This window comes from Phyllobates terribilis, unplaced genomic scaffold, assembly GCF_046119375.1.
Source record: "Phyllobates terribilis strain yellow unplaced genomic scaffold, ASM4611937v1 Scaffold_1__5_contigs__length_1240528914, whole genome shotgun sequence".
Classification (NCBI taxonomy): Eukaryota; Metazoa; Chordata; class Amphibia; order Anura; family Dendrobatidae; genus Phyllobates; species Phyllobates terribilis.
In genome coordinates, this window is record NW_027362761.1 from 761580906 (window position 1) to 761869263 (window position 288358).

At 42.0% G+C, this 288358-nt stretch overlaps 1 protein-coding gene across 2 annotated transcripts; it reads left to right on the forward strand.

The window, feature by feature from the left end:
• Window positions 1-4383: 4383 nt before the first annotated feature.
• On the forward strand, window positions 4384-238705 carry TNKS (tankyrase). Of its 2 annotated transcripts, none has more exons than XM_073636936.1 (27): window positions 4384-5092; window positions 18489-18713; window positions 72531-72626; window positions 104516-104552; window positions 106313-106388; window positions 143663-143757; window positions 154445-154511; window positions 156076-156262; window positions 157342-157463; window positions 160629-160720; window positions 164108-164186; window positions 168151-168322; window positions 176256-176335; window positions 185436-185581; window positions 197086-197251; window positions 200617-200836; window positions 203835-203944; window positions 204405-204593; window positions 205235-205472; window positions 207374-207456; window positions 210175-210295; window positions 214294-214391; window positions 224039-224113; window positions 225124-225229; window positions 229697-229883; window positions 234301-234457; window positions 235821-238705. In XM_073636936.1, exons 1-27 carry the CDS (start codon window positions 4564-4566, stop codon window positions 235905-235907), a joined length of 3840 nt encoding a protein of 1279 aa, XP_073493037.1. In that variant the 5' UTR covers window positions 4384-4563; the 3' UTR covers window positions 235908-238705. The 2 variants fall into 2 exon arrangements, with proteins under 2 accessions (XP_073493037.1, XP_073493038.1); XM_073636937.1 differs by having other exon boundaries at window positions 185439-185581.
• The last annotated feature ends 49653 nt before the right edge of the window (window positions 238706-288358 follow it).

Sequence of the window (288358 nt, forward strand, 5' to 3'; positions counted from 1 at the left end):
TGTGCATCTTGAAACAGCCACACCGCTAGTTTTCAGAGAGTCCTGAATTTCAGCTGATGTTATTTGTGGGTTTTTCTTTGCATCCCGAACAATTTTCCTGGCAGTTGTGGCCAAATTTTTTGTTGGTCTACCTGGTTTGGTTTTTACAGAGCCCCTGATTTTCCATTTGTTAATCACAGTTTGAACGCTGCTGACTGGCATTATCAATTCCTTGGATATTTTTTTTGCATTCCTTTCCTGTGTTATACAGTTCAATTACCTTTTCCCGCAGGGCTGTGGAGTCGGTAAGCCAAACCTTTGACTCCAACTCCGACTCCTCAATTTCCATGACACCGACTCCGACTCCAATTCCGACTCCACGACTCCTTCATAGATGGCTCATGTTTAAGTGATAAATTTACAGTAGGACACATTTTTCTCAGCTAAAAGTCTAGACCCTTAGATCAGGAATAGGACAGACATTTACAGGATATTTCATGACTTTCCCAAATTCTTATGAAAAAATCTTCCTCATAAACTGCATTGAACTACTGTACCCAATTTATTATATATTTTAGGAGTCGGAGTCGGTCCATTTTATACCGACTCCAACTCTGAATCAGACTCCAACAAAATGGGCACCGACTCTGACTCTACAGCCCTGTTTTCCCGTAGATCCGTTGACAATTCTTTTGCGTTCCCCATGACTCACAATCCAGAATTGACAGTGACTGGATGAAAGAGTCTGTCTGGATCCCAGAAACTCACTCAGCTTTTATGCACACACACTGATTACAAGGAAACAGGTCACAGGTGAGGATGTTACCTTTAGTAGCCATTCAAACCCATTTGTGTCAAATTCTGTGCATGTTATCAGGCAAAAATCCCCAGGGTATGTGAACTTTTGATCAGGGTCATTTCGATGTTTTTGGTTGTCATTAAGACTTAAAAAGAAAAAACATAGTAGTTTGGCAATAAATGGCTTCACCCAACCAATAACCATGAGTGGAGAAAAATTTTTTTTTGTTATCATTCATATTCTCTGAAACAAAGGCAAGAAAGGAAAAATTCTGCCGGGGTATGTAAACTTTTGAGCACAACTGTATGTCTTTTGGACCTTGATTTGTGCACTCTTGCATTGTCATGCTGGAGCAAAAAGGGTCTTCGCCAAACTGCCCCAGAAAGTTGGAAGAATACAATTATCCAAAATATCATGGGAAACTGAAGCATTAAAGGGAATCTGTCACCAGGTTTTTACCATATGAGGTAAGACCACCACCTTTCAGATCTGATATACAGCATTCTATAATGCCGTATAAATGCCTCCAACCCGGCCTGCAAGACAAGAAAAAGACATTTTATTATACTCACCTGCAGAGCAGTCCTGTCCGAGGGGCGTTGCTCGTCTTGGTCCGGCACCTCCCTTCTTACAATACTATTCTCCTTCTTGCTTCGTGTTGATGACGCGTCCGGTACATCATCCACACAGTCTCCCCGGCATCGCGCTTTTGCGCTGGTGTACTTCTCTGCCCATATTAGGGCAGAGTAAAGTACTGCAGTGCACATGTGCCGGGGCTCTTTTCCGGCGCATGCGCACTGCAGTACTTTGTTCTGCCCTCAACAGGGCAGAAAAGTACGCCTGCACAGGAGCACGATGACGGGAAGACTGGCTAAATGATAGGAAACAAAGAATCGGCATAAATTGTACGTTCTCTAAATGGGAGCTAGTCAGCAGTGGAGTGATGCAGGGATCTGTGCTAGGACTGATTCTTTTTAATCTTTTTATAAATTACCTTGATAAATGTAGAGTAATGAATCTAGGACGGAGTAATCCTATTGCTGCATATACATTAAATGTAAATATATTAGGGACTACAGAACAGGAGAAGGACTTGGGTGTTCTGGTTACAAGTAAGCTGAGCAGCAGTACTGAATGTCAAGCAGCTGCCGCAAAAGCAAATAAGATTTTAGGGTGTATAATAAGAAACCTAAAATCCTCTTATCCCAGTGTATTACTAATCGTTTATATGTAAATCACTTGTAAGGCCACATCTAGAATATGGGATTCGGTTTTTGGCTCATTTTAAAAAGGATATGCAGAAGTTGGAGTCAGTTTAAAGGCGGGCAACTAGATTATTACAAGGGATGGAAGGCCTCTCATATGATGAGAGGTTGGAAAAAGTGGGCTTGTTTAGCTTAGAAAAAAAACTGGATCCCATATTCTAGATGTGGCCTCACCACTGATTTATAAAGAGGCAATAGTACATTGGGATCGTGGGATTTTATTTATCTTTTTATACATCTTAAAATCTTGTTTGTTTTTGCGGCTTCTGCTTGACATTGAGTACTGCTGCTCAGCTTACTTGTAATCAGAATACCCAAGTCCTTCTCCTGTTCTGTAGTCCCGAGTATACTCCCATTTAATGTGTATGCAGCAATAGGATTACTCCGTCCTAGGTGCATTATTCTACATTTATCTACATTGAATCTAGAGTAATGCACCTCTTGAGACACTAATTGCCCCCCAACGTCGTCTTCTTCTGACCGTGGCTGCTCAAAAATGTGGGCATCACTACACACGATTTCCTCACATCCATCTTGAATCCTGCAGGGCGACAGGCCAGAATCAATAAATGGAAATGTTAACCAATTTGTCTGAGAGATGATTTAAAGGCACGAAGTGCAGAAATTCAGCATAGCCTATATTTCTAAAAATGTATGTGATACATTTCCTTCAAGAAAAATTAATAAAAATATACTTAAAAAGAATATTGGATATTTTAAGAAATTTTTAATTGGTTAGAGTGGCGTAGAGCCCTGATAGAGGAGTCTACCTTGTCGAGGTGATGGCTTAAAAAATATTTAAGGTCAAAACAAAAGCTGCTAGCTATGTATGTGATATGGTTCGCTTTTGTCATTACCAATGGCATTGTGGGTTATAAATCTATTGAAAGATAATGTATAAGGGTATGTGCACACGATCAGTATTTGCTGCGGATTGGACGCTGAGCACTTACGCTTACTTTGTAGAAATCCCATGTCCACTATGCATCTCCGTGCACCTGTGGCACACCCGCGGAAACTGACATGCGGCGCATGTTTCCAGACCGCAGCATATCAATTTCTATTGCGGGTCTGCATGCGGGCTTTCCCAATAGACCTTATCTCTATGGGGAAAATCGGCGTGTGGAAAAAAAAAAAAGCCTTCGCTCATTACTCATTAGCATAGTGAGCAGAAGCCCTAGGCGGCTTCTCAGCAGCGTCGGGGCCACAGTCGGTGAGACATCGTGTGCACATACCCTATCTGATATATATAGGGGTGGTTATGCAAACTGTGTAGCCGCACAGGGCCCCAAGAAGTGGTTAGGCAAAGGGACCCCTCTATTGTTCTGGCCTGGCCTTCCCTTTCTCTGTCTGCTCCTGGTATACTTAGGATCTGATGCAGTGAGCTGTTTATTTAGGAGCAGGATCTGTTCATACCTTGCATGGCTGATGCAGATCTTGGCTAGGCAATACAGAATCCAATACACACAAATAGACTTTTAGCACCTCATTCACGTCTTCTTATCTATTATGCTTTGCTCATATAGCACCATCATACTCCGCAGCGCTGTTCAGACATCATCACAATCTAGATTCCCTATCAGTATGTCTTTGCAGTGTGGGAGGAAGCCGGAGAACCCGGAGGAAACCCACGCAAACACGGGGAGAACATACAAACTCCTTGCAGATGCTGTCCTTGGTGGGATTTGAACCCAGGACCCCAACGCTGCAGTGCTAACCACTGAGCCACCGTGTGGCCACTTCTTAGCCCACTGTCACATTTTACCACAGTTGTTCCGTTCACTCCTGACATTGTGACCCGTTGAGAAATACTTAATGACTATGGTGGAGAAATAGAGCTGGAGTGACTGTGCAGGAACCGCCAAAACAGCCGGGTCAGTGGTCTTTGGCCGTCAGATAGGAGCCCTGAGAGCCGCCTCTGACCTGGCAGCATGCGCTGCTCTTCTTCTGATTAGCCAGCTTAGCGCACCATCAAGTATGCAACATCCCCAACAATGAGGTTGCATCAGGCGGTGCTTAGATCTTCTTCCAGAGCCCCCAGACCACTGACCTGGCCCCAGGACCAGAGCACATTGCATCACTAACAGCACACTGTGGCCAGTTTAATAGTGGAAAAAGAGGTGACAGGTTCCCTTTAATCACGGGTGTAATGTCACCATTTCTGTTTATGACATTGTCAATAAAGATGTTTAAAAAAAAACAAAAAAAAACTCCACAACTACGATTCCACTCGCTTGGACAAGCCCAAAATTATTTCTATCCAATCCAGTCTTTCGGTGACGAGTAGCCCCGCCTTTCCAGGTAACTCCGCCTTTTCTGGGCTCGCTGACCCTGAGGAATGATTTTTTTGTTTATGCCTCGCTTGCCCCGCCCCTGTCCGCGACGTCACCCGTAGAGCTTGCGCCCGCTTATTGTCCCAGGCCGCAAGAACTGGAGCGGAGAGGGGAGCGCTGGCTCCGCCGTCCCGTGTGTGACTGTATACGGGGGAGCCGGGCTGCGGCCGTGCACTCGCGCTGTGAAATGGCGGCGGTGTCTTCCAGGCGCTCCCAGCAACAACAAGTGTCCGGAGCAGCCGGCCAGCAGCCGCCGCCTCCTCCCCCGTCCTCCTCGCCTCCTCCGCCGCTCTCCTCAGAGCTGCAGTCCCCTCCTCGCAGCCCGGAGATGCCTCTTGCCTCCCAGCGCCTGGGCCCGGACTCTCAGCCTGAGGGAGAAGCCAGCTCCGGGCCGGGATTCCTGCCTAGGCCGCTCTCTCCTCCTCCGGGCGAAGCCTCTGCCATGTCACCCAGCCCGCCGTCTTTTCCGCCAGCGCCGGCACCCAGCTCCGGCAGCAGCTCCAGCTCCTCCACCAACAGCCTGTCCTCCGCGGGCAGTCCGGCCGAGAGCCCCGAGAGCGCGGGGCCCCTGAGTGCGGTGAGCGGAGCCTTCCGGGAGCTGTTCGAGGCGTGCAGGAACGGGGACGTGTCCCGGGTGCGGAGACTGCTGGAGCCAGGAAATGTCAATGCCAAGGACATGGCCGGGAGGAAGTCTACCCCCCTCCACTTCGCAGCAGGTCAGAGGGCATGTGTGTATTAATGGTGAAGAGTGCCATCAGGCCTCCAGGATGTGGTTAGCACTGCCTTCCTGGTGATATAGATGCAGCTGTCATGGCTTCTGGTGGCAAGTCTTACTGTCCCTTAACAATTGAGACTACTTTCCAGTAGGTCAAATGGGGCATATGTGTGCTAATAATGACCAAAAAGTCTGCCATCAGGCCTCTAGGATGGCAACCAGTACAAATGTGGGTTAGGACTGTCTCGCTGGTGACCTAGATGCAGCTGTCATGCAAACTTGTCAGAAGTCTTACCTGTCTCTGAACAATAGAGACTATATACCAATGATGTGTGCTAGAATGACTTTTGTTAGTCTTTGCTGTATGCAAATGACCCCAGTCCAGTCTTGCGGGGTCTTCTTTATCAGGGCTGTGGAGTCGGTGTCCATTTTGGTGTAGTCTGAATCGGAGTTGGTGTCATGGAAACTGAAGAGTTGGAGTCTGAGTTGGAGGTTTTGCTTACCGACTCCACAGCCCTGTTCTTTATCCCAGAGCAGATGTAACCACAACCCTCCCCCTGGCTGTAATTGACATCCTCCTCAAAAGCAGCACTCTGCCTGCTCAGGGGTAATCGGCCTAGCCACTAAGCTTTGCTAGGAAAGTGCAGCGGGCTGAACAATATTTCGCTTGCTCAAGTTGGAAAGGCATCACATGTATGCACAAGATTTCCAGTGCTGCAGCCAAGAGGAAGTCAATGATGCCCAGGATGATTCCATGATTACAGTTTACGAGGCTGGTGGTCCTACGGACGTTTTCTAAATATGGTGGAAGGCATTAGATTGAGATAACATATAATGTTCCCCAAGGGCAGGGCTGTGGAGTTGGTATAAAATGGACTGACTCCTAAAATATATAATAAATTGGGTACAGTAGTTCAATGCGGCTTGTGCTGAATATTTTTTCATAAGAATTTGGGAAAGTTCTGAAATGTCCTATAAATGTCTGTCCTATTCCTGATCTAAGGGTCTAGGCTTTTAGCTGAGATGAATCTGTGCTACAGTAAATTTATCACTTAAACATGAGCCATGTATGAGAGAGTTGGAGGTTTGGCTTACCAACTCCACAGCCCTGCCCAAGGGCATGATTAGTATACAGATGTGAGGGCTCACCCACACAAGTGTTTGTTCTCACATGTGAGAGAATCGAATCGATTATGTAAACGACACTTGGTCAAATTCTGATCAGAGTTTGAGCCGCTTTGCAGTTACTGCCTGTGAACGGCGCTATAGCTGGCCGCTCACAGGCATCACGTGACCCCTGGCGGCAGCTGGCTTTTTCTTCCGCTGATGTCAAGTCAAGTGAGGCGTGACATCAGTGACGCAGTCTCTACGGTGGCTGCTGGATTGTGGGTAGGGTTTCTTTGCATGTCACACCCAGCATCCACCAAAGGCTTTCCCAATGAATGAAAAGAGGGAGAGCACGCGGTGGATGCTGGGTTTGACGCGTGAGGATGCCCACACCCCATCACAGCCCACAGATTTACTTTTAAGTGCGTGATAGTTTTTTGGAACAGATTCGCAGCAATAAAAGCCGCTTAAAACCTGTACCTCACCCTTCACCACAAATGATGAATCTGGGCTTCTGGAAATATAGCCTTAAAAAATATGGATGAAAATGATGGACATGGAGTGATGGTCGCCGAGCATGGACAGCACTCTTCAAATGATCCCACAGATGTTCAATGATATTCAGGTCTGTGGACTGGGATGGCCATTCCAGAACATTGTAATTGTTCCTCTGCATGAATGCCTGAGTAGATTTGGAGCAGTGTTTTGGATCATTGTCTTGCTGAAAGATCCATCCCCTGCGTAACTTCAACTTTATCACTGATTCTTGAACAATATTGTCAAGAATCTGCTGATACTGAGTGAAATCCATGCGTCCCTCAACTTTAACAAGATTCCCGGTGCCGGCATTGGCCACACAGCCCCAAAGCATGATGGAACCTCCACCAAATTTTACTGTGGGTAGCAAGTGTTTTTCTTGGAATGCTGTGTTTTTTTGCCGCCATGCATAATGCCTTTTTGTATGACCAAACAACTCAATCTTGGTTTCATAAGTCCACAGGACCTTCTTCCAAAAAGAAATTGGCTTCTCCAAATGTGCTTTTGCATACCTCAGCCGACTGTTTGTGGCATGCTTGCAGAAACGGCTTCTTTCGCATCACTCTCCCATACAGCTTCTTCTTGTGCAAAGTGCGTTGTATAGTTGACCGATGCACAGTGACACCATCTGCAGCACGTTGATGCTGCAGCTCTCTGGAGGTGGTCTGAGGATTGTCCTTGACTGATCTCACCATTCTTCTTCTCTGCCTTTCTGATGTTTTTCTTGGCCTGCCACTTCTGGCCTTAACAAGAACTGTCCCTGTGTTCTTCCATTTCCTTACTATGTTCCTCACAGTGGAAACTGACAGGTTAAATCTCTGAGACTGCTTTTTGTATCCTTCCCCTGAACAACTATGTTGAATAATCTTTGTTTTCAGATCATTTGACAGTAGTTTTGAGGAGCCCATGATGCCACTCTTCAGAGGAGATTCAAACAGGAGAACAACTTGCAAGTGGCCACTTTAAGTAGCTTTTCTCATGATTGCATACACCTGGCTATGAAGTTCAAAGCTCAATGAGGTTACAAAACCAAAAAAAGTGCTTTAGTAAGTCAGTAAAAAGTAGGTAGGAGTATTTAAAACAAGAAAATGATAAGGGTGCCCATACTTATGCACCTGTCAAATTTTGTTTGAATGCAGATTGCACATTTTCTGTTAGTACAATAAACCCCATTTCAAGGCAGAAACATTACTGTGTCCAACAGTTATTACATATATCAAACTGAAATAGCTGTTGCAAAAACACCAATTTTTATAAAACATTAAGCTTAAGATTAATAGGGGTGCCCAAACTTTTTCATATAACTGTATATGTATATATATATATATGTATATGTATATATATATATATATATATATAACAGACCAAAAGTTTGGACACACCTTCTCATTTAAAGATTTTGAAAATTGTACATTCACACTGAAGGCATCAAAACTATGAATTAACACATGTGGAATTATATACTTAACAAAAAAGTGTGAAACAACTGAAAATATGTCTTCTATTCTAGGTTCTTCAAAGTAGCCACCTTTTTGCTTTGATGACTGCTTTCCACACTCTTGGCATTCTCTTGATGAGCTTCAAGAGGTAGTCACCGGAAATGGTTTTCACTTCACAGGAGTTCCCTGTCAGGTTTAATAAGTGGGATTTCTTGCATTATAAATGGGGTTGGGACCATCAGTTGTGTTGTGCAGAAGTCAGGTGGATACACAGCTGATAGTCCTACTGAATAGACTGTTAGAATTTGTATTATGGCAAGAAAAAAAAAGCAGCTAAGTAAACAAAAACGAGTGGCCATCATTACTTGAAGAAATGAAGGTCAGTCAGTCCGAAAAATTGGGAAAACTTTGAAAGTGTCCTCAAGTGCAGTTGCAAAAACCATCAAACGCTACAAAGAAACTGGCTCACATGAGGACCGACCCAGGAAAGGAAGACCAAGAGTCACCTCTGCTTCTGAGGATAAGTTTATCCGAGTCACCAGCCTCAGAAATCGCAGGTTAACAGCAGCTCAGATTAGAGACCAGGTCAATGCTACGCAGAGTTCTAGCAGCAGACACATCTCTTCAACAACTGTTAAGAGGAGACTTTGTGCAGCAGGCCTTCATGGTAAAATAGCTGCTAGGAAACCACTGCTAAGGACAGGCAACAAGCAGAAGAGTCTTGTTTGGGCTAAAGAACACAAGGAATGGACATTAGACCAGTGGAAATCTGTGCTTTGGTCTGATGAGTCCAAATTTGAGATCTTTGGTTCCAACCACCGTGTCTTTGTGCGATGGCGAAAAGGTGAACGGATGGACTCTACATGCCTGGTTCCCACCGTGAAGCATGGAGGAGGAGGAGGTGTGATGGTGTGGGGGTGCTTTGCTGGTGACACTGTTGGGGATTTATTCAAAATTGAAGGCATACTGAACCAGCATGGCTACCACAGCATCTTGCAGCGGCATGCTGTTCCATCCGGTTTGCGTTTAGTTGGACCATCATTTATTTTTCAACAGGACAATGACCCCAAACACACCTCCAGGCTATGTAAGGGCTATTTGACCAAGAAGGAGAGTGATGGGGTGCTACGCCAGATGACCTGGCCTCCACAGTCACCAGACCTGAATCCAATCGAGATGGTTTGGGGTGAGCTGGACCGCAGAGTGAAGGCAAAAGGGCCAGCAAGTTCTAAGCATCTCTGGGAACTCCTTCAAGATTGTTGGAAGACCATTTCCAGTGACTACCTCTTGAAGCTCATCAAGAGAATGCCAAGAGTGTGCAAAGCAGTCATCAAAGCAAAAGGTGGCTACTTTGAAGAACCTAGAATATAAGACATATTTTCAGTTGTTTCACACTTTTTTGTTAAGTATATAATTCCACATGTGTTAATTCATAGTTTTGATGCCTTCAGTGTGAATGTACAATTTTCATAGTCATGAAAATACAGAAAAATCTTTAAAAGAGGTGTGTCCAAACATTTGGTCTGTAGTGTGTGTGTGTGTGTGTGTGTGTGTGTGTGTGTGTGTGTGTGTGTGTGTGTGTGTGTGTGTGTGTGTGTGTGTGTGTGATTAAAATGTGTATATATACATATACACACACTTACTTGTTGGAACCCCTATTTTAATGAAAAAAAAAATCCCACAATGGTCACAGAAATAACTTGAATTTGACAAAAGTAATAATTAAAAAAATCGCTGAAAATGAACAAATTTAAAGTCAGACGTTGCTTTTCAACCCTGTTTCCACAGAATTTAAAAAAAAAAAAAAATTAAACTCATGAAATAGGCCTGGCCAGAAATGATGGTACCCCTGAAAATAATGGGACATGTTAAATCAAGTTGTTTCCACTAATTAGCATCACAGGTGTCTACGATCTTGTAATTAGTCAGTGGGCCTGTATATAGGGCTACAGATACTCACTGTGCTGTTTGGTGACATGGTGTGTACCACACTCAACATGGACCAGAGGAAGCAAAGGAAAGAATTGTCTCAGAAGATTAGAAATAAAATTGTAGACAAGCATGTTAAAGGTAAATGTTATAAGACCATCTCCAAAAGGCTTGATGTTCCTGTTACTACAGTTGCACATATTATTCAGAAATTTAAGATCCATGGGACTGTAGCCAACCTCCCTGGATGTGGCCACAGGTGGAAAATTGATAAAATCAAAGAGACGGATAATACGAATGGTAACAAAAGAGCCCAGGATAACTTCTAAAGAGATTAAAGGTGAACTTCAAGCTCAATGAACATCAGTGTCAGATCGCACCATCCGTCGTTGTTTGATCCAAAGTGGACTTCATGGGAGATGACCAAGGAGAACACCATTGTTGAAAAAAAATCATAAAAAAGCCAGACTGGAATTTGCCGAACTACATGTTGACAAGCCACAAAGCTTCTGGGAGAATGTCCTATGGACAGATGAGACAAAAATGGAAGCTTTCGGCAAGGCACATCCGCTCTATGTTCACAGACGGAAAAACGAAGCATATCAAAAAAAGAACACTGTTCCTACTGTGAAACATGGAGGAGGCTCTGTTATGTTATGGGGCTGCTTTGCTGCATCTGACACAGGGTGTCTTGAATCTGTGCAGGGTACAATGAAATCTCAAGACTATCAAGGGATTCTAGAGAGAAATGTGCTGCCCAGTGTCTCAGTCGCAGGTCATGGGTCTTGCAACAAGATAATGACTCAAAACACACAGCTAAAAACACCCAAGAATGGCTAAGAGTAAAACATTGGACTGTTCTGCAGTGGTCTTCTATGAGTCCTGACCTAAATCCTATTGAGCATCTTTGAAAAGAGCTGAAACATGTCATCTGGAAAAGGCAACCTTCAAACACGAGACAACTGGAGCAGTTTACTCATGAGGAGTGGGCCAAAATACCTGTCGAGAGGTGCAGAAGTCTCATTGACAGTTACAGGAATCGTTTGATTGCAGTGATTGCCTCAAAAGGTTGTTAAACAAAATATTAAGTTAAGGGTACCATCATTTCTGTCCAGACCTATTTCATGAGTTTAATTTTTTTTTTTTAAATTCTGTGAAATCAGGGTTGAAAAGGAATGTCTGACTCTCATTTGTTCATTTTCAAAGATTTTTAATTTATTACTTTTGTCAGATTCAAGTTATTTCTGTGACCATTGTGGGTTTTTATTTCATTAAACGAGGGGTACCAACAATTTTGACCACGTGTGTGTGTGTGTATAACTTATATTATATTTGAAAACAGAAGTTTACATACACTATATAAAAATATAAAAAGACACATATGCATGTTTCTCTCAATATCTGACATGAAATCAGCATAAACCTTTCCCATTTTAGGTCCGTTAAGATTACCATAATTTTTACTACTTGCCAAATGCCAGAATGAGAGAGAAATGTTAGACATTTTTTATTACTTACTGCAAAGTCAAAAGTTTACATACACTATAAGATTACTTTGCCTTTAAACAATTCTGGACTGCCAATATGATGTCCATGTATTTGGAAGCTTCTAATAGGTTTTTAGGCAACATCTGAGTTAGAGACACACCTGTGGATGTATTTTAATGCACACCTGAAACACACTGCTTCTTTGTGTAGCATCATGGGAAAGTTTAAATAAATCAGCCAAGATATCAGGAAAAGAATTGTGGACTTGCACAAGTCTGGCTCATCCTTGGGTACAATTTCAAGATACCTGAAGGTGCCTTGTTCATCTGTGCAAATAATTATGCGCAAGTACAAACAAGATGGGAATGTCTAGCCATCATACCACTCAGGAAAGAGACAGATTCTGTTTCCCAGAGAGGCAAATATTAAAGTATGGTGATCCTAATTGACCTAATATTTTTAGTAAACTTTATTTGCTATTGGAGTGTCCAAAAATTTCCAATCTATCAAAATGTGAAATAATTGAAACCACACGTTAAATGCTGAAAAAGGAAAAAAAAATTGAGTAGCTAAAAGTGCTGCACGATCTTAGATATAGTTTTTTTTTTTCTCAGTGGTTTAAGACATCACATGTACCCCTAAATGTTATTAATAAAGAAAATAAATATATATTGTTTTAGCTCAATGCGCAAGAAAACAAGCCCTCAATACTGCACTACGTATGGAAAAATAAAGTTTTGAGTCTTAAAATGGCAACACAAACATTTTTTGTTGTACAAATTTCAGATTTTTTCTTTTTCATCACTAAAATAATAAAAAAAAAAACCTGGACAAGTTTGGCATCGCTGCAGTTGTACTGATCTGGACAATAATTTTGCAGGACCGTCTTTACCAGACAATGAACACTGAAAACAAAAAGCCAATAGCCGAATTACATTTTATTTTATTTTTATTTTTTTTGCACAATTTTCTTACACTTGGATGTTTTCGTTTTTCAATACACTATTGGTTAAAATAATCTGCATCACAGGGCTGTGGAGTCGGAGTCGTGGAGTCTGAGTTAGTTTTGGTTGGAGACGGTAGAAATGTTCCGACTCCACCTTTTAAAAAAAAAAAAAAAAAAAGTATTAATATTTCATAATTGAACTTTCATATGAATTTTATAAATGTTACTCATATATGTTCTATCAAACTATGAACAACAGTGATAAGCAGTTCTGCTGGAGATAGAGACATTTCTTACTTCTTGTGTGTCACTGTTCTCCACTGCCCCTATCTAATCTTATACTTGGTTAACCTCATGCTGCCCCAACCCCCCTACTTACAATGTATGAAACTGAAAGTGAAAATGTGTTGCAAATTCTTAGTAGTAAAGCTCCTCCTCTAGACTAGATGTTTACTAGGTGTGCGTCTTCCAAGCATCTCACAGCTGCTACTCAGAAGAGGAAGACTGTAAGAAGTATTATTCTTTCAACAAACTTTGTATCAGTTAACTGTGAGTACATGAGGAATAACAGTATTACTGACCACTATATCAGTTGTACGACCTGGCAATAATTTTGTACAAATATTTTGTACAAATAGAGTCATGGCATGCATCAGAAGAGGAATAGGGGCATATGATGAGAACATTGTTCTTCCTCTGTATAAAGCGCTGGTAAGGCCGCACTTAGAATATTGTGCACAGTTCTGGGCTCCGGTGCTCAGGAAAGACATATTGGAGCTAGAGAGGGTACAAAGGAGGGCGACTAAGGTAATAAAGGGAATGGAGGGACTAGAATACCCAGAGAGGTTGTCAAAATTAGGCCTATTTACGTTGGAAAAGAGAAGGCTTAGGGGAGACCTCATAAACATGTATAAATACATCAGGGGGCAGTACAGAGATCTCTCCCATGACCTGTTTATACCAAGGATGGTGACAAAGACGAGGGGGCACACTATGCGTCTGGAGGAAAGGAGGTTCCTGCACCAGCATAGAAGGGGATTCTTTACGGTCAGAGCCGTGAGACTCTGGAACTCTCTGGGAGAGGAAGTGGTGATGTCCAACTCACTTAATGAGTTCAAGAGAGGCCTGGACGCCTTTCTTGAGAACAATAAAATTACATCTTATGCTTAGTGATAGTTAATTAATCCAGATTGGTGTCGGGAAGTGAATTTTTTCCTCAATGATGTCAATTGGCCTATACCGCATGTTTTTTTTTTTTTTTTTTTGCGTTCCTTTGGATCAACGCTGCGGAATAGCTGCAATGCACAAGAAATAGGCTGAACTGGATGGACGCTTGTCTTTTTTCGGCCTTATAAACTATGTAACTATGTAATTGTTTTTAGGAAAAACAATTGTCATTTGGATTGTGAATGCAGAATTAAAAACCTGAGAATGTCAAAGAAGCGTCACATTAAATCAGCTGTATTTGAACATTTCACCATCACTCAAGATAGAAAACATTGTCTTTCAGTGTATGACAAATGATCCAGACGAAAACAAATGCTGTGAAGCCAAGATCAGTGCATATTCAGGCAAAGATGAAAATGCTCCTACCAGAGCTTCTAATCTAAAGAGACATTTACAGCGCTTTCATTCAGAAGTACTGAAAGCAGTGGATGAGAAAGACTGCATCCAAACCAATGAACCAGTGCCCAGCTCTTCCAGCCAAACAAAGGAGCAGAGAACTTTGCAGCCATCAGTTGCGAGATATTTTGTCAGTGACAATGACAGTAGATACATTTAAAAAACAGATCATAGAGCTTGTTGTAAAGGATAGTGTGCCTATTTCATTATTTTCACGACCAGCTTTTGTGTGTCTGAATGTGGAAATGGCCTGCAAGCTTGGTGTTTCTCTGGAGAGAGAGAGTATTAGAAAATTAGTAATCGAAGAAGCTTTTAAACAAAAGGAAGAACTTAAAAAAAACTCAAGGGACGCTTTCTGTTTCTTAAAATGGATGCCTGCACACGTCACAGAGTGAACTATTTTGCTATCAATGTCCGATTTGTTTGTGACAAAAATGAAATAGTTACCAAGACATTGGCAGTAAAAGACACCAAAGCTCATCACACCAGTGAGTTTCTCCAGGTCTTGGTGGAAAAGGTTCTGCAAGACTATGAAATTAAAAAAGAGCAAGTTCTTTGTCGTAACTGACAATGCTTCAAATATGATAAGTACTATTAGGCTATGTGCCCACGTTGCGGACCTGAAGCATATTTTTTACGCTTCTCCCTGGCGGAAAAATCGCATGCGGATATTACATGCGGTTTTCCCGCCAGGTAGAAGCGTTTGTGGGGCGTCTTTGCATGCATTTCCGCATGCGGGTTATCAAGCACTTCTCCAAGCATCACTTGGAAAAGTGCTTGACAACTTGTTCAGAATGGTAAAAAATAAAAAAATAAACTTTATACTCACCTTCTGATGCATCCTCTGCCCCGTCCGGAGTCTTGAGCGGCTCACGCTGTTGTGTGCAGGACCTGCGGTGACGTCATTAAGTCATGTGGTGGGTCACATGACTCAATGACGTGGCAGGTCCTTCAGACAACAGCGCGACGGAGGGAAAACATCGGAAGATAAGTATAAACTTTATTTTATTCTTTTTTTTACAGGTTCTTTGGTACCCAGGTCTGGATGAGAGTCTCCTCTCATCCAGACTTGGGTACCATCCGCACATTGATTCCGCTGCGCTTCCGCAAAATTAATGAACATGCTGCGGATTTTTGACCGCAGCATATATGCTGCGGAAAAATCCGCAGCATGGGCATTGACATTGCGGAATGCCATTGGGGACCATGGGGTGCGGATATACATGCGTTTTTCAAGCGTTTACGCTGCGGAAATTCCGCAGCATATACGCTTGAAAAACGCTACGTGGGCACACAGCCTTAAGCTAATGAATGAGAGTAATGATGGTGACCAGCAGCTAGAAGAACATTCTGGGTCCACAGACACAGAAATGTTTGAAATAGAGGAACACAGTATTGTAACTGAGGAGCAAACTGAAGTTGCTTCAGATGAACAGCAACATGATAGTTTAGATGATCTTGTTGAAACTGTGTCAATACGTTCTTTCATTCATCACATGCGCTGTGTTGTGCATAAGCTACAGCTGGCTATAAGAGACAGTCTGCAAGAAGGACATGCTGCTGCACTGATTGGCAAGGTGAGAAAATTGGCTACTGTTGCCTGAACCCCTAAAGTTGACTCAATTTTGAAGAGACGTGCTGGAAAAGGGGCAATTATTGATCAAGCCACACGATGGGGCAGTACTTAATGATTCAGCGCTTGGTTGAACTGAAAACCTTTCTTGTAGACATGGCTAACCCTCAACTGACGCTAAATGAAAGTCAGTGGAATCAGGTGACTGAGCTGGAAAAATTGCTAGAGCACCCATTTACAGTGACTAAAAAATTGCAAGCAGAGGACTTAACTCCAGGTATTTTCTTAAAGGAGTGGAAGAACCTGATGTTTCGCCTGTCCCAAAGAGGAGGGTTAATTGCAAGTGGCATTGCTACATCAATAAAACGGAGAGAGGAGCTACTATTACAAAATAACATTCTTTTGGCAGCTGTTTATGTAGACCCAATGCATCGGATTCTTCTAGATGATCAACAGCTAACTAAAGGAAAAGAAGCTCTGTTTGAAATAGCAGTAAGGATGAAAGGGTTGCAGATCAGTCAGGAGGAACAAGAAGAATTTGGTCGTCCTGCCACATCTTCACCCTCATCAACTGATGAAGAATTTAATTTAGAAAAATATTTGGATCACAAGGACCGTGCAAAGCGTTCCCGCATAGAAGAAGAGTCATCCCCATCAAAGAACACAGCCAGTACATTTCAGCAGAATTTTTCATGTTACCTAAAAGAAATTGAGAAATTTGACCGTTCATCAAAAATAACAGTGCAACAAGCGATTCCTCTGTATCCTGACATTGTCAGAGATGTTGCCCGAGTGGTTACTGCTTTGCCACCAACCCAAGTTAGTGTAGAGAGGTTGTTCTCTGCTCTCAAAATAATTAGATCAGATTTGAGGGCATCCATGAAGGAGGATCTGACAGAGGCAATACTTTTTCTGAGGACAAATTTATAGATTTCTTATTAACTGCATAACAGTGTTTATTGCATATTTACTTACAAGAGTTTAGAAACGTTTATAAAAGTTATTTGCTATATTCTAATTGTATTCTAATAAATATAGTTTTTGCTCTAAGTGGTCTGATTACTTATATGATGGTGAGAAACTGAATAAGCACGATGTTAATATTTTACAACAGTAAATTTATTGTTACGAATTGGCCATTTATGAAGGAGTCGGAACCTGATAAAATCCAGGAGTCGGAGTCGCAACTGTGGCTTACCGACTCCACAGCCCTGCGGCATCATCACAATTTGTAATAAACCCTCTAATGTCCATGTCGACTAAGAAATCCCCAAAAAATATGGCTCTTGAAACGGGGAGGAAAAAAATGAAAGCCCAAAATTGAGTAGTTCCTGGGTCATTTAGAAGTTAAATAGGACAGTTTTTGATAGCTTGGGTCGTTCTGGATGTGGCAATTCCAGTTATATATACTTTTTTAGTTTATTTTTATATTTGCATAAAGTGTCTTATTTTGTGTAGTGATGAGCGAGTATGTTCTATTAACCCTTTCGCCGAGTGTGCTCTGGCTGAGCTCCGAGTATTTACAGCTGCTCGGTGATGTGTTTGAATCACTCCCGTGTGCATGATTTGTAACTGTTAGACATTCCTCACATGTAATAAAGTTGTCAATTTCTTACACATTCCTCACATGTAATAAAGCTGTCAAACAGTTGCAAATCATGCACACGGGAGCGATTTAACCTTATCACCGAGCAGCTGTAAATACTCGGAGCTCGGCCCGAGCGTACTCGGACAGAACATACTCGCTCAACCCTAATTTTGTGGCAAAACATTTTTTCCATTATTTTTTATTCATGTTATCTTTTTTAAACTTTTTTACACATATTATTGGAATAAATCTGTGTCAAAACTTACATCCTGTGTTCCAAAGCATGAGGACAGGACACTAGAGACCAGCATCAGATCGGTGCTATTAGTTTGTCTCCCAATTAATGTACAGTGTTTAATTAAGAGTAACTCCTAATTAAACTGAAGCTACCCCAGCGATCCATAGTATAACTATTACATACGCTGCCTTTCAGCATTTCTGTAGTGTGCCCGAGATGGATCGGTGGTTTAATTAAAAATTCCCTATGTCAGAAAAACTATTAAAATAAATAGAGACATCTACTGTAGGATGAAAATCAATATTGGTTTTGGACCACTCTTGTAAAGATTATGGGCACCTTTTAGGCACAACTATTTTCTTTTTCTTATATGCATGCATTTTTATCTAAAAATCACTTTTGAATTGGATTTTAGTAAACAGCATTTAACAGAATGGGTTAACCCTTAATCAGTCAGTGAGCTCATTTTGAAAGTTTGATTTTATCTCTCCTCTGAACTTTATGATCGTATGAAAGCGGAACTTTGATGTGGTCATAAATTGGCTAAGGTGAATGAGTAGTTAAACTGCTGTCATAATGATGTCACTGACCGATTTACAGAACGCATTCTCTGGATATGTACAGTGAAGAATAAAGCTTGTGAAAGTTATGAAAAATTAAGTAAATCCCAATTGTAAAAAATGACTTCTTGCCAAAAAACATGCATATTAGTGAAGAAAAAATTGTCCTCAAAGGTGTCCATATCCTTTATGTAACCATAGGTGTTTCTGATTGGCAATTTCATAAATGTGTGCTAGATCCCTACTACAACATTTTGAGAGTTCAGTGTCTGTTTGATATTAGTATTGTATTTATCCTTTCCGCCTAAAATGTTCCTGATCAGTAAAATGTTAATCCTTCCTTTTTTTTTTTTGTGAAATTTCTTTTAGGGTTTGGAAGAAAAGACGTTGTGGAGCATCTGCTTCAGACAGGAGCAAACGTTCATGCTAGAGATGATGGCGGTCTGATACCCCTGCACAATGCTTGTTCCTTTGGTCATGCTGAAGTCGTGACGCTTTTGCTTTGCCAAGGAGCAGACCCTAATGCAAGAGACAATTGGAACTACACTCCTCTCCACGAAGCAGCAATTAAAGGAAAGATAGATGTTTGCATAGGTGAGAACCTACTTTTGGATGGTGGTGGTCTATAAAATGTCTTCATGGCAATAGTGTTATAGTATTATGTAAGATTTATTAAAGTTTAAATCGGAAAGACTTTTTTTTTTTTGCCATGCAGTAGAACCAATGGTATAGTGGGCCCCACCTAGTCCTCCATACAGTATAATGGGCCCCACATAGTCCTCCATACAGTATAATGGGCCCCACATAGTCTTCCATACTGTATAATGGGCCCCACATAGTCTTCCATACTGTATAATGGGCCCCACATTAAAAAAAGAAATACTCGCATCTCCTCATTCCCCCCTTGCTCCGGTCTCTGCAGTGAACGCTTTGAAGCTCTTCACTGCTTGGCACAGCGAGCGCAAAATAGTGACGTCATTGTGTCCGCTGCGTTGAGACGTCAGCCGCAGAGGGAGAATGAGGTAGGAGCGAGTGGACAGCTTCCCTCTTTCAGGCTGCCAATATAGTTGCAAGTGCAATGCAGGGAACGGGAGGGCGGTACTTGTGTCGTGGGCCAAATATCACTCTGCGGGCCAGAGTTTGACGTGTGGTCTAAGCGAAGAACTGTTTTTGTTTCCCATAACAACCAGTAACACTGCAGTTATTTCTTTTTAGCAGACTAAACTGGGATTCCCCGCCCCACTAGTGAAACAGGCGAGTTTTACATAATCTTCAGTTTTGCCTCGTAACTGGAAGAGAGTGTAGTGCTGCTGTGATGATATTTAGGCTTCCTGAGTAACAAGATATTCAAGTTGTTGGAAATAAAATCACTTGAGGGGATAGTGAATTATTTTTGGTTAAACATATTTACTTAAGGAATCAGGGCCTTTAAAATTTCTGTAGGCTAAACCTATGTGAATGTATATGTTATGCAGTTGTATTAATATACACACTGTTCGCCATCTTCTCCGGTGTCCAATGCCTTTCTTGTCCTCTTTCACATCACTGAAGTTCCGACTCTCCAGATCACACTGCGCAAAGTGTGCCCCGGAAGTGGCTTTTATAGTTTAGGCCTAGGAAGCATCAGAGCAAGGCTCTATAGACTTAATTTGTTAGAGACATCCAGCTCCCACACAGACACCAGTGTGACCCGACAAGTCGGAATAATCGTCACATGACCTAGAGGAGGGCCGAAACTGTCCTGGAACATACACACAGGTTTAGCTAATTAAAATTTTAATGGGATTGCTTCTTTAATTACACCTTTAATGCATTGTTTCCTATTTTTGGGTTCTTCATATGTGGTTATAGTGGGCCTTATTCAGTACCTGTTTCCTTATTCTATTTGTAGTTTGCATGTCATAAAATTATCCAGTCAAATAACCAACAAAATCTGCTTTGAGTTTCCAAACAGGTTCTCTAGGACTAAAACACTGTCCCATATAGTGGAACTGTTAGACTACTAGGAATTAAAACCCCAATGTTTAACCCTTTAAGGACAGGATCATTTTTTGTTTGCCCTTTTCGTTTTTCCATCCCCTTATTCCAAGAGCAATAACTTTTTTTTTTTCCATCGACATAGCCATGTGGGGGCATGTCTTTTGCAGGACTGGTTGTATTTTTTAATGACTAATCCAATTTCTTACGTGATGAACTGGAAACTGGTAAAAAAATTCCAAGTGTGGTGAAGTAGCGCAAAAAAACCCCAAAAAAGCTTTTTTTTAATTAATTTATTTATTTTATTCAGTGTTCATTGTACCATAAAAATTACCTGACCATATGATTCTCTAGGTCGGTACTATTAGGCAGATACCAAATATGTGTAGTTTTTATTTTACTTAAATGATGAGAAAAAAAATCAGAAATTTGTTTGGGGAAAAAAAAAATAAAAATTAGCTTGTGATGCTATTTTCCGAGAGCCGTAACCTTTTTCTATTTTCGGGATATGAAGCTGAGTGAGGACTCTCCCATAGTCGATGTTATTGTTTATTATTTTGGGGTAGATATGATGTTTTGATCACCTCTTATTACATTTTTTTTGTGTTGTTGCAGCGGACAAAAAACCGCAACTCTGCCATTTTTTTCATTATACCTTTTACCAGTTAGATTGCTTTATATTGTGATGGCTCAGACGTTTACGAATGCAGAGATATCAGATTATTTATTTTTTTTATTCATTTTTATTTTGATTTGAACTTTTTATTTTTTCATAATTTAACACTTTATTTTTTTGTACTGTATTTGTAAGGCTATGTGCCCACGATGCAGAAAAGCTCCGGATTTTTCCTGAGCGTTTCTGCATCTCCCTGGCAGAAAAAACGCTTGCGGATTTTAACATGCGTATGTCCCGCGTTTTTCACATGCGGGTTGTCAAGCGCTTTTCCAAGCGATTTTAGCATTACTTGGAAAAGTGCTTGACAACTTGGTCACACTATATAAATCCATGCAACCGGCATGGATTTATATAGTGTGACCAAGCTATAGTTTAAAAAGAATGGTAAAAAATAAACATTATACTTGCCTTCCGATGGCCCCCGGTCTCCTTGTCTGGTGTGTTGGGCAGCTCGCGATGGTCTAAAAAGGACCTTCCATGATGTCATTTAGTCATGTGACAGGTCACGTGACCACTGATTGTCACATGACTAAATGACTTCATGGAAGGTCCTTTTAGACCATCGCGAGCTTCCGGGGGGCCATCAGAAGGCGAGTATAATGTTTTATTTTTATTTTAAAATCTTTTTTTTTTTTTTACAGTTTATATGGTATCCGGGTCTGGAGGAGAGTCTCCTCTTCTACAGACCCGGGTACCATCCGCACATTAAATCGCTTAATATCCGCATGTGCACATGTAGTCATGCGGATATTAAGCGATTCAATGCAAGTCAATGGCGGAGAAAACGCCACGATTACGCAAAATAATTGGTAGTGCTGTGGATTTTTCCGCAATGATAATCCGTAGCGGAAATTTCCGAGCATGTGCACAGCACATTATCATTGGGGAACATTGCAGACCTTCTACTAGGCGTTTTTTAAGTGTTTCTGCGGCGGAATTGCTGCTGCGGAAACGCTTAAAAAACCCATAGTGGGCACACAGCCTTAGTCTGTAATAGTGCCCTTAGGGGACTTGAACCTGCGGTCATCCGATGTTTGTAGTATACACAGCAATACCATAGTATTGCTATGTACTTAAAAAATTACGGCCTCTTATGAATGCCAACCATTGGCTTTCACAGGAGTGCCATCATGATAGGCACATGGGTCTTCAGTACACACCTATATATTAGAAGAAATCTAAAGACCAGGCTCAACTATATGAGATAGGTGCCAGGAACACAACGTAATTCCAATAATCGAGTAAATAAGGTTCCGGCACTCATAAATGATCAAAAAGTAAAATTTTAAATTAAACTCCATTTCTTTTATTGTTTCTCCAGTGAGTGATTTGCAAATCACTCACTGGAGAAACCATAAAAGAAATTGAGTTTAATTTAAAATTTGACTTTTTGATCATTTATGAGTGCCGGAACCTTATTTACTCGATTATTTTCAGTACACACCTGGCTGTCATTGCAATCCATCGGCACCCCGCGGTCACATCACAGGTGCGCCATTGGGCGCATAGAACAGCGCGCCCCACTGCTGGCAAGTTGTAAATGACCATATCACAGATTGACAGGTTAAAGGGGTTGTACGGTCAAAAGTGATGTCTGCAGTCACTCTTTGTGACTGCAGACTTATGAGTCCCCCCAGCGCAGGCACTGTGCGCTGCAGGGATTCGCCGGTATGAGACCCGGTAACGGAGGGGTATGTATGTGTTATACATGCCCCTGGTCAGTGGGCGTGGCCTCGCTCTCCATACACTTGTATTGAGCGAGGCCGCGCCTTCTAGTTGGATGTGCCCACTGCCCGTCCACGTCACTAGTTGGGGCATGGCCTCACTCCATACAAGTGAATGGAGAGAGTTGGCATTGATTGGTCGGGGGTATGTATAATGTATACATAGCCTCCGGTCCCGGGTCTCATACCAGCAAATCCCTGCAGCTCACAGTGCCTGCGCTGGGGGGATTCATAAGTCTGCTGTCACACAGAGTGCCTGCAGACATCACTTTTGAGTGGACAACCCCTGTAGCAGCTGCGGGCGAAGCTCCCATCCCCCCCCCCCCCCCCTGTGTGAGAGGCAGATGATGGTTGAATACAGCCATCATCTGCTGGTGAAGATGTGGGCTCGGCTTACAAGCCCGTATCAAAGGCAGGGAGCTGGTATATTACATACCCTATATGTTAAAGTGAATCTGTCAGTAGGATTAACCTGTCTAGAGGTCAAAGAAAGCTGAGTAAAATGACACCTTGATATTTGTAATCCGATGTCTTATTCCGGAGAAATCCCCCGTCTTTATTATCTGTAAATGAGCTGTTCAGGGCTATGGGCCGGACACTGAGCTACATGAGAATCTGTCTTAAGAGTTCGTTAAATAAAAGGAGGCTTTACCAGTGTGATATGTAATGGCTGCTCTCTGATCTCACTGCAGAGCTGTGTGTGGTTGTAATTGAAACATCTGCAGGTTCCTCTAAGGGTATGTGCCCACGATAAGGAACCACTGCTGCACCAACTCGGGTGAACAGCCGTGCGGCTTCCATCCTCATTATACAAATGAGCGGCCTTGATTTTTTTTTTTTTTCAGAAGCAGACTTTCCTCATTGATGTTAAGGCTATGTGCCCACGATGCAGAAATGCTCAGGATTTTTCCTGAGCGTTTCTGCATTTCCCTGGCAGAAAAAAACGCATGCGAATTGTACGTGTGGATTGTACATGCGTTTTTCCTGCCAGGGACATGCGGATGTGAAGCGTTCTTCACTTGCATTTCTGCATTCTGGTTGACAAGCGCTTTCCAAGCGATTTTAGCATCACTTGGAAAGTGCTTGTCAACTTCGTCACACTATATAAATCCATGCAAACTGCATGGATTTATATAGCGTGACCGAAAGAATGTTTAAAAATAAAAAATCTATACTTACATTCCGATGGCCCCTGCAGTCTTGCTTCTCTCCATCCTGGCTGCCGGCAGATTGCGGTACACTGAAAGACCTCAGCGTCGCGTGACCCGTCACATGACTATGACGTCAGCGCAGATCCTGCAGTCCATCGCAATCTGCCGGCAAGGGAGGACGAGCGCAGTGGGGGCCATCAGAAGGTAAATATAATATTTATTTTTTATTTTACTCTTTTTTTTACAGTTTCTATGGTACCCGGGTCCGGAGGAGAGTCTCCTCTCCTCTAGACCTGGGTACCATCCGCACATTGAACGCATGTATTCCGCATGTGCTTATCTAGTGAAGCGGAATACATTCGTTGTAATGCAAGTCAATGGCGGCGAAAACGCAGCGCTTCCGCAAAATAATTGGTAGTGCTGCGTTTTTTTCCGCAATGATTTTCCGCAGCTTGTGCACAGCACATGTGGATTATCATTGGGGAACATGGCAGGCCTTCTACCATGCGTTTAAGCGTTTCTGCAGCATTTTTTCTGCTGCGGAAACGCTTAAAAAACGCATCGTGGGCACACAGCCTTAGTTTATGGGGAAAGTCCACATGCGGACCTTTAAGAGAAATTGACATGCTGTGGTCCTGAAAGACGCGCCACATGTCAGTTTCCATGGGTGATCCGCAGGTGCACAAAGACTCATAGTGGGCATGGCATTTCTAGTAATTCATCCACTATGCTGTAACATCTGGCCGTGGCAGGTTTGACACTGCATAAACACGCAGCTTCAAACCCGCAGCATTTCCTGATCGTGGGCACATACCCGAAGGCCTGACTTTCTAGCAGTCTGGCAGTTGTGAAAGTGAGATCTTACTCTTTGCACAAACCCCATTCTGCCACTTACCTTACTAAAAATTATCAAACAGCAACATCATTAGTGTGGTTACTGTTTAGTAACCGCTTTAGTAAAGTATGTGGCAGCGTTGGGTTACTGCAAAGAACAAATCTCTAATTTAAATTTATTTATTTTTGCTTGGTAGGGAAGCCTTTCATCAGACATCACGTTTCCAAATATTTGCCTTTCCATACTCTCCCATACTGGGAGATATGTTGTATTTTAGGATCCATTTGTGACAAGTAGTCAGATAATGTGAAACCAGAAATGGTCAGGGCGCCTTTGTTGCCTTTTCCTTTCCTGTATTATGGTTCTAATCCAAAAGTTGGCTACAACTTCGGCTTCATAATGGAGCTGTAAGGCAGGTAATCCAGCCCCGCCCAGCCTTTCAGATTTAGTGAGCACCTTCTTACTCAGTCAAGGCTTATTAAACAAATCAACTTAGTAAATGTGCTCTGTGTTGTCTTGAAATAACTGGTTGACACACAAATGGGTATAGTCTGTAATATGTACAAGAATCTAGGTAACATCCATATGAAGCATGAGCATGTACCCAAACCACAAAAGAGGTCCATTTCCGTAGATCCTCCAGTGTCTTCCTTAGCAGTGGGAAATAATTAAAAGAAGAGGGGAAAAAAAGCTGATGTGGCTGAGAAGGGATTTAAATTCCCAAATACATGATGTTTTTACCCTGCCATTTAAAGGGAAAATTAGCTTGAAGAGAACCTACTTTCCTCCATGGCCAAGATGTATTCAAAACCTGTCTTCGAGAGATTAGCCGTAAAGGTACTTGGTTCCCCGAACCATGCACAATTGACAGCAATATGTGTGTGGGGAAGTCATACATAATAGATCATCAGCATACACGTTGTTTTTGGAGGGCCACACAACCTCAACACCGCTTATATCTGTTTTTTTTTTTTTTGTTTTTTTTTGAAGAGCTGTTGCTAAGTGCTCCTTGGTGTGTATGTGTAGCAAGAGAGACATCCTTTGCGAGTAGCATTTTTAAAGGGCAATCTGTCACCAGGTTTTTCCCCAAATAAAATAGGTAATTCTAGTATGCTGTATAGAAGTCCCTAATGCCCTCTCCATAAAACAAAAAATAGCATTTATTATACACTCTTATGCCTCCTCTCTTCTTGCTTCGTGTGAATGACTCTTTATGTAAGTGGGAGACAAATCTACACTTAGTGCAATAATTAAGGGCATTGGCAACACATGATACCCAAACACATTCAATAGAAATATACAGTACACAATGCCGGCCCTCCTATATTTAAATGTATATTTAACAAAGGGGTTGTCAGCTACATGGACAACCCCTTCTGAATACCTATGTTCCCCTTATCCCCAGTAAAATAATAACACTTATACTCCCCTCCGGTATCAATGCCGTTCCATTGGTGTCTTCTCTGGCTCTCCTGGGGATCACATGACATTGTCATTCGATCCCTGCAGCTACTTGGCACTGGTTTCACTCTCCACTCCTTTGGACCTAATTGACATTTGCAGGCTGTGAAAGCTACGGGTGCCCTCTCCATCCCTCCGGATGTTTTGATTTGTCTGAAGGAGGGGCGAGTGAAGCCAGCACGGAGTGGATGCAGGGATCGCATGACATTATGTTTACACTGGCTCTCCCGGGACTCATATCTGCAACAGTGCCAGCACCGGAGGGGAGTATAGATGTTCTTATTTAATGGGTGATTTATAGGGATTCAGAAGAGGTTGTCAGAGTAGCGGATAACCTCTTTAGTGATGAAAATAAGTAATGTTAAAAAATGGATGTAGTTGAAATTTTTTTGTTTATAGCCTGGCAAAGTTGTGCATGCAAAACGTTTTTAACGGATTGCCGCTGGATCCGTTCTGATAATTACTGGACACGTGAACATAGCCTAAGAAATAAGTCATTGTTTTCTCCTCTACCTTGCCTTACAACCATTTTCTCAGTAAAGATTTGTTTAAGCACAAAGTCCATTCCTTAGCCTTAGTCTCAATCTCAGGAAGTGGGCACTATGTTCACACGTTGCGTTTTTGCTGCTTTTTTTATGCAAATTTTAAGCTGTATTTTACAGTACCAGCAAAAGCTATGAGATTTCAGAAATCTCATCCACACACTTTTTTTTTTATTCCTGCCTGAATTGGAAAACTGCTGCGTTCTTGAAAATTACAGCATGTCCCTTCTTTCAGCGTTTTTTCATCCATAGAAAGCAAATTACTTTGAGTAAGTGCAAAAAAGCAGCAAAAACAGGTGTCAGGTTTTACTGCGATTTTGGTGCAGATCACTCCGGAACAACACGCACTAAACTGTATCGGCATGAAAAACGTAGCAAAACTGTTTTTTTAAGCAGCTTCTTTACTGCTAAGAGAGCAGCTTCTTTACTGCTAAGAGAGCAGCTTTTACCTGCATAAAAAAAAAACACAGCAAAAACGCAATGTATAAACATAGCCTAAGAGACCAGATAGTTGCTACCAGATTGAAAGCTAATGCATATTGAGATATGAAAAACTTGTCCAGCCTTCTGTATAGACCATGTTCTTGAGCAAAATAAGAGTAAGGCTATGTTTACACATCATAGTTTTTTCAGCATTTTTTGATGCTCTTCTTTATGCAAATTTTCACTTGCGTTTTGCAGTACCAACAAAAGCTACGAGATTCCAGAAATCTCATGCACACATCATGGTTTTTCTTTTCCAAGATTTTGTGCTTTGCATGGTTTTTTACAAAATAGAGCATGTCACTTCTGTCAGTGTTTTTTCACTTATTGCAAGTAATGGGTGGTGAAAAAATGCTGAAAAAAAAAAAAAAAAAAAAAAAAAAAGTACCAAAAAATGCAGGTGTCAAGTTTTCAGCGTTTTTTCCACGCCTAAACCAGATTGAAATTTTTTTTTCACTGAACTTTATGTACATGCATAAGAGACAAAAGGACAGTAAAAAAAAACAAAAACCCCTGAAACTGCTCCAAAAACGAACAAAAAAAAAAGCGAGAAAACGGCAACAAAAATCCTGAACAACCTCCTGGCAAGAGATCAGGTTTTTCTGCAGAAAACACGGGAAAACCATGATGTGTGAACATAGCCTTACTCCTATCTTTAGGGTGAAATCTACACATCAACCGGTTTATGCATTTAAATGGCTGACGTGGCTATATTAATTGTACTGTGAGAAACTGTGGACCTTCCAGTAAAGGGGTCCCAACTGGGTTCCAAGGTCAAATTAAAATCACTGCCTACAACCAAAACCCCCTCAGCAAATGGCAAATCTCTGACTTAATCGCTTTTATGTTTTGCCCTTGATCTGTATTCCGGATAGATATATACTGCCAATAGTGTATATCTTTGTATGGATCATCACTTTTTTTAAAATACAAATGGTCCCTGAGGATTGACTAATGTGCCGGTAATAAAATGTTACAAGATGCTCCCCTTTTAATTTAGAGTACTAAGTTGTGCTGTGAACCAAATAATTGTAATTTCTTGACTTTATATTGCTTACATGCCGTGGTCTAAAATAACTTTCCTGAAGTAACACTATATGGGCTCGCTCTCTGCGCATGGAGTAAACCATCAGTCACATTTATCAGTGACCTTAAACCCCTGGACATTGAGGAATGTTGCTTTAATTACCGCCCCAAACATGATGTAGATTTACAGAGGACCATTCACCAAATTTTTCATATTGAGCTGGTCACACAATATAATGATGGCTGTAGAGCAGAATCAATTTTTTTTTTTTTATTTCACCTCATTGTTGTGGAGATATTAGCAGTCTTCAAAATACAATTAGTATTTTGCACCCAATGATTTAAATTTAGTTAAGTCTAAGTGGGTGTTTTCACTGGGAACCTGGACCTTTTTCTCCCTGTGTGAGTTGTGTTTAAGTCAGAGAAGACCCACTTGGATTTAACATTAACTCATTAGGTGGTAATAATTTGATTGCAAATATATCTCCGCAATGGAAAGGTGAAATTAAATAAAAAAAAAAAGTTTTAATCCGCTACAGCCACTAATCCTGTATCATGTGATTAGCTCAGCATGAAAAATTTGGTGAAAGGTCCTCTTTACAGGGAAAGAACAGGAAAAAAAAAAAATCAACAAATGCGTGGGGGGTGGGATAAGGTGGGAGGGAAGTAAGAGAGCATTGTGCACCTCTTAACATCTGGATACCACCAAACAAAAGCCACACAGTCCAGAGTATCTCTGCTGCCTCATTAGTGAATGGATTCCTCGGGGGGGTTTCATCCGAATCGCATATTTTGTGGATTTAGATGGAAACCCTAATGTAAGATCTCAGCTTAGAGCACAGGATAAATGTGAACTGATCCATAATATTCTGCACCCCAAAATGGTGGCACAAAAAAACAAGTCCTCATTCAGGTCCGTCATATGTTAACAGAAATATACAGGATATCCACTTTACTGGTAGCACATAGGCTCTGGAAAAGTGACATGGCATCCAGCAAATCTGCTCTCCCAAGTCCAAATGCCCCTCTCCTCCTGAGACCAACAGTGTGCCTAAACCACAGTTAGCATCCACGTGTTTAGCATAGTGAGCAGAGCCCACTTAATTGACAGGGTGCGTGGCTCCAGAAGCACAGGCTGGGCACGATGTATGGGTATTACAATAGCATATTTGCATTTTCACTCTGCAACATCCATTGCTGTTTATTTCTGGAAAACTCCCATGACGTTCGTGATCGCTACACCAGGGGTGTTAATTCCAAATTGGGGTAAATTTGAGGGATGTTTCTGCTTTTCTGGCACTAAGGAGCTCTGCAAACTATTCTAGGATAATCTGGCCTCCAAAAGTCAAATAGCGCTCCGTCCCAGAGTATCATCGTGTGGCCCAACAGTACTGTACAGGCACATATGGGGTGTTTTGCTACATTCAAGAGAAATTGTGTACAATTTTTTCCCCTCACCCATGACAGCATACCTTGAGAGAGGGATCCGCCCCACCAAGGACAGGAAACAGTCTGAAATAAAAGGGCGGTACCTCTCCCTCGCTTCAGTTGGTTTCCTGTCCTTGATGGGAACCTGTCTGAAGAAAGGTGTCCTACTTACCTGGGCCTGTTCTGGTGTGGAAGAGCAGGCACTAGCCTGTGCATCGGGTTCCGGGTCCCAGAAGCGCCATCCACGGTTCCCTGGAGCCGTGTCCGAGCGGGCGCAGGTGGTGAAGGAGGGCTTTGGCAGACCGCTGCGCTGTCCTCTCCCTGCTGCAGGCTCCTGGCTGGTCGCACGCCGGGAGCAGCGTCTTCCGGGTGCGACGCGCCTGACGTCACGGGGCGGTGCATGCTGGGAGAGGCGTGCCCGATAACGTCTGAGGCCGGCACCCGGATCCAAGATGGCGGCGCCCAGTAAACGCTTGTCGGCCGGCTTTTTTCAAACATCGACCGGTGGGTGTCAGGAGGGGGGAGGACGCAAGAACCAGAGGAGGTCCGGATGTGCCCTATTTAAGGTGGGGGGGGGGGTTGTCCTGGTCAAACGCTGACCAGGTCAGCCAGGAGCAGCAGCAGCTGACCCCTCCATCTTATCAACGCCAGCGGAAGAAGCAGTCGGACACCTCGCACACTGACGGCCGCTCCAGCAACCGAAGCGGCAGCAGGAGGAGTAAGGTGTCGGACGCTTCAGGGCCATCCGGAAGGGATTCATCTTATGTCCCGCCACCGCCTCCAAATCCGGTACCCTTTTGTGACTTCAGGGGTGAGTGATCTTCGTGACTGTCACTTAATAGTAATGGAAAGTTATTCTGTGCTTCATTCCTTAGGAACCTAAGAAGAGTAGAGCCAAAAAGAAGCACAGGGTTTGCGCCTTATGCCAGACCCCCCTTTCCATAGATTGGCAGAAACCGCTTTGTGCAAGCTGTATTTAAAGAAACCATAGCGGAGAGCACCCCGGATTTTGCTTCTAATTTGAGGTCCGTAATCCGTTCAGAGGTTCAGGATTCCCTGAAAGGCTTACTAAAGGGGAAAAAGAGAATCCATAAAGATATCTCCTCCGACTATGATTTATCCTCCCAGTCAGAGGATCTTTGCCTCAGTGATTCAGCATCCTCCTCTTCATCAGACACGGGTAGGCCCTGTTTCCCTATTGAGGATACTGACAAGTTGATCAGAGCGGTCAGATCTACCATGGGGTTGAGGGAGGAAAAGGCAGCCAGGTCCCTGGAAGACATGTTCGCAGGCCTGGAGGAAAAAAAAAGAGACGCTCCTTTCCAGTGAATCCTAAAATTCAGACCCTTATACACAGGGAATGGAGGAAGCCAGAGAAATCAGGAGTGTTGCCCTCATCCTCTAAAAGGAGGTACCCCTTCGAGGATAGTGTCTCTGGGTCCTGGGACAATATTCCTAAAGTTGACGGGTCTGTCGCCAATCATCCAAAAGATCATCCCTACCCCTGGAAGATTCGGGCAGTCTAAAGGATGCTCTGGATAAGAAGGCAGATTCCTTACTGCGTCACACCTGGGAAGCAGCGGCAGGGGGCCTGAAGCCAGCGGTAGCAGGCACTTGTGTCGCTAGGTCACTTATGGTGTGGCTTCAGCAATTAGGAGACCAGCTCAAGTGTAAAAAGATATCCAGAGATAAAATCCTCTCCAATCTGCCTTTGCTACAAGCAGCGTCTACTTTTCTGGCCGACTCCTCAGTGGATTCAGTTAAACTCGCTGCCAGGTCTGCAAATTTGTCTAATGCTGCCAGACGAGCCCTGTGGCTCAAGGGTTGCCCTGGAGACCTACAATCTAAACATAAGCTATGTTCCCTTCCTTGTGATGGTAAACTCTTGTTTGGCCAAAAACTGGACGAGCTTTTGGAGAAGATTTAACCGGGGTCGCCCTCCGGGAGAAAGGAAAAGATGGGAGCCCAGATCTAAAAAGGACTCTGGTTACATGTTTGGAGGACCATCCTCCAGTACCAAAAAATCTCCCCACTGACGCGAGGCTAGTGGTCGGGGGAAGGCTTTCCCATTTTATCCCAACTTGGGAAGCCATCACTTCAAATCCCTGGGTGTTGAGTATCATAAAGAACGGCCTAAAGATACGCTTCAGTCAGGTCCCTCACCGAACCTTCATGATTACCTCCAGGAGGAAGTCCAGGGAGGAGCAGATGGCCCTAGAATCGGAAGTGTTAGACATAGTCAGCAAGCAGGTCCTTCACGAAGCTCCAGATTCACAATGGGGACAGGGATTTTATTCCCACCTGTTCGTGATAAAAAAATCAAATGGGTCCTTAAGGACCATTATCAACCTCAAAAGTCTAAATCAGCTGATAAATAACCAGACTTTCAAGATGGAATCGGTGAACTCTGCAGTAAAACTCCTACACCACAATTGTTTCATGGCAGTTATCGACCTAAAAGATGCCTACTATCACGTCCCAATCCATCCAGACTACCGGAAGTACCTAAGGGTAGCCCTGTTCATCCAAGGGCAGTTGAGACATTTTCAATTTACTGCCCTACCTTTTGGACTCTCGATATAACCTTTGTAAACACTCTCGGTGCTAGCGGAGGTGACAGCTTTTCTCCGAATCAAAAACGTGATTGTTCCCTATCTGGACGACTTTCTGATAATAGGGAAATTGGAGGACCACTGTTCCTCTCAACTTTTAGAGGTCAGGACAGCTTTACATCAGCTGGGGTGGTTAATAAATATTCAAAAATCAAAACTATCCCCCTCAAGGACTCAGATCTTTCTGGGCTTGACCCTAGATTCCCAACTCCAATCCTGTTTCCTCCCGGAAGACAAGGTTTGCAAAATAATCAGCCTGGTCTCAAGGGCCATCAAGTCTCCCGTGATGTCCTTGAGAGAAGCAATGTCCCTACTAGGCTCCATGACTTCCTGTCTCCCGGCAGTCAAATGGGCCCAGAGTCATATGAGGCTTCTTCAGTGGGAGGTCCTGTCAGCACAAAAATCCTTCAACGGGACATTTAGAAAAAAGACTATCTTTCTTTGGAGACAGTAAACTCCCTCTCCTGGTGGACAAACAGGGAGAATCTGACCTCAGGCTTACAGTGGTCCAGACCAGTCGACCATACAATTACAACAGATGCAAGTGGCTCCGGCTGGGGGGGGTCATCTAGCAGATCTCTCAGTTCAGGGGCTCTGGCTACATCACGAAATAGAAGCGTCATCGAACCTAAAGGAGCTTTTGGCAGTAGAGAAATCCCTGATAGGCTTCCTTCCCCACATACAGGGTTTCCATGTCCAGATCAGGTCTGACAATCGGACGACATTGGCGTATATAAATCACCAGGGAGGAACAAGATCTCGCTCCCTTATGATTGTGGCAAACAGAATCCTGCATTTAGCAGAACAGCATCTTCCATCCCTCAGTGCTCTTTACATTCGGGGGGTAGAAAATTCAAGGGCAGATTTCCTCAGTCGCCACACTTTAAAACAAGGAGAGTGGGCTCTAAACCCGATAGTCTTCCAACAAATTATCCAGCTATGGGGGTCACCGGACATAGATTTGTTCGCCACCAGGGCGAACAGGAAGGTGGAGAGGTTCTGTTCACTAAATCCAACAGAGAGTCCCTATGCTGTGGATGCTCTCCAGATACCCTGGAAGTTCGGGAAGGCCTACGCGTTTCCACCGATAGTAATGATCCCGGCAGTTGTGAGGAAAATTTGGGAGGAGGGGGCGAGGATAATTCTGATAGCCCCCTTTTGGCCAAAAAGACCCTGGTTCTCCCTGCTTCGCCTAATGTCGATCTCGGATTCCTGGGTCCTGCCGGACAGGCCGGACCTTCTCATCCAGGGGCCTATATTCCATGCACAAGCCAAAGGTTTCCATTTGGCGGCTTGGAATTTGAGAGGTTGTTACTGAGCAATAAGAGGTTTTCACCAGGCCTAGTTTCTACCCTGTTGGGTAGTAGGAAGCCCATAACAACTAAGATTTATTCCAGGATCTGGGGAAAATTCCTGGATTTTATAGACTCCCCATTGTCGGATAAACCTCCAGTGAAAGAAGTCCTAGAATTTTTACAAAAGGGACGTGACCTGGGGTTGGCTACGGGAACACTTAAAGTTCCTGTGTCCGCCCTAGGGGCGCTCTATAATTGTAACCTGTCGGGGAACAGATGGGTCTCTAGATTCATTAAATCCTGTTCCAGAGCTAAGCCAGTTCGGGTTCTCAGAGTTCCTCCCTGGGACCTGAATTTGGTTTTAAACGCACTCTCTGGCGACCCATTTGAACCCCTGCAGGTTATCTCTCCGAAGTTCCTCACCCTCAAAACCATTCTCTTAGTGGCCCTAACGTCGGCCCGTAGGGTGAGTGACCTGCAGGCCCTTTCTGTTGATCCCCCATACACCCAAATTCATGAGGACCGGGTCGTCCTGTGTACAGATCCGGCATACCTTCCGAAAGTAGTATCCAGATTCCACTGTAATCAGGAGATTGTACTTCCCTCTTTCTGCAGTAACCCTAAAAACCCCAGGGAGGTTAGGTTCCACAATCTAGATGTTAGAAGGGCATTAGTACAGTACATAGACATGACTAGTCGGTGGAGGAAGGACAAGTCCTTGTTTCTGGCCTTTCAGGGGAGTAGGAAAGGTCACAGGGTATCAAAGGGAACTATTGCTAGGTGGCTTAGGGAGGCCATTTGTCTAGCTTATACATCTACAGGTGTTCCGGCACCGGACGGTATTAAAGCTCATTCCACCAGAGCTGTCGCAACCTCCTGGGCAGAGAGAGCAGACGTCTCGATTGACCAGATATGTAAAGCTGCTCCTTGGTCTGCACCATCCACCTTCTACAAGCACCATCGGTTAGATCTATCCTCCTCTGACCTTACCTTTGGGAGAAGGGTACTTCAGGCGGTGGTCCCTCCCTAGGGTGCTCATATTCTGCAAAATTCTCTCAAGGTGTGCTGTCATGGGTGAGGGGAAAACACCAAGGTTACTTACCAGTAGCCGGTTTTTCCTGAGCCCATGACAGCACCTGTAGTCCCCCCCCCCCCCCCCCCCGTCTTTCTCACGCCCTGGTGAAGCACTTTACAGTTTGCGTGATTTTTTATATATATATATTTATATATTTTAGGTGTTGGTTATGTGTCTAATCTTTTCTGTAATCCAACTGAAGCGAGGGAGAGGTACCGCCCTTTTATTTCAGACTGTTTCCTGTCCTTGGTGGGGCGGATCCCTCTCTCAAGGTGTGCTGTCATGGGCTCAGGAAAAACCGGCTACCGGTAAGTAACCTTGGTGTTAACCTATCGCATAATTTATTTCCCCTTGTGAAAATGTAAAATCTAGGGCTAAAACAACATTTTTAATGGTAAAAATCGAATTAATATTTTTTCTTCACCTCTCAATGGTATAAAATTTTGTGAAACACATGTGGTGCCAATGTGCACTGCATCACTAGATAATTTCGTTAAGAGGTGTAGTTTGTAAAATGGGGTCACTTATGGGGGGGTCCTGCTGTCCTGACACATCAGATGTTCTGCCAATTTCACATGGCACCTACAAACCATTCCAGGCAAATCTGCACTCTGATATGGTGCTTCTTCCCTTTTGAGCTTTGCACTGTGCCTGAAAAGTAGTTTTTGACCACATATGGGGTATTGCTGTACTCAGAACAAATTTTGTGGTCCACTTTCTCCTATTAACGCTTTTGAAAATGATAGCGCACCTGTCAGCAGGATTGTGCTCAGTAAACTACATACACTGTCAGGTGGGCGACATTACACTGATTAAAATGATACCTTGGTTGATGAAAGTAAAGAATACACAAGAACCACAGGACGGATTTCAAGTTTGGAATTGATCTGCTCATGCTTCGGGACAGTCTGTGGGGGGTGCTCTGTCTGGTGCTCTGCTTATGTATTCATCTGTATACTCTTATGACAGCTCACTGTGCCTTCACTGACCTGCCTCCTATTTTACATAGTGTATCTAGTAGTGCGGGGCTAGGTAAAATAGGAGGCAGGTCAGTGAAGGTACAGCGAGCTGTCATAAGAGCATACAGCTGAATACATAAGCAGAGCACCCCTCACAGGCGGCCCCGAACACGAGCAGATCATCTCCAAACTCGAAAGTAAAGATTACACAAGAACCACAGGACTGATTTCATTAACCAAGGTATCATATTAATCAGTGTAACGGCGCCCACCTGACAGTGTATGTAGTTTATTGAGCACAATCCTGCTGACAGGGGAGCTATAAAAACTTTGGGCTTAAACAATTTTTTTTTTTTTTACACTAAAATGTTTTCATTTTCACAGCCCAATGTTATATAATTCTGTGAAATGCCTGTGAGTTTAAAATGCTCCCTACACCCTTAGGGCTCTTTCACACGTCCGTGGCAACTGTCACCACACGTACTGGAGACACTGACACACGCAGACCCATTCAAATGAATGCACGTCAGTGTGTTTCCACGGATCGGGTGTCTGTGTGCGCCACACACTTACAGTTTTTTTGCGGGTGCACGGTCCGCAAAACGTCCCACATGGATGACAACCATGTGACACGTACCGGCGCCTGGGAATCAGCACTAGAGTTAGCGCTGTTCCCAAGCGCCGGGTGCTGAACACTGCCCTCATCATGGTTCCCTGCCGGCGCTGCGATCAGCACCAGCAGGGACAATGATGAGGGTAGTAGTAGTCTGCTCCCGCAGTGTCCCTGTGTAAAAAAATAAGATTAAAATAATAAAATCCTCTGCCGATAGATGGAAAGGGTGACTGTACCGGGGAGGTGGAAATATTCACCAAATTAATGGTGGTCCAACAATTTAAGTACTTAGGGATTCATATACAGTAGCTCTTCCATTGACTCCATTTGAGGAGCTTAATATATGCCCTTTATTACAAAGACTGCACACTAAAATCACAGCGTCATATACAGTAGCTCTTCCATTGACTACATTTGAGGAGCTTAATATATGCTCTTTATTACAAAGACTGCACACTAAAATCACAGCGTGGAATAAGTTACATTTATCGGTGGTGGGCAGAGTGAACCTCCTCAAAATGATTGTGATGCCGCAACTGTTATATGTGCTGCATAATTCCCCCATCTGGAGCCCAATGAGCAGGTTCCGTAGGATAAAATCACTATTTGGAGAATTAGTGTGGGGTAAGAAGAGTCCCAGACTTAAACAAGAAGAGCTGAAGAGACCAAAAGAGAAGGGAGGCCCAGCGCTCCCTAATCCCTGGTTATACTTTCTTTCTGCACAAAGCCAACACCTTAATGGCTGGGGGGAGACTATGGGAAAGGGACAGGTACCTGTCAGTTTGGAGCACTCAATTAGGATTTTGCCATTAAAGGGGTATCCCCATCTCCAAGATCCTATCCCAATATGTAGTAGGTGTAACAATAGTAATATTAGCAAATATCTCCGATTAAAAATGTAGTATATTTTTTCTGATTCACTATCTCTTTCCTCATGTGCAGGCATCGCAGGACCTTAGGAACCCATGGTTACATCCACTGATAGTCACAGTTAGTTAGCTAGTTGCTAGTGGTCGTAACCATGGATACTTAAGGCAGAGCTCGACAAACCCAGGCGCCTGGTCGCCAGTGGCGCCTAGAAAATGTTGCCTGGTGCTTGAGGAGTTGAGAAGAAAAAAAAATACTCTCAATCCAATCCCACCTCCTGCACGGAGTCATCCAATCGGAGGAAGCAGGGACAGTATCACTCAGGCCGCCTTCTCCACTTTGCTCCGCCCCCCTTATGCTCTGGGACTGGACAGGGAGAGTTGGGTTACGGGGAAGCAGGGCCGGCGTCCGCACCCGGCGTACCCGGGCAAGTGCCGGGGCCCTGGAAAATCAGAGGGGCCCAGCCGCCCACTCACTGTCGGGGCCCGGGCCCACACACCCACCCGCCCACTCACTGTCGGGGCCGGGCCCACACACCCACCCGCCCACTCACTGTCGGGGCCGGGCCCACACACCCACCCGCCCACTCACTGTCGGGGCCGGGCCCACTCACTGTCGGGGCCGGGCCCACTCACTGTCGGGGCCGGGCCCACTCACTGTCGGGGCCGGGCCCACTCACTGTCGGGGCCGGGCCCACACACCCACCCGCCCACTCACTGTCGGGGCCCTGGCCGCTTCCTCGGCACCTGTTCAGGGACGCAGGCGCTGCTTGATTGCCGGCACTCCCCCAGACATGGCCGCGCGCTGTCCGGCTGTGTCTGCTAGTAATGACACGGCAGGGTCGACGGCACTGCACCTTTAATTGTGCTTGTGTGTCGCTCCTGCCGCGTCATTACTAGCAGACACAGCCGCACAGCGTGCGGCCATGTCTGGGGCAGTGCCGGCAATCAAACACCGTCGGAGGTCCTGCACAGATGGGCGGGAGGGGCCCGGACCCGACCGCAAGTGGGCCCCTCTGATGTTCCAGGGCCATGAAGTCTGTGACACGCCGGGGGCCCTGCACTGCCCCATACCCGAGGAGCTGCTGGACAGGACACTGGACCGGGGACAGGTGAGTGAGGCTTCCCCAATCCCCATATTAAAAATATTAGTAATGGGTCTGTGTGAGTGCATGTATGTGAATGTCAGTGTATATATATTTGTCTGTTTTATCTATGTGTATGTCTGTATGTGTACATATGTCTGCGTACCGTGTGTGCGCGCGCATATGTCTGCGTACCGTGTGTGCGCGCGCATATGTCTGCGTACCGTGTGTGCGCGCGCATATGTCTGCGTACCGTGTGTGCGCGCGCATATGTCTGCGTACCGTGTGTGCGTGTGCATATGTCTGCGTACCGTGTGTGCGTGTGCATATGTCTGCGTACCGTGTGTGCGTGTGCATATGTCTGCGTACCGTGTGTGCGCACGCATATGTCTGCGTATGTGAAGGATGAGGGGGCAGGCTGGGCCAGGTGTAATAAATAAATATATATAAATATATATATATATATATATATATATATATATATATATATATATATATATATATATATATATATATATATATATATATATATATATATATATATATTTCTCCGCCGTATCTCTGCATCATGAATCGTGTATGTGTTAAAAGGGCCCACTGAGACTCTTTCGCCCGGGGCCCAGAAAAACCTGGAGCCGGCCCTGGGGGGAAGGATCGCTGTGGCCGGGGGCCCGTTCTCATCTCCCGCTACCTGTGTAAGTACATACAAAGGCCGTGCTCCCCGGGTAGATGCCGTGTGTGAGGGGGTCTATATGTACAGTTTGTCAACAAAAAAAATTCTGGCTCCTAAATTTTTTGGCTGGCTCCTAGATTCTGAACAACTTTGTCGACCCCTGACTTAAGGTCTTGCAATGCCCTGCACATGAGGAAAGAGAGATAGCGAATCAAAAATACTATACTACATTTCTAATTGGAGATATTTGCTAATATTATCATTATTATTACACCTACTAGATATTGGGACAGGATATTAGAGATGGGAATACCCCTTTAAGTATGGGACTGGAGGTGGGAATCTTCAAGAAATGGGGATCGCATTACCATACCATAAATCTAATACATAAGATGTGGCAGAAATTCAAGCTGATTACGGGGGTAACTCACTTCACTAAGTTTTCACCTATCTGGGATAACATGTATTTTCAGGAGTTCAGTAATATGAAGGGGTTTGGTGAGTGGAAAGAAATGGGTATTGGCCTGATCTATCAGTTGATTTACAGAGGGAAGCTTAAATCATATGAAATGTTGCAGGAAGAAATTCAATTCCCAAGACTAAACCTCTTTCAATATAGACAGGTTCAGCATACATTTCAGACCCAAAGCAGAAGAGGGCCTATTGGAATACAAATAGATCTGATGTTAGATTTTATACTTAAAAACAGAGGAACGAAAGGGGCAATATCTGAAGTGTATAGAGACCTGCTGCACGCCTTTCTTGGAGGACACCCTATCAAAGCTAGAAGGAAGTGGGAGAGATAAACGACGATAGGTGGGAGTCTATTCTAGAATATATACCCAAGTTATCCATGAGTGAGCCTGGGAGAATGTCACAGCTGTATGTGATCCACAGGGCGTATAGAACCCCTGATATGTTATTTAAAGCAGGGTTTAAGTTTAACTCCGACTGCTCAAGGTGCTCGCAATCTCAGGCAGACATACTGCATATGCTTTGGCATTGTCCTAGATTGTCCTCCTTTTGGATCGTAGTGTTGAACCGTATTGGAATGGTGTATAGGTGTATTGTCCCTAGGGACCCACTGACATGTTTATTAGGGTACGTTGAGGAAATAAAAACAGACAACATGACCAAAATAGCAATTGCGAGATTATTGTTTATTGCCAGAAAATTGATTGCAAAATATTGGATTAAAGAGGAGCCCCCGTCCAGACGCGAATTCATTGCCCAAACAAACTATATAATTCAACTTGAAAAAAGTATTCACACCAAGAGGAATAAGCAGGAATACTTCCATAAATTATGGCAGCCATGGTTGGATAGGATTAATTAGAGTACACCTATATACAGTCATGGCCAAAAGTATTGAGAATGAGACAAAAGGAGCAGCTAACATCGTTTTAATGATTGATCCATTAACACAGGTGTGTGTGTTGATGAGGACAGGGCTGGCGATCAATCAGTCATGATTAAGTAAGAATGACATCACTGGACACTTTAAAAGGAGGCTGGTTCTTGGCATCATTGTTTCTCTTCAGTTAACCATGGTTATCTCTAAAGAAACATGTGCAGCCATCATTGCACTGCACAAAAATGGCCTAACAGGGAAGAGTATCGCAGCTACAAAGATTGCACCTCAGTCAACAATCTATCGCATCATCAAGAACTTCAAGGAGAGAGCTTCCATTGTTGTCAATAAGGTTCCAGGGCGCCCAAGAAAGACCAGCAAGCGCCAGGACCATATCTTAAAACTGTTTCAGCTGCGGGATCGGACTACCAGCAGTGCCGAGCTTGCTCAGGAATGGCAGCAGGCTGGTGTGAGTGCTTCTGCATGCACTGTGAGGCGGAGACTCTTTGAGCAAGGGCTGGTTTCAAGGAGGGCAGCAAAGAAGCCACTTCTCTCCAGAAAAAACATCAGGGACCGACTGATATTCTGCAAAAGGTACAGGGAGTGGACTGCTGAGGACTGGGGCAAAGTCATTTTCTCTGATGAATCCCCTTTTCGATTGTTTGGGACATCTGGAAAACAGCTTATTCTTAGAAGAAGAGGGGAGCGCTACCACCAGTCTTGTCTCATGCCAACTGTAAAGCATCCTGAAACCATTCATGTGTGGGGTTGCTTCTCAGCCAAGGGAATCGGCTCACTCACAGTCTTGCCTAAAAACACAGCCATGAATAAAGAATGGTACCAGAATGTCCTCCAAGAGCAACTTCTCCCAACCGTCCAAGAGCAGTTTGGCGCCCAACAATGCCTTTTCCAGCATGATGGAGCACCTTGCCATAAAGCAAAGGTGATAACGAAATAGCTCATGGAACTAAACATAGAGATTTTGGGTCCATGGCCTGGAAACTCCCCAGATCTTAATCCCATTGAGAACTTGTGGTCAATCATCAAGAGACGGGTGGACAAACAAAAACCAACAAATTCTGGCAAAATGCAAGCATTGATTATGCAAGAATGGACTGCTATCAGTCAGGATTTGGTCCAAAAGTTGATTGAGAGCATGCCAGGGAGAATTACAGAGGTCTTGAAGAAGAAGGGGCAACACTGCAAATATTGACTTGCTGCATTAACTCAATCTAACGGTCAATATAACCTATTGGTACTCATAATATGATTGCAATTATATTTCTGTATGTGATATAAACATCAGACAAACACTAATAAAAACCAGAGGCCAGCAGATCATGTGAAAATATAATATTCCCCTTCTCCCATGACAGCACCACCTGAGAGAGGGTATCCGCCCACCAAGGACAGGAACCTACTGAATAAAAAGGCGGTACCTCTCCTCCGCATCAGTTTTTGGTTCCTGTCCCTGATTGGAGCCTTACCAGGTGGTACCTCACGTACCTGTATTATGGACTGTGCGGCCTGGAGGCCGTGGAAGCAGCAGATGGTCCCTGTTCCCAGCCCGTCTGGCTGCTGCCCGGGTCTGTGTGTGGGGAGGAGGTGCTGGTTTTTTTTTTTGGATTCCTCCCCGCGTGCGCCGGGGCCTGCGCCTCGCAAAGATGAACTGAGCGCGCCGGCCGGCAGGTCTTCCGGTCTGCGCACGTGGGGGTCGCGTCGCACCCTGTGACGGAGCGCGCCGGAAGTCCGGGCTGCGCACGCGCGGGGTGCTGACGCGCCCTATCACGGAGTGCGCCGGAAACCGGGTCTGCGCATGCGCGGGTGGGAAGCTGTCATCCCGCTGCAAGCGTGCCGGGTGCCGCTGGGCTGCGCACTCGCAGAGGCAGGTGGATCTGCGGGTAGCGCGCCAGCTGGCTAAAATTATAAAAAAAAAAGCGGAGTCCTTCCTTAAGCAAACCTGGGAGTCGTCAGCAGGGGCCCTTAAACCGGCAGTAGCAGCGACCTGCACTGCTAGATCTATGATGATCTGGCTTCAACAATTGGAAGACCAGATCAGGGGGAATGTGTCCAGGGAGAAAATTCTATCAGACCTTCCTCTTGTGCAGGGAGCGGCTGCATTCCTGGCAGATGCATCGGCAGATTCAGTTAGGCTGGCTGCCCGGTCTGCAAACCTCTCTAATGCAGCCCGTAGGGCGCTATGGCTCAAGAGCTGGCCAGGAGATGTGCAGTCAAAGTCTAAACTGTGCTCAATCCCTTGTGAGGGGGACTTCTTGTTCGGCAAAGGTCTAGATGACATCCTAGATAAAGCCGCAGACAAAAAACATGGATTTCCCACGGTGTCTGGTTCCCGATTTAACAGTTCCTTTCGGAAGAGAAAATACAGCCGCAGTAAAGCTCCCAGAGACCAAGGTAGCTGGAAAGACCGAAAGCCGTATAGCAGAGGCTTCATGTTTGGGGGTCCCTCCTCCGAGAATAAGAAAGCCCCTAAGTGACAGTTCCCCCCAGGTGGGAGGAAGATTGTCCCACTTCCTGCCTGCCTGGAAGGAAATTTCATCCAATTCTTGGATCTTAGGGATAATCAGGAGGGGGCTCACATTAGAGTTCAAAAGCAGGCCCAAGAACACTGTCAAAATATCAGCCCCCAGAGGTTTAGCGGAACAGATAGCCTTACAGCAGGAAGTTCTCTCTCTGCTCATGAAAGGAGTTCTGGTGGAAACACCTGCACCCGAGCAAGGAAGAGGATTCTATTCGACTCTCTTCCTAATAAAGAAGCCGGACGGCTCCTTCAGGACCATTGCGAACTTAAAGAGACTGAACGACCATTTAATCTACAGGCCTTTCAAGATGGAAACAATAAAATCGGCCATAAAGATGTTATTTCCGGACTGTTTTATGTGCGTCCTCGATCTGAAGGACGCCTACTACCACGTCCCGATTTTGCCAGATCATCAACAGTTTCTAAGAGTAGCTGTACAATTCGGCAGGCACGTAAGGCATTTTCAGTTCGCAGCTCTTCCCTTTGGCATTTCCATGGCGCCGAGAGGTCACAGCGCACTTGAGGGAAAGAGATATTTTGGTCATCCCTTATCTGGACGACTTCTTAGTAGTGGGCAGATCAAGTCAACTCTGTGCTCTAGCCCTGGCGTACGTCATGGCCAGTCTAAGACGCCTAGGTTGGCTGTTAAATCTGGAGAAGTCAAGGCTGGAACCAAAGAGGGTTCAGTCTTTCCTGGGTCTCATTCTGGACTGAGAAAACCAAACCTGTCTTCTGCCAGAGGAAAAGAAGCTGAAGATCAGATCCCTAACATCTCAGGTTGTCAGCAATCCGACCATGACCCTGAGGAGTGCAATGTCTCTGTTGGGTACAATGACGTCTTGCATCCCGGCGGTTCAGTGGGCCCAGCACCATTCCAGATGTCTTCAACAGGAGATTCTGGCAGCGGACAGGTGGCTCAAAGGTCGCCTGAATGGGAAAATATCTCTTCCAGATGTTGTGATCAACTCCCTGGACTGGTGGACATCTCCGGTCAACCTATCTTTGGGGGTTCCTTGGACCTTCCAGGTGTCGGATACAATTACAACAGATGCAAGTGCGGAAGGTTGGGGAGATCACCTAAGGGATCGTTCTGTACAAGGCCTCTGGTCGGACAGCGAGACAAGTCTCTCTTCCAACATGAAAGAGCTGTTGGCAGCCAGAAACGCGCTAAAAGAATTCAGTTCTGTTCTTCAGGGTCCTCACGTCAGGATAATGTCAGACAACAGATCAACAGTCGCCTACATCAATCATCAGGGGGGTACCAGGTCTCTCCCTCTGATGTTAATAGCGGATCAGATCTTCAGGTTTGCCGAGAGTCGGCTGGTTACGCTCTCGGCACTGCATATAAAAGGGGAAGAGAACATAAAGGCCGATTTCTTGAGTCGTCACATCTTGAAACAAGGAGAGTGGGAGTTGAATCCAGCCGTTTTTCAGCAGATTGTGGATCGGTGGGGACAGCCCCAGATTGTGTCTGTTTGCAAACAGATCTATCGGAAGACCGAAACCTTTTGCTCCCTGAATCCAAAAGAGGGGGCGTTTGCGGTGGACGCGCTGCAGATTCAGTGGGATTTCACTCTAGCTTATGCCTTTCCCCCTTTAGTACTGATCCCTACTATCCTGAGGAAGATCCGAGAGGAACGGGCGAGAGTTATATTGATCGCCCCGTTCTGGCCCAAGAGACCATGGTTCACTTGGATGAAGAGAATGTCCCAAGCAGATCCATAGGTTCTTCCGGACATCCCGGATCTCCTCAGGCAGGGCCCAGTCTGTCATCCCCAAAGAGCGGGCCTGCATTTGACGGCTTGGATTTTGAGAGGTCGCTATTGACGCAAAGGGGGTTTTCTCCGGATCTTGTTACTACCCTTCTAGCAAGTAGAAAGCCGATAACAACTAGAATCTATGGTAGAACCTGGGCTAAGTTCTTGTCTACCTCGGGTCAGTCTGCCAAAGGGAGGATTCCTATTGAGGCCATACTAGAATTCCTCCAGAAGAGGTTAAACATGGGACTAGCCACCAGTACTCTTAAGGTACAGGTATCTGCTCTGGGGGCACTGTATAATTATGACTTGGCAGCAAATAGATGGATCATTAGATTTATTAAAGCCTGTCATAGATCCAGACCTATTCCTGTTCCAAGAATGCCTCCTTGGGACCTTTAATTTAGTTCTGGAAGCATTAACCAAACCTCCCTTCGAGCCCTTAGAGAAGGTTTCAGAAAAAATCTTAACTTTAAAGACTGCGCTATTGGTGGCCCTGACATCAGCTCGTAGAGTCAGTGACTTACACGCACTATCCGTTAACCATCCATTCACTCAAGTATGTATGGATAGAGTAATCTTAAGACCAGACCCGGCCTATCTTCCAAAGGTAGCCTCCAAGTTCCATAGGACGCAAGTAATCACTCTCCCTTCCTTCTATCCTAATCCTAGGGATTCTGAGGAACATAAGCTTCACACCTTAGATGTTAAGAGGGTGTTAGTCCAGTATTTGGAAGTGACAAAAGCCTGGAGAAAAAGTGACGCTTTATTTATATCCTTTCAGGGGGCTAGGAAAGGACTTAAGGTTACAAGGGGGACCATAGCTAGATGGGTCAGGGATACTATTACCTTAGCCTACTCTTCTAGCAATCTGCCGGTTCCTGAGAACCTGAAGGCCCATTCCACCAGAGCGGTAGCTGCTTCCTGGGCTGAGAAGGCGGATCTGCCCATCGACATTATATGTAAGGCGGCAACTTGGTCATCCCCTTCTACATTTTACCAACATTACCGTCTTGACCTTTCCTCTTCTACTGATCTGTCCTTTGGTAGAAGGGTGTTGCAAGCGGTGATCCCTCCCTCTGGTATTTGATCTCTATAAATCTCTCAGGTGGTGCTGTCATGGGAGAAGGGGAAAAGATCCTAGTTACTTACCGGGATTATACACTGCTCAAAAAACAAAAAGGGAACACTCAAATAACACATCCTAGATCTGAATGAATTAAATATTCTCATTGAATACTTTGTTCTGTACAAAGTTGAATGTGCTGACAACAAAATCACACAAAAATCATCAATGGATATCAAATTTATTAACCAATGGAGGCCTGGATTTGGAGTCACCCCCAAAATTAAAGTGGAAAAGCACACTACAGGCTGATCCAACTTTGATGTAATGTCCTTTAAAACAAGTCAAAATGAGGCTCAGTATTGTGTGTGGCCTCCACATGCCTGTATGACCTCCCTACAATGCCTGGGCATGCTCCTGATGAGGTTGCGGATGGTCTCCTGTGGGATCTCCTCCCAGACCTGGACTAAAGCATCCGCCAACTCCTGGACAGTCTGTGGTGCAACGTGACGTTGGTGGATGAGCGAGACATGATGTCCCAGATGTGCTCAATCGGATTCAGGTCTGGGGAACAGGCGGGCCAGTCCATAGCTTCAATGCCTTTATCTTGCAGGAACTGCTGACACATTCCTGCCACATGAGGTCTGGCATTATCCTGCATTAGCAGGAACCCAGGACCAACCGCACCAGCATATGGGCTCACAAGGGGTCTGAGGATCTCATCTCGGTACCTAATGGCAGTCAGGCTACCTCTGGCGAGCTCATGGAGGGCTGTGCGGCCCTCCAAAGAAATGCCACCCCACATCATTACTGACCCACTGCCAAACCAGTCATGCTGAAGGATGTTGCAGCCAGCAGATCGCACAACACGGCGTCTCCAGATTGTCACGTGCTCAGTGTGAACCTGCTTTCGTCTGTGAAGAGCACAGGGTGCCAATGGCGACTATTCCAATCCTGGTGTTCTGTGGCAAATGCCAAGTTTCCTGCACTGTGTTGGGCTGTGAGCACAACCCCCATCTGTGGACGTCGGGCCCTCATACCACCCTCATGGAGTCGGTTTCTAACCATTTGTGCAGACACATGCACATTTCTGGCCTGCTGGAGGTCATTTTGCAGGGTTCTGGCAGTGCTTCTCCTGTTCCTCCTTGCACAAAGGCGGAGGTAGCGATCCTGCTGCTGGGTTGTTGACCTCCTACAGCCCCCTCCACATCTCCTGGTGTACTGGCCTGTCTTCTTGTAGCGCATCCAGCCTCTGGACACTACGGTGACAGACACCGCAAACCTTCTTGCCACAGCTCGCATTGATGTGCCATCCTGGATGAGCTGCACTACCTGAGCAACTTCTGTGGGTTGTAGAGTCCGTCTCATGCTACCACGAGTGTGAAAGCACAACCAACATTCAAAGGTGACCAAAACATCAGCCAGAAAGCATTGGTACTGAGATGTGGTGTGTGGTCCCCACCTGCAGAACCACTCCTTTATTGAGGGTGTCTTGATAATTGACAATAATTTCCATCTATTGTCTATTCCATTTGCACAACAGCATGTGAAATTGATTGTCAATCAGTGTTGCTTCCTAAGTGGACAGTTTGATTCACAGAAGTTTGATTTACTCGGAGTTATAGTCTGTTGTTTAAGTGTTCCCTTTATTTTTTTGAGCAGTGTACTTTGAATTTTGGTGTGGTTCTCCTTATTTTTCCCCTGCGTCACTCAACAATTCATATAGTCTTGAGGTAGGAAATTGCCATTAAATTTCCTATTTTGCAGGATAATCACAATAGGAGCAGGAACTGGTGAAGTATTCAGCTGTTTCCTCTCTTAGAAACTAGTGCAGAAATGTCTATAAGATTACCTGCCGGTGATGGGAGTGTGGGGATCCACTGCTAATTTAGAAGTAGAATGACATTTTTACTTTCAAACTGTTGCTTGCTGCTTTTATTTATTTATTTTTTTTTATATACATAAGTATTCTGTTTGGAGCGACTTGTGTTAATGACTCTCATTGCACTCGTGTAGGACTACAATAAATATGTTGAGGTTACCAGATGGTTGTCACTTTTTTAATATCTTGAGAATTCTGTAGCTCAGTACAGTATTTGTAGTTTTCTTTAAATATGATCTGAAAATTTCTGTGCATTTACGTTTTCATATAACTGTATATTATAAAAAGGCAAAAAAAAGTATATTGCACAAATTTTAATATCTGTTTTGAAGAAAGTGTACTTTTTTTTTTTTTTGTGTTTTGAGTAACCATTAAAGGAGTTGTCTTCGGACTTTTACACTGATGGCCTATCCTCAGGATAGGTCATCCATTTCTGATCGGAGGCGGTACGACACCTGGCACCCCTGTCAAACTGCTGTTGCTGATGCTGGGAGGATGTGCTCAGTTGCGAAGCTGCACAGCTTCAGCTGCATTGTGACCCAAAGTATTGTAATTCCACCACTATTCAAATCAACAGTGGAGGATAGGTCATCAAAAGACAACCTATTTAAAGGTGTGGTCCACTACTCGGACAACCCCTTCTCAATACTATGTTTTTTTTCCTTGAAAAGTAACTCCTAGAATACCCTCCGATACTAGTGCCTTTAGGTCCTGATCACGTGACATTGGCCTCAGGGATTGCATGACATAATCAGTGCTGGCTTCACTCTACCCTCCTACAGATGTAATTAACATCCAGAAGAAGTGAGAGCTGCGGCTGCTCTCACACTTCCTCCAGATGTATGTTTCATCCGAAGGTGGGGGAGAGTGAAGCCAGCTCTGATTTGCCGCAGGGATCGCATGACATTGTCTCGTGATCACTGGGAGAGCCAGCGCCGACATCGCTGGAACGGCATCGGATGGGAACATAGGTGTTTTATAAAGGGGAAAACATTGGGACTGAGAAGGGGTTGTCCGAGTAGTGGACAACACATTTTAAGTACATAATTTTTACCGACAGCACATTTCCACTGCTGTGAGTCCAGTAGCTACATGCTTAATACAACTTCAACCAATGCTTGTCATTGCACGTGGTAACCTTAGATCCATGTATAGATATCTGAACCATGGACTTCTCTTTCATGAAGCCCCTGACACACAGCTCTTGTACTGATGTCACTTACTTAGGAAATTTGAAACTCTACATTGATAGTAAGTCCTCATTCAGACGTCCATTTTTTCACGTATGTGTTCTATCTGTGGTTTTCACAAATAGATTATAATGGGTACATGTTCTATGTGGCTGTTTACATGTCTGATTTTGTGTTTTTTTTTGTGGACCATGTGTCTGCAAAAAAAATCATGACGCAATTTCTGTTTTTTTTTTTATATGATACACTTAATTTTTCACTAATACTTTTCTGCAGCTACTATAATATGACATTTTACCTTCATAGTGCAATACCAAAATCTGCAGTAGAATTTGACTCTCGGTGTGGATTTTAAATCTTCACCATGCCAGCTAACACCTTTCCGCATAATACTGTGGTATTGCAGTATATGGTAAGTGTGTGGGCGATCTCAAGTTATACAGAGCTCATGAATATGGAGGACTAAATGGCACTAGTCCTCTAGTGATGATCTCCTGTTGATAATACAGCGATTTTTATTGAAACAAGTAGCCAAGTAAGTGACACATCACTGGAATCGGTGTCTCTGCCCATGCATCATGCTGCTCTAAGATTAGGAAGCAAAAACTTGGTGACTGATTCCCTTTTAAAGTTAGCTCTTTAGTACCATCAGTGAATGTCTGAGGATTGCATGGCTGTCTTCTTGATTTTGTGCATCGGTTTAAACGGGGTTGTCCACATATTTGGTTTATATATAGTATAGCATTGAAAACCTTGTAAATGCTTAATATGTAATAATGAATGTGCTACATATTTATGACAAACTGGCTACCCAAAACGTAAAACTTGAAGGGTAACTGTCGTTTTAATTTTATTTCATAAATCAGTAGTACATGAATGAAAATAAGCAACAAACAGATATTCCCATTACTAAGGAGATGACAGGAGGTGCTTTTAGCATTATTTGAAGCGGTGGAGGGGCAGGGGTGAGAAGACTTAAATTAGAGGCAGACACAGACCTACTGCTGCAAATATTAATGAGACGACAGTTATCCATAGAACTTTATGACCTCCTGCAGCCATCTTCTGTCTCAGTAATGGCAAAGCTTGTATTTGCTAAATACAGATTTTACCTGTGAATTGAAAGTTTTGACAATATCCGTCCTGGAGGAGAAAACAGTAGATTTCTCTACAATATATTTTACTTTTTATTTTTTTTATTTATTTTTTTTTTAAATTTCACTATTTATGAAGAAAAATTAAAAGGAGGGTTACTCTTTAAAATGGCGTGCCACAGAATGGCAGCCAGATGTGCTATGAATGGCAAATACAGTGGCTTGCGAAAGTATTCACCCCCTTGGCGGTTTATCTATATTATTATGTTACAAACGGTGTTTAAATATTTTTGTAATTTGTGTGTGATGCATCAGCACTAAATAGTCTAAGTTGGTGAAGTGAGAATATTCTAGGCAGAAATTTAATTTATGGGATCAAATAACTAAAAATTGGCTTCTGCATATGTATTCACCCCTTTTTCTATGAAGCACCTAAAAATGGCGCTGGTGCAAGTAATTACCTTCATAAGTTACATGCTTAGTGAAAGGAAGTCCACCTCTACAATCTAAGTGTCACATGGTCTGTCAGTATATACACAGCTTTTCTGAAAGGCCACAGAGGCTGCAACACATTAAGTAAGAGGCACCACTAACCAAACACTATAAAAACCAAGGAGATCTCCAAACAAGTCAGGGATAAGGTTGTTAAGAAGTACAAGTCAGGATTGGGTTATTTATCTAAAAAAAAATATCCCAATCTCTGGTGATTCACCCACCCCCTGGGAAGCACCATCAAATCCATTATCATCAAATGAAAATAACATTTTACCACAACAAACCTGCCAAGAGAGGGTCGCCCACCAAAACTCTCAGCCTGAGCATAGATGGCATAAATCAGAGCACAGAGACTTGGGCTATGTGCCCACGATGCTGAAATGAAGCAGAAAATTTCTGCAGCATTTCTGCATCTCCCTGGCAGAAAAAACGCATGCAGATTGTGAATGCGTTTTTCCTGCAGAATACATGCGGATTCACATGCGTTTCCGCAGACAAGCGCTTTCCAGGCGATAGCATCACTTGGAAAGTGCTTGACAACTAGGTCACACTATATAAATCCATGCAAATAGCATGGCTTAATATAGTGTGACCGTAAAAATAAAAAAAATAAAGCTATACTCACCCCCGAGGCCCCGGCGTGTGCTGCAGCGCTCGTTCCTGTCTGGTTCCCGGCTGCCGGCATATCGCAAGACACAGCGGTGAAGGGCCTGCGGTCACATGACTGTGACGTCACCGAAGGTCCTTCAGCGCTGCCGGCATGCGGAGAGAAGCCGTCGGAAAGGTGAATATAACTTTATTTATTATTTTATTCTTTTTTTTACAGGTACAATGGTACCCAGGTCTGGGTGAGAGTCTTCTCTCCTCCAGAACTGGGTACCATCCGCACATAGAGACGCATGATATCCGCTTGTACAAATGTACAGATGCGCATTCTATGCGTCTCAATGCAAGTCAATGGCGGCGCTTCCGCAAAATTAATGAACATGCTGCGGATTTATGAGCGCTGCAGAAACTCTGCGGAAAAATCCGCAGCATGTGCATTGACATTGCGGAATGCCATTGGGGACCATGGGGTGCGGATTACCATGCGTTTTTGATGCGTTTCCGCTGCAGAAATTCCGCAGCATAAACGCATGAAAAACGCATCGTGTGCACGCAGCCTAAAGGTGACCCTGAAGGAGCTGCAGAGTTCCCAAGCAGAGACAGGAGTATCTGTCCATACGACCATAATAAGGGTTCACTCACATCTGCATATATAAAATCGCTCAGATTCTCAGCCAGAAAAGTTATCGAGTGCAATGCGCATGTCATTCCTTATGTCGTGCGAGTGCGCGATTTTTCCTCACCTAACATCCATGTGACATGCATACAGTGAGTAAGGAAAGTATTAAAGTGTTAAGGAGGATCACAAGGAAAAGGACAGCATGTGACTTAAATATGAGTGTCTGAGCAAAGGGTCTGAATACTTATGACCATGTGATATTTCAGTTTTTCTTTTTTAATAAATTTGCAAAAATTTCTACGTTTGTTTTTTTCAGTCAAGATGGGGTGTAGAGTGGACTTTAATGAGAAAAAAAAAAACTTTTTATAATTTACCAAATGGCTGCAACGAAACAAAGAGTGAAAAATTTAAAGGGGTCTGAATACTTTCCGTACCCACTGTATGGAATGCGTTTTTAACTTCAGCATTTACATACTGTAATTCTCTATATAATTTAAAGCTAGTTTACAAACTAATAAAGTAATCTTATATACAGATAGAATAAATAGGATAAATGTCCAGTAGATATTTAATTTCACAAGTCCCCTACATATAATAAACTTGTACCATTTAGTGCCTTTCATGTGGCACTAAAGTGTGTTTAGCCTTATTTTAACCTATTAAATAAATTTAAAAGATGACGTGGGGTACCCCTTATTTTTTATAACTAGCCAAAGGAAAGCAGACAGATGAGAGATGCTGGGAAGGTGGCCAAAAACCATGGAGATTCCCAGCCTATTAATAACAGCCCCCAGTTGTCTGATTAGCCTTTTCTAGTTATTAAAAAGAGGGGACAGCCAAAATGACATGGGTCCACCCTATTTTTAATAACCAGCAAAGGCTAAGCAGACAGCTGCGGGTGATATTATTAGGCTGGGAAGGTCCATGGCTATTGGCCCCTTCTCAGCCTAATAAGAGGAGCCCTCAGCTGTCCCAGAAATGGTGCCAAGCCTCGGCTCTTCCCGATTGCCCTAGTGGCAATCGAGGTAATGGTTTTGGGGTTGTCAGGTGTGTAATGTCCGCCAACATCAAGCCCAGGAGTTAGTAATGGAGAGGCGTCTATCAGACACCCCCATTACTAACCTTGTAGTCAAAAGAAATAAAAACACACACACACACACACACACACACACACACACACACACACACACACACACACACGTCATTTTAATTGTAAAAAGCACTCCCTGACAATTTCCCTCTTTCCCCCATTTATTACCATAAAAACGACAAAGGACTGGGATCGTCGTGGAACCTCCAATATTATGGATTACGGTGGACCCTGTAGATTATTATTTTTTAATGGTAACAAATGGGGGAAAGAATGAAATTGTCCATGAGTGGTTTTTACATTTAAGGACGTTTGTGTGTGTGTGTTTTATTTCTTTTGACTACGGGGTTAGTAATAGGGTGTCTTATACAATCCTCTCCATTACGAACTCCTGGGCTTGATGTCAGCGGACATTGCACAACTGACATCAACCCCAAAACTATTACCCTGATTGCCACCGCATCAGGACAATCGGGAAGAGCCGAGGCTAAGAGCCAGAATTGGCGCAACTAATGTATGCACCATTTTTGGGGCGGCTGAGGGCTGCTCTTATTAGGCTGCGAAGGGGCCAATATCCATATACTTCCCCAGCCTATTAATATCAGCCCGCAACTGTCTGCTTAGCCTTTGCTGGTTGTTAATAATAAAGAAGGCCCCACGTCATTTTTTTTTTTTTTTAGGGGCCCTCCCTTTTAAATAACCAGTAAAGGCTAGTCAGACAGCTGGTGGCTGATATTAATAGACTGGGAAGCTCCAATTTTCTTGGCCCCTTCCCAGACTAATAAGATCAGCACACAGCTGTCTGCTTTCCCTTAATCGTTTATTAAAAATAGGGGGGACCCCACCCCATTCTGTTTTATTTATTAGCTAAATACAAGTACAGAAAACTACACACACAAAGCACTGATTATAGATCTCACTGATATATTTCTATCCTATTCTGATGGTTCGGGCTGTGAATTTACTGTACTTGGCTAACGAAATGTCATGTTTCCTTTTGAGAGGTGTGTAAAAATTGGGCGCATATGTATGGTCCGTGTGCTGTGCAAATTTTTTTTTTTTCTCGTACCTGTTGACTTGCAAAGTCTCGGTCGTTCTACGCAACCATACACCGCATGCTGTAATATATATATTTTTTCCCCTCAGTCCATCTCCAGCTGAGGAAAAATTTCAGATCAACACTGCCTCATTGAACAACATTGGTGCAATGCGATTTTTTTTTATTTATTTTTTTCCTTTTATTGCACTTGCCAGATTCATATGCAGATGTGAGCAAGGCCTAAGCCGTACACTCTATAGAGGTGGCCTTTGGAGAAGAGTGGGCAGAAAAAAGCCTTTACTTACACACAAATTGTAAGGCTTGTTTTGAGTGTAGGACACTCTCCAAATGTATGGAGAATGGTGCTGTGGTCAAATGAGACCAAAATTGAACTTTTTGGCCCCCAAGGAAAACGCTATGTCTGTCTGGCGCCAAACCAACACAGCTCATCACCCCGAGAACACAATCCCCACAGTGAAACGTGGTGTCAGCATCATTCTGCGGGGATGTTTTTTGGCAGCAGAGGTAGTATGGTGCGAAATACAGGGATACTCTTGAGCAAAACCTGTTTTCAGTCTCCGTGATTTGAGACTGCGGCGGTGGTTCACATTCCAACAAGACCAAAAGCATACTGCTAAAGCAACACTCAAGTGCTTTAAGGGGAAACGTGTACATGTTTTGGAGTGGGCTAGTCCAAGCCCAGACCTTAATCCAATTGAGAATCTGCGGTCAGACTTGAAGATTTCTGTTCACCAGAGGAAACCATCTAACTTGGAAGGGGCTGGAGCAGTTTTGCCTTGAGAAATGGGCAAAAGTCCCAGGGGCAAGATGTGGAGCTCTTATAGACTTATCCAAAGCGACTTTCAGCTGTAATTGCTGCAAAAGGAGGCTTTACAAAGTACTGACTTTAGGGGGGTCAATAGTTATGCACACTAAAGTTTTCAGTTATTTTGTCCTGTTTGCTTCACAATATAAAGAAAACCAAAAGTTCACAGTTGTAGGCATGTTCTTTACATGAACTGATGCAAACTCTCAAAAAAAGCCCAGTGAAATTCCGTGTTGTGAGGTAGCAAAACACGGAAAATGCCAACGGGAGTGAATACTTTCACAAGCCTTTGTATCTAATGTAGTGTTGATAACGGTAAATGTGTTTTGATCTGTACTGCATTTACAAACACTTTTGGTGCTCACATAAAAAATACAAAAAATGTTCACTACAGTGGGTACGGAAAGTATTCAGACCCCTTTAAATTTTTCACTCTTCGTTTCATTGCAGCCATTTGGTAAATTCTTAAAAGTTCATTTTTTTTTCTCATTAAAGTACACTCTGCACCCCATCTTGACTGAAAAAAACAAACGTAGAAATTTTTGCAAATTTATTAAAAAAGAAAAACTGAAATATCACATGGTCATAAGTATTCAGACCCTTTGCTCAGACACTCATATTTAAGTCACATGCTGTCCATTTCCTTGTGATCCTCCTTAAGATGGTTCTACTTCTACATTGGAGTCCAGCTGTGTTTAATTAATTAAACTGATAGGACTTGATTTGGAAAGGCACACGCCTATCTATATAAGACCTCACAGTGCATGTCAGACCAAATGAGAATCATGAGCTCAAAGGAACTGCCCAAGGAGCTCAGAGACAGAATTATGGCAAGGCATAGATCTGGCCAAGGTTACAAAAGAATTTCTGCACTCAGGGCTCCTAAGAGCACAGTGGCCTCCATAATCCTTAAATGGAAGAAGTTTGGGACCACCAGAAGTCTTCCTAGACCTGCCCGTCCAGCCAAACTGAGCAATCGTGGGAGAAGAGACTTGGTGAGAGAGGTAAAGAACCCCAAGATCACTGTGACTGAGCTCCAGAGATGCAGTAGGGAGATGGGAGAAAGTTCCACAACGTCAACTATCACTGCAGCCCTCCACCAGTCGGGCCTTTACGGCAGAGTGGCCCGACGGGAAGTCTCTCCTCAGTGCAAGACATATGAAAGTCCGCATAGAGTTTGCTTAAAAATACATGAAGGGCTCCCAGACTATGAGAAATAAGATTCTCTGGTCTGATGAGACGAAGATAGAACTTTTTGGTGATAATTCTAAGCGGTATGTGTGGAGAAAACCAGACACTGCTCATCACCTGCCCAATACAATCCCAACAGTGAAACATGGTGGTGGCAGCATCATGCTATTGGGGTGTTTTTCAGCTGCAGGGACAGGACGATTGGTTGCAATTGAAGGAAACATGAATGTGGCTAAGTACAGGGATATCCTGGATGTAAACCTCTTCCAGAGTGCTCTGAACCTCAGACTTGGCCGAAGGTTCACCTTCCAACAAGACAATGACCCTAAGCACACAGCTAAAATAACAAAGTAGTGGCTTCAGAACAACTCTGTGACCATTCTTGACTGGCCCAGCCAGAGCCCTGACCTAAACCCAATTGAGCATCTCTGGAGAGGCCTGAAAATGGCTGTCCACCAATGTTCACCATCCAACCTGACAGATCTGGAGAGGATCTGCAAGGAAGAATGGCAGAGGATCCCCAAATCCAGGTGTGAAAAACTTGTTGCTCATTCCCAAGAAGACTCATGGCTGTACTAGCTCAAAAGGGTGCTTCTACTCAATACTGAGAAAAGGGTCTGAATACTTATGACCATGTGATATTTCAGTTTTTCATTTTTTAAAAATTTGCAAAAATTTCTACATTTCTGTTTTTTTCAGTCAAGATGGGGGGCAGAGTGTACTTTAATGAGAAAAAAAATGAACTTTTTAGAATTTACCAAATGGCTGCAATGAAACAAACAGTGAAACATTTAAAGGGGTCTGAATACTTTCCATACCCACTGTATGTATATAATGTTTTTTATATACTTTAAATTTAATATATACCTTTTTTTCTTTTTCTTTCCTGGGTTTTTACAAGTCATAAAGTATATCTGGTGTTTTTTTGTCTTTCACCCCCCCCCCCCTCTAATGAAGTCTATGGGAAAAAATAACGGCTGACGAAAAACACGTTGCCAAGAGTACAAGTGCATCACAAAAATGGCACTTTTTTTTTTTTTTTTACTTTAAGCCTGCTATCATCTGGTTTCAATGTTTTTTTTGCTGTCAGCATTTTTTTTGTCTATGTAACAGCTGTGTAAAATGATTGGCGTGTTTCGGCCACAGGGAGCCGCATTCCCAGCTCTTGTCTGCTTATGTCAGCTACCCATATGTATAACTGGTTTCTCTATAGTAAATGGCAGCCACAGAAGCCAACCTAATGCTCATGTATTTCAGTTTTTGTCTTCGTATTGTAGCAAATGAATTGTCCCTCTGGTTCATTTCTGTGCAGTCATCTGATAACTAGGATCACAACTGCACCGTATTAAAATAATCCCCTAAAATTAATCTGACCGTAATCCACCTAAATCATTTGGATGCATGAGATGCAATTTTCTAGAGGGGGTTGTGGACATACTTGATCTTTTTGGCAATTTAGATAGATAATCATGTAGACGCTGATGCATATAGTTGCAGCCTTTCCTGCTGGCAAGCTGAAGGAATTGAATTGACTGCGACCATGAAATTAATTTTGATAAAGAAATACAACAAAACCTGTATTAATAGAATTTTACTTGCTGGAAACAATGCTTTTTCAGGTAGGACTGCTTTTTGTTTCATTTTGGGAAGGAATTGTGTGGATATATGACTTAATTCCTAGGGTTTTGCTTTAGTTTGTGTGCCTTAACTAAAATTTGTACTTTCGTCTCAATCAGTATGTTGTACAGAATAATCCTTGTTAGATTGCTTCATAAAGGAAGCATTTTGCAGGCACAAACTGCTCTTGGTTTATCTGAATCTTTTATGGAGAAAGCATACTGTTTAGAGGACTTTTATTTGGACCAACAGAATGCTAAATACCAACTTTTCAATGTGCTCAACAGTTTCCAAAGTGTGACATTTTGCAATTCATCTGTCAGTCTTGTGACAAGTGCAAAGTATCCTTTCATCAGCAATTAAAAGGAATCGGTCACCAGGTTTTTGCTGCATAATGTAGAGCCAGAGAGCCTGATTCTAGCATTTTATCACATACTAGGCTACTTGCTGTAGCTTTGATGAAATCTGTGTTTTATCATCACTAGACTATCACTCACTCGAGGACTCAGAAACCATGTATTCCTCCATATCGTGAGATATCCCCACCTCCACCAATGACCGCTTTCTGCCTATGCACAGTGTACACAGAAAGCTGACAGAGTGGTGTTGTGTGGTTATATGAAGCTCTGCTTTCAGAGAACTAGTAGTTTTGTACCAAATAAAAGGATTTTATCAAAACTGTAAGTAGCCCAGTAACTGGTGCATTACTGGAATCGGGGTCTTTGCCAGTGCATCATGCTGCTCTCAGATTGGGTAGCAAAAGGAATCTGTCACCGGGTTTTTAAGTCCCATAAACCCAGCACATGGTCCAATTTATCCTAAACACTCCCCAGTATAAATGAAAGGCCTGTGTATTGCACTATTGAAAATGAGCAGGAAAGAGAAGTGATGCCTACCAGGAGATATTAGATAGTAGATTTTTCTCAGACCTGGAGATGGAATGATTACCGTAGGTCATTATACTGGCTGATCTGCCTGTGAATGGATGCACAGAGCTGCAGAATATGTTGGCCTCCTAAAAAATCTGTTTTTCTGATGCAACTTTAAGTGATCTTTAGCTTAATGCAAAATAACATTCATCTCATCTGCTTGCTGCAGTACACTGGCACTGCCACTCAGCCGTCATGTCTTTGGGATCCTCGTTAACGTCTTTATTTCTGATTCTGCTGCAATTTTATGTAATTGTCATTTTGCTTCATGTAAATATCTTGTTTATATTTGTTCAGATACTGTGTAGTTTGCAATGAAATAACTCATGACCAGTGTAATTAGCTTCATTTCTTCATGCGGCTCCGCTTCTGCTTCAAGATTTATAATTTTCTTCATCACTTAGTCTTCTGCATTGATTCTGACAGTTTCCATCTACAATCCAGTATGTGCTGCCACATTTTATTTGATGGATCCTGCAGAAAACTCCTGCAATTTTCTTTTTTTTTTAATTTTTTTTTTTTTTGCGGTGCTCTTATTTTTAGGAAAAGTAATGTTATATACAAGTTCCTATATTGACACCTAACATTCTTTTTTTTTTTTTAGAAAAATGCTGGATTTTATGGTATATACTTTGAATGCATATTTATGCTGCTAATTAACTTAAAAGGAGATCCCTAGTTTTTTTTTGTTTTGTTTTGTTTTTTTTTACATAGATTACCTTCTTTTAAATAGAAGCTAGCACAGTAATTAGCCCCCAGAGCTAATAAGAGATTGGTGAGGGTGCAGGGTGTTGGACACCACATATCTGATATTGATGATCAATATCAGATATGTGGTGGTCAAACACCACATAGGTCAAACCATTTTTTTTTCTCTGGAAAATATAATGTGCTAATTCGTGTGTGTATGTGTGTGTATGTGTATGCATGTATAGATAGATATACACTGTGTGCAGAATTATTAGGCAAGTTGTATTTCAGAGGATTATTTCTATTATTGATCAACAACTATGTTTTCAATCAACCCAAAAGACTCAAATATCCAAGCTTAATATTTTTGGAAGTTGGAGTGGTTTTTTTTTTAGATTTGGCTATCTTAGGAGGATATCTGTTTGTGCAGGTAACTATTGCTGTGCAGAATTATTAGGCAACTTAATAAAAACCAAATATAATCCCATCTCATTTTCACCAGGTAAACCAATATCAGTGCACAAAATTTAGAAATAAACATTTCTGACATGCAAAAACAAAAACCCAAAAAAATAGTGATCAGTATAGCCACCTTTCTTTATGATGACACTCAACAGCCTTCCATCCATAGATTCTATCAGTTGCTTGATCTGTTTTCGATCAACATTACGTGCAGCAGCCACCACAGCCTCCCAGACACTGTTCCAAGAGGTGTACTGTTTTCCCTCCCTGTAGATCTCACATTTTATGATGGACCACAGTTTCTCTATGGGGTTCAGATCAGGTGTACAAGGGTGCCATGTCGTTATTTTATCTTCTTTTAGACCTTTACTGGCCAGCCACGCTGTGGAGTAGTTGGATGCATGTGATGGAGCATTGTCCTGCATGAAAATCCTATTTTTCTTGAACGATACCGACTTCTTCCTGTACCACTGCTTGAAGAAGTTGTCTTCCAGAAACTGGCAGTAGGTCTGGGAGTTGAGCTTCACTCCATCCTCAACCCGAAAAGGTTCCACAAGTTCATCTTTGATGATACCAGCCCATATCAGTACCCCACCTCCACCTTGCTGGCATCGGAGTGGAGCTCTCTGCCCCTTACTGATCCAGCCTCTGGCCCATCCATCTGGCCCATCAAGAGTCACTCGCTCTCATTTCATCAGTCCATAAAACCTTTGAAAAATCAGTCTTAAGATATTTCTTGGCCCATTCTTGACGTTTTATCTTATGTTTCTTGTTCAAAGGTGGTCGTTTTTCAGCCTTCCTTACCTTGGCCATGTCCCTGAGTATCTCACACCTTGTGCTTTTTGATACTCCAGTAACGTTGCAGCTCTGAAATATAGCAAAACTGATGGCGAATGGCATCTTGGCAGCTTCACACTTGATTTTCCTCAATTCATGGGCAGTTATTTTGCGCCTTTTTTGGCCAACACGCTTCTTGCGACCCTGTTGGCTATTTGCCATGAAACGCTTGATTGCTCGGTGATCAAGCTTCAAAAGTTTGGAAATTTCAAGACTTCTGCATCCCTCTACAAGACGTCTCACAATTTTGGACTTTTCAGAGCCCATCAAATCTCTCTTCTGACCCATTTTGCCAAAGGAAAGGAAGTTGCCTAATAATTAAGCACACCTTATAGAGTGTTGATGTCATTAGTCAACACCCCTCCTCATTACAGAGATGCACATCACCAGATTTACTTAATTGGTAGTTGGCTCTCAAGCCTATGCAGCTTGGAGTAGGACAACATGTATAAAAAGGATCATGTGATCAAAATACTCATTTGCCTAATAATTCTGCACACAGTGTGTATATGTATGTATGTATGTTTTTGCATAAATTCTTCAATTCTTCATCATGGAACCACACTTGTATGGCACTGTTTATCATGCGTTCTTTGGTTGTACAGTCCATTTTGCCAAGATGTCTCTTCACAATGCTCCACAAATTTTCTATAGGATTTAAGTCTGGTGAATTGTAAGGCCAGTCCAGCACTTTTGCTTTATTTTCTTCCAGGAATTTCTTCACACACTTGGAATTGTGGCATGAAGAAAAAGTACACTAAACCACTCCTCACAGAAACAAGCTCTCAACTGAAGCTGAGGGGACAGCTAGCTGTTATTTTCTGACTAAAACCAGTCAAACCACATATTGTTACTCACGGTTGTACACTCACACCTGTTCAAAGCAGTTAAAACTAGTTTGAATCACTGACTGGTAACCAACTTACTATTTTACTTAAAAAAACGCTTTGTCCCAATTAATTTGCACAGCACTGTATATACATACATACATACATACATACATACATACATACATACATACATACATACATACATACATACATACATACATACATACATAGACTCTGGACACTACACTGACAGACACAGCAAACCTTCTTGCCACAGCTCGCATTGATGTGCCATCCTGGATGAGCTGCACTACCTGAGCAACTTCTGTGGGTTGTAGAGTCCGTCTCATGCTACCACGAGTGTGAAAGCACAACCAACATTCAAAAGTGACCAAAACATCAGCCAGAAAGCATTGGTACTGAGATGTGGTCTGTGGTCCCCACCTGCAGAACCACTCCTTTATTGAGTGTGTCTTGATAATTGCCAATAATTTCCATCTATTGTCTATTCAATTTGCACAACAGCATGTGAAATTGATTGTCAATCAGTGTTGCTTCCTAAGTGGACAGTTTGATTTCACAGAAGTTTGATTTACTTGGAGTTATATTCTGTTGTTTAAGTGTTCCCTTTATTTTTTTTGAGCAGTGTAATTATATATATATATATATATATATATATATATATATATATATATATATATATATATATATATATATATATATATATATATAATTTATTTTATATATATTATGTGTATATGTGTGTTAAAGGCCCCGACTACTAACGGCGGGGGTAAGATTCCGTTTTGATACAGTGATGCCACTGACAGGACAGATGAGCTTCAAAAGAAAAACGGTGGTAAAACAATAACAAGATCTATTGTAATAAAACTCGCCCCTGTTTGTATGGGGAAGAAAAGTGAATAAAATAAACAGTAATATTTTTAATCCAACAACTCGTACAAAAGAATTGTGTTTTATTTTTCTTACCAGGAGAACAGCCACATATTCCTGGTCCCAGTAAGGGGATGTCTTCCCTTGGGGCAATAATGCCACCCCTCTCCCCTAAATGTGTCCGGACTTAAACAGGGCTAGTTCCTAAGGGGAAGCCGTAATATGTGTCTTCTCTCCTGGTTCACAATCTTAATACTATTCCCAATCAATAAACTTTCTAGGATCCCAATATGACCAAACTCGGCTGTACAGCTAGGCGTATTACAACCCAAGTTCACCTAACAAGAATAACATATAAAATAAACAACCATATTCAATTCCCATTTACAAGAACACAGATGATGGCAAATTCACTTGATTAGCATGCTCTGCGGGAAATTCAATCCAGACAGGTGGGTGCCTTGGGAGCTTCACCATGGACTGTGGCCTTCCTGAACTTCGCACCGCTCTATCAAGTCGTTGACAAGATGAACACCGTTCGTGCCTCACTGACACCTTCCCATAGAGACTCGACATTTAGATTGGTCTCAACACCTAGCTGACCCTAACTGACTCTTTGGACCGGTCAGGGAGAATTTAAAATAAGAACAGCATGAGGTACCTCATCCTTGTTTAAAACACAGGGTGATTTACCCTCCGCGGGCGCCGTGTCACACTTCACAAGATGGCCGGCTCTTTTCAATGTTATCCCACTGTTGCACTTCCCCGCGCTCTTCACCGAACAGAAATAGAGGATTATTGTCTCAGACGTCACCAATCATAGGAGCACGAAACCACTGCACTCCAAGGGGGAACCAGGTTCGCCTACTCCGGACCCTCCTTTTTTTTTCTCATCCACCAGGAGCTCCCAGACCACACGCGTCACGTCTCAGCTCCGTCTCCCTGGCCACCCAACCCCTCTCCACCAAACAAACTTTATCCATCCTCCGCTTGAGTGGCAGAGCAATGATGCAATGAAAAGTATTTTATAACTCAAGCAGCAAAATTGCATTTTCACTGCACAGTTCGTCTATTATTTGTGTCGCAGCATTCATAAAATTATTCAAGTATTGTTTTGTTAACACTTAATAAAATTTAGATTAATAGTGAGTGTCACTGACATCCAGTGGTCAGATGTCATTGTTACAGGTGTGGCCTCCACTCAGTCATCACCAACACAATACATATCTCTATACACCCTCTTACACATACATACATGCATACACACACACGTGTGTGTTGCTATTTTATTTTTCATTCATGTTTTACACTGTGCCACTGTTAAGGTCTTAAGACGTAGTGGGGGGTGGGAGTGATTTTTAACCTATAAATACATTTTTTTTTTTTTTTTTTGATGTTTTGTATATTGGCCCCATCTACAGGGAAATTTTAGTCTCCTGGCTGCATAGCAGGGCTGTGGAGTTGGTAAGCCAAACCTCCGACTCAATTTCTTTTTTATTTACTGTAAGTAGTGAAAAAAATCCGAAGTTTGTATTAAAAAAAATAAAAAAATAGAGCCATTTTCCGAGACCTGTAACGTCTCCATTTTTCTGTTAGATGCACATGACAGCGCAGGGAAATATGCCAGTTCAGCGCCAAGGTCATGAAAGAGTTAAAAGTATGGACACAAAAAAGCTGTTCCTGATCTAAGAATATGTGCTGAATTTTATGTACACGCTTAGTAGTGAGGCAGTGCTGTGGAGTAATGTGCATCACTAACAAGCTGTTTTCATTAAAACCGGTGGTAGTATAATGATTTTTTAACCTTTGATACACTTTGTTTTACCTGCTCGTTTTCAGTCATAGGGGTGTGATTCTCTCATTCAGTCAGGAGCAGGCGCTGCATTCAGTCACTGCTGGTATCGCTCACATATTTGAATATTGCTCCCAGCAAGCGCTATTATTGTGGGACGCACGCGCATTTCGAAAATTTCTGGCCGCTGTTCCCGTGTGTGCGCAGTGAGGCTGTGTAGTTCGCAGCTTCACTTCGCATGCGCGATGACCTGTGGCTTCCCGCACGTGCGCAGTGAAGCTGGTAACCACACAGCCTCACTGTGCAGGCACAGGACCAGCTGCCGGACTTGTCGAAATGCGCATGCGCCCCACAAGAATAGCGCTTGCTGGGAGCAATCTTCAAATACATACGCGGCACCAGCAGTGACTGAATGTGGTGCCCGCCTATGATGAGAATCGCACCCCTATGACTGACCTACCTGCTCGTATTCCAAGTATATAAAAGGTTATAAAATAATTATAATACCAGCAATTTTAATGAAAAAAGCTGGCATCACTAACAACACTATGGGGGCAGTGTAGATATTAGCTAGGACATGACAGGTTCCCTTTAATAACTTTGAGGCTATGCTATATTTTCTTTACTCTGTTAGAAGCCACCTTTATATGTAGCAGTTGATCCCTTTATTTTCCTGTTGTGTAAAATTGATAAGGTCATTGATAGGTCACTGACAGCATCTGGAGTCATGCCAGTGCTAACCTCAGGGTTTATAAATAGTCCTAATGTAGCTTTTGTTTTCCCAGCACATTAGTTTTTATTTTTAGCTTTTAATTGTTGACTTTTTTGAGTTTTTACCAGGGCTGTGGAGTTGGAGTTGGAGTCGGAGTCTGTATAAAATAGACCGACTCAGACTCCTAAAATATATAATAAATTGGGTACAGTAGTTCAATGCAGTTTGTGGGGAATATTTTTTCATAAGAATTTGGGAAAGTTATGAAATGTCCTATTCCTGATCTAAGGGTCTAGACTTTTAGCTGAGATGAATCTGTGCTACAGTAAATTTATCACTTAAACATGAGCCATGTATGAAGGAGTCGGAGTTGAAGGTTTGGCTTACCGACACCACAGCCCTGGTTTTTACCATAAACATAATAGGTTTCCCAATGCAGATACACTATAAGAATGTTGGTGCTACAACTCTGATAGTATAGATAATATCAACAAACCTATAGGGCATAAACAAGAGCCCAGTCAAGAGTATATTTTGCCCCCAAAAACATTTTATTCCAAAATGCATATACGACACACACATCTTTCAAGAAAACAGTGACCTCTTACTTACCTCTTCTAATTCTGAGAGCATTCCAGAAACGGTTACAAATGAGTGACTTTAGCTGCTCCTTTTGTAAGCATTCTTATGTAGGTCCTTTCTACCCAGCTAGATGTCCTCTTTTCTCTGCTCTATGTAGAAACAGGAAGTCTTTGTTCCTGCATTTATCACCCTCCCCCGCCAGGGATTTTTGCAGTGACTTATGACTTGTACAGGGAAAATTGACCTCCTGTTTCTATATAGAGCTTAGAAAGATTCAGCTAGTCAGTTTTTAATCGTATGAGAAAAGTGAGCAATTGTAAGTACACAGAGCTGTATAATATGATGACTGCAATATATTAAGAACATACAAATTTTGATGAGGAGGGCTTCTTTAATAATCAGTTTTAAGATGTTAAGAATCATATATCACCCCAGACTATACATCTGCCTCAAAGCAAACAAAACCATACACACCCCCCCCCCCCCTCCTCCCCACAGTATAATCATATGGTTTATGAATGCTTACTCTGTATCTTACTGGCTAAAGGGCTCGCATGCGGGCATCTTTTAGTTAGGCTATGTGCGCACGATGCAGAAATGCTCTGGATTTTTTTCCTGAGCATTTCTGCATCTCCCTGGCAGAAAAAATGCATGCGGATTGTACATGCGTTTTTCCTGCCAGGGACAAGCGGAAGTGAAGCGTTCTTCACATGCAGTTCCACATGCGGATTGACAAGTGCTTTCCAAGCGATTTTAGCATCACTTGGAAAGTGCTTGACAACTTGGTCACACTATATAAATCCATGCAAACAGCATGGATTTATATAGTGTGACCGTAAAGAATGGTAAAAAAATAAAAAAATATTATACTTACCTTCCGATAGCCCCCGGTGTCTTTATCCGATGCGTCCTGGCTTGACGGCAGCTCGCGGTACACTAAAGGACCTGCCGACCTCAGCGGTCGCGTGACCCGTCACATGACTAAATGACGTCATGGCAGGCCCTTGAGTTCCACCACAAGCTGCCGGCAAGCCAGGACGCATCAAATAAAGACACCGGGGGCCATCAGAAGGTAAGTATAATATATATTTTTTATTTTATTCTTTTTTTTACAGGTACTATGGTACTCGTGTCCGATGGAGAGTCTCCTCTTCTCCAAACCCGGGTACCATCCGCACATTGAAACGCATGGAATCCGCATGTACAGATCCAGTGATGCGGAATCCATGCGTTCCAATGCAAGTCAATGGCTGCGAAAACGCCGCGCTTCCGCAAAATAATTGCCAGTGCTGCATATTTTTCCGCAATGATAATCCGCAGCGGAAATTTCCGCAGCATGTGCACAGCGGATTATCATTGGGGAACATGGCAGGCCTTCTACCAAGCGTTTCTGCGGCGTAATTGCAGCTGCGGAAGCGCATAGTGGGCACACAGCCTTACTCTCACTCCATGGAATGTAGAAGGCGAAGCTACTTGCTGCACATATTCAGACACTAGTCCTATTGCCGTTCTAGGACAGGTTTCTGTTGGTGTTATAAGATGATAGCTATTTTAATGTACTATACTGATTATCTCCATACACACAAGTAATATCATTTTCTGTAATATATAGTTTGTGTGTGTGCGTTTGAACGTGTACATATATAATTTCTATTGATTCATGTAATAACTTGACACTACTGTATTTTCACATCAAAACTGCTTTCAGTGTCAATGGTTCACTCTCTACTAATACAGTCTTTAGTACAATGTAGAAAGAAATAGGTCACACTCACCATATGTAATATTTTTCCTTTTAGTTTTATCCTATAAAAGCTATGAAATCAGACATGTGGAATTTGGTGGGGCACACCACAGGCAATGGCCTGAAGAAGCAACAATTGATGCGAAACAGCCATTACCATTGACTGTAGCACATCCTGCCAACTCCCCATGCCTGTATATATATATTTTTTTAAAACATCATTTTTATTAGGGTTTTCAGAAAAAAAACCAAACATATAAAACATAAAAAAGCCAAATTTGAGAAGATAATCAGGTGCCCATACACAGACTGGGCACAAAGTGAAAGCATTAGTTTGTGACATATAAGACAGAGGCACAACATATAAGACAGAGATTAAACATTAACATCTTAAAGTCATCATCGTCGAAACTAATAAGATTTAGATGATATTGCTATTTATTATACTCCTCATGAAAGGGTAGTCATTTTAATCAGGGAACTATTGCATCTAGTTTTTCTCCCCTATCTTAGTTTGTGTAGTAGTCCCAGGTTGTTATTGAGATCCTCTAGAATATACCATTCTGTAGAAGTGAATGGTTCGACCCAATTTTTTTTTTTTTTTCATTCAGTGAGCAACAGGTTATAATAAACTGTTATACTAAAGGGACAGCCTTAAATGATTGGGGGGGATCCCCTCTAGTCTAAACATCACCAATCACGAAAAAAAGGAGTGAGCAGTAGATCAAAGTAATTTATATATCAGAAATTTATTATATCAAAAAAGTTTTAAGATGATAACTTAGATTTTACATATACATAGAAATAGGACATAACTTAGTACAGAGGATTGTAGGAGACCAGTGAGCTGGACTACAGTATTGCTTTCCCCCGAAGTCTAAGGTATAGGATAACCAACAATAGAGTAGATATAGGAGGCTGCCTTATAGTCAATATAGTAGGTCTAATTTGAGTAATTAGTAATAGGAACATATATAATATGTTCTATATATAATTGAAAAGGTATATTGCCTGTAGACATTAGGTATAGTCGTAGATGGTGGATTTTCTAGCTCACTTTCTACCTCGACGCGCGTTTCACTGCTGCTGCAGTTTCGTCAGGAATAAACTGTTTCCACTTTAGTAGAAATTTGCCAGCTTGCTTTTCTTTATTACTGAGGGCATCTAGTTGTTCTACTTCCATAAAATGTTTCATTTGGGCTGCCAACTCTGCTATGGGGGGAATGTTGGGGTCTAGCCAATATTTGAGTAGCTGTTTTTTTGCCAAAATTAGTAGGGTGTGGAGCAGTCTTGGAGGGCCTCCCATCTTCTTGTCAGGATTCTCTGAGTTACTCCAATAATGTAACAGGGCTAAGTATGGAGAGAGGGTATAGCCTGGGCCCCAAATAGTGTGAATCATATCTGAGACCGGTTCCCAATATAGTGTTGATTCAGTGCAGGACCAGAGGCCATGTATGAGGTCAGAGTAGGGATGATGGCATTTAGGGCACGCAGTTAGTCTTATTTGATAGCGGATTTTTTTTCGGTATATTAAAGGCGTAGATGGCCCCATGTATTATTTTATACTGAGTTTCTCTCCATGGTTCTCTTATGTGTTTCCTAAATACATTCCAGCCCAACCTGATCTTAACGGGAATTTCCACATCTTCCTGTTGTTGCTTCCAATATTTAAAAAAAAGTCTGGGTGAACCCCTAACAAATTAGACCTCATTACAGAATAGAGAGTAGATATTGAGGGGGTACCCATTGGAGATAGTAATGTGACGTCCAATTCATTTTGGGAGGTCTCATAAGTAACATCCCTTAAGTTTGACATAATGGAAAGTCTGATTTGTTCATACTGAAAGCCATGTTGTAGAGGTAGTTTGTTTTCCCATACATTCTGGATATGTCAACCATCACTGATCGGTTGGATGGAGGAGATGAGATATACCTGCCTGTTGCCACCTAGAAAATAATTTGTTTTTATTGCCCTGAGGAAATTCTGGATTCCACCATAGTGGCAGATGCTTAGAAATTCTGAAGGAAAGGCCATATTTTTTCCTGACTGCCTTCTATGCGGAGATGGTGTCTCCAAAAGTTACTGATTTTTTGATTGCTAGGGGTAGGGAAGTATAGCGAGAGTGTAGAAGTGCAGTTAAATTGAAGGGGTATGCATAGTCTGATTCCAAAGAGTAATCAGAGTATGTATGTCTTTTGTGGAGTCAGTCTATTATGTAGCGAAAGAGGCAGGCGAGGTTATAATTCCTGATGCTTGGAAAATTAGTGCCTCCATCGTCCTTGGAAGCCATAAGTTTGTTTAGATTAATCCTAGGACGTTTTCCCTTCCAAATAAAATGACTGAAGGCCCTGTTGAGTGTAGTTACATCAGTGTTTCAGGAGCAGTGGTAAGGTTTGGAGTTGATACATAATTTTGGATGTACTGATCATTTTGACCAAATGTGCCCTTACCCAAAAAAGACCAGGGCAAACCATGCCATGACTTTAATTGATTAGTGATTTTTTTAATGAGGGGGGGGGGGGATTTAACGTGTTTAAAGAAGATGGCGTGTGACCTATTTTGATACCCAGATAGGTGATATAAGAGGGAGCTATAGTTATATTGTTGAAAGATCCTCTTGGGTAAAGTTTTATTCCCTTTTCAGTTAATTGAAGTATTTCAAAATTTTTTGCATTTATTTTAAACCCAGAATAAGCACCAAAATTTTTAAGCAAATCCATCACTATCGGTAAATGCTGAGTGGGATCAGACAAACAGAATGATGTCGTCTGCAAAAAAAGCCGCCTGAATTGATCTAGTAAATTGGATGCCTGAGAAGGTGTTTGGGTCCGCCATAATACGGACTAAGGGTTCCAGTTCTAGGTTGAAAAGTAGGGGGGGCAATAGACATCCCTGTCTTGTTCCCTTCTCAAGGGGGAAGGGAGTGGACAGAAAACCCGGGGTATATACCTGAGCCTTTGGATACATATATAAATTGCTTATATAGTTAAAGGGACCTGTCAATGACATCTTAGTTAAGACCTTGTACAGCCATTCCCAATTAATGTTGTCAAAGGCCTTTTCCGCGTCTAGCTAGACAATCACTAGGGAACCTGTGAAGTTAGGTGAAGAATGGATTTTATCCAGTACCAACAGTACTTTTCTGATATTTAGCGTGGCAGAGTGACCTTTAATAAAACCTGCTTGTACAGGGGACATAAGGTGAGGTAAAATGGAGGCCGGTCTGTCAGACATTATTTTGGACATTATCTTAATGTCAGTATTTATGAGGAAAATTGGTCTGTATGAGCTGGGGGATAATGGATCTTTGTCTGATTATTAGTAACCATTTAACGTAAGCCATATTTTTATAGAAGGGAAAACGGGATCTAATAATGGGGAAACCTCTTCCCTTAAAGATTTAAAGAAATCAGAGGTGTAGCCATCTAGGCCAGGGGCTTTATTTGGTTTCAAATCTTTAATTGTATTGGTGACCTCTTCCAATGAGACAGGATTATTCAATATAGATTTTTGTTCCTCTGAAAAAAAAGGCACTTTGACCTTATCCAAGAGTGTACCGGAGAGGGGCATGATTTGTTTTGGATTTTTATATAAGTCCTTATAAAATGAGCCTAGGATCTCATTAATTGATTTAGGGTTAGTGTGGATTTCCCCTTTGGTATTTCGTAATTGGAAAATTCCCTGTGGCCTTTTCAGGCCTCTGGCCAGATTAGCCATCATCCTCCCTGATTTGTTGCCAAACCTATAGAAATATGCTTCTGTTTGGGATAGGTGGAATTTTTCTCTCAAATCTGTGTATTGGTTGAATTCAGAATGCTTTTGAGACCAATAGATTATTTTTTTAAAGGGGAAGGGTCATGCAGGAATTTAGTGTAGGCTTGTTTCAGTTCAGAGGACAGTTCACCATACCTTCTCAGAACTTTTTTTGTGGGAGAAAGTTTATGCCCAAATTTTCCCCCTAAGCACTGCCTTGGCCAATTCCCATAGTAGTGTGGGATCATTTTGGTGTGCCGAGTTGTCCGACAAGAATTCTTGCCACCATATTTTGAAAGGGGAAATGAATCATCTTTGGAGAAATAGTCTGGGAATCTTCATAAGAAATCAGAGCCCAGAGGGAATTTCTTTGATATTTCAGACCATGCTCCAGTGAATTTGGAACTAACAATATTATCAATGTGCACAGTAATCAATTTAGATAACAGGGAGGGGGAGATAAATATATAGTCAATTCGAGACCAGCAGTCGTTGGCGTGTGAAAAATGTGTAAATTCTTTGCTACTAGGGTTCAGAAATCTCCACGAGTCGACTAGTTGGCAGGTGGACATAAGAGGTGCTAGCACTCTGTCATGTGAGGTTGTTGATTACAAGGTATCAGTAATATTTTTGCTGTCTTCGTGGACTGAAACCACCAAATTAAAGTCGCTACCTACTATTTTATTAGGATTATGGTCAGGCAAAAGTGTAGTCTCCAATTGTTTAAAAAAAGATTTGTTTCCTACTTTAGGGGCATATACATTGTTGATGGAGACAATTCCACAAGATGTGGATACTGTTAATTGTGCCAGTCTTCCCTCTCCATCCGTTTGTTGGCTGATCATCTGGTGTGTAAATTGTTTATTGGTAAGGATTAAGACCCCAACTTTTCTACCCACCGACGAGGAACCATAAACGCCACCAATCCATAATTTTTTTATCCAGGGGAAATCTGCTTCCGGGAGATGTCTCCTCTTGGAGGGCCATGTCTGGTTTTAAACGTTTTAAATGCCTAAGAACTTTCATGCATTTTTGGGAAGGTCTCAAACCTTTAACGTTCCATGACATGATTAAACCTATTCTGGAGCCGTAGGAATAAACATGGCTGGTAAGATACTTACAAGACAATGATGACATGTAGCTAGATTATATAATAAGGAGCAATATTCGTACTTGTATAACAAATTTAAGCAACAAATAACCAAATTTTTAGAAAACATCTGTCCTAGCAAGAGCGGAGACGCTTTGTAGCTGCTCGCTAGGGAAACCTTTCCCCTGGGCTTCACGTCTGCCCGACCATGCGTATAAAAATGCCTGTATTTTATCTCTTTTATGGATTCATGCTAAAGCAGAAGAAACTATCACATATGGTGAATGCTATCGATTTCTTTCTACTGTTGGAATTGTATTTAAAATTATAGCTTCAGTCAAAATTACTCAGGCAAAGTTTGTAACTTTAGGTTTATTATCAAAATGTTCAAACTGGTTTTGCAATAAAGCAATCAAACAGGAACAATTTTTAAATGGTTCGAAACAACTAATATAACAAGTGGTTTTTCCAAATTCAACACCAAATTGACCTCTGCAGTTATTCAACCTTTCCACATAAAGCGTCTTTAGTAATTGGTAGAGGCCCCTTTTGGCTGTTGTATCCTGCTGTAAACCAAATGCATAGCCAGACACTGCTCCTGAGGAATCAAAGCCCATTCCTCATAGGCATTGGCCTCCAGTTCACTTACATTCTTGGGTTGCCTTGCACAAACAATGGTGCATATAATGTTTGCTTGTGAAAGCGAAAGGCAGAAGAATTGTACGTACCCTGTTCCATCAAATGTTCTAGAAGTAAAAAAAAATCTGATTATATTTGTGCCGTTCCTGTGCCTTTTTCGTTAAGCAGCCCTTTGGCAAGCTTTGTTTTAGAAGGGCGCACTACAGTGTCTGAGGGGTTTATTTGCAAGGCAGAGTCAGGTGATATGGCTGCCAGCAATGTGGAGCACTATCAGATGCAGCTTGCTTGTCTGCATGAGCCAGTGTGCTTGCTGCTGCTCGGTTACACTTGCTATAAGGAAACAGAGGGGGAGGGATGAGACAACTCTGGATCACTGGATAGCCAGATTTCTGGTTGTGATGCAGAATCACGTGGCGCTCACATACCTTGACTAGTCAACTTGTTGTTTTTTATCTGCACATCTGAGTCTGTTACAGCCGTGGGTCGCTAATAAAAAGACAAAGGAAGGGAAAGGAAATGAATATTCATTGTAGCAGTATGCCGAGGAAAGTCTCTGCTATGAGTAACCTGTGTTTCCCTGAGATCCGACGTTGTTTCTGCTTTCCTTGTACAGTATTGCTGCAGCACGGCGCTGATCCTAGCATCCGGAACACCGATGGCAAATCAGCCTTGGACCTGGCTGATCCATCAGCAAAAGCTGTCCTTACTGGTAAGAAATGCCTTTCTAAACTAGCTTGTAGTAGCTTTAGTCTTGTGTTCTCTTTTTGCTTCCTGAATAGTGTATGCATTCTGTATATCTATACTGTCCGATTATTGCTCTAAGCTGTTTTATTCTTTTATACTTTACTTATTTTCTGGGCATGATTTTATGTGATATTCCTCGAATTCGTCATTAACCATTGTTAACCGTTTGTTGAAATTTGGGCATTTAATCAGTTACTGCAGTAAAAGAGAACCTTTGATTTCAAGTTGTCAAAGTGGGATGACAGTTGACATCAGCTGCCATTTTTCCTTTATTTTGAAGGTACACTTATACTGAGTTTTAGTGACTGCTTTTTCGATATTTTTTTTCTCTTGATGCCGAAATGACATATATTTGACACATTGCACTTCCAGTTCCTACACAAACAATCACCAATTGATACCCTGGGTTTATTTCTTTGTGTTTTCCTCCTTCATTATGATGATATTCTACCTTTTTAATGTTTTTTTTTTTCTTGTATTTAAAAAAGGCAAAATATAACGAAACGCTTTGGCTTTATTTCTGTGCTTTTTCATCGGTCCTCATTTTGTCTATTTGTGTGACCTGTACTATCCAGCATCAGTTCTTATAATGCAACAAACAGAATGTTTTTTCCCATCCTGAGCAATTTGTCACCAAGAATCTCAAAAGCATATTAGAAAGTGAGCAAAGCATTCGTGATACGCTGCCTGGCCCAAGGGAGAAGACAAATGTATTTCTCGGAGCAGACTGTCTAGTAGCACTCTGCATTTGATTGTGTTGGATACTGGATGTTGGTGGCTCATATGCTTCTTGCTGCTATTAGATGTGATAAATAACAGCAATTGTGCTGCCACCTACAGTGCTTAATGTGCCAGGCTAGAAAAACTTCTTTACCAGAGCATATTTTATGGCTACACGGGGCAGCTGAAAGGTGACTGCACAGCTAGTCCTAAAAGGATGTTTCTAAGCACTGGAGTGCCAATTGAAAAAGACTTCACACATCCACTTTTAAACAGTTTGGCTTTTGTGCTCTCAAATGGAATTTGTTACAAGATTTTGGCCCTGATTCCAGAGATGTCACTTGCTGAGCTGCTTGTTGTCCTTTTGATAAAATCACTGTTTTATCTTTTGCTGATCTAGCAGTTCTCTGAGAATGTATTAACTCGCCCACACTACTGATTGGCAGCCCGTGTGCTGTGTACACACAAAGCTGCCAATCAGTGGTGGGGGCGGGGCTATACTGAACTCACGAGCCGGCGTTCACAGGAGGATCGTGATGAGAGGCACAGGGGTCTTCTGCAGATCCCCGGCTGTCATGACAACCCATTGATGCCCTGTGATCACTTGATGGGCGGAACTTGTGATGCATTTCTGGCCGCCACTTGTTAAATGCGGCTGTCAGTGATTGATAGCGGCATATTCCTGGTTAAGAGCTGCAGGTGGATATCTGATCCACCCGCGGCTGTTAGAAGCACTTGATGGCTGATCAAATCAGTCATCAAGTGCGAGGAAAGATGCGGGCTCAGTGCCGGAGCCCACATCAAATGCAGGGACACAGCCAATGACGTAAATATACGTCATTGGTCGTGGAGGGGTTAAAAATTAGTGACGGTGCATAAGCAAAGAAAAATTATTGGCAGTTAAGAGCGTTCTGGTCACAACTGAAAATCATTCAAATTCATTCTGGTGAATTGTAAGTGATATTTATATCCAAAGACTGAAGTGTTTAAAATATAAACCCATCGTTCTGCCTGTCATTTCCTTGACAGTCTACCATGGTCCGCCAATAGATACTAATCCACCCCTTGATGTACTTATATGTCAAAAGTCGTGTCCCTGCTTTTGATGCGGTCTCACATACCCACTCTGTATCTTTCCCCCCATATGATTGATTTAATCAGCCACCATGTGCCTTTACCATGGGTGGAGTTTCATACTACCCGCAGCTGTTAACCTGTTAAATCTCACTGTTAATCTTTGACAGCGTACCCATGGCATGATTGTGGGGCGTCAATGGATTGCCACGACAGCTGGGGGTCTGCTGAAGACCCCAGTGCCTGTCATTACTATCCTCCTGTGAAAGCCAGCCTGTGGTTGGCGTTCATAAGAGATCGTGATTTTAGCTATACATAACAGTGCTGAAGCACTGCTGTGTATAGCGCAAACGATCGGACAATCGCAGCTTCAAGTCCCTTAAGGAGAATAACAAATACAGTAAAAAGTGACAAAGTGCTTTGTTTTTCATTTTTTAAAAAACTTTTAGTTCAAATCACTCCTCTTTTTGCCCCATTAAAAATAAAACCATTAAAAACAAAAAATCCATATTTGGTTTCTCGGTGTTTGTAAAAGTTTGATCTATCAAAATATAAAATATAATAACTTAATCCGAATGGTAAACAGCGCAACAATAAAAAAAAAAAATCAAAATGACAAAACTCCTTTTTTTTTTTTGACAGACGCAACATTGCAATAAGCTGCAATCAAATATCGTATCTACTCCTAAATGGTATCAGTAAAAACGTCAGCTCAAGGCGCAAAAAATTAGCAATCGCCTTGCCCTAGATCCCGAAAAATGAAAACATTACTGCTTTCAGAAAATTGCAGCACAAGCGAAATTAAATTTTTCTTACAAATTTCCAAATTTTTTTTCACCACTTATATGATATAAAAAACAAAACTGTACATGTTTGGTATCTGCGTACTCTTACTGACCTGGTAAATCATATTGGCAGGTCCAATTCTGGAATTGCACTTTTTTTTCAATCTCAGCGCCCTTGGAATTTTTTTTCCACTGTTCAGTGCATCCCATGATAAAATGAGTGATTGTCATTCAAAAGTACAACTCGTCCCGCAAAAAACGCAGCCCTTATACGGCTATGTGGCTGTAAAAATGTTATGGCTCTAGGAAGAAGGGAAAGAAAAAGAACGAAAACGGAAAATCGCAAGGTCGTAAAAGGGTTCAAAAAAGCTATTGAGTAAGCAAATGAATACTGAACCTTTTATTAAAGAAGCCATGTTGTGTACCACTGATATAAAACTTTACACACTACACAAAGATTCTTGACACGAAAGTACCAGTCAGTGTGCCCTATACTATACCAGCCAAAACCCCTTAAACTTTCCACAACGCCTTTGCTCCTTGAGAATTTGGCAACATGCCGATGTTACTTCTAATAATGTTATTGCCATTGTTTATCTGATAAAGTGAATGCTCCATTCATGCTGGAGGAAATGACAATCCTCTTCTCACTTTGAGAACAGGTGTTCAGCCTTTTTTTTTCTATCTGTAATATATGGCGCGGGTATCCTTCTTGCTATCAACATAACTCGATTTTAAGTAGCTTGCTTTCAATTACTGTCAGGAAAGCAATTGATTCCGGCTCCCAAGCGCCCATACGATTGATGGGGTTGGTTTGAAAAGCTGCATTGTTGACATCTAAGCAATTAACTGTGGGTAGTCTGTAACGGTGCACCAAAGATTGGCAGTCACCTTCATTGTGTGCAATGATTATCTGCTTTAGATAATGGGTAACTGGCGGCCATGTTTGATAGGTGCCGAATGCAAGATTTTACAGATTGTACGCAGGAATATTTTTACAGAAACAAAGTAGAAAAATATTCCTGCGTACAAAGTAGACGTTAGGCTTGGCTTTATATAGTGTGACCCGAGAGAATGGTTAAAAATAAAAAAATAAATATATACTTAGCCTCCGTTGGCCCCCGCAGTCTTGCTTCACCGTCCCAGCTGCTGGCAGCGGTGGATTAAAGAACTTGCCGACGTCAGCGTCGCGTGACCAGTCACATGACTATGACGTCAGCGAAGGTCCTTCATTCCATCGCGAAATGCCGGGAACGCGCCAATTACACAAGTACAGATGCAGTCTTGCGGAATTCGCGCTTTCTAATGCAAGTCAATGGCGGCGAAAACGCAGCGCTTCCGCAAAATAATTGGTAGTGCTGCGTTTTTTTTCCACAATGATAATCCGCAGCGGAAATTTCCGCAGCATTTGCACAGCACATGCAGATTATCATTGGGGAACATGGCAGGCCTTCTACCATGCGTTTTTAATGCGTTTCCGCAGCATTTTTGCTGCTGCGGAAACTCTTAAAAAAACGAATCGTGGGTACACAGCCGGAAGGTAAACTGGTCTTAATTATTTAAGTTCTGTAATAAATTTTAAAGGGAATCTGTCAGCAGGATTTCCCACAACAAACTATTTATGTGCATGTAGCTCTTTCGATGACGAGCCCAGCAATACCTTAAGGGTATGTGCACACGATGCAGAAATGCTCAGGATTTTTTCCTGAGCGTTTCTGCATCTCCCTGGCAGTAAAAAACGCATGCGGATTGTACATGCGTTTTCCTGCCAGCGACATGCGGAAATGAAGCGGTCTTCACTTTCACTTCCGCATGCGGGTTGGCAAGCGCTTCCCAAGCGATTTTAGCATCACTTGGAAAGTGCTTGTCAACTTCACACTATATAAATCCATGCAACCGGCATGGATTTATATAGTGTGTGAATGTCAAAAAATAAAAAAAATAAATATATACTTACCCTCCGATGGCCCCCGGTGTCCTGCTTCCCTCCGTCCCGGCTGTCGGCAGTGTAAGACTGAAGGACCTGCCGACGTCAGCGTCACGTGACCCGTCACATGACTCTGACGTCAGCGTAGGTCCTGCATTCAACCGCGAAGTGCCCGGGAAGCCACGAGGACAAATATATATATATGTATGTGTGTGTATATATATGTGTGTGTGTGTGTGTGTGTGTGTGTGTGTGTGTGTATAATATATATATATATATATATATATATATATATATATATATATATATATATATATATATATATATATATATATATTTATATTATATTATATTATATTATAATTTATATGAAAAAGTTTGGGCACCCCTATTAATCTTTAAGCTTAATGTTTTATAAATGGTGTTTTTGCAACAGCTATTTCAGTTTGATATATGTAATAGCTGTTGGACACAGTAATGTTTCTGCCTTGAAATGAGGTTTATTGTACTAACAGAAAATGTGCAATCTGCATTCAAACAAAATTTGACCGGTGCATAAGTATGGGCACCTCACCAGAAAAGTGACATTAATATTTAGTAGATCCTCCTTTTGCAAAAATAACAGCCTCTAGTCGCTTCCTGTAGCTTTTAATGAGTTCCTGGATCCTGGATGAAGGTATTTTTGACCATTCCTCTTTACAAAACAATTCCAGTTCAGTTAAGTTTGATGGTCGCCGAGCATGGACAGCCCTCTTCAAATGATCCCACAGGTCAATATCTATATTGTAATGCAGCGACCTGCTGGCATAACGGTAATGGTCTAGGATGTGTTTTACCTGACCATATACCTTTCCCCTCAGGTGACTGGTCACATGACTGTGACATCAGCAAGGTCCTGTCAGTTGTGTGTGTGTGCACAGGATATATAAACCCTGGTAATTTGAGACAGGTGTTCGGTGTGAGGCGTGAGGCCTGTGCTCCATGTGTGTGGGACACCGTTTGTGAGAGGCCTAGGGAGGCCGAGAGTGAAGCCTGGCAGCCTGGAAGGCCGAGCCTGGATCCTGTGCGTGGATGTCAGTGGCCTTTGAGGGAGAGCCGGCTTGGTGAAGAACCCTGAAAGGCGCAGGCTGGATGTTAAGTGTGGAAGACATACCAGTAGCCTACGAGGGGACGGCGGCTAGAGACCCTCACCTGGGAAAGCCGCAAAGCCACAGTGGTGGCGGAATAAACGGACTGTAGCAGCTAAAACCCGGCAAAGGTAATACACTTTGTTACATGGACTGTGTTATGGACATTGATAATTTATTACCTTGCCGTAGGCTGTAACCTGGAGCAAGTGGGCCTGTGTGCCACTTGTCTCATGAATATTGTAGATATGTGTGTCGGCGTGCCACGGAGTTGGACCCGGTGAACTGTGGCTTATGATGTAATAAACTGCAACATTGTGAGAAAAACGTAAAGACATTGCACGTGTGCATTGATTGACGCAGCAAAGCGAGTAACCCCCAGTATGATGACTAGCGCTGCCTTACAATATATATTTTTTATTTTATTCTTTTTTTTTTAATGGTACCTGGGTCTAGATGAGAGTCCTGTCATCCAGACCCGGGTACCATCCGCACATTAGAACGCATAGAATGCGCTTCTACATATACAGTGATGCGTAATCCATGCGGTCTAATGCAAGTCAATGGCGGCGAAAAAGCAGCGTTTCCGCAAAATTAATGGACATGCTGCGGATATTTGATCGCAGCGTTTACGCTGCGGAAAAATCCGCATCATGGGCACAGCACATGCGGATTTCCATTGGGGAACATTGCTGTCCTTCTACCATGCGTTTTTAATGCGTTTCCGCAGCTGCAGAAACGCCGCGGAAACGCATTAAAAACGCATCGTGTGCACACAGCCTTACATGGCAAGTCCATTCCCCCAAGAAGCTCATCAAGAGAATGCCAAAAGTGTGCAAAGCAGTCATCAAAGCAAAAGGTGGCTACTTTGAAGAACCTAGAATATAAGACATATTTTCAGTTGTTTCACACGTTTTTGTTAAGTATATAATTCCACATGTGTTAATTCATAGTTTTGATGCCTTCAGTGTGAATGTACAATTTTCATAGTCATGAAAATACAGAAAAATCTTCAAATGAGAAGGTGTGTTCTAACTTTTGGTCTGTACTGTGTGGATAGATAGATAGATAGATAGATAGATAGATAGACACACAGATAGATAGATAGACACACATACAGATAGATAGATAGACACACATACAGATAGATAGATAGACACACATACAGATAGATAGATAGACACACATACAGATAGATAGCTAGACACACATACAGATAGATAGCTAGACACACATACAGATAGATAGCTAGACACACATACAGATAGATAGCTAGACACACATACAGATAGATAGCTAGACACACATACAGATAGATAGCTAGACACACATACAGATAGATAGCTAGACACACATACAGATAGATAGCTAGACACACATACAGATAGATAGCTAGACACACATACAGATAGATAGCTAGACACACATACAGATAGATAGCTAGACACACATACAGATAGATAGCTAGACACACATACAGATAGATAGCTAGACACACATACAGATAGATAGATAGACACACATACAGATAGACACACATACAGATAGACACACATACAGATAGCTAGACACACATACAGATAGATAGCTAGACACACATACAGATAGATAGCTAGACACACATACAGATAGATAGCTAGACACACATACAGATAGATAGCTAGACACACATACAGATAGATAGCTAGACACACATACAGATAGATAGCTAGACACACATACAGATAGATAGCTAGACACACATACAGATAGATAGCTAGACACACATACAGATAGATAGCTAGACACACATACAGATAGACACACATACAGATAGACACACATACAGATAGCTAGACACACATACAGATAGATAGCTAGACACACATACAGATAGATAGATAGACACACATACAGATAGATAGATAGACACACATACAGATAGATAGCTAGACACACATACAGATAGACACACATACAGATAGACACACATACAGATAGACACACATACAGATAGACACACATACAGATAGACACACATACAGATAGACACACATACAGATAGATAGACACACATACAGATAGATAGACACACATACAGATAGATAGACACACATACAGATAGATAGACACACATACAGATAGACACACATACAGATAGATAGATAGACACACATACAGATAGATAGACACACATACAGATAGATAGACACACATACAGATAGATAGACAGATAGACAGATAGACACACATACAGATAGATAGACAGATAGACACACATACAGATAGATAGACAGATAGACACACATACAGATAGATAGACAGATAGACACACATACAGATAGATAGACAGATAGACACACATACAGATAGATAGACAGATAGACACACATACAGATAGATAGACAGATAGACACACATACAGATAGATAGACAGATAGACACACATACAGATAGACAGATAGACACACATACAGATAGATAGACAGATAGACACACATACAGATAGATAGACACACATACAGATAGATAGACACACATACAGATAGATAGACACACACACACACAGATAGATAGATAGACACACACACACACATACAGATAGATAGACACACACACACACATACAGATAGATAGATAGACACACACACACACACACACACACATACAGATAGATAGATAGAGACACACACACACATACAGATAGATACACACACACACACACACACATACAGATAGATACACACACACACACACACACACACACACACACACACACACACACACACGTGTGTGTGTATATATGTGTATATATAATGTGTGTGTGTGTATATGTATGTGTTGTGTACAAAGTGGGAACAAAGCAATATGGTATATACAATCACAGGAGATAAAAGGGATGACAAAAGAAATGGTACTAAACCTCTGTCACGGAAATGGCTCACAGCTTGGCAAAGGGAGGTACTTCTTTTAGGAAAACTGAAACTGACAGTACCACAGCAGGTTGTACCTTCCAGGACTGACAAATGACAGAACCAAAACTCTAATTTTTATGAGATCAAGGTTATGCCCACATACCTCCCCTTGGTGAGCTCATATGGGGGCTGGTCGGGGGATGAGCTAGGTCTTTTAGAGGCTTGAGATCCTCAACTTTCAGGATATGTATCACGGTTTCACTTTTCTATACAGATGAAACATGGCATGGATAGCATCATCCATCTAACCCAATATTAAGTTGGAGGAATTCGACTGGCCTTGCGGTGATGAGTGAATGCATTATGTTCATCCCATCGCTATGACGCCGAAAATATTTCTCCCATAAACATTGGATCGATACAATCCTCAATATTCATCACTGGCCTCAGAGAGTCTGAGATAATTACTTTGAACAGATGAAGCCCCTGAACTTCTCTACTTCTGAGTATACTAATCCTAGACTTGTTGGCTGGTTGTCAGAGATCCCTTGTTGTAATTACCTGTTCACAGCAGGAGGTCCTACTTCAGTGGAAGTTGAAGTGTCTCACTTCCTTATTTATAATTAACTAGCTATTGAGCCCGTTCTATGCCCCGGGTGGCGAGCATTTTTATTGGTATATGGTCTCCCATCCTGGTATTTGTGCTGCCCCCATCCTGGTATTTGTATGCATGGTACCCCTCACCCCCCCCCCCCCAATCCTGGTATGCATGGTACCCCCCCCCCATACCCTATCCTGGTATGTGTGGTACTCCTCTGCACACATACAAAAAAAATAAACACTTATACTCACCTTTCTTCCCTGTGCTCCAGCGCTGCTGTGTTCTGTTCTGCCGGGGGAGGAGTGCGGCGCCGGAGCACCATGCTGTCTGGCGCCATTTTGGTGAAGACGCACTGCAAATATGTCTTCAGTAAAATGGCGCCGGATAGTGCTATGTGCATGTGCTTATTCTAACGCCTTCACTCCGCCCCCGGTCTCCGGCCAGAAGAGAGGCGCCGCGACAACGCTCCTCCTGGTCAGGTTAAGTATGTACTTATGGCGCCGGATACATCGATCTCTGGCGCCATATACTCCTCTTATCTGTAACGGCTCCATGCGTTCTTCTGTCTGCGTCGCGCATGCACATAGAGGCTTCAGACAGAGGGACTCTTGGCCAGTTATATTATAGATCCCATAGGTTCAATGTGAGGTTGCGATGTCCCATCTCTGGAGATGTCTTTATGGATTTTACAGTGTTTCTCTACAACAGTTTATATCTACGAGATCCATGTCTTATTCCAGAGAGCTCCACATTTTTGTTCCTACTGACAGATTCCCTTTTAAGGCTCTTTCCAGAATTTGACTTCTGTGCCCATTTACTGTATTGCCAATCCAACACATTTACAAGACGATCTGCAACAGAAATCGTAGGATATGCTGCTGGATGTTCCATGGGTCCCATGAGGATTGGCCACATTCATATTCCACAAGAATAAGTAGCATGCTTTACCACACTACAGATTGAACTCCTCAATCTTTATGGTGCATGTTAACGGGGCTATGAAAAACCCATTTATTTATTTACTTGCATTGGAAACGGATTGTTGTTGATGCGGCTTTTTTGGGACGCATTGTGGACAACAGGAATGTGTGTTTTTTCTTTTTTTAGCTATACTAGAACATCGGTCTGTTCTACAGGCTTTTTATAACTATATATTTGAAGATGGACATCTAGCTATGGAAGTGTTTTAAGAAGCAAGTAATTGTCAAGTTACCAGACTGCAGAATGACAGACCACTGCAAAAATTAAGAAATGTTGTTTGTCTCATGATATTGGACAGTTCTCATAAATCAGCCAGAAAGTGCTAAATTGCTGGAAATTGACAGAGAAGAAGTGATGAACTGTGCTTTGTGAAGCAGAGCTAAAGCGGCCTTTTCAGGACTTCTTGTGGATAATACACTATACCAACTTTTTTCATGTATATAAATAAAAAAGTCAAATCTCTTAATATGTTTATGCACAACTACTCAAGGCATGTTCACACAACTAGTCAGCGATGCGTTGATTTTTCGAAAAAACTGAAGTCATGGAAATTACTGGATCGATAGAGAAGTTAAAGACCTGTAAATGATGAAGAAAATATTGAAACAAAATTTACAAAACATCTCAATTTATTCAGTATTGGATATGAGCACCACGTGCAGAAATACACCCACTTACTTGGCTTGGTATGCTGTCAATGAGATTATTAATGGTTTTCTGAGGAACATTTTGCCATGCTGAATGCACTTGGGTACAGAAATCACCAATATCCGCTGCTGACAGCTCCCTTTGCAATTGTCGACCAATGATGGCCACGATGGGAGACTAGTCCTAAGACCCTGCAGGCAGTGGTGGCACGATTAGGCCATGCAGTTTGCTCACAGTAGCAGGAGTGACATACGGACTTGTGTTGTCGTGTGGAAAAAATGCTCTTGGGACTTTTTTGAATAAATAATCGTACCACTTGTTCCATGACCAAATAACTGTAATGTTGATTTGTTAGTGTAACTGGTAAGGAGACTAAAGAGGTCCGGCTACCATACATTATGCCGCTCTACACTGTAATGCTTGGAGGTAGGCCTGTGTGACGTTCACTCATGAAGGCATTGCCCACATGGGTTCCAGACCGTTCACTGGCTATCATTGTATTCCAAGACAAAAGTGGGACTCCTCGCTGAAGAAGATGGACCACCACTCCGGCCTCTAGTCTCTACTTGGAGGCCTCATGGGCAGTGCCATGAAAAGACCTTAAATTGTAATGTTTATTTTATGAACTAGAATATTGTAGTAGGACCATCTCCTTTTTAAGTTCATAACAATTAAGGGTTTTTAAAAAGTGATAATCTTGAAAATTCTAGTGTTTTTAAGATTTTTAACACATATCAACCTAAATTTAGTTCTACTATGAAGTACAGTGCATCAGAGATCTTGGGGATATATAGAACCAAACACAACTGTTCCATGGAGCTTTCAGACAACTTGTTCTCATTTTATAGATGTTCTAAATTGGAAAATGGGTGTATATGCGTGAGCTGTAACTTTATTTTTTTTATTATTTTTCCTCTCAAACTAGTTTGTTTAAATTGGGTTTTCTGTTCCTTTTAATATTTTTTTTTTTTTTACCTTTTTACTTTACTCATTGACTTGAAGATGCAATACCTTGAGTGCATTGATAATACATTGTACTACAGTTAGATAATGCCCTGTACTATTTATCAGGCCCCACCTCTAGTGGGTTCTGATAGGGTTAAAGCAGACTGATGCCATTGTTAGGCCTCTGGCTGTCAAATTGGTACAGGAAAACTGCTGTATTTTACAGTAGCAGCATTGAGAATATGTTTTTACTGAATATCATCCAGTGCTGTACAGAAGATCCGCGGTGTAAATTGACTGGTGCTACAGATTTGAAATTAGATCATGATCATAATCAGATTATGCTGCAGATATTGCTGCAAATCGAACTAATTTTGCAATGAAATCTACAGCATTTCTTTGCTGCTGCATTTGTTTTCAACTGAGAAAATAATGCAGTATAAGGCCTCATTCACACGTCCGTGTTTAAACACATGTGAAAAAGTCATCCGTGTGCTGTACTTGTTTTTTACGGACTCCGATTTCTATTGGCCTTTTTCATCCGTGCTGCTGAGAAATAACGGACATATCTCCGTGAGTTTTGCAGGAACAAACGATCTGTGATAAAACAGACATGTGATTAGCACTGTATATTTATAATGGGTACGTGTTTTATCCATGAAAAAAAACACACGACACGGACATCTGAATGAGTCCGAAGTGTCCCACGTGCACATAACATTTGTTACGATCAGCCTAACTGACTAAAAAGAGGCACTTTTAGTTCATTTTTTTTTTTTTAATTTATTTTTAATAAACTGTATTTTAACTAATCCCCCACCCCACCATATATAATTCAGTCAGCATCACCTTATGTTGGGGTGCTCTACTATCTTAAAGTTGATTGAAGATGGAGTCTGAAGACAAGAAAACAGGGGTTTAAAGTGTATGGAAATAACCATGTACTGTATATAAAAGAAAAAAAAAATGCAGTGCTTCGTCAGGGATTTCTTAAAGGGAATCCATCCGCAAATTTTTACTACCTCATCTGAGAGCAGCATGATATAGGAAAAGAGACCCTGATTCCAACAATGTATCACTTAGATTATTGGGTGCATCGGTTCTGACACAAACAGAGGTTTTAGATTTAGCATGAAGCAGAGCTGAGAAAGCTAACCCCGCCCACACCAGGCTCTCTATGTACAATGGCTATTAATAGTGAGCTGCTTATCTCAGGGGGAGGGGGTGGAGTCTGGCAATGCTAATCACAAGTGATAAACTTTCACTGTAAGTAAACCTTACCACGCAGGGTAATAAATGACACACCATTCAACTCTGTGTTTCCGCTTCTATCTTCTGCTGTCTTCAGATTACATAGCAAAAACCTGCTGACCGATTCCCTTTAACTTTATGTCCATCTAATTTTATGTGTTCAAACTTCCATGCCAAGTTATCTTAGAATTTTATACATTTTTCCATGAGGATAGCATCAAATCGCATGCATAGAAACATATTTGAAAGGTAACGTTTGGGTGCAAGTATTGGTGGGAGCTTACTGCAAACGGTTTATACATTGGTTGCAGGCAGCTAGGAGCTCTGAGTCCGTATAGAAGCTCAGACTGCTATACAGACATATATAGAATTATATCGGCACAATAGTATAGACCGTAGCAAATATTTACTTGCTTTGAATCACCTGGTATATTAAAGCGTTAAAGAAAATTCACCCTGCATGTCTTTCATATAAGTGTTGTGGCCATGTTTTTCACAGATATAACACATACATACCCATTTTTGATACGGGAGTTGTTTATACGTCTTTTTTGCTTATTGTGTGTTTGGCAAAAGTAAACAAGAAACTAAAACATGTCCAATTTTGATCGGTCAAGAGTTGAACTCTTCAATGCAAGATAATGAGTGCATAAAAATCTCTTCACAGCACACATTTTCACAAATTGTTTTTTTTTATTTTATTTTTTTATCTTCCATACGAGAAAAACTGATGAAACACTGACGTTAAAAACTGATACTGATGAGAATCTGATCCAAAAATTCCAGTGGAAAGCTTTTTTTTTTTTTTTTCACTTAAATGAGGCCAAGCAATATCAACATCTACAAATTAATATAATTCATTCTAATTTCACTTGTAGAATGAAACAATTTAGACACGTTTTTCAGCTGATAATAGATGCCTGTATCAGGAGACTGATAAATGCACTGAGCTTCAACAGCCACAATAACCTTGAGCCACAGCCACCATCTTTTGAGAGACACTTGGAAAAATATAAGTATCTTTAATGCTATGACAGTAGAGGAAAATTTAGTATCTAAACAATGTTATTGGTAACACATCATCTGTTTTTTTTTTTGTTTTTTTTCGATTAGATAGATGAATATATATAATATTTATTTTGTTCCCCAGCTACTGGGACTGCCATTTTCATCTGCTGGTGTGTAAGTGTCCAGAACATGACAATTACACACCAGCCCCAGACCATTGGAGGCCGCAGTCGGCCACTCACAGCATTGCCTATGCTGTGTAGTTCACAGCTGTGGGGGAAACAAATCGCCATTTTTTTTGCAGCCACGCACAATGCACGGAGCTATTATGTCCTCTGTCACCTCTTACAACTGTGACGAGAAATCCAGGAACCATAGCTGCAGCGGTGAGAACACGTCGGTGCCTGACATTGTACTACTAATGTAGGGTTATTGGCCTGTTCTCAACACTGGGGGAAGTTACTGTCACAATTGTGCTCTCACCACTATAATAGAGCAAGGCTGCGGAGGTAACTTCTTCCAGGTCTGTGGCCTGGCATTAGTAGTATGGTGCCAAACTGCCCGATGTGTTCTTACTGCCGCTGTCATCCTGTGTTCAGAGCTCAGCAATGTTATTATGGCTGCTGCATTCTGCATACTGACTGAGCTCTGCTTTGTCAGTTTTAACCTCATTCAGACGTCTGAATTAGGCTTTACAGCTGCCTGTGCAAAGCGCATGAGACGAGATGACTTGGTCACTGGCTAATGCTTTGCACACTCTGTAGAGGTAGCAGTAAAGCCTCATTCAGACGTCCGTGCATGATGAACGTCTGAATGAGGCTTTACACTGGGCAGAGCGGAGTCGTGTGCAGCTGTCATGAAGATATCATTTTACTGCTGCACTCTGCAGTTGGTAAAGAAAAAAAAATTATGTAAAGAATAAAATTCAAATTAATCCCCCTTTTCCTCCATCAAAATATAAAATAACCCCTACAGTAAATGCCCCAGTTAGAAAAAAATAATCAAAATGCCACAATTATGAAGAGTTTTTGGTCACCAGTTACTTAAAAAAAAAAAAAAAAAAAAAAAAAATGCAATAAAAAGCGATCAAAAAATCATATGTACCCCAAAGTGGTGCCAATTAAAAAAGCTCACCTCACAACAAACAGCCCTCCCACAGCTCAATACAAATACAAAAAAAAACTTAGTGGGTCACAGAAAATTTTACCAACTAAATATTTTATTCTCAACATTAAATAAAAAACAAATCCATACAAGCTTGGGATCACCGTAATAATAGTGACAGATCATTTTTACCATACGTGGAACGCCTTAACCAAATACCCACCATCTTGTTTCTCCCAAAAATAATGGAATTGCATTTATCCACTGAAAGTTTTTATTGCACTGCGAGGTGGGGGCACCATTTTAATTTTCGCCTCAGCAGGAGCTCTAGAAGCTGCCTTGCAAACGGTCCTCAGTGACTCTGTACTTGTCTGTGTCACATTCCAGTCACCATCAAAATGGCTCCACAATGTGATCCTAAACTTTATCCTCCCACTCCTTTTGCAAACACCCAGAAGGGAGGGGAGCAGAGACATCAGGCACATCAGTAGATCACGCCCATATTTACTACAGTTGTAATGTGAGCTAACATTATACTGGGATTTTTGGCAAATGTCTCCTCCTAGTGTTCAAATGTTGTAAATATAAAAAACATTTTCGCACTCTTCATATTTTATACCAATATATAACATTTTTAAAATAATTAATATTTAACATAGCTTTAAATTTTTTCTTTGATACTTTTCATTTAAAGGTGGTTGTGTCTCATGAAAATAACACCGGTCTACATGATGTTTTAAGGCTTTTGGACATCATAGTGGGGGTCCCCGCTTAGGAACGTGGTTCTGCAAACTAGTAACGCATGGACAGCTCTTAATCTAATGGGCTCCATGTAATAACTAGATTTTCCCTGGCAGAATTAGCTGATGGCTTCAATGGTCCAATTTTAAAGGAGACCTCAGACTGCGGAAAGAATTGGCAATGAGCCCACAACTCTGTAGAATGTAACAAAATCTTTATTAAAGGGATCCTGTCACCAGAAAAAAACATTATTAACCTGCAGATATAGGGTTAATCTGCAGGTTAACAGCATTGTTAACCTTCCTGGCGCCTGCACTTAGCTGAATGCTGCCGAGAGAAAAATGAACTTTATTCCTCTTGGTAGCGTTTGAGATGGGAGAGCGACAGCTGTAACCACATCCCATGCCCTGACAGCCGGCCCCAATGCAGAGCCAGTGTCAGGCGGTGCCAGCGGCACGGTTACAGCCGCTGCTCTGTATACTCAGCGATGACTGAACCTGCGCCGCCCCCCATTTTAAAACTCGAACGCTGCCGGGAGGAATAAAGTTATTTTTCTCCCCGCTGCGTTCAACTAATTGCTGGGCAGGTTAATAATGCTATTAACCTGCAGATTAACCCCATATTTGCAGGATAATGGCTGAATTGCTTTAACCCCATCATGACCAGGTGGTTTGCTTGCTTGTTTTTTTCCAAGACCCATAACTCTTTATTTATTTTTCTTGTTGAGCCATTTAATAGTTATTTTTCTTTATGGGATGAATTGGTTTTGAATAACTCCTTTCACTGTATTGCACTGTAAAATGTACAGACCGGGGGAAAAAAATAAACCGATTGGGGGGGGGGGGGTGTAGAGTGGAAAGACCTGCTTTTGAATTACTAACGTAATTCAGATTATTTAATATTTAGTTTTTACTAACTTTCCTTGTGTTGTCTTTCTTTCCCTATTGTGCATTATTGGGGTGCGAAGGTTTTTCCCAGATGAAGTCTCATCTACTAGATTTGTACAAAGGTTTTGCTTAGTTTATCGGCAAATATCTTTTTAACACATTCCTTATTATCAATAGAAAAACTTGTTAGAGCTCCAGTGTGATATTGGACAGCAATCAGCAAAGCATGAAATTATTTCCTTGAGGCAAGGTAACATAACCTTGCCTCAAGGAAAAATATGGTTGCAAATGATTATTTCATGATGGCTGTGGGACATATGCAGCCTGACTTAATGTGGTCATTTTCCAGATGTCTTGTCACTTAGGCTGCTCCAACCTTTGCTTTGACTAACTGTGTGACAATTCTTTATGTACTTTACACAATTTACATGTTATTGTTGGGTGATTTTCTTGCTTGCTTTGCCTTGAAAAGTATTTCTAAAGCTGCTGAAAGAAGTAGTCACCCTGGGCATGACTGACTTGTTCCAGCATTCTGTGCTCACCCTTAGTTTAACTTTGTTCAACGTACCTGCTGTACAAAGAGACTACTCGTGTAGGACTCCTGTCAGTGTGGATTAATGTCTCTACTAATGCTTGTTTTAAAGAGAACATGTCAGCTGATGCATGCTGCCCTCAGATTGGGCAGCATGTATCAGACTTTGGCTGTGTAGTCTCAGTTATGTTTGACTCTGAAACGCTCCAGCCTTTCAGAGAATAGCCTACACTAAATACTACCAGGGACCGAGACCCTGCTATAGACTAGTCGGCCAGGTGGTCATGGTGACTTCTCCCTGCCCTCTGTCCTGGACTGATGAATCTGACAGGTCTCTGCCTACGTGCGTGTATAGGAAGAGACCGTCAATTCAGGTCAGGAGGCGGGGAGAAGCCGCCATGACTGCATTTAAACACCGCAGTGTTTCACAGTCAAACATAACTGACTGAGATAATGCACGGATTGCTCAGCATGTATCAGCTGACAGGTTCCCCTTAAAAAATATTTTCAAGTTGCATATTCTTAGTCCATATTTTACAGGGAAAGATTCTGTTCATATTGAGGCACAGGTAAAATATATTTTCCCCAGTAGAATATGAACATAATTTCTTTTATTTTGTCCAGGTCTTTTGTAATTTAAAACTATTCACTTATCATTTAGCAAGGAGTCTTGGCCCCTGTAATAATTAAAATAAAGTTTGGAGGAATGTATTGAGTGATACTGTTTGAGGAAGTCCGGATGGAATGAAAACTGGATTCTAAGGGATGTAGACTGAGTATTTTATTGTTAAAATGGTACTCGCTTAGTCTACATCCCTTTGGATCCACCTTTCAATCCATCAGGACATTCTTAACCAGTCACTACCGCAAAACATCCCGTGCACGCTGATGACACACGGATGACATCCATGTGTCATCGTGACACCTACCAGTGACTGGGAAACGGCGGTACAGTTCGTGCTGTTCCTCGGTGCCGGGTGCTGAAGGCGGCTCACATGATTGTCTCCTGCTCTCCCTGAGATCAGCGAAAGCAGGCTACAATGATGGGAGTTGTATTCAGCATCTGCTGTGTACATTGTGTGTAAAATAAAGAATTAAACTGCGTGGGCTTTAACGTTTTTTTTTTTTTTTATAACCAGCAGAAGGAAAGCCGCCCTCTGGGGGCTGATGTTTTTATCCTGGTAAAGGGGCCATTGGCCCTAAATGTTCCCAGGCTATTAATAAAAGCTCACAGCTGATTGGTTAGTGTTTACAGGTTGACCCCAGAAAAAAATTGACGTAAGGTCCCCCTATAAATTCTTATCAGCAAAAGATAAACAGATAGCTGTGGGCTGATATTAATAGTCAGGGAAGGGGCCATAGATCTTAGCCCCCCTTCCAGGCTAGTAACATCAGCCCCCAGCGGCCCGTGAAATGGCGCATCAATAAGATATCCTGGTGCTTTGGCAAGTGGGATAATAGATTTGGGGATAATGTCAGCTTTGTATTGGCAGCGGACATCAAGCCCAGGGGCTAGTAATGGAGAGGCGTCCTCAATTACTAACCCATAGTCATATTGTAAAAAACAAAGCGTACAAAATAGTCCTTTTTTTTAAATAATGACACTCCTTTATTGAAATAAACCCCCCCCCCCTCTTTTTCCCATTCATTAGGGAAAAATGAAAAATAAAACAACCATTTTCCTCACCTGTCCGACAAGAAGATACGGTTATTTATATGCATTGTCTTCTCGTTGGACATGTAAGGAATATGGTTGTTTTTTATTTTTACATTTTCCCTAATCAATGGGGAAAAAAAGGACGGGAGTGTTTTTCAATAAAGGAGTCTGTCATTATTTCATATAAAGGACTTTATTCTGTGTGTGTGTGTGTGTGTGTGTGTGTGTGTATGTATATATATATATATATATATATATATATATATATATATATATATATATATATAATATATATATCACTCACTCTCACACACACACACACATACACACATACATACATACATACATACATACACACACACACACACTGACTATGGGGTTAGTAATAGGGGCGTCTAATAGACGCCTCTCAACTGCTAACCACTGGGCTTGATGTCAGCTGCCAGTACAAATCCGATATCAACCCCAACCTGATTACTCCACTTGCCAATGCAGCTGGGCAAGTGCTCTTAGCCTCGCTCTTCCCCAGATTTGGCGCATCTTTTTTATGCGCCATTTCTGGGGCCACTGAGGGCTGATGTTGGCCTAGGAGCGGGACCAATATCCATGGCCCCTTCCCTGGCTATTAATATCAGCCCACAACTGTTTGTTTAGCCTTTGCTGGTTAGAATTTATAGGGAGACCCAAAGTCCATTTTTTTCTGGGGTCCCTCAGTAAACTAACCAGTAAATGCTAACCAAACAGCTGTGAGCTGTTAATAGCCTAGGAACATCTAGGGCTAATGGCCTCTTTCCCTTGCTAGTAATATCGGCCCTCAGCAGGCAGCTCTCCCTCTGCTGGTTATGAAATATTGGTGGGAGCCCAGTTTTTTATTTTATTTTTTTATTTAATTCTTTATTTTACACACACTGTAGACAGCAGATGCTGACTACAACTCACATCATTGTCGCCTGGGCGTGCTGATCTCTGGGAGACCAGGCGACAATGATGTGAGCTGCCTTCAGCACCCAGTGCCTGGGAACAGCGTAAACTGTGCCCGCTTTTTTCAGGCGCCGGTACGTGTAATACTAATGTAGCACACAGGCGCCACACACATATCTCCGATACTGGTTTTCCCAGTACCGGAAATATCAGGACGTATGAAAGAGCCCTAATTCTGACCTATTGTCAGTGTAGTATCTGCATATTAAGCGCACTGGGATCTGCTACAAGTGCCGCTCCTTCTTCTTTTTTTTTTTTTTTTTAAATCTAAAGCTGAAGAGGCCATTTAGTGATTCCACCTCCTGATGAATCTGATTTAAATACCTGCTGTTCACTTTGTACCTTCCCTGATTTTGATGTTGTTGTTTTTTTTTTTTTTTTTTTTTATCCCTTAAGTAAGCAACCACTTTCTGTGCGCTTCTACATTTTTTTTTTTTTTTCATGACACATGTACTTTGTGTAATTAAGTATATCATAATTAATAAGGTGATGTAATAACCGTATAAATCAAATAAAATTATGAATGTGAAACATTCCTTTATTTAATGTTTAGGTTTTCCAGGCAGGTTTTACAATGATAAATTGTGGTGTTTTTTTTTTATATTCCCTATTTGGAAAATACTCCTGCACCTTTTCTGTGTTCTTCCTCTTTTCTTGTAGTATGGAGGACCTCACCAGGTTATCCTGGTACAATATAGCACCTTCAAACTTGGGTTACTGGAGCTCTCTCCTTTCTGATTTCCAAATATTAGGGCCTTGGTTACTTCCAGAACTCAACAGGAAGGTTGTTCCAAACATCTTGGAGAACTAACCACAGATATTCTGTGGCTGTAGACTTGCACAGCTCCTTATGTCATTTTATGTAATACCAGATACTCTATATTTAGTTTAGGGCGCTGTGATCACTTTCTGGATTTACTGTTCTTTACGCTGGAGAAAGATCATTATGACATTGGCTTTGTGTTTGGGGTGGTCATGCTGCTGCAGGTATAAATTTTGACAGTCCAACGCCTTGCTAATTTTAACATGAAGTCTATTTGAGATTACATGAGAAGAGGCAGAAAAATTGTCTCAAGGCTACATCCACAGAATATCTGCAGTTCTCCCAGATGTTTGGAACAACCTTTTTGCCAAGCTCCTTCAAAACATGTGTGCAAGCGAAACTGTTTTGAAGGCACAGGGCGGTCACACCAAATGTTGATTTGATTTAGTTGTCTCAATTGTTCATTCACTTTGCATTTTGTTAGCTTGATAGAAATATTAATACGTTATTTTTATCTTTCAAATCATTCTTTGCAACCTTTTTCCACACCTGCCCAAATCGTTTGTATTCGGAGCCATCAAAGAAACATCCGATGACATGCTCTTGTAGATATCTTGTCACGACCGCTTTCCTGTGCTAGAAACTGTAGGTGTCATTTCCAGATCTGGCACAGACCTACCGAGCAGATCGGCCTTTGCTTGGAGGGATCGCTGGATGGGAGAGCATGCCTTCATTTATTTTTAAACCATCCATGCGATCATTTTCACAGTTGTGTAAAGGATTCCAGTATAACATTTATCCATTCTTTTTTAGCCATCATTTTAAGACATTGTTCACTTTTAGAAGATGTGGGTTAATGCATCAATTTTTATGCAGGCCGCAATACAAAGCAGTCCTGCATTCTAGTGTCACGAATAATAATTATACTTTGCAAGAACAAAATGGGTTTCAAAAAGACAACTTTTTCCATATGTCTACAACACATGTTATCCCACTTGTGATGAAGTTACCAGTGTTACTCTTCAGTAATTGTTATGAATTGTATCTTCAATGCCTTATATACACTGCTCAAAAAAATAAAGGGAACACTCGTATAACACATCCTAGATCTGAATGAATGAAATATTCTCATTGAATACTTTGTTCTGTGCAAAGTTGAATGTGCTGACAACAAAATCACACACAAATCATCAATGGAAATCAAATTTATTAACCAATGGAGGCCTGAATTTGCAGTCACCCCCAAAATTAAAGTGGAAAAACACACTGCGGGTTGATCCAACTTTGATGTAATGCCCTTAAAACAAGTCAAAATGAGGGTCAGTATTGTGTGTGGCCTCCACGTGCCTGTATGACCTCCCTACAACGCCTGGACATGCTCCTGATGAGGTTGCGGATGGTCTCCTGTGGGATCTCCTCCCAGACCTGGACTAAAGCATCCCCCAACTCCTGGACAGTCTGTGGTGCAACGTGACGTTGGTGGATGGAGCGAGACATTATGTCCCAGATGTGCTCAATCGGATTCAGGTCTGGGGAACGGGCGGGCCAGTCCATAGCATCAATGCCTTCATCTTGCAGGAACTGCTGACACAGTCTAGCCACATGAGGTCTGGCATTGTCCTGCATTAGGAGGAACCCAGGGTCAACCGCACCAGCATATGGTCTCACAAGGGGTCTAAGGATCTCATCTTGGTATTTAATGGCAGTCTGGCCACCTCTGGCCAGCACATGGAGGGCTGTGCGGCCCTCCAAAGAAATGCCACCCCACACCATTACTGACCCACTGCCAAACCGGTCATGCTGAAGGATGTTGCAGGCAGCAGATCGCTCTCTACAACCTTTCACGGGCACCTCCATTTTGAAGGAGGTGCCTTTTATATGAGAGGTCCTCCGGCCATTGGCCGGGGACTCCTCAGGATGGTGCGTGCGGCCCCTTTAAGAGAGAGGAAGGGAGCGCCCTAAGCACAGTGCCCGGGAAGCTGCGCGTGTCGGCAGAAGCAGGAGAGACGGAGTACGCCGGGCGGTGAGCGCGGCGGTAAGAGGGACGGCGTCTCTTCCTGTCAGGTGGCAGAGACTCCGATACTACAGGAGCCTATGACATAAAAACATTAATTCTTGGGATGACCCCTTTAATAACTGCTTTAAGAGCTAATTGGCAAAAGGGGTTTCAAGGATTCTTTCACAAGAAAATTGCAGCAAGATTATACTTTTTGTTGTAAAAATACAACTGTAATGCAGCTGTAATTTGTAAGGATAAGTGCTTAACTGATAAAATACAGACACTGGTTACTGACAAAATAAGTTCTCAAAAGAGATTGGTTAGTCCACCATGCCTCAAGGCAAACTTGTTTCAGTGGACATAAAATAGAATTGCAGCCCATCGCAAATTAGCTCGAGATCAACTGGATGTTCCGCTGTCCTTCTGGAAAAATATTCAATAACACAAAAGTGGAACTTTTTATCACACATGCTCAACAACAAGTTTGGAGGAAAAAAAAAATTGCACACCATAACCTTATTCCAACTTTGAAGCTAACATTGTGCTTTGCTGCGTTATTGCATAAAAATCCAGAAAGTAATGAATTCAGCTGTGAATCTAATAATTTTACTAGATGTATTGGTAGCAGTACATTACCTTTTTATATTATTGTGGCGATGACCTGGCAACACTTCAATATCACATCATAGATATCGCTAAATGAAATATTCCTGTTGCAAATCTTTAATAATTAAATCGTGAAAAATCAGGGCTGTGGAGTCGGTAAGCCAAACCTGCGACTCAGAGTCCTCAATTTCCCTTACTCCGACTCCGACTCCACGACTCCGACTCCCACATATATTGCTTATATTTAAGTGAAAAATTTATTGTAGTACAATGTGAACATCAGACATTTAATCATTTTTGATACAATAATCAAGATGGTTATATGAAAAAGTTTGGGCACCCCTATTAATCTTAAGCTTAATGTTTTCTTAAAATTGGTGTTTTTGCAACAGCGATTTCAGTTTGATATATGTAATAACTGTTGGACACAGTAATGTTTCTGCCTTGAAATGAGGTTTATTGTACTAACAGAAAATGTGCAATCTGCATTCAAACAAAATTTGACAGGTGCATAAGTATGGGCACCCTTATCATTTTCTTGTTTTAAATACTCCTACCTACTTTTTACTGACTTACTAAAGCACTTTTTTTGGTTTTGTAACCTCATTGAGCATTGAACTTCATAGCCAGGTGTATGCAATCATGAGAAATGCTACTTAAAGTGGCCACTTGCAAGTTGTTCTCCTGTTTGAATCTCCTCTGAAGAGTGGCATCATGGGCTCCTCAAAACAACTGTCAAATGATCTGAAAACAAAGATTATTCAACATAGTTGTTCAGGGGAAGGATACAAAAAGCTGTCTCAGAGATTTAACCTGTCAGTTTCCACTGTGAGGAACATAGTAAGGAAATGGAAGAACACAGGGACAGTTCTTGTTAAGGCCAGAAGTGGCAGGCCAATAAAAACATCAGAAAGGCAGAGAAGAAGAATGGTGAGATCAGTCAAGGACAATCCTCAGACCACCTCCAGAGAGCTGCAGCATCAACTTGCTGCAGATGGTGTCACTGTGCATCGATCAACTATACAACGCACTTTGCACAAGGAGAAGCTGTATGGGAGAGTGATGCGAAAGAAGCCATTTCTGCAAGCACACCACAAACAGTCGGCTGAGGTATGCAAAAGCACATTTGGAGAAGCCAATTTCTTTTTGGAAGAAGGTCCTGTGGACTGATGAAACCAAGATTGAGTTGTTTGGTCATACAAAAAGGCGTTATGCATGGCGTCAAAAAAACACAGCATTCCCAGAAAAACACTTGCTACCCACAGTAAAATTTGGTGGAGGTTCCATCATGCTTTGGGGCTATGTGGCCAATGCCGGCACCGGGAATCTTGTTAAAGTTGAGGGACGCATGGATTCCACTCAGTATCAGCAGATTCTTGACAATAATGTTCAAAAATCAGTGATAAAGTTGAAGTTACGCAGGGGATGGATCTTTCAGCAAGACAATGATCCAAAACACCGCTCCAAATCTACTCAGGCATTCATGCAGAGCAACAATTGCAATGTTCTGGAATGGCCATCCCAGTCCCCAGACCTGAATATCATTGAACATCTGTGGGATCATTTGAAGAGGGCTGTCCATGCTCGGCGACCATCAAACTTAACTGAACTGGAATTGTTTTGTAAAGAGGAATGGTCAAAAATACCTTCATCCAGGAACTCATTAAAAGCTACAGGAAGCGACTAGAGGCTGTTATTTTTGCAAAAGGAGGATCTACTAAATATTAATGTCACTTTTCTGGTGAGGTGCCCATACTTATGCACCTGTCAAATTTTGTTTGAATGCAGATTGCACATTTTCTGTTAGTACAATAAACCTCATTTCAAGGCAGAAACATTACTGTGTCCAACAGTTATTACATATATCAAACTGAAATAGCTGTTGCAAAACACCAATTTTAAGAAAACATTAAGCTTAAGATTAATAGGGGTGCTCAAACTTTTTCATATAACTGTATTTAGATAGGATGGAGGGATAGAGTGTGATAGACAGATGACAGCTACAGACAGCAAATAGTACAGTACATTGCACATATCGCATATATAGTTCACACACATTGTACAGAGAGCACATAATAATCACCTACAATGTTAGCATTAGTTACCTTCCTGTGACAGAGATGAGCAGTAGTACTTTCACTTTCTCCAGCTCGGGGCCCAGGAATCGGATCCTGTGCAGGGCAGGCACCCCTCCCCCTCCTCTCTGGTGAAGATGGCAGAAGACAGGACAGAGGAGGGGAGATTGCCCCCTGCAGTCTGGAGCCAGTGCAGGACTGGAGCACTGCAGCATACAAGTGAGTTTTGATAGGTGCATGCCCCTGCTTCTAGGAGGGGGGGGCAACTGCCCCTCGCTGGCTACGGTCATGGTTCCCATACAGCATTTTTGCGGATCCTTTTTTTGCAGTAAAATGCAGTGTCTCTGGGCATCCCAGCAAAGTCAGTGGGTTTCAAGATATGACATTAAGACACATCGTTTTGTGAGGATCCGTTTTTGGGCTCAAAAATGGATCCTCACAAAGAATGAGCATGTCAGTTTGTTCGTCGTTTTTCTAATCTGATTTTGCTATTGAAAACATTATCTATGACCTCAAAAACCTTTCAGGTGATGCGGTTTTTTAAAAAGTGTAGCCTTAGATCAGGAATAGAACAGCCATTTATAGGACATTTCATAACTTTCCCAAGTTCCTATGAAAAAATATTCCCCACAAACTGCATTGATCTACTGCACCCAATTTATTATATATTTTAGGAGTCTGAGTCGGTCCGTTTTATACCGATTCCACCAAAATGAGCTCCGACTCCACAGCCCTGCGTAAAATGCGTTGATAACAATAAAACCATAAATGATCAATGTAAATCAAAATTAATATCCATAGAGGTCTGGATTTGGAATGATACTCAAAATCAAAGTGGAAAATCAAATTACAGGCTGATGTAACTTCAGTGGAAATGCCTCTAGACAAGAAAATGATGCTCCGTAGTGTGCGTGACCTCCACGTGCCTGTATGACCTCTCTACAATGTCTGGGCATGCTCCTGATGAGGCGGCAGACCTGGATTAACCCCTTTCTGACGTGGTACGTAATAGTACGCACCACGTCGTCACCCCCTGTTCAAAACCGGGCACATGTCAGCTCATTTATACAGCTGACATGTGCCCGCAACAGCTACGGTGGAATCAGGATCCAGACATGGCTGTTAACTAGTTAAATGCCGCTGCCAATCTCTGACAGGAGCATTTAACAGCGCCGTGCCGGAAGCGCGTCACTTACCCTGCCCATCGGTGACCCCGTCACGTGATCATGGGTCACCGATGGGTTGGCATGACAACTCGGTGTCTGCAGCAGACCCCAGTGGTTGTCATGTCCAGATTGCTATGAGCGCCGTCCAGTGGTCGGCGCTCATGGCAAGTGAGCTCATCTGCTACATAGAGGTGATCTGCTCATCACCTGTATGTAGCAGAGCCGAACAGGTAATTGCTGTTTCTAGTCTCCCATGAAGACTATTGAAGCAAGCAAAAAGTAAAAAAAAAAAAAAAAAAAAAAAGTTTTTTTTTAAAAAATATAAAAGTTTAAATTACCCCCCTTTGCCCCATTCAAAATAAAACAATAAAAAAAAACATATACACATATTTGGTATCGCCGCGTTCAGAAGCGCCCGATCTATTAATATATAAGAAGAATTAATCCGATTGGTGAACAAGCAGGATAATGAGAGAAAAAATCAAAACGCCAGAAATACTTTTTTTTGGTCGCCGCAACATTGCAATAACGGGCGATCAAAACATCAGATCTACCCCAAAATGGTAGCTATAAAAAAACGTCAGCTCGGCGCGCAAAAAATAAGCTCTCACCCGGCCCCAGGTCCCGAAAAATTGAGGCTCTACGTCTCAAAAATGGGGCCTTTTTTTTTTTTTTTTTTTTTTATAGCAAACTTTTTGATTTTTTTTTCTCACCACTTAAAGAAAAAAGGACTTATACATGTTTAGTGTCAACGAACTAGTAATGACCTGGAGAATAATAATGGCAGGTCAGTTTTAGCATTCAGTGAACGTGGTAAAAGAAAAAAATAAAACTGTGGAATTGCACTTTTTTTGCAATTTCACCGCACTTGGAATTTTTTTTGCCATTTTCCAGTACACAATATGGTAAAACCAGTTCAAAAGTAAAACTTGTCGCGCAAAAAATAAGCTCTCACGGCCATATTGACTGAAAAATAAAAAATTTATGGCTCTGGGAGCAAAGGAAGCAAAAAACGAAAAGACAAAAAAAAACTGAAAATGCTGCGGTCATGAAGGGGTTAAAGCATCAGTCAACTCCTGGACAGTCTGGTGCAGCGTGTCGTTGGTGGATTGAACGAGACATAATGTCCCAGATGTTATCGAATGCATTCGGGTCTGGGGACGGGCGGGCCAGTCCATAGCTTCAATGCCTTCATCTTGCAGGAACTGCTGACAAACTCCAGCCACATGAGGTCTAGCATTGTCCTGCATTAGGCGGAACCCAGGGCCAGCCGCACCAGCATATGGTCTGAGGATCTCATCCTGGTACCTCATGGCAGTCAGAGTACCTCTGGCTAGCACATAGAGGGCTGTGCGACCCTCCAAAGAAATGCCTACCCACACCATTACTGATCCACTACTAAACTGGTCATGCTGGAGGATGTTACAGGCAGCAGAATGTTCTCCACAGTGTCTCCAGACGCACATCTGTCACATGTGCTCAGTGTGAACCTGCTCTCATCCGTGAAGAGCACAGGGCGCCAATGTGGAATCTGCCAATATTGGTGTTCTCTGGCAAATGCCAATCGCCCTGCAAAGTGTTGGGCTGCAAGCTCAACACCTGCTTTTGGACTTTGGGCCGTTATACCATCATTCATCCTCATGGAGTCTGTTTCTGACAGTTTGAGCAGACACATCGATGTTAGTGGCCTGCTGGAGGTCATTTTGCTGCTCTCTGGTACTGCTCCTCCATGCACAGAGGAGGAGGTAGTGGTCCTGCTGCTAGGTTGTTGCCCTCCTACCGCCCCCTCCACTTCTCCTGGTGTACTGGCCGTACTGGTGTGCTGGCCTGTCTCCTGGTATCCGCTCTATGCTCTGTACACTGTGCTGACAGACACAGCTACCCCTCTTGCCACAGCTCTCATTCATTTTATTTTGAACAAGAATACAAAAGCCCTTAAATTTTTACATTTTATCAACGCAGGTGCTCAAACTGTTTTCCATTACAATTTGCACAGCTTTGCCTCTTACGCTTCGACAAACTTTTTTGCACAAGTCTCTTTGGGTATTAATTTCTTGAAATGCATCTCTTTTATGTAATTTTTCAAATCACTGACACTTTTTGGTTTTCGACTATAAACTTTGTCCTTGAGTACTCCCCAAAAGAAAAAATCCATTGGGGTCAAGTCTGGTGAACGTGTCGGCCAATCAAGTGGGCCTCTTCGGCCAATCCATTTATTAGGAAATGTTTCATCAAGATACTCGCGGACTACTCTTGAATAATGTGGAGGGGCCCCATCTTGTTGGAAATAAAGGTCATTTGAATTAGGCTGTTGCTTTAACTGGGGAACAACTTGATTCATTAGAATTTCGAGATACTTATCTCCTGTGACTGTTCCATCAAAAAATATTGGTCCTAAAGCACCAAAACTTGAAATACCCCCCCAAACATTGACACCAGGCTCATTTAGTTGTTGCACGAATGTTAAATGCATGTTCTCATTATACCAGTAAATACTATTATGTCTGTTAATATGGCCGGATAATTTGAAAGAAGCTTCATCACTCCACATAATGTTATCTAAAATTACTGGATTTTCTTCAATTTCGTTAAGCATAATCTCACTAAATTGCAGCCGCCTGTCTGGATCATCTTCCAATGAACCATTAATTAGACGTGGACGATAAGCTTTCCACCCAATAGATTTCAGGATTCGCATGATAGAAGCTCGTGAAATTCCCAATTCCACAGAGGCTCTTCTGGTGGACTTTTTTGGACTCTGAACAAGTTGTTTATTTTCTGTACAGGCTGTTTTGGGTCGACCAGTTTTTCTAGCATTAAGGATTGAGCCAGTGGCATTGAATTTGTCACGAATGCGGTAAATGGTTTGTCTCTTTGGGGCTTGAGTACCAAATGTTTCAACCCAATTGGCTCGAACGGTTTCAGCATTTTGAGATTTCCAATACTCTGTTAAAATCCATTTTCTTTCATCTGTATTTAAATTATTTGCCATTATCTGTTATCTGAATTATCTGAAAAGAAAACAGATTTGGGGGAGATCTATCTGTGAAAACTAGATCTGTGAAACTGGCTCAGTTGCCCTTAGCAACCAATCAGATTCCACCTTTCATTTTCCAAAGAGTCTGTGAAGAACGAAAAGTGGAATCTGATTGGTTGCTAAGGGTAACTGAGCCAGTTTCACTTTACACCATGTTTGATAAATCTCCCCCTTCATAACCTTATTACACTTTCTGTCCACCTACTTTTGGACCACCCTGTATATCTATCTTTATTGGTATATAAATATAAGAAAAAACGCACAGCAAGCATAATTTTAGCAGTGCCAATAAGTGTATACAGCAAAACTTGTCAAATTTGTGTAGTGGACCACAATGCTAATCACACCCTCCAAAAGAATAATTCTATACAAATCCATACTAATCAAAAAAATGTTTAGAAAGCTGCATAACCAATGAAGTAGCAAATGGGGGGAAAAAACCCTGGAATGTAAAACCGAATTGCAAGCTTACAAGTGTGGACTGTTAGTACAGTATAACGAAGGGATAAAGAAGTGTGACATCAATAACGACATCCTAGTGCTGTCAGTTTTTCACTGAGTGGCTAATTTTTTTTTTTTTTTTTCTACAGTGGAAACTGAGCAGAAGCTCTGAGTTTTTAAGGACTTTTGCATTTTTGAGGGGGATTTGAAAAGTTTCTGTTCCAAAAACCCTTTGTAATTCTCAGTGTGCACATAGGTACCTGAAGAGGGGGAAAAAACCTCCCCCCCAATCAGTTTTTTTGCATACTAGAAAAACTGATGAAGATGTGACAGTAAAAATTGCAGGGGAAAAAAAGGACTTCTGAAAAAGTCTAATTTTAAATCTTATTTTATCAAACAAACCTGCTTCTTTCTCCTTCGGCATTGACCATCCATTCTCTAAATATTTTCAATTCACAGGTAAAATCTGTTTTCCGTGAAGACAGATTTTTCCACTGCTATACAGAATTGTGGCTGTGTTCCCACAATGAGTTTTTGGTGAGTTTTTGACCCTTCATATTTTTGAAAAAAATGCAAGTAACCTATCTTAATAGGTGCAGAAAATCTGCAACCCCAAAAACTCAACTGAAATGTCATGGTGGGAATGTAGCCTTAGGCCGTTCACTCGTTCAGTATTTGGTTGAAATGACTGCCGTTTTACTGGAGCAATAGACTTTCATGAAAATCGCTCCAAGTGATTACATTTTGTATACGGGGTTGCTGGATATGATGACAATATTTGTAGTATTATTAGATGGCATCTTCATTTCTAGAGGGTGCAATTTTTTTAGTCCTCTGATAGATGATCAGGAAACTACAGTAGTGTTGCAGATGCTCAAACGTTCACAGTTGGATGAAGGCTATTTATACAACCTTTTTTATACTGTTGTGGTAGAAATGATGAATTTTGTATCTTCATGTTGTGGATGACTGGTTTGTTTGCTTTTCTAGAATACTTTATATGCCATGTGTATTATGCATTACACTGATATATTACATATATTGTAGTTAGGGGCAGGTTAATCCAGGGCACCCTTTCCTTTTGATCTTTTTTCCATGTTCTTCCCTCCTGTGGTGTTACAAGCAGCATGTTTTATGAAGTGTCTGATATACGGTGGCCCTCTATCTGCTGTCGGCCGCTTCTTTATAGCGCTGATCTATAGAATCTGTTTTCCACTTGCACTGGTAGTCTTTCTCAAGCATATCATGTCTTCCGATTGGATGCAGTAATTCTTCTCTGTTCATGCTGTTCTCGAGGCGATCTAAAAATAAATGGCAAAGCACAGAGGAAAAGGAGTAGGTAGATGTATTGATGTGTGACACCCCCCCCCCCCTTCCCCCAGAGAAGCTTGTTTGCATAGGTTAGGGGTGGGGCACATATGTGACTACTAATTTGTACCATTTGGAGATCTGCTTAGTGGCTTCCTTTTGTCTGTATGCCTTCCACTCACCATGTGCAGTGTGACTGCCCACTCATGATAGCAGGCGAGGGTGTAATGCAAGGAGCAGAGAGACATTGTCTGTGGATGGCATGCAGTTGTCGGAGCAGAATGTGTATCTGGACACATAATTTCACATTCATTGGCTGTCTAAAGAAAGCCATTTCATGGGAGGATTGGACAAGGAGCTGCGTCAATTTGCTGCCCGTCTCCAAGGCACTGATGATGCTGCCTTCACAATCTGGCTAACGTCACTGCTCCATCACCCAGCCTGGGTGTGGGCTTGTTGCTCTCCCCCTTCTCTCTCCTCCTTCCTTTTTTTTTTCTCTCCATTTTTTCTCTTTTATTTTGTTCTTGGATAGATTGTACATTTCTCTTGCTGCCTTCTACTCAATGCTAACAGCATGATATTTTGCAATCATTTAGGTGAATACAAAAAGGACGAACTCCTGGAAGCTGCCAGGTGAGTGCTCTTTAAATTTCCAATGCTTTTCGGTGGGGTGGGGGGAGTGAAGAAGGGAAGAGGTGGTTGAGGGGCAAAGGGATCCAGCCGGTTTACAATAGCATTGCGGTGTTGTTTTGTTGGTGCTCGCTCATACACTCCACAGCTGGCCAAGTTCATTAGTATGGATCTTTGCACACTTGGCTGCCTGTGAAGAAGCGGAACAGGGCATTCATGGAGATGACACGCCAAATATTGTGTCTTTAACCATAACGTTATGCCATTGTTTCACCGAGAGTGGAAATGTCATACCATTTTAAGCAGCAGAATACCTATATATGCCAACCATAATCATCTTGTTACCTATCCTTCTATTACACACATACTGGTGTGTTTCAGAAAAATGATGTTACTAGCAGAGCACTGTTACAGAACTAAAGGATCCAGAAGTGCCTTACTTAATCCATATGATTTTAGTGACGCAAGTAAAAATTTCTAGAAAAAAATTAATCAAAAAAAGAAATCATTTTAGGTATGAGTGATATGATATATATATCATATTCGGAATAAATGGCGCTATAATAAAGTGTGTGCATGTTTGCATGTACGATATACAATTTTGATATATATAATGTATATGTGTATGTATTTGTATATATAAAATGAATGTGTGTCTGTATATAATATATGTGTATATATATTTATATTAATTGTATGTATGTGTATATATATATATATATATATATATATAATAATATAATATCATGTGCCAGCTTTCTCTATCTCCAAAGTTGCATGTTGTCGAGTTTATCAATTGAATCGTTTTTGTTGGGATATGGACATATGCAATATGTTCCTTATGCAAATGGAAGTTTTTATTGGATACTAATTAGCTAAAAGTGTGAACACATAACACCTATGGTAGTTTGAGCTTCACTGATTTGATGTAAAATTGAGAAGCTACTTTTCCAGTTATTGTCTTGATGAAAAATTTTAAAGAAAACCAAATTGTGCTAGAAGATGTGTGTGACATTGTAGAGCAGGAGTTAAATGCTTGATATGAAGGGCAGGGAGAACAAGAAGTCATTGCTTATTTAGAGGACACCGTTCCGGTCCGGTTTGGGTATTATTCACAGCATCTACTGCATTTAATTCACATTGTTGGTGGGCTGCCATATAACAACTTAAACACTAGGGAAGAAATACTTAATTTCATTATTTTGTTCTCCCAGGCTCGCTGCACATAAATCTAAGCGACCTGACAGTTTATGGAAATGAGCAGAAGCCTAGGCATCATTATTAGTTTCCCCCTTGTTGCTGGGGGGCAGTGCTGGAATCTACTGCAATGATGCTACTCAACCAGTGTCATCCTGTCTCCGTCTCTAGTAATGATCTCACTGCACATGTAGAGTAGGACTTACCACTCAAGCCGGATGTTGTACATTTGCTTGCTTTTTATTTCCATATTATTGTACTGCAGTATCTGTCAGCGCATTCTTCTGCCAGTTACGTTTTAAAGACCTAATGGCACATATGGGAGTTGAAAAAGCTAATCTTGGCACCGGTATTAAATATCGCATACTTGTGCATGTCTTCCTTTGGCACCTGTCTTTATTCGGAAAGGAAGTTTTCTGATACCGTTTGCCAGTTCTATGCCCACTTTCTAAGAATTGCCTCAACAGCCAAAAATTGTAGTAAAATGTGTTTACTAATATGTTAGAGTAGTTTAGAAGGAATTGGAAACCCAGTATCGTAATCCTTTTCTTTTTCTATTTCTGTAGGAGTGGGAATGAGGAAAAACTCATGGCTCTGCTTACACCTTTAAATGTGAACTGCCATGCCAGTGATGGACGCAAGGTGACCACTCCAGCATTGTCATTTTTTGTTTTTACGTGTACCAAATTATGTGTTTGACAGATATCTGCGTTTAGTGTTCATATCAATATTGTCATTTTCTTAACATTTACACTTAAAGGATTCTAAGGACAAGTCTGTTCCTCCTTTGTTATGCATGTGACTTGCACAAAAAGTAGATCAGTGTTAAAGGAGTTTTTTCCCAAATTTGTTACTTGCTGATCGCTGGGGGTCCTACCTCTGTAACCCCTAGCAATCCTGAGAAAAGAACTCTCTAGAGCTCTCTTGAATGCAGCAGAGGTGTGCATGCTTTGCCTTTGCTCCATTCATTGTAATGGGACTGCTTCACAGTTTACTCAGCTTTGCGCTGCAGTCCCATAGATAATGAATGAAACGGAGGCCTCCACTCCACTTAAGACTCCACTTGGCAGAGTCCTTTTCTTGGGTTTACTGGGGTTCCAGTGGTTGGACACAGAGCAAACAGCAAGCTATCCCATATATTAACTGGAGGTAAATTGTGATTTTTGGGAAAACACCTTTAACAATGGAAAACCTCTTGTGGTCTCCTACATCTGGGATAGAGAGCACTATATAGTATAAATTACAAAGGTCAATAGAATGTTGATTTTATTTATCCTAGGACAATATGTAGACATAATATAATGCATTCTTTCATTCAGCACTGTGGAATGACTTTGTATAGTTTACCATTTAAGAGGTTATCCAGGGCTTAAGTTTTGATTTGTTAACACTTAAAGGGCACCTGTCAGCAGGATTGTTCTCAGTAAACTGCATATACTGTCAGGTGGGCGACATTACACTGATTAAAATGATACCTTGGTTGATGAAACCCGTCCTGTGGTTCTTGTGTAATTTTTACTTTCAGTTTGGAGATAGTGATATGCTCGTACTTCGGGGCGGCCTGTGGGGTGGGCTCTATATGGTGCTCTGCTTACTTATTCATCTGTATGCTCTTAGGACAGCTCACTGTGCCTTCACTAACCTGCCTCCTATTTTACATAATGCATCTAGTAGTGCGGTGCTAGGTAAAATAGGAGGAAGGTCCGTGAAGGCACAGGGAGATGTCCTAAGAGCATACAGATGAATATGTAAGCAGAGCACCATATAGAGCCCACCCCACAGGCTGCCCCGAAGCACGAGCATATCATTATCTCCAAACTGAAAGTAAAGATTACACAAGAACCACAGGACTGATTTCATCAACCACAAGGTATCCTATTAATCAGTGTAATGCCACCCACCTGACAGTGTATGTAGTTTACTGAGCACAATCCTGCTGACGGGTGCGCTTTAAGAGCAAAATGATGTACATGTGTGTCAGCGCTGCAATCGGCATGTATAGAACGAGCTCAGGAGCAGTGTCTAGGAGCTGAGCTCTGATCGCTGTTGTTAACCATTTAAATGTCACTCACAATCTCTGACAGTGGAGTTTAAATAAAAAAGAGGTTTCCAGATTAGTTTGCTATGGCAGCCAGGGGCCTGCTGAAAGCTCTCGTGACTGCAACTTTGTACTCCTGTGAAGCCCAGCCACAGGCTGAGCTTCATAGGAGACAACGATTTTCACTGTATATTGGAATAGTGTTAGCTAATACTATATACGGAAACATATCAGACAATCGCAGGCTCAAGTTCCCTAACTAAAAATAAGGCAAAAAAATGTTTTTAAACCATAACACAAATTACATTATAAATTGAATACAGCACCCCTCAATAGCCATTCTCCCTTGTTAAAAATAAAGAAATTTAAAAAATATTTATGTAAAAAGACCCAATCAGTACGATTTTGTAATGTAAATACATGGCTGTTCTGCTGCTGTAATACTGATTACATTGATACATTTGGAGATGAAATCCGCTTTGTGGTTCTTCTTCATCGGCATTTGAAGTTTTCTGCTAATTATTTTTCGGTGCACAGGGGCCAGACTGTACCCTCGGTCTTCTCCTCCCTGTCTGTGGTTCACCGGCCCCTCAGCCTGCCCCCGGTCTGTGAGTGACAGGTCACTGCTGAGATTTCCAACAGACTGCAGGCAGGTCATTCACAGACCGGAGGGGTCCGGCCAGAGAATCACAAACAGGAAGGAGAAGATCCAGTGCACCGAAATCTGAAATGGCCATTAACCCCTTAATGACTGAGACAAATTTGAGATTGTTTTCGTGACATTGTACTTCATGTTAGTGATAAAATTTGGTTATGATTTGCGTATATTTATAAAAAAATGTCGAAATTTTGACAATTTGAAAATTTTCAAACTTTAATAAATTTGTTTGCCCTTTAGATGCTACACAGAAATTAATGCGAAGTGGAATGAAAAAAAATAATTACATTTTACCTCTAAAATGTTGCTTTAGCCCTAATTTTTTCACTTTTGCAAGAGAACACCAAAAAGTGGACCCCACAGTTTAATTACTTTTTTACAAGTGCAACGATACCATATTTGTTCTGTTTGCACAAACGACAGGGCTTTGAGCGAAAGAAGCAATATTTGAAATTTGTAACACAAATTTGGCTGAAAGAGATCACTGACACTGTCACTTTTGCGGGGCCCCTGATGTGCCTAAACAGCAGAAACCCCCCACAACTGACCCCATTTTGGAAACTACACCCATCTAAGATTTTATCCAGGGGGGTATAGTGAGCATTTTTAACCCACAGTTACAACACAGAATTTAATAAATTAGGTCGTCATATTGAATTTTTTTTTTTTTTCACAAAAATCTTGCTTTAGCCCCAAATGTCTCACTTTTGCAAGAGGTTACAACATAAAGTGGACACCAAAGTTTGTTACCCACATGCTTACGAGCGCGACAATACCCCACATGTAGTCAAAAAGTTCTGTTTGGACAAACTGCGAAGATCGGAGCGGAAGGGGCATGATTTGATATTGGGAACACAAATTTGGCTCTATTTGGAATAGATTGACATATTTGCAGAACCTGTGTGGTTAAGGAAAACAGAAATCCCTTTTTTGTAAATTATACCTGCTAATGTATTTATCTAGGGAGGTAGTGAGTAGTTTGGTACCACCATTTTTTATGCAGTTGATGCAACACAAGTTTAAAAAAAAAAAAAAATCACAATTTGCATTTTTTTCACTGTCACCTTCATGAATCTTTTTTGTACGTTTTGAGGAACACACCTCAAATTTTATTGCACTAGTTTTTGTAGTAATTGTCTGTGTACACGTGATACCCTTGGTAAAGAAATGGTGTCATTAGTTCCCAGACAATTTAACCTGGGATGCCAATTGTCTGGGGGCAGTTTGGTGGGTTTATTTGGCCCTACCTCCCTATATTAGATAGGTGCACGTGTACCCTGTTGTGCTCTCACATATTTTGTACAATTTTACATTGTATTTAGCGCTCGCTCTTAGAGGAGGTAAATTGGAATGACAGACGGCCCTTGAAACTAAGGAGATACTCCTTGACTGCAACGTTTTGACCTGGGGTATAAGAATGTAGAAATGAATATTTTAGGAGGGAAATTAGGGGGTTTCAATTTAAGGCAATCATAATTGGGGTAATTTCTTGGGCGGGGGGCTTGGGAATTATCACTAAAAGGAAGGAATCTCATTAAGGCTTCATAATGGGCTCAGGACCTGACAGCTGCAAATACAGGAGTGCTGTGGACAGATTCTGTTGCCCAGTAGGAACGGAGGGTGGATTTTTTTTTTCTAAACCCATGTTGAGGGTAAGGCCCCACAATTTTTTTTTTTTTATTTCAGGGACATTTGTGGGGATCCATGAACCGGAATGAAAGGATGTGGGTTTTTGGGAAATGTATTGTCTGGCATATAAAGTGATTTGGTGGGCAATCGTAGGGCTACTGGGGTAAGAAAAATTTTGAAAAATTCAAAAGGGGTAAAATTTGTGAAATCTAACTTTATTCCAGGGGTAGCTAAAAAAAGGGGGAATTTGAGGGGAAGATGCATTATCGGGATACCACAGTGAAGGGGGGACTTGATCCTGCCTCTGACGATTCAGCAATAGTGACTGACTCCACTAGCATCGGGCTGTGGGATCTGTTGGAGGAAGAAGAGTTGTCACTGTCTGAAAACTGCTCTACTTCAAAAGCAGATTCGGATTCTCTGCTGGAGCAAAGCAGGGTGTATTCCTGTTCCATGGTAAACGTTCTGTGGGCCAATGTTTTATTTTATACGAATACCTAATAGAACCCCCCTCCCCCTCACCAAAAAAAAAAACGAACCTAATCTAACACTAGTAAGTCTAATGTAACAGTAGTGATTTTTTTTATACTTTTGAACAAGCCCTAACACTAGCTAAAGGCAAAGAAAGATATTTAATTTTTTTTTTTTTTTTTTTTATTTTTTTTAGAATTTTTTTTGTGACTAAGGGATGACAGATATTGGGCTTTTGATCATTATGATAGGATCTATGACAGTGATCAAAAGTCAGGGATCAATAGAAAAAATCATTGATGTTGCCGAGTGCCGGCCAGCAGATTTCTGCAGGCACACTGCTTTTGCACCTGTCATTTTGCTTCGTGGACAGGAGGAGGAGGGCCGGGGTTGGCGTCGCTGGTTCCAAGGTATCGTGGGGCTCCTGGGACATCATTTCTCTCTCCTCTGATATGTTAGATAATTTCAGATGAGAGAGAAATTATTTTTAAATTGGCCTTTACTTTTCTTTAACGTGATCACTTGACGGGGGAGACGGGAAAAACTGGCCCTGATCATGTTCTCCAGGTTCTCAACTACCCCCAGTAGCTGAAACGCCGGAGATTTTCTGACACTGGGGCCGCTATTGATTTATTTCTCAGTGCCATTGAAAAGCAGCGCTGAGGAATAAGGCCCCTTAACTGCCGCCGTTAAAAGACATATCTGCGATCGTTAAGGGGTTAAAGAAGAGCCACAAAGCGGATTTCTTCTCCAAAGCTATCAATGTAATCAGTATTACAGCGCCATTTTTTTAAATCTTGCTGACAGGTTCTCTTTAATATCTCTGCGTCCAGAAAAATCCAGTTTTTGAAGATAATAAATTAACCCATAAGTTAAACTCTCTCTCTTAAAACACCAGAATTATGATTTTTTTTTGGTCTCTACACCTCCCTCAAAAAATGCAATGAAAGCCCATCAAAATGTTGTATATTTCTCAAATTGGTATTAATAAAGCTGTCAGCTGAGGGCACAAAAAACAAGCCCTCAGCTCTATCGCAGTAATCGCCCTGGTCTAGACAGTCATGTTTCTATCTATTCTTACTGTACAGAGAACACTGTAAAAACAAAAAAACTATATGCGGGATTGCATATTATTCACCTGTTCATCCCATGGATTTTGTTTCCCAGTTTTTCAGGACAATATAAAGTGGTTTTGCCTGCTATTACAAGTCCAGAGCTATATCTGATCAAAAAGGTGCTCCTATGATTTAAAATCACGAGATTGCAGGGTCTGACCCCCATGGATTCAGTTAGGTCATCAATTTTAAAGTCGTGAATAACCCTTTTAATTTATTAAAGTCTGGTGTTAGGGTATGCGCTCACGATGCATACCAGCCTGTGGCCCCGATGCTCCGGAACAGCCGCCGGCGGCTTCCGCTCTTTATGCAAATGAGCAGCACCATTGTTTATTTTTTTATTCACCTGCGGACTTTCCTCATAGGGGTTAGGTCTTTTGGGAAAGTCAACATGCGGACCCGCAAGAGAAACGGGTATGAAGATCACATCTCAAAATGGTGAATTTTGTAAGAAGCCCTGCACAGAAGAGCAGATCTGGATGCATATATACTGGTGTTAGGGGTTTAGAGATAATTTAAGTATTACGCTAGAGGCAGGATAATACTATGTGCGAAGAGGTGCTTGAATCTGGATACGACAGTGTGTTAGGAGTGCTTGATGGGAGAATACTGAATAGAGGTATTGTGGGAATCCCTAGATCTTGGTATACTGCTTCAAGGTGCTTTATGTGGAAAAGCTTTGGTTATCATTATACCCATAATTGTAGCTTTGGCTGCCACTACTGTGAGGGGGCAGGGTCTGGGCGTGGCTCGCCACCCTCGCAGGGCTGGGCGTGGCTCGCCACCCTCGCAGGGCTGGGCGTGGCTCGCCACCCTCGCAGGGCTGGGCGTGGCTCGCCACCCTCGCAGGGCTGGGCGTGGCTCGCCACCCTCGCAGGGCTGGGCGTGGCTCGCCACCCTCGCTGGGCTGGGCGTGGCTCGCCACCCTCGCTGGGCTGGGCGTGGCTCGCCACCCTCGCTGGGCTGGGCGTGGCTCGCCACCCTCGCTGGGCTGGGCGTGGCTCGCCACCCTCGCTGGGCTGGGCGTGGCTCGCCACCCTCGCTGGGCTGGGCGTGGCTCTCTAGGTCAGAAAGGTAGGGAAACCTCTGGTCTAAGATGTATTATAAAGTGTTCTTATTTTCACTTGTATTGTTGATTTATGAAGAAAAAAAGAAATAAAATGACGATTAGAGGGAATCTGTCTCAAGGGTTTTGCCCACCAAATCTGAGAGCAGTTTAATGTAGTGACCTAGACCCTGATTCCAGCAATGGGTCACTTACGGGCCTGCTTGATGTAGTTTTGATTAAAATCTCTATTTTATCAATAGGAGATTATAACTAGAGTACTAGTAAACCTTCTGCCATGTAGTACTCCATATTCATGAGCTCTATATAACCCTGCCCCTACCACTGATTGGCAGTTTTCTTCCTATGTACGGTGTATACAGAAAGCTGACAATCAGTGGTGTGGGTGAGGTTATACAGAGATCAGCATTCAGGGAACTGATAGATCTACAGCAGCGTAAATGGTGATTTTATAGTAAATACAACAAGCTGCCCAGTAAGTGATACATAGCTGGAATCAAGGTCTCGGTCCCTACATCATACTGCTCTCAGATGGGCTAGCAACAAACTGGTTACAGATTCCCCTTAATGCTTGGTTCAGATCTCTTCTGAGTTTTTGGTCAGATGCGCCTGTTGGGAGTATTCCCCAATATGCATTCCTCGGATATAGCCTTGCACTGGCATACATCTGCCATTAGCCACAATTGTAAAAAGGAACATATACTGTGCGGTTATACTCTTTTTATCAACTTCTGTGTTCTACACCGATTTTAAGGAAAAAGCAAAAAAAACTTAAATTGTGAGCGTGTTAATACTTGAGCGATGATGATCCAGGGTACAGTGGATAGAACTGGATATCCCTTAACTAGGAGACTTGGCGGGTTGAGATATGCGCTCATAGCGGTAAAAATCCCTAGAATGCATCTGTTAATGGGTACTATGACACTTGGTGGATCAGTGGTTTTGCTCTACATGTACAGTAGGGCCCATGTATCTCAACTATCTCATAGATGAAGCAGGAAAGTTGTTGCTAGATATTTTGACACCTTGCATTGCTTCCCTATATTAACGCTTTCTATATAAAAAGACTGGTTCACATGAACCTTTTGCATTGCTGAATAGCACATTTGTATGTACAGCATGCTGTAGATCCTTTTACTGCAGGATTTGATAAATTGCTTACCTCTGCTTACACTATTGCTGCAGGCCATGCAGTTAAGGTCACTGACAATGTAATAAGATTACACAGTAAATTATAAATCATGCGGACTGTTAATTGGACTTGAACTTGAAACTTTTTTTTCTTTTAATGGGTAGGATTTGTCAGGCCCTATGCCCATATGTCTGTTAACAGTCCAATTCTATCTTTTACCTTTTGTTCCATTTCCTACTTGGACAACGCCTTGTCATCCACCACGCTTGGCCCCGATAAAATAATAAAGCTTATACTCCCCTCTCGTGCTGGCTGTGTTCCCGCGGTGTCGGCACTCTCGGTCCTGAGGCTCCCGTGCTGTTATTGTGACGCGTGACCCAGGAGCCCAATCAGCGCTGGCGTCACTGTCCCCACCTTTGTACGAATTGAACATGAAGAGGAAGTCAGGGATCAGCTGATCTTTCACTCCCTCTTTATGTTCAATTCGACAGGAGGTGGGGACAGTGACGCCAGCGCTGTTTGGGCACCAGGGTCACGTGTCACAATAACAGCACGGGATCTCCCCGACCGAGCGTGCCGACACCGCGGGAACAGAGCCAGCACGAGAAGGGGAGTATAAGCTTTATTATTTTATCGGGGCCAAGCGTGGTGGATGACAAGGCGTTGTCCAAGTAGTGGACAACTAGTTTACTTATTGCTTTTGATGATGCTAACAGCCAATTAGTGATGAAGAAATGTTGGCAACAGAGTGAAACGTGACATCACCATAGATGCAGAGAACAATGCACCATTGCTGATTACCAAGCTCCACTATAAAAGAAAATTGCTTCTTAAGCAGAGCCTTCTGGAAGGCTGCTTATCGAGATAATGAAATATGTTTTAGTAGCCATAAAATGTGTAAATAAATGAAATGGAGATCTAGAAACCTCATACAATCCAGCACTACCAAAATATAAAATCTAATGTTTATTGCAAAGTCCACTAAAACACGTTGCAAATGCTAAGATCACGCGATCCACCACATACTCTGTTCTTATTTGTAGCAGTGCCTGGAATGTGTGAATGGACTAGCAAGTCTTAAGGTGGTACACAGTCTGAACATCACCTATTTGTGAAATATCAAAGTGTAAGCATTAATGCACAAGATCTTATAATCAGAATAGATATGATGTATAGTAATCTTATAACACTTGCTCCTCCAGTTCAGAACTGCTGGATATCTGCATTCGAAACTCATGTACTGGATCCTAAATACCACCCTGGTTAGCTAATAAACAGAAAAACTGACCTGCACATCCAAAACAAGAAATAGGTGTGTACAGGTGCTTACTAGGAGCAGCCATCTCCATATACAACTAACAAATAAAGTAGCGCACTGCAACTCTAAGGATGCGAACATGTTCGCATACTTGGCATTGCAGAGTGCTACTTTATTTGTTACCTGTTTAGCTAATGGCGCTTCCAGTACCCATTCCTTTTTACCCTGTGAACTTATACGGATTTACCAGTAAGGCTTTGCAAAAGTCTTAAAATTAGGATCAAAATAAAGTGAGGAAGGGGAAAAATGGAGAAATCATCAGCTCACCAGTGAATGAGGAATGCCATATAGGGCGCGGTGCACGGATAGCTTCAGACATGTTCCTGGGTTGAATATGCAGGAGAAGTGTTCATCCCGTAAACGTTATATCAAAGTAAGAAAGTCTAAAACGTCACATTTAGGCTGTGTGCCCACGTAGCGTTTTTCAAGCGTATATGCTGCGGAATTTCCGCAGCGTAAACGCTTGAAAAACGCATGTATATCCGCACCCCATGGTCCCCAATGGCATTCCGCAATGTCAATGCCCATGCTGCGGATTTTTCCGCAGCGTATATGCTGCGGTCAAAAATCTGCAGCATGTTCATTAATTTTGCGGAAGCGCAGCGGAATCAATGTGCGGATGGTACCCAAGTCTGGATGAGAGGAGACTCTCATCCAGACCTGGGTACCAAAGAACCTGTAAAAAAAAGAATAAAATAAAGTTTATACTTATCTTCTGATGTTTTCCCTCCGTCGCGCTGTTGTCTGAAGGACCTGCCACGTCATTGAGTCATGTAACCCACCACATGACTCAATGACGTCACCGCAGGTCCTGCACACAACAGCGTGAGCCGCTCAAGCCTCCGGACGGGGCAGAGAATGCATCAGAAGGTGAGTATAAAGTTTATTTTTTTATTTTTTTACCATTCTGAACAAGTTGTCAAGCACTTTTCCAAGTGATGCTTGGAGAAGTGCTTGATAACCCGCATGCGGAAATGCATGCAAAGACGCCTCACAAACGCTTCTACCTGGCGGGAAAAACGCATGTAATATCCGCATGCGATTTTCCCGCCAGGGAGAAGCGTAAAAAATATGCTTCAGGTCCGCAACGTGGGCACATAGCCTTAGGCTGAGTTCACACGATGCGTATTTCATGCGTTTCCGCGGCGTTTTTGCAGTTGCGTAAACGCCGCGGAAACGCATGAAAAACGCATGGTAGAAGGGAAGCAATGTTCCCCAATTGAAATCCGCATGTGCTGTGCCCATGATGCGGATTTTTCCGCAGCGTAAACGCTGCGCTCAAAAATCCGCAGCATGTCATTTAATTTTGCGGAAACGCGGCGTTTTCCCCGCCATTGACTTGCATTAGAACGCGCCAATTCCGCAAGACTGCATCTGTACTTGCGTAATTGGTGCGTTCTAATGTGCGGATGGTACCCGGGTGTGGAGGAGAGGAGAGTCTCATCCACACCCAGGTACCATTAAAAAAGCTGTAAAAACAAGAATAAAATAAAAAATATATATATACTTACCATCTGTCGGCCCGCGCAGCGCTCCTGCTTGGTTCCCGGCACTTGCAGTGAGTTGAAGGACCTGCTGTGACGTCAGAGTCATGTGACGGGTCACGTGACGCTGACGTCGGCAGGTCTTTCAATTCAGAGTTGCCGGCAGCCGGGAGAACGGAGTGAGCAGGACAGCGCGGGCCATCGGAGGTAAGTATATACACTCTCTCGGGTCACACTATATAAATCCATGCCGTTTGCATGGATTTATATAGTGTGACCTAGTTGTCAAGCACTTTCCAGGTGATGCTAAAATCGCCTGGAAAGCGCTGGTCAATCTGCATGCGGAAACGCATGTGAATCTGCATGCGGAAACGCATGTGAATCTGCATGTGGATCCGCATGTATTCTGCAGGAAAAACGCATGCACAATCTGCATGCGTTTTTTCTGCCAGGGAGATGCAGAAATTTTCTGCTTCATTTCTGCATCGTGTGCACATAGCCAAATTAGGAAAAACATTAAATACTGGGAAAAATTTAAATCATGGCAGTAGGCGTCTTGATTTCTGGTCTAGTCATGGCCATGGCACATTAAGGTTAGTGTTGTCAAGTTATTCTGCACGAGATGATTCCATCTGTGGTGCAGGTTGTACAGGAAAATGGCTGTTCTACATGGCATTGCTTTTTAAAGGTTAACTATTTTTTAATATTAGTTTTTGTATGTTATAGTGGTTGCTATTTTGATTAAAATGCCTGTCTGAAGTGTTTAGCTCCTGCGTGAGCCATGTGCTCAGTGTTGTGTACGTGCTCAATAGTAAATGTATGGATCCATACACCACTCACCACAAACCGGTGGATGAATTGGTGGTGGCATTAGGACCCAGACCTCTACTAATAATCAGAACATAGCAGCCCCTATGAGATGCACAAAATTGTATAAAATGATACCTACCTTTTAATGCACATTAAGACGGTTATCACAGTTGTCCCCAAAGATAACCAGTGCTCCTGGTGTTTGTTTACATGTACAGTGGTGGCCAAAAGTATTGGCACCCCTGCAATTCTGTCAGATAATACTCAGTTTCTTCCTGAAAATGATTGCAATCACAAATTCTTTGGTATTATTATCTCCATTTAATTTGCTTGCAAGGAAAAAACACAAAAGAGAATGAAGCAAAAATCAAATCATTGATCATTTCACACACAACTCCAAAAATGGGCCAGACAAAAGTATTGGCACCCTCAGCCTAATACTTGGTTGCACAACCTTTAGCCAAAATAACTGCGAACAACCGCTTCCGGTAACCATCAATGAGTTTCTTACAATGCTCTGCTGGAATTGTAGACCATTCTTCTTTGGCAAACTGCTCCAGGTCCCTGATATTTGAAGGGTGCCTTCTCCAAACTGCCATTTTGAGATCTCTCCACAGGTGTTCTATGGGATTCAGGTCTGGACTCATTGCTGGCCACCTTAGAAGTCTCCAGTGCTTTCTCTCAAACCATTTTATAGTGCTTTTGGAAGTGTGTTTTGGGTCATTGTCCTGCTGGAAGACCCATGACCTCTGAGGGAGACCCAGCTTTCTCACACCGGGCCCTACATTATGCTGCAAAATTTGTTGGTAGTCTTCAGACTTCATAATGCCATGCACACGGTCAAGCAGTCCAGTGCCAGAGGCAGCAAAGCAACCCCAAAACATCAGGGAACCTCCGCCATGTTTGACTGTAGGGACCGTGTTCTTTTCTTTGAATGCCTCTTTTTTTTTTTTTTTTTCCTGTACACTCTATTTTGATGCTTTTTCCCAAAAAGCTCTACTTTTGTCTCATCTGACCAGAGAACATTCTTCCAAAACGTTTTAGGCTTTCTCAGGTAAGTTTTGGAAAACTCCAGCCTGGCTTTTTTATGTCTCGGGGTAAGAAGTGGGGTCTTCCTGGGTATCCTACCATACAGTCCCTTTTCATTCAGACGCTGACGGATAGTACGGGTTGACACTGTTGTACCCTCGGACTGCAGGGCAGCTTGAACTTGTTTGGATGTTAGTCGAGGTTCTTTATCCCCCATCCGCACAATCTTGCATTGAAATCTCTCGTCAATTTTTCTTTTCCGTCCACATCTAGGGAGGTTAGCCACAGTGCCATAGGCTTTAAACTTCTTGATGACACTGCGCACGGAAGACACAGGAACATTCAGGTCTTTGGAGATGGACTTGTAGCCTTGAGATTGCTCATGCTTCCTCACAATTTGGTTTCTCAAGTCCTCAGACAGTTCTTTGGTCTTCTTTCTTTTCTCCATGCTCAATGTGGTACACACAAGGACACAGGACAGAGGTTGAGTCAACTTTAATCCATGTTAACTGGCTGCAAGTGTGATTTAGTTATTGCCAACACCTGTTAGGTGCCACAGGTAAGTTACAGGTGCTGTTAATTACATGAATTAGAGAAGCATCACATGATTTTTCAAAGGGTGCCAATACTTTTGTCCACCCCCTTTTTTAGGCTTGGTGTGGAATTATATCCAATTTGGCTTTAGGACAATTCTTTTTGTGTTTTTTCATTGAAGACAAATTAAATGAAGATAATACCAAAAAATTTGTGATTGCAATCATTTTCAGGAAGAAACTGAGTATTATCTGACAGAATTGCAGGGGTGCCAATACTTTTGGCCACCACTGTAGGTGTAGGTGAGTATTGTTACTTTTTTATTATTTTAGAACAATGGCAGCTTTTTTTTTATTTTTTTTTTTATAATAATTGCTAAACTGAATAATAAATTAAGAGACTGTCCACTACTTTCACTGATGACCTATCCTTAGGATGGGTCATCAATGTCTGTCAATCGAGGTGAGACACCCGGCACCCCCACCGATCAGCTGCTCTGTGTCGGCCACCACCGGACGGAAATGCTCAATTGACGAGCTGCTCAATCTTCTCATAGTGGCCATGGCTGGGTATTGGAAGACGGAGCCGCTCCGCAATTGAGCATTTTCTGCTGGCGGCCTACACCAAGTGCAGCTGATTGGCAGGGATGCTGGGTGTTTGACCCTGACTTATAAGACATTGATGACCTAACCTAAGGCTAGGTCATCAATGATAAAGTTATGGACAACCTCTTTAATGCAAATTTGTGGTGAAGAGGATGGAGGCCAGACAAGTGTCCACAGTCACTCCGTCGGAGCAATTCACTTGAATTAAGTGGTCAAGATTTCCATCAGAATACAATTTTTTGGGGATTCAAAAAAAGATTCCAACATAGTGCTTAGCAGAGAGCACTGTATTAATATGAACATAGCCTAAGAAATGAAAAATCAGACAATTTTGCAAGTAGTCTTATTCAAATTTTGCACTCCAGTTTTCCAGCCCTATACAATTGACTCTACTTCAGCTTGTTTTTCCTCCTTTCTCCTTGTCAAGAGGCAGGGGAGCAGTGTGAAACCGCATCTCACAAGATACACTGGAAATGCTACACACAGCATTTGTGAGATATATATTCAGTGTGAGTTACAGAAAATGTACAACTCTACAATAGATGGACTCGCCTACCATAGAACTACTGTTTTATATAAATCTGAAATAATATTTTTAAGCCCATGGGGTAATGACAATCTAGTAGGGTTGGAAGTGAAGGTGCGAGCTGCTAGGGATTTTATAAGTGGTGTCATTCTATAGTTCTCAGTAAATCAGAAACTGACATCCTGTCTACACAGGAGAATATGGACTGGAAATCACATGGCACAGCTGCCCTTTCTGAAAGGTTTATGGTCAACCTGTCATGAGGACTTTATACCTCATACTAATGGCATGTACAGTACAGACCAAAAGTTTGGACACACCTTCTCATTTAAAGATTTTTCTGTATTTTCATGACTATGAAAATTGTACATTCACACTGAAGGCATCAAAACTATGAATTAACACATGTGGAATTATATACTTAACAAAAAAGTGTGAAACAACTGAAAATATGTCTTATATTCTAGATAGCCACCTTTTGCTTTGATGACTGCTTTGCACACTCTTGGCATTCTCTTGATGAGCTTCAAGAGGAAGTCACCAGAAATGGTCTTCCAACAATCTTGAAGGAGTTCCCAGAGATGCTTAGCACTTGTTGGCCATTTTGCCTTCACTCTGCAGTCCAGCTCACCCCAAACCATCTCGATTGGGTTCAGGTCTGGTAACTGTGGAGGCCAGGTCATCTGGCGTAGCACCCCATCACTCTCTTCTTGGTCAAATAGCCCTTACACAGCCTGGAGGTGTGTTTGGGGTCATTGTCCTGTTGAAAAAAAAATGATGGTCCAACTAAACGCAAACCGGATGGAATAGAATGCCGCTGCAAGATGCTGTGGTAGCCATGCTGGTTCAGTATGCCTTCAATTTTGAATAAATCCCCAACAGTGTCACCAGCAAAGCACCCCTACACCATCACACCTCCTCCTCCATGCTTCACGGTGGGAATCAGGCATGTAGAGTCCATCCGTTCACCTTTTCTGCGTCGCACAAAGACATGGTGGTTGGAACCAAAGATCTCAGATTTGGACTCATCAGACCAAAGCACAGATTTCCACTGGTCTAATGTCCATTCCTTGTGTTCTTTAGCCCAAACAAGTCTCTTCTGCTTGTTGCCTGTCCTTGGCAGTGGTTTCCTAGCAGCTATTTTACCATGAAGGCCTGCTGCACAAAGTCTCCTCTTAACAGTTGTTGAAGAGATGTGTCTGCTGCTAGAACTCTGTGTGGCATTGAACTGGTCTCTAATCTGAGCTGCTGTTAACCTGCGATTTCTGAGGCTGGTGACTCGGATGAACTTATCCTCAGAAGCAGAGGTGACTCTTGGTCTTACTTTCCTGGGGCGGTCCTCATGTGAGCCAGTTTCTTTGTAGCGCTTGATGGTTTTTGCAACTGCACTTGGGGACACTTTCAAAGTTTTCCCGATTTTTCAGACTGACTGACCTTCATTTCTTAAAGCAATGATGGCTACTCGTTTTTGTTTACTTGGCTGCTTTTTTCTTGCCATAATACAAATTCTAACAGTCTATTCAGTAGGACTATCAGCTGTGTATCCACCTGACTTCTGCACAACACAACTGATGGTCCCAACCTGATTTATAAGGCAAGAAATCCCACTTATTAAACCTGACAGGGCACACCTGTGAAGTGAAAACCATTTCCGGTGACTACCTCTTGAAGCTCATCAAGAGAATGCCAAGAGTGTGCAAAGCAGTCATCAAAGCAAAAGGTGGCTACTTTGAAGAACCTAGAATATAAGACATATTTTCAGTTGTTTCACACTTTTTTGTTAAGTATATAATTCCACATGTGTTAATTCATAGTTTTGATGCCTTCAGTGTGAATGCACAATTTTCATAGTCATGAAAATACAGAAAAATATTTAAATGAGAAGGTGTGTCCAAACTTTTGGTCTGTACTGTATGTACACTCGCTTTGAGGCTGATTAAATCTATACCTTTATTGTAGAAATCAATTTTGGCATTTCTCATGTAAATAAGCCACAAGGGCCAGGGGTGGGACATTGCACTTGCCGCTCTCCTATCCTCCGTTCCTATTCCCCAGCCGCCGCAGATACCTCGGTCGGGGGAGGCAGGTCGCTGAAACAAAAGTGACCTGTCAGTCTGATGCAGTTTTCCTTCATTCTTCTCGAAGTGCTATGTCCCACCCTGAAGCACTTATGGCTCAGTTGCATAAGATTTTAAAGCTTTATCGTTAAGAAATGCCAATTTGGATTTCTAAAATCAATGTATGGATTTATCAACTTCAAAGCATCAATACATACATGTCATTAGTTTAAGTTATAAAATCCTCATGACACATGCCCTTTAAAGTGTATGAATGTCACTGAGCAGGAATGGATATATGCAGAGACTTTTTGTCGGAGTGCTGCTGTAAAAGCCTTCAAGATGGGAGCAGTAGACAGATGAGGAGTTAGTAGAAGCAGATTACAATGCACCTGTGGGAGTTTCTGCTGCTTCTTGGTGTCCACCCACAGTGAGGAGACCAAAGTTGTTGAGGAGTGTGGAAAGAGGCTAAAAGGGGTGAAAATTACACTGGAGAGTGATATATTTGCTTTTATATTGTTAAAATAATGGTGTGCAATACTCCCAAAGATTTTTCTTTTTCAGTTTGTGACATAGTCCCCTTTAAAAATCAACTTGAGACAGAGTTTGAAAAGTTTATGCAATAAGTGTTTGACAGGTGCTAGTTTAATTCTCAGAACTTTCTATTAGGAGAATAGAGGTTCTCTTCTTCGTTCGGCTCTCCAGTAGGAGAGCAACCTGCTGCTTTCTCCATTAGTTAATGTCATACGCTAAAATGACCAAGTGTCTTACTCCTCTTTTACAAAGATTAGAAATACAAGTCCCATAGGCATATTGAGATACAAATAATTAGATCATCATAGATCATTAATGCATTAGGCTGTGTGCCCACAATGCTTTTTTTAAGCTTTTCCGCAGCTGCAAAAACGCTGCAGAAACGCTTAAAAAACGTATGGTAGAATGCCTGCCATGTTCCCCAATGATAATCCGCTGTGCACATGCTGCGGAAATTTCCGCTGCGGATTATCATTGCGGAAAAAAACGCAGCACTAGCAATTATTTTGCGGAAGTGCTGCGTTTTCGCCGCCATTGACTTGCATTAGATCGCATGGATTACACATCACTCTATATGTAGTTGCGAATTCCATGCGTTCCAATGTGCAGATGGTACCCGGGTCTGGAGAAGATGAGACTCTCCTCCGGACCTGGGTACCATTGAAAACTGTAAAAAAAAAAAAAATAAAATAATATAAATAAATATATACTTACCTTCTGGCGGCCCGCGCTGTGCTCCTCCTTGCTTGGCAGCAGTTCGCGATGGAATAAAGGACCTGCGCTGACGTCAGTCATGTGACGGGTTACGCGACGCTGACGTCGGCAGGTCCTTCACTCTACTGCTGCCTTCAAGGGAGAACGGAGGAAATCAAGACTGCGGGGGCTATCGGAAGGTAAGTATACATTTATTTTTTTCCATTCTCTCGGATCACAGTATATAAATCCATGCATGGATTTATATAGTGTGACCAAGTTGTCAAGCACTTTCAAAGTGATGCTAAAATCGCTTGGAAAGCGCTTGATAACCCGCATGAAATCCGGAAATGCATGTAAAGAACGCTTCACATCCGCATGTGCCTGGCAGGAAAACGCATGTACAATCCGCATGTGTTTTTTTCTGCCAGGGAGATGCAGAAACGCTCAGGAAAAATCCGGAGCATTTCTGCATTGTGGGCACATAGCCTAAAGAAATCTAGAACACTCCTAAATGAATACTTGAAAAGAGGAGAAGCAGAGGGAGTGTGTATAAAATATACATTTTTCTTAAATACTGGTTAGAAGCATTCTTACAAATAGCCAGGACAGGTAAAATGGCAACAAGCAAAAATCTTGGGATAGGGAACACATGCAAGTATAGAAGGTATTATATTATGATGGATAGGTGGAATCTTGACATGTATTCAATCTGTCCTATGTCACACATGTGTAAATGAAAGTATGTCAGAAAAACCACCATCAAATAATTCAATAAAAAGAAACCTTACCCATGTGGCAGGTGAAGCCCCCCCAGGGAATTCACAGGCAGAAAGTGCAGAGCCCTACGTACGCACGTTTCGCATGTTAACCACACGCTTTCTCAAGGGTAAGTCCTTTACAAAGATGACTACATAAATGCATGACCATCTCCTCTACTCCTTACTGGAATGCCGCAGAAGGGTCCGTGGGCTACCGGCGCTGGACCATCCTTAATCTCATCTATGCTCTCTTCTCCTCTTTCAGACATAAAAAAGCACATGAACAGCCACGTGAAGCAGGCAAGCATGTCTGTGACCAGATTGTTAGGTGCCACACCAAATGGCAGTGCATCGCCACAAGATGTGCTTCTTTGCTATAGGAGGTGGGCCATTCCTGTGCTACACTCTGAAAAAGAGCTGTGTTGCTATATACCTTGTTCACACAAACCTATAATGACGCTTATCCAAGGCTTTAACACCTTAGTGACTGGACCAATTTTTTGAAATCTGAACAGCGTTACTCTATGTAGTAATAACTCTGGAACGCTTCAACATATCCCATTGATTTTCAGATTGTTTTTCTGTCACACATGATACTTTATAATAATGGTAAATTTAGGTTAATATGTTTTGCGTTTATAAAAAGATCAGAAATTTGAAAAAATGTTTTAAAAATTGCAATTTTCACACTTTGAATGACTATCCCTTTAATCCAGATAGTCATACCACACAAAAACATTACTAAATAACATTTCCCTCATGTCTGCTTTACATCAGCACCATTTGAAAAATGTTATTTGTTAGCATTTTAGAAGGTTTAATAATGTAGCAGTAATTTTTCATTTTTCCAAGGAAATTTACGAAACATATTTTTATAGGGACCTGTTCAGTTTTGAAGTGACTTTGGGGGTCCTATATGTTGGGAACCACCCAAAAGTGATGCCATTTTTAAAACCTTACCCCTCAACGTATTCAAAATTGCTTTCAGGTAGTTCATTAACCCTTCTGGTTCTTTTCTGGAAGTAATGGAAAGTGGCATGACAAGAATGAAAAAGTTTATTTTTACCACCTACATTTTGATAACTTCTGAACAGGCCGCTATAGCCGACAGACTCTAATGCTGTTATTTGGCCATAAACTGCCATGGCAAACATCAGGACCACACAATCAAGATCTCAGGTTAAAGAGGTAGCCCCCACACTCTGTTAACGATTTGAATTCTGTAGTCCCTATTGAGAGCAGAATCTAAGGGGGTTAAACGTCCATGGTCGGTGCCAACACTGATCGTGGCTGATGCAGCAAGTTGTCAGCTATAGTGTAAAGGTGACAGTTACAGGATTGTCACTCATAGGGGGATGCAAGTCTCTTATATCGCAGGTCAGTAAAAAGATGTATATTGGTCACTAATGGGTTAAGGAAGTAACATAGAATATTTTAGAATGGATCATGAAACACTGGATGAGCGAAGGTTATAGTCATTGTTTCAAGGTGGGAGTAAGTCTTTTCCTCCGATCCTTGGGGCAGTCTTTTCTTAAAGGTGCTGTTCAGTTGGAAAAAAAAAAAATGTATGCATGTAAAATGAGAGAAAATCCAACAGCTGCTTAGATTAAGAAAGTTGCACCAACCTTGGGAGATCAGCTCAAATAGACCATTAATATTTCAGTGGACAACCCCTTTAAATTATTACATCCTGGTTGTTTGCAGCAGCCCCTAGAAGTTGCAAAGGAGCTTAGAGAATCCTGTACTAAAGAGGTTGTCTAAGCCTGCAGCAAAAGTCTGCGGTCATGATTCCCCAGTATTCCTGGTGTGTGAGCAGTCACGTGACTGCATGTGGGCAGTTTGCATACTTGTGATCACATCTTGACTATCCATTCGGCTTCTTTCAATAGAAGTCAATTGAGAGAAGCCGGATGAGTCTAGTTGATACGTGACTAGTGATGAGCGAGCATGCTCTGATATCGAGTTATCCGAGTGTGCTCTGGTTTGGATAGAGTAGCCGGCATGCACAAGATAAATGCCTGTGTACCCGCGGCCGCATGTATTCCGGCTGATACACAGCTGCTACGCATGCGGAGAATGCCCGATACACAAGCATTTGACCCGAGCACGCTCGGATAACAAGAGAAATTGAAATGTGTATTTGAAACGCGCACTGCAGGTCCATTTGCGCTGAGTAAAAAAAGAAAACACAGCGGGCATGAGATTTCTAGAAAACGCATCCATACTTTGCTGGAACTGTAAGATGATCCTTTTTTGATGCAGTGAAAATACTGAGTCTAAAACTGGTTGTGGGCACACACTTATTGTCCTTTGTTGTCTGCCCTCATTTTGCATATATTACCCTAATTAATTTATGTATTCAATATGTTCAAATCTCAGCTTATGCCTATATAAGATGTGTATTTTACGTTTAGTGAACCTTTAAGTGCTTCATGTACAAATTATAAGGTGATCTGCCTGCTGATGTGATGTGCAACACATGGATTATAGACTAGCAATTCAGATATTACCAGCAGAATTAGGAATTAATTTGTATGTTATATGCAAATGTTTCCTTTTATGAATGTGGATCACTGTTGTTCTGTTTAATAGAAGATATTAATCCTATTAAATTATGCTTTTATTTTTTTTCCCCTTTTTAAATGCTTTTTTTTCATTTTAAGTTTAACCCATAGACTCGGAGATGTGTTAACACAAACAGACAAACTGAGCTGTACATCACATTAACAGTACTGTAGCCAATAACTGAGCTTAGTAGTTTTAAAGTTTACAGTGTTGCATTGTACTTATACATATGGATTTAACTGTTGCAAAGCAGTACCAATGGTTTTTAAGTGTACTTTTGTCTTAAAGGAGTTGTCCCACAATCAAAGCACACTTTGATTGTTATATATTGGAATAATATTAAGTTCCTCAATTGGATGTGTTAAACTCGTATATTACTTACCGGTAATGTGTTTTTTCGGAACCCATGACTGCACAACGAGAGAGGTGATCCGCCCTTCAAGGACAGGAAACCTTCAAGATAAAAAGGGCGGCGCCTCTCCCCGCTTCAGTGGATTACAGCATGAGAGGACTCTCCGGTTAGAGCACATAATTTTAATAACTATAACGAATTTCACCCATGTGAACACTCAACACTCACCCACTGGAAGGTGTACACCACAGTGACAGGGAGGGAATATAAAGGTGCCGTCTTGGGTTCCGAAAAAACACATTACCGGTAAGTAATATACGTGTTTTTCATGACGGCACAACGAGAGAATTACAGAGAACTAAGTATGTGAGGGAGGGACCACAGCCTGCAGAACCCTTCTCCCAAACGTGAGATCAGAGGAGGCAGAAAGGTCAAGTCTATAGTGATTATAGAAAGTGGACGGAGATGCCTTACATATTTGCTCAATGGGCACGTCCGCACTTTCTGCCCAGGAAGCAGCCAGGCCCCGAGTAGAGTGGGCTTTCAAATTGTCAGGGGGATCTCTGCCTGACCCCGTGTAGGCCCTCGCAATGGCTTCCCGGATCCACCTTGACAGAGTGCCTTTTGAGACCCTCAATCCCTTTCGGGAGCCCTGGAAGGAGATAAAGAGAGACCTATCCTTCCTCCATGAGCTTGTGGATGCTAAATAATGTATAAGGCATCTCCTGAAATCCAAGGTATGAAACCTTTCCTCCTTGCTATTTTTGGGTTCAGGACAGAAGGGTGGTAGGGCTATCTCCTGAGACATATGAAACCTAGAAACCACTTTAGGTAGGAAAGCAGGGTCTGGTCTCAAAACTACCCTATCGTCTAGTACTAGGGTAAAAGGTGGATCTGCCGACAAAGCCTGTAACTCACTAACCCTCCGTGCTGATGTTAAGGCCACCAGAAGTATTGTTTTTAGGTTAAGTAGTTTTATGGACCCTGAGCTAAGGGGCTCAAAGGGAGAACATATTAATGCGTTTAGCACCAAGTTTAATTCCCAAGAAGGGACCCTTACTGTAGGGACTGGATTGGCTCTACTGCATGCCCTCACGAACCTGGAAATCCACTTGTTACCGGCCAGATTATAACTGTATAAGGCTCCCAAGGCAGAGATTTGGACCTTTAAGGTGCTCACTGCTAGACCCTTTTCTAGCCCCTTTTGGAGAAATTCTAAAATGGCTGTAATGGGGAACCCCCCCCAAGGTAAACTCCCTGAGATGACGACAAAAACTTTTTCCAGACTCTACTGTAAATCTTGGTAGTGATTGGCTTCCTACTCTTTAGAAGAGTAGTGACTAAATTTGATGAGAAACCCCGACCTTCTAGCAACGACCTCTCAAGTTCCAGGCCGCTAAGTGCAATCCTTTCACCTGAGGATGGAATATAGGCCCTTGAGCAAGAAGGTTGGGAATCTGTGGAAGAATCCAGGGGTTCATGATGGACCTGTTTCTTAGCCAGAAAAACCACTGCCTCTTGGGCCAGAAGGGGGCTATGAGGACCAATCGAGCCTGATCCTCCCGAATTTTCCTCAACACCGTTGGAATTAGGCACGTTGGGGGAAAGGCATAGGCCAGACTGAAATCCCACCTGCACTGGAAGGCGTCTACTACTAGCGGGTTCTCTAAGGGATTCAGTGAGCAGAACTTCTTTGCCTTGCTGATCTGACGGGTTGCAAACAGGTCGACCTCTGGAGACCCCCACATGGCTACTAGCTGGCGGAAGATCGAGAGATTTAAAGCCCATTCTCCCTGTAATAATGGCCTGCGACTTAGAAAGTCTGCCTTCATGTTGTCCTCTCCTCTGATATGAAGGGCCCTTAACGAGAGAACTTTTCCCTCTACCAGCGAAAATATTCTCCCCGCAACCTGCATTGGTGACCTTGAACGGGTTCCCCCCTGATGGTTCACATAAGCCACCGCAACCTGGTTGTCGGACAGAATCTTCACGTGATGACCTCCTAGTAGGGACAAGAAGCTGATCAGTGCTTCCTCTATCGCCCGTAACTCCCACAAATTGGAGGACTCCAGACTCTCCTCCTGTGACCAAGTTCCCTGTATCGGGCGGTTGACCAAGTGCGCCCCCCACCCCCTCGGGCTGGCGTCTGTAGTAATCACCCTGGTGATTTGGGAAACCCAAGAAATGCCTGTCTGGAATGTGCTTGTCTCCAACCACCAATACAGAGACTGAATCACATTCCGGGGGAGAATTAGCCTGCTTTCTAGATGTCCCCTCAGGATCACTTCTTTTCTTAGTACGTCCCATTGGAACTCTCTTGAATGATATTGGGCCCAGGGTACCGCGGGGATGCAGGAGGTGAGGGATCCCAACAGAGACATTGCCCCCCTGAGAGTCATGACTGGGTCCGCTATTGCTGCTGAAACTAGATCTTTATTTTCTCCCTCTTTTGGTCGGGGAGGCGGCATTCTTGCCGAATTGAATCTAGCGTAAGGCCCAAAAAGATCTGAGTAGTGAGAGGGATCAATTTGGATTTTCTAGGTTTAAACACCATCCCAAGTCATTTAAGATGGTGCATACCTGATCGACCTGGCCCAGACAGTGATCGTATGTTTTGCCCACTATCAGGAAGTCATCCAGATACGGAATGACCAGTCTGTCTTCCTCCCTGAGATGGGCTGTAACCTCCGCTATCAGTTTTGTGAATATGCGGGGCGCCACTGCCAGTCCAAAGGGAAGGTCTCTGTATTGGAAGTGCTTGATAATTCCCTGCATATTTACAGCTACCCTGAGGTATTTCTGAAAATTGCGATGGATCGGCACATGATAGTATGCGTCCTTTAGGTCCAATACTGCCATGTAGCAGCCGGGAAATAGAAGGGTTATAGCTGATTTTATTGTCTCCATCTTGAATGACTGAATGTTCAGGAACGCATTTAGCCTTCTCAGATTGAGGATGACTCTGTATGACTTGTCTGGCTTTTTTATAAGGAATAAGGGGGAATAAAACCCCCCTCTTTCTTCTTGTGGAGACACCTCTAGCAGGACATTCTTTTGTAGGAGAACTGATATTTCTTCCTCTAGTGCCCGTTGTTCTGGTAGAGAGGATCTTAGGGCAGTCAGAATAAACTTATTTGGTGGATTCCTCCGAAACTCTAGCTTTAGCCCTGATTTCACTAAGTTGAGGATCCACCTGCTGGAAGAGATCTTTTCCCAGGCTGGGAGGAAGAGAGAGAGCCTCTCCCCCACCTGGGATAGAGTGCCACTTCGGCGGCTTGCGACTATCCTGGGAGGGTCCGCCGAACAAAAATCCTTTCCCTTTCCTGGAACTATCCTCCCATCTAGGTTGTTCCCCGGACGCCCTCCTGCGGCCAAATTTCTTCCTCCGAAAGGACTGCTTGAAGGATGGGATGGAAGGCTTAGGGAACCCTTTCTTACTGTCCCCCGCTTTCTCTAGGATTGAGTCCAGAGAAGTACCAAACAGAAAATCCCCCTCACATGGAAGAGAGCATAGTCTTCCTTTTGCCTGTATGTCCCCTGGGCAACACTTCAGCCAGACCGCTCTACGGCCGGCGTTAGACAGGGCTGCAGATCTTGCCGCTAGTCTGGCGGAATCTGCCGAGGCGTCTGATAAGAAGGCCGCCACTCCCTTCAATACCGGCAGAGAGGCCAGAATGGAGTCCTGTGACTCATTGTTTTTAATCTGGTCCTCCAACCTATCCAACCATACCATAAGGGACCTCGCTGTACAAGTTGCCGCTATGGCTGGCTTCAATGCCCCCGCCGCCGACTCCCAAGTACCCTTAAGGAAGGTATCTACCTTCCGGTCCAGCGGGTCTCTCAGCATCCCCGAGTCCTCAAAAGGGAGGGAAGATCTAGAAGCTTTGGATACTGCCACATCCAGTTTCGGGGCCTTACTCCAGGAAGCGGTATCCTCCTCACTAAACAGATATTTCCTTTTGAAGGAGGATGGAAGGGGGCCCTTTTTATCTGGCCTATCCCACTCTTTCCTGATAAGACCCTGCACCTTATCATTAACAGGAAAAACTCCGTTGTCTCTTGCGATCCAAGGTGCCAAACATAATATCCTGCACTGAGTTCTTTGTTTTCTTTGTTTTCTGGTCAACCAACCCCATTGTGGATCTGACTGCTTTAACTAAGCCATCCACACTTTCCAGGGGAAAACAATGACCTGGCCCTGCTCTGCTATCCGAGGAGGAAGAGTCAGTGGAGTCATCCAACATTCCCTCGTCGGACTCGGATTCTGAAAGTTGGGGTGGAGTTTTTGCTCTATGGGCCTGGGATGGTTGGGAAAGGGATTTTAACGATCTCTCTACCTCAGACCTAATCAAAGTCCTTAAATTTGAAGAAAAAGTTGGGGCTTCCTCCGCAATTGTCTCTTCAATACAGGACTGGCATAACCTCTTGGGCCAATCACTCGTTAGGCCCCGTTCACACAGGGCACATACTCTGTTTGGACTTCTCTTTACACTTCTTAGACTCATCCTGCCCATTACCGGAGGAGGGAGAGAGAGAGACAAAATAGAAAAAGTCTACATTAATACGTCGACTTTCACGTAGCTCACTCACCACCCAGTAGATAAAGACAAGGTACCGGAACAGGAGGCAGGACGGTATCCGATACTTCTCCTCTGGAGATCGCGGAATCATCAACCCTGCTGGAGCTATGCCGGCTGGATCTGGAATCCTTGGCGCTGCGTGTCCCAGAATGTCCACTGCTCCTACTCTGCACTGGACGCTGCTCCTGGGTACGCCTCTGGCGCCGAGGCTGCTGTGGCTGCTCCGTCTCCTCCTGCTGCTGCAGCTGCAGCATGGTCTGCTCTTGCTGCTGATGTGGTGGGGAGGGCTGCTGTGAGGCCATTACGCTGCCTGGCCGGTGATCTACCCTTAAGTACCTCATTGTGCCAGGGAGATCACCGCCGGCATCCCCGCAGCTTCCGGTACCACCCCCGCCGGGGGTCGGGAGGTCCCGGCGCGCGTCATCGGGGCGCGACTTCCGGTTTCGTCATCTCCCATCGTGCCCCGTGACGTCACATCCGGGATGCGGGGTTGCCGGCCACCATGCTGTGCAGGTGCCACAAAACCACCGCCCGCACGCGGGGAGACCACATGTTGGCGCCCCCCGCGGCGCTTCCAGGATACACGGGACCGGCCGCAGCAGAGACTGTGCCCTGCCAAACCCGACCGGCCCCGGCCCAGGTAAGACGATCCTGATTCTGTTATCCTTGCGCCTGACGAGAAGGAAGGTCCCCCATCAAGGACAGGAAACCACTGAAGCGGGGAGAGGCGCCGCCCTTTTTATCTTGAAGGTTTCCTGTCCTTGAAGGGCGGATCTCCTCTCTCGTTGTGCCGTCATGGGTGACATAAAAAAAATTGCTAATCTTCTAAATGTGTTCCTGTTATGTACTGTGTAATGGCTGTGTCTTATCATGCAGAGCTGCTGTAGATCCTGGTTGGCACATACCTCAGCTCCTGGCCAGGGAGAAGCATAAGTCACTTATTATAAGTGAGTATAGAGACAAAACCGCAGGGGATCTCCGCTGCTGTTTTCTGAGGGAACACATTTCCCTGCCTGACGTAACACAGGAATAAGTGTTTCTGTAATGTCTCCGGTCCTGTGACCTCATTATAAATTAAGTCAGTGACCTATAAGTTCAGTGCCCGCTGGATCTACTACCTGACTGACTTGATTTATGATGCTTTGAGGGCTGGAGATGTGACAATAACACTCGCTCCTGTGTTATGTCAGGCAGGGAAATGTGTTACCTCAGAAAGTAGCAGCTGCGAGCCCCTGCTGTTTGGTCTGTATACTCTCTTATCATAAGTGACTTATGCTTCCCCATCTTGGCCAGGAGCTGTAGTATGTACTGACCTTGAAGTGGAGCAGCTCTGCATGGTCATACACAGCCATTACACAGTACACAGCAGGGGCACATTTATAAGATTATCTCAGCACAGGAACATTTTTTTTTTTCATCCAATTGTGGAACTAATGATCATTCCAAGATTTATTAATTAAAATGTACTTTGTGGGACAACCCTTTTAATGATTCTTTCCATTGCACTGCTGAAGGCATCCATTAAGCACAATTCCTCATACCACATGTAGATATTGTCAAGTGAGTTCACGCAGAACTTCTTAACTGCTTCAGGATTGGGACATTTTTCTTTGATCCTGACCAGGCACATTTTCGTTTTAAACGTCTGTCATTTTTTCTTGTTTGGACATTCAAACTTTTTTTTTTATTTTTTTTATTTATTCTTTCCTTCATGGTAAGTGAGGCTTAATTTTTGCCTATTTTTCCATCTTTCAAATCTGGGAGAAATGTAAAGAAAAATGGGAAATACGTGTCTATTTCTCACACATTTTATTTATTACAAGAGACAACTAAAAAACGTTGTAAATTGTGCTCCCGTTTTCATATTTTTCGTTACCGGACACTTATTGGAATTGAATAAATCTTCTAACATTTTAATACATATAGATTCAATCATCTGAAATGAATGTTATGAGGCCACTGTACACAGTAGATTAATGTTACTTGGAAAATCATTCATATGATCTCTGCAGGATTTTTACAAGACTTTTTTGTATTGTTTTTGTTTATTCCCCATGTAGCATGTAGGTAAAACTGTATAGACACTTGTATCTCCTGTTCACTTGCATCATTAATTTGTAGGTTAAAGGGAATCTGTTAGCTGTTTTTTGCAATGTAATCTGACTGCAGCATAACTTAGGGATAGAGCCCCTGATTTCAGCGATGTATCACTTAGTTTACTGGGTGCAGCAGTTGTGATAAAATCACAGCTTGCTCTCAAGTGATCTAGCAGACCTCAGAATGCTGTGCTGTATAAGCCCTACTACACCACTGATTAGCAGCTTTCTGGCAATGTACAGTATACAAAGAAATCTGCCAATCAGTGGTGGGGGCTTGGTTGGACTAGGAGGCAGTGAATCTCCTGTTGATAAGACACTGATTTCATTGAAATGGCAAAACACAGCTTAGTAAGCGACTGCAATCAGGTTCTCTGCCTCTACATCATGCTGCTCTCAGATTATGTAACACCAACCATCTATCATAATTGTTCTTTAGGGCTCCAAATATCTTATTTCCCTTAATCAGAAACCTCATTTGGAGGGATTTGTCAAGCCGTGATGTCTATGATGTGTCCACCATGGTGTCCCAATGTCAGTTCTTATGGTAAGGAAGGATCAGGCATATTGATTTTACCCTGCCTGCCCTTTATTCCAGTATGAGAGAAGTGTCATTATTGTCCGGTAGTCGTCCTATTCCTGCACTCTAGACCAATCTGAGTCAGGTAAGGCGAACATTCTGTGGCCATATGATATCTATAAGTGCTTTTATCCTTGGGTGTGATCACCGTCAGAGCAGTATGTGTGTGAGGGATTGAGGTCCTTGTACACAATAGATGCTCTAGAGGCCATTCTGCGGTGTCTACCACCAGCAGGATCTTCTGTTACTAAGCAGCAGTCCAGGAGATGGAGACTGCTGCTGTGGAAACACTGTGGTTAAAAATAATATTCATTTGGGAATTTCCATTAAATACAAGATCATTTCAGTTGAGCTTTAGCACCAAATCGGGTTAATCAAAGGTTGTTGCAGCAGAGTCCTAAAAATAATTGTGTGTAAAGCATATCTGAGATGAAAAGGCTGTCAGCTCCAGAATCTATGGCAGATGGTGTCAGTATGGCTGTATCCACAGCTGAGGAAATGGGAATCTGTTGTCTTCAGCTCAACACATACAAGCCTCCAGCAAAAACTGCCTCTTATCCAAGCTGGAAACTGCTTCTATGCTAATATGGATTTCATGTTGGGAACCAAGTGGCCTAGATTGCTGTATGTGATGCAACGAGTAACAGTCCTTCAGTTCAGTGGCATCGTTCTTAATGTGGTGAAGTGTCGATCAGCGGTTTGTACCGTTTGTGCGTCAGAATTTTCTTTTTTAGTGTGTTGTGATGACCATGCTGCCCTCTAAAAGGGAACCTGTCACCAGTTTTTCACCCTATAAAATACTACCACCTCTATTATGGTCTTCTTTTACAGCATTTTGGAATGCTGTAAAAAAGTCCCCAATCCAGTCTGCAGATTCCAAAAAATAGCTTTTATTATACTTACAGATGACGCAGTCCAGTCTGATGGGCGTCTCTGGTCTTGATCTGGTGGTTCTTCTTTTCTTGCAATCACCATCCTCCTTCCCCGTTTCTTGTGGATGACGCGTCCGAAGTCATCAACACAGTATCCTCCATTGTGCTCCTGCGCAGGTGCACCTTTATCTGCCCTGCTGAGGACAGAGCAAAGTACTGGAGTGGACTTGCGGCAGGAAAGGCCAAAGAGCGCCGATGACCCTGAAATAAAGCCAGCCCATGCACACTATAGCATCTCCTTGCAAGAAGAGGAGACTCCCATCGGACTGGGCCGCCCCGTCTGTAAGTATAAAAAACGCTATTTTTTGGGATCTGCAGATTGGAGTGAGGACTTTTTAACAGCATTCCATTATCCTGTAAAAAAGGCCATAATGGTGGTGGCCAATCTTTATATGGGAAAAACCTGGTGACAGGTTCCCTTTTAAAGAATTCGCTATGTTGACTTATTTTCAAAACCAATCCGTGACACGAGTGTTGAGAAATCCATCATGTGGCATCGTCAGACGTTAAAATCCAACTCTATGGAGATATCATTGTCACAGAACATCTAGTTTTCCAGCAGGTTTAAATAAACCTCTTCTGTTGGTTAGGGTCACAGTAACACTTTGATGATCTTTCCAAAGCTCTTAAGCAGAGTAAATATACCAAATAAATTATCTTATCTACAGTGTCATTCTTCTGAAAATTTATATACTTATGAGGAAAATCGAAGTCTGCTCAAAATGTGACAGCTCATGTCAGTGAGCCGAGTCAGTATCCTGCTGCTGCTTTCATCCTGCAGGATGGAAATGCACGAAGTGACGCTTCTCTAGGTTTTTATCCTCGAGTCACCTTTATGATCCTATACTGTGATGAATCTTGTTGATAAGATTACAGATTTTAGATGCTCACACAATTTACACAGGATAGCAATGCTATACATAAATGAATATTTAAGGTGTGATGTAAAACCAAAAATACAAATAATGGCATGTGCTGCGCATTTACAGATGAAGCAGAGAACAGACTTGTAGCTCCATTTCATGGAAGGGTGTTGTAAACATGAAATGACTTGTGTGCATGATATTGTTGGGGGGATTTCCCATTTTTTATCTTGAAGGCCATTAATGAAAACCGCACCAGTCCAAGAAAATCAAGCATTGAAGCATCAAATGAGTTGGCCTCTATGATGTCTATATTCCCAAATATGGCATATAGTTATTGTTTTATGGAGACTGTCCCTGATGTCTGCTGACCACTGGTTTAAAGGGGTATTCTCAAATTTTGAAGTTATCCCTTACTCCATTGCATAGGGGGAAAATTTTCAACTGCTAGGACCCCACTGGTCTTGAGAACCAGTCTATGAGGAGTGTGAATGGAGTGGTGGTGGATCCTATGCATTGCCTTTCCATTAATGATTAATTGGACTGCCAAAGATAGCAGATTGCTAAATTATTTATGGATAAGGGGATAACTTCCAAACTTTAGTATACCCCTTTTAATGCTATCCTGTGCTTTTGAAGCCTTGTTAAAACTAATTAATTAGTTCTGTAACCTTAGTTCCTATACAGCCTGAATACCAAAAAAACTTGAAAGGGACTTGTGGCGCTACAAGATTATCTGTATACTGATCCATATTTTTTTAACTCTTCATTGGAATCCATGTGTAGTGTTAGGGTACATTCACATAAAGGTTTTCTTTGGAGTGGATCCACTTTAAAGTTCTCAGAAACTCTTCATATGAATATCAAAGTGAATTTCTCATGGAAATGAATAGGAAGAGTTTTCAATCTTCTTTTTTTCCCCTTTTTCTAACCATGTATATAAACTAGTGAGTGGGTCTTCATGTTGCTTTGGCTCCAAAATATAAATTAATACATGAGAAACTTCCCAAAACCTTGCATGTGCTATTTCAGCCTTGGTAGCAAAACCTATAAAATGGCCTATAATATAGAGCACTGTCACATAAATTGTATGCCAGGTACCTGAAGTTACATAGAAAATACTGGTATTAGTAATTTCGCATTTCGTGCTCATATTTATGAAACTTTCAAGTCGTGAGACCAACGTCCAATCCGTACTCAGGACAGTTGTGTGAATCCGGCCTAAGGGTATGTGCACATGGCATCTTTTTAGATGCCACTGTATCCTGATACTTTTGAAGAAGACTTTTAGGAAAATACTGGAGGTGTTTATCCTGAAGTGATACCTTTTTTCTGTAATTTTTCAATCGGCTTTGCAACCAACGTGTATTAAAAAAAAAAAAAAATAGATAATAATGGTGGAAGCTGCTTGAAGAATAGTCAGATTAGTTGTTTTAGCCGCTTCTTAGATTGAACATTTGCACAGCGAGTCGTTTTGTCATTGCTGTGCATGTGTTCATTATTTATGGTTATTGAGCAATTTTTCTGGCAGGTTCCAGTTGGAGTTGGCCTGAAAAAGACTTTGTGCGTGCATACCCTTAGGCCATGTGCACACGTTGAGTATTTGATTGCAGACATTTCTGCAAGGTTTCTGCATCTCTTTACAGCAAAAACACTGCGGAAAAAACGCGCGTTTTTGCATGTGGTTTTTTGCATGCATTTTTAAACGTTTTTGTTCAGCAATGAATGCTTTTTGGTGCTAAATAAAGATATTTGAAAAAAGAAACGTGGGCCATCGCTTTAACCCTTGGATTACCATCAGACCTGGGGTGAGTATATTGGGTTAATTTAAATGATTAAAGAGTGTCTGTTTTATTTCAAACAGTGTTTTATTCTCGATGTGTGTGTTTAACTCTTTACTTACAGGTTTAGTAGCGAAGGTGTCTGGCTGACACCTCTTCATTACTAAGCCTAGGGCTTGGTGTCATCGACACCTAATCCCATTACCCTTAATACCATTCAAATATGCCATTTTGGGGGCTGCTAAGGGCTGGTATTTTTAGCCTAGGAAGGGGCAATTAGGCTAACATGTTCCCTGGCTATTAATAACAGCTCACAGCTATTTGGTTAGCCTTTGGGTATGACCCCACGATCAGGAACCAGCAGCACTTTGGTCCCAGCGTATTTTTGTTGCGTCCAAAATGCTGAGTTCTAATGCCGCACTTGTTTTGTCAGTACATGCGGATCCACCGCATGTAATGACATTTCAATCTGTCAAAATCTGCAGCAATTGACATACTGCAGCTACAGAAATTGACATGCTGCAGGTGAGTTTACGCAGCGTCAAAAACCAGTACAGTGTGCATGGTATTTCTTATAAATGAAATAAAATGAAGAATTAAATTAAAAAAAAAAATGGCGTGGGCTCCCGCGTCATTATCTTAACCAACAGAGGGAAAGCCGACCACTGGGGGCTGATATAACTAGCCCGGGAGGGGCTATTAGCCAAAAATGTTCCCTGGCTATTAATAACAGCCCACAGCTTTTTTTCTTAGCGTTTACTGGTTAGATTACAGGGTGACCGCAGAAAAAAATTGACGTAGGGTCCCCCTATAAAATCTAACCAGCAAAGGCTAAACAGACAGCTGTGGGCTGATATTAATAGCCAGGGAAGGGACCATGGATACTGCCCCCCTCTGAGGCTAATAATAGCCTTCAGCAGCCCCAGAAATGGCGCATCAATAAGATGCGCCAAATTTGGCGCTTAGCCTCGCTCTTCCCAGTTGCCCTGATGCGGTGGCAAGAAGAGTAAGGGAGTTGGGGGTTCATGTCAGCCTTGTATTGGCAGCTGATATGAAGCCCAGGTTAGTAATGGAGAGGCGTCTATAAGACACCCCCATTACAAACCCCATAGTAAAAGTTTTGACAAACACACGGCCTGAAAAAATCCTTTATTTGAAATAAAAGTCCACACAGTTTTAATCATTTATTTAAAAATAAAAAACACAGTATACTCACCTAACGCCTAATCCCCTGAAGCCATTGTCCCCTGTAAAAAACAAAAATAAAAAAGCAACCTTGTACTCTCCTAACACCCAATCCTCTGAAGCCATTGTCACCTGTAAAAAAATAAAATAAAATCAAAAACAACCATATTCCTCACCTGTTTTGACGTGATGACATAATCCAGAGTGTCCCATGACGATCGGATCAATTGTAGAACAGTCACATCAGCAGTCACTGATGTGACTGCTCTACAAGACAGCAGGCTGACACACTGACAAAGGAGTGTCATCGATCCCATGTCAGTGTATAGTGCTGAGTTGCAGTGAGAGAGGTCACACAAGTTCATCAGCTGATGAGCCCCGGTGACCTCACGGCACCACCGCTGCGTGAGAATTTTTTCACGCGGCAGTGCAGTAAGTGAGGTCACCGGAGCTCATCAGCTGATGAACTCGTGAGACCTCTCACGGCAGCTCAGCGCTATACACTGCGGGAGTGATCACGCTTCTGTCATTGTATCTCGTCGGCTGCTGGGCAGAGCAGTAACATCTCCCGATGTGACTGTTCTATAAATGATCCGATCGCCGTGGGACACTCTGGATTACCTGGATTATGGCGAACAGGTGAGGGATATGGTGTTTTATCATTTTTTACAGGGGACACTGGCATTGGGGATTAGGCGTTAAGTATATTGTGTTTGTTTATTTATTTATTTATTTTTTACAGGTGACATGGGCATCGGGGATTTGGTGTTAGAGGAGTATAATGTGTGTTTATTTTTATTTCAGTTCTTATTTATTTAAACTTTTTTTTTTTTTCCCCTTTACTGTGAGTACAAGCACCAGCTGATAAGACTACTACTCCCATCAGCGGCGCCTGCTTTCGCTATAATCAGCGATAGCAGCCATAGGCTGATGAGTGGAGTAGCCAACGCCTGTGACCCGCAGCCTATTCTTTGTGTGTTTTTGCCGCATTTTTGACCCATGGACTTCAATTGAGTAAGTAAAATACGCAGCAAAACTCCACAGCAAATCCGCAAACCTTTTTATACCTGCTGTGGATTTGACTGACTCAATTGAAGTGAATGGGTGAAAAACGTGGGAAATCTGCACAAAGTATTGATATGCTGCATATTTAAACGCACTGCAAACACTGAAAGGAAAATTCCTGATCATGTGCACAGCACTTCAGGATTGTCATTGAATTACTGTAGCTGGCGCAAGGTTTCCATAGTGTTTTTGCCACAATTCCACCCTGAAAAAACACTGCAAAAATGCATCGTGTGCACACAGCCTTAGGCCTCAATCATACATCCTTGTTTAAACATGTACGTGAAAAAACGGTAGTGGTGTCATTAGTGTGTCCATTTTTACCACTAGTGTGTCATCAGTATTTTTCATGGATGCATGAAAAAAAACAAAATACAAAAACAAAAAAAAAACGACACAGCTTCTCCTATACTTTGCAACACATGCATTGTACACTGATACCATCCGTGTGATGTACGTGTTTATCACGGAGCCATAGACTTGTATTGACCCTTTTCTCATCAGTGGACTTGTCTCCTTGTGTTTTGCACGAACATACGGTCTGTAAAAAAAAAAAAACATGAACATGTGAACAGCAGCATAGATTATAATGTGCAACCCGGACATTTGAATGAGGCCTTAGACTGTGTTTTAATGGCTTGGCTGCTGCATGAGACCTTAACCATGCCTGCAGCATGATAAAAATGACCACATGAAAGTTCAGCTGCATGGCACTGCACCTAACAAGGTCCCTTTAAGAGAGAAGTGTATACACGGTAAAACCTATCCAAAAGACCTTGTCTTTATCAACACTAGATTTACTGTGACTGATTTTACATTCCCATGTACATCTTCTATACTGGCAATTTTACTTTTAGAAGACCTCTTTAAAGTTAAACTGCCCACCCAAAACTACAATGAAAAGTTTCAGTATATTTATTTATGATTCATCTGAGCAAGGGAAGAAAAAAAAATCACATGCAAGTTATGTAAGAAAAATTAGACCTTGCGGGTGGGTGTTAGGCTGTCACATACATACACTTTCCAATTAACAGTCTTCTTTACAAACGTCAGTGAAGATACTCCCACGTATATTTTAAAGTCTAGTCCACAGCTCCTCATGTTTTAGTGCTTTTAGGATCCCTTGTAAAACACAATATAAGGGGTGGGAGAAACCATTTTAGAGACTAGTATTGTCTATCATCTGTTGAGTTGGAGAGTGAAGCTATGTATTCTGGCAGACATCATTCCCGCATCTACAATGAGGCATCTTTAATGGCTCCTACATGTCCATACCCAATATAGTAGGAGAAAATACAAGGTAAGACAGCAGTAGTTTGTGACTGTCATTTTAAACGGAATCTGTCGGCAGGTTTTTGCGATTTAATGAGAGCAGCATAATATAGGGCAGGAGAGCCTGTATCCAGCTATGTATCATTTATTAGTGTGTGTGTTGTAGTTTCAATGCAATTCGCATTTGATCAGCAGGAACATAACATTAGGACTAGGTCTCACAGCCCAGACCAGCTAATCTATGTAACCCGTCCCCACCACTGAGTAGCAGCTTGCTCACATTGTGTACACAGGGAGCTGCCAGTCTGGGCTCTGTTACATCTCCAGCAGACAAAACAGGTGTTCTATGAACACTACGCCAAGCAGCCTAGTAAGTGATACATCCCTGGAATCAGGCTTTCTTGCACTAAATTATGATGCTCTCGGGTTACATAGCAAAAACCTGCTGACAGGTTCCCTTTAAGTGCAAGTCACATAATACATTGCTGCATTCTAATAGATGTTTTCCCCACCATAGACATTAATGGCATATCCTCAAGGTATAACATAAATGTCTGATATATTGAGGTCCGAGAGTTGAGATTATCAGAAAACTTGACTAATTTTGCCCTGGTGCAGTGGCCACATCATAACTTGTAGCTTTTATTTTTTAATTTTTTTTTTTAACATTACTTGCTGCTCCTTCCACTCGTAAAAATTATTTCACAATACTTGTTTCCCTGGTGGCCAAGGCTAGTGAAAAAGAAACTGATAACTTACCCAATGTTCTTAAAGGGTATACCCAGAACTTTCTGAAAAACAAAAAATGTGCCTAAGCGCTAACAGGCATATAGTTGCTACTTACCTGTCTGTAGTGCCCGCTGCTGTTGTTCCCCGGCACAGAGCGGTCACAGACTTGTAACGAGCCATACACATGATTCAATCACAGGACCAGAGCACATGTTTATTCTCTTGGAGGTAAGCAATGAAGATTCAGTGTGAAAGACTCCAAGCAGGGCTATTAAACATTGTAAGGAATTGATGCAACAAGTAGATTATTATAATAATAAGAAAAAAAAAAAAACAATTTTCTACTGTGATGCTCTTGAAGGGTATTTCTGGGATCACAATATTGATGGCCTGTATTAGGATTGGCACTGGTATAAATAATACTTTTCTACCAGGGGTGCATTTACAAACACTCCTTATCTGTAGCATGTGCTCTTAGGTACGTTCTCAATAATCAACCTGTCTAAACAAGCTGCCAATCGCCTAATAAATTAGCAAAACGCTTGTTTATGGGATGAAATGATTACGTTAAATTATTTGAAATAATCTTGTCAGCACATCAATTTAAGAAAATGGGGGGACATTTGCTGCCATGAACAATGGTATTCCATGACCACAGATTGATCATGTTAATTCTGTGCGCATGACACTGCGCTTGGCCTGTCTAATTAAACCATTGCTAATCAGCTTTTATGCAGCCGATTGACTGTAGTTTAACTGGTCATTGTAAATGCAACCTTCTTTTTTTGTCTTTGAGTCTCAGACAAAACACATGTCCCAAAATATTTGTTGACTTTCATTATGATCTATTACTTTACAAAATGTAATTCTAGTTCAGAATTTATTGTAGTTATTTTCTATCCATTGAATTATTTTACTGAACATCTACTGGATTTGGGCTGTAAGTAAGTAGGGATGTAGCATTCCATAAAAAGTAAATATTTACAGTATAATGTTTTTAGACTTCCTCAGGCAGAGATGATGGCATTTCTTAAGACAAAGAGATGAAATTAATTGAAGTGGTTACATTATTAAAATGAATACAATTAGAATAGTATCAAAAATAGCAAAAATTCCACATAGGATTACAGCCTAAATATAGTGTGAGAATGAATTTCAATGAAATGTCTGGATCTCCTATGCTCACGTTCATTTCAAGTTCTCAAACGCCTCATTCAGAAAGCTTTTCATTTACATACTTGGAAATATCACTGAGTTAGCTGTCTCTGACTGTCAAGAAAAAAAACTACTAGACGTCCACTGTTCCAACTGCTGGAGTGAACTATAAATGGACTACTTTTTTAAAAAGTAAAGACCCAAATTTGATATTTTTACATGACGTATAATAATAAGACTTCTGGTTAAGCGTATATGTAAGGTTTTGCATATTTATGTTTTTTTTCTTTTTTCCTTTTAGTCTACACCGTTACACTTGGCAGCTGGATATAATAGAGTTCGAATTGTCCAACTCCTCCTTCAGCATGGTGCTGATGTACATGCAAAGGATAAAGGGTAAGTAAAAGTGTCAGGTATTCGGTTTTGTTTGATAAGACCATTATCACTTTATTGTTAAAGGGGTATTCTCAAGTTAGGAAGTTATCCCCCATCCATAGGATACCTTCCTGATTGCTAGGGGACCTGCTGCTGATGTCCTCACCCCCCCATCGATCCAGGTAGCTGGGGTTCTGAAGAGCCGTGCGTGAATGGAGCAGTGGTTCACCATGCGCATGGTCTCTCCATTCATTCTTAATAGGACTGCTTGAGATTGCCAAGCTCCGCACTTGACTGGTCCCATTAGAATGAATGACACGACGGTGAGCATGGTCAACCACCACTCCATTCACATTGGGCTCTTCAGAGCCACGATTCCGGGATTGATGGGACCCCAGCAATTTGGACTCAAACCTATCGCAAGGTATCACCTATCTCACGGATAGGGGGAAACTTCCAACTTGGCAGTACCCCTTTAAACCACTTCCTGCCTGATCTATTTTGAGTTGCACTGTTTTGTTTTTTCATTCTTAAAGAGCCATAACTTTTTTATTTTATCATCGACATAGCCATATGAGGGCTTGTTTATTTGCAGGACAAGTTGTACATTTGAATGACACCATTGACTTTTACCCTAAAATGTATTAAAAAAAAATAAAATTCGAAGTGAAGTGACGAAAAAACTAATTCTGCTGTTTTTTTTGGGGGGGTTTAATTTTTACAGTTTTCGTTGTGCGGTAAAAATAACGTTGCCAACATGAATTTTATTTTGGCGATACCAAATTTTCATAGTCTGTTACATACAGTAAAGACCAAAAGTTTGGACACACCTTCTCATTTAAAGATTCTTCTGTATTTTCCTGACTATGAAAATTGTACATTCACACTGAAGGCATCAAAACTATGAATTAACACCTGTGGAATTATATACTTAACAAAAAAGTGTGAAACAACTGAAAATATGTCTTATATTCTCGGTTCTTCAAAGTAGCCACCTTTTACTTTGATGACTGCTTTGCACACTCTTGGCATTCTCTTGATGAGCTTCAAGAGGTAGTCACTGGAAATGGTTTTCACTTCACAGGTGTGCCCTGTCAGGTTTAATAAGTAGGATTTCTTGCCTTATAAATGGGGTTGGGACCATCAGTTGTGTTGTGCAGAAATCATGTGGATACACAGCTGATAGTCCTACTGAATAGACTGTTAGAATTTGTATTATGGCAAGAAAAAAGCCGCTAAGTAAAGAAAAACGAGTGGCCATCATTACTTTAAGAAATGAAGGTCAGTCAGTCCAAAAAATTGGGAAAACTTTGAAAGTGTCCCCAAGTGCAGTTGCAAAAACCATCAAGCGCTACAAAGAAACTGGCTCACATGAGGACCGCCCCAGGAAAGGAAGACCAAGAGTCACCTCTGCTTCTGAGGATAAGTTCATCTGAGTCAGCAGCCTCAGAAATCGCAGGTTAAAAGCAGCTCAGATTAGAGACCAGGTCAATGCCATACAGAGTTCTAGCAGCAGACACATCTCTTCAACAACTGTTAAGAGGAGACTTTGTGCAGCAGGCCTTCATGGTAAAATAGCTGCTAGGAAACCACTGCTAAGGACAGGCAACAAGCAGAAGAGACTTGTTTGGGCTAAAGAACACAAGGAATGGACATTAGACCAGTGGAAATCTGTGCTTTGGTCTGAGGAGTCCAAATTTGAGATCTTTGGTTCCAACCACCGTGTCTTTGTGCGACGCAGAAAAGGTGAACGGATGGACGCCACATGCCTGGTTCCCACCGTGAAGCATGGAGGAGGAGGTGTGATGGTGTGGGGGTGCTTTGCTGGTGACACTGTTGGGGATTTATTCAAAATTGAAGGCATACTGAACCAGCATGGCTACCACAGCATCTTGCAGGGGCATGCTATTCCATCCGGTTTGCGTTTAGTTGGACCATCATTTATTTTTCAACAGGACAATGACCCCAAACACACCTCCAGGCTGTGTAAGGGCTATTTGACCAAGACGGAGAGTGATGGGGTGCTACGCCAGATGACCTAGCCTCCACAGTCACCAGACCTGAACCCAATCGAGATGGTTTGGGGTGAGATGGACCACAGAGTGAAGGCAAAAGGGCCAACAAGTGCTAAGCATCTCTGGGAACTCCTTCAAGATTGTTGGAAGACCATTTCCGGTGACTACCTCTTGAAGCTCATCAAGAGAATGCCAAGAGTGTGCAAAGCAGTCATCAAAGCAAAAGGTGACTACTTTGAAGAACCTAGAATATAAGACATATTTTCAGTTGTTTCACACTTTTTTGTTAAGTATATATTTCCACATATGTTAATTCATAGTTTTGATGCCTTCAGTGTGAATGTACAATTTTCATAGTCATGAAGATACAGAAAACTCTTTAAATGAGAAGGTGTGTCCAAACTTTTGGTCTGTACTGTATATACACCGCATTCCAAATTATTATGCAAACTGGATTTTGTGTCATAAAGATGTATATATATATTTTTTTTCCAACTAAATTCATAGATGGTATTGTGTCTCGGGGCTCTTTGGATCACTTAAAAAGAACCAGTCACCAGGTTTTTCCCATATAAAGTAGGGCCAGCACCTATAAGCCCACATATAGAGCAGTCTAGAATGCTTTATATATGTCCCCAATGCGCTCTCAATAAAACAAAAAAAATGGCTTATATTATACTCACTTACGGGATAGTCTGGTCCATTGTTCTTGATCTGGTATCTCCTCTCTTCTTGCTTCGTGTGGATGACTCATTCTACATCATCCAGACAGTGTCCTCCATCGTGCTCCTTCACAGGTGCATTTCTCAGCCCTGCTGAGGGCAGAACAAAGTACTGTTGTGCGCATGCGTGTGCAAAGGTGAAAGAGCGCCAGTGCATGCGCACTACAATACTTCGCTCTGTCCTCGGCAGGACAAACAGAAGTACACCTGCGCAGGAGTGCGATGCCGAGGACACTGTGGTGACGTAGGACGCATCATCCACATGAAGCAAGAAGGAAGATGGCAATCACAAGAAGAGAGGAGGCGCTGGATCAAGACCAGCGACACCCATCAGACCGGACCGCTGCCCCGTAAGGGAGTATAATAAAAAAATATTTTTTGTTTCATTAAGAGTGCATTGGGGACATATACAGCATTCTAAAATGCTGTATATATGTGGGCGTACAGGTGCTCGCCCTACTCTAGATGCGAAAAACCTGATGACAGGTTCACTTTAAGTCAATCTCAAACACCTGTGATAATTAGCTTGCCAGGTGAGCCTTATTAAAGGTAAACTGCTTAAGAAAGACATTCCACATTATTAAGCAGGCCACAGGTTTCAGGCAATATGGGAAAGAAAAAAGATCTCTGCTGCCGCCGCCGCCGAAGATCGTCAAATAATGCTATTCCTTGGACAAGGTATATGAAAACTTAAGCTTCATCATGGTACTGTTGAGAGCTTTGTGGCTGATACAGAGCACAGATGGGTTCGTGCATATAAAGGCATAATGAGGAAGGTTTCTACCAGACAAATTCATCGGATTAAGTGAGCAACTGCTAAAATCCCATTACAAAGCAGCAAACGGGTATTTGAAACTGCTGGTACCTCTGGAGTCCCGCAAACCTCATGGTGTCAGATGCTCCAGAGGCTTGCAGTTGTGTATAAACCTATTATTTGGCCACCCCTAAACAGTGCTCACAAGCAAAAACTGGGCCCAGACATGCATGCAGACTTATTTTAAAAAAATCTTGTTTACTGATGAGTGCCTTGCAACCCTGGATGGTCCAGATGGATGGAGTAGTGGATGGCCACCATGTCCCAACAATGCTGCAACGTCAGCAGTTAGGTGGCGGAGTCAAGTTTTGGGCCAGAATCATGAGCAGAGAGCCCTTTTTAGAGTCCTTGAAGGTGTGAAAATGACCTCCACAAAGTATATAGAGTTTCTGACTGACCATTTTCTTCCATAGTATAAAAAGAAGAACCATGCAATCTATAACAAAATCATCATCATACATGACAATGCAAAGAATACCTCTGAGCCATTGGCTGCTATGGGCCTAAAAGGAGAGATACTTATGGCGTGGCCACCATCCTCCCCTGACCTCAACCTTATTGAGAACTTTTGAAGTGTCCTCAAGCCACAGATCTTTGAGGGTGGGAGGCAGTTCACATCCAAACAGCATTTCTGGGAGGTTATTTTGACATTCTGCAAAGAAATTGAAGCAGAAACTTTCCCAAAACTCACAAGTTCAATTAATGCAAGATTTGTGAAGGGAATGTCAAAGAAAGGGTCCTATGTTAACATGTCACTTGGCGTCTTTAAAATGTTTTTGATTGAAAAAGCTTTTGATTTCAGTAAATGTGACCTCTTAAAGGAGTGGTCCAGAGATCAAAGAAACTTTAATCTAAATCCCTATCTATTTGGTGCTGACCAGAGATTTCTCATTTTTCCAACAAAATTTACTAAAACATTTTTTTAGGGACCACATCATATTTGAAGTCACTTTGATGGGCCTTTATGACAGAAAATACCCAAAAGTGACACCATTCTAAAAACTGCACCCCTCAAGGTGCTCAAAACTACATTCAAGAAGTTTACTAACCCTTCAGGTGTTTCACGGGAATTTTTGGAATGTGGAAGAAAACAATGAACATTTAACTTTTTTTCACAATGTTACGTTAGATCCAATTTTTTTATTTTCACAAGGATAACAGGAAAAAATGGACTACACAATTTGTAGTGCAATTTCTCCTGAGCACGTCGATACCCCATAGATGGGGGGAAAACCACTGTTTAAGCGCACTGCAGGGTTCGGAAGGGAAGGAGCGCCATTAGACTTTTTGAATATAAAATTTGTTTGAATAATTAGCAGACGCCATGTTGCGTTTGGAGGGCTCCTGATGTGCCTAAACAGTGGAAACCCCCGACAAGTGACACCACTTTGGAAACTAGACCCCTTAGGGAACTTATCTAGATGTGTGGTGAGCACCTTGCATCCCTAGGTGCTTCACAGAAGTTTATAATATTGAGCTGTAAAAATAAAATTTTCACATTTTTCCCACACTAAAATGTTTTTCATCCCCTTATTTTGCATTATCATAAGGGTAATAGGAAAAATTGGACCATGAAATTTGTTGTGCAATTCCTCCCGAGTATGCCGATACCCCATATGTGGGGGAAAACCACTGCTTTGGTGTACGGCAGGGTTCGAAAGAGAAAGGAGCGCTATGTTGGCTGGGATAGGTTGCAGACACCATGTCACATTTGAAGAGTCGCTGACATGCAAAAACAGCAGAAACCCCCACAAGTGACCCCATTTTGTAAACTAAACCTCTCAAGGAATTCATCTATGGAAGTAGTGAGTATTTTTTAATTTTTAAATGTATACCCTTGGGCAGCGAAGAAAACATAATTATATTTTTACCACAAAAAAATGTTTTACCCTCAGATTTTACATTTTCACACGGGGCAATGGATAAAAATGGTGCCGAAATGTGTCACACAATTTCTTCTAAACGTGGCAATACCCCATATGTGGCTGTATCGTACCGCTTTGCCATACGGCGAGATCTGGGAGGGACGGAGTGCTATTTGACAATTGGAGAGCAAATTATTGTAGAATAGTTTGCGGACTCCATATACGCAGCACCTAAGTGCTAGAAGAGCAGAATCCCCCCTCAAGTGACCCCATTTTGGTAATTATACCCCTTTGGGAATTTACCTACAGGTGTAGTGACTATTTTGACTCCATGGGTCTTTTCCAGAAACAAGCAGCAGTGGATGTTGCTGAGTGAAAATTTCAAACTGCCGTTGTAGTGACCAGTACGTTGTTCCCAGCTCGTGCTTCTGGAGACATGCACCTGTAAATTAGGCAAGCTCTCATCGCTACAGGAATGCCAAACATGTAGACCCTAAATGTAGTTTAGGCAGATTGTGGGGCTCAGAAGGGAGGGAGGCATTTGGATTTGGGAGCACAAAATTTTCTGAATTTCTTTTGGGGGGCAAGGGCCATTTCGCTTTTCCAGAGCCTTTCTGCTACCAGTAACTTGGAAGTACCTTATATTTTTAACAGATAACGGACCTGAGTGGGGACTAGCTTTTTTTGAGGACTGAGTTGCAGCTTTTATTGGGAACATTTTACGTAACATTTATCCGGCGCTCGAGGCTGAGCACTTACATCGGGGTTGTCATCTAAATTTCCAAGTTATGTAATTCAGATGAAACCCCTGTGGGATCCATTCACTGTAATGAGGCAGCAGAGTTACTCTGGACTCTGTCTGGCCTCTGTTGAGCGGTGTCCTTTTTTTCAGAAGTGCACAAAACTGGCCAACCGCACTTTTATGCACGCCTAAAAAAACGGACACCGTGGGATCACAGGCCAGACGGCATCCACAGTGACCTATATCTGCCTCATTATAGGGAATCGTCCGTCATGGGTTCCGTTTGAATCACGTATTTCACAGATTTACATGGAAACTTTGGTGTAAGTGCTCAGCGCAGAGCGCAGGATAAATGTGAGCAGAGCCTTACTGCGATCTTTGGGAGACATAATAAACAAATCAGTAGCAGGTGAAGAATTGGTTATATTTATTTTTTACGCCGTGCCTCGTGCGGTATAAGTGATTAGACTATTTTATTCTTCGGGTCGGTGCGATTACAGTGATACCAGATTTATATCGGGTTTTTATGATTGACAGCTGTCACACACTAAAAAACGCTTTTTTTTTTTTGCAAAATCTAGTTTTTGCATCGCCATATTTTGAGAGCTATAATTTTTCCATATTTCGGCCAACAGTCATGTGGCGGCTTGTTTTTTTGCGGGATGAGTTGACGTTTTTATTGGTACCATTGTTGGGTACGTGACATTTTTTGATCACTTTCTATTCCGTTTTTTGGGAGGTAAGATTAACAAAAACCAACAATTCAGGAATTGTTTTTTTTATGCCATTCTGCGTGTGGTAAAAGTGATAAGGCAGCATTATCCTTCGGGTTAGTACGTTTGCTACACATCTTTTTTTATGTTTTGGAGCTTTTACACAATAAAACAATTTTATAGAAAAAATATTTTTTTTACATCGCTTTATTCTGAGAGCTATAACTTTTTTATTTTTTGGCTGATGGAGCTGTATGGCAGCTTTTTTTTGCGGAACAAGATGACGTTTTCAGCAGTACCATTTTTATTTCCATTTTGCTTTTTGATCGCATTTTATTCCACTTTTTGTTTGGCGATATGATGAAAAAGCATAGTTTTTTGCTCCTTTTTTTTTTACGGTGTGCACAGAAGGAGTTAATTAGTGTGACCGTTTTATAGATCGGGATGTTTCGGACACGGCAATACCAAATATGTGTACTTTTTTTTGTTTTTGCATAAATATACAGATTTATTGGTTTAATATTTTATTTATTTTTATTTATTTTGTGATTTTTTTTTTTTTTTTGATTTTTTTTTTCAGTTTGAAAACATTTTTTAAACTTTTTTTTTACATTTTTACTTAGTCCCTGTATGGGACATAAATTTTTATTTTTCTAATCATTGTTCTCATGCAGTGCAATAGACATGTATTGCATTGCATGAGAGCTCTGCTGACAGTGTAAAACTGTCATTATCTCCTGCTAGACTCAGCTGCAGGCTGAGCCTAGCAGGACACCGTACATGGCAGACCCAGAGGCGGTCATGTGACCTCTGGCTGCCATGACAACGCCAGGTCCTCTCAGACAGCAGTTGGCCGTCGGAGAGGTAAGTGGACGACCCCCTCTCCTCTCACTATCTTCTAAATGCCGCGATCACTATAGATTGCGGCATCTAGAAGATGGCAAAGGGTTAACATCATTGGGACCTGATCCAATCAGGTCCCGATGTCCCCTGTCAGAGCTGTCGCTCTGCACCGCACCCGCAGCACTTGCAGGACCCTGGGGGTCCTGAGCGCTGCGGGACCACCGACCGTTTATAAACGTCGGCGCTGCTCAGAGCCCAGGCAGCGCTGACATTTATGTACAGTGGGCGATCGGGAAGCGGTTAACCTCACACTTTATTTTTTAGTTTGTATGAGATTTTAACTGTGATCCTCTAGTTATATTTTAGTATTACAGTATCTAGAACAAATCACTGTCTCTTTTTAAAGCCCAGACTAGTTGGAATGTGCCTAGATGTTTGCAAATCACGTACTTGCAGTAACATGACCACATGGTCTTGCCGCTGGCACCAAAGAATCCTAACATCATGTTCTATGCATGATGTTAGGATTCACTTGTCTACAGTGTACAGTTTCGTTTCAAACCTGGAGAACCCCTTTAACATAATTGCACAGTTAACTCACATGCTTCTCATAATCCTGCATTGGGCAAAATATACCACAACTTGCATTGCTCTCTTTGCATGATGAGACCGCAAATGTCTCAACATGCAGATAGTATGACAAGTTGCTAATCTTCTTATGATCACAATTATGTAAATCGCATACTCTGTTATCTGACCACCCGCTTGAACAGGCAGCAGAGTAGAATCCTGACTGTGTTCACATTGCACTTAAGTGCACATTGCACACTCTAAGGATTCAGCAGTCTGCAGTCACATGGAGTGAAAGTGACTGCAGTCACAGGATGCAACCACTCCAGAATTCTGGCGTAAAAGCTTTGAAATGTCGCAAAATTTAGACGCGACTTGGAATTGCACTTAAGTTTTGCAACTTTTGGCATCTTTCAGCATTTCTCCCAACTGCGCAAAAATGGACGGAGCTGGAGCGGGACACCAGAGCTCGTCTAATTTATGACGAGCGGTGGTGTTCCCTACGCAACAAATCTCACTCCAGTACCAGACTGGAGTGAGGTTTCTGGCGTAGCACACGTAGAGCAACACCACTCGTTAGACACCCCAGATTTATGAAGAGGCGTGCACCTCTTCATGAATTAGGAGTGTCTGGTTCCAGCATACCCCCTCATCAAGACTGGCATGAACAATGCCCATCTTGAGGAGTCTGGTCCATGAATTGTAAATTTAGCAGTAACCTAAAAAACTCCTTTAATCCCCACTCTACAGCACAGACCTTGCTCTCTCCATTCTGCAGATAAAAAGCAAAATACTGGAATACAATGATTTAAGAAAATCATTATTTTGCAAAGTTTTGTACTGTGTAATCGTTTTCTTGTGAAGCTAGTGGTAGGCTTTAATCTCTACTCCTGTAACAAATAGCATTACCTTAGACACTCCATGACCCTCATCAGTGCAACTTCGCTTGCTCTAAGTCACAGAATACCACCGTGATCACTGGAGCGACTGTCTGATTCAGTTATTTTGTGTTGTGTTTTTTTCTAAATATCACAATGCCAATTGTGTCTTTGAAAGAGTTACTGATTGTTCTATGCGTGTCAAATATTTTAAGTGCCTCATTGATATCAGATCAGCCTAAAAGATCAACTGTTAACAGGTTCATCAGCAGCTAGAAAATCAGTTCACCTAGTGGAACACCAAAGTCTATACATGGTGTAGAAGTTGGAGTAACAACCCAAGCAGAAAGCCAGCACTCACTACTTCAATAAAAATGATGCTTTACTAATCCATAAGATTTGTTAAAACTAGCAATGGTCAAACAGCATCACAAAACACAAAATGCACAGGGGGAACATGAACAAGCTCAGGAAAAAGGACCAGGTAGGTCAGAAACTCGTTGCCTTGAGCTTGTTCGTGTTCCCCCTTTGCCATTTTGTGTTATGTGCTGCTGTTTCATGATTGTTGGTTTTATCGAAACTTATGGAGCATTGTTTTTATGGAAGAAGTGAGTGCCGGCGTTCTGCTTGGGGATTGTTACTATCTCTTTGAGTTCGTAGCTGTGCATCGGACAGGTGAGCCAATTGCTCTTTTTCCATTTGGCTGTGTAGTGATTGTTCTCAGTTGCTTCAGCTTGGCTTCTATAGAATGAATGAGGCATGAGTTGTATTACCAGAGAAAAACTGTGGTGAGACAGCTCTGTGTACTATATACTCCTGGCAACTGCGAAACCTGCAAACCACTGATTAGTAAGGGTGCCGAGAGTCAGACCCTACTGACCTGATATTGATGACCTATGTCCGGGACAACCCTTTTACACCTTGGTAAAGAGGCTGCACATCCAGCCTTGGTGGATGGGAGAGAGTGCACATGCACGACCACCTCTCTATCCATTCGCCATGGGGCTGATGCTGAAAACTGAAGACACTCTGGCAGTCCCATAGAGAATGAGCGGAGCAGATGACAACAATGCATTCTTCCTCTCCATACTAATGGGGATTAAAATTGCTTGTTTTGGTGATTGGTGGGGTTCTCGGGAGTCACACTTTTACTGATCTAGTAGTTATCACTTTTCCAGTGTATAGGTAATAATAACTTGTTCCAAACAGACAACCCCTTTAATTGTTGTATTATATAAAGGTTAAGATGTCTATTCATTGGGTCACACCATAATCTGATGTGTACAGATCCTCCTAATGTGCATGCAAATAAGCAGGGTGTTACACTTTACACTTTCAGCTACTGTCAACTGAGGTATTACCACCTCAATTTCACCAGAGCACTAATGGATGGAAAATAACAAAGATTATGCTGATGTGGAAGTCTCAGGGGGGTGTCAATCAAAGTAGAAGGGGGTGTAGTAAGAGCCATGACTAATGCATTTCTCTTATTGTAGTGGTTACTAGTATGCTGTACTCACACTTATTGTTCTTCATTCCTCTCCAGCGGGCTGGTGCCTCTGCATAATGCTTGTTCCTATGGACACTTTGAAGTAACAGAATTATTACTTAAGGTAGGTGATTGATTCTGCATGAATTCTGAAGGTGTATTGCTGTTCAGTGTTTACTTGTTGTACTTTTCCAATATCTTAGTATCCAGGAAGAAAAAAAACGGTCTCGATAAACTCTTTTCCACAAGAATAGATAACCCAATAGAGAAATGGAATCGGGAGCAAATCAAATAAGTTACATTTTATTGCAGAAAAATTAATTAATGAAAACTGAGATTATTCAAAGGAATAAAAATCCAAGGGAGAGAGATGACACCAAAGTCCACGGAACAACAGGAATTATACAAAGTAGGTCAGGGAAAAATGTATTTATCAGACAATAGTGAAGTCTACACAATCACAATACAGATGCAATCTAATCAAATAAGTAACAGGCTCAATGCATCCTATAGGCAAAAATCTATAATGTATTAGACCAGGGGTCTCAAACACGCATGCGGCCCCTCCAGCTGCTTCTTGTGGCCTGCAGGCACATAGACCCCGTAACGATCGAGGCTCTCTCCAGCTGCCGCCGACATCAGCGCTGTAATGCACACTGCATTACAGCGCTGATGTCGGCGGCAGCTGGAGAGAGCCGCAGAGACCGGCTCTCTGCATAGCAACACCAGTGTCAGCTGCCGGCCTATCAGAGGCCAGCAGCTGACATCGGCGCATGGCAGTGACGTCATATGCCGCTGCGCTGGGACGCAGACGTTAGCTGCTGGCCTCTGATAGGCCGGCGGCTTCCACTGGTGTTGCTATGCAGAGAGCCGGTCTCTGCGCGCCAATACACTGCACTACAGCGCTGATGTCGGCGGCTCCTGGACCGGGCCGCGATTGTCAAGGGGGCTATGGTGCCTGCGGGCCACAGGTGCAGAAAAAACGCTGAGGGCCCGGAGGAGGGGTGAGAAGAAACTTTTTTTTTTTTTTCCTGTCATGTCTATGTGAAATGCAATATGGGGGGGGGGTGATATGTCCAGATTAAGAAGATATCATGCAAATATATTGTATATCACAATGTAGAGGGAAGTCCCAACTCAAAATAAGAGCAATTCATAATGGTACATGTGAAGGGTAATGGTCCCACATTCCTAATGGAAGATGAAGCCTGGTATACGACCTGTAAGTAGGGTGGAGAGCAGCCCGGGCTTTATCTTCCATTGGGAATGTGGTATCATTACCCTCCATATGTGCCATTTATTAATTGCTCTTATTTTGAATTGGGACTTGAGTCGGGAAAAAAATGTTGCAGAATCAATGGGATATGGTGAAACCTTCAGAAACTTAGAGGGTGAAATTTGAAAAATTTGGGGTGGTCACTAAGGGGTTAGAGGGTTATTCTCATCTCAAACAAATCTGCAGGATAAATGCAGGTCTTGCTCTGCTTGCTTGTCTGTTTTTAGAACTTCAATATAAGTGAATGGAGAGAGTAGGATATGCAATCGCCTGTCTTCACTTTGATCATACAAATTTGGTCCGTTTGTTCTGTTAGTTTACAGTGCATTTTGAGTCGTGGAATATGAAATGACCGTCTGTTTGGAGATTTGTTTGTTCAATTTTGTGAAGAAAAATGTCTGTCTTTTTTCAGCATGGAGCTTGCGTAAATGCTATGGATCTCTGGCAGTTTACACCATTACATGAGGCTGCATCAAAGAATCGGGTTGAAGTTTGCTCCCTGTTGTTGAGCCATGGCGCAGATCCAACACTAGTCAATTGCCATGGAAAAAGTGCAGTGGACATGGCCCCTACTCCAGAGCTCAAGGAGAGATTAACATGTAAGTGGTATATCGAATAATCTCAACATTTTTCTTTATTTTCCGCTTTCATTGACTTTCTTTTGGTGGAAAATGGGGGTATTAATTGTTTCCCATGGCAGTGGCTCAGATAGGCCTTTGCTTAAATTTTCTGGCCCTTCTTAAAGAGACTGTCAGCACAGAATAACTGTTCAAACCAAGTACAGGCACTTGGTGCATCATGGCAGGGCCAAACCTTTAAGTGCACCTTCCCACTTGCTTGTTTTCCCTCTATCTCCACTCTCCCCCTTCTTTGATTGACCGCTCTGGTTTTATAGAGCCAAAGAAGGGTGGGGATTGATGGAAAATAACCAGGTGGGAAGGTGCACTACCCGGCCATGATGCCCTGTGCACCTGTACTTGGTTTGATTATATTATTACCATTTTGTACAAGTCACTAGCAGCTTAAATGCAATGCTGAAGGTTTCAACGTAAAGAAAATGCTTCTGAACAACGTTTTAATTCCAGCCGCCTGTTCCAATTACCTGTGTAGAAATATCCTCTGAGCATTAAAATGTGCTTTTTTTAATTTAAAATATATCTGGAGGAATCCATGAGCGTCAGGAAGAAGTCTTATATTTTTCAACAAATGTTCAGTCATTATCTGTTAGAATGGAACACTGTTACAGTGGATATAAAAAGTCTACACACTCCTCTTCAAGTGCCAGGTTTTTGTAATGTGAAGAAATCATACCAGAAAGAATCATTTCAGTACTTTCCCCCCTTTTAATATCACCTATAATCTGTACAATTCAATTGAAAAATAAACAGAGATCTTTTAGCTTGGAAAAAGACCAAGAACTAAAAGTAATATTAAGTAGTTTGTTGAGGTACCCTTTGAATTTTTATATCCACTGTATATTGCTGAACTGCTTACATGATTGATACCTATGAGTCCAATTTATCATATCTAGACTGTATTTTCTTATATTCTTTGTGTCTTATCACTTTTTTATAGCCATAATAAGTGATTATTTTAGGTATGTTTTCCGCTTTTATTATGAGATTGTAATCATTTCCAATAGGAAGCTGTTCACTAAGTCAACCTATTTGAATTGCAGATGAATTCAAAGGACATTCTCTACTGCAGGCTGCCAGGGAGGCAGACCTGGCCAAAGTGAAGAAGTCCCTTGCTTTGGAGATAATCAATTTCAAGCACCCACAGTCACACGAGACTGCACTGGTGAGTTGGCTTGGGCGCCCCTGGTTTTGGTGGAATGATCACATTATTTCAATTTTCTTGTATTGAAATCGCCTATTGTTAACTTTAACCTAAGCAACCTTGCCAAAGTACAAACATTATGAAGCTTTACGTCCTATTTTATACTTAAAGGGATCCTGTCAGGTCCCCCCGTGCATGCCCACAGAACCACCAGCAGTTGTCTATATAGCTAAATACCCTGCCTAACAGTCCCTTTTATTACATTACACACACAAACAGACCTTTAGAAAAAGTATTTCTGAATTCCGTTTATATGTAAATGAGGCCTCTGAGTAGTCGATGGGGCATTGATGTCCCCCAGACTAGTCAGCACACTTGGCATGTTATCACACCCCTGTGGGCATGATAACATAACTTACAAGCGCCGATGTCCTCGCCAGCGCTGTACATACCTCACGCTTGTGCCTGGCTGCTTTCCCTCTGCATTGATCCTCTGAAGCTCGGTGTGCGCTTGCCAGCTTTAGAGAGGCGCACTGTACATGATCGGAAGTCTTCTTCACCAACTATCATACGCAGTGCGCATCTCTGAAGCCGGGACTTGTACACTCAGCTTCAGAGGACCAATGCAGTGAGGGAAAGAAGCTGCGCACATGCGCGAGGTATGTACAGTGCTGGCAAGGATGTCAGCGCTTGTAAGTTATGTTATCGCACCCTCAGGGGTGTGATAACATGCTAAGTGGGCTGACTAGTCTGGGGAAACTAAAGGCCCATTGACTAGTCAAAGGCCTCATTTACATATCATAAACGGACTTTAGAAATACTTTTTCTAAAGATCTGTTTGTGTGTAATGTAATAAAAGGGACTGTTAGGCAGGGTATTTATCTATATAGACACAACTGCTGGTGGTTCTGGGGGCACGGGGGACCTGACAGGATCCCTTTAACTTGGATCTCACCGTAAACAGTATGACTTGTATTATACACACAATGGTAAACCGCATTGCTGGAAGAGTTCAGTTCATTGCGTTCTGCTTTATTTACACCTAACAATCATTTCAAGCTAATCTTTCAGTGTAAATAGGCTGCCAATGAGCACTCATTCCAGTGAAATGATCAGCGCAAAAGATAATCGTTCTCGGTAGTGCCTCGTCCTACGTGAACAGAACGGACACTGCTGAGAACTATGACAGCCTACTGAGCTATCTATTACAGATTGTTCAGTGCACATCGGTTATTCACGGTCTGTCTGTGTAAACAGGCTATTAAATGGCCACGTATTGGTAAATCAGCGGTTGTTTGGTCCTGCTGGTCAACAGCGACCTTTTTGTGCTCCACAAAGATATTCCTTTACCTATAAAGAATGCTAAGTATATGGGGACGTCGCAAGAGTCACAACAGCTAACAGAAGTGTATGGGCAAGCTTTAGTCTTTATTTTATACCTGTTTTCCTTTTAAAGGGAATCGGTCACCAGGTTTTTAGTACCTTATCTGAGAGAAACATAATATAGGGGCAGGAACCCGGATTCCATAGATGTATCCCTTACTGGGCTATTAGCTGTAGTTTTGATAAAATCACTACAGCACATTATCACTAGAGGACTAGTAATACAACCTGCCATTAATCTGCCGTTTAATCCAACCACACCCCCACCACTGATTGTCAGCTTTCTGCCTATACACAGCATACAGAGCTCAGCATTCGTAGAACTAGTAGGACTGCAGCAGAGAAAACAGTTTTTAATCAAAAACTGCAGCACCCAGTAATTTAAGTGACACATCGCTGGAATTGGGGTCTCTGTTCCTATATCTTGCTGCTCTCAGTTGTGGTAGGAAAAACTTTGTGATAGAATCCCTTTAATATTGACTTAAAGGTGTTCCCATCTCCAAGATCCTATCCCAATATGTAGTAGGTGTAGTAATAATAATAATATTAGCAAATACCTCCAGTTAGAAATGTAGTATAGTTCTTCGGATTTGCTAAGTCTATTTCCTCATATGCAGGCATTGCAGGACCTTAGGTATCCATGGTTACGTCCACTGATATAGTGACAGTAGTTAGCTAGTTGCTAGTGGCCATAACCATGGATACCTAAGGTCCTACAATGCCTGCACATGAGGAAAGAGACATAGCAAATCTGAAAAACTATAACACATTTCTAATTGGAGATATTTGCTAAAATTATTAGTATGACACCTACTACATATTGAGATAGGATTTTGGAGATGGGAATACCCCTTTAAATAGGACCAGTCACCAGGTCAAAAGTGACCAGTTTTTTCTCTTTTCGTTCTCGGTTTTCTTCCTTGGGGACAGAATTTACCGAAGGGGTTGGGGGTTTCTCTCAGGGTAATTATGCAAAGCAGTCTAAAATTATGCAGACCACCCTCAGAGAATTCGGTTAGTCACACCCCTTTGAAAAAAAACGTTAAGATTAAGATTAAATAAAAAGTCCCATATCTCTTGAACTGCATGGCAGATTTAGAAAATAAAATACTCAAAGGAGCAGCAGGAATATAGTGAAAATAAATTTTTCATCAAAAGCTACAATTATAGAGATCTGATCAATATATCCTAGATCATCATATCTTTATGCGATGGAAGTTGATTGACTAGTGCAAAATCTAAATCATAATTTTGTGAAAGATTAGGATTGCAGTTGTAAGGGAGATGTGATAGCTTATTTCATACATGCATGCATATGCAAATGTGTATCCTTGTAAGAGTGTGTCATTCTGAATGAAACATGTTTGTTGTATTCCTTCTGGTGATCTGTGCATTTTACTACCCAACAGAAAGTTTGTTTTTCTGGAAGCGATGCTTGATTTCAGCCCAGTGTACCAAGTAGACAATTTATTCTTTGGCTTCTCACTTGCCTCGATGACATGGGCATTGCTCATCTCTGGCACTGCAGTTATAAAATCGAAATTGTTTTCAGAGGAGCATAATTTACCATTGATCACCCTCTTACATTTTGCTCTGTGCGTTGTGTATCTGAGCCAGGCATTTGATAAATGACTGAAGGATTCCATCTGTGTGTGTTGTAGAAAGACTGCCTTAGGAATATATAACAAAGATAGAGATGATATCGGAAAAAGCTGCAAAACCGAAGTGCGCTTTTAGGCATTTTATGTATGTTCTTACTTGAGTTTTTCTTTTCTTTAATCTAACATTGCTACCTTTTTACAGCACTGCGCAGTGGCCTCTCTCCAACCTAAAAGGAAGCAGATAACGGAGTTGTTGCTCAGGAAGGGAGCCAGCGTCAACGAGAAGAATAAAGAGTATGTGTTTGGTTTGTGCCATTGCAATTCGTAGGGTGGTAGAATAGTCTTTAAGTTTGTCCAGTCTGGAGTAACAGTAGGTATTATGTTAATGAGGAAGCTAAAACGCAATCAGTACTTACACCATTTCTTACCTTTGAATGGAGTTCTGTTACTATGATGTTTTTATGCTGTGAAAAATTACTACATTGGCCAAACACTACAATGTAGTGAATGAGATTTACATAGAAAAACTTGCAGGACCATGGCACTTTCTTGTTCTGTGTGTTACATGATAATGGTGTACCTCTGTCTTGCACCTTTACTGCCAAGTGTGATTATAGCCTTAAAGATTGGTGAATTACACATGTACAGTACAGACCAAAAGTTTGGACACACCTTCTCATTTAAAGATGTTTCTGTATTTTCTTGACTATGAAAATTGTACATTCACACTGAAGGCATCAAAACTATGAATTAACACATGTGGAATTATATACTTAACAAAAAAGTGTGAAACAACTGAAAATATGTCTTATATTCTAGGTTCTTCAAAGTAGCCACCTTTTGCTTTGATGACTGCTTTGCACACTCATGGCATTCTCTTGATGAGCTTCAAGAGGTAGTCACCGGAAATGGTCTTCACTTCACAGGTGTGCCCTGTCAGGTGTAATAAGTGGGATTTCTTGCCTTATAAATGGGGTTGAGACCATCAGTTGTGTTGTGCAGAAGTCTGGTGGCTACACAGCTGATAGTCCTACTGAATAGGCTGTTAGAATTTGTATTATGGCAAGAAAAAAGCAGCTAAGTAAAGAAAAACTAGTGGCCATCATTAATTTAACCCTAGAACGCATGACCATAAAAATCTACTTTTTCACATACCTGGGGCCTTTTAGGCCCGTGTGCAAATAACATGGAATAACTCAAACAAAAATGACAAACAACTATATACCTGAGGAATACCTAGAGTTTCAAAATTCTAACTAAAGTAATCTTGCAGAAAATAGAAAACAATTAACAGTGCGGGCCTGCGAGGCCCCAGGTATGCGTTCTAGGGTTAAGAAATGAAGGCCAGTCAGTGTGAAAAATTGGGCAAACTTTGAAAGTGTTCCCAAGTGTAGTTGCAAAAACCATCAAGCGCTACAAAGAAACTGGCTCACATGAGGACCGCCCCAGGAAAGGAAGACCAAGAGTCGCCTCTGCTTCTGAGCATAAGTTTATCCGAGTCACCAGCCTCAGAAATCGCAGGTTAACAGCAGCTCAGATTAGAGACCAGGTCAATGCCACACAGAGTTCTAGCAGCAGACACATTTCTAAAACAACTGTTAAGAGGAGACTTTGTGCAGCAGGCCTTCATGGTAAAATAGCTGCTAGGAAACCACTGCTAAGGACAGGCAACAAGCAGAAGAGACTAGTTTGGGCTAAAGAACACAAGGAATGGACATTAGACCAGTGGAAATCTGTGCTTTGGTCTGAGGAGTCCAAATTTGAGATCTTTGGTTCCAACCACCGTGTCTTTGTGCGACGCAGAAAAGTTGAATGGATGGACTCTACATGCCTGGTTCCCACCGTGAAGCATGGAGGAGGAGGTGTGATGGTGTGGGGGTGCTTTGCTGGTGACACTGTTGGGGATTTATTCAAAATTGAAGGCATACTGAACCAGCATGGCTACCACAGCATCTTGCAGCGGCATGCTATTCCATCCGGTTTGCGTTTAGTTAGACCATCATTTATTTTTCAACAGGACAATGACCCCAAACACACCTCCAGCTTGTGTAAGGGCTATTTGACCAAGAAGGAGAGTGATGGGGTGCTACGCCAGATGACCTGGCCTCCACTGTCACCAGACCTGAACCCAATCGAGATGGTTTGGGGTGAGCTGGACCGCAGAGTGAAGGCAAAAGGGCCAACAAGTGCTAAGCATCTCTGGGAACTCCTTCAAGATTGTTGGAAGACCATTTCCGGTGACTACCTCTTGAAGCTCATCAAGAGAATGCCAAGAGTGTGCAAAGCAGTCGTCAAAGCAAAAGGTGGCTACTTTGAAGAACCTAGAATATAAGACATATTTTCAGTTGTTTCACACTTTTTTGTTAAGTATATAATTCCACATGTGTTAATTCATAGTTTTGATGCCTTCAGTGTGAATGTACAATTTTCATAGTCATGAAAATACAGAAAAATCTTTAATATGAGGTGTGTCCAAACTTTTGGTCTGTACTGTACTTCATACAGTACAAATATATTTAGGTTTAATATCCCTTCCTGTTCTGAATGAAGATTGAAAATAATTTATATGCCATATACTTTATTACTATTTAAATGTGTGTATATATATGTCATGAACACCGTAAAGAGGGACTCCGCTTCTCACACTCGTTCCTCTATAGGCTGACCATGTGCTAAGCCTACCCTACAGCCTGTTCACACATCCACATCACACTTCTTGTTTCCACCACTTGCCATTTTGATAGGTCAGCGAGTCGCCTGCCCTGGCTGACACACAAATACAAATATACACCCAACTTTCCCAAGTTTCTGATAGGTACTCTTCTTGCATTCTGGCAAACACAGGGAAACACAACCAGGTTATAGTTTTCCTCTTTGAAATTGTGGGTACGTTTAAAGCAGCAAGTAACCAACTTGCAAAATTCAGATTTAATATAAAAAAAGGTACAATGCTTAAACTGTTACAAAAAGATGAAATAAAAATACACAAGGCAAATACAGTACAAAAATAAAAGGTTTAAATACAGAAACGTCTTACGGATAGAATCTTGCACCTTCTGGCGGTGAAGATTGCTGTGAAAATTTGGACTCTACTAGGCTCATTATATTCCCTGGGTCTGACCATGGATGTCTTGGGTGAGATATTATATAGGATGCCTAATTATATGGACAAAGACAGTTTAGGACTTAATGCTAATTTATAATGGACCCGTCTAATGAAATAATATGACCGCCATGTTTCCTAGCATGCTTTCGTCATCCTACACACACCAAAAATGATTGATTATATCTATAATTCGGGTTGACATTACATGTCTGTGGTTCCCCATGCCCGAAAACAATTGCGCTTGCAGCCACAAAAGCAATTAGTTTCCCTGAACACAGCTTAATCCATGGATTGTTTTAGCATCGGTTAGTTATAAATATTTCAGCGAAATATGGCGTTTCCATTTTTGCCATGTGATGTCCCTGGTTGAGTTGAGACATCCAGTCTGCCTTAGGGGCAATTATTTTCACCTATTTGCTAACGAGGAAGTACACAGTAAAAGTTTTCTTTTCCCGACATGGTCAGCTAACTCGCTAATTAAATGACCTACATACAGAGGAGGAGCAGTGACTTTGAGTTTTGATTTATCTGATCCATACAATATATATAATTCTTCTTATATTTTTTTGCTTTAGCTTCATGACACCGTTGCACGTAGCTGCTGAAAGAGCACACAACGATGTAGTTGAAGTTCTGCATAAACATGGAGCTAAGGTAAGATTAAAATATTTGTGACAATTAATAACTGCATAGAATTGATATTTTTGTTATCTATACCAATCTTGGCTGTCTGCTCCTCTCTATCTTTATAGATAGCTTAGGGTTAGATACAATTAGAATATTAGGTCAGTACATTTATCTGAAAATCCTACAGTACCTCAAAGGCATTCAGCTTTTATGAAAATTACTTTGCTGCTCAGACTGATTCATCCCCGTTCCTGGCAACAGGGTGAGTAATTTAATTGGAGTATCTTGGCCATCTATCTGCAATGATATCTCTTTGTGTCATTTCAATACAAACTGCTTCTGAGGGTTTAGAGCTTGAAATGAAAAGTCAATCCCATCCCTTGTAATTAGGGAGACGCATGAGATAAACTGAAAGCCAGAAAGTATAGGAACAGGTTTTTCTTTGCAACCATATTTGGCAATTATATTAGTTGCACATTAGGCTTTTTTCATAGTGACATAAAGTGACAATGTTAAATTGAATTCCTGGTTTGGAACCACTTTACTAGTGTTGAGTGAGTATGTTCTGTCCGAGTACGCTCGGGCGAGCTCCGAGTATTTACAGCTGCTCGGTGATATGGTTGAATCGCTCCCGTGTGCATGATTTGCAACTGTTTGACAGCTTTATTACATGTGAGGAATGTGTAAGAAAGACATTCCTCCCATGTAATAAAGCTGTCAAACAGTTGCAAATCATGCACACGGGAGTGATTTAACCTGATCACCGAGCAGTTATAAATACTCGGAGCTCGGCCCGAGCATACTTGGACAGAACATACTCGCTCAACACTACCCTTTACCCTTTAACATGTTACCGAATTAAGGTCTTAAGACGTAGCAATTTTGTTTTGTCTTGTTTTTTTCATCCCCTTTCAAAACACATAGGTTTTTTTCCTCATTTATGCAGCCATATGAGGTCTAGTTTTTACAGCATAATATAACCACCTTTTTCTGGTGGCCTTTAACATTATGGGGATTACTAAATGTCTAAAATTTTTTTGTTTTACAGCTTGCGCTTGCATAATATAACCATTTAGTTTGTTGTGTTGATGCATTATAAGTCTCATGACCTTTTTATTTTTCTGACAGTGGAGCTACAGTATATGAGCTATATGCTTGTTTTTTTGTGGTATGATTAAAAAAATCATTTATACCATTTTGGGCTGGAAAGGACTATTTGATTAAAAACAAAGCTTTTTTAATGTTCTTTACTGTATGAGAAATATAATAAAAAAAATTGTTTGCAGACATTACTAATTATGTAAAAAAAAAAATTCAAACTAGAAAATGAGAAGTTTGTTTTTTCTCTTAAGATTTTGGTTTTATCGGAGTTGACCACTTTCTTGCTAGTGTAGTTTTCCTCATAAACTGCACATCACTTCTGTCCGTTTAAGGGCAGCTGATGACGGAGCATGAGACCAGACATGTCCATCGGCCCTGCCCTTATAGTAAAACAACTGGCCCATGTGAGGTATTGTTTAATTGAAGGAGACTGATGGCCTGGTCTGATCATATGCGCCTCTACCAGCAGCCATTGTATGGGCAGAAGCAGTGGTCCGTTTGTGAGGTATGCTGCACAAACCAGAAAAAGTGGTCAACTCTTGTAATCCACAGGTTTAGTCCAATTACGGGACTTGACTTTGTGATCATTTCTTTGCTTTAATGATGCACTTAATTTCAGTGTATCATGCCTGTCTGTCAAGGTAAAAAAACAAAAAACGATACAGCCTGTTAGGTCCTGCCATAGATTTTCTTACTAGATTTTCCAGGTGGAAAATCCACTGTGCATTACAGTAGCATCTGGGATAAAATTTCACTAAACTAATCCATGGAAAATATGTCTGGTCAAAATCCGCATCTGATGGATGAAACCACCTGGATCTGAGTTGGAAGAGGACCTTTCACCAAAGTTTTCATATTGAACTGGACACATGATGTAATGGTGGCTGCAGAGCAGAACGTGGTTGTGCCTTGCTGTCGCAGAGATATTAGCAAAGTATTTTGTTAAGTTAAAGTCCAAGAGGACGTTATCAGATAGTTTTCACTGGGAGCATGTACTTTTTTCCGCCTCCTATGATGTTGACCACTCCTAAGTATGCAGCAACACTCAGGAGATAACTTGCTACTCAAATGTGAGATGTAATGAAGGCCTTCACTGGTCTCATTGCAAAGTGATTAGCACAATAGAAAAAAGTGTGATTACTGACACCTTTAAGTTCTCTTCTCTGGATGGGCAATGTGGGGCAAGGGGCAGTACAGTAGAGGTGACCATGCTATAAGACAATGAGCACTAATAGAAAGGTTTGTAATATGACACCGCTAAACTCATCTGTTCTGCTTCTCCCCCACACTGACTGACTGACAATAAATAAAAGCTCAAAAATGTCAGTGGTGACACTCATGTCTGATCTGCTCACAGAAACTTGTAATCGCTCAGCAGTGAGATCAGGCTGTCTGTTATGTGCCTCACACGGGATTAGCCTGTTTTCAACTTTGGTGGGGTGTGTTCTTCTTTCTCCTGAGTGTTTCTGCCTGATTATGATTGGTCAACATCATACAGGGGGAAGAAATACATGTAGCCAGAGAAAACTATCTGATGACATTTGCTTGAATTCAGCAAACAATAACTCATTAGCTGCCAAATACTTAGATTGCTAATATCTCCGTAATGGAGAGGCAAAATTAAAAATAAAAATGTTTTATTCCACTATACAACCACTATGTCATTGTGTCCAATTCAACATGAAAAAATTGGTGAAAGGTCCTCTCTAACTATAACCATGACCCAGGATATTGCACTGGGTTTTTCACTCCTCAATGCTGTAAATTTATGGCTCTGTCAGGAAATGTGTTCAGGATTGTATTTGATTGGATAAATAGCAGTACCTTAGTAAAAATATTTACTATAATCCTGATCCTGTTGTTATACTTCTGGGAATTTTAAATAGTTCATATTTTTCACTTGGGATTGGTTAATAGAAGACTCTCCATCATTTTTACCATATTTTCTCCCAAACCAAAAGTGCACTAAAATACATTTTATAAACCTGTACCAAAAATTAGCTCACTAGTTTGTTGAGAACTCCCAAGATTGCACAGACATATGCTTGGTTCCACAGATTTTTCAATACCAAACTTAAAGCAAGACCGGCAATGCATAGATAATCCCATAAAATTTAACGTATATTCCATCATGGTTAAAACAAGGTATCAAAATGTAAAATTTTACTGGTTTATTTCTACATTGGTGGGATTATTTTTGCATAATTTAGTCCTATGTATTTTTAATTCCAAACCTACAGTGAGTGGCAATTGACAGGTACTGAGTAGATATCTGGCATCTCTGTTGATGAGAACAATTTAGTCATTAGTCTGGACTTCAAGGGCTATAACAGTGAAGTGTAGCATGCAGAGTTTGGTGTGCCTAAAGCCACAGGAACTAGCTTTTTTATTGTGGATGTTTACCTGAACCGTAATTGCCTATCTCTGCTGTAGGCCGTTAATCTGCATCATTTAGGCTTGGCTGCCACATGTTAGTGTGTGTGTGTACAAAAGATGAATCCTGCCAGAACAGAGGCCGGATACTGTCCAAAGTGACTCCGTCAGCTTCTGTGAAGTGAATGACTCCTTCAAAAATCTGTCTGGGTTGCTGTCGGAATTCTGTTATTCGGGGTTTTCGATCTACTATAAGCATTTTATAACTTGTATTGTCACAATATCTGTTTAGATAACACATGTTAAAATTGACTGCCAAGTTAAGTTCACACTAATAAAATTGTGTCGCGCTCTAGCACTCAAAATTTGCATGGATCTCTAAGTCGCCTCACCCCTTACCTCCCGTCGCTCCATCATATTATCAGAGACAAATTAGTGGATAAAATCTTTTGAAGGGACTATGTACTTTGCCTGCTTTGTATAGACTTTGTTTTAATACATGTGTTCCTTTCCTAAGATGAATGCCTTGGACACACTTGGACAAACAGCACTACACCGAGCTGCTCTGGGAGGTCACCTGCAGACGTGTCGTCTTCTGTTGAGCTTTGGCTCTGATGCGTCAATCATCTCTCTGCAAGGTTTTACAGCAGCACAGATGGGAAATGAAGCGGTGCAGCAAATTCTAAGCGGTGAGTGATAGTTTCTTCAGTGCCTTCATGGTATGGGCGATATTACCTTATATTAAGACACGTGGGTAAAATAATTGCATTGGTTTATTTTGCCCAAGAAAAAAAAACAACTGAAACTTGTGTGCAATCATATAAAAAAGAAAAAAAAAAAGTCAATGGCATACATACAATACTGTGCAAAAGCCTTAGACAGGTCTGGAAATAATGCTTCAAAGTAAGTACATTCACATATAGAAGAGTTAATGGTTTATTTTTATCAATGAACAGAATTCAAACTCAGTGAGCAAAAAAGAAAACTAAATCAAATCAATATTTGGTGTGACCACATTGTGCCTTCAAAACAGCATTAATTCTTCTATGTAAGTTAAAAAAAAGTTAAGGATATTGTCGTATAATCAGGTGTATGAGAAACAAATTATAACTAATAAGTGATGGTGATCATTTTTATATGTAGGTTGTAAGGTTAGGATGTGGAAAACAGTTTCATTTCACAGGTCATACACCATGGCAAGACTGAGTACTGCATCAAGTACAATTTAGTTATACTGAATCAGCAAGGTTTCTCTCAGGCAAAGGTTTCAACGAGAAATTGGGGTATCAAGATGTCCTTTTCAAGCTATTTTGAAAATTCACCAGGAAATGGGCAATGTTGAAGAATGTAGACATTTGCCATGGAGGTTTAGTGCAGCAGATGAAAGACGCATCATGCTTGCCTCCCTTTGCAATCAGAACATGTGCAGCAGTGCCATAAGATCAGCATTTGCAGCAACCAGTAGAATCCAGCTACACCATCTACTCTTAGAGGTCGGGCCAGGTGTTGTCTTCATGGAAGAGTTGCAGCCAAAAAGCCGCACCTTCTACATGGAAATGAGGCTAAGTGTCTCTTCTATGTATGAAAACCTTATGAACTTTATTTGCAGAAAAGTGTCAGTAGGTGCGTAAATATTTGGCTGTAACACAAAGTAGTTTTTGTCGCTAAATGATTGGAAAACAGTACAATGCGTGTAGCATAGTCAATAGTGAAGCATGTTGGAGGTTCCTTGCACATTTGGTCCTGCATTTTTAGCAAATGGAGTTGTTGATTTGGTCAGGATTAATGATGCCCTCAATGCTGAGAAATACAGGCAAATAATTATCCATCATGCAATACATCAGGATGGCGTCTGATTTGCTCCAAATTTATTCTGCATCAGGACAACGACCACAAACAAAGCCAATGTCATTCAGAGCAATTTATGGATCTCACAGAGTCCTGATCTCAACATTAAGTCTGTCTGGGATTGCACTTGAAGACAGAAGTATTTGCACAAGCCTAAATCATTTTTTAAATAAAGTATTTTTATTGAAAATTTCCAACAGTTTTTAAACAAACATAATACATATTCAAGCTACGTAGAAGGGAAAGGGAAGGGGAAGAGAGGAGGAAAGACAAGAACACAAACAGTCGTCACCTTACTGATAAGACACAGAGTGAAAACATTTCTCTTTGGATGTCATTCCAATATATACATTTCTATTGCACCTAAAGTACATATGGGTCCAATACATGGGAGTCCGGAATGTGTAAGAAATAGACATTCCTCCCATGTAATAAAACTGTCAAACAGTTGCAAGCCATGCACACGGGGTGGGGGGGGGGGGGTTCAACCATATCACCGAGCAGCTGTAAATACTCGGAGCTCGGCCCGAGCGTACTCGGCGAAAGGGCTAATAGAACATACTCGCTCAACACTACTGGGGAATCCTTTCCAATATCTCTATCCATTGTCGTTCTAGTAAACCAATCTCCACTTTCCACCTCTCTACTATTTACTGTATATTTAATTAGCGTTAATGTTAACCAAGATCTATATAATAGCGATATTACTCCAGATGTATTTTTAAGTTTACTAATTAACTGTATAACATTATTTTTATTTTCAAGCCAGCACAAGCATACAACTACAAAAGATCTGTAGTTAGTTCTCAAAGATGTTTGGAATAACCTACCTGCCAAGTTCTTTAAAAAAAAAAAAAAAAAATAGTGTAAGTTTAGCTGGAAAAATTGATGCTGAGGCAAAGTCATGTCATTCCAAATACTGATTTGATTTAGATTTCTCTTTTGTTCATTCACTTTCCTCTTTGGTAATTGTTAATACCTTCATGACATATGGCGTATATTTATGTCATATGTCGTGTCCCTGACTTTGATGCAGGCTCCAACACTGAGCCAGCATCTTTTCCCATACATGTGCCTTTAACAACTCCGCTGTCAATCTTTGACAGTAGGATTTAACACGCTCCAGCTGGAAGTACATCATTCCAGCCACCCATCGGGGCGCCAATGTGTTGTCATGACAGCTGGGGGTCCGCAGAAGACCCCTGTGCCTTTTTACTATGATATTCCTGTGAATGCTGGCTTGTGGACAATTGCAGCTTCAGGTCTTCTAAGGGAACTATTTTAAAGTCCAGTAAAAAATGAAAACCTTTTTTTAAAAAAAAAAAAAATGAAAAAAAAACCCCACAAGTTCAAATCACTCCCCATTTGCTCCATTGAAAATAAAGCAATTAAAAAAAAAGAAAGAATACACATGTTTGGTGTTGCAGCGTTCAGAAATGTCCGATCTATTAAAATATAAAATAATCAAATCGTTAAACAGGGTAACGAGAAGAAAACACCAAGCACAAGAGTTGTTTTTTGTCTGCTGCAACATTACAATAAAATTCAATGAGAGGCGATCAAAACATCTGATCTACCACAAAATGGTAGCAGTAAAAACGTCACCTTATGTCGCAAAAAATGTCTTCACCCAGTCCCAGATCCCAAGAGATGTAAACACTACTGGTCTCAGAAAATTGCGAGAAATGCAAAAAAAATTCTTAGACAAATTTTGGATTTTTTTTTTCACCACTTGAAAAAAAATGAACTATACGTGTTTGGTATTTACGTACTGATACTGACCTGTTGAATCATATTGAAAGGCCAGTTTTACCATATAGTGAACATTATAAATAAATTTAAAAAAATAAATAAATGGTAGAATTGCACTTTTTTTTTTTTGCAATTCACTGCACTTGGAATTTTTGCTTTCCCTCTTGCCAGTATGCTGTATGGTAAAACCAATTCAAAAGTACAACTCTCGTTTACCTATAAAACAAAAGTACAACTCGCCCTACAAAAGACAAGCCCTCATTCGGCTATATTAACGGAAATCTAAAAAAAGTTGTCTTTTGGAAGAAGGAAGGAAAATACTAAAAAAAAACGGAAAATTGCCATGGCATGAAGGGGTTGAAAATAAACTATTAAGACCTGACCCTGGATCTCGTTTCTCAATCATTGTGGCTTACCTTTAAAAACATATAGAAACTCAACCCTGAGACGATTAATCGCGACTGCTAAAGCTTGTATTCCTCTACTATGGAAAAAAGGCACCACCCTGACAATCTCCCTCTGGTTTGCTAAAATGAATGAGGTGATGCTAATGGAGGAACTCGCCTCTATGATCAATAATTCCTATGATTGCTTTTACAAAACTTAAAACTTGGTTTTACTGGCCAGAATTTAGATCCTCTGCTGACTTTCTGCCTCTGATCGGGATTAACTGAGCTCACATTACTCGAGCCCCATCCTTAGGCTATGTTCACGTGGCAGTATCTGGTCAGTATTTTACATCAGTATGTGTAAACCAAAACCAGGAGTGGGTGATAAATGCAGAAGTGGTGACGTGTTTCTATTATACTTTTTGATTGATTATTCTACTCTTGGTTTAGACTTACAAATACTGAAATACTGAACAAATACTGTACATGTGAATGTGGCCTTGCACACATTTCCCTAGGTTCAGGATTTCCAGAAATTAGATAATTCTGTCTGATTATTACTCTCTCATGGTGATTTGTTTCTTTATCTTGGCACAGTTAGTGCCTTGTGATTTATATATTGATTTATAAATGAATACAAAGATAAATAAAAAAAAATAAAAAAAAACTATTAAAACTTCTACTGTTAAAAGCATGCTTACTTTGCAGCATTTTTTCCAGACCTGCCTAAAACTTTTGAATAGTACTGTATGTGCATAATAGTCTGTCAAAAAAACATTAAAAAACATTAAGTGTTCAGAACAATAATAAGGAAGAAATAAAGGGGTGTCATGGAAGAACAGGTTTGTGAACAGTTCTCTATGGCAGAATATAAGAGCCTTTTTCTGTCTGATGGACTTGTGGTTACATTATATGAACATCTGTACAATTCATACATGTTTATCTATACTCTGCTATGATGGCAATAACCGCTGAATGCTGAGGTTTAAAAAATCAATTTTGTGAGCCAACCTCTTCAAGAGGTTATAAATCTGCTATGTCTTTTTGACTGCACTTGACTGGAGCATATTAAGAAATCATGAGTTCCATAGCACAAGTCTTATTTGTCCCCAATTCCTCTCCCCACCCCCACCCCCAAAAAGGAGAAAAAAATATTTCTGTATTATTTGTTACAGTAGGCATAGTTACAGAAGGTAGTGTTGAACGAGTATGTATCATTAATCCTTTAGGCGAGCATGCTCGGGGGCTCGCCAAGTATTTTGGCTTTCTCGGCATTTCTTTTACTGTCGTCGCGGCTGCAAGTGTCACGGCTGTTAGACAGCTGTAATACACGCAGGGATTGCTGCATGTTTAACAGCCGTGACATTTGCAGCCACGGCGACAGTAAAAGAAATGCTGAGCACGCCAAAATACTCGGCGAGCACGCTCTGGTTAATGATACATACTCAACACTAGCAGAAGGGCACCCTCCCAACTTAGAATATGATGCCCCATTACACATTATGATAACCCCACAATAAACCCTGCCACACCATTTGCCCCCAGAATACTCCCCCCACACACAGTATGTTTTCTTTAATCACACCACCGGAGTGAGATTCCCACCCCACCTCGCAGCTCCTCAGGCTGCGTGCCCACTATGCGTTTTTCAAGCGTTTTTTGCCGCGGAATTTCCACAGCGAAAACGCTTAAAAAACGCTTGGTAATACGTGCCCCACGGTCCCCAATGATAATCCGCTTGTGCTGTGCACATGCTGCGGGAATTTCCGCTGCCGATTATGATTGCGGAAAAATACGCAGCATGTCCATTAATTTTGCGGACACGCAGCGTAATCGCCGCCATTGACTTGCATTGGACGTCGTGACATCCGCATCACTGCATCTGCACATGCGGATATCACACGGTTCAATGTGCGGATGGTACCCAGGTTTGGAGAAGAGGAGACTCTCCTCCAGACCCAGGTACCATAGTACCTGTTAAAAAAGAATTTAAAATAAAGATTATACTTAACATCTGATGGCCCCTGGTCTCCTCAGCGATGCTTCCAGTCTGTTGTATGGGTCGCAGTGGTGTGAAAGGGCCTGCCATGACGTCATTTAGTCATGTGACAGGTCACGTGACCGCTGACGTCGGCGGACGCGTGACCTGTCACATGACTAAATGACGTCATGGCAGGTCCTTAAACACTACTGCTACCGATGCAGTGGAGAAAACACCATCGGAAGGTAAGTATAATCTTTTATTTTTTACCATTCTTATTCTTTTTTCTTTTAACTATTACTTGGTCACACTATATAAATTCATGCCAGTTGTCAAGCACTTTCCAAGTGATGCTAAATCGCGGAAATGCATGTGAAAACTGCTTGACAAATGCTTCTACCTGGCAGGAAAAACGCATGTAAAAACCGCATGCGTTTTTCCTGCCAGGGAGAAGCGGAAAAAATATGCAGCATTTCTGCATCGTGGGCACATAGCCTCACACAGTGGTGTGCTCCAGAATCCCTCTCACATGGTATGATTCCCCCAACAGTGCCACACACGGTATGATGACCCCAACAGTCTGTCTCAAACATTTGATTCCATGTACACAATATGATGTCCCCAAAAGTCCCTCCACACAGTTGGATGCTTCATACAGCCTGATGCCTCTCACAATCCCACCCCCCCTCCCCACACACACACTCTATGATGCACACACACTTCTATTGTCCCTGCAACCTTCCCCACACAGTATAATGGCAAAAAAACAACACCCCTAGCTCTGGTCTCTGAATGTGCTGCTCTGGTGATTAGTGTGTGTGGACTGAGCCACCTCTGTGCAGCATTCACTGTCTTGTAACCACCTCTCCACCATACAGCTATACGACCAGCTCTACCCCCACTTACCCTTTTCTCACATGTAAAGCGCCATGGAATAAATGGCGCAATAATAAATAATAATAATAATGATGTCATTGCGCCTGCTGCACGGAGACTCCAATGCACAGACAGAATGGTGGAGCAGGAACTGACTGCTCCATGTCGAACCAATGTATTCATCTGTATCTGCATCCTGAGGATGGAAATACCATTTAAATCCGGATGCCATTTGCCACCGAGCCCCACCAGCTCATGAGCCTCATAACAGCCGTGTGGTCTGCTGTTATTAGTGGCATGCCACTGCCTCCTGTCTATTCTGGACTTGTTCAGCATTATAGGAACATTTGGGTTATTTACCTAGCAATATGTGCCAGGATTCCGACTCAATTTATGCAAAAAGCTGACCTATATCAGCTGCATGATACAGGGTGATGAAGCAATGTATCACTTACTGGGCTGCTTGCTGCAGTTTTGATAACATCACTGTTTTATCTGCTCTAGATCTACCATTTGTCTGAATGCTGAGCTGTCAATCAGTGATGTGGGCGAGGATATGTTGCTTTCTGGCCATGCAAAGTCACAGAAAACTGCAACTCAATAGTGAGGGTGGGGTTATACAGAGCTCATGAATATGGAGGACTACCTGGCAGCAGATTTACTTGTCCTCTAGTGATAATCTCCTGCTGATACAGCTGTGTTTTGTTTTTGTTTTTCCAAAACTACAGCAAGCAGCCTAGTAAGTGATACATAGCTGGAATCATAGTCTTGGTCTCTAGAGTATTCTGAGGATTAGTTGGCAAAAAAATAATTTACCAATTTCCTTTAAATGGTACAAAGTGAAAGTCTGCACATTTTGCAGTCATTCCTTGGACATAACCAGTTTGCTGAACTGGAAACGGGGAAGTATTTAGGAGGTTACTGAAGGTGCAGTTATTGTACATTCACAATAGCTGTATAGATCTTTAGGTATGTGCACACGTCACGTTTTTGCTATGCAGCATTTTCCTGTCCCAGCAAAGTGAATGAGATTTCTAAAATCTCATGCACACGCTTCTTATTTTTACTTTGCAGATTTGAAGCAGTTTCAGATCTGCAGCATGTCAATTGTTTCAGCATTTTTGAAGTGTTTTCCACCCATTCTAATGACTGGGAAAATAATCATAACAAAACCACAAGCAAAAAACGTGCATTTTTCCGGGAATTGAATGTTTCGCCCCCGGGTACATTTCGCCCCCAGGATGTTTTTCCCCTGCACATTTCACCCCCGCACATATCTCCCCCAGTTCGCCCCTGTCCGGGGGCGAAACGTGCTTGGGGCGAATCTTCCTGGGGGCGAAATGATAGGGGCGAACTGATGGGGGTGAACTGCTGGGGGCAAATTACTGGGGGCGAAAATTCCTATAACCATTTTTCCTGCCAAGAGACATGGTTTTTGATGCAGAAATGTGTGCGCATACCCTTAGTTGAAAAAATAAAAATAAAAAAAACCTTGGACATTGGGACAATCCCCTTTTTAAAATCTAACAGATTTATAAATGTAATGCAGCAAAATACTGGTGTGGCGTATGCCAACCAATACGTGGTATATGATCCCTCTAGTGTAACATGACTGTCAAGATGCTCCAAACACTGTATGTCATATAGTGTGCCCCACCATGATGATTGATCCTGCCAGGTTTAGTTTTAGACGAAATTATGACAGTATTTATAAATCTGTCCCCTTCTTGTGCTTAATATGTATGTGTATTTACAATTGCACATTTCTGATTGCAGAAAGCACACCAGCCCGAACGTCTGATGTGGATTACAGGTTGCTTGAAGCATCAAAAGCCGGCGATCTGGATACTGTAAAGGTGAGTCATAACAACAACAGCAACAATTTGGGATGCTTACCATTAATACTTAGTGTGACTAAATCTTTTTAAAGGGAATCTGTTAATAGAATCACCCCTCCAAAGCCGTCTATATGGGCATGTAAGCCATAGAAAGTTGAATAAAATGATACCTTAATACCTGTGGTCCGATGTCTTATTCCCGAGAAATCCATGTTTTTCTTATGTAAATGAGCTGTTAAGCTCTATGGGCCAGAAATCGCTCTCCTCAAGAATCTGCCTCCAAGGCTTATTTTAAAGGTTGTCCACTACTGGGATGACTCCTGAATCAGAATGTTTTCCCCCATAAATTTAAAAACACTTACACTCTCCTCTGGCGCCGTTCCAGTGGTGGTGGCTGGAACGGCATCTGCACCGAAAGGGTGTATGTATTTTTATTTTAACGGGGGCAAACATTCAGATTGAGAATGGGTTGTCCTAGTAGTGGACAACCTCTTTAAATGAAAAAGGGGAAAAAGGGAGTTACCAGTGAGAGACTTGTAGATCAGGAGAGTAGACAGTCATTACATGCCTCACACTGGTAATGCCCCATGCTCTCTGCCCATTCACAGTGTATACAGAAAGCTGTCAATCAGCAGTGTGGGCGGGGTTATATAGAGATCAGCATTCAGAGAACTGATAGATCTGCAGCAGAGAAAATCATTTTATCAAAATGACAACAAGCAGACCAGTAAAGTGACCTATTGCAGGAATTGGGGTCTCTGCCCCTACTTCATGCTGCCCTCAGATGGGGGAGCAAAAACCTGGTGACAGATTCCTTTTAATAACAAAGCCCCATTTTTCAAATCTGACGTGTCACTTTATGTGGTAATAACTATGGAATGCTTCTACATCTCCCAGCGATTCTAAGTCTGTTTATATATTTGTTTTTTCGTGACACACATTTTATGTTTGTGGTAAATTTAGGCCATTATGTTTTGTGGGAGGGCAGGGGCGTGTTATGAATTTATCTGAAGTTTTAATGAAAATTTGGAAAAATGTGCAGCTGTTGAATGCTTACAAAAACAAGCTAATAAACATTTACCATATGTCTATTTGACATCAGCAGCATTTTTCAAACTTTCTTTGAGTATGTGAAAAGGATTAAAATAAAACAGCAATTTGTCTTTTTTTTTTTTCAAGGAAAGTAACATTTTGTTTATAGACTTCAGTTTTAAAGTGTCTTTAAGGGGCCCATATATTGGCAAAATTCTCAAAAGTGATATTTTTAATTCTGCACCCCTCAAAATATTCAAAACTGCTGTCACGAAATGTATAAAGCTGCTTCACAGGAATTAACGCATAGCGAAAACAGTCTTTTTTTTTTTTTCTTCTTCCCCTCCCAATAAATTATTGCATTTTCGCAAGGGGTAATGGGAGAAAATGTACACTAAAATTTCTCCTGATCGTGACAATACATCCTATGTGGTCGAAAACTTCTGTCGGCACACACCGGAGCTCTGAAAGGAAGAAGAGCGATTTGATTTTTGGAGTGTAGTTTGGCTGGAATGGACTATGAATGCCATGTTGCATTTGCTGAGGTGCGAAACAGCAGAAATGCCCCACAAATTAGCACATTTTGGATACCAGACCCCTGAAGGAATTCATCTAAGGGTGTGCTAAGCGATTTGAACCCACAGGTGCTTCACAGAATTTTATAACATTGTTGTTTTTAAGCACCATTTTCAGTTATTGTTTTAGTCCCAATTTTTTTATTTTCACAAGGTGTAATAAGAGAAAAAGGAACCCATAGCTGTTTTCCTTCCCAAGGCAGTGATATTCCATATGTGGTAGAAAACTGCTGTTTGGGCACATGGCAGGGCCCAGAATGGAAAGAGCACCATTCCATTATTGGAGTGCAAATTTGGCTGGAATAAATTGTGGAAGCCATGTTGCATTTATGGAGCTTCTGTGATGCCAAAAAGCAGAACCCCACGAGTAACCATTTTGAAAACTAAACCCCTAAAGGAATTAATCTAAGGGTGTGATGAGCATTTTGAACACACAGGCGCTTCAAAAATGTTTGTCAGATTGTGACATGAAAAATAAAAAAAAATTTATTTTCTCCTAAGATATTATTTTTGCCTAATTTTTTTCATTCTTACAAGGGGATAATGGGAGAAAATGGACCCCATAATTTGTTATGCAATTTCAACGGAGCACACCAATACCCTATATGCGGTTGTACACTACTGCTGGAGCACACACCAGGGTGGGAAAGAGCATTATTTGGCTTTTGGAATGCAGATTTTGTTGGAAATTATTGTGGGCGCCATTAACTGAGCCACCGAGATTTCAGAACAGAATTAAAAAACACAAGTGACCCCATTTCTAAAACTATACTGCTCAAGGAATTCATCTAGTGGTGTAGTGAGTATTTTGAACCCTCAAGTGCTTCATTCAGTTTCAGAACATTGGGCTGTGAAAATGAAAAATTACATGTTTACTCCTAAAATGTTATGATTGCTGCAAATGTTCACAAGGGTTAGAAGTGAAAATGGACCCGAAAATTTGTTACACAATTTCTCCCGACTGCGGTGATATCTCATATGTGATTGAAAACTGTTTGGTCACATAGCAGGGCTTAGAAGATAGGAGTACTATTTGACTTCTTGAACGTAGATTTTGTTGGAATATATTGCGAGCGCCATTTGCAGAGCCCTGAAGGAAATTGCACCCCTCCATGAGTTCATCTAGAGGTTCATTGACTATTTTGGCCCCACAGTTGTTTTTCTGAAAAAAAGCATGAAGCGAAAATTGCAAATGTGCCAGCTTGGTGCACAGCTTGTGCTTCTGGAGACACGTGTCCCATAAATTAGGGTGGGTTCTTCCTTCTACAGCAGTGCCATACATTACGGTGCTAACTCCGGTTTAGGCATATTGTGGAGGTTAGCATTCATGGGGCCTTTTCGATTTGTGAGCACAGATTTCACTTGATTTTATTTGATGGTTTTCTAGAGCCTTTTGGACTACCATATAAAGCCCTTATTTTTCAGATGATGGACCTGAGTGAGGACTTTTTTTTTTGTGGCATGAGTTGAAGTTTTTATTGATAGCATTTTGGGGTACATAACCTTTTAAGGATCGTTTCACGTTTATCCTGTCCTCTATTCTGATAATTTATGTCAGATTAGGGCATCTGTCTACATCCCAAAAATTGGGTTAAGACCTCAGCAGGAACCATTCACTGTAATGAGGCAGATGGAGTCACTTTGTACTCTCTGTAGCCTCTGTCTGGTGGTGTCCGTCGTCTTAGGCTTGCACACAACTGTGTCGACCACACTTTTGTGTATTAACAAAAAATACACCACCGGAATATAAGCTAAAGTGACTCAATCTGCCTCATTACAGTGAATGGTTCTGTCAGGTGTTCCATCTGAATCGTTTTTGGGTTTTTTGTTTGTTTTTTTTGAAACCCCGAGTTAAAGGGAACTGGTCATGTAAAAAAAAAAACGTATTACATGGAGATATGACGTTAATTTGTAGGTTAATGCCGTTCTGTAGCTGTACAGCCACCACACTGCCACCAACTCCCAGCAGTCTTGGGCTTTCAGTCATAATGGTGTGGCCGGCGCTGCTTCAGTCACCTCTCAGTGCATAGTGAGCCGCGGCGGTAACCAGCCTCCGGCACGGACAGCTGGCTCTAATTCTGTATGCAGTTTCGCAACTGAGCAAATCTGGCCGCTGCCTGCACCGGAAACGGCTGATTGGCAGGAGTGCCAGGTGTCGCACCCCCACAGATCAGATATTGATATCCTAAGGATAGGCCATCAATATAAAAGTCCCAGATAACCCCTTTTAATAGGCAGTGATGAGGCATACGGTTCATTAATGACAGCCATAAAAAGACTTATCAGCATTCATTAAGGAGTTACAAAATAAACTTTTGAAGGTTTAGTAACACTATAATTATCAAAAGTATAATTCTCTTTGGCACCAATGAGACTTGATATAGGCCATTTTATTACCTATTTAGGATTTTTGGATGGTCAGAGTAAAGTCTCTAAGAAAGACAAGAGTACATGTGAGACTGTGGAGTTTAGGTAACTACTGGATTATAATTCTGCGATTCAGTATGTTCCACACACTATGGATTATATGTCCAGGTTGGGTTATGCTTTTTTTTTCCACTGTTGTATGTAGACTCTGCGTCCGTAAATGGGCGAATCTGAAATGTGCAGCTGTATGTTCGTCTGCACCCAACTTTCTACAAAGCGGTGGAGTATACTTTTTGGGGTTTGTTTCATAGTGAAAAAATGCATGGTTGAGTTTTGAGACTGCGTTGAAATGACCTCTTCAGTGTCCAGGAGCGATTTAGCTGTGTCCCACTCTGAATGGTCCCCATGTCTTGTCACCCTATTCGATACCTGATGATAAATGCCTTGATTCATGAGGTAAACATACACCTTATGCTGATTGGGCCTTTTTCAATTTAGATAGCCTAGCACATTTAAGGTTGAATGTTAAAGGGGTTGTCCTCAATAAATCCAGGACCCTACTTTAAACAGCAGCACCGTTCCAGTGATGTCGATGCTGCTTTTCCTGGAAGCTGCCGTGACAGTTGTGTCACATGCTGGATGCAGCCAATGAGTGGCTGCTAGTCAGCTGAAGCTCATCAATATTCCATTAGGTCAGTTGTCGGCTCTGATGTTGTTGTAGAGACTCCAGCCGGCACATGACACAACAATGTTACACCACATGCCAGGAACAGCATCGTCGACTGGGACAGTGCTGCCTTTTAAATTAGGGTCCTGAATTTATTGAGCTCTGCTTATCCATGATCGTTAGAGGTTATCCAACTCTTTTACATTGAATTAAAGCTAGTCTACACTTAAGTCCATTATATATCTGTATCTCGAATATGTTTAGGTAAACAGCTAAAATTCCAAAACTTGTGTCAAGGTCCTAATATTTTTGGATCTAACTGTGTGTTTATATTATACATACCGAAAATGAAATTCAACACCAAGAAGGACTACTTAGACATTAATAACCTCATTGACAGCATGCCTAGTTGTGTGACTATTTCAGTGCTTGGCTACTAAATAAATTGAAATTATTTTAAATGTTTCTATTTTTTCATCATTTGCATATCAGTAACTTGTTTAACCATCCTGTGGCTTTCATAATTCCGTGACTTTTCCTTCTTGGTTTTGCAATATGTAATATATATTGTGTGGTTATATACATATAAGGTACTGTGCAAAGGTTTTAGGCAGGTGTGGGGGAAAACGAGCTGCAATGTAACCATGCTTTCAAAATTAGAAGAGTTAATAGTGTGACCATCCTTTTGCCTTCAAAACAGCAGAAATTTTCTAGGTAACTTGCACTTCGTTTTTGACGCAACACCGCAACAAGGTTATTTCATTTTTGAGAACTACCAAAGACCTTTTGTGGGTGTAGGCTTTTGCAAATCCTGCTGTTTTCTCATGTAGTACAAGACAGACTTGATATTGAGATCAAGGTTCTGTAGGGGTCATATCACTTCTAGGACTCTTTTTGTTGTTTACGCTGAAGACTGTTTTTAATGACATTGGCTGTATGTTTGGGGTTGCTGCCCTGCTGCAAAATAAATTTTGGAGCAAATTAGAAACCTCCCTGGTGGTATTGTATGATGGATAAGGATCAGCTTGTATTTCTTAGCATTGATAACACCATTAATCCTGACCAAATTCCCTACTCCATTTCCTGAAATGCAACCCCAAACTTGTATGGAACTTCCATCGTGCTTCACTGTCGCCTGCAGACACTCATTATTGTACTTCTCTCTAGCCCTTCGCAAACCAACTGCTTTCTGTTACAGCCAGATATTTCACATTTTGACTCATCAGTCCAGAGCTCCTGCTGCCATATTTCTGTCCCCCAATTCCTATGTTTTTGTGCATAGTTGAGTCACTTGGCGTTGTTTCCTTGTCAAAGGTATGGTTTGGGGTTTTTGGGGTGCAGTTCTTTCATGTAGACTACTTCTTGCCAGACGTGTCTGAGTAGTAGATGAATGTAGCTGGGTTCCACTTGTTTGCTGCCAGGTCTGAGCTGATGGCACTGCTGGACATCTTCCGATTTTGAAGGGATAAAAGACTGATGTGTATTTCATCTGTTGCCCTAAGTTTCCTTGGCCAATTACTGTGTCTACGGTCCTTAACTGGAACCTGTCACATCATTTGTAGCATGTGAACTGTCCCCAGGTTGGTGTTAGTGATGCAATGTACATCACTAACTTGCTTTTTTCATGAAAATCGGCGCTAAAATCATTTGCAAACAGCACTTTATATACTTATATCTTACTTGCTTGTTTAGTCATAGGGGTGTTCTTCACTGCATTCACTCCGGCTTGTCGCTGCCCACTCAATTTGAATTATGCCCCCGGGTTTGCGGCGACGTCGCATGAATATTCGCGGTCAAATTCCGCACTGTGTAGTGTGAGCCACGCTTGGGCACTGTGTATGCCAGTATGCGCGCTTGCACAATGTGTATTTTGAAGCTGTGCTTGAGAGTTGTCCATCGGTGATCTGCGCATGCACCGTGATGAGTGGCTCTTCGCGCGTGCGCAGTGAAGCTGTGTTTAGTTCCCTGCCTCACTGACTATGTGCGTGTGCGCCGAAGCGCTGCGTGTCAGTCTGAGCAGTGCATGCAATTGAAAGCCCATGCTCACACAGTCAATGAAGCTGGGCACGCACGGGGAGCTGCTCGTCACGGCGCTGTGCGGATCACCGATGAACAATTCGCTAACACAGCTTCAAACTTGTTCAAGCATGGCTCACACTACACAGTGCACAAGCGCAGGATTTGAATGCGAATATTCATGTGATGTCGCTGCAAACCCGGGGGCATATTTCAACTTGAGTGGGCGGCGTTAAGCCGGACTGAATGCAGTGAAGAACACCCCTATAACTAAACGAGCAAGTAAGTTATAACTATATAAAGTGCTTTTTGCAAATGATTATAGTGCCAATTTTCATGAAAAAAAAACAAGTTAGTGATGCACTTTGCATCACTAACACCAACCTGGGGACAGTTTACATGCTACAAATAACATGACAGGTTACCTTTAATGTTTCCCATTTCCTGGTGTTCTCTATGCTGAGAAATGCAAATATCCATCATGCATTACCATCGGAGAGGCATCTGATTTGGCTCCAAATTTGTTCAGTAGCAGGACAATTACCCCAAACATATAGGCAATATCATTGGACTGTCTTCACCATAAAGAAAGGCAAGGAATCATGGAAGTGATAATATGGCCCTTACAGAGCACTGATGTCAGCATTGAGTCTGTCTGGAATTACATAAAGAGACAGCAGGTTTTCCACAAGCCTACATCCACAGATCTTGTGGTTAGTTCTCCACGATGTTTGGAACAACTTTCCTGCCGAGTTCTTTCAAAAACTGTGTGTAAATGTGCCTAGATGAATTGATGCTTTGATACCGTCTTGAAGTGAAAGGGTGGCTACATTAAATATTGATTTGACTTGGACTTATCTTTTGTTCATTCTTTTTACATTTTGATAAAGGGAATCTCACCAGGTTTTTGCTACCCCATCTTAGCTAGAATTAGGGCCTGTGCCAATATATCATGTTGCTCTATGTATCACTGACTGGGCGTCTTACTGCAGTTTTTCATAAAATCCCTATTTTTTTTAATCTGCTGCAGATCTATCAGTTCTCTGAATGCTGAGACCTGTATTACCCCACTCACACCACTGATTGGCAGCTCTCTGTGTACACTGTGCATAGAAAGTTACCCATCAGTGATGGGGCAGGGTTATACAGAGCTCAAGAATATTGAGTGCTACATGGCAGCAGGATTACTAGTCCTCTAGTGATAATCTCCTGCTGATAAAAGTGATTTTATCAAAACTACAGCAAGCAGCCCAGTAAGTGACATCACTGGAATCATGGTCACTGACCCTGCATTATGCTGCTCTCAAATCTGGTGACAGATTCCCTTTATCTACTTCTGCGCTGCCCATTCACTTTAAACCTCCAGGTGGTAAAAACTTTACTCTGCAGTGGCGTTCTAAAACATCAATGCTGTGTAAGCAGCTTACAGGATATTATATAGCCTTTCTGATCGTGTGTGTCAGTCCATCCTCCTCCAGATACAGTGATTAATATGATCGCTGGGTGTAGGGGGAGAGCAGGAGCTGCTGGGTCCTAAGACATATTGATATGTTCAAATGCCCCCTCCAAAAGTCTTAAAAAATATATTTTTTTAAAAGTTGAAAAATGGGTATTTCTTATTTTACATTTTCTTCCGATCTCAGACAGGGAAAAAAAAGGAATATAAAAATTAAGTCCAATGTATTGCAAAAATGAGACAAAAAGTTTTTGAATATCCAAACAAGAAAACCTTTTTTTTTTTTTTTTTCGATCAGTTAAAAATGCATGTACAATAAAACCCAAAAATGTGCCTGGTCAGGAATGGGAGGCAAATGAGCCTGTACTTAATTGGTTAATTGAAAAAAATTAACTTTTACCATTTCTATTTTTTCAAAACGTTCTTGCTCTGCGGCAATTTTCCACCCTCTCCATTTTACCTAAAACTTTTGCGGAGTATGTATTTTGTAGGTGAAAATGTTACAACTATTTGCCCCCCTTCCCATAGAACTTTATAAGCGCCAACTACCATATCCTATCTCGGTAAGAAGAAAGTCTGTATTCACTGAACACAAATTTTTGTCTGTGAATTGAGGCTATTGAGAATGAAAGATCAGTCCAGGAGGAGAAAGAAGCAGATTTCTCTAATAGGCTATATTACAAAGTTTCTTATTTTCATGTGCACTCTTCATTTGTGAAAGCAATTAAAACGACAATTACTATATATGGCTTTATATATGTATAGTTTATTATCGGTCATGCTGACTATGCTAGTCCCTCTTCTAACGCTAAATTTGCTTGCAATGTGATTATGGTTTTCTTAAAGTTTGCTTTATAGCAAGTTGGAATATAATGTGTTCAGATTTATAATTACAATGTGATTGTCTAGATTAATTTCAGCTTTTCATTTACAGAATCCTTAGTACTACTAAACTTTTATTCACTACTTTTTTTTTTTTATTATTATTTCATAATTTCTTAACAGCAGCTATGCAGCCCCCAAAACGTGAATTGCAGGGATCTAGAAGGTCGCCATTCAACTCCATTACACTTTGCTGCCGGTTATAACAGAGTTTCTGTTGTGGAATATCTACTACTTCATGGTGCTGATGTACATGCCAAAGATAAAGGGTAGGTTTGTCGAACTTTATCTATCTTTTTTTTTTTTTGTTATTTTATTGTTAAATTAGTTTGAAATGTAATGAGACTGTTACAGGGAATAAGTGTTACGTAGAAGACTTTCTATTTTTTTTTGTAAGTTTAAAGGGAATATGTCAATGAGATCAAGTCCCTCCAAACTGCATATACACTAGTGGCCAAAACTGAGGCAACACCTTCAGTTTTTCACCATCACCAATATTTAATGAAAGGTTTCACTGACATACTTACTTGAACACACGTCAATATTGTGCGATAAAAAGGCGTTTTTTATATTTTAAAGCCAGTTTGTCATCAAAAGGTAAGCAATTACATGTTTTCATTCTCAAAGTGTGTAAGTGGTTTCAAGAGACTGGTTCGATAAAGAATAAACCAGGTAGAGGAAAAAAGAAGGCTACAACTCAGACTGATAGAATTGTTAGAATCATCTTAAATAACAGGAAATCAACTGCTGTTGACATCAACAAGGAGCTTGTCAACACTGGAGTGACAGTGTCCGATCCGACGGTTCAACAACGATTCGTCGACGATTGGTAAATGCGGGGTTAAGAGCCAGAATACCACGTAAAAAGCCATTTTTGAATGCCTCACAGCGTCAGAAACGTCTGCAGTGGGCCAAAGAACATTCTAAATTGACCATTGAACAATGGAGAAAGGTTTTATGGAGCCATGAGACACGCATATCCATCATTGGCAGCGACGGTGTCTGCTACGTTCAACGACGACCTGGAGAGGATTGCTTGCCAGTGTGTACAGTACCCACCATGAAGCATCCTCTGAGTGTTATGGTATGGGGCTGCGTGTCCAGAGATGCAGGTGGTAGGCTGCAGGTAATTGAAGGAACAGTTAATGCTGAAAAGTACATCAAGGAAGTCCTTCAGCCTAAACTCATTCCTTCGGCACGTGATATATTTGGTGAAGGGACACAGTTTATTTTTCAGCAAGATGGAGCCCCATGCCATACAGCTAAATGTCTCTTGGTTCAAGGATAAAAATGTCCAGCTATTGAATTGGCCAGGAATCAGCCCAGATCTCAATCCTATTGAGAATCTCTGGGCTCGGCTCAAAAGAGCGGTGTAAAAACAGCGGGCTTCACACAAGCAGGAACTCATTGTAGCCATCTTCAAATCATGGTTTCATATCACCACACCATCTGATTTAAACAAACTGGTAGATAGCATGCCAAGTAGATGCCAGGCAGTTATCAAGGCCAAGGGCTATCCAACTAAGTATTAACATTTTAGTGTTAGATATGAAAATAGGACAAATAAATGGCTTTTCTCCCACAGTCATCTGAGTGACAATAGTGTCCAATTTGTTGACAAATGAACACATTTCCTGCTAATATTGTGTTTCTATATGAGATTGTCATTTCTACTTAAAAACTTTACTGTGAAATCAAAAACATTCATGAAATTTGGATTTGTATTGGCAAAATGCTAAATTCATAAATCTTGAGGGTGTTGCCTCAATTTTGGCCTAGTGTATGAACATACAGGTCTTTGAAATGTAAATACACTGAGACTTTTATATATTTTATCTGTTGCTGCATTCCCAAGACATTAGCTTTTTATTTGCAAATGAGGGGTGAAGTCTTCTGTGCGTGACAGTTCTTAAAGAGAACCTAATACTAAAAATGTTATTATTTATTTTAAAAGCTGATGTAATATTAATGATTACACAAAAAAAGTTATAAGAAAAAGGATATAAAAAAAACTTAGAAAAACTCCTCTTCATGGCACGAGCCTCTCAGTCAAATGAGCCGACTTCAGTTGAAAGTGGGATTTCCCACTTTGCCCTGCTCTTCTAACGTCGCTCTCCCATGACGCATAGCATCTATAGAAAGTGAGTCATGTGCTGAAAGAGGTTTTCTGGCACAACTGAGATGAGCCTTTGTTCTTTTTGCTCCGCAGTGGTTTTCGTCTTGGAACTCTGCCATGCATGCCATTTTTGCCCAGTCTTTCTTATGTTGAAGTCATGAACACTGACCTCAACTGAGGCAAGTGAGGCCTGCAGTTCTTTACATGTTGTTGTGGGGTCTTTTGTGACCTCTTGGATGAGTCATTGATGTGCTCTTGGGGTAATCTTGGTCGGCCGGCCACTCCTGGGAAGGTTCACCACTGTTCCATGTTTTCACCATTTGTGGATAATGGCTCTCACTGATTTGCTGGAGTCCCAAAGCTTTAGAAACTGCTTTATATAACATTTTCCAGACTGATAGATCTCAGTTTCTGTGTTCCTCATTTGTTCCTGAATTTCTTTGGATCACAGCATGATGTCTAGCTTTTGAGGATCTTTTGGTCTACTTCACTTTGTCCGACAGGTCCTATTTTTAAGTGATTTCTTGATTGAGAACAGGTGTGGCAATAATCAGGCCTGTGTGTGCGTGGCAAGGGAAATTGAACTCTGCTTCCCAAAGATGTGCTAAACCACAGTTAATTTGTGTTTTAAGGGTGAAGTGGGGGGTCATCACTTTTTCACACAGGTGTGTGTGTGTATACACTACCGTTCAAAAGTTTGGGGTCATTTAGAAATGTAATTATTTTTGAAAGAGAAGCACATTTTTTTTTCAATGAAGCTAACATTAAACGAATCAGAAATACACTCTATACATTGTTAATGTGGTGAATGACTATTCTAGCTGCAAACGTCTTGTTTTTATTGCAATATCTACATAGGTGTATAGAGACCCATTTCCAACAACCACCACTCCAGTGTTTTAATGGTACATTGTGTTTGCTAACTGTGTAAGAAGGCTAATGGATGTTTAGAAAACCCTTGCACAAGTATGTTAGACCAGCTGAAAACGGTTTGGCTGATTTGAGAAGCTATAAAATTGACCTTCCTTTGAGCTAGTTGGGAATCTGGAGCATTCCATTTGTTTGTTCTCTGAAACTCTCAAAATGGCCAGAAAAAGAGAACTTTCATGTGAAACTCGACAGTCTGTTCTTGTTCTTAGAAATGAAGGCTATTCCATGCGAGAATTTGCCAAGAAACTGAAGATTTCTTACAACGGTGTGTACTACTCCGTTCAAAGGAGAGCACAAACAGGCTCTAACCAGAGTAGAAAGAGAAGTGGGAGGCCGCGCTGCACAACTGAGCAACAAGACAAGTACATTAGAGTCTCTAGTTTGAGAAATCTACGCCTCACAGCTCCTCAACTGGTTGCTTCATTAAATAGTACACTCAAAACGCCAGTGTCAACTTCTACAGAGAAGAGGTGACTCTAGGATGCTGGCCTTCAGGGCAAAGTGGCAAAGAAAAAGCCATATCTGAGACTGGCTAATAAAAGGAAAAGATTAATATGGGCAAAAGAACACAGACATTGGACAGAGGAAGATTGGAAAAAAGTTTTATGGACAGACGAATCAAAGTCTGAGGTGTTTGGATCACACAGAAGAACATTTGTGAGATGCAGAACAACTGAAAAGATGCTGGAAAAGTGCCTGACGCCATCTGTCAAGCATGGTGGAGGTAATGTGATGGTCTGGGGTTGCTTTGGTGCTGGTAAAGTGGGAGGTTTGTGCAAGGTAAATGGGATTTTGAATAAGGATGGCTATCACTCCATTTTGCAACGCCATGCCATACCCTGTGGACAGCGCTTGATTGGAGCCAATTTCATTCTACAACAGGACAATGACCCAAAGCACACCTCCAAATTATGCATGAACTATTTAGGGAGGAAGCATTCAGCTGGTATTCTATCTGTAATGGAGTGGCCAGCGCAGTCACCAGATCTCAACCCCATTGTGGATGCTTGACCGTATGGTACGCAAAAAGTGCTCCTCAAGCCAATCCAACTTGTAGGAGGGGCTTCAGGAAGCATGGGGTGAAATTTCTCAAGATTACCTCAGCAAATTAACAGCTAGAATCCCAAAGGTCTGCAATGCTGTAATTGCTGCATAGGGAGCATTCTTTGACGAAAGCAAAGTTTGAAGGAGAAAATTATTCTTTCTAATAAAAATCATTATTTCTAACCTTGTCAATGTCTGGACTATATTTTCTAATCATTTTGCAACTCATTTGATAAATAAAAGTATGAGTTTTCATGGAAAACACAAAATTTGTCTGGGTGACCCCAAACTTTTGAACGGTAATGTATATGTGTGTATGTACAGTGGGGGAAAATAAGTATTTGATCCTTTGCTGTTTTTGTAAGTTTGCCCGCTGACAAAGACAAGAACAGTCTATAATTTTAAGGGCAGGTTAATTTTAACATTGAGAGATAGAATATCCCCCAAAAAAAATCAACAAAATCACATTGTATAAATTAGATAAATTTATTTGCATTTTGCAGTGAGAAATAAGTATTTGACCCCCTACAAACCATTAGAAGTTCTGGCTCCTACAGACCAGTTAGACGCTCCTAATCAACTCATTACCTGCATTAAAGAGAGCTGTCTTACATAGTCACCTGTATAAAAGACTCCTGTCGACAGACTCAATCAGTCAGACTCTAACCTCTGCAACATGGGCAAGACCAAAGAGCTTTCTAAGGATGTCAGGGACGAGATCATAGACCTGCACAAAGCTGGAATGGGCTACAAAACCATAAGTAAAACGCTGGGTGAGAAGGAGACAACTGTTGTTGCAATAGTAAGAAAATGGAAGAAATACAAAATGACTGTCAATCGACATCGATCTTGGGCACCATGCAAAATCTCACCTCGTGGGGTATCCTTGATCATGAGGAAGGTGAGAGATCAGCCTAAAACTACATGGGGGGTGGGGGACTTGTTAATGATCTCAAGGCAGCTGGGACCACAGTCACCAAGAAAACCATTAATAACACATTACGCCTTAAAGGTTTAAAATCCTGCAGTGCCCGCAAAGTCCCCCTGCTCAAGAAGGCACATGTGCAGGCCCGTCTGAAGTTTGCCAATGAACACCTGGATGATTCTGAGAAGGTACTGTGGTCAGATGAGACAAAAATTGAGCTCTTTGGCATTAATTCAACTCGCCGTGTTTAGAGGAAGAAGGAGGAGTACAACCCTAAGAACATCATCCCAACTGTGAAGCATGGTGGGGAAAACATTATACTTTGGGGGTGCTTTTCTGCAAAGGGGACATGACGACTGCACTGTACTGAAGGGAAGATGAATGGGGTCATGTATCGCGAAATTTTGGCCAAAAACCTCCTTCCCTCAGTAAGAGCATTGAAGGTGGGTCGTGGATGGGTCTTCCAGCAAGACAATGACCTAAAACATACAGCCAAGGCAACAAAGGAGTGGCTCAAAAAGAAGCACAGTAAGGTCATGGAGTGGCCTAGCCAGTCTCCAGACCTTAATCCCATAGAAAACTTATGGATGGAGTTGATGCTCCAAGTTGCCAAGCGACAGCCTCAAAATCTGAATGATTTAGAGCAGGGTTCCCCAACTCCAGTCCTCAAGGCCCACCAACAGGTCATGTTTTCAGGATTTCCTTAGTATTGCACAGGTGATAATTCCATCACCTGTGCAATACTAAGGAAATCCTGAAAACATGACCTGTTGGTGGGCCTTGAGGACTGGAGTTGGGGGAACACTGATTTAGAGATGATCTACAAAGAGGAATGGGGCCAAAATTCCTCCTGACATCTGCGCAAACCGCCTCATCAACTACAAATAACGTCTGACTGTTGTGCTTGCCAACAAGGGTTTTGCCACCAAGTATTAAAGTGTTTTTTGCCAGAGGAATCAGATACTTATTTCTCACTGCAAAATGCAAATTAATTTATCTAATTTATACAATGTGATTTTCTTGATGTATTTTTGGATATTCTGTCTCTCAATGTTAAAATTAACCAACCCTTAAAATTATAGACTGTTCATGTCTGTCAGTGGGCAAACTTATAAAAACAGCAAAGGATCAAATACTTATATGTATATAATTTGTACGTGCATGTTTCTCTCTATATGTAATCTCAATAAATGCAGTTAGCCACGTTGATCTATCTATAAATGAACATACATTGTACATTTATTTCTATATGTGTGCTATTTGTGGTATTTATTAAAGAGGTTGCCCAGGATTTAACCCTTTCATGACACTGCTATTTTCCGTTTTTTTCCTGTTTTTTTCATCCCCTTCTTCCAAGAGCCATAACTTTTTTTTTTTTCTTTTTCCGTCCACATAGCCGTATGAGGGTGTTTTTTTTTTTTTTTTTTTTTTTGCAGGACAAGTTTTACTTTTAAATGACACCATCCATTTTATCAAAATGTGATGCACTGGAAAGCTGGAAAAAATTCCAAAGTGTGTTGAAACTGCAAAATAAGTGCAATTCCACAATTGTTTCTTGTTTTTTTTTTTATTTAAAATGTTCACTTTACAGTAAAATTGACCCAGAAATATGATTATCCATGTCAGTACGAGTTTTTTATTTAAGTAATGGCAAAATAATTAGGACATTTTGTGGAAAAAAAAAATAAATAAATAATTTAGCTTTTGTTACCATTTTCCGAGACCTGTAGTGTTTTCAGGATATGGGGCTGTGATGGCTTATTTTTTACTGATACCATTTTGGGGTACATAAAATGTTTTGATCGCCCCCTATTGCATTTTATTGCAATGTTATGGAGGCCAAAAAAACTTAATTCTGATGTTGATTTTTTTTTCTCGTTACGCATTTACTAATCGGATTAATCAATTTTATATTTTGATCGGACTTTTAAGAATGTAGCAATACGAAATATGTGGAGTTTTTGCTTTATTGTTAAAGGGGCAAAAGGGGGTGATTTTTAATTTTTTGTATTTTTAATTTTTTGTCATTATTAAACACTTTTTTTTATTTTTTTTTTTATACTGTATTTGTTAGTGCCCTTAGGGGACTTGAAGCTGCAATCATTCGATTGTGTGGACTATACATAGCAGTGCAAAATTACAGTCTCCTATAAGTGCCAGCTAAATGTTGGCTTTCACAGGAGAATCGGCAAGACAAGCATGGAGATCTTCAGCAGATCATGTCATGTGGGCGCCGATGGATGTGTGGAATGACGTGCTCCTCTGCCGTAGCATGTTAAATGCCGCTGTCAGAGTTTGACAGCGGAATTTAACATGTTAACATTTGTGGGCGGAGCTCTGCTCCACCCACGGCTGGTAGAGGGAGATGATGGCTGAATAATTCGGCCATCCTATGCAGGGAAAGATGCACGCTCAGCTTGCAAGCCTGCATCAAAGTCAAGGGTCCAACATATGGCATAACTGTACATCATATGTTGGGAAGGGGTTAAAAAAAATAGCATTAAAAAATATAAAATGATAATTTAGAAAAAAAAAACAATACTCACCTGGCAAATCTGTCATTCTAGCACTGCTACTTGTTGTTCCGAGTAGCGCTCAGCACTGGACTAATTTCCAGGAAGAAATCCCTTTACAAGCCCAATGCTGAACGCTCATCAGCAATGCAGCAGTCAGTCATCGCCCCGTCCGGCACTGTAACTTTGGTAATACTGTATATGCAGAGTGCTTTTGACATTCAGTTAGGGATACGTGGTTTTTACTGCACGGGGTAAGCTGTGCCATTCCCTAGTGCCAGGGACATACTGACTAATGTATTGACTGCTGAGCGCTAATCAGAGGAATTAGCAGCGCAGCGCTCAGTTTCTTGCACCAGGAGGCCGCGCCGCTTAAAATTTGGAGATACCACTTATTCCTGTCAAAACCACTCAGCATATACAGTTTTAGTGCTCTCACTGTGCCGGCCAGGGTGCAGACTGACTGTTGCGTCGATGATGAGCACTTTGCACTGGACTGGTAGACAGATTTCCTCTGGGAATCCCACCACAAGCCCAGCCCTGAGAAGTCTTAACCCCTTTCCAACCCATGACGTCTTAGTGCGCACATTTGCGTACCCCCGGTTCAGTGAGGGCTGCTGCGCTGAGCCCTCACTGAACCGAGCACATGTCAGCTGTAAGAATCAGCTGACATGTGCCCGCAACAGCCGCGGGTGGAATCGCGATCCACCCGCGGCTGTTAACATGTTAAATGCCGCTGTCAATCTCCGACAGCGGCATGTAACGTGCTCTTCCGGGTTGCGTGTCATAAGCCCCGCCCATCGGCGACCCCGTCACGTGATCGCGGGTCACCGATGGGTGGGCATGACAACCCAGGGTCTGCAGCAGACGCCTGTGGTTGTCATGATCTCGTCGCTATGAGCGCCACCTAGTGGTCGGCAATCATAGCACAGGACCATTTCTGCTATATGCTGGGGATCTGCTGATCCCCTGTATGTAGCAGAGGCGATCAGACAACTGCTGCTTCTAGTCTCCTATGGAGACTATTGAAGCATGCAGTAAATGAAAAAAAAATGTTTTTAAAAATATAAAAAAATATATAAAAGTTTAAGTCACGCCCCTTTCGCCCCATTCAAAATAAAATATATATATATAAAAAAACCTACATACACATATTTGGTATCGCCGCGTTCAGAATCGCCCCATCTATCAATATAAAAAAAAGAATTAATCCGATCGGTAAACGGTGTAACGTGAAAAAAATTCTAAACGCCAGAATTGCGTTTTTTGGTCGCCATAAAATGCAATAACGGGCGATCAAAACATCGGATCTACCCCAAAATGTTATCAATAAAAATGTCAGCCCGGCGCGCAAAAGATAAGCCCTCACCCAGCCCCGGATCACGAAAAATGGAGACGCTACAGGTCTCGGAAAATGGCGCTATTTTTTTTTTTTTTTTTTACCAAATTTTGGAATTTTTTTCACCACTTAAATATAAAAGAACCTATACATGTTTGGTGTCTATGAACTCGTAATGACCTGTAGAATAAGAAGGGCAGGTCAGTTTTAGCATTCAGTGAACGTGGTAAAAAAAATAAATAAAAAACAACTGTGGTATTGCACTTTTTTTTGCAATTTTACCGCACTTGGAATTTTTTTCCCGTACACGATATGGTAAAACTAGTAATGGCGTTGAAAAGTACAACTTGTCCCGCAAAAAATAAGCCCTCACACGGCCATATTGTCCAAAAAATAAAGACTCTATGGCTCTGGGAACAAGGGAAGGAAAAAAACAAAAAGCAAAAACTACAAAACACAAGGTTGCGAAGGGGTTAAAGAGTGCAGCAGTCAGTCAGTTTGCGCCCTTACCAGCACTCTTGTTACACTGATCAGTGCTGGGCTGCAAGACTGATTCCTTCTATCAGTCCAGCGCTGAGTGCTTATCAGTAGCGCAGCAGTCAATGCCTTAGTCAGTTTCTAGCCCCATGGAATGGAACCGCTTATTCCATGCTGTAGAAGCCATTTATTCCTGTCAGAAGTACTTTGCATATACACTAATAGCACAGTGCCAGCCAGGGCGCAGACCAACTAAACCCTCTACAAGCCTAGTGCTGAGCAGTCAGTTTGCGTCCTGTTCGGCACTGTGAATTTATCTATATATGCTGAGCAATACTGACAATACTAACGATGCACTATAAATTGTAGGGATATCAATATATAGATGGATGGATATCCCTACAGATAACTGCTCAGTGTGAAATACCGTGTATGTACAAGAACAAAAACAGAAAAATAGCAGAGCATTGGATCTCAAAGTACAAAAATAGAAAAAAAGGCAGCACTTGTTTCAGAGACAGAAAAGTTACTTATTCCAAGCCAAAGTATGCAACCTTTTGTCTAAAGCAAAAAGCCCTTTTTCAGTAAAAACTAAAGGGCTTCAGTGTTGGCACTATTTCTGTGTACTTGCCACAATGCTCATCCTTCTCTTTAAAAGTTGAGAGGTATGCCATTTTTTTTGATAGGGAAGGAGAAGGGGACAATTAAAACTTTGGCTTTAGGGTCTTGTGTTTTTTTTTTTTTTTTTTTTTTTTTAACCCCACTGGTACAAATATAAAAAAATATCCGCACATAAAAGCATGCATATCCCTAATGTATTATGATATAGACGACAGTGTGTATGTATATGTGAATATAAATATATATATATATATATATATATATATATATATATATATATATATATATATATATATATATATATATATATATATATATATATATATAGTGTGTGTGTGCCTATGTGGTAAGGCAGCGCTAGTCATCATAATGGGGGATACTCCCTGCACCGGGTAAAATCAAAGCACACCAGCAATGTCTTTCCGGTTTTCACACTTCAGCAGTTTATTATCTCATCATAAACCGCAGTTCACACATATAATGTCAAACGAGCCCCAAGTGGCAGACAGGCCCACTTGGCTCCAGGTCCAGCCTTCAGCAAGGTAATAATATAGCAATGTCCATATAAGCAGTGTTTTTACCTTTGCCGTCTTATGGCTGCTCCAGTCCGTTTGGTCCCGCCACCACTGTGGCTCTAGGGCTTACCACACGTGGTCTCCAGCCCTCATCCCGTCCAAGGCCACTGGCATCTCTCACACACAGATCCAGGCTCTGTGCCTTCCAGGACGCTGATCTTCCAAGGCTTACTGGCATCTAGTCACCAGATCCAGGCTTCACCCTCCAGGACGCCACCAGGCTTCACCAGGCCTCTCACTCACACATGGTGTCCGCACGGGAACAGGCCTCATGCCTTTCACCACAGGAGCAGGCCTCATGCCTTTCACCACAGGAGCAGGCCTCATGCCTTTCACCACAGGAGCAGGCTTCATGCCTTTCACCACAGGAGCAGGCTTCATGCCTTTCACCACAGGAGCAGGCTTCATGCCTTTCACCACAGGAGCAGGCCTCATGCCTTTCACCACAGGAGCAGGCTTCATGCCTTTCACCACAGGAGCAGGCTTCATGCCTTTCACCACAGGAGCAGGCTTCATGCCTTTCACCACAGGAGCAGGCTTCATGCCTTTCACCACAGGAGCAGGCTTCATGCCTTTCACCACAGGAGCAGGCTTCATGCCTTTCACCACAGGAGCAGGCTTCATGCCTTTCACCACAGGAGCAGGCTTCATGCCTTACACAACACACCTGTCTCAAATCACCCAGGGTTTATATATCCAGTAGCGCGCACACACAGACAGGACCTTGCTGATGTCACAGTCATGTGATCAGACAGACATTCTGTGCGCACAGGACCTGAGCTATGTCACAGTCATGTGACCAGTCACCTGAGGGAAAGGTACATGTTCAGCCAAAATACACACTGGATCATTACAGTAATGCTGCTGCATTACAGTGTGTGTGTGTATATATTATATATATATATATATATATATATATATATATATATATATATATATATATATGTATGTGTATATGTATGTGTGTATAAGCAATAATTGTAAGCAATAATGTGTGAAGCAATAATTTTACTCCAATTGGTCTTGGTGGACTGAATTTTGGACGTTCATGCTCAACGTGTATATCGGACTGTGTGACATAACACAATTTCTGCATCATCGGTGCATTCTTATGGCTAATAAATATTTTCCTGCAGATTACATTGTGGTCCAGGTTCATACATTATTCTTTCTGTAAATCAAGTAAAAAAAAATGAAAAGGAAATTAAAAATGTGTTTTCTATTTGTGTGCAGTGGCTTAGTTCCTTTGCACAATGCCTGCTCCTATGGGCACTACGAAGTGGCGGAGTTACTAGTGAGGCATGGGGCCTCTGTAAATGTTGCAGACCTCTGGAAATTTACTCCACTACATGAAGCAGCTGCTAAAGGAAAATATGAGATCTGCAAATTGTTATTAAAGGTAAGGTGGCAAAATATTTTATTAGAGCTGGTTTACAGTCATTACTTATTGCTTGCAGGTTTTATTTTTTTTTTTTTTTATAGAGCTTTGCACTAGTGGGCATTGGAAACTCATTACAAAGGCAAAAACAAAATTTCCAAAGGTTATTGAAACCATAAATTAAATGTTGTTGCTCTTTTAATGCCTGGGGAAGCTGTATGCTTGGCTTTATAATTCTTTGGGATTTTATAGAAGCCAGAATATATCTCTCGAAAGGTTAGCTAAGGACACATTTGAACCATTTCCAAAACTTTGGTTAAAAAAAAAAAAAAGCCTGTAGAATACGATCTAAACCTGCGTGTGTGTATGTATGTATGATATATATGGTATATTTAATATATTATAATGTGTGTGTGTGTGTGTGTGTGTGTGTGTGTGTGTGTGTGTGTGTGTATGTATATACAAGTGCTTCTCACTAAATTAGAATATCATCAAAATAATTTATTTCAATTCTTCAATACAAGAAGTGAAACTCATATTATATAGTCATTACAAACTGATCTATTTCAAGTGTTTTTCTGTTAATGTTGATGATTACACACACACACACACACACACACACACACACACACACACACCCCATGTGTCTATGTACATATAATATATACATTATGTGTGTACAGCCATGGCTGAAGGTATTGACGCCCTTGAAATTGTTCCAGAAAATAAAGTATTTCTTCCAGAAAACTATTGCAATTACACGTTTTGCTCCTTTGTGTATATTGTTTCAACACAAAAACCAGAGAAAAAAAGTCAAATTGGACATAATTTCACACACAACCCCAAAAAATGGGCCGGACAAAATTGTTGGCACCTTTCCAAAATTTTTTGGTAAACAACTATGTTTCAAGCATGTGAAGCTTGTTCACACTCACCTGTGGCAAGTAACCGGTGTGGACAATATGAAAATCACACCTGAAACCAGATAAAAAGGGGAGAAGTTGACTCAGTCTTTGCATTGTGTGTCTGTGTGTGCCACTTTAAGCATGGAGAGCAGAACAGAACTGTCTGAGGACTTGAGAACCAAAATAGTTGAAAAATATCAACAATCTCAATGTTACTAGTCCAACTCCAGAGATCTTGTTGGTGTTCTGTTATCCATATTTAATCACTGCTCAAAAAATAAAGGGAACACTTAAACAACACAATGTAACTCCAAGTCAGTAACACTTCTGTGAAGTCTACCAGTCCAGTTATGAAACAACACTGATTGTGAATCAATTTCTCCTGCTGTTGTGCAAATGGAACAGACATCAGGTAGAAATGATAGGCAATTAGCAAGATACCCCCTATAAAGGAGTGGTTCTGAAGGTGGTGACGACAGACCATTTCTCTGTTCTCATCCTTCTTGGCTGTTGTTTTGGTCACTTTTTCATTTTGCCATTGTTCTCACCCCTAGAGGTACAGTAGCATAAGGCGGTGTCTACAGTACAACCCACAGAAGTTTCTCAGGTAGTGCAGTTCATCCAGGATGGCACATCAGTGCGAGCTGTGGCAAGAAGGGTAGCTGTGTCTGTCAGCAGAGTGTCCAGAGCATAGAGCGGATACCAGGAGATGTGGAGGGAGCCATAGGAGGGCAACAACCCAGCAGCAGGACCTTTACCTCCTCCTTTGTGCAATGAGGAACAGGAGAAGCCCTGCAAAATGACCTCCAGCAGGCCCCAAATGTGCATGTGTCTGTACAAATGGTTAGAACCCGACTCCATGAGGGTGGTATGAGGGCCCAACATTCACAGATGGGGGTTGTGCTCACAGCCCAACACCGTGCAGGACGCTTGGCATTTGCCTCAGAACACCAGGATTGGCAAAGTCGCCACTGGCGTCCTGTGCTCTTCAGAGATGAGAGCAGGTTCACACTGCGCACGTGACAGACGTGACAGAGTCTGGAGACGCCGTGTTGTGCGATCTGCTGCCTGCAACATCCTTCAGCATGACCGGTTTGACTGTGGGTCAGTAATGATGTGGGGTGGCATTTCTTTGGAGGGCTGCACAGCCCTCCATGTGCTCGCCAGAGGTAGCCTGACTGCCATTAGGTACCGAGATGAGATCCTCAGACCCCTTGTGAGACCATATGCTGGTGCGGCTGGCCCTGGGTTCCTCCTAATGCAGGACAATGCCAGACCTCATGTGGCTGGAGTGTGTCAGCAGTTCCTGCAAGATGAAGACATTGAAGCTATGGACTGTCCCGTCCGTTCCCCAGACCTGAATCCGATTGAGCACATCTGGGACATCATGTCTCGCTCCATCCTCCAACGTCACGTTGCACCACAGACTGTCCAGGAGTTGGCGGATGCTTTAGTCCAGGTCTGGTCCCACAGGAGACCACCCGCAACCTCATCAGGAGCATGGCCAGGCTTTGTAAGGAGGTCATACAGGCACGTGGAGGCCACACACAACACTGAGCCTCATTTTGACTTGTTTTAAGGACAATACATCAAAGTTGGATCAGCCTGTAGTGTGTTTTTCCACTTTAATTTTGGGGGTGACTCCAAATCCAGGCCTCCATTGGTTAATAAATGTTATTTCCATTGATGATTTTTGTGTGATTTTGTTGTCAGCACATTCAACTTTGTACAGAACAAAGTATTCAATGAGAATATTTCAGTCATTTAGATCTAGGATGTGTTATTTGAGTGTTCCCTTTATTTTTTGAGCAGTGTATATATGTGACCAAAAAGCCATCTACTGTGTAAAAAGAAAAAGGTCATTGAAATAATAGGCACTGAATTATAAAAAAATAATATATACATCAAACAATTTCAACCGATTAAAAACAATAATAATGGCATGGTCATTATAAGACAACCGCATGTAAATACATCCCAGCCATGTACATGTAGGATTGAGGAGACCCCGCACGCGGTAATATGTGGGCAATCTCCACAATATGGATGTCACCATCTTCATTTGTAACACTTGCTCTCATTCTTTACATTTGAACTGTCCAATGTAGTGATAAGAATCAGGTCATGTTCCCACATTGTGGAAAATTTCCACTGCAGATTTGATCAGAATCTACAGGTAGATTCCGCATGAGTTACTTGTGGATTTCTCCCTACTCCATTACTGCATAATGAGACTGTTGCTGTTTTGAAATCCACGCCATGCTTTCATTTCCGTGTGGATTATTTTCGGCAGCATGTGAATGAGATTTGGAAGAGTTGATTTACTTGTATTTTACTGTAAATTGTTTCAGATTTGCAATATATAATCCGTACCACAAATCAAGCATGTTTGAACTTTGCTTTAGTTACTTTTTTATTTTCCCCTTGCTTTATTAAGAGCTTTTTCAACCAAACTTAAAAAAAATTGTGTTTCTTTCCCAGCATGGAGCAGATCCAACCAAGAAAAACAGGGATGGGAACACACCCCTAGATTTGGTAAAAGATGGGGACACAGACATTCAAGATTTGTTACGAGGAGATGCGGCTTTGCTCGATGCAGCTAAAAAAGGCTGTTTAGCAAGAGTGCAAAAGCTTTGCACACAAGAAAACATTAACTGCAGGGACACACAAGGGAGAAATTCAACGCCTCTGCATCTAGCAGGTGAGACTTGACCTACTGCGGGTTTGTACAGATTCTGTCTAGTCTGGTAAAGCACCCAATATACAGTAGTCTTCCAGATTATTATTTTATTGGCCAGTTTGATAAATCCCGTCTGGTGCTTAAAGGGAACCTGTCAGTTCCTAGCTACTATCTACACAGCCCCCACATAGTGTTTAGTGATGCAATCACTAACAAGCTTTTTTCATTAAAATTGTTGGTATTATAATTTTATAACCTTTGATACACTTGGTCCTACCTGATCATATTCCGTTATAGGGGTGTGATTCTCACATTCAGTCATGGGCGGTCGCCGCGTTCAGTTAGTGCTGGCGCTGCCCATGTATTTGAAAATTTGTACATGTCCGGCCACCTGCGCAGTGAGGCGGTGTGATTACCAGCTTCACTGCGTACACGCTATGTTCCCCGCGCATGCGTAGTGAGGCTGTGTAGTACGCAGCTTCCCTGGCACGCTCGGGGAGCATAGCGCGTGCGCAGTGAGGCTGGTAAGCGCATGCGCCCCACAATGATGGCGCTTACCAGAAGCTATATTCAAATACGTGGGCGGCGCCAGCAGTGACTGAATGCTGTGCCCACCCCTGGCTGAATAGCAGGATCACACCCCTATGACTGAAAACGAGCAGGTAGGACAAAGTGTATATAATGTTATCAAATCATTATAATACCAACAATTTTAATGAAAAAAGCTAGTTAGTGATGCAATGTGCATCACTAACAAAGCAATGGGGGCAGTGTAGATAGTAGCTAGGACGTGACAGGTTTCCTTTTAAAGGGGTTGTCCCATGAACGAAAGTTGATTTTAATCAATAGATCTTGGAATAATAATAATCTCCACAATTGGATGTGTTTAAATAAAATGTTCCTGTGCTGAGATAATCTTATAAATGTGCCCCTGCTGTGTACTGTGTAATGGCTGTGTCTGACCGTACAGGAACATGGTCTGATCATACCACATCTCCTGGGCAGGGAGGAAGCAAGAGAGTATACAGACATTACAGCACCGGATCACAGCTGATTTATTTTTGCAAGGTAAAACATTTCACTGCCTGTTTTAAAACAATCTTTTACCTTAAAGAATCAGCTGTGATCCGGTGCTGTAATGTCTGTATACTCTCTTGCTTCCTCCCTGCCCAGGAGATGTGGTATGATCAGACCATGTTCCTGTACGGTCAGACACAGCCATTACACAGTACACAGCAGGGGCACATTTATAAGATTATCTCAGCACAGGAACATTTTATTTAAACACATCCAATTGTGGAGATTATTATTATTCCAAGATCTATTGATTAAAATCAACTTTTGTTCGTGGGAAAACCGCTTCAAGCATGAGAGCCATATCAAAGGAAGGCAGCTAACGTAAAGGAGCATAGGTAAAATGTCTGTCTTAGAATGTACCCTAAGTGAGAAATAACATATTGTTAATGTATAATTCTCTATCAGTCAGCAGACATACAAGCAATAGTTTGATGACAGATGCTCTAGGGTTTCATCCACATCTGATTAAACCTTCTCTTGGTAGATATCCTGTTACTGCTCAGAGCTGATGAGCCGTGTCATGAGTGATGAAACATCTGGAATTCCAGCTTGCACGACTCATCCCTTCCTCCTCTTACAGTGTACTACTTTTAACTAACGAAAAGCGTTATTCTTACAGACTACGTATCACACTGGGCGATGAGCATTAACACCAAATAAGCTCTGTGCGAAGTCGCAATAATATCTTTTCCCATGTCGGTGACAATTTGTTTATCAATACACAGAAAACCCTACAATTCAAGCTTGTTAATGTTACACACACATGGCTGGGTTGACGTGTATCAGTTGTGTCTGGCCAGAGCAGAACGCTACTGAAGTTGAGCACTAGTCCAAGATCCATTACTGCATGCAGTGCTCTTCTGGCTCATGGAGATGTCTGGTGTGGCAGTCATTGACATGATGTCAAGCGTTTCCCATCCGAACAGATTAGATACTTGTGGGGTCGTAAATGGTACCCATCATAGATTGTCATCTTATCTCCAGATGGTACTTGTTGCTTGTGTATGTTCTTAAAAGCCACTAAGGAAGGGTATGAGGTTCTGGATGTGACTGCCAAGGAAATTTTGGAAAGAACATGCACAAATTCATCCCTTTTACTGACACAAGACACCGCAGTTGTTGAAAATGTATCCTTAAATGATATGTCTTTGCAGCATAGATTAAGAAAAATGTTTTATTTGTATTTCTGCAGATAAAATTCACGTTTTCCTAGTACAATGCCTTTGCTTTTTGCATATTTACCGAGCTCAAGCAAAATTAGTCAGTGTCCCAGTTATTTCTCCAGCATCTGCCCCTGTTGCCTCCCTTTCTCACGCAGACTGGTCTGGTAATACTGTGTGATAGAAGGTGCTTCAGTGTTTGTGCTTGAGCTACGTGCTGCAGCACAAATATATTTAAAGCCCTTTATGTGTGTTATGTTATAGGCTACTGAATATCCCATTATGTACTTTCGTATAACAGTTGCTTAAAGGGGTTCTGTCACCAGGTTTTTCCTAACCAATCTGAGAACAGCATGATGTAGGGTCAGAGACCCTAATAGTCGGGTTTGCTGCAGATTTATCAGTTCTCTAATGCTGACCTCTGTATAACCCCGCCCACACCACTGATTGTCAGCTTTCTGTCTATGCAGAGTGTACACAGAAAGCTGCCAATCAGTGGTGGTGGAGTGGTTGGACTACTTGGCAACAGCTTCACTACTACTCCAATAATTATCTCCTGCTGATAAAACAGTGATTTGATAAAAACTATACTAAACAGACTAGTAAGTGACACATTGTTGTAATCTGTGTTTCTGTTTCTGCTTTTTGCTGCTTTCAGATTGGGCAACAAAAACCTGGTGACAGATTCCCCTTAAACCTGTTGTCATTCTCTTTTGGGTCTGTGAAATGGTTTTGTTTCCTTTTTCATTCCCTTTTTTTTTGTTCCTTTTTTATTTTTCCAGCCGGTTACAACAACCTGGAGGTGGCGGAGTACCTCCTAGAGCATGGTGCGGATGTAAATGCACAGGATAAAGGGGGACTTATTCCCTTACACAATGCTGCATCATATGGGGTAAGAATAAAATCATGTCTAGACTGCCATATATGAAATCTTTTTTTATTACTACAGACACATTCCATCAATAGTGTGGTCCAAACACCAGGTTTAATGCTGTGCTATTCCACCACCACTGATCAGGCTAAATAGAAGGTTTTCTTTAACTTTAGGTTTCGCTCACACTGGCGTCTCTTCTCTCATGCGGGAGATTTGGGCCGATTGTACTAATGACACTTGGCCTAAACTCTGTCGGAGTTTGATCGGAGTGTCATCTGAGTGTGATCTGATTCTCTCGCACATGCGGAGTGCACACTCTGCAAATAATGCATGCAGATTTTGCAGCAGATTTAGGTCATCAAAATATACCCCAAATGAGGAGCGTTGACAACAAAGTTACTATTTTTGAGAGTCCTTTTCAAAATAGATTTGAACCTTAAATTTATATTTTTATTCATTTTTTAACTTCTATTTCCAGCATGTTGACATTGCAGCATTATTGATAAAGTACAACACTTGTGTTAATGCCACGGACAAATGGGCATTTACCCCCCTCCATGAAGCGGCGCAGAAAGGGAGAACGCAGCTGTGTGCTCTGCTTTTAGCTCATGGTGCGGATCCCACGATGAAAAACCAGGAGAGCCAAACGCCACTAGATTTAGCCACAGTAAGTGTTTTAGTTCATGATATGGTCTGTCTGTTCTTTATTAAGACATTTTATTTTCGAGATGTTCTATGTTTTTCCAATACTTTTGGCTTCTTGTTGAATTCCACCTTAAATAATATATTTTTATTCTAATTTAGATTCTGAATAATCTTTACTAAAGCACAACCATCATATTAATTGTTACCCATCTGTTATAAGTACATTATAGAGCAGATTGATGTGTGTTGGACTGGGGTGGCAAGGGCCCACCAATGACATTGACTTGGGGGGGCCCACTGTATAAAAATAAACTAGGTAGTTTGTCGAATAAATGAGGCGTTCCTGCTTTTGTTTGTACATAGTGAATTAATGTATTGGCCAGCTACTGCTCTTGTTGCGGGTAAGTGGCTTACTCTTGCATAGAGGCCCACCGGAGGATTCTCCTTTTCTCCCGTGGGCCAGTCCGAGCCTGTGTGTGAGAATACCTATGTCAATGAAACTACCCTTTGAAAACCCAAATGATCAGCAATGTAATGCGATACAAATTAATCTGCTCAGCTCCTCCTGGTATGTAACCCGGTGATACAAACATGTTAGCGCGATGCTATGTTTAAAGTGTTTTTATTTCTTTAAAATAAAATATCTTTTTGCTTTTCATTTAGGCTGATGATATTCGAGCTCTGCTAATAGATGCAATGCCTCCCGAGGCTTTACCTAGCTGCTTCAAACCACAAGCAACAGTTGTCAGTGCCTCCGTTATTTCGCCAGCATCCACCCCCTCATGTCTGTCTGCTGCCAGCAGCATCGATAATCTGACTGGTCCCTTAGCTGATCTTGCTGTTGGTGGATCGTCAAATGCTGGTGACGGAGCTGCAGGGACAGAAAGGAAAGAAGGTGAAGGTAAAACTATGTGTTGTGATTGGTTAAAGTAGTATATTGAGATCTTGAATTGTGAGATATGATGCACACCAATAGTCCTTTATCAAAAAGACATTTATAAAGTTGCAAACCCAGAGAAGTAAAAGCACTGTATGAGCTGCTCTTGCTCTAGAGGACTGAAGTCGTGCTTGTGATACTACATTTTTAAGGAACCAGTGAACTAAGAACCCAGGAAGTTCTTGTTTTTGGGCTTTCTTTTTTTCCTCCCCTTGTCCTGAGAGCCATACGTTTTTGTTTGTGAGGGCTTGCTTTTTTAAAGAGGAATTGTAAAATAAATAGTGTTATTCAAAACTACCTCATAATGTGCTGAAAAAGGGAAAAAAAAATTAAAGTGCAGTGAAATTACAGGGTATAAAAAAGCAATTCTATTTTTTTATTTTGTTTTTACAGCATTCATTGTGTGATAAGTTACCTGGCGACATAATTCTCTAGGTCAGTGTGACTGTGACAGTACCAAATTTGTCCATTATTTATTTATTTTTTTAATTATTACTTCAGTGGTGAAAGAAAATTCAGAAATTTTGAAAGGAGAATTTTAAAAAAAACAAAAGCCCTGAGCTGATGTTTTTAATACCATATGGAGTTTATATTTTGATTGGATTTTTTTGGACAAGATAATATGCAGTATTTATTTTTTAATGAGAATAAAGGGAGGCTAATTGAATTTTTGTATTTTTTTAAAATTTGATATATATTTTTTTTAGTTTTTCCCCTTGTTTACTTTGCTTTGTAGTTCCCCTAAATGACTTGAAGCTGCGATTATTCGATTGCTTATATTATATACTGCAGCACTACTGTATTGCGGTGTATACAGAAATTGCAGCTCTCCTATGACGCCCAGCCTGTGGCTGAGCTTCACAGGGGGACTAAAATGGCAGAAAGGGCTGCTATAGTAACACATCGGTTCTCCACAATCTCAACGCAGGAGGCTGATGGGATCTGGTGTGCACCCTCACTGGTACTGATGTTACTTAAAGCGTAACCATCATTTTAATTATTATTTCATAACAGCACACATAGCAATAAGGAACTTTGTAATATATCTTATCAGAAAGATTATTTCTCTGCCAAAATTGATCAGTTGTTATCAAAATTTTCATTCTGAGGTAAAATCTGGATTCAGTGAAGACAGACTCCTCTATAACTGAGATAGGAGATGGAGGCTTCTACTGATAAGATTCTATGTAGGAGGGAGGAGCTACAGGCAGAGCTCCTCCCTCCTCTCCCACTCCCCTCTCCCCATCTACATAGAATCTTATCAGTAGCAGCTCCCATCCCCTATCTCAGCATTATGCTGATCACACTTTGATCATAGTGTGATCCGATTTTCTCTGAGAAGATGGGAAAAAAATTTTTCCATTCTGTCAGTCCGTGAAAATTGGACCACACTCGGATGTCATCTGAGTGCAGTCTGATTTTTTTTTTTTTTTAGGCACTCATTGACTTGCATGGCCGATTACGATCCGAATATCGCATGCAAATCGTGCATGCTGCAATTTTTTTTGTTTTCCTCACTCTGGAAAAAAATTGTACATGTGCATGTCCCATAGAATAACGTTGGTCTTAGTGCGATCTGATGTTTTGTCCAATCGCACTCTGGCCGAAAATACGGCCGTCTACACAAGATCTTTGAGGATAGGTTTTCAAAGTCACCAGCTTTTCAGTGTTTTATTCCTTCAAAATTTGTGCTTGCAGCTGTTTTGTTTTTTTCTTTCTTTTTTTTTTTTTGCTTTCATCTTTGTAGCAAATGCTGTGTCTTTCCTAAGCCATAAGGTATTGTGTAAGATATTTTAGGGCCTTTCTGAGAATCTGAAGGTCCTCTACAAGAAAACACTTTCAGCCTTTTTTTTTTCCCCCTGCAGTTGTAGGTCTTGACATGAATATCAATCAGTTTCTGAAAAGCCTGGGTCTGGAACACCTTCGGGATATCTTTGAAACTGAGCAGGTAGGATGCACGCCAAATGTGTTGTCTGTGCTGATGCTCAGCATCCCGACTTTCAAAGACAGCATTTCTGTCTCGCTGACCTGAAGGAGGGCGATATGTTACTATTCAGTGTAAAATATTAAATTTGCTTGGCAAACAGTCATGGTGGAACACCAGGATATCCGGTGCATCTCTACAGCTCGATGCTTATTAATTGCTGGATTAGTATTGGCGCACACATGTACTTTGCCATGAATATTTCAGAATACAGCTCTCCTGTGATTTAAAATTGTTTGCAATCCATGTCTTCTGTCTGTTAACCCTGCAGCTTCGGTTTATTTTCCTATCTGTTGACTGCACGCTGAAAAACAGCATTAATTTGGTTCCAGAACAGTTGAGGCTAAACTCCACATGTCCCTGAATAACAATGAGGTCTGATACTCCCAGCAGGCATTTATGAATATATCCTGCAAATCTGGGCCTGCTCAAAAAAGATAATTGGAAATGAAAACGTTCTGATGCATGTGAAGACTTCATAGAAAGTCTCAGGAGGAAAAATTTGTTTTGACAGTGAAATAAAAAAATATATGTTTTTGACTTTCAAAACTGGATGTGCTGATTCCCGTTTTTTTTCTTGTCAAGATTTTAAATCTTGTAGTATTGAGTTATGGCATGATATCCCTAGAAAATCATACTACTTTAGACAATACTATAGCCTGCCATACATGTTAGACTGTTGACAAGCAGCCTTTTCTGCTAGCTCTCCCATGCAATGGAGCACACGTTCGGGTGTGCACTCCTGTGTTCTCTGAGACCGCTGTCGCCAGTCATCTCTGCCGGCGGCTTCTCTCTGGGAAAGCAAAGCAATTGGCAGTCCAAAATCGAACATGCTCGATTGACATCTCCCATGATCAGTTGTGTATGGGGGGGCTCAGTGCTATGTTTCAGACCAACCAGCCCCTAACTTGGTGGTGTACCTTTTTTTATTTTATTTTTTCTCCAATTTTCCTGCTTTTCTTAAGACCACATTACTTAAGCATCTACTGTTATCCACAAGATATTTATTATGTTGTTCATTGTGTTTTGGTATTCTTACGTGTAGAGGTTTCTGCCTCTCAGTCTAGAACTGTATCACATGGCTTTTACCTGAGCCTTAAAGGGGTTGTCCGGGCGTAGGTATTTTATGACCTACCTACAGGATAAGTCATCATTAGCAGATCAATGGGGTTCCGGTGCCCCCACTGATCAAAGTGTTGACATCTGGCTGCCAATGGAGCAAAAATCAGCTGAACCACGCTGTTAAGCTCAGCTCCATTCAAAGTGTAACGGCCACTGCCGGTTACTGCAGTAGCTTCTGTTCAATAGAATGGGGCTGTGCTACAATACCAGGCAGTGGCTGCTACATTTTGAATGGTGTTTACATGTGGTAAAAATCAGCTAGTCTGTGGAGGCATCTTATTTCTGCCCCCACCGATCGTTTATTCTGTAGACATGTCATTAAATACCTACACCCAGACTACCCCTTTAATAAAATCATGAAACCATGGAAATTGTTGGTTGAAGTGCGTGCACTTTGACTAGCTGCTGCATTCTGAAATGATTTTTTTTGTGTGTGACACTTGCATAATAGCCTGTTATGTATAGTTGTGCTGGAGAACATGATGTGTAAAGAAATGTAAACTTGCAATGTGGTCTCCACGTGCAATTACCCATTGGATCAATAAGTGTAATGTAGTAAAATCAAATTGTGCTGAAGTTATGCTGCTGTGAAATCACATCTGACATCTGAATGTGAATGGCTGAGGGCTGCCTAGACGGGCGCTAGGTGCTGTAATTTTAGAATAGGCTCTTGATATACATGAACTTTACAGACCTAATCTTGGCAGCTTCTGAAGAAATGCTGCCGGGTTTTGGCCACTCAATCATGCCCTTGAAAACTGTGTTATTGGGCCAGTTATTTGAAAGATTTTTTTTGTACCGAGTAATGATGTGGTTAATCCATTCGGACTTGTACTTGGATTTAAAGGTGTATTCCCATATCCAATATCCTATCTCAATATGTATTAGGTGTAATGATAATAATATTAGCAAATATCTCCAATTCAATTAGCGAATCAGAAAAACTGTAATACATTTCTATGTCTCTTTCCTCATGTGCAGGGCATTGCAAAACCTTAGGTATCCATGGTTATGACCACTGATATAGTGACAGTAAACATGGATACCTAAGGTCCTGCAATGCCTGCACATGAGGAAAGAGACCTAGCGAATCAGAAGAACTATACTACATTTCTAATTGGAGGTATTTGCTAATATTATTATTACACCTATATGGGAATACCCCTTTTAGTGAGACTGTATTCATTCAATAGTGCCGTAGTTATAATCATATTTCAGAGAGTTTTAGTATTGAAAGCAATATTAAAAAGTGTATCCTGCAGACGCAGAGTGAAAGAAGCCTTTGCACTAATAATATTTAGTTTGTAAAGTAGTTAAATTCTAATATCAACTGAACTCCCCTTCCTGATGCACGCACAATTGTATTAAGAAAGTTCTAATGACAGTCTTTCTCACAAGTCTCAACTACTATTTCTGAAGCTCTTAGCAGTTTGTCATACCTAAAGCCATCAAGCTGTCATTATTCTTCCCTGCTGAAAAATGCAAGCGGCAAAGAATATATTGTGATGAGATAACGATAGTCACCACAGACAGTGATAGGTTTTTATTTTTTTTTTTCAGATCACACTAGATGTGCTCGTAGACATGGGTCATGAAGAACTGAAGGAGATTGGCATTAATGCTTATGGTCATCGTCACAAGTTGATCAAAGGGGTTGAGAGACTTCTGGGAGGCCAACAAGGTAAACATGTGGAAATGGATGTAAATTATTAAGTGTTCCTCTTATTATAGATCTATTTAGCTTGTGTGGAAGGGAGTGTTGGTATTCCTTAAGACAGATTAGGGAGCTTTTATAGAAGATTAAAAAAAAATGGTCTTTAATAGGGTCTCCCTTGTTCAAGTACTCTTGATGGTAACCTTAGTGCTGCAGAATCCTCAGAGGTTCACGACGCACGTTACTGGGGCATGGAGGAAATATAATAAATTACAAAAGCAGCGTTTGCCATTGCATAGGGACGTACTTACTCCTTCATCAAAGTCCGCAATGAAAATTATTTTGTAATAAGTTAATACAACTTAAAAAAATATACATTGAAATAGTGGACACCATTCATACAGCCATAATATTAACATTGTGCAGGACACCTTCTACCTTTCAAGTGCTCTAACCTTTTGAGGTCAAGCTCCAAAGATGTCCCTTTGTTTCTGGCACAAAAATGTTAGTAGCAGATCTATTTTATTATTTATTAGGGGTGGCCTCCATGGAGTGGACATGATTTCCCAATTTCTCATGTCTCAATTCAATCGAGCATCTTTGGTGGAAAAATCCAAGTCTTTATCATATTCATAAATCCATTCCTGAAGAATGTTTTTTGATTTGTGGCCGGATACCTATTATTAAAAGGCTGCAGTCATTAGGAAAAATTCCATTACCTATGTTGCATAAAAGTGATACTTTGCATGTTCTGACAGCTTTTTTTCATAGCCAATGTGATCAGACAAGATTGGGCTGGCATTCGCTCTTCACGCAACAATGGGCCATAACCCTGTCCACAATTCATCAGTTGGCCTCCTTGGGTAACTTTTAGTTGGTACTAACCACTGCATACAGCAAATAACGCTCAAGATCTGTAGTTTTAGAGATGCTTTGATGCAGTCCTCTAATCAACGTAAATCCCAATATTTGCTCATTTTTTATGGCTACAACTATACATGAGAAGATCAGGCGAAATTCTAATTCACCTACTAACACGGATTTTCCCGTGAAATTCGATCCCAGAAAAAATATTCTTCTCAAATGTAATGTCCTTTAATGTGCTCTAGGATCTCTGAAGACCCCAGAGCATAATAAATGTAAGATGTAAAAGATGGAAAAAAAAATCCTTGTACTCGCCTAACCTCTCACCTCTTTGGCTCCTCACTGAATCTTATCACCACCATGAGTATTGAAATCCCCGGGCCTCTCACTCTGAGGCCCGGGAGGGTTCTGCGCAAGCGCGAAAGGGCATGACTGACGTCATGACATGCACAAGACCTTATGCTTGCATGCGCAGCACCTCCCAAGAGTTTCAGCTCTCGCAACAGCAATCAGAGGATGCAACGAGGACCAGATTCATGGTTGGCAAGGTGAGAAGTGTTTTTTTGTTTTTTTTTTATTCAATTGAGGGCCTTTTGCAGCTCAGAAAAGTGGCAGCAAGCAGCCATTTTTTTTGCGGAAATCATCGCAGAAACAAATTACAAAAAAAATGAGCGTTTTGGCGAATGCTGATTTTTGTAGAATTCAGTTCCACTCGTAAATATTTTCTCATCTCTAGCTCTAAAACATCAACTGCAAGAACAGACTGTCCACTTTCTGCTTAATATAGCCAAATCATGATGTGTTTCATTGTAATGAGAGACTTCTCTCCATTAACCGGTCAGTGGTTTAATTGTTGTGGCTAATTGGAGAAAATTTACTGTTAATTTACTCCCTGAAATCCACACCAAAAATACTAATTATACCACAGTGCAATTTTAAAAATCTCCCTGTGTGTAAACTGTACATGTCTATCCCGCCATATGTTAACCCCTTCCTGACCTCCCCCGTGCATATGCAGCCCAGCTGTGGAACGGATGTATGGAGCCCTTTACCTGGCAGATAATGGCTGTGACACACTGCCTGGATCTGCCTCTAGCAGCTGCTCCGCTCCACCTGACAGTTAACCTGTTGAAAACCTTGGTGCCTGCCATCACGGAGCAGCCTTGAGACCCAGCCTGTGGTCAGGCTTCAAAGGAGACCATGATTTGTACTATATGCAGCAATACTGTAGTAATTTAAGGGGACGAACAAATACGATAAAAATTAAAAAAAAAAAAAAAAACCCTAGAAGGTTGACTTGCCCTACTTATCCCCTATTAAAGATAGATATTAAATAAATACAAATATTTGGACATCACCGCTTCCATAAAAGTCTGATCTTTCAAAAATATAAAAATACTGTAATCAACCTGATCAGTAAACAGAAAAAAAATAAAAAATTGCAATTGTGGGGTTTTTTGGTGGCCGCATCACTGCAAAAAATGCTGTAAGATGCAATTAAACTGCCATATCTATTCCTAATTGTTTCAATAAGAACATCACACAAATAATAAGCCTGAATACAGCCCCATTAACTGAAAATGGTGGCACAATAAAATTGTATTTTTATTATTTTTTTTATTAACATCGGATTTATTTTATTTATGTTTTTACCACTAAAATAATGATAAAAAAAGTGGACAATTTTGGTATCGCCATAATTGTACTGGCAAGGAGAATTCCTGATACCAAAAAGTACGCCGTAAAAACAAATTCCAGAAAACCATGTCAGGGTGGTGTGTTTTTTTTCCCCACAATTACACCGCAGTTGGAATTTTCTCCCGTCTTCCAGTACAATATCAGGTAAAATTAATGTAGTTATGGTGTCATAGAAAAAGTACAGCTTGCAAAAGACAAGCCTTCATACTTGTGTGTAGATAGAAAAATCAAAAAGTTCTAGCTATTGGAAAAAGGGGAGAAAAAAATGTAAATTGGCCATGTCAGGAATGGGTTGTTTCTTTTGGTATACATCTGGGTGGTATATATCAGTGTGCTTTATAATTACTATTAAAATGCATGGTGGACATGACTTTTTGATGCAAGGGAATCCTGCAGTATAAAGTACACTTTTACGCTGGTAAACAATCCACACTATATGCATACAGTTATATCAGAGCCATATGTGATGTTGGTTTTTACTGTGTATATACCATACATGCACCACAAACTTGGGCCTCATAGATTAAAAAAAAAAATGGCAATGAAACCTGTGAACGTTCAAAAGTGTTTGTGTGTAAGAGATGCTTAAAGGGGTTGTCTGGTGAAAACCAGTTATCATCCATCCAGAGGATTATTGGGGTCCGACCGCTGGGATCTGCATCGGGGAACTTTTATTCCCATTAGAATGAAGCGGTAGTCTGCACGACATCTGCTACATTCATTCTCTATGTGGTTGTGCTCAGATTTTTCCGGCAGAACCACAGAGAATTAATGGAGCAGCTGTTAGGCATTCGACCTGCTACTCCATTTTGTAACCGGGGATACAAATTCCCTGTTTTGCTGATTGGTGAGGGTCCCATTGATCGGACCCCCAGGAATAAATAAGTTATCACCTATCCAACCCCTTTAAATCTGTAAATACAGCTACATCTTAACGTTTATTAAATAGTAAGCTAAGAAATGTATGGATAGAATAAAAGAAAACCTGGATTTATAGTGTATTGGCAGAAACCGGACTGAGCCATTTCTAATGTTAAATAATAAAAACTAAATCAGGGACGACTAAGAAAACCAATGATCACTTGAGGTTAAAGTGGTAGAAAGTACTTTCCAGCACAGTAAGATACATCAATAATCTTAAATAAGACTGAACTACTGTTTGGCCTTGCAAGACTCTTTTGGAATGAGACATCTCCTGAGCACCACTGAGGATTTGATCTTCCATTATTTCTTACCACAGAACACTTTGTGCAATTAATCTTCTAGACTTTTCTTTTCAAGGACTGGGTAGCTTTGAGGCATCCAGGTACAGTCACAATAATTGCTTGGCTGTGCTTCATGTTCTTCTCTTGGTCTGTGCAGAAATTTCTCATCAATGCGCCTTTTTTCTACTATCACAACAGCCCAGGGGCCCTTAAACTTCTTTTATGATTTTGTTACCCTTTGATTCTTTTTCATTTTAGGAACCAATCCTTATCTGACTTTTCACTGTGTTAGCCAAGGCACTGTTCTTTTGGACCTCGCTTCAGATGATAAAGAATATCAATCAGTCGAGGAAGAGGTAATTGCTCTTGAACTGAATCTTGCTCCCTATAAATGCACTTAAATATTGTATGCTGTGTAGCACATATATTTTTGTGAAGATAACCAAACCCTGTTCAAACTTGGTGTAAAAATTGTGGCTTATTTGTAATAATCCTTAAGTGGGAATATCTCGCTTTAATTAAGAAAGAATTATATTTTACATTTTTTAGTTTCCTTGGGGACTTGAACCTGCGATCATCTGATCGCTTCTTCTTTATGCTGCAATTGTGTTGCAGTAGATGGACAAAATGACATTCTCCTGTGAATCCCACCCACAGGCTGGGCTTTAGAGGAGGGCAAAGATGGCAGCCATGTGGGGCCTTCAGCAGGCTCCAGGTGTGCTATGATAACCAACCAGACTCCCGTGATTGCTTTGCCAGGGCCAATGCAGGCCATTGCACACTGTAAATGCTGCTGTAAGTGATTGACAGCGGCATTAAAATGGTTAAACCGTAATGATTAGAGCGCTCTCCTTCTGCTGCTGTTACAGGAAGATGTGAGCTCTGTATTACAGATGGCATCTGCTGGGTATGAAGTGAGCTCATCTATTGACACCGCTCCATACCTGGGGACCCGATGTATGACATACCTGTACATCATATGTCGGAAAGGAGTTAAATTAAAATAGATGAAACTTTAGTACACTTTAAGGCTCTGTTCACATTCACACAAGGTATGGCTGTATTTCTGTCAATTTATAGAAATAGAATAACAAAGATAACAGCAATGGCAGAGCCTTGGATGGCAAACACAAGCAGCGCCCAATGGACTCTATTGGGACTGTTGTTTTATTGTTATAGTGACCAGCATTTTACTGTCACATTATTTTTATTTTATTCTGGTTAAAATTGACAATATGCAATGAAGACTTTGGCACAGATGTGAACAGAACTTAAAGCATCTTGTAAAGTTAATAGTTATTTTAGGAGCTCTTGGCACATGAAGGGAGTTGTTTGCTATTTTAGGCTTTTAGATAGCATGTCGTGTAATAAATTAAACTTGTGAAACTGATGAGTGTGATGCGACTAGTGCTGGGAATGGAGCTGTTATTTGTTGTATACAATTAGAATTACGGTTATCTATTTCCACGGTCATCTGTGAATGCTGATCAACAATGTGTCCTCATTTCTCCTGGATCGATAAAGCTGGTGCTCTGGAGAATGATCCCAAAATAGAGCAAGCCTATTCCTAGCTTTACTGTGTAATATCCTTAGAGGCACCATGCAGTGCGCCAGCATGAATTGTCTCATAATGATACTTGTAAGTACTGAAGGCCATGAAATTGATCCCATTTCCATACATTGCCATTACTTATACTGTGAGGAGCATATATGAGTAAAAGACCCACTTAGTACATAAAAGCCCTATGTATATGGTCAGACTAACTACTAGACATTTCATAGAGCGAGTGCATTACTTAAAGGGATATTCACAGCTTCAAGATCCTATCCCAATACGTAGTAGGTAAGTTATAAAAGGCTGAGGAGAAAAAATATTGCAAAAAAATAGGGTCTTATCCAGTAATAATTGTCAAGGATAGTAATAAAACATGCTGACCTGTTGCCAGCTTGTGCGGCTGCTCCAGATCCAGTGGAGATTTCACCAGAGAGATTTAAAGAAATGGAAGTTTGTGGTCTGATTCTGCCCTGCCAACTAATGAAGTGACGTGAAATGCCAGAGATAATGTAAAAAAGGTTTCTTTTATTTTTCCACGTGTCTCGAGGTGTAACCCACTTCTTCAGGAACAAAAACATATGTAGTAGGTGTAATAATAATATTAGCAAGTACCACCAATGAGAAATTGAGTATAGTTGTTCAGATTCGCTATGTCACTTACCCCATATGCAGGTCATTGCAGTAGCTTAGGTATCCATGGTTATGACCATTCATACAGTGACAGACAGCTCCTGGTGGTTGTGACTATGGATACCTAAACTACTGCAATGCCCCACATGAGGTAATCGACATGGCGAATCTGAAGAACTATATTTCTAATTTGAGGTATTTGCTAAAATTATTATTTTGGGATAGGATCTTGGAGATGGGAAGAGTGTACAGAGTGTACTTGGCGAGTACTGGCTAGCTATCACTGAGGAGCCTGGAAAGTATTTTAAGGTTTGAGTAAATAGTCATTAAAGCGAACCTGTTATCAGGATGTTATACCCCAAACTAAAGGCATGCATGTGAAGGTGCTTTAAAGGGAAGGTCAGCAGGTTTTTTGCTATGTAGTCTGTCAGCTACATGATGTAGGGGCAGAGACCATGATTCCAGCGATGTATCACTTAGTTTACGGAGTGCAGCAGTTGTGATAGAATGTCTGTTTTCTCTGCTGCAGAGCTAGCAAATATCAGAATGCTGTGCCTTGTATAACCCCACCACACCACTGATTGGCAGCTTTCTGTATACCCAATGGTGGGGGTGTGTTTGGACTGCCTGGAACAAGACACTTAGTCCTGTAGTGATTGATTTCCTGCTCCTAAAACACTTATTTAATTGAAATGGCAAATCACAGCCTAATAGGTGACACATAACTGGAATCAGGGTTTCTGCCCCTACATCATGCTGCTCTCAGATGACATAGTCAAAAACGTGCTGACACATTCCCTTTCATGGTGATGAAATCCTTACTTACTTTGTAGTAATCTGTTTTAGAGAAATCCCTAGTTGAAATTGTATTTTAATGAGTAGGATGGCACTTACAGCTCTACTTCTCCCCTCTCCCTATTCCCCACCCACTACCTACCTCCTGTCTCTGACTGATGGGTCATTCATGTTTCAGTGGCTGGTCAGACAGAGACAGCAGGCAGGGTAGGGAGAGAGGATACAGAGCTGTGAGTGCAGTGTCCAACCCATAGCACTTGCAACTCATTAGCATACAAATTCAACTATGGATTTCTACAAGAAAGATAAGGATTTAATCAGCATTAAAGTACCTTTACATATGTCTTAGTTTGGGGTAAAATAAATATAGTATAAAATCCTCATGACAGGTTCTCTTTAAACATTGTGTAATGAATAGTGTTGAGCGAGCACTAAAATGTCTATTTTTGCGGTGGCACCCCCGGCAGTCTTTTAAAAGCCTAACAAGTGCCCAAAACGATAGTGACAGTGCTCAAATGACATGGGGACAGCATGGGGATCGCCCCAGGAAACATTTCTGACCCCCAGGTCACTGCTGTCAACAACGTGGTCAGAGGTATTAAGCCACTTTTACAGGCTCACAATAAAACGAAAGTGAAACTTTTTTCCTGTGAAATATGTTAAGGAACATCCTTTCCAGGGAAAAGACTTGTGTATAAGTTAAAATAAATTACCAAAAACAAAAATGCTCCTCCACACCTTCGGCTATGTTCACAAGTAGCATTTTTTATGCGTTTTTGCACTTTTGTATTGCTTTCAACTATGACAAATGCATTCACCGGGAAATGTCATTTTAACATTTTACAACCTTATCTGGCCATGTGCTGTGTGACACATGCATAAAGTGCTGAAAAGACATGGGAACAGCATGGGAAGACCCCTGGAAGCAACTCTGACTCCCAGGTCACTGTCTAAAGGTGTGCCCATCATAAGTGATCCTTGCCGCATCAGAAGATGCAGACTTGCAACTATCCCCATGCAAGTTCTAGTCCCAGGGCAGTGTTCAATTGTACCTCCCCCATTCCTTGCAATACAAGCGCAAGTATGCAGCCTGCCACCCACCCACCCCCAGGCTGCAATACCATACTGCTTGCTTGCTTGCTTGAACTTGAAATTGGGCCTTTTAGGCATGTGGAGGCGGAATCTGGCCACCACGTCATGGCTGTGTTGGCAGCCTGGAATCCATACTCAGTCCCCAGCCGCCCCGCGGCCGAGTGTCCACACGGTCCCCAGCCGCCTGGGGGCAGTCGGGTGTCCATAAACGGTCCCCAGCCGCCCCCATTTCTCCTTGGAACATCCCCCCACACACTTTTCTTAGCCCGGCCTGCTTTAGGCAGCATTGGACGAGCCCACCAGAGAACCAGACTCCTCCGGTGGGCCCTGACTTCTCCATCGGTGGAGTTGAGAGTGCCAAGGTGAGGAGCATGATGATGATGACCGAAGTTAGCATCTGCTATGTTTTCTTTTAATGCAAGTGTAAGTGTGCAGCCTGCCACCCACCCACCCCCAGACTTAAATTCATACTGCTAGCTTGCACTTGAAATGGGGCCTTTTAGTTTAGAGGAGGCCGAAGCTGGCCACTACCTCATGGCTGCTTCGGCAGCGAGGTATCCATACTCAGTCCCCAGCCGCCCCTATTTGTCCTGGTGTGCCTTATACATAAGATTAAGCGCGTATACCAAAACATTACCTGTGCCCTCCCCAGTGCATTTAGTGGGAAGGAGAGCCTATTCCGCTGTAGTGTGTGCATGCCAAACCCCTGTTCATGGTACATGCAAAGATGCCTCCCACCTTGCACCTGTCGTTGCAGACTTGCAACTATCCCCATTCAAGTCCTTGTCCCAGGGCAGTGTTCAATTGTACCTCTCCCATTCCTTGCAATGCAAGTGCAAGTATGCAGCCTGCCACCCACCCACCCCCAGGCTGCAATACCATACTGCTTGCTTGCTTGCACTTTAAATTGGGCCTTTTAGGCATGTGTCCCCGCTTGCTCCCCAGCCTCCAGGGGGTGGCCGGGTGTCCATACTCGGTCCCCAGCCACCCCTATTTGTACCGGTAACCTTTCCCACACTTTTCTTAGCCTGGCCTGCTTTAGGGCAGCATTGGCCGAGCCCACCGGACTATCAGACTCCTCCGGTGGGCCCTGGCTTCTCCATCAGGGGAGTTGAGAGTGCCAAGGTGAGGAGCATGATGAGGATGATAGAAGTTAGCATCTGCTTTGTTTTGTTGTAATGCAAGCGCATGTATGTAGTAGCGGCTAGGCCTGAGGAGGTCAGCGTTTTGGCGCATATCCTACCTCCTCCGAGGATTGCTGGATGTTTTCCTGCTACTATCCAAGTTCTATGACTCCCGTTAAAACAAAGCTTCAGGTGATAAATGATGGATGAGGTAGTGGCAAAGGAGAAAGAGCAGGAGGAACAGGGACCATTCACATCAATATCAGGCCAGTCAACCAGATATGTCTTGTAGGATATGTTTCTGTTACAAAAGGAGCGGTTCGGCTACACAGTTATAGGGCATACAGTGAGTGCAATGCCTACCAAAAATTTCGAGGCGCTCCAATGCCCCTTGGAAATGACATGGAGGTCAGAGGGCGTTAACTAAACCTTTTTTTCCATTTATAGCAACTGGGTCTCCTGTGCACTGTTGGCCTAAGCAGTGAATGGAATGCTTTCCAAAAATTATGAGGTACTGCAATGCCCCTTACAAGAGTCATGTGTGGCACCCCAGGGGTCTGGTCACCACAGTAATAGAGATTACGTCGGAGAGCAAGTGGGAGGTTTCCTGGTCAGGATCCCTTAAACATGCAACATCCTCCTGCCCCAGTCCTGGGAGGGGAGAATTCTGCCCTTATAAACTGGATCTGGGGTGGGGTTGAGTGAGTCAGAGAACAGTCAGAGTCAGAGTGAGAGCAAGGGAAAGTAACAGCAAGGAGCTCTGTAGGAGCTAGGAGCTAAAGACCAGGGGCTGGAAGCTGAGCAGAGCTCGCCCTGGCAGAAGACAATAGGAACCGGACACAGGAGTCCGAAGCTGTGAGGACTTATATATCCAGCAGCAGAAACCAGCCGGCAGGGGATTTCAGGTCCTCTGGCCATAGAAGCCCAGAGGCTCAGTCACAAGCAAGGGACCAGCACCGCCGTCGTGGAGCGGAGGCTAACAGAAGGCCCCAAGTCACCAGCCATACGGGTGAGCACTACACGGTACACTCAGGGACGTAGGCTACTTCTACCCGCTTACAGCAAGGTAGCCAGGAAGAGTGCTGACAGACGGGGAGGCCTACAACTCCACTTGGCCAGGGGAACTCCTGCTTGCTCACAGACTGACCAGGCCTCTTATGCTAGCCAGTACTCCCGGCAGGGTCTACCTTATAATCATCAGTAAAGACCCTGAACTGCACTGCAAAGACTCTGAGTCATTCCTGCTGAGCTCTTGCACCATCACCCCCATCATCCACACTCGCTGCCCTGAGGCTATACTCCTCCCGAGGGGAGTTATCCCATTTTATGCTGCGCACACAACACCAGCCTCAGCGGTCTGCCTCGCAGCGCTGGTACTCCCTGACCGCAAACCACGGGTGGTGCAGTCGGACAATTAACCTCAAAACCTAAGAAAGATTGCCACTGGTTTGACCAGCCTGAGGCATGGGACCGGGTCACCGCCACGGAGACTACAGACCCCAGAGACCCGGCACTGGGTATCCCACACACGTGTACACACGGCCCAGGGGGCACGTCACATGCAGTACAGCATATTACAAACATAAGTCCCATTATTGGGGAGTGGGTCTCCCATAGTATTTGCTTATGCTTTCCCAGCAAAAGCTGCCAAAAATTAGGACGGAGCAACTTGCAATGCCCCTTACAAGAGCCATGCAGTACAGCATATTACAAACATAAGTCCCATTATTGGGGAGTGGGTGTCCCATGGTATTTGCTTATGCTTTCCCAGCAAAAGCTGCCAAAAATTAGGACGGAGGAACTTGCAATGCTGGAACCCTGGTGGTATAGTGGTGGTGGAGGCTGAGGATAAGGAGAAGAAGATTAAACAGCCGAAACGAGGAAGCGTATACCCATGTGTGGGTGTGAAGCGGTGCATGTGAATACACCTCCCGAAATAACACAGTGGATTTGACTTTGTTACTCTGCTGTCATTTGGTGGTGATGAGAAGTCTGGCCCAATCCAGCCCTTGTTCATTTTGATAAGGGTCAGCTTGTCAGCATTGTCAGTTGACAGGCGAGTGCGCTTATCAGTTATAATTCCCCCAGCGGCACTAAAAACACGCTCCGATAACACGCTAGCGGCAGGGCAGGCCAGGACCTCCAAAGCGTACAGAGCGAGTTCATTCCAAGTGTCCAGCTTGGATATCCAATAATTAAAAGGCACAGAGGAATCACGGAGGACGCTGGTACGATCGGCAAGGTACTCCCTCACCATCTTTTGAAACTTTCCACTCCTTGTGAGAGTACCCCGCGCCTCAGGGCCTGTAAGCTGGGCGGGTGTCAGAAAACTGTCCCAGAACTTTGACAGTGTTCCCCTGCCTCTGCTGGATTGGAGTTGCATCTCTCTCGCCTGTACACCTTGGTTGGGCAACGAACTGTCACCTCTGCCGCTAGCGTGTTCAGATGGGAATTTTTTTAAGAGTTCTGCAGCAAGGGCCTTCTGGTATTGCCCCATTTTTGTAGACCTCTCCACCTCAGGAATAAGAGAGTGAAAGTTCTCCTTGTAGCGGGGGTCTACAAGTGTCACCAACCAGTAATGACTTTCACCCAACATTTTGACAACGCGAGGGTCACGGTTAAGGCAGCGTAACATAAAGTCAGCCATGCGTGCCAGACTGGTAACGGGCAAGATTTCCGTGTCCTCACCAAGATGACGACTGACCATGCTCTCCTCCTCCTCCTCCTCCTCCTCCTCCTCTTCCTCCTCCCCCCTGTCCTCAGGCCACCCACGCTGAACCGACGGTATGACACTTGTACAGGTACTACCATCTACAACGCATGATAGCAGCTCCTGTTCTTCCTCCTCCTCCTCCTCCTCCTCCTCTCCCTCATTGTCCCCCAATGCACGTTGTGATGAGATGAGGCTGGGCTGTGTGTAATCGCCCGCTACGGCTTCTTGATCCATCTCATCATACTCTGGCTGCAATGCCTCCTCTTTAATTCTCTGCAGAGAGCGTTGCAAAAGACAGACAAGTGGGATGCTGACACTAATGATGGCGTCATCGCCACTCACCATCTTGGTGGCCTCCTCAAAGTTTGTCAGGATGGTACATATGTCAGACATCCAGGTCCACTCCTGAGGTCTTGTGTGGAGTCTGATCTGAATATCGACGGCCTTGTTGCAGCTGGTACTCCACAACTGCTCTCTTCTGCTCACAAATCCTTTTCAACATGTGGAGGGTAGAGTTCCAACGTGTGGGGACATCACACACCAGTCGGTGTGCCGGAAGCTGCAAATGCTGCTGCAACACAGCAAGGGCGGCAAGGGCGGCGGAAGCTGTAGCCGACTTGCGAAAATGAGCTGACAGGCTGCGTACTTTCACGAGCAGATCTGGCAACTCGGGGTACGATTTAAGAAACCGCTGAACCACGAGGTTAAGCACATGAGCCAGGCATGGTACGTGTGTGATCTCAGCTCGCCTCAGAGCCGCCACCAGGTTACGGCCATTGTCACACACGACCATGCCGGGATGTAGGTTCAGCGGTCTCAGCCACAGATCTGCCTGCTCTTTCACAGCTGTCCACAACTCACAAGCGGTTAATAAGATGGGTATTTGTACATTGTGAAGGAGGAAAAAAAAAAGAGGATTTAGATAAAAAAAAAGGATTTTTCCTGGCCCCCGGGACCTGGAGCTAAGTCCAGCAATTTCAGCAACAGGAGCAGCACACAGGACTGTAATGCAGCGTTGGCTGGTATAACCACTGTGTCTCCTATACAGCCTGCCTGATATACCTGGGATGGATATTAGTCCTGAGAAGGACTGTTTGTTTGATCTGGCAGCCTTTACAGACCCTACACTAACTATTTTGCAGGATATATCTCTCCCTAAATCAGCAGCGCTGTCCCTACACTGTCTGATCCGGAGCGACTGTGTCCAAGATGGCGGCGCCCGGTTTTAAATACTCGAGGTGACGCTGTGCGGCCAGTCAATCACTGTAATGCCCACAAACAACATGGCTGCGGCATTACAGTGACTGGCTGGCAATCCCTGCATGTTCATTGGCTCTGTAAAGAGCGCCAAACATGCAGGGCGGAGACCCGAGCTCCCGCCCTAGTAACCCGGAAATGCTCGGTGCTCGCCGAACATCCCGAGTAGCGTGATGCTCGGGTGAGTACCGAGCAGTGTCGAGCATGTTCGCTCAACACTAGTAATGAAATCTTTATTTTAGTTTTTAGAGGGTTTTTTTGTGTATCTGCTCTAAAAATTGGGAAGTTCTCTGCTTACTGTGATTGAATAGGAACCTTCATTGCATTGATTACTTCAGAGCTGCATGTCTCATTGCAAGATGCAAATATTTGTGGAACAGCAAGATTCCTTAGGAAGGTTCAATAACTGCAAGAAGAGATTTTGTAAGCCACAAATCATTGATCTAAAAATATTAGAAAATTGCCGAGCTTTTTATTACACAACACACATTGCATCCCTCTTTTAATTAGAAGCCCCTTCTGTGATCATATTCAAGTGTTCTCCGTCACGTGTAGGTACTTTTTTTTTATCCGGATAACCTTTCCATCATTGTAAACTGCACTAGGGTACCTACCAATATAAACTTTCAGGGTATGTTCTCACAAGATTTATTGCAGTAATTACATTTTTCAAATGTAAATGAGGTTCTGTCTGCAGCACACGCATGGATTTCTAAAAGACCAATTCAGATGACGTTTCTGCAGCAGATCTGGTGTGCATGAATATCCCTAATGTGCTTGTGTCCTAGGCTTCCTGATGTCATTGTATAGCACTAAATCCATTTTCTTCTTCCACAGATGCAAAACTCTATCCGTGAGCACAGAGATGGGGGCAATGCTGGTGGGGTTTTCAACCGATACAATGTGATCAGGGTAAGTTATCACATGTTATTCTAGATCTTTTTTGGACTATAAGGCAGACTTTTATAAGGCACACATTTATCAAGAAAAAATTTGCTAAACAGTGTGCGTCTTAAACTCAGGAGAACTCTACCCATGATTGAGAAGAACACGGACACAGTGTCCTTCCTAATCACTGAGAGAACAGCTCTTTCATCTGGCCCGACACTGGCTGCTCAGTGCAGGGCAGTAGTGAAAGATACCAGGACCTGCACAACCATACAATTGCACAGATGCTACTAGTCCTCACTAGTTTTAAAGGGGTGTCCTAAAGTCTTAAACTTATCCCCTATACATGGAGATAACTTTCAATCTTAAGAACACACCTTTTAAGGACCTTTTACCTGACTAGCTGAAGGACCTTTCAGGTCAAATTGATCAGTCATATGTCTGGAAGAAACTTCAAATTGTGATCGTGCGTGCGTCTCTGGAGCTGTATGTGCTGTAGCTGTGCGATGTGTACATAATGTGCGGGCTATAAAGCTTTGTGTATAATACACATGCTGCAGAGAAATGATCACAATAAATCTATAATCTTCATATTCTACCCTACAGCATTCAAAAAAAAATGTTTTTTAATACATATAGGGAACTTGAATCTGCGATCAATTGGTTTCCAGTACAATACACTGCAATACTACAGTGTATTGTCCTTTTTTCCATTTCCTATTAATAGAAGTACAAAGATGGCAGACCAAGGGCAACTTTTTATCCATACTGACAAAATGTCATGTGACTGCCAACTATTGGTAGTTATGTCCCTATTGATAAAATGGCATCATGGCCTAGCACTAACCGTGAAGTAAAAGATACTATTGGTAGGGAAAAGAGAAGGAATTTGAACTGTAAAAAAAAATATGAATATTTAATTCATATCTTTTAACTGGTCTTTCCAGCCCCTGAAAATGGGAGGCAGACGCTTCCAATGAAAATTTGTTTTAGTACTTATTTTTATTTTGGCTTTTTTGTTTATTTCTCTACAGATACAAAAGGTTGTAAATAAAAAACTCCGAGAGAGATTCTGTCACCGCCAAAAGGAAGTGTCAGAAGAAAACCATAACCACCACAATGAACGCATGCTGTTCCATGGTATGATGCTTCTTCTTTAGGGTTGGTCATGTTATCGAGGGTCTTTTTTTTTTTTTTTTTTTTTTTTTTTATAGATATTTGTTCAGAATTGATTTTATTGAATTTATTACTTTATAATTGAGTTATCTGAATCCTTAGCAAAGTAGTGATGTCTCTTCCAAACTCTAGACCTGCTGACCTGATATATGGATAAATATGCTTGCACAAGACTCAAAAGGTTGAATCTGGTCCTGGCCTAGTCCTGCTCATCCAGCTCTTACTTATGCTCAGAGTATAATTTTAACTTCTTTTTAAAAGAAATGTGCTTCTGCTGTGTTTAGTACAGCAAGAACTATTGTCCTAGCCCTACTCAACAAAGCTTAGGATGAGTTTCCCATTTCCGAATGTAAATGTTTTCATTCACTGACAGCCAGCAGATCTCATGAAATGACACACAATAAGTACCGTATTTTGGGAATTATAAGACGCAACCCAAATTTTGGGTTGAAAAATAGAAATTAGTTTTTTTAAATAAAATCATGCGCCTTATCATTTTTACCTGAGAGGAGGTGGCGGTGGTGGAGCAGGAGTCACAGATACAGGAGGTTGGCGGCGGCTGCTTCAGAATCAGGCGATGCTGCGGGCCCCGCCCTCTCAGAAGGTTCGTTGATTCAGGATGACTTGGGCTGTGGTGGCGGGAGTGGGGCGATGCTGTGGGCTCCGTCCTCAGAAGAAGTCGGCGGTGAGTGTAGTAGGTACCTCTCCCGTACATAGCACTGGGCTTAGGGAAAATGTGCACCGGAGCATGCGCAGATCGACATCTGGAGAGACGAGATCTAGTGTCCCGAGATCTCGTCGGTCCAGATCTCAATCTGTGCATGCTCCGGCGGCCATTTTCCCAAAGCCCACCACAGTGCTATGTACGGGAGAGGGATCCTCCACTCACTGCCGAATTCTTTTGAGAGGACGGGGCCCGCAGCATTGCCTTACTCCTGCCGCCAACCTCCTGTATCTGTGATCCCGCTCCACTGACGCCACCCTCCAGGTAAAAGAATGTACTTTCGCCTTATAGGGGAGACACCCTTTTTCCTCCCAAATTTGGGGGGAGGAGTGGCATCTTATAATCCGGAAAATATGGTATTTAGTTTAACAAATTTTAAAACTGGAAAATGAGACAAAGACCCGTCAAGTCCAAAAACACACTTCCACAATTCCTCATGTCTAATGCAGGCTACAAATTCTCAGCAGTTATGTTTTATTTGAAATGTATTTTCTAGCAAGGCATTCCTTTCATACAATAAGAACAGTCTACAGATATACTGAGCCGGCGAACAATCTTCTCAGAAAAGAACGGTGGTAGCGAGTCTGTATTGTGCTGGCATGAGATCTGGCCGTCATCTCCTATATATATAAAGCAGGGAAAGCAAATGTTCCTAAAGGATTGAACACATCTCTTTCTAAATGAAACCTGTTTTATATCGATATGCGCATAGATCAGCATTAGGCGAAGAGTGAATGGTAGGGATATCCATTTCCTGGAAATGCCTTTACAAATACACCTAATGCAAAAATACTTGGAAATCTGGTATGTTTCCCAATAACCACACCGAGACACTGCCTGACTTTTTGTTAATGGGAAAAAAAAAGTATGCAATAAACAGACTTAAAATGGTTGCAGTTCTTGAAAAGTTGGGGATCAGGCGTGGTGACATCCTAAGCTCACCTGGAGCAGAAGTCAACCCAGCATTCCACTAGTTGTGAATGTGCTACACAGACAATGGTAAGTATCTGCTCTTCTTGTGGAGGCTACAATGACGTCCAAATGATGTTCACCCGCCTCGTCCTAGTAGGAGGCAGTTAGAGACTTCTGTTTTACAGGCTTCATTTGGTTGAAGCCATCGAGAATAATGCATAGCCTGTCGGGATGCATCATAAAATAGGAGATCTCTATGTTTCTTAGACATCTCTTGATATCCGTGAATTGTGACCAGTTTTTCTGTACTTCTGCACAGAAGTCTAGATAAATGAAAACCTTCCACTCATGTTTGGAAATTTCCTTGAGATACCTGGCCTTTCTGAGGATAATGTAAAAATGGAACCTGTCACTCAATTCATGCTGCCCAAACCACCGGCAACAGGAATCAGCGCCTGGTTTGTTTTTCTCTGAAACCGTCCCCATTTCAGAGAACATAATTTAAAGAGGCGGCTGGAGTTGCCGTTGTGCTCTTTTATTCCTTTGATATTCTCCCCATGCCGCTTTATTTGATTCACAGGTGTCTGCCAAGTGTGTATGTAGGGAGAGACCTGTCAATCACCTGGAGCGTGCAGGTAAAAGACAGTCGGGGGATGACGTTGGCTCTTCAAACTGGAGGAATGATTCAGAGAAAAACATACCTGGCTGCAGTCATGCAGCCAGACTAATTCATGTTGTCTGTGCTTTGGGCGGCATGAATTGAGTGACTGTTCCCTTGAATCAGGATGGATTGTGGAAGGTCACCAGGTGGAGGTGGGCAAGTAAGGGAATCTATGTGCCTGCTAAATTACAAAGAAGGGAGAGAGAGGGTATCTTTCCCCATAATCTTTGGTATCCAAAAGGTTATGTGTAGATTATTTCTGCATGTTTTTTTTTCTCTAAATCGTCTTGCTTATTAGTCAGCAATGAAACTATAAGTGCAGATTTCTTAAATTCCCACTTATTTACAGAGACCTTATCCTCAACAGAGAGAACACTGCCTTCCAGCTCCCCCTTTCTTTTATTAGCCTCATGTAATTCTTGTTTTATGTGATGCACATCTTATTTCAGCACACCCATCTGCTCACAAAATGTAACTAGGGTAGAATTATATGCAGTCACCACAGTGAAATCATCCCATAGAGTGGGGCTCTTGTATCTGCTCCTCTGATGGGGAGGTAGGAGAAGCCCGTTGTTGTTTTCTCATAGGCAAACGCCATCTTTTCCTAGAGATTCCCGGTATCTGTCACCGCTGCAACAACCATCTCAGGAGGGAAGAGAACGCGAGTATCTTCATTAAAGCACCACTCCAGTTTTTTTTTGTTTTTTATTATGGTGTCACTAATGTAAGTTTCCTGACCCCCTACTGTTATACTTGCCAGTACCAGCGGCTGTCTTCTGCTCCTCCCAGCACCACTCGGGTCCCGATCTGCCATCTTGTCAGAGCCAACGGTCATGGGCTCTCAATGTAAGTCTATGAGAGCCTTGTTCTGGCCTCATTCTGGCTCGCATAGACTTACATTGAGTAGTGACTTCCAGCTCACCCAGCAAACACTGGAGCGACCCAACAGGTCACAAACTGTGAAAGATGTCCGGAGTGATGCCGATAACAGAGGGAAGACTGCAGCTGGTAAATTTATTACGAAGGGCAAGGAACTTACATTACTAAAATCACTCCAATGGTAAAATAAAAAATAATGCTGGAGGGCTGCTTTAATAAAAAAAGAGAATGTAGCCGTCTCACCTACAATGTGTATAGGATGTAAACCTCGCTCAACGGAACCTGGTGTGATCATGCGTAGTCCATAACAAGAGGAAAAGTTCCAGATCTTGAGGATAAATGGATAAATCATCCAATTTATTTCAATATTATCCTCAAGATCTGGAACATTTTCACTTTCCTCTTGTAGGCAGAGCAGTAACAGTGCAGGCAAACCTTTCCAGCTCTGCAGCAGCTTCAGCCGCTCTGCTGCTGGTTGGAGTGTTCAGCAGGCATGCCATATCTGAAATACTTCACTTCCGATCGTTTGGATCCTTTGTCACTCTTCTTACTGCAGGTCATGCTTGTCATACGCAATACAGGTGAGTGGTGGGAGTATCAAGTAGGTAGAGGAGCAATTCAGGGGTCTCAGAGGTCGGAATATGAGACGATACCTCAGGGTAAATAGAAGATTCAGAGCGGGAGCTCAGCACTACACATTCGCTTCACATGGCGTCCAGGCCACCCCTAATATCTAATTAAATCGCAGATTTAATAAGAATCTATATAGCTTAGTTCAGCAAAAATAAAGTCCTACACTGACGTTATCTGTTTGAAGTTTGCTGACCGTCTTAAATTTCAGTTCATAGGGACAAAAAAGCACCAGTTACCACATGCCTTGTTATAGCAGGGTCCAGACAATATTGCTCAGTTCTTGTCCACAGCTAAAGATAATCCACAAATAAATAATAATTCCGCACTTGGTGATCAAAAATTCTTGTAACTTTAATCACATTTTTATAAAATCTTAATGTTAACAATCGTGACATGCAAAAAAAAAAAAAAGGCCGGCGCGTTTCAGGCTTGTCCTATCCGTTGTTCACAGCATATTTGCAAACAAAACAGTGTATTTATAATTTTTTGTTGTATCTATACTTGTCATGTTCCACTTCCTTGGAGCAACACGAGCTCATACTGTGATGTCAGGCTTGCAATTTTGATTACAGAGAAATACAACATATAACAATATCATTTGTTCTTTTCCTTTTTTTAACAGGTTCTCCCTTTATCAATGCAATCATTCACAAAGGGTTTGATGAGAGGCATGCATACATTGGGGGCATGTTTGGCGCTGGCATCTATTTTGCAGAAAATTCATCAAAAAGCAATCAGTATGTTTATGGCATAGGTGGAGGAACGGGGTGCCCGACACACAAGGATAGATCCTGCTACATTTGCCACAGGTTTGTGTAAAGTTGGAAGCAAAAGTCAGTATGTTCTCAAAAGCCAAAAAGTAATACTAGACATTCATGAGCCAGAAGTGGGGGGAACTTGTATTACTAAGTGTACAATTTCTGCTATTCTGTATATACTTTCTATACATAAATAACCTATATAAAAGGTTTACTGGCATTGAATTTCTTATTGTGTACTAATCCTGAAATACAACCTGTAGTCTAGTGCTGTATTTATAATTCTGCCGACTTCACAATGGAAATCTACCAGCATTTTTGCGATCTATAAAGGTCTTTAGAGCTTATATCCTGGGAATAGTTATCTTTACTCCATGTACTATACAGAAGTCCAACTCTGCCAGAACTCTGTAAGCTGTTGCAAAATTTGCTGTAGATTTTAACATGTGCAGCATGCTCTGAATTCCACATAGATTTTTCCTGATCTATGTGGGTGGGCTTTGATTACCCGGTTTTCCTGTTCATGTAATATGTTAATTTAATGCAAACTTTCAATGTCGAATTTGTACCGAAAATCAGCAACATCTCTGTCATGTCTAAAGTTATGTTAGATCTAAGGGGTAACGTTTCTCCTTGTGGAGAGTGACACGCCAGGCCTAGCATGTCAGAGTGAGGAGACTTATGCGCCATGTATGCTCCTCTGGGAAATTAAATATGCAAATTGCCTCTTCAGAGAGGAAGAGGGCTAGAACTCTAGTGCCACCTGTTGGAAGTAGCGATCCTAAAAGTCAATATTGACCCTTTAACGAGTCTTGCCATATGGCTTGGAATAAAATCCAAACCAGAATCTCAATTTGCAGACATTGTGTCTCGGGGTATTGCCCCTCGTCAGTGCAAAGTATGAGATCTGACATGCCAGGCCTGGCTGGTCACTCACCACAAGGTGAAATGTTGCCTCTTAGATCCTAGTCTTAAGCCTCACACCTAGCCTAATCAGATCTCATAGTTTGCAGTATAGACTTTCAGGTTTAATTAATGTGGATAAACAAAGATGAAACGTTGAGGAATTGCAATCATTATTTTTTCTACAAAGCCTCCTCCTTTCCAGGGTTCAAAAGTAATTGGACAAATTAACTTTAGTATAAAATGTTAATTTTTAATACTTTATAGAGAATCCTTTGCAGACAATGACTGCCTGAAAGCCTGGAAACTATAGATGTCACCAAATGCTGGGTTTTAACCTTTGTGATGCTTTGCCAGGCCTTTACTGCAGCTATCTTCAGTTGTTGCTTGTTTGTGGGTCTTTTTGCCTTAAGTGTTTTAAGCATGTGAAATGCATGCTCGATGGGGTTGAGATTAGAGATGAGCGAACACTAGTGTCCGGTGCTGAACTCCGAACACTGACTTCTCCCGGAAGTCCATTTGTGTTTTCAGGGATAGAGAGAGACCCTCTCTGTGGGGGTACTCTGCTTCCTTTGGCAGCCCCCTGACCCTTACTACAATCATTTTAAAGTCAATTTACAGCACCAAATTTCAGGTCCCCATTGACTTCTATGCGGTTTGGGTTCAAGTTCGGGTAGAGTTCTGTTACCCGAACCAAATTTTGGAGTAAAGTTCAATCGAACCCGACCATCCACTGGTCCGCTCATCCCTAGTTGAGATCTGTTGATTGACTCGGCCATTGCATAATATTCCACTTCATTACCTTAGAAAACTCCTGGGTTGCTTTCGCTGTATGTTTTAGGTCTTGTCCATCTGTACCGTAAAGCGCCGTCCAATTAACCTTGCTGCACTTGGTTGAGTCTGAGCAGAAAGTAAAGCCCTATACACGTCAGAATTCATCCAGCTGCTTCTGTCTTCAGTCACATCATCAATAAACACTAGTGACCCAGTGCCACTGGCAGCCATGCATGCCCATGCCTCACACTGCCTCCACCATGTTTTACAGAGGATATGGTGAGCTTTGGATTGTGAGTTGTTCCAAGCCTTCTCCATACTTCCTTCTTCCCATCATTCTGATACAGGTTGATCTTAATTTCATCTGTCCAAATAATGCTTTTCCAGAACTGGGCTGGCTTCTTCAGATGTTTTTTGGCAAAGTCTAATCTGGCCTTTCTATTTTTAAGGCTGATTAGTACTTTCCACCTGTGGTCAACCTTCTGTATTTGCTCTCATGAAGTCTTCTTTTTATGGTAGACTTAGGGTATGTGCACACGATGCAGAAAATTTCTGCATCATTTCTGCATCTCCCTGGCAGAAAAAACGCATGCAGATTGTGCATGCGTTTTTCCTGTGGAATACATGCGGATTCACATGCTTTTCCGCATGCGGATTGACAAGCGCTTTCCAGGCGATTTTAGCATCACTTGGAAAGTGCTTGACAACTAGGTCACGCTATATAAATCCATGCAACCGGCATGGATTTATATAGTGTGACCCGAGAGAGTGGTAAAAATAAAAAATAAATGTATACTTTACCCTCCGATGGCCCACGCTGTCCTGCTCACTCCGTTCTCCCGGCTGCCGGCAACTTTGAATTGAAAAACCTGCCGACGTCAGCATCACGTGACCCGTCACATGACTCTGACGTCAGCGCAGGTCCTTCAACTCACTGCAAAGTGCCGGGAACCAAGCAGGAGCGGTGCGCGGGCCGACAGAAGGTAAGTATACATTTATTTTTTATTTTATTCTTTTTTACAGCTGGTACCTGGGTGTGGATGAGTCTCCTCTCCTCTACACCCGGGTACCATCCGCACATTAGAACGCGCCAATAGCGCAAGTACAGATGCAGTCTTGCGGAATTGGTGCGTTCTAATGCAAGTCAATGGCGGCGAAAACGCAGCGTTTCCGCAAAATTAATGGACATGCTGCAGATTTTTGAGCGCAGCGTTTACTCTGCGGAAAAATCCACATCATGGGCACAGCACATGCGGATTTCAATTGGGGAACATTGCTGCCCTTCTACCATGCTTTTTTAATGCGTTTCCGCAGCTGCAAAAACGCCGCGGAAACACATTAAAAACGCATCGTGTGAACTCAGCCTTAGACACTAAAACACCAAACACCCCTTTTTTTTTGCTGACACCACCAAACTGTTGATTTGGTCACTCCTAACATTTATGCCATCTCTCTGATGGATGTCTTTGTTTTCTTTCAGCCTAATGATGATCTGTTTCTCTCCATTGAGAGCTCATTTGACCTTATATTTTGGGTTCATAGCAACAGCTTCCATGTGCAAACGCCACACCTAGAATCTGCTCTAGACCTTTTACTTGCTTAATTGATTATGTATTAACAAGGGAAATGCCCATGCAGCCCATTAAATCGCTTTTAAGATAATTGTCCAATTACTTTTTGGTCCCTTTAAAAAGAGGTGGCTGCATTAAAGAGCTGTAATTCCTAAACACTTAATACACTTAAGATATGAATACCCTCAATTTAAGGCTGTGATGCTGTACTATAAGCCCATATTGATTATGTAGCTGTATCTTGCATATGTTTTGGTAAACAGCTAAAATGCCAAAATTTGTTACTGTCTAAATATTATTTGACCTAACTGTATATATGTGTGTGTGTATATCATACACATAATTTTGATATTTTTAATAGTGCTGATACTACTTAGATAGATACATATTTTCTAATCATGAAAATCCTGACTTAATGTCATTTTCTGATCACATTCCCTTTACAAAAGCGACTTTGGTTAAAGTTTGGATATAAGGATGTTCAATATTCTAAATATTGTTTTTTTGCAGATCATCCTTTTTGCTAAATAACGTATATTTATTTTATGCTGACAGAGCAAGGTTTTAAATGTCAGGGCCAGATGAATTGCATTTTCCTCACAGTGCCATCAGATCTAGTCATAGTTTGCTCTTGATTTATATATGACCTTGGTTATACTTAAGTTTATGACAGAAAGTATAATATGCAGCCTGCCTAGATCTTGGTGAAATGAAACCTTGTTTAAAACCCATCTAAGATTTTGCATTAAGGATTAGGTGAGCATTTCAGGAGTATTTCACAATAGCTCAGAATTTTGGGCAGAAAAGTTGTTGTATATTTAAAATGCATAGAGCTTACAGATTTCACTCCACTTATCTAAAGCGAAAATAGAATGATGTTTCACAGATACCAGTTGCACATAACTTTAAAATATTATATATATTAGGGATATACTTTTAAAGACCCTTTTAAACCTATTAAATGCCATTGAAATCAAGAAACTATTTTGAGGTATATTTTAGTGTAAAATAAACTGTGGAAATGCTCTTTTAGTATCTTTTAGGAGTAGTAAAGGTGATTTCTCATTAGCGCTTTTATTTCTTCATGTTGATAGCTACTTGGGATTGCTTGTCTATTATCCATAGCATGTCATATCCATCCCCACAAGGAGAATTTCTATGTAAGGCAAGGGTAATTAACATGAATTTATTTAAAAAGTAATTTTTTTCCCCTCTCCCAGACAAATGCTGTTCTGTAGGGTGACGCTTGGCAAATCTTTCCTGCAATTTAGCACTATGAAGATGGCACATGCCCCTCCTGGCCATCATTCGGTTATTGGCAGGCCTAGTGTAAATGGACTTGCATATGCAGAATATGTAATCTACAGAGGAGAACAGGTATGTACAATAATATTCAATGAAAGTTTTAGCTGTCATGTGCTAGGACTTTGATTTGTGGGGGTGACTGCCAGCTATAGCTGTTCAAGTGAACAAGGCACTGCTGCTGCAGCCTCTGTGCAGTGATCGACTTTAAGGATGCAGTTATAAGTGATCAGACTGTAACTGAGCAGCAAGTGATGACATTCTGTAATGGGAATAACCCCTAAAAGGAACCTTTCAGGCAAAATAGAGGTATGCCTAATGCAGGACATGAGGAGGGAAACATGAGACAGAGATTAAAAAAGACTCTTAACAGAACTTTTTAATCTCAGTGTATTAGTTCAGCCCAGTATGGTCCTTAAATTACTTTGAGATGTTAAACCTTTGTACATAGTACTGCTTAGAAAAGCCATTTAAAATGCGTGGACAATATAAATGTTCTCTAAAATGCCTTCCAAACTTTACTAAGAATTTTATAAAGCCCCTTCAGTTATGTACTGGGGTAACAAATTATGCAGCTAAAATATATATTAACACAGCAAAAAAGGCAACTGTATTTACCTGCCTAGGGGACAGGTTCTGTGACCTGGACAAGGCAAATACTGTTGCCCTTTTTTGACCCTTAGATGTTGCGGTCAATTTTAACCCCTTAGATGTTGCAGTCAATTGCAACTGTAACACCTAAACGGTTTAAACAATGGTAGATGTAGAAACTTATTAGTCACTTATTGAGCTGCTTGTTGTAGTTTTCATAATCGCTTTTATCAGCAGGAGATTATCACTAGATGACTAGTAATACTGCTGGCATGTAGTCCTTCAAATTCATGATCTCTGTATACTGTACCGTACACCACAGATTTTCAGCTTTCTGCCTATGCACAGTGTATACAGAAAGCTGCCAATCATTGATGTGGGCGTGGTTATACTGAGCTCCGCTTTCAAGAACTGCAATATCTGCAGCAGAGAAAACAGTGATATTATCAAAATGACAACAAGCAGCCCAGTAAGTGACTTATTGTTGGAATTGGGGTCTCTGCTCTGTACAATCCTGCTCTCACCACTGATTGGCAGCTTTTTGCCTATGCACAGTGTTTACAGAAAGCTGCCAATCGGTGATTTGGGTGGGGTTACACAGCTCAACATTGAGAGAACTGCTAGATCTGCAGCAGAGCAAACAGTGATTTTATCAAAACTCCAGCAATAGGCTCAATAAACAAATTCATTGCTGTAATCAGGGTCTCTGCCCCTATATCATGCTGCTCTCAGATGGGGTAGCAAAAACCTGGTGACAAATTCCCTTTTAAATGTATGTAAAACAGTCCAATGTAGAAATGGATGTGCTGTTATGTAGCCTAACTTAATAATGCTTTTCTTTCTGCAGGCTTACCCAGAGTATCTCATCACATACCAGATTGTGAAGCCAGAAGCTCCCTTACAAGCTGCTACAACAGCAGAGCAGAAAACCTAGTTAATCTCCATAGACTTTTTAAAGTTAACATCTACAACAGAGTGACTCTGAGACTGAATAAAAGTGTTACATTGATGGTGGATGCACTCCCACTGGCTACTGTTCCTTTAATGAAGATGTTTACAAGTAGCTGCCTTTTTAATAACGTTTCTCAGGCTCCTTTTCATTAACTCATCCCAGTCAAAAGCGAAACAAAAAAAATGAATTTGCAAAAAAATAAATAAATTCTTGTCTGAGGTTTTAGCAGCATTATACTACGTATTGCCACCTCATCACTTCCAAATTGCTTTGAGTGTTACATGTATGTTTAACGTTTCTGTGACCATTTTATTATCTTGTCATCTTGAGTACCTTGGAAAGGGGATGCAGCGTAATCCGCTATTTATTTGTTTTTAGATTTGTGTACAAATACACTAAAGTGAGCTGAAATTTTAAAGTGATTTCCTTCCTTTTTCTTTGCACAAAGGTGAGTTCATAAACCATGCAACCTTTACTTACCGCGGAACAAGTTAGAATATTTGATAAATGTCTTTTATTATATTTGCACTTTTATGAATAAATGTATTGTCTGTATATGAAGGAGGAACAATGAGGCATAAAACACTAAAGCTCAATTTTTCTCTAAAGCGGATATACAGGAACGGAAAAACTATTTTATCTATATAAAACATAATATATATACAGAGGTATATACTCTTAAATGGGAAATGTCAGCAGGTCCATTAGCTACACATTATTCACTCTATATATAGAGCATTGTGCATTAAAGGGGTATTCCGTTTTCTAACAATAAAGCTTTATTCATTATGATTTTAGATACAGTATATATAATTATATATATATTGCATCATTTTTGTTTACATTTTTTATGATCTGCAAAATGTTTTCTTGTGGTCTAGAAAGTGCATTCTTTCATGGGATAAAAATCAGATTCCCACCTTACCATGAAGATTACTGTGACCACAAAAATATATACAGAAATCAGATTACCAAATTATATAACAGTTCATGATACAGACGCCAAAGTTATCTTAGTTGCTCCCGATGTATATTAAACTTGGTACATATTCGACAATTTAGACACTTTTGTGTAAATTTACACTATCTATGGATAATTTTAGTTTGCTCTTATATTTTGTTTAAAATGTTGGTGCACATTGTAGGCTACAGCAATCATGCCAAGACAAGTCCCCTTCTCCTCTAAACCCCACCTACTTGTCAAGTAAGGCACAAAAAGTGTCTAAAATGCATTATTGTGTTACAAGTTGCAAATTGAGCCAGCGTTCTGGCACATCTACCTTTATACATCTTCCCCAATGAGTAAGCTTTATTTGTTAAAAGCAGAATGCCACTTCAAGCAAACTGGAGCCACTACAAAAAGCCCTGTCCTGTTCTTCCTTTAAGGCCGAATTCATACATTCATGAACAGCCACAGCTCTCCTGGCCCAAATGCCACATATATGCCGATGAGTTAGGAGATCTGCAGTCAGTCTATACATGGACCATCTTTCATGGACATCTGATCTCAGCCTAAGGCAGAACTTTTCATTATTGCCTGCTGTAGACTCGTATCTGCATTGTCATATACAGTAAAAGGACAATCTCTTGAGGAGGCTATCCCCCTTATTCTGTCAAGAGTTCCTTTGACAGATTTTCAGTTCCATTATTTACTATACATATTAGCCAACTATCATTAGAAGACCACCCTCCTAGAAGACTGATTTTCTAGTGAAATTTTTGTTGGTAGTCTCAGAGATTTTACTGTATACCTTAACCCCTGAATGCACTTTGTCTTCAGTAGAAAAGAGAACAGTAGTCCTGTCCAGGACTGAGCGATGTTCTCTAGATGTATTGCATTCCTCCTAGTTGAGTAAAATAATGCTCACTGTACTAAACTAATGATGTATGACAGGCAGCCTTTTACTGTTTGGCTCCTCATTGCGATCTGAACCCCCAGAAACTGGCTGGATTTTATCTTTGATAGTTTCGAGAGTGAAGTAGAATAAAATCAGATGCTCTGTGTAGCACTTCACCACTAGATTCCACTATTTCAATGCTAATAGTTATATTTGCCTTCCATTCCTACAGGTAGTACATCACACATGCAGTACAGAAACTCATTCTGTTCTCTTATCTGCACCTGAGACCCCTTAAAAGGATTGGTATGCTGCCTAAGGGCAATTCCACCTAGCTAGTGCCATAGGAGTGAGCAGCTGGTAGTAGGCATATTTTGGTACCAGATATTCTAGGCTATTGTGAAATCATTTTGCTATAGGAATTGTCAGAGACATGAGCAGGTATATCAGCTGTAATGTGCCTACTTCCTGTAAGAAGATTCCCCTATTGGATTTTAGTCTACCTGTGCAGCTGAATAGTACAAAATGTAAGCGTAAAGTATCTGATATTGAGCGTATTAATTGATGTAACAGAATATATCTTCATCATATCTATTGTTCTTTTCATTATCTCATATCAGTTTTTTGTAGCGGCTCATTCTTCTTCTGCATCGGCCGTTTAATGTATTGTGTTTCCCAGAGAGCCTCAGATTTACTATATACAACAGATGACAAGACGAGAACTGCTGGCCTAAACAAAGATGGACACACATTTGTGTTGCTACCTGTATCATATATATTTAGAAATTAATTGGCAATACCGAAGAGTGTCATTTTGTAATCTGGCCGTCATCATATGTTACTGTCTGTCTGCAAAAAAAAAAACCTGTAATTTTACTAGCTCATAATTTGTTCATTGTTCCCCACCAATTCAATAAATTGTTTTTTATGTTTTGGAGCCTATGTAGCTTTGGTTGCATTTATGGAATAAGAGAAACCATAAAGGAAACTGGTCACATTAAACATGGCCCTTGTCAATCTTGCACTTCCCTGTCGTTTAGGCACTGTACTGCACCTCGCACTAGTCACAATCTATGACCGTTTGTGCCATCTACAGTCGTCACAGTCAGGATCCATGTGTCAGTTAACTACCATTGGGAAGGCTGTATTACTATGGCTATGGACACTGTACTGCACAATGTGTCCACCATTTAGCCTCTCACCCAGCTGCTGTTAGACTCCATGTACCCTTAAGCCACAGTTGGTCCCCTGTACCACTATAACTGTGCCACAGTCCTACGCCATGTGCCAATGTACTATAAGGCAAGCTTGTGACACATTCTTTCAGGCACAGGCAATAGCATCCAGAAGTGCTAGACCAGGATATGCTCCCCGTTGTGCGCCAGGTTCACATTGCCTTGGCTCTTGCTCGGAGAGTCTCTGTACAGTTCCTCTTTGAGTCTTCCAGCAAGGATGATGTGGACAAGCTAAACTCAGAGAGAAACTGGTGTCCTGAAGAAGAACCATTGAATTGGAGCATAAAAATAGCACCTCATTCTTCCCATTAAATCTCTATTCATTATTGTGCAGCATTTTTCAACAGACAACGCACATTTCCTGAAAAAAAAAAAATGGAATATTTATTTCCTGAAGAAAATGTATGTATATATGCATTGCACCAATAAGAATAATAATAAAGCGTAGGTTGCTTTTGTTTCAAAATCAATTCAACGGGTATTAAAAATGCAGTACTGTAATAGATGGCGTCAAGACCTAAATGGCTTAAAGGGAATCTGTCACCACTTTGGCGTTATTAGACCTCTACTGTGGTCATACAGGGTATAGACAAGTAAATCTATACATACCTGTATGGCCCATGGTAGAGGTCTGAATGCAGAGAAATGTAGTTTTATCATCTTGGTTTTTCACAGGCTTGGCGTCCCCCGGACGTCAAGTTATCCCTGCCCATCTGCTGATTATTCCACCAAATCCCCACCTATGTCCATTTTTACCATATTTCCCACCTCATCCCGCATGGCACAGGTCCCTGCTGAGCACAGTGTAGCAGTGCTCTATTGCGCAGGCATCGGGGAGTCACTGTGAACCCTGCGGCGCAGAGCACAAAGAGACAGGGCCGGGATGAAGCAAAGCGCCCTCCCTGTGAGCCGCTCTTTCCGCATGCGCTGTACTAAATTAACCTGTAGATATAGGGTTAATCTGCATGTTAATAGCGTTATGAAGGTGCCCGGCCACTGTACTGAATTAACCTGTAGATATAGGGTTAATCTGCATGTTAAAAGTGTTATGAAGGTGTACGGCCACTGTACTGAAGTGCTGGCTTTCAGTCATACAGGCATATATTCAGTCACCGCTTACAGCACTGAGAGCGCCACTTTGGCTCCTTGTTCTGCACTTTGGCAATAACTCTGGAATGCTTCAATATATCCCAGTGATGGAGTGTTTTTTTTTTAAAAAACTTGTTAGATGTGAAGTTACGTCGCTATGTTTTGCCTTTTTTTAAATGACAATATCTGAAGGTTTTTCCAAAATTGTCAAACTTCAATGTCCCCTTAAACTAGATATATCACACAAATTAGTTAAAGTAGATATATGGGGACTGATTATTATGTCAGTATTATTCCTCAAACGTTCTTTTGTTTTGTTAGGATGTTAAAAGGGTTCTCATATAGCAGCAATTTTTCAAGGAAAATTACAAATTTTATTTTTATGGACCTATTCAGTTTTGTAGTGAGCACATTCGCTCAACACTAATTCTTACCCAGTTTTTACAGAGCTACCATTCTCTGAAGCTTGGATCTCTGGAGATATACTCTTTCCTAATATACAATTTAACACCTCCTCCCCTCTTGTTAAGCCTGTTTCTTATAAATCAGTTATAGCCTTCAAGGTTTGTATTCCAATCATGTATCATCCCACCAAGTTTCAGTGATGCCTATAACATCCTATCTCTCTTCCTGTGTTAGCAGCTCCTTGTCTGTTTCCCATGCTCTGAACAGTAGTATAGACACATTTTAGTTTGTAGTCAGTTTCTCATTCAGAATTTGTTGTCTTTTTATTTCCACTTCTAATAGCAGGGTTCTCAAAAGAATTCATTAGCTGCATAATTTGTCCTGGCCGTATATTTCCCACCCCATGTTGCTCTAGATTAAAGCTCTCCTGATGAGTGTAGCAAGGCATATACCAAATGTGTGATTTTCTGTTTTCGGTAGATGCAGCCCATCTCTAGCCAAGAGTCCATCATACAAGTAAATCACTCCATGGTCAAGAAACCCAAAACGTTGCTGACTGCACAATCTACGTAGCCAGTTGTTCACCTGTAGAATCCTGTTCAATCTACTTGTTCCATGTCCATGCACTGGGAAGATTGATGAAAAGACAACCTGCTCTCCCAGTTCCTTCACTTTTCGGCCTAGATCTTCAAAGTGTAAGCTAAATCATAGGTGTGGAGGGGTAAAATTGTTTGAGAAGTAAGAAGTGATTTTTATATATTTTTGATCACTAAACTCAGTAAAAATATTACAAAAATTCCATCATGTGCAGTTTTTTCGCAAACATGATCTCCATAGGTTTTTTTATTGCACATACTTTGACCCCTTTACGTGACCTTTGGATGATTTTGGTGTCATTAGATTGGTTAGAAATTAATGGAGGCTGTGCTACTTTGGTCAGAGAAGATTTTCTTAACCCAGTTTTAAAGATGTGTGGTGGTGTCGATAGCATCTAATCATAGCATATCTTTCATCTTACCTTAGCATAATAAATTAAAGCTGTACTGAGCTTGATTGTTATGGGCAGTCAGACAGGTGTTTGTTTTTTTTGTCACAGTTCATAAGTGGTGGTGTCCATAGCAACCAATCAGAGCACAGCTTTCATTTTACTTCAGCAGTATAAAAACTGAAAGCTGCACTGTGGTTGATGTTGAGAGCAAAGGCAGATTTTCTTTTAGACAGAGTTGATAAGTGTGGTGGTGTGTTTACCATGATTCCTTTCAGTATTTAGTGGTTGTAGTGGATTAAGCTTCTGTTTCTAACAACGTGATCAAAGGGGTAAAATTTTTCCTTGTTGAGAGTGACAAACCAGGTCTGGCATGCCAGTATGAGTTTCCAGAGAAGCACCAAGTTTGCGGGCCATTTCTTCATTAAAAGCTGGTCGTCCAAATAATGATAATGGTACACAGTCATTCACAACAAGCTCTATGAGCTGTCATTTAAACATATCTGCTGTCATTGTTACAAGATATTTTGTAAGTGACAAAGTTACTGTAACTGATGTTTGGGACGCTCTTTCCTCCCTCCTCCTGGTGGGAAGTGCTGGTCACTGGTTTCTTGGTGTTGCTGTGATCTTTCTCAGTCACAGCTTTTTCATTTTAGGAGTCAGTCGGTCCATTTTATACCGACTCCACAGCACTGTTTCTAGCGCAGGCAATGGTCGGGGAGCATTGGCTCTCTGGAGACCGAGAAGGGCAATTTTCTGGTCATGTGTGTAGCCAGCAGGCATCTGCTCAGTGAAAGTTGAGTTGAACAAGGAACGCATCTTATCCTAGTACTGCACCAGTTGTGACTCTTTTGGAAGCCAGAAAAATTCTCCCATTTTGGTTTTATATCAATCCCCTTGCTTGATGCTGGCAATCCACCTTGGCATGCCTACCAGCATGAGCGAGGGCCCTATTGGCTCACTTTTTGCACCCTGCTTTGATGGTTGGTCATTAAGGCTATTGTCGTCATCATTAGTTTCATGCTGCTTGTCAGCCTCGTCCCTTGCCTTTGCCAATTCAATGTCTCCCTTCACATCTGCTTTTCCTCCACATCTTTCTGCATTTAACATGGACCTTAAGGGTCCACAACAGCCATAGCTTGGCAGTGAACATTTGAAAGTAGCTGTTCTGTCTTCATCCCTTTTTGCATCCGTGTGAGTCTTTTTTTCCAATATAAATATGAAGGTGAGGACATAATTAAGGCTGCAGTTGACCCGACTAGCAAATTTAGTTTCCTTTCTGGAGATCTTCAGTAGGTGACACTTTTCGCTCTCATCATCTACCAATGGTGAAATTCAAAGAAACCCAAACTACAGTTTGCCTGCTGCATGATATAATGAGGTTATCACTTTACGCTGCTTGTGCAACACTCTAACATACAGTACAGACCAAAAGTTTGGACACACCTTCTCATTTAAAGATTTTTCTGTATCTTCATGACTTTGAAAATTGTACATTCACACTGAAGGCATCAAAACTATGAATTAACACATGTGGAATTATATACTTAACAAAAAAATGTGAAACAACTGAAAATATGTCTTATATTCTAGGTTCTTCAAAGTAGCCACCTTTTGCTTTGATGACTGCTTTGCACACACTTGGCATTCTCTTGATGAGCTTCAAGAGGTGGTCACCGGAAATGGTTTTCACTTCACAGGTGTGCCCTGTCAGGTTTAATAAGTGGGATTTCTTGTCTTATGAATGGGGTTGGGACCATCAGTTGTGATGTGCAGAAGTCAGGTGGATACACAGCTGATAGTCCTACTGAATAGACTGTTAGCTGCTTTTTTCTTGCCATAATACAAATTCTAGCAGTCTATTCAGTAGGACTATCAGCTGTGTATCCACCTGACTTCTGCACAACACAACTGATGGTCCCAACCCCATTTATAAGGTAAGAAATCCAACTTATTAAACCTGACAGGGCACACCTGTGAAGTGAAAACCATTTCCGGTGACTACCTCTTGAAGATCATCAAGAGAATGCCAAGAGTGTGCAAAGCAGTCATCAAAGCAAAAGGTGGCTACTTTGAAGAACCTAGAATGTAAGACATATTTATTCGGTCGTCCATGACAGCACCACGTGAGAGAGAGGATCCGCCCATCAAGGACAGGAAACCTACAGGTTAAAAAGGGCGGCCCTCTCTTCCCGCCTCAGTTTAGGTTTCCTGTCCATGATGGGGGACCTTGCAGGCTTACCTGCAGAAGATGGACTCCTGTCCCAGAGAGGGCCACAGCAGGTGGTTGGAGCCGGTCCTCTGGAGACGCCACGGCAGGGCTCATGGGGGCGCCTCCGTGAGCGTTGCGGCAGGCGCGACATCGCCTCACGGGAGGTAGATGTCCGCCAGGTGTGGGGCTGCTAGCGGGCTTCCCCCCCCCCCCGCTACCGCTTGCAGGAGATCCAGGTCGCGCCGGCTGCGCACGTGACGGGCGCGACCTTCTGACGCGACTTCCGGTGCGCCGGGCAGGAAGCCCTGTGACGTCACCGGAAGGGGCGGGGCTCGTTTGAATTTTTTGGCGCGAGCAGCTGAACGCCGGGGGATTGAGGACCTGGCGGCGAGTAGCCCACCTGGATCCCACCTGGACCTGGGGAGGAAGACCAAGGAGCAGGTAACGCCCTCGTGGGTAAAAAAAAAAAAAAAGGAAACACACACCCACACATGGTACCGGTATGGCCAGTATATAAAGGGTCTGGTAACATACAGAGGTGCTTCCCAGCCCATTCTTACATTGTAAGCTATGGAAGATTCACAGGAGCTGTCACCTAGGCAACAACATCTGCTGCAGGAGCAGCCCTCTGGGGAGCCCTCACAACTAGTGGCGCAGCGTCATTCCCGGCTAGGGTCTGGTCGTACGACTAGAAGAGCTACCACTAAGAGCAGGAAGGACGGTCCGGTGCGGCGTGATTCCTCGCCATGCATGCTGGATTCTTCTGCTTCTACAGTACCGAAGGTTCTGTGGGGTGAGTGGAATCTTCATGAAAGTTCTACTAATGTTTCCTCCTTCTTTCTATCTATGACTTTCTTTTAGAGCAAGAAATGTTCCTCGAAGTCCAAGCACAGAGAGTGTGCCTTATGCAGCTGTCCACTCCCTGATTCATATAGCAAAAGGTTATGTCAGCTTTGTATCAGCAAAATGATATCGGAGGAGACCCCAGATTTTTCCCTAGGCCTAAGAACTTTAATAAGGGAAGAAATAGGCAAAGCATTGCAAGGTTCAGAGTCTGGGCATATTCCTCAAGAAACCCAGCCGGTTCAGACTCTGAGCTATCGGTCGCTTCCTCCTCCGCCTTCTCTTCCTCTGATAGTGAGCCAGACAGACAGTGCTTCCCCCTGAAGGAGGTCGATGCCCTAGTAAAAGCCGTCCGATCTACGATGGGGATAGTGGACTCGAGGGTAGAGAAGTCAGCTGAAGATGTTATGTTTGGTGGTCTGGGGCTAAAGAAGAGAAGGGTCTTTCCAGTAAATTCAAGGGTGAAAGACCTCATTGATAAGGAGTGGAGAAAGCCTGACAAGAAGGGTAGTGTTCCTCCATCCTTTAAAAGGAAATATCCGTTTGAGGATGCTGTGTGTTCCTCCTGGTTAAAAGCTCCCAAGCTGGATGTTGCTGTTACTAAAGCAGCGAAAAGAACTTCCCTCCCGTTCGATGATATGGGTGCATTGAGAGATCCCCTAGACAGACGGGCTGATACTTTCCTGAAAGGGGCATGGGAGACAGCTGTGGGAGCACTGAGACCAACAGTAGCAGCTACCTGTACGTCCAGAGCCCTGATGGTGTGGCTTGAACAGCTAGACAGTCAGTTGAAGGATGGGACTTCTAGGAAAGACATTATTTCTTCCCTTCCACTGGTTCAGGGGGCAGCAGCTTTTCTTGCTGATGCATCTGTGGACTCGGTGAGGTTGGCAGCAAAGTCAGCAGCACTGTCAAATGCGGCTCGGCGAGCCTTGTGGATTAAAAGCTGGCCAGGGGATTTACAGACTAAGTCCAGACTGTGTACAATCCCGTGTGAAGGGGAATACCTCTTTGGTCAGACCATGGACGACTTATTGGAGAAAGCGGGGGACCCTAAGAAGGGGTTTCCATCAGTACCTCTACCCTCCTTTAAGAGATCGTTCCGGAAGAGGAAATTTTTCCGGAAGAGATATTTCAGGGAGCAAGACAAGTCTGATGAAAGAGGTCGAAAAGGTAGAGGTCTACTCTTTGGTCCGTCTCCAAAAATTGAGCAGCATCCAGGGGATACACAATCAGCCCAGGTGGGAGGGAGATTGTCATCTTTTGTCCCAGCTTGGGAACAGATTTCTCATAGTAATTGGATTTTGAGCCTGATTAAGTATGGAAAGGTTCATGGTTGTTCCCTCCAGTTCTTCCCCAGAACGCCAGGCTGCCCTCGTTTCGGAAGTACAAACCCTAATCAGAAAGCACGTCCTGATTGAGGTTCCGGAAGCTGAAAAGGGTCTTGGTTTCTACTCCCCGCTCTTCTTGATTCCGAAACCGGATGGAAGTTTCAGGACAATTATAAATCTGAAATCCCTGAATAATTTCCTTAAAATACACACCTTTAAAATGGAGTCTTTAAAATCCGTAATAAAGTTACTTTTTCCCCACTGCTATATGGTAGTGCTCGATCTCAAAGATGCGTATTACCATATCCCAATTCATAGTGATTACCAGAAATACTTGAGGCTGGCCATTGAAATAGACGGGGTGGTTAAACACTTCCAATACACTGCACTCCCCTTCGGTTTAGCTATAGCCCCACGGGTTTTTACTAAAGTAATGGCGGAAGTTATGGCCCATATAAGAGAAAGGGACATTCTAATTATCCCTTACCTGGATGATCTCCTGATAGTGGGGAATTCATTGGTTCAATGCGAGACCCACCTGCAGGAGACCATGTCGGTCTTAAAGAGTTTGGGGTGGTTTCTAAATTTAGAAAAATCTAGACTATCTCCACTCAAGGTACAACAATATCTGGGGGTCATATTAGATTCCAGGAAACAGCTATGTTGTCTTCCAGAAGAGAAAATTGATAGAATCCGGGAGTTGGTAGAACAATGTATACGTAAACCTTCTATGTCACTCCGTAAGGCCATGTCACTATTGGGAACCTTCACCTCCACTTCTCCTGTGGTTCGTTGGTCACAATTGCATTCAAGAGCCTTTCAGTGGGATGTGTTGTACAATAACGCAGCTTTAGAGGGGCATCTAGACCATAAGTTTACGCTAGGTCCTCGTGCCATATGGTCCCTTCGTTGGTGGTTACGACAAGACAATCTTGCTAAAGGGGTTCCCTGGGAATGTAGTCCAACTGCAGTCTTGTCCACTGATGCAAGTGCTACAGGTTGGGGAGCTCACTTTGAAGGGAAATTAGTGCAGGGAACCTGGTCAAGCAGTGAGCAACAGTTGTCATCAAATGTTAAGGAGCTTCTGGCGGTGCAGCATGCATTCAACGAGTTCCTTATATATTTTCAGGACCAGCATGTCCGTGTACTCTCGGACAATCAAGTCACGGTAGCTTACATAAACCACCAAGGGGGAACCCGCTCAAGAAACTTGATGAGGGTAGCGAACGCACTTCTGCTGAAAGCCGAAGATCACTGTCTCTCTCTTTCGGCTACTCATCTAAAAGGCAAGGAAAACATCACAGCGGATTTCCTCAGCCGTACTTCTGTAAAAGAAGGAGAGTGGTCCCTAAATACACAAATATTCTCCAGAATCGTAGAAATGTGGGGCCTTCCGACTGTGGACTTATTCGCAACAAGAGCCAATCGGAAAGTGGAAAATTTTTGTTCCTTAGACCCCAGAGAAGGACCCCTGGCAGTGGACGCCTTTATGGTTCCCTGGAGATTTCCTCTGGCATATGCCTTCCCTCCCATGATCCTGCTCCCAGCGGTGATAAAAAAGATCAGGGCAGACCGGGCCAGAGTGATAGTCGTATGTCCCTTTTGGCCCAAAAGACCGTGGTTCCCTTGTCTCCGGAAGATGTCCATATCAGGTCCCTGGGTTCTTCCGGAGATTCCGGACCTCCTCACTCAAGGGCCACTTTCCCATCCTCCAACCCAGAGTCTACATTTGACGGCGTGGAATTTGAGAGGGTGTTATTGACCAACAAAGGATTCCCCGCAAATGTAGTGAATACTCTCCTGGCTAGCAGAAAACCTGTTACCACCCGTATTTATGCCAGGACCTGGAGGAAGTTTCTGTCCTTTGCAGAAGTTAAGGTGGAGGAGGGGCCCCCTATTGGGAAAATTCTGGAATTTCTGCAGCGAGGCTTAGAATTAGGTCTCACTACCAGTACCTTGAAAGTACAGGTGTCGGCGTTGGGAGCTTCATTTTCTTCCAATATTGCAGATAACTATTGGATAGGCCGTTTTATAAAAGCTTCCTTTAGGTGTAGACCCATTACCAAAGTAAAGATGTCTCCCTGGGATTTGAATTTTGTCTTAGATGCCTTGACCAGTCCTCCTTTTGAGCCACTAGATTTTGTCTCCCCCAAAATTATTTTCCTAAAGACGGTCCTGTTAGTAGCCCTAACTTCAGCCAGGAGAGTCAGTGACCTACAGACCCTTTCAATATGCCCTCCATTCATGCAAATTCTGGACGATAGGATTATATTAAAACCTGATCCAGCCTTTCTTCCTAAAGTGGCCACTCGATTCCATAGAACCCAGGAAATAGTTCTCCCAACTTTTTGCTTTCCGCCCAAAAATCAAAAAGAGGAGAGACTTCACACTTTAGACATTAGGAGGTGCGTACTAAGGTACTTAGAAGTATCACATGGCTTTAGAAAGGATAAGTCCCTATTTATTTGCTATCAGGGGGCTAGGAAGGGTTGTAAGGCCTCAAAGGCTACAATCGCTAGATGGATCAAGGAGGCCATTTCCCTCGCATACTCCTCAGGGGATAAAGAGATACCGGAGGGATTGAGGGCGCATTCTACCAGAGCGGTGTCAACCTCCTCGGCGGAGAAGACAGGGCTTTCCATTGAGGAGATTTGTAAGGCTGCCACTTGGTCTTCTCCCTCTACTTTCTATAGGCACTATAGATTGGATCTGGGTGGCTCTGCAGATCTCACTTTCGGGAGAAGGGTGCTTCAAGCTGTGGTCCCTCCATAATTTCCTTCGTCTCTGTAATTCTCTCACGTGGTGCTGTCGTGGACGACCGAATAAAGCCTTAGTTACTTACCGGTAACGGGATTTTTCGGAGCCCATGACAGCACCCGTATATTCCCTCCCTTCACTGGTGTTGTGCACTCCTGTAGATTTGATTTCTTTTTGTGCACCCTTGTGGGAAATTGATGAAAAGTAATGTACTTAATGTGATTATGTTTTGTTATAACTAACCTTGGCGGTACTCTCATGCTCTGTTAACTAAACTGAGGCGGAAAGAGAGGGCCGCCCTTTTTAACCTGTAGGTTTCCTGTCCTTGATGGGCGGATCCTCTCTCTCACGTGGTGCTGTCATGGGCTCCGAAAAATCCCGTTACCGGTAAGTAACTAAGGCTTTTCAGTTGTTTCACACTTTTTTGTTAAGTATATAATTCCACATGTGTTAATTCATAGTTTTGATGCCTTCAGTGTGAATGTACAATTTTCATAGTCATGAAAATACAGAAAAATCTTTAAATGAGAAGGTGTGTCCAAACTTTTGGTCTGTACTGTATGTAGCGTTGAATTCCATTATGTTGTAATGATGCCAATAAAGCAGTGCACAGAAAGATTTCTTTTCTCTCATAACCTAGGTGTGCATCCCCACATAAGAATGGTTGAAATGTACACTCTCCTGGTCACTGCCACCACCTTCTTTAACCCAGTATATTTTTTAAGAAATTTTGCACAATTAAATTTAGAACCGTTCACCATGCAGGTAGCAGAAATTACTTTTGTCACATGTAAAACATCCACAATGTTCCAGGCATCCAGAACTGCTTTCGAAAAATGCCAAGTTGCAGTTAAAGGGACTTTGGCAGCACAAAATGACTGCAAACCAAGTACAGGAGTTCATTGCATCATGGTGTTGCCAAACATTTAAGTTCAACCTCCCACCTGCTTGTTTTCCCCCTTTCACTTCCCACTCTTCTTTGATTGACAGAGTGCACGTTTGCACCTGTTTGTTTACTAACATGTTTGACCGTGCAATGATACACTGAGTGCCTGTACTTTGTCAGCACAGAACGACAAACCAAGCTACTTTAATGGGAAGATATATGGAGTAAAAATTACTGCTTTATGCAAATGATCAACTTGTCTGATGCTTTTGTTACCAAGCAGTTTTACAGCTTGTGAGCATAGGTATCGCTTAACCTTACAACAGGGGTGCACAACTTCAGTCCTCAAGGGCTACCAACAGTGCATGTTTTCAGGATTTCCTTAGTATTGCACAGGTGAAAACTTAATCACCTGCACACCTTGTGCAATGCTAAGGAAATCCTGAAAACATTCATTGTTGGTGGCCCTTGAGGACTGGAGTTGTGCACCCCTGTCTTACATAAACAAAAAGATTGAGGACGGGGAGTGGATGCAATGCTGTGCCCTGTGGTTGAGGTGAGGACAAATTAATTTTGGAGGATTAATGCTGCCTGACAGTATCACACCTAAAGCTCAAACATGGAAGCTTCAGCCCCTGTCTGGCTTGTGGCGGTGTATCGATGATGCTTAAAACACTCATTAGTGGGTCATTAAAGACACACATTCTGTTCATAGTTGCTGCACAGGTCTATGATCTCATCCCTGACATCCTTAGAAAGCTCTTTGGTCTTGCCCAGGTTGTAGAGGTTAGAGTCTGACTGATTGAGTCTGTGGACATGAGTCTTTTATACAGGTGACTATGTAAGACGGCTGTCTTTAATGCAGGTAATGAGTTGATTAGGAGCGTCTAACTGGTCTGCAGGAGCCAGAACTCATAATGGGTTGTAGGGGATCAAATACTTAGTTATTTGCATTTTGCAGTGAGAAATATGTAATTTATACAATGTGATTTTCCTTTTTTTTTGGGGGGGGGGGCATTCTATCTCTCAATGTTAAAATTAACCTACCCTTAAAATTATAGACTGTTCGTGTCTTTGTCAGTGGGCAAGCTTACAAAAAAACACAGGGGCTCAAATAATTATTTCCTTCACTGTACATGAATACATCACTAGAACCAAGTTTCGAGTATTTGAGGATTTGGAGAAACTCGCCAAATCCTCCTCATAATCTTGGAAGTTTTGAGGATTTTTAAGTTTTTACTTAGCCATGAAGCATGTTATGGATTGCTACATGTGTACAAAATCAGAACCATCATCAGCACATGAATGCGGTGCCTGAAACTACCGTCTGTACATGCCAGAACCACTGTCAGTACATGAAAGCAGCTCCAGAACCACCATCAGTACATGTATATAGCACCAAGCTTAGTACACTCCCTGGCAGAAGTTATGTCGCTTATCCATGTTATGTAAATAAAAGCTTATAACATGACATTAAATTCATCCATTGCTTTTATAAATTACTCTTTTGAAAGCTGAAACCCTCCCAAATATGGTATAGGTTAAGAAAATAAATTGGCATCAATGCTGACATATTGATCATTTAATGAACACAGAATGGTCTTATTTTGGCAAGACAAAAGTTTTGCCGTCTGGTCATATAATGCACCAAATCCTAGTTTACATCCTCACCAGTGATTAGTAAATCATAGGTTAATTAGTGGGTGTGTATAAAAAGAAACCCAGCACCTTCACTTGAACTGAAACTTGAGCTCTGACAACATGCCAAAAATCCACCCTGCGACCAAAGCCGTGATTATCAAGAGGCTGAAGACCAGATCCACTGCAGAGGTGGCTGGCACCTTTAATGTGTCTCAGCGTCAAGTACAAAGAATTAAAAAAAAGATTTGAAGAGACTGGAGCTGTGTTTGACAAGCCCAGGTCCGGCAGACCCCGCAAGACAACTGCTCAGGAGGAACGTTTGTTGGTTAGAAAATCCAAAGCAAGCCCCTCTTCCACTGCAGCAGAGCTCCAACAGGCCTGGTCACCTCAAGTCCCTGTGTCAACTAGAACAGTTTGTAGGATTCTGTCTCGAAATGGCCTCCATGGTTGAATCAGTGCCCAGAATCCAGCACTAAACAAAAGACAAATAAAAAGCATTTGCAAAGTCCCACAGCCTGCTAAACAGATGGACACTGGAAAAGTGGCAGAAGGTGGATTTCTCTGATGAATCTTCAGTAGAATTACACCACAGCCACCGCAAATACTGCAGGAGACCTACTGGAGCCCGTATGGATCCAAAATACACCCAGAAAATAAAATGTGGTGGTGGAAAGATCATGGTCTGGGGTTACATTCACTATGGGGGTGTGCAAAACATTTGCAAGGTGGAAGGCAATATCAATAGCCTAAAATATCAAGAAGTATTAGCTAACTCTTACATTCCAAATCATAAAAGGGGTCAAATTCTGCAGCAGGATGGTGCACTATCTCATACATCCATCTCTACAACAAAGTTCCTCCAGGCAAAAAAGATCCAGGTTCTCAAAGACTGGCCAGCCGAGTCACCTGACATGAACATCATTGAGCATGTTTGGGGTAGGATGAAAGAGGAAGCTTGGAAGACAAAACCAAAGAATCTAGATGAACTCTGGGAGGCATGTAAGACTGCATTCTTTGCTATTCCTGATGACTTCATTAATAAATTGTATGAATCATTGTTGAACCGCATGGATGCAGTCCTTCAAGCTCATGGAAGTCACACAAAATATTAAATATGACTAATAGCACCACAAATTCATTCACCAATGTTATGCAACATATATTTGTATTTTAAGATAATTATTTGTTTGAATATCACATTACTTTCTGTGGGCGACAAAACTTTTGTCTTGCCAAAATCTGACCATTCTGTGTTCATTAAATGATCAATATTTCAGCATTGATGCCAATTTATTTTCTTAACCTATACCAAATTTGGGAGGGTTTCAGCTTTCAAAAGAGTAATTTATAAAAGCAATGGATGAATTTAACATCAGGTTATAAGCTTTTATTTACATAACATGAATAAGCGACATAACTTCTGTCAGGGAGTGTAGAGCGATCAATTGCAATGTCCGGTCCGCCCCATATACAGTTGTATCGCATGAACCTATAATTCCCAGTGTGTCCTTAATAGTGATGTGCGAACATGCTCGGATAACGTGTTGACATCACCTGATCTGTCTCCACTAACGTCCCTATATTAGTTCCTCACCAATTGCTGCACGCGAACCTAAACCCTGTATTTCCCTACTGCTTGGCCCTGGATAGGGAAGGGGGGATGAGAACTAGTCGATCCCCAGTAACAACTAAAGACAACACGTGGGGGAAGTAGCTTAGCCGAATTCAGAGAGAGAACTCCAAGCATCCTCCTAGCACCACAGAGAAAGATGGCAGTCTGAGAGCTCCAAGCATTCACAAGGAAACATGTGAGTATCACTGGCACCTTCCTGCTGCAAAGTGAAACTATTTAAACACCTAGACCAGGGTGTCAATTAGCTGGAAGGAAGTAGCCGCTGGGTCCTAGAGTGAAACTGCTAAGAAGGTGTCTGTAATGCCAAACAAAGAGATCTTCTGCAACCAACTGCAGGGCAACTCACATCTGACACACCCGTGCCAGTACACCCCCACCTCCCTCTACAAGTGGCCTCCGAACACTGAGGACCAGGTTTCTCAGGATAAGAGGTGTGAAATGAATGAACCAACCTGGGAGAGTTCACCTCTGATGCTGAAACCCATATCCTCTCCTCTGGACCATAACCTATCCAGTGCACCAAGTGTTGTAGAGAACGACACTGGAGACGGGAATCTACAATCCTCGAAATCTGAAACTCCAGATTACCATTAACCATTACTGGGGGTGGCGGCAGAGGTGAGGGCTCAAGAGGTTTCACATACTTGTTGAGTAAGGACCTGTGGAAAACATTGTGGACCTCAAGGGCCTGAGGAAGCTCAAGACGAAACACTGCTGGGTTAATGACGGTGGTTATTTTATAGGGACCAATAAACCTAGGTCCCAGCTTCTAAGAAGGAACTTTCAATCTTATATTCCTGGTAGACAACCACACAGTCATTCACATTCAGGTCCTGACCTGGCAAGCGTTTTCTGTCAGCCATATGTTTATACCTGTCTCCCATTATCTTTACATTACTCAGAACCCCCTGCCACACCAAGGAGAGCGACGAAGCAAAATGTTCCTCCTCAGGAACTCTCGAAGCTCCTCCCCCTCTAAAGGTACCAAACTGTGGATGGTAACCGTATGCACCAAAGAATGGTGACTTGCCAGTGGATTCTTGACCATTATTTTTAATGGCAAATTCTGCCAGCGGTAAATAGGATGCCCAATCTTCCTGATTTTCGGAGACGAAACACCTGAGCACCTGAGGTAGGTCTCCAAATACTGATTGACGCGCTCGGTCTGTCCATTCGACTGGGGGTGAAAGGCAGAGGAAAAGGACAGCTGCACCCCCAGTCGAGAACAGAATGCCTTCCAGAACTTGGAAACAAACTGGGTCCCTCGATATGACACCACATCGAAGGGAACCCCATGAAGCTTCACGATCTCATTTATGAACACCTGAGCAACTGTCTTGGCATTTGGAAGTGCAGGTAATGCGATGAAGTGAACCATTTTACTGAACCTATCTACAACCACCAAAACCATCGTTTTGCCTGCATAAATCAGTATCTCAGTAATAAAATCCATGGACAAGTATGTGCTTTGCCTACTAGGGATAGGTACCGGAAGAAGAGTACCAGACAGACGGGTATGCGAAACCTTAGCATACAAATACTACAAGCAGATACATGTACAATCACATCCCGATGCAACCCCGGCCACCAAAAATGATGAGAGAGGAGGTCCACGGTTGCCTTACCACCTGGATGACCAGCAAGCACAGAGTTATGATGTACCTTAATTACTTTGCGGTGCAAATAACCTTCCTAAAAGGTAGGAGGCAGGGGCGTCCCCTCAGCCTCCAACACCTCACCGTCCAGTTCAGGATATAATTCCGAAATGACTACCCCTTTTCTGTAATATCGGGGCAGGGTTCTCATGGTCACCGCCACCAGGGAAGCTCTGAGACAAAGCATCAGCCTTGACATTTTTGACCCTTGGACAAAAAGTGACAACAAAATTGAACCTAGTAAAAAATGGGGACCATCTGGCTTGCCTAAGGTTGTGACTGGAGATAGGACAGGTTCTTATGGTCAGTAATAACAGTAATAGGATGGACAGCCCCCCCTCCAACCAATGTCGCCATTCTTCGAACGCCAATTTGATTGCCAAAAGTTACCTATTACCCACGTCATAATTTCTCTCAGCCGAAGACCATTTTTTAGAAAAGAAAGCGCATGGACGCTATTTACCAGGGGATGGACCCTGAGACAACACAGCCCCAACCCCCACATCCGACGCATCAACTTCCACAATAAAGGGTTGGGAAACATCAGGTTAACTGAGTATAGGTGCAGTGGCAAAATAATTCTTTAAGGAAGAAAAAACCTGGAGGGAGGCATCCGATCATTTGGAAAAATGAGACCCCTTCTTCGTCATGTCAGTAAGGGGCTTCACAATTACAGAGTAATTTTGGATGAATTTCCTGTAAAAATTAGTAAAGCCCAGAAAATGTTGTAGAGCCTTCAGGTTCTCGGGACAGTTCCAATCAAAGCTTCTCCGGATCCATCCGAAAACCTGAAGATGACAACAAGTACCCCAAAAACTGCATCTCCTGAACGTCGAAAACACATTTTTCTAGTTTGGCATAAAGTTTATCCCTTAATATCTGGAGCACCTGCCCGATGTGTCTCAAAATCAGGTGAGTAAATCAAATTATCGTCCAGATAGACCACCACAAACCTCACCACCAAATGATGGAAAATATCATTCATGAAATGCTGGAATACCTCAGGTGCATTGGTCAAACTGAAAGGCATAACCAGACTCTCGAAATGCCTTGCAGGGGTATTGAATGCTGTTTTCCATTCGTCCCCTTTTCTGATTCTAACCAGATTGTAGGCTCCCCTTAAATCCAACTTGAAGAGCACCTTAGCTCCCACAACCTGGCTGAACAAATCAGGAAACAGAGGAAGAGGGTATGGATCTCGGATGGTAACTTGATTTAATTCCCAGAAATCTAAACAGGGATGTAGATCGCAATCTTTTTTTCTTCACAAAGAAGAACCCTGCCGCCACAGGCGAAGATGAAGGCCTAATGTGTCCCTTCTCCAAACTTTCCCCAATGAAATCTTTCATGGCTTGTCTCTCAGGGCCAGAGAGATTATACAGCCTGGATTTCAGTAGTTTAGCTCCGGGGCCAGGTTAATAGGATATATGCACAATGAGGAGGTGAATCCTGACACCTCCTCTCAGAAAAAACATCCTCAAAACCAGACAGAAAAGCAGGTAATATTTCTGTAGAGACTGTAGCAAGAGAAATATCTAAACCGTTCTCATGGCAGCAATTCCCCATTCAATTATCTCTCCGGCTTGCCAATCCACCAACGGATTATGTTTCACCAGCCAGGGAAGACACAAAACAATTGGGGTGGGAAGGCTGTCCAGGACATAGCAAGGGATTATTTCACAATGAACTGACCCTACCATCAGTTTTACATTATGTACCATCTGAGTAAATGCTTTGTGTAAGTGGCGCCAAGTCGATGGGAAGATGGAAATAGGCTTAGCTAAAGTACAGCAAGCAAGACCATGAGTTTTCACAAACTCAGCATCAATCATGCTGATTCCGGCTCCACTGTCAACAAACACAGAAATTTTCTCGGTTTTGCTCTTTAGCACCACCTCTGCTGTCAGGACAAACCAGGAACTGCAGGTTTGCGATGAATGCATCCCCTTGCTTATCCAACTCCAGTCTACCAAGAGTTAATAGAGTCTCCTTTTGTTTAGAAATTGAAGGACAGGTCCCAATAAAATGTCCCTTTTCCCACAAAAGAAACATGCGCCTTTTTTCTTGAGAATCTCCGGGGAAATGTATGATGTAACGGCACCCCTTAACTGCATGGGTTCATCCACCTCCTCCAGTACTGGTTCACCGCCAGACCGCTCCCCCGGCAGATGTACATAACCATGACAAGAAGGCCCCAGAGAAGGTGGTCTCACCCGTCTATCCCCCAAGGCGTTTATCAAGACATATGGCCAACAACATGGCAGCCTCCATGGACTGAGGGGTTTCATATACTGCCAAGGCATCTTTCAACCTTTCAGAAAGACCCTCACACAATTGGCTTCTACGGGTCATTCCATTTAGAATCCATTGCCCATCTACGGAATTCAGAACTGTACGTCTCCACTGACCGATTCCCCTACTGAAGGTGAAGTAGCCTATACTCGGTCAGGGTCATTATAGATTAGGGCCAGAGCCCCGAAAAACCCCTCTACAGACTGGAGGTAAACCGAATCCTGCAGTAAAGAAAACGCCAAGGATTGAGGATCTCCCTGCAGTAGAGAGATCACAATTCCTTCTCGCTGCTCCTCACTTCCGGAGGAGTAAGGATTAAGTTTAAAATACAGTTTGCAGGCCTCCTTAAATACAAAAAACTTGTCCCTACCTCCTGAAAACCTGTCCGGGAGGGAAACCTTGGGTTCAGGCTGGACAGGCCTACCTGCTGAGACCCCCACCTTAGCGACCTGTGGCCGCTGATGCTGTTGCTGAACCTCACAGTGGAGGTCATGCACCTCCAGAGACAGACTGCGCAGCTGCTCTGCAAGCTCTGCAATTGAACGCATACCAAGGAGAAAGGAAAAAACAAACAAACACACAATTAAACCCAAGTGTCAGGTTTTTTTTTTTTTTTCCTCTAAATGTGCACGGCCAGTGATAGTCTTTCACACACCTTGCGTGACATTATGTGCAACACAAAGGGAAGGGAGCCCAGACTCTAGAGAAAGGGAGGGGGAAGTGGAGACCTCCTAGGCTGATCTGATATCATCCTGTGTCCACTAATGTCCCTATATTGGTTCCTCACCAATCACCACATGCGAACGTAAACCCTGTATTTCCCTAGTGCTTGGCCCTGGATAGGGAAGGGGGGGGGGTGAGCACTAGTCGATCCCCACTAACAACTAAAGACAGCAAGGGAGACAACACGGGGGAGAGTAGCTTAGCTTTAGCTGACTTCAAAGAGAGAACTCCAAGCGTCCTCCTAGCACCACAGTGGAAGATGGCAGTCTGAGAGCTCCAAGCATTTACAAGGAAACATGTGAGTATCACTGGCACCTTCCTGCTGCAAAGTGAAACTATTTAAACACCTAGACCAGGGTGTCAATTAGCAGGAAGGAGGTAGCCGCTGGGTCCTAGAGTGAAACTGCTAAGGTGTCTGTAATGCCAAATGAAGAGATCTTCTGCAACCAACTGCAGGGCGACTGTCACATTTGACACTGTGACAAAGTTGTTATCAGTCATCATCAGACTGCTGACCACACAGGAACCACAGTACTGAGACATGGTCCATATCACAAATAAACATTTACATCCAGGTACCTTATACCCATCTTCTATTACTGGAGTCGTTCTTCTTTTCTTCTTCATTTTGCCCAAACACCATGATGAGATATCATGTCCAAAGCTAGTCTCTGCAGATTTCCCTCTTCTCCGTCTTCAGCAACACTTCCCGACATGATACACTTAAAAATAAAAGTATCATTATACTGCACCATAAATCAAAATATTTCCCATGCTGTGTCCCTGAATAAATAATTGCCCCTTCCCAAGCTACGTGCTCAAAATATCCCCCCACACACTCACCCCAAACTGCCCCTTTCCATATCTCACCCACAAGGACCCTCTCCATAATATCACCCCAAACTGTCCTTTTCCATATCTTACCCACAATGCCTCGCTGCATAATGTTCCCACTGCCCTTCTGTATAATATGCCCCCTTCACAATCCTCCAATTGCCCTTATTTTTCCTCACCCGGCACCCTCATCTAAAATGAAAGCACATTTCATCTTTGGCGCCTCCTGGAGCGCATACCAGTGCCCGCCACATCCATACCTGTTCTACAGCCCTGGCAGCCGTGTGATGAGGTTAGTAGCGTGCTGACGTCATCACGCCACTGCACGTCAGGGTTGTCAGTTGCTCTGCTTTGCCCCTGTCCTGGCACAACACAGTATTCAAATGTATTTGCATATTTTTGATGTGAATACATTTGACTATATAACGAAGGCAGCGGCGTCTCCTGGACAGCTCTGTGGGTCACACAACATCCCTTGGCGGGCCGCATGCGGCCCCCGGGCCATATTGTTGTGCAGGCCTGGTGTAGATGATAATGATGACAGTAAGCAGGTATTACCTGAGGATGTGGCCTGGCTACTAAAAAGATGAGTGAGAGAAGGGATTGGAAGACAGCTTTTGCCTTGCTCATATTGCTTTTCCCAAATGAGCAGGTGATGTCGTTTCATGCGCTGATGGAAAGCCATAGTTACAAGCCTATTAGAGCCTGGACGTTTACGGCTTCTTTTCCTCCTGCAAAGCCTGCACATGGCAAAATAACACTAAAGATGCCTACATGTACGACTTGCCACTATCATAACCAGAGCTTTCAGTCAAAGTTGAGTCTCCTAATAAATGTAACAGACAGCCCTTCTAATAAGGGATTAGAGATATACAGTATGTGAGATGTAACCAGAATTAAAAACCAATGCAACCTAACCTTACCTATGAAAAATTGATGTTATCAATAAAAGTGAAACCAGCTTCTTCCAATAAGGAATTAGACAATTAAGCACAAAGTTTGAAAAAGGCCAGCTCACCAGAAATCAATGGAAACACTTCTGTCTTGCTGCAACTTCAGAAGATCCAAGAAAAAGTAGGTCAAGATAGACAAAGATGTAAAATCTTCAATACCGTATTTTTCGGACTATAAGACGCACCGGACCATTTTCAGGAGGAAAATAGGGAAAAAAATTAATGTGTCAAATGGGGGTCCGTCTTACAGTCTGAATTCAGCTTACCGGCGAGGGGCTGCAGCTGTGGTGGTGGTAGATACAGGAAGTGTTAGAAGGTGCGACGCTGTGGGGTGATGCTGCGAGTCCCATCCCAAGCTGGAAGAAGGGGCTGCTCAGCAATGCTTGGCGGCAGAAGTTGGATGATACTGCGAGCTATGCTGCGGGTCCTGCGCTTGGAGGAGTGGGTGTCCGGAGGTATGACGCTGTGGGGCGATGCTGCAAGTTCCAGGGTGGTAGGAGGGGGTGTTTGACGGTCCTCGGCGATACTCAGTGGTGCGGGGGCTCTGCCGACATTTCATGAAATTCCGGAGTTCCCGCACTTCCATGTTTTCTATGCGGTGGACTCCGGGAAAATGGCTGCCGGAGGCGGCACCTGCGAAGATTAAGATCTCGGCACCAAGATCTCATCTCCCGACAACTCAATCTGCGCAGGCGCCACCTCTGGTGGCCATTTTCCTGGAGTCCACCGCATAAAAAACATGGAAGTGCGGGGGCCCTGGACTTTTGCAAAATGTCGGCAGAGCCCCCGCACCGCCAAGTATCGCCGAGAACCATCAAACACCCCCTCCTACTACCCTGGGACTCGCAGCATTGCCCCACAGCATCGTACCTCCGGACACCCCCTCCTCCAAGCGCAGGACCCGCAGCATCGCCCGCAGTATCGCCTCACTCCTTCCGTCGCCGCCCCTCTTGTAAGCTACATTCAGTTTATAAGCCGCACCCCAATTTCCCCCCAAAATTGGGGGGGGGGGGGGGGGAGTGCGTCTTATAGTCCGAAAAATACAGTACTTTATTTTAAATAATATTTTAAATAATTTAAAAGCAGAACAATGAATCCAAAAATCATCTGTCACACAAATGCTACTGACGCGTTTAGTGCCCTTACGCATGGTGTCCCAAAACCTTATGATTCTGAGAAAAAACAAGCCCTAATATGGCTCATTCAGCACAAAAATAAATAAGTTACAGCTCTCAGAATATGGCGATGCAAAAACAAATACATTTTTGTAAAATATTGTTTTTAGTCTGTAAAAATACCAAAGCATAAAAGTAAAATATATAAATCTGGTATCGCTGTAATTGTACCGATCCGGCGAACAATTCGGTCTTCTCATTTTTACTGTATGGTGAACGGCGCAAAAAATAAAAACAATAACTTAATTGCTGGTTTTTGTTCATTCTGTGACTGAAAAATCTGAATGAAAAGCGATCAAAAAATATTATGTACCCCAATATGGTACCAAAAGAATCTGCAACTCGTCCTGCAAAAAAATAAGCCCTCATACATCTCTGTTCGCCAAAAAGGAAAAAAGTTACAGCTCTCTGAATACAGCGCCAAAAAAAAATACTTTTCATAAAAAAGCATTTTTACTGCGCGATAGCAGCAAAATCTAAAAAAACCCCATATAAATGTGATATCACTGTAATCGCACCGACCCGAAGAATAAATCCGCCTTATCACTTATACAACACACAGTGAACTGCGCAAAAAATAAAAATAAGGACTATGCTTGTATTGCCTCATTCTGCCTCCCAAAAATCGGAACAAGGCTCGGGTCACATTTATCCTGCGCTCTCCACTGAGCGCTTACGTTGGGGTTTCCGTGTAAGTTCTCCAAAACCGCAATTCAGACAAAACCCCGGTTGAAACAACAAACTTATGATGCAGATGGAGGCACTTTGGACTGGTCTGTGGTCCGGTGATGTCCCATCATTTTAGGCGTCTTTTTAGTGCACAAGTGTCGGCGACCACAGATCTGTGCACGCCTAAAAAGATGGATACCACCGGAGCAGACACCAAATGAACTCCAAAGTGTCTCCATCTGCCTCATTATGATGAGTGGTTCTGTCGGGGGTTTCGTCTGAATCACATTTTTGTGGGATTTATACTGAAACCCTGACGTAAGTGCTCAATGTTGAACACAAGATTGTGATCCCAGCCTTATTCTGGACACGATCAAAAAATATTATGTACCCCAAAATGCTACCAAAAACTCCTAATTTATCCCGCACAAAACCAGCTCCCACTCAAGTCCGTCATCTGTCACTGGAACTGTAGGGGGTCTCACGTTACTAGTACCACAAAGAAAGCGACATGGCTTCTCACACCCTCAAATAAAATCCAGTGAATTCTGCGCTCCCAAATCCAAATGCCCCCTCCTTCTGAGCCCCACTGTGCCTAAACCGCAGTAAGCGGTCACATGTTTGGCATTATTGTAGTGGGGAGAGAGCACTTAACAATTTACTGGGTGTGCCAGAAGCACAAGCTGAGCACAATGTATGGGGGCGCTACAATATATGGGGGCACTACACTGTATGGGGGCACAATGCATGGGCACTAAACTGGCAGGTTTGCAATTCTCCAGAAAAACTAGTGTGGACGATACAAAATAGTCACTGCAACCATAGATTTATTCATTGAGGGGTGCAATTTCTACAATGGGGTCACTTATGGTGTTTTTCTGCTGTTCTGAAACCTTAGGGGCTCCACCAGGGCTGGCTCCAGGTGTTTGTGGGCCCTGGGCAAAAGAGTCTCAGTGGGCCCCTTTAACGCATACCACGATTCATGATGCACAGATACCGCAGAGAAATATATATATAGTACAATGCCGAAGATTTCACTTCTTACATTACATGAGCGATATCTATTGTAAATTCTACAATAGCTCAGAAACCGGCGAATATTCTCAACGCAGAGTGCAGTTCGGACAGTATAGTCCTCCATACAGTATTATGGGCCCCATATATTGCTCCATGCAGAATACTGGTCCCCATATAACGCTCCATACAGGATACTGGTCCTCATAACGCTCCATACAGGATACTGGTCCCCATATAATGCTCAATACAGGATACTGGTCCCCATATAATGCTCCATACAGGATACTGGTCCCCATATAATGCTCCATACAGGATACTGGTCCCCATATAACGCTCCATACAGGATACTGGTCCCCATATAATGCTCCATACAGAATACTGGCCCCCATATAACCCTCCATAGAGGATACTGGCCCCCACATAATGCCCCATGCAGGATGTCACCCCCCTTATAGTGCCCCATGCAGGATGTCACCTCTCCCCCCCCATATAATGCCCCATGCAGGGTTTCACTTGTCCCCCCACCATATAATGCCCCATGCAGGATGTCACTTGTCCCCCCCCCCCCATATAATGCCCCATGCCTCCATACATATATATATAAAAAAAAAATCAAATACTCACCTCACTTCTCACCTACTGCCGCTACTCCGGACCACTCACCTGTGCCGGCTCTGCGCTGCCTGTGACAGCTCAGGAGAGAGCGCGGTGTAAAGATGTCACCGCGCCCTCTGACCTGAGACATCACAGTGCAGCAACCGCGGAAGAGACCTTAGCTTCTGCAGAGGCACGGGGAGAGGTAAGTATTGTGCCGGGGCCCTGAGCAAGAAGGGGGAGGGGGCGCTGACACCGGCACTGCACCGCTCATGGGTCCCATAGCGCGCCGGGGTGCCCGACGGTGAGTGGGCCCTCCCACCTGCTCAGGGCCCCGGCACTTGCCTGGGTGCTGACGCCGGCCCTGGGCTCCGCAAATGTCGCCCGTAAACTATTCTAGCAAAATTTGTGCTCCCAAAGCCAAATACTGCTCCTTCCTTCTCAGCCCTCACGTGTGGACTAACATTAATTTCTGGGGCATCACTGCATTCGGGAGAAATTGCTCAATAAATTATGGGGCCCAGTTTTACCTATTAACCCTTGTGTACCTGAAAAATTTGTAGCAAATACAATCATTACATTTTTATCACTAAAATGTCATATTTTCATGTTTCAGTGTTATAAAAGTCAAACGTTGCTCCTTCCCTTCCAAGCCCAAACAATTGTTTTGTCCACATATGGGGTATCGGCATACTCGGGCAAAATTAGGCTATGAGCCCACAATGCAGAAATGAAGCAGAAAATTTTTGCAGCATTTCTGCATCTCCCTGACAGAAAAAACGCATGCGGATTGTACATGCGTTTTTCCTGAGTAATACATGCGGATTCACATGCGGTTCCGCATGTGGATTGACAAGCGCTTTCCAGGCGATTTTAGCATCACTTTGAAAATGCTTGACAACTAGGTCACACTATATAAATACATGCAAACAGCATGGATTTATATAGTGTGACCTTAGAATGGTTAAAAATAAAAAAATAAATGTATACTTACCTTCCGATGGCCCGGCGTGTGCTGCTGCGCTCGTTCCTGGCTGCCGGGATATCGCGATGCCCTGTACTGAAGGACCTACCGTCACATGACTGTGACGTCACCGCAGGTCCTACAGTCCAACGCGATGTGCCGGCAAAGGAGAAGGAGCGCAGCGCGGGCCGCCAGAAGGTGAATATAATCTTTATTTTTTATTCTATTCTTTTTTTTACAGTTTCTATGGTACCTGGGTGTGGAGGAGACTCTCCTCTCCTCTACACCCGGGTACCATCCGCACATTAGAATGCGCCAATTACGCAAGTACAGATGCAGTCTTGCGGAATTGGCGCATTCTAATGCAAGTCAATGGCGGCGAAAACGCTGCGCTTCCGCAAAGTTAATGGACATGCTGCGGATTTTTGAGCGCTGCATAAACGCAGCATGGGCATTGAAAGTGCGGAATTGCATAGGGGACCATGGCAGAAGGCTTACCATGCGTTTATCATGCGTTTACGCTGCGGAAATTTCCGCACCAAAAACGCATGAAATATGCATCGTGGGCACACAGCCTTACACAACAAATTTTAAGATCCTTTTTCTCCTGTTACCATTGTGAAAATAAAAAAATTGGGGCTAAAAGTACATCTTTGTGAGAAAATTTTTATTTTCACAGTTTTACATTATAAACTTCTGTGAAGCAACTGGGGATTCAAGGTGCTTCACCACACCTAGATACATTACTTAAGGAGTCTAGTGTCCAAAATGGGGTCATTTTTTTTTTTCACTGTTTAGGCACATCAGGGGCTCTCCAAATGTGACATGGCATCCGCTCTCGATTCCAGACGTTTTTGGTTTCAAAAAGTCAAACAGTGCTCCTTTCCTTCCGAGCCCTGCCGTGCACCCAAAAAATTGTTTTCCCCCAAATATGGGGTATCAGCGTACTCAAAAAAAATATTGCACAACACATTTTGGTGTCCATTTTATCCTTATACCCTCGTGGAAATAAAAAATGTGTGGCTAAAGTAACATTTTTGTGAAAAAAAAGTAAAATGTTAATTTTTTCCTTCCACGTGACTTTAGTTCCTGTGATGCACCTGAAGGGTTAATAAAGTTCTTGAATGTGGTTTTGAGGACTTTGAGTGGTGCGGTTTTTAGAATGGTGTCACATTTGGGTATTTTCTGTCATATAGGTCCCCCAAAAGTCACTTTAAAAAAAAAGTCACTTTAAATGTGATGTGGACCCTAAAAAATGATTTAGTAAATTTTGTTGGAAAAATTAGAATTTTCAGATCAACTTTTAACCCTTATAACTTCCGAACGAAAAAGATTATGTTTGGAATATGATGCAGAGGTAAAGTAGACATGTAGGAATTGTTATTTGTTAACTATTTTGTATGACATAACTCTGGTTTAAGGGCATAAGAATTAAAATGTGAAAATTGACAATTTTCTAAATTTTCGCCAAATTTACGATATTTTCACAAATTAACGCAAGTCATATCGAACAATTTTTACTAATATTATGACGTACAATATGTCACGAAAAACAATCTCAGAATCAGCGGGATCCGTTGAAACGTTCAAGAGGTATTATCACATAACATGACACTGGTCAGATTTCAAAACTTTGGCCTGTTCATTAAGGTTAAAATTGGCTCCGTCACTAAGGGGTTAACTTGATCTGTCTGATGGCTTAGTAACCATTTATTGTGTATAATCTTTATTTCAAGTAAGGAATCAATTATATGGGCAGTTGTTTGAAGTATATTACGTTGTATATATTGTTGTGTCTATGTAGTATTTTTCGCACTTTTTGTCCATGTTTTTTGATAAGTTTCTTATGTACAACACATACCGTCTGGAGTAGTTGTTCAATATTTCAGGGCTTTCTCTTCTTATCTCTATTGCTGAGCTGTGACAGCCTCTCTTTGAATCACCCTAAAATGTCTGCGGCATTCCCTGCCTCGGCTTTCATACAGGTTTGAAAGTTCCTCCTGATTAGCTGTACTATAGCATGTGATGTTATAGTTGCAAAGCATTATGAGGGCTGCTGCGCTTAAGGTCAAGTGAACCTTCTGTGGCTGATGCAATCTTCTGCATATTATAAAATGTTAACAGGCATTTTTTTCCAAATTTCCTCAAATTGAATTGCAAATTGTTCGAATTCCCAGGACCTGTGAATCTCATAGGATTCCACACAAATTGAATTTGCATGGAATCGATTCCCTCATATCTACTAAATCGTATTTCCCATACTAGGTTCAAGTGCAATAAACCCTGAATTATAAGAAATTTGTTCACTTTTTCCATCAGTGGATTAAACCCTTAAGGACCAAGCGAGTTTCCCTTTTTTTCTTTTTCGCCTTTTTCTCACCCTATTCAAAGAGCCATAACTTTTTTATCTTTCTGTCAATATAGCCATGTGAGAGCTTGTTTTTTGTGGGACAAGTTGTACTTTTGAATGACACCATATATTTTATCATAGCAGCATTGCTGCATATAGCAAAAATCATGGTCTCCTATGAAGGCCAGCCACGGGCTGGTTTTCACAGGAGTACCTTGATGACAGAGATAGGGGTCTTCAGCAGTCCCCTGGCTGTCATGGCAGCACATCGGCATCCCACGATCATGTTGTGTAAGCGCCGATGCGGGGATAGAACGACACTCCCACTGCCGTCGTGCTATTGATGCTGCAGCATTTAACAAGTTAGCAGCCGTGGGTGGAGAAACGTTCCACCTGCAGCTGTTAGAGGTAGATAATGGCTGAAGGCAGATAAAGCCAGGAAGATGACTTATGGCGGACATAGTACATCATAAGTTGTTAAGGGGTTAAATAACTGTGGCAGACTAATCCTGTTTAATGTTAGATAGTATAAATTTATACTAAGCAATCTTAAGATGTGACAAATGTATTGCATGAATCTTGCAGACATGTAAGGTCCGTTTGTCTAACTTTAAGTTTAAGTGATTTGTGAATTGCAGTAAAATGGCGGCACACTTTGTTACACTTTTAACCTGTCCCTTCCTGCTAAGTCACACCCACTTGTCAAATGCAGTGTAAAAAGTGTCTAAGACACATAATAATTGTGGTGAAAGTCATGTACCCCAGTTTTTTGGCGCAAATTAAACTAGACTTCAGGCAAATTTATCTTAACTCAAGCAATATTTATTTTACTGACATCAAGCAGAGATCTTGTGAAAACTTGGAACTTTAAACATAAGCATATTCGATTTGTACACATTTTCTAAATATGACTAAAGTGTATGTATAGTTACCTAACAAAGATCCCATACCATTCTGTGCACCTGTAGATGTGAATTACAGACATGAGCAGTTCGATCTGCGCTGTCCTATTCCGGTGTCCAGTCCTGTCCTCCGTGTCAGCCGGTGTTTTCATTTCTGGAACCAGCATGCTGGGTGCCTCTAGTGCTTACTAGACCCCACACCGTCAAGACGTCGTGTAGCCTAGTAAGCACCAGAGGTGAAGACCAGCCGCCATGGGGGACCGGACTGGATGCCAGACCAGGGCTGAGCAAATTGAATTTCTCATCTCTAGTTTATTAGATGTTAGATATAGGGAAGAGAGGCAAAGATAAGCTGTCAATCAAGCTAGGTGGATAGAGGTTGAGTTTATACGCTCATAAGGGAACATACAGCCATTCTGATGAGGATTTTCAAAGTAATTACACCAATCTCATCTATTCAATAAAGTATGCAGTTGGTTTTGTGAAATCTAAATCCACTTCAACAAAACTTGTACTGTAGTTACTTCCAGCTGATGGTTATGGTGCAGGATATAAAAAAACAGGTATATGATGGCTTTCGTGTTTATATCTGTTAGATGGCGTCTTGATGGAAATCTAAGAGAATCTCCCACTTTATCAAAACTATGTTTGAAAGTTAATACACACATGAGCTTCTGTTAACTCCAAACCCCGAGAAAGCTAAATCTGTTGAAGACAAATGGCGATTCTGGAAATCCTGTTCACTAGCAACTCCATTCTTCAAGACTTACCTCCTAGGTGACTTCATTTTATACTTAATGCCAACCACCTCTTTAACATCCACCCCCTCCTGTTAGTCCTTTTCTCTTCTTCATTCCTGTTCCCCTGCCCTCTTTCAGATCATGCCTGTTTGTAACCTTTATACATGCTGGTGTGAATATGGTTTTAGAACAACTTATTGTATCTCCTGGCTTTCTGACTTGCGTGTAAGACTTGGTAACTGTTGATATTCTTTTGTTTGTCACATTATTTAATAAAATAAAAATTATTGCAGCTTAAAAGCATCTCCACCATTTATCACATTATTTTTGGTCCAAGATTCAGATCTGAATAACTTCTAAATCTACTGGTATAATGGTCACCGCTCAAATTCCTCTGTATAAATATAGATTTAAAGGGAATGTGTCATGTAGGCAGTAAACAATGTGTTGGGTCATTTTTGAATTATGTAGCTATTTATTTTAATTCACAAAACTTTCCCAGTTTTTTTCTCCTCTAGTACAGTAGAATATGTGCCCTTTATAGCTTCAGAAATTAATGGGATTTGATCTACAGGGAAATCTCATAGATTTTTATAGTCTCCAGAAAGTGCAACCTTGCTAAGCTCTGTGTGTACAGTTTTTCTATCCTCACTTATCTAGACTCCTTCTCATTCTATGCCTTTATATACAGCAAGTGAGCTGCAAAGAATAAGAAATATTCCTGTTAAGCCTCTGGAGTAGTCACAATAAACTACAATTCCAAGATTTATGTGAATAGACACAAAAAAATACACTAAGAAAAAACTGTTTATTATAAATAATGTTATTTTCTGACTGTACAGTTCCTTTAAACGATAACATGCTGGTTACTAGCAGCTGCCACTAGAGGGAGTTTAGGGGCTTATTGCATAGCTTCATACAGTACATTGAACTCTATAAAAACGCAGTAAACTTGCTCTAGTGGTGGCTGCAGGTAGTTAACATTTTATTTTTCATTCTTTTTATGCATGGGATTTGTTGTTTAGACTGGGAAAATTTAGCTGCGACCACTATTAACATGTAGTAAAATTTGAATCAATACAAAATTATTCACCTATTTAAAGAAAAAAGACAGTGTATAAGGACAACAAACTACAAGACAAGATTGTGTTGAATATAGCTAAGTTACAATATCAAACTCCATCAGTAAGAGTTGCCATGCCTGCTTTGTGATGATACTGCTTGGCTTTCGTATAGGAAATATGGTGGATGATGGATACATCAAATAACAACAAGTGTAAATATTTCAGAAAGCTATGGGACTAATCACTGCAAGAAAGCATGAAGAAAAATGCATTCTCTTGTATAATTATTTTATTCCTTCCGGACAAATATTAATTAAAATTCTACAACTTCCATTTACAATGAGGAATTTGGACAGTTCACACTACTTCGCCTGAATAGGTTATCATAATGACATCCAGTTTGTTGAACTGAAAAAGCAGAATGCCGATCGGGCTCTCTACTTGCGTGACTCACATATATTCACATCTTAAATGGAATCTGTCACCTCCTGGGACTTATCTGACCTCTAATATGGACATACAGGTGATAGAAATGTAAATCTATACCTACCTGTACGCCTCATGTTAGAGGTCTGGTTGCTGTGAAATTTCTTTTTATTAATTCAGGTTTCTAATGCCTTGCGGGCCCTGGGCCCTGAAGAAATCCCCGCCTCCTTTGTTAATTATAATGTTTCCCCCCTTCCCTGCAAGTCACAGAGGCCTCTGCCGACAAGCTTTTTGGAGATGGAAATTTCATTCTCCAGCAGGACTTGGCACCTGTTCACACTGCCAAAAGTACCAATACCTGGTTTAAAAACAACAGTATCACTGTGCTTGATTGGCCAGCAAACTCTCCTGACTTTAACCCCATAGACTCTATGGGGTATTGTCAAGAGGAAGATGAGAGACACCAGACCCAACAATGCAGACGAGCTGAAGGCTGCTATCAAAGCAACCTGGGCTTCCATAACACCTCAGCAGTGCCACAGGGTGATCACCTCCATGCCACGCCGCATTGATGCAGAAATTGATGCAAAAGGAGCCGCGACCAAGTATTGAGTGCATTTACTGAACATACATTTCAGTAGGCCGACATTTTGGATTTTAAAAATATTTTTCAAGCTGGCGTTATAAAGTATTCTAATTTACTGAGATAATGACTTTTTTTATTTTCATTGGCTGTAATCCATAATCATCAACATTAACAGAAATAAACACTTGAAATAGATCACACTGTTTGTAATGACTCTACTGTATATAATATGAGTTTCACTTTTTGTATTGAAGAACTGAAATAAATTAACTTTTTGATGATATTCACCTGTATATACGTGTATATGTATATATACATATGTGTTTATATACACATGGTTCCTAGCGATAACGATGCCGGGAGGAAGTGGGGAGAGCACCTTAGTGTTGAGCACACCGGAGGTCACTGGAGCGAAAGTCACAGTGATTCGCCGGCGCCTGCGCACAAGATCCCTCCTGTACAATGAACATAGAAGGGAGAAAGACGTGTGCCTTGCCTAAAAAGTGAAGTGCACAGGCGCGGGATTTGGCCATCTCATCTGCAACTGCAAGTCACAGGGCACTGTGACGTGCTGGAGAGGGGGGAAACATTATAATCAACAAAGGAGGCAGTGATTTCTTGTGCGCCCTGGGCCTGCAATGCATCAGAAACCTAAAAATAAATTTCACAGCAACTAGACCTCTATGAGGCATACTGGTAGGTATAGATTTACATTTCTATCACCTGTATGCCAATATTAGGTCAGATAAGTCCCAGGAAGTAACAGATTCCCTTTAAGTATTCAGGTGCTCTATTCATGTCCTGATGATGGATCTGGTGATGTATTCATGTACTTATGGTGGTTCTGTAATGTATTAATATACTGATGGTGGTTCTAGTTTTATAATCATGTCTTGATATTGGTTCTAGTGATGTATTCATGTAATGAATGTGGTACTGATGATCTTTTAACATGAATATGAACATAATTGTATGTCCTGCACTGGGATGAATGCATGTGGAGGCAGCTCAGGAACTAAGCTCCCTCCACATGCAGCTGATACCAGCTATATTAAATATCCAGTATTTGGATTTAATAGCTATAGTCGCGACTATTAACCATTTAGATGCCGTTGTTAGTCTCTGACTGGCATTTATATGGCGTCATAGCCAATACAAGTGTGTGCTGATGAGTTACCATCACAGCTGGGGGCCTGCTGAAGACTCCCGTTGCCGCCATCTTGGTCCTTCCTTGAGGCTCAGCTATGTGCTGAGATTCAAACGACACTTTATACTGCAACACTACAGTATTGAAGTATATAGTACAAGTGATCAGATGAATTAAGGTTCAATTCCTCTAAGGGGCCAAAAAATATCAAGTAAAATTTTTTAAAAAGTTGAAAATAATAATAATATATATATATTTATATATACATACATATATGAAAATTGAAATCACCCACCTTTTTCCTCATTAAAATTTAAAAAATATACTTGGTTTCAAGCCATCTGTAAAAGTCTGACCTATCAAAATATAAAATTACTTATCTCGATTGTTAAAAGCAGAAATGAGAAAAAAAAAATCGAAACGTCAGAATTAGTGTTTTCGGATCACCATTCCAATAAAAAGTGATAAAAATATCTTATATACCACAAAATGGTATCAACTAAACCATCATCATGCAAAAGAACAAGCCCTCACATAGCTCAACTGATGGAAATGTAAAAATGTTAGAGGTCTCAGATAAAGTAAACTTTACTAACTTCAGATTTTTTTTCACATCCTATAAAAAAATAAAAATGCAAGTTTAGTATCAATGTAATCGCACTGACCTAGAGAATCAGGTTTCTCGTTCAGTTTTACTGCACAATGAAACTCAATCTCTGAGTTACATATTTTTTACCTTTTCACTGCACTTGGATTTTTTCCCATTATTCAATACATTGTACAGTAAAATAAATAGTGTCATTTAAAAATAAAATTTGTCCTTAAAAAAACAAGCCTTCATACAGCTAAGTTATGGCTTTTGGAAAAAGAGGAGGAAAAATTAATGTTCAAAAATTGAAAAATTGCCCAGTTCTGAAGGGCTTAATATAATGAAGATTTGTCTGGTGCTGTATTCATGTACTGCTATTGGTTCTGGTGCTGCATTCATGTTCTGATGGTGGGCCTGGTGATGAATCCAATGCCTTATGATGATCTAGTAATATACTCATGTACTGATGATGTTTCTGATGCTGTATTCATGCATTGATGGTGGCAGTGGCAGACAGACAAAAGAGGGCCCTTGTGCAAGAGCACTATATGGGTCCTTTGCTGTCCAATAGCTCACGATAATGTATAATTCCACCATTGTTAGAGGTGGAAGTGTCTCTCATTACTTCTTGGATCCCTGTGCGACTGCATAAGTTGTACCAATGATATGTCCGCCTCTAGATGCTGGTTCTACCACTATACTCGTACTGAGAGGTGGTTCTGCATTTATGGGAGTCCTACCTCAGTGAGCTGTGTAATCTGTGCATAGTCTATAATGTTATGAAATACTTCTCCGGTAGAGTGTAAGCTCTTACAGTGGGGAAAAAAAAGTATTTAGTCAGCCACCAATTGTGTAAGTTCTCCCACTTAAAAAGATGAGAGAGGCCTGTAATTGACATCATAGGTAGACCTCAACTATGAGAGACAAAATGAGAAAATAAATCCTGAAAATCACATTTTCTGATTTGGAAAAATTATTTTTTTCCAAAATTTGGTTGAAAATAAGTATTTGGTCAATTACAAAAGTTCATCTCAATACTTTGTTATATATCCTTTGTTGGCTATGACAGAGGTCAAACGTTTTCTGTAAGTCTTCAAAAGATTGGCACACACTGTTGTTGGTATGTTGGCCCATTCCTCCATGCAGATCTCCTCTAGAGCAGTGATGTTTTGGGGCTGTTGCTGGGCAACACGGACTTTCAACTCCCTCCAAAGGTTTTCTATAGGGTTTTGTTCTGGAGACTGGCTAGGCTACTCCAGGACCTTGAAATGCGTCTTACGAAGCCACTCCTTTGTTGACCTGGCGGTGTGCATGGGATCATTGTCATGCTGAAAGACCCAGCCACGTTTCATCTTCAATGCAGGGGGACACGTCTGGCACTGCATGATCTGAGTCCCTGGCGGTGTAGTGTGTTACTGATGGTAGCCTATGTAACGTTGGTCCCAGCTCTCTGCAAGTCATTCACTAGGTCCCCCCGTGTGGTTCTGGGATTTTTGCTCACCGTTCTTCAGATCATTTTGACCCCACGGGGTGAAATCTTGTGTGGAGCCCCAGATCGAGGGAGATTATCAGTGGTCTTGTATGTCTTCCATTTTCTTATTATTGCTCCCACAGTTGATTTCTTCACACCAAGCTGCTTGCCTATTTCAGATTCAGTCTTCCCAGCCTGGTGCAGGGCTACAATTTTGTTTCTGGTGTCCTTTGACAGTTCTTTGGTCTTCACCATAGTGGAGTTTGGAGTGTGACTGTTTGAGGTTGCAGGCATGTCTTTTATACTGATAACAAGTTCAAACAGGTGCCAGTACTACAGGTAATGAGTGGAGGACAGAGGAGCCTCTTAAAGAAGAAGTTACAGGTCTGTGAGAGCCAGAAACCTTGCTTGTTTGTAATTGACCAAATACTTATTTTCAACCAAAATTTGAAAAAAATGTCTTTCCAAATCAGACAATGTAATTTTCAGGATTTGTTTTCTCATTTTGTCTCTCATAGTTGAGGTCTACCTATGATGTCAATTACAGGCCTCTCTTGTCGTTTTAAGCAGGAGAACTTGCACAACTGGTGCCTGACAATACTTTTTTTCCCCACTGTATGGTCAGCGGGATCCTTTATCTCTTTCCTGTAGATTTTAAGCTTCTATGGTTAGCGGTGTCATTTCTCTCTCTCTCTGTCTCCTAGAGTGAAAGATCTTATGATCAGCATGGTCTACTCTCTCTCCTCTCCCCCACGTGTATTTTTCAAATGATTACAAGCTGAACAGCGCGGTGGTTCAGTGGTTAGCATTGTCACCTTGCAGTGCTGGGGTACTAGGTTCAAATCCCACCAAGGACAACATCTGCAAGGAGTTTGTATGTTCTCCCCGTGATTGTGTGGGTTTCCTCTGGGTTCTCCAGTTTCCTCCCACACTCCAAAGACATAATGATAGGGAATTTAGACTGTGAGCCCCAATGGGGACAGCAATGATAATGTCTGTAAAGCGCTGCAGAATATGTTGGCGCTATATAAAAATAAAGATTATTATTATTATTTCCAGTGTTGAGATTCACAATTTTATTCAGAGCAAATTGAATATTTTTGAAAAATTCACAGATATACATAGAATTGTTGACAATGGAATGTTGAAACAAATGTGGCCTTTGCAGCTTGTATATAATATGCATCCCTAAGAGAAATGTACAGAACACTAAGGAAGAAATCATTTTATATATGAAATGCACTCATTTTTGGCTACTCCTGGGAGCACAGTTATGAATAGCTGAGAGCATATGATACCACATTGAAGAATAAGTTCAGAATGATAAAAGCTAAATTTGTTCTTGTAACAAATGAAGAAAGAGCTTACTTACAGCAAGCCATGTATGTGGATAAAAATGGCCTCTGGATGTCACTATTACTCAACATAGCAGAGCTGAATGTTCTAGATGTGCTTGTGAGAAGGATTCACTTTGTGAATGAATGATTACGACACAATTTTACAGCACCTGCTGCCATTTCAATAAATGATTCTCATATTTCTGACCTGAATGAGAGATGTTAATCACTAGGTGTTTGAATAACAATTCAACAACCTTAACACCAACCTCACGTAGCTCACACATACCGTGACATTATTAAAGTAAATGCACAAGGCAGCTTTACCCAATATAATATCCTTTTATTGCTTAAATCATTTTTGGTGTGCCTTACCTGTGTAGACACTTAAAATGATCATCTCGCATCCTTAAGGCTAAGTGCCCACGATGCAGAAATGCTGCATATTTTTTCCGCATCTCCCCGGCAGGAAAAACGCAGACGGAGCAGAGAAAACACCGGGGGCCATCGGAACGGAAGTATAATCTTTATTTTTTATTTTAAATTCTTTTTTTTACAGGTTCTATGGTACCTGGATCTGGATGAGAGTCTCCTCTCCTCTGCACCCGGGTACCATCCGCACATAGAATCGCATAATATCCGTATGTGCAAATGTGCTGACACAGATAATATGCGTTTCAATGCAAGTCAATGGCGGCAATTACGCTGCGTGTCTGCAAAATTAATGGACATGCTGCGTATTTTTCCGCAATGATAATCCGCAGCGTAAATTTCCGCAGCATGAGCACAGCACATGCGGATTATCATTGGGGACCATGGGGTACGTATTACCAAGCGTTTTTAAAGCATTTTCGCTGCGGAAATTCCACGTCAAAAACGCTTGAAAAACACATAGTGGGCACGCAGTCTAATAATGGTGGCTCACATCTCTGTAATAAAGTAAGGCTTCAGTTTGAGTCTGCTTATAAACAGCAGTACTGTGATATCATTCCCATAGCCACACACCAGAGCTGATTCTTCTCTCCCTATTGAAATAAACATGCAAGCTTAGCCCAGCATTCATTTCAAGGTGGGCTTTTGTAGTATGATGCTGGAGCCACTTCTTGTGTATGGCCAACTCAAAGGGGTATACTTATGTTATTAAATTGCGTTAGTTAGACAACATGAAAATAAGCAAGTTTGCAATTGACTTGCTTTTCTCCATCTCCTGCTATGAGATCTTGTATCTTACATAAGTGTATTTATTTTTAATACATTTAACACAAAAACCTGATTTAATCAATAGGTCATTTTCTGATTAAAGCTTCCCTTTAAAGGGACTCTGTCAACACAGAATGACTGGTCAAACCAAATACAGGAGTTCCGTGCACCCTTGGTGTGGCCACACATTAAACTACACCTTCCCACCTACTTGTTTTCCCTTTATCTCCACCCCCCCTTCCTACTTTTTTGATTGACAGCCAGAAAATGGTGAAGACAGATGGAAAAGAAGTAGGTGGGAAGGTTCACCTAAAAGTTTGGCCATTCTTACAGTAAGTCAGGCATGATTTTTAACGCCATTTACCTGTAGATTAACCCTATATCTGTGGGTAAAAAAAGGTAAAAACGCTTCTAGACCTTACAGGTTCCCATTACATATATTCGGTGTCACAAGCCATTCATGACCTCTAATACTGAACTTGTGGAAAGTACATTTTCAGAAAATGAATTTGATGCATCACAAGTTAAAGCCATGCGAATGTTGTACAGTGGGGAAAAAAAGTATTTAGTCAGCCACCAATTGTGCAAGTTCTCCCACTTAAAAAGAAGAGAGAGGCCTGTAATTGACATCATAGGTAGACCTCAACTATGAGAGACAAAATGAGAAAACAAATCCTGAAAATCACGTCTGATTTGGAAAGAATTTTTTTTCAAATTTTGGTTGAAAATAAGTATTTGGTCAATTACAAACAAGCAAGATTTCTGGCTCTCACAGACCTGTAACTTCTTCTTTAAGAGGCTCCTCTGTCCTCCACTCATTACCTGTAGTACTGGCACCTGTTTGAACTTGTTATCAGTATAAAAGTCACCTGTCCGCAACCTCAAACAGTCACACTCGAAACTCCACTATGGTGAAGATCAAAGAGCTGTCGAAGGACATCAGAAACAAAATTGTAGCTCTGCACCAGGCTGGGAAGACTGAATCTGCAATAGGCAAGCAGCTTGGTGTGAAGAAATCAACTGTGGGAGCAATAATTAGAAAATGGAAGACATACAAGACCACTGATAATCTCCCTCGATCTGGGGCTCCACACAAGATCTCACCCCGTGGGGTCAAATGATCTCAAGAACGGTGAGCAAAAATCCCAGAACCACACATGGGGACCTAGTGAATGACCTGCAGAGAGCTAGGACCAATGTTACACAGACTACCATCAGTAACACACTATGCCACCAGGGACTCATATCCTGCAGCACCAGATGTGTCCCCCCTGCTTAAGCCATTACACTTCCGGGCCCATCTGAAGTTTGCTAGAGAGCATTTAGATGATCCAGAAGAGTATTGGGAGAATGTCATATGGTCAGATGAAACCAAAGTAGAATTGTTTGGTAGAAACACAACTCATCGTGTTTGGAGGAGAAAGAATGCTGAATTGCATCCAAAGAAGGCCATGCCTACTGTGAAGCATGGGGGTGGCAACATCATGCTTTGGGGCTGTTTCTCTGCCAAGGGACCAGGACGACTGATCCGTGTACATGAAAGAATGAATGTACCGTGAGATTTTGAGTGCAAACCTTCTTCCATCAGCAAGGGCAATGAAGATGAAACGCAGCTGGGTCTTTCAGCATAACAATGATGCCAAGCACACCGCCACCGTAAGAAGCATTTCAAGGTCCTTGAGTGGCCTAGCCAGTCTCCAGATCTAAACCCTATAGAAAACCTTTGGAGGGAGTTGAAAGTCCGTGTTGCCCAGCGACAGCCCCAAAACATCACTGCTCTAGATGAGATCTGCATGGAGGAATGGGCCAACATACCAGCAACAGTGTGTGACCTTGTGAAGACTTACAGAAAACGTTTGACCTCTGTCATTGACAACAAAGGATATATAACAAAGTATTGAGATGAACTTCTGTAATTGGCCAAATACTTATTTTCCACCAAAATTAAAAAAAAATGTCTTTCCAAATCAGCCAATGATTTTCAGGATTTGTTTTCTTATTTTATCTCTCATAGTTGAGGTCTACCTATGATGTCAATTACAGGCCTCTCATCTTTTTAAGTGGGAGAACTTGCACAATTGATGGCAGACTACATACTTTTTTTCCCCACTGTACATAGGATCACAAAGAGAGTGTTGTACATAACCCCTTCTCAGTGGCCACTTGACGCACAGTAAAAGCTTGCTTGTCATTCTGCAGAAGAGCATTTGTCATCAGCTTGATCCCAGTTATGAAATAGCCCTGATTCTTTCTTATTTCAGTTACATAATTCCACATCTGCTGGCTCTGGTTAAGCACTACTGCCATGATGTGTTACAAGAGGGAGGAGGCTGAAGCAAGCAGATCATCCTGGCTTACACAAGAAATATCCCTCACGTCGACCACAATCACTTGTCTCGCTCCCTATCAAGCCTTTATCTACAGTGACTTCAAGTTTATTATCCTATTTTCTACATAAGTGCTAGAATGTTATTAGTCTTTATAAGCAGCTAAATTACAAAATGAAGGTATAAGGTGACTCCTCTCAATGTTTCTTTTCCATATAATGATCTTTATAAATAAAAATAACAAGATTTGTAATGTTGCAATTTTCACTTTGGCAACTGGGGCTTTTTTAGACTCGTACTTTCTCGTCCTTTCACATAGAATTTGTAGCATCCTCCTTATCATCAGAGGCAGGATTATAATGACAGGTAACACCTTTATACACAGCTGATAAAGGAACCACCATTCACAATATGTGATGACACAGCTCCCTCTCCTTTCACAATGACCGTTGCACACTCTTATTAGATGCTTTAATACAAAAGATAGGGACTGAGTGTAATCATTACTACTAATCTACATGTTCATTTCCTGAAACAAGAAGTCTAAAAAGCCCAAGTTGCTTGTGTAAAAATGGCAAAGTGAAAAGGTTTTGGTATGGGAAAAAAAATTGTCAGAATTTAAAAAAAAAAATACATTTCACACACAAAACTGAATTAAACAATAAGTCATTTTTAGTGTTGAGCGAGTATGTTCTGTCCGAGTATGCTCGGGCGAGCACCGAGTATTTACAGCTGCTCAGTGTTATGTTTGAATCACTCCTGTGTGCATGATTTGCGACTGTTTGACAGCTTTAATACATGTGAGGAATGTCTGATTCTTACACAATCCTCACATGTAATAAAGCTGTCAAACAGTTGCAAATCATGCACACGGGAGTGATTCAACCTTATCACCGAGCAGCTGTAACTACTCGGAGCTCGGCCCGAGCATACTCGGGAAAGGGTTAACAAAACATACTCGCTCATCACTAGTCATTTTCCGATGACACATTCCCTTTAAATGCATACACACATTATTTCCAATTGTCTATGCAAACAATCAAAATCCATAAGATTTATTCTTATTCTTAATTCTACTAGTTATTTAAAATTAGTCTGTCAGCTCACAAGCAGTGTTGAGACCAAGTAGTGCACTCTTTAGGGAAATAAGCCGAGAAAAAAATTGTATTTTTCATGTTAAAAAATATGTTGGCTCATATTAACCACATTCTGTCACGTCATTGGCTTTTCATGTCCTAGTGGATCTTCCAGTTTTCTATTAGGATGTGAAAAGGCAGTGATTATTCACCGCTGATTCATGATCCCGGGGCTACCGCTACCTTACAGTTTAATTTACCCTGCTAGCAGAAATAAAGCAAAAGGAAATGAGCACTGTCAGTGTTTGCAGCGCTCAATTAATTCTTTACATGCTGCGGTCCATAGCGCCTGCTGCATGTAAGGAGTGTGACAGTGGACACTTGCTCCCTCTGTCACTCCATTGGTTCCTCACAGATTGATCGATGGATCTGCCATAGATCAAAGCCTGATTTTCTAGAGGTATGGTCTATAAGGGCTCCTTCAGACAAATGCATTAAACATCTGTGTACTGTCTGCATGCAAAACTGATGGCATACAGACAGCACACTGACCAATGCAAGTCAATGTAGTAGTTCATGTGAACATTTTTACACACGGACCAATGGCCAGAGTATAAAAAAAAAATTGTAGCATACACTACTATGATAAGTATGCTGGATCAGACTCGCTCATTATAAGTCAATGGGTGAATTAAAAACTGGATCACATATGGGTTACCATTAGTGATGAGAGAGTATGTTTTGTTAACCCTTTCGCTGTGCTCAGTGATATGTTTGAATCACTCCCGTGTGCATGATTTGCAACTGTTTGACAGCTTTATTACATGTGAGGAATGTGTAAGAAATAGACAAAGCTGTCAAACAGTCGCAAATCATGCACACGGGAGCGATTCAAACATATCACCGAGCAGCTGTAACTACTCGGTGCTCGGCCCAAGCATACTCGGAACAGAACATACTCGCTCAACACTAGTTACCATCCATATGTCATGTATTTTTCAAGGATACATTATAATTATAAAGATAGTAAATTGTATTTGACCTTTATTATTTATTACATTGTTCATGTAAAAATCAGACGCCATATGGATGAACGAAATGGACATACGGATGTAAAAAAAATCGACACATGGATTACATACTGCTGAAAAATCGCAAGATTTTTCTGACGTAAAACAGACAATTTTGCATACCTTCATGCGATCCCAGTCTTCTAGTTTGTGCACATCGCATCATCTAGACAGCGGTGAAGCCGCCGAGTTTTCCCAAGCCATCCAAAGAATGAGTATTTTACTTCTTTTAACCGCTTCAAGTTTTCCGAACCCTGAAGTGGTTAAAATAAGAGACATAAGACGGAACATGTTGTGAGGCAGTGAGGGGGATCATATGCGAGGGACGGTATGTATCCCCCAGGATGCGCATAGAAGGTTATTGAACCCGCTGGAGTGCATAGCAATCACAGACAAAGCTGTGGTTGCAGTGCAAAATAAAAGTAAGTTTGAACTTGGTCAAGCTATTTAACCAAGTCAGATTAAGAAAACCCAACATGGGCTTTTATTTTTGAAGTGATCTACAGGATGGTAGTGGGGTGGTCCACTTCCTCCAGCCCGGGTCTTACGAGTGGCTCATGGCCACAGTTTTCATTTAAAAACCTGCAGCAAAGGTTTGGGTGTGTCAGTAATTTGTTTGCTAGCTGCAGAGCAGGAGGCTCTGTGCACGGCAAGCCTGTTTGAAGGCATAACACAGGCCTGTGAAGGCAACGTAACTTACGCACCTCAGAGCTTAACGGCATGGCCGTCGCCGACGGCAACAAGTTTACACGGAATGTTTGGACCACCTGGCTGCGATCCGGAGGACATCATTTACATTTAAGTTGTGAGTTTTTGCAAATAAAGACATTTATGTTGTACTTTCTTTAGGTCACTGCCTCATTACCGCACAGTGTGAACACCGCCGCACAGCAATGTTGTTTTCACATTGCTGTTCACTATGTTCATTTTTCAGGGCACTTCTGCTGGCAGTATACGCCTGAAAAAGACTCCATGTGCATATACCCTTAGGCTGTCTGTCAGTATAACACTGACTGGTTTTATAATGCTCCTGTACTACATACAGTACAGACCAAAAGTTTGGACACACCTTCTCATTTGAAGATTTTTCTGTATTTTCATGACTATGAAAATTGTACATTCACACTGAAGGCATCAAAACTATGAATTAACACATGTGGAATTATATACTTAACAAAAAAGTGTGAAACAACTGAAAATATGTCTTATATTCTAGGTTCTTCAAAGTAGCCACCTTTTGCTTTGATGACTGCTTTGCACACTCTTGGCACTGTCTTGATGAGCTTCAAGAGGTAGTCACCGGAAATGGTTTTCACTTCACAGGTGTGCCCTGTCAGGTTTAGTAAGTGGGATTTCTTGCCTTATAAATGGGGTTGGGACCATCAGTTGTGTTGTGCAGAAGTCTGGTGGAAACACAGCTGATAGTCCTACTGAATAGACTGTTAGAATTTGTATTATGGCAAGAAAAAAGCAGCTAAGTAAAGAAAAAAGAGTGGCCATCATTACTTCAAGAAATGAAGGTCAGTCAGTGCGAAAAATTGGGAAAACTTTGAAAGTGTCCCCAAGTGCAGTTGCAAAAACCATCAAGCGCTACAAAGAAACTGGCTCACATGAGGACCGCTCCAGGAAAGGAAGACCAAGAGTCACCTCTGCTTCTGAGGATAAGTTTATCGGAGTCACCAGCCTCAGAAATCGCAGGTTAACAGCAGCTCAGATTAGAGACCAGGTCAATGCCACACAGAGTTCTAGCAGCAGACACATCTCTTCAACAACTGTTAAAAGGAGACTTTGTGCAGCAGGCCTTCATGGTAAAATAGCTGATAGGAAACCACTGCTAAGGACAGGCAACAAGCAGAAGAGACTTGTTTGGGCTAAAGAACACAAGGAATGGACATTAGACCAGTGGAAATCTGTGCTTTGGTCTGATGAGTCCAAATTTGAGATCTTTGGTTCCAACCACCGTGTCTTTGTGCGACGCAGAAAAGATGAACGGATAGACTCTACATGCCTGGTTCCCACTGTGAAGCATGGAGGAGGAGGTGTGATGGTGTGGGGGTGCTTTGCTGGTGACACTGTTGTGGATTTATTCAAAACTAAAGGCATACTGAACCAGCATGGCTACCACAGCATCTTGCAGCGGCATGCTATTCCATCCAGTTTGCGTTTAGTTGGACCATCATTTATTTTTCAACAGGACAATGACCCCAAACACACCTCCAGGCTGTGTAAGGGCTATTTGACCAAGAAGGAAAGTGATGGGGTGCTACGCCAGATGACTTGGCCTCCACAGTCACCAGACCTGAACCCAATCGAGATGGTTTGTGGTGAGCTGGACCGCAGAGTGAAGGCAAAAGGGCCAACAAGTGCTAAGCATCTCTGGGAACGCCTTCAAGATTGTTGGAAGACCATTTCCGGTGACTACCTCTTGAAGCTCATCAAGAGAATGCTAAGAGTGTGCAAAGCAGTCATCAAAGCAAAAGGTGGCTACTTTGAAGAACCTAGAATATAAGACATATTTTAAGTTGTTTCACACTTTTTTGCTAACTATATAATTCCACATGTGTTAATTCATAGTTTTGATGCCTTCAGTGTGAATGTACAATTTTCATAGTCATGAAAATACAGAAAAATCTTTAAATGAGGTGTGTCCAAACTTTTGGTCTGTACTGTAAGTAATTATTATCTAAGCGATCAATCACGTGTTCAAGTCCTATTGTACGACTAATAAAAACATTTTCTTTATACAATATTTAAGAGTTTAAAAAAAATGTATCTAGTATCAACATTTCCATAATGAGCAGTAAAAAAATATATAATTTCTTATTCTGCGTGAATTTGAACGTTGAAATAAAAAAATTAAATACAAAAAACTATGCCAGAATTGCCATTTTTGATTATTCTGCCTCACTTATTTTGAAATAATAAAAAAAAAAATTAAATAAAACTACACCTCGTTACACACAAAAAAAGCCCTCACATAACTTTCCACTCATATTAATAAAAATGTTATGGCTCTCAGAGCAAAAAATAAAAAGGCATTTTCTTGTGCAAAAGTAGTAAAACATAGTAAAAAGTTATAAATGGAATTTACAGTAATCATATATCCCCGTACTATAAAACTATTTCTTTATTTATCCAGCACAGAGATTGTAAAATAAAAAATACTAAAATAATGTTATATTTCACCAGAATTGCAGTTTCTTTGTTCATCCACCTACATAAAAAAATAGTGATCATAAAGTCATACAGTATGTACCCAATAACGCAAATATGGGACCAGTGAAAACTACAGCTTGTCCGGCAAAAAATAAGCCCCTATACAAATGTCTTAACACCCAAAATATTATTTTTTAAAGGATTTTCTTTTTCCAAAAGCCATAAGATATAAAAATACTAAATGTAGTATTTTCATTATTGTATCCACTACCAGAAAAAAAAAGTGGCATGCTCATTATACTAAAAAGTAAAAAAATACAGAATTCCTGATTTTTTGTTCAATCCACCTCCCAAAAGTGTAAGGCCACGTTCACACAGCAGCTTTTTGATCAGTATTTCACATCAGTATTTGTAAGCCAAAACCAGGAGTGGGTGATAAATACAGAAGTGGTGACGTGTTTCTATTATACTTTTCCTCTGATTGTTCCACTATTGGTTTTGGCTTACAAATACTGACCAAAATACTGAACGTAGCCTAGTAAAAAGTGATTAAAAAGTACCCCAATATGGAAACAATGGAACTATTTGCCATGCAAAAAATAAGCCCTAATTTTGCTCCATTACAGAAAAATCTTGAACTCATGACTCTTAGTATATGGTGACACAAAAGCAAATGATTGAGTATTTTGTGGATAAAACTAATAAAACATAAATAAAACTATATAAATTTGATATCAATATTCCTGATCCACGGAATAAAGTCAAAATTTATATGTACAGCAAATGAAAAGCGTAAAATTTTAAATGTCAAGCTACAACAAAATCGGCGCGTTTTTTTTCCTTTTTCTTCCCCTAATGAGTTAAGAAAAGTTAGGTATTTCATGTTCCCCAAAATGGTGTCACTGAAAAATACAATTCTCTTTACAAAAAATCCAAGCTCTAATGCAGCTACATCTACAAAACAATAAAAAAAAGTTATGGCTCCTTAAATTTGATTTACTGAGAAGGACATCAAATCCCATAGTTACCAATACCTGGTCACAATATTAACACACTGCAGAATGCAGCCAGCATGGTGCACTACAAGTATATGTGTGTCTGGCGCCCTAGAAAAGAGTTATCACTGTGCATTTAGAATACTAGGCAATCCCCACTCCCATGACTGATAGTAGTCAGGTCAATTTAGCCCCAAAAAAAACCATAACCCAAAACAAATTCCAACGAAAGGTCTGTGAATGTTTTTTTGTCTCTACCAAGTTTAGCGATCATCAGAAAAAAAGTCTACCAAGATCTGCCTACCGGAAGTGGGTTATTTTCAAGATGCCCGTTGAAAACCGTCAAAATCAGCAAATTCCTCTAACAATTTTATTTTAAGCATCTTCTACTTTCTTATTGCTTTTTTTGACTTTCTTATTTTATCAGACCAAGCATTTTATGGCATTAACTGTTTTAACTGTTTTTCTTTTGTTCCAGGTTTGAAAAATGAGTACTAATCTTAGTGAAAAGTGTCCCATCTACAAAGAAAGTTTGACAGACGGCACCATAATCCAAGTTCTTGAGAAGGGCGCTGATGGCATACATGCAGCAAGTATTCTGAGAGGTGACAGTGTTGTCACTGCTGGCTGTAAAGTGCATGCGCAATGTCGAAAACATAATGTGAATAAAAAAAACATTAATTCAATGAAACTTTAGTCTGGTAAACCCGAACCAATGAAAAGTGAACGAGCGTCTGCCGGGCCTTTCATGTGTAGGCGTTATTGTCTTTTCTGTGGGACACTTATTTGCCTTGGAGATTCTGACTACAGCTACGTAAGGACAGATACATTTGCCAGGACCATCAAGGAGTGCTATGAAAGTCGTTTGGATGATTGCTCATTGAAAGTAAAAGGGAGAATTGAGTACTAATTTGGAGATCTTCATGCAGCTGACTGCATATATATCATCATGCATGTAGTGTAAATTTTCGCACCGGATATGATCTGCCACGCCAATTTTGGGATGCTTCATCTGGCTATCCAGAAAAGTGTAGGAAATGTGGGTGTCCTAAAAATGCCGCCTAAGAACATGATTTTTAAAAAATGTGTGCTTATCTTGAATCGTTATTCGGCGAGTATTTGTGTACTCGCCTCGCTATATTCGGATGTCCCGCCCTGCAGTTTTGGCGCCTCCTTTGCAGCCACTAAACATGCTGGGCTTCTTAACCAATCACAGTAATGCCGCAGACATCTTGATTGGCTGGGCGCCCAGCGTCATAGGGTCTATTTAAGCCCTGCCACCGCCATTTTGTACACATTGCGTCTGGAGCCTGCGTTCTATCAGCATAGGGAGAGATCGTGGACCGGACCTGTCCCATGCCCAGGGCCGTCACATTAAAAAGGATGTTAGGGCATTCAGGCTTGAGTGGTTTTAACGACTACGCCACCTGCGGTGTCTGGTGATGAGCCACCAGCGCTGCTAGCAGTCCTCTGAGGCCGGGTGTTGTGGCAGCTTGCGATGGTATAACTCCCCACAGGCGGAGCTGTGCCTCAGGGCAGATGGGACAGGAGGATGGGGAGAGAAGTCCTGGGTCACTCAGGTGCAGTGTGGTACAGTGTGTAATAAAGAGTCCGGAGGCCATAGGGATAGTCTTCCAGGGTTTTTACTCACAGTTCTTTTAGCTCAGCCGCAAGGTTTCTCCCTGCTCCTCACGGATCACTGCGGCCACCAGGGATGAGGGCTCAGCGCACCCAGGTGCCTGGATCAGGACCCTCAGAGTGTTCCTAATAGTCCCCTTTGAACCTCTCCTGTCCGTGTGCGTGCAAAGGCTGGGTCTCCCTCTGGACTATGCACAGATATAGGGTAAGGCGGCAATTCCGTTCCGCCCGTCACCCGACGGGATCCACTGTAGCCTACCGGGCTTCTCTGACAGAGACGTATAGTGACAAAGTCAGATATCGGGGGCCGGTACCCCTCTTGCAGCAGGAGTCCCTCTGGCTGGGCCAGTATAGCGAGGACAGGTGGCGTATACCGCTCCATCTGCATCCTCCTGGGATCCTTTTGCTTGTGGAGCTGTTACTATAGCTCCCGACCTTCTTAAGCAAGGGAACTTCACCGGGGTAGAGACACTGTTAACTCATACCTGCTCCTCGTGTCAAGGTCAGAGCACGAGGACCGTGCATCTTCAGCACACTGCAGGCTCCTACACAAGGCCACTGTCAGCTGCAAAGACCACAATCAAAGAACGGAGCCAAGAACTAGGAATCAAGAACCTTGTGCTTAAGATGGCTGGCTATTATATATGAAACTATGTGTGTAACTAAAAGTGTGTTCTACCCTTCACCCACTACATGGTTCCCCTAACTTTTGGTTCCCCCCCCACTCGTGATCCAGCTGAGGCAGCACTATGGTGCATACTTGCCTCCCATAGGTCAGGAGTGTGTAGTGTTGAATGTAGATTCAGGGTCCTGACCAGTGCACCTTCCTTACCTGGGTGAGGAGACACTACACCTGCTGACAGGCTGCAGTATCCCCCCTTGTGGCGACCGAACCCTCAGGGGCGCCACACATAGGGTCTCTAAAAATTAGCCCTATGGGCTGAGTCATGGTTGACGCAGGAAGGAAACGGGTTCTTATGGGAAGGGGGTGACGTTAACAGCAGCAGCATGAATCTGCATTTTTGGTGAATTTAGGTTGGCTTGCTCTTATCTGGAGGGATTACTAACTGTGGAGACATCCAGTCCTTGTTGAATTTAATCAGAGTAAGTCTGTCTCTCCCCATTATCCCTTGATGTTGAAAAGAGCTGGTACCTCTGCCACCAGCATTGTCTGAGGGTGATGTTTTCAGCAACTGATCTACAACAGCCCTCTTGAACAATTCAATTGTAAAACTCTTTGTTGACTCCAAAAGGAGAGAAGGAAATTTCTCCTTGTACCGTGGATCGAGAAAGGTAGCCAACCGGTATAGGTCGTTCTTGTCACCTGCACCTTAAAAACATCTCCAGAAACCGACCTTTTCTCACCTTTGAAACTGCTAAATCTCTTACTGTCGGTCTTATTCACTCTCGTCTGGACTACTGCAAATCTCTTCTGATCGGTCTCCCTCTTACCAAACTTTCTTCACTTCAATCCATTCTGAATGTGGCAGCCAGGGTCGTATTTCTGTCCAGTCGCTTCACCGATGCCTCCATCTTGTGCCAGTCATTACACTGGTTGCCCATTTGCTACAGGGTCCAACATAAACTCATCACTCTCATCTACAAAGTTCTCCACAGTTCTGCACCACCTTCTATCTCCTCTCTCATCTCTGTCTATCGCCCTACATGTGCCCTCCGTTCCACAAATGACCTAAGACTAACATCCCCCATAATCCGAACCTTGCACCTCCGTCTCCAAGACTTCTCTCGTGCTGCACCAGTTCTCTGGAATGCTCTACCCCAGACAATCAGACTGATGCCTAGCCACCACGTCTTCAAGCGCGCTTTAAAAACCCATCTCTTTAAACAAGCCTACCACCTCAACTACTCAGTAAACTAACTTTCCCCTGTTCCATCCTTCTAAATATTATTCTGAATCTGCACCCTACTATTCATCTGTCTCCACACCCTCCATGCACACGATAACTACACTCGATACTTGATTATTGCACTTAAACATACTGGCTGATGACTGGATCATGCAGTCTTATATGAAAATCCCTACTTATTATAATTGCCTGACCTGAAATAACAAGCACTTTTCACCTATTGTGTCCACCCATTGCCTTGTTGAATGTAATCTTGCGAGCAGGGACCTCACTCCTAATGTAACTGTTTAAACTGAATTTATTGTATGTACATGTCTCCACTTAATTGTAAAGTGCTGTGGAATATGTTGGCACTATATAAATAAAAATTATTATTACTGTTGGATAAAATGTGTATCACGCGAGGGTCTTGCCACAGACACTTACACATGAACAGTGCCATGTGGGCCAAGCTGCAAAAAGGCAAATGTTCTGTGTCCTCAACAGTAGAAACAGTACCCATCCTCTCCTCACGCTGACTCGCCTCCTCCTCCACTTCCTCCTCTCCAGCCCATCCAGGCTGGACAGACATGAAGCTTGGGTTGTGTGTCCCCTCTGTAGCATTACGAGTCCCCTCGGTAGCACAGAAAAACAAGTCCTCTCCCTCCTCATCTTCTTCCTCATCACCCAATGTTGCCTCAGAATATTGGCTAGGCTGGGTAGTATCACCCATTGTGAAATCTGGATCCATACCAACATGCTGGGCACTCAAAGCTTCCTT

Bases quoted from the DNA above. Each gene is read 5' to 3' on its own strand.
- TNKS (XM_073636936.1), top strand. From the start codon at position 4,564: ATGGCGGCGGTGTCTTCCAGGCGCTCCCAGCAACAACAAGTGTCCGGA. The intron at 104,553-106,312 runs GTGAGTGCTCTT...CTATTTCTGTAG, and splicing joins GAACTCCTGGAAGCTGCCAG to GAGTGGGAATGAGGAAAAAC. The intron at 154,512-156,075 runs GTAGGTGATTGA...GTCTTTTTTCAG, and splicing joins TAACAGAATTATTACTTAAG to CATGGAGCTTGCGTAAATGC.